Source organism: Lynx rufus, unplaced genomic scaffold (assembly GCF_022079265.1).
Source record: "Lynx rufus isolate CCGP_SWC_20201006 ecotype Redwood Valley unplaced genomic scaffold, mLynRuf1.p SCAF_9, whole genome shotgun sequence".
In the NCBI taxonomy this organism is placed as follows: domain Eukaryota; kingdom Metazoa; phylum Chordata; class Mammalia; order Carnivora; family Felidae; genus Lynx; species Lynx rufus.
In genome coordinates this window covers 96,667,628-96,954,845 of record NW_025814897.1, presented here as the reverse complement: position 1 = coordinate 96,954,845, position 287,218 = coordinate 96,667,628, and the positions used below count along the sequence as shown (strand labels likewise).

Sequence of the window (287,218 nt, the reverse complement as noted above, 5' to 3'; positions counted from 1 at the left end):
AATGCTCCCACAGAGCCCTAACTGGTGAATGAGCCCAGGGAAGCACAGTCCATGCTTCCTGAAGGCGTCCAGCGGTCCCAAGCCCCCACCCCCACCCATCTGAGCTCAGCCTGCAAATACTTCGAATTCCTCCAAATTAGAATGGCCAGTCCCCATTTTGACTAAAGTGCAATTTAAGACTAAATCCCCCCACCCCCAGTCTCAAGGCGGCACCCACCCCCACCCCAGGCCCCTTGGAAGCCGAAACTGTGCTCTCTGACAGCTTTGTCTGGCCTCTCTCTTACCAGCTTCAGTTTGCTGGGGGTGATTATGGTGGCCCATAAGCAATAACCATGATTATCTGGAAAAACTAACGCTACCTGGACAGAGCTTACCGACCTGTAATTTAGGGCTGTTGATTTCTGGGCTAGGCAAACACAAAGAATGTCGCTTTGGCCTCGCCATTAATCTTCACAGCAGATGTGAGTTTTGTTGCTGAACACGAATGAAGAAAAAAACGCACTTTCGTATCGAGCCGGGGTTTGGGTCTGCTCTAAAATGCATACACAATTCATAATGATGCATTTGATTAATGGTAAATGAGCATGGAATTCTGAGGGCCAACCCATGTGACGGCCACATTAGCACCAGATGAAACTGTCATGTGGGGTGATGTGACAAAAAAACAAGAGGGGAGCCACTTCGATCGAGAGACCGCGTGGTGGACAGAGACGAAATTTTCTGCAATTTCTTTGCTTTTCTTTGTGGGGGGAGGGCGGGGGGGGGAGGCAGAGGAATCATCTACAAATGAACGAAGGAAAAAGGGAAAAAAAACAGATCCAATTTGCGCTCAGAAGTTGCCGTTTAAAATGAAAGGGTGGGATTCAAATGTCAAAGTTTGGATTTCTATTTCTCTGCTATCAACAGGGGTGAGCTCAGAAAGCCAAAAGGGATCGGAGTGGGAAAGTGGTCTCTTGTGATTCTCTGGGATAAGCTCAGTTATTACTGACGGTCAGGAGGGCCATTTAAAATAGGACAGAGCTCTTAAAGCCAGCCGGGTGTTCAAAACCGTGCTGAGAACCGGAGTCCCGGTGGCCGCCAGGAAGCGGGCGGCTGGCTGGCCTGTGGCCGGCAGGCCCAGCACAGCGCCCGCGGTCGGCATTTCAAACGCCCGTGCTTCACCGGGTGTGGAATGTCTCGAACTTCAGCCCCGGCAAGTCTTATTGAAAACATTATCTTTTCCATCAATAATACCTCGAAGTTCTTTATTAGCAAACTCCCCGGCAAAAGCTGACATATTTACAGCACGCAGTAAACTTTACGTATCTACGACAATATTACAGGAGAGAGACAGAAAGCCCCCACTCAGTGACCACAACAAATCATTCAGCCTTAAAATGATCAAGTAGGAGGCTAATTGTCCCAAAGAGAAGGACTCCTGAGGACTCCCAGCCCATCCAGCGGCCAGAGGAGCGTTAACAAAGATGAAAAAAGTATGTTTGAGGATTGGAAACATAAGAATACATATTTAAAAAAAAAAAAAAGAAAGAAAGAAAGAAAAGAAAAGAAAATCCAACTGATATCACCGTCTAGGCTGAAGGAGAAACCTGATCTTGAATGGAATGGTTAACATTTGGGGCTGTTTGGAGAGAATTGCTCCAAGCTGTTTTTGCTCAAAATGTATAGATTTAAGGTAAGAAGTTCTGTGTAGGTCATAACCACTCTGGAAACAAGCCCCCCATTACCTTGCATCTGACAAAGGTAGGGACGAATTTTGTTTTCCCTTTCTTTAAGCTGGGGAGCTTCGCTGGTTTTAACTTGGAAGGGCGCTAGAAAAATATTTACTTGTCTTGTTCTTTTTATCACTCTGCTAACGTTTTCTCCTGTAAGGATCGTGTTTTTTCTCTCGGCTCTCTTCACCCTTTTCCCTCTTGCATTCAGGCCAATGAAGTGTAGACCCAGGGCCCCGACTGTATCTCCCAGCCCATGTTCCCCTAGAGAAAGTACGCCAACTTTCTGGAAATTCAAGGGAAGTAAAATTTATATATATATATATATATATATATATATATATATATGAAATGAAATCTCAAGGTTCCCAATGGAGAGGAGTGGAGAAGTGGGGGGCCCCAGTCTCCAAAACTCCTAGCCATAGAGAAAAGTATTTGTTTTGACGAAAATAGGAATAGATGCATATTTATTTGGGAGGAATCCCATCAATGGTCTTCTGGGAAGTATTTGATTTTTAGTTGTTATTTGGCAAATCCAAAGAGGGAATTGGGTATTCATTTGAAGCTTCTGTTTTCCATCCCATTTGTTAAATGAGTCTCCCTTCCCCTTGAACTTTACATTAAACCGTTTTCCTCAAGGAAGAAAGCAAAAGAAAAAAAGAAGAGAAAACTTCCAACTCTAAAAAAGCATAAATATTTCCTTGGAAGAAAATATCAAAGGTATCTCAGGGAGGAAATGAAAATAATTGTGTTCTAGAAGGGCAATTTTTAAAAGGTTTTCGGACTCTGCATTTGAGCAGAGAGACTTTGGAAACTTGCTTTAATAACTGGCTTCCCTGGGGCTGTTCGTTTGCAGGAATCTGCTCCTCCAGCAGCGTTTTTGAAACCCCTCTTCGAAATGTATGCACAATTTTCTAACTTTCCAAACAGATTGCCACACACCTTCATCATTTACAAAAAAAAAAAAAAAAAAAGTAGAAGAATGGGGTATATTTAAACCAGAAAATTTACCTTCAGGTGAAAACCTTTGATAGAGAAATCTGTATGAGGAGCTCTGGTTTTAAAGGCAGTGGTTGGTGCAGATTAGATTAAAATGCAAATTGGTGACAATAAAATGTCATCGGATTCTTATACTTTCGCTGTACAGAACATCATCAAAGTCGCCCCATATGTTAACATGGTTTTTATAGATCTTTTGTATGCAGCAGCAATTCAATTTTTATCAACAATGACAGTCCCAATCTCCAAATATTTGTGTCAGGGGCAGGAAAGGGATACGCACCCAGAAATATCCTCAAAATTATATACTGATGTCAACACCACTCTTTAGAGCTGTTATGTTTTTGTGGTTTTTCTTTCGCAAAAATATCTCTTCCGCGGGCTTTTGGTCCATACCGTATCTATATAGGAGATTTTTTTTTTTTTTCCTTGCAGTAATGGGGCCTCTGTCTCTTCAGCAACAATATCTTTTAATTTGTTCTTTCAACCTCGGGGAAGCCATGCCATTTCTTTTTCGCTTGGTCTGTGCTGGAAATGAATTCCATAATTTGTAGAGTCCTCGGTATCCCTTATCCCGTAACAATACAAGATGTGGAAAATGTGCTTAAGATTGAAAATCGCATTTTGAAAATCTGAGCGTTTCTCTTTCTCGACTTTTGCTAAGCAGCTTATTGTACAAATCCAGGGTATTGCTTAAATATCTCTAGGGGTTAAAAAAAAAAAAAAGGAGCATGATGTACTATTTATTATATTTCATTAGATAAACCTCAAAAAAGTAAACATTTTCTCCCCTCGATTCACCCACTGACTGTTTCAGATTTTAATGCAGCGATCTGTTTTTTCAGGATCTCGAATATTTATATTTCAGAACTTAAATATCTTTATTTAAGCCGTACAGTCTCAATCTCCAAAACCCCAGATTTTTTAATATTTTGGCGACTGAAATCTGGCATGTTTGAAGGTTTGCCTCTCTGCAGAAGTCTCTTGTTATCCAAAGTAGAAAAACAAACTAGGGGCAAATTATAAACTGCCCGACGCTGGCTGCTTACACAGCAAAAACACCATAGCCGACCCCCTTTATGTTCTGCCCTAGGGACAATGACTTTCTTAATAATAAATAGGGAAAATGTAAAATGTTTTCTTTAAATTAAAAATCGAAACGAATTGTTTTAATGAATATCTCTGGTTATGAGGGAAAAGCATGCCTTCGTGTGTACGCTTTCTGAAGAAAAATTTCCTGTGTGGTTTTCCCTGTGAGATCAAAAGGAACTAATTAACTTTTCTATAAGGTAAACAAAACTTTAACTTGAAATATCCCCATGAAGTATGTGGGAAGTGAGCTTTTGTGTGAGTGAAAGCAAGAGGGAGGGAGGGAGGGAGGGAGGGAGAGAGGAGGGAGTTGGATTTAATTTTATATTTGAGATCGTCTCATGCTCAGAAGGTATTGGAAACTCAGCGCCGTCCAAGAGTTAGCCTTCTTTCTATTCCCCCATTACCAAAATGATATTTCAATCAAAGGCTGAAATGTTGCCAAGTTCAAATCCCCCGGACGATTAATAGGGCATTGTTCTGTTCATAGAAAATTGGTTCTTCTTAGAGCCCCTTTAAGAACTGGGTGTGTGAGGGAGCATGAGGAAAGGGTGTGGGAAAAGAAGAAATCTGGAAAACCGGCCACGGCCTGAGTGGGAGGGTGGCCTGAGGAGAAGATCTTCAAGAGCACAGACAACCACTCGCCCCATCCCCAAGCAGAAGTCACCCGGGGGCGAGGGGACCGGGCCCCCAGCCGGAGCCCCCTTTCCCCAGGACCCGGCTCATTTCCCCAGGTTTCGGGGACAGACAAGAGCAGGAAGCAGCTCTGAGGGGACCCCGGGAGGGTCTTGAGGGCTGTGCCCCCTCTGGGTGCTGACCCCTGGGCTGAGAGACGAGAGGAGCCCCTCCCGCCCCTCCCAAGAGGAGCAGCTGCAACCGGGGACAGGTCCCCTCCCGGGACAAAGAGTCCTTGGCCGGCTTTGGGTGAGCCGCCCAGGGCCAGGGCCCCCTGGCTGGGCCTCCTCTTTGCCCTTGCCAGGGTCGGGACAGGCGGCCAGCCCAAAGGACAGAGGCAGCCTGCAGGAGACAGCCTGTGCGGGAAGAAAGGGCTCCTTGCTGGAGGGCTGAGCGAGGCAGAAGGCTGTGTCCGCACCTCCATTGTCTGCCCTCTGCCTCGGAATCCCCAGAGGCCAGGCGTAGACGACATGCACCCCTCACACCCTCACACACACACACACACACACACACACACACACACACCTCGGTTCACCAGCCCCTGTTGCTTTGTTGGTGAGGCTAATTGTTGTCCTAACGGCTGACATGTCTTCAGAGCTTCCCAGGTGCTCTACTGGGAAGTTTACAGCAGATACAGGAGGTGGGTAATATTATCCCCATTTAACAGGTGAGGAAACTGAGGAAGAGAGAGCTGAAGTCACTTGCCCAGGGGCACCCAGCAACCTACACACGAGGTCACTAAGCTACAAAGCTTAGCCAGATTTGGTTGTGACAAAGGTCCCCCCACCCCACAACCCCAGCTTAGTGGCCAGAATCTAGGCAAAGAGCTTGGTTCTGTCATTACAGGAAGTGTCCTTGACCAGGCTGTTTGCCTAGACTCTTGGCCACTGAGCTGGAATTGGAAGAAGCGGGAGGCACACCAGAGTGAATTCCAGGGACCACTCCCCCCCCCCGCGCCCCCCCAACCCGGGCACATTCGCACCCCAACGAATGGCGCCTGACTCAGTCCCTAAGTATATGCTGATTGTGTCACTAGTGATGAGGGAGCCACTTTAAGTTCCTTTATTCATTTATCCAGCACCTAAATTTGCAAACAATGTCCTTTTGTGCCAGCTGGCAGGGACTGGAGTCCACCCTACAAACCATCCCTCTCATTCACATCCAGGGAGCTCTCTTGAGAGGACAGGGAAAGGTGGGCTTACTGGGGAGGGGGCACATTGCCAGAAGTCTGATGCAGCCCTTGGAAGAGACCAGAACCAGCATTCTTCCCGATGGCATCCCAGAGGGGCAAAAAAAAATCCCAAACGTTTGAATGCCCCAAGCGTATCCTTTTTTCCTCTGAAAAATACTAAATCCTCACAGAAGAAGGAAAAAAAAGAGGAGGTCAAGCAGGCAGTAACCACAGCCTGGAATCAGTAGCAAGAACAGCAGCGATTTTCCCTAAGGCCCAGCATGGGAGTTGAGTCAGACCACCATTGCCACATCCTGGCTGGGTGACCTTGAGTAAGTTGCTTTACCTCTCTGAACCTCATCTGTTAAATAGAAATCATTCCAGGGGCGCCTGGGTGGCGCAGTCGGTTAAGCGTCCGACTTCAGCCAGGTCACGATCTCGCGCTCCGTGAGTTCGAGCCCCGCGTCAGGCTCTGGGCTGACGGCTCAGAGCCTGGAGCCTGTTTCGGATTCTGTGTCTCCCTCTCTCTCTGCCCCTCCCCCGTTCATGCTCTGTCTCTCTCTGTCCCAAAAATAAATAAACGTTGAAAAAAAAATTAAAAAAAAAAAAATAGAAATCATTCCAGCTACCTATAATGACATAAAGTGTGTTCTGTCCCTAGTGGTCAGTCTTCACCGGGCCTTAAAGAAAGAATTTCGTCCGTCTCCTTTCCCCAACCTCGCCGGGAAATAATCTCCATCCCGAACCTCCCTCCTGTATCTAAAATCAATGACTGTTTCAGCTCTAGGCCCTTTAGAAATGTTAGTTATTATAGGAAGGGTCCTTGACTGGAGCCCCTTTGGCGCAAGCAAATCCCACTCATTTTCAGTGAACCCCACTGCTGACTTCTGCCCTTTGCCCAACATTCACCCCCCTCCCTCTCTCCCAAGATACTGCAGTGGCTTTGCTGCCCTGGCTGGAGAGTCCTCTCTTCACGGGGGCGAAAACACCGTTCCTCCTGTGCCCTCTGTGCCCAGGCCCCTGAACCATTCACTTGTTCAGCAAACACCTGCTGAGCACCCACCATGCTCCGGTTGGTGCGCTGGTTACTGGGAGTTCGGGTGGGATCCAGCCGGAGTGGGGTCTGCCCACGCTGGGGTGGGCGGGGCCAGACGAGGCCAGCAACGGCTGAGTGGGGTGGGAAGGATCCAGGCAGGCAGCGAGCGCTGCCTCTCTTTTTTCTTTTTATTCTTTTTGGGAGAGGGGAAGGAAGGGAGAGAGTGCAAGCAGGGGGAGGAGTAGACAGAGGGTGTCTGAGGATCCCAAGCGGGCTCTGTGCTGCCAGCGTAAAGCCCGTCGCTGCGCTGCGCTCGAACTCACAAACCGTGAGATCATGACCTTGCCGAAGACAGACACCGGAAGCGACTGAGCCACCCAGGTGCCCCCCCCCCCCCCGTGCAGCTGCATTTCTAGAGCAGGGGGTCTCTGAGCCCGGTGTGTGCCTGCAGACCCCACTGTGCGGCCCGGACAAGCCCCTTTACCTCTCTAAGCCTTTGTGCTCCCAGCATTTCACTAAGGGCCTCCTCCCCTGGGATGGGCCTCCCCTGGGAGGGGCCCTGTGCTGGGCTCTGGGGGCAGAGCACCCACGGGACCCAACAGCCCCCTTTGGAGTCCATCAGGGAAGGCAGGGGGTGGATGAATCACTTCATTTATGAGAGGAAGGAGAGAGCACAGCCCTTCCTGCTGCCTCCCCCTACTCCCCATCCCCAGTGAGCTGACTCAGCCTTACCTGGCCTGGCCCTGTCGCAGAGAAAGATGCCCTGGAAAACGAGGCTTGTGGACACGTGAGAGGCCTCCGAAGGGGAGGCTGGTGCTGGGGAGTGCCTGTATCCAGGAGCAGACCCTCAGCGTGAGAGGCAGAAACAGGTGGCCGTTCACCCCCCCCCCCCCGATGCTTCTCAAAGAGTGTTTCTTTCCATGTCCCCAACTAGACAGAGAGAGTGACAGCCTGGCGATGACCGACCTGAAGGGGCCGGTGGCTCCAAGCTTGATTCCGCTCCCCTGAGAGGGGACCAGAGACCTTCCTCCCTCACCGGCCGGCCATCAGCCCAGGGCCACCTCCCCTCTCACTAGGGTGCTGAGGTTCACCTCCAAGTTCAGCACGTCCCTCGGCCAGAGAGTTTGGAATATACTGTTTTCCAGCGGCCAGGCTCCCACTTCCTGCATTGAGAATTTGCTTGGCTTCTGGTATAATCAGCTATGTGTATGTATTATTTATGTGCAAACACATATTCCTCTGTATCTGCACACACACATAAACACGCACACACCCTGCATTGAGCGAACACTGAATAAATATTTGCTGTATGGAACTGTTGAGGACATATATATGTAACCATCTGTTATGAGTATATATACGCATCCACTATGTATGAAGAGATAGGCACATATGGTTTTATAAACAAGGTTAGAGATCAGTTTATATGAGTGTATACACATCCATAACTTTATTTCCCGTTGGCATCGGGCACTTGGCTGGCATCTGGTATAAACTAGCTGTTCGTTCATTTGGGGCAAGCGTGTAATCTGTGTGTGCAGAGAGTGAAAAATACGACGGGGTGTTTTTTGTTTTTCTTTTTTCTTTTTTCTTCCAAATGTTGAATATACAACTTGTGATCTTTTCAACAGAGCTTACAGAAATATCAAGTTTTAACCTAATTGTTAAGTTGGAATTTCCAAAATTAACCATGAAAACATAACATGGGGCTGTCAGGCCCTCCCGAAGCGACTGGGGAGCCGGGGTCTGAAGGATTACTGTATTTAAACACATTGGAGTCGAATTCCACCGCTGTTTACTGAACCGCTTCAGGCTTGTATACATTACTCCATTTAATCCTTGTAACACCCTATGAACTGGGCATTATCCTCGCTGGAAGGGCGCTCACCAAGGCTTGGAGAGGCTAGTGACCTATGCGAGGTCACCCCACTCGTGGGTAATGCAGCTGGTCCATTAGTCCCCGAAGGTACCACAACCTGGGTGGCTGGAAACAACAGAAATTTCTTCTCCTGCGGCTCTCGAGGCCAGGAGTCCAGCACCAAGGTGTCAGGAGAGCCATTCTCTCTCCAAAGACTCTAAGGAAAGAAGCCTCCTTTGCTTGTCCCAGCTTCTGGCGGTTGCCAGTGATCCCTGCTATTCCTTGGCTTGTGCACACATCACTCCAGTCTCTGCCTCCCACTTCACGGAGCCTTCTCCCCTGCCTGTCTGTGTCCAAACTTCCCTCCTCTTATAAGGATGCCAGTTGGTGGGGTGAGAGCCCACCCTAATCCCGCCCGACCTCATCTTCACTAATTGCATCTGCAAAGTCCCTCTTTCCAAATAAGTTTGCATTCGCAAGTTCTGAGCGGACATGAATTTGAAGGAGACACCGTTTAACCTGGCTTGCCTGGGATTGGAACCAAGTCTGTAGGACTGGCACCTGTGCCCTTTCTAGTATAACTGGGCCGAAGTCTTCCGTTTGCCAGGGGGAGGGTAGCAGCGGCACCCTCTGGCCGACCCTCCCTTTTCCCTCTAAGTCGGGGCTCTACACAAGCAAAAGGAGCACAAGGAATTAGCCTTCCTGGAAAGTGCGGTCCAGTTGCACAGGGGGGGCATTTGCACGTGTCCAAGCTCCGCAGGGGAGAGGGGAGGCCGGGGAGGAGTGAGCGTATGGCCCTTGGTGGCAGCGGCCTCGGAGACTTCTGCCGCCCTGTGTGGCCTCAGTCTGCCATCCCTGTGGGTCCCGTGAAAATGGCTTCCTCTCCACCCACCCCTCCTGTCCCCTTCCAGCTTCTCCCCACCATCCCAGACACCCACTCCTGTCTCCTGAGCACCACATTCAGCGAGCTGCAGCGAGGGCCCCTTGGTTGCAGGAGTCAGGGGGTCAGACCAGGAGCAACAGCCAAGGACGGGCACCCGTGGACCTGGGCTCATCTAGGGAAGGCTTGTAGATCTGGCCGCTGCGGCCACCTAGGACAGGCAGCAGGGCGAAAACCAGGCAGGCCTCATTTCCTGGGTAGCTCGGAGGATTTCCCTGCCTCTACCGTAGGGACCAGCAGGCCGACAGCCAGGGGCCACTGGAAGTGCCCACTCAGCCACTGCTCTGATGATCTGTGGTGTCATCACATTTGTGGCTAGTGTGGACACCAGCCATGGGGAGTGGGTGCTCTGGGGGCCGACTCCTGGGCCTGGCACTTACCAGCTGGGTGACTTTCCACAAGTTAGTTGACCTCGCTTTGCCTCAGTTTCTTCTTCTGAGAAGAACGGGCCGAACAATAGTATCTACCCCATACGGTGGTGAAAATGAAGCTCCTTCCTGCATATGTAACGCCCCTTATGGCAGCCACCATCATCATGATGGCCATTACTGTCACACAATGGCCGTTACTACCGTAAACCGGCTGGGGGCGTGACAGGCAAACGAGACAGACATTCTGGTTCACGGTCACCATGGTCTGCCCAAGCGGAATTGCTTTTGCAGAATCGGGTTTTTTATGTGATTCACTTACTCTCAACACCGCTGCTCCCCGCCCTGCCCCTATGAGCTGTGGGACTTGGGCAAGTCAGCTGACCTCTGCGGGCCTCGGTTTTCTCATCTGTATAGTGGCCTCCTCCCTGCGCACACTGCGGTGTGGAAGGAAGGCGAATGCAGCCGCTGCTGCTGTCTGTCACCGTCGGCCGGGGAGCCTCCTCACTTCATGTCACTTGCCTGCGTGTCCATTTCCTCGTGTGTGAAACGGGGTAATAATTCATCCCCCACGGGCTGGTCGGAGGAATCAGAGACAGTGAGCACGTGAGTGCCTGGCACACAGGAAAAACAATGACTGAGGGCGGGTATTATTATTTAGGATCAGTTCACCTTCCGAGGTAACGGTGGGGAAGCTCCGGGTCATGGCCTCCGGGGAGGGGAGTTCTGGCTATGAGCGTCAAGGGGTCATTGCCACACACACCCACCTTGCCCTCAGCCCCTTGTGCCCTCCAGTCTTCTCTGCCTATAGTAAGGGGTCAGGGGCAGAGCACCAAATGGGGAGTTTCGGGCCCGGACCAGGCATTGCCAGCAAGCCTGGGGCTTGATCCCTGCAAGGCCCTGAGGGAAAGTGGGGGCAGGACGAGGAAGCAGGCCTGTAAGGGGTGAGCGCTCATAAATTCATTGGCGAGTAATTTATGGCAGCCAAGTGTAACACCTAATGCCCGCCAGTGTGAGAGGTTAATGGGGAAGGTTAAGGGGCACAGGCCGGCTGATTTATGGGCCTGGCCAATGGCTTTCATCCAGACCAAGGCTTCGGCTCCAGGGGCCCAGCCTGCAGGGGGAAGGGGGCAGGCTGGCTTGAAAGGGTAAGGTGGGGAGGGCGCTGGGGGAGAAGGAGGGTCCGAGGCGCCCTGTAATAGAAGAGGGGGGCAGGAAGGGTACAGAAAAAAAGGCAGGAAGGGGTCAAGAGCAAGGTACCGTCACACACACCCCTGCAAGGCAGTGGTGATGGAAGCTGCCGGCTCAGAGGCTCCGGAGGCTTGTTTTGTACGTGACCTTCACGTGGCGGGATTCAGAGCAGTGTGCATCCATCAGCACGGCCGGAGAAACAAAGTTTAACAAGTGCATTCGGTGACATAAACTGGGGAGTGACTTATGTTTGCAGAGGATAAGGCAGTTGACAACTAACTTCATCGACGTAGTATTAGAGTCTGGGGCCAAGACGGGACCTGCTCGCTCTGTGGCTCACTGAGACTTAGGACTCTCGGTTCCCCGCCCCCCCCCGGAAGTGGCCGCCGTGACGCCCACTGCCAAGGGCGCTTCTGTGCGTTCAGCGGATAACCTGGCACCTGACCTGGACAAGTGGGACGCAAGTGTTGGGTCTCCGGGGACACCAAGGGCAGTTTTTTAGCCATAATGGCAGAAAGAGTGACGAGGAGCTGGCTTAGCCATCCGTCAGTCCCTGGCGCTGAAGGGCCATCACAGGGGAGCCGCACAAGCTCCCAGCCTGGACCCTTGAGCCGGCGCCCGGACTGGCCTTCTAAAGGAGTCAGACTGACATTGTCAAATTCAAGAAGATGAAATACGATGAAATTGAAGACTGGGAGGGTTTTTGCGACCCCACCGCCGTGAGCAGCAGAGCCAGAATTCCCTGGGAGCCAAGGCAGGGTGACAGCTGGTGGTTATAGTAAGAAACCCAGACCCCCCACATGCCCCGCCCCTCGGCGCTCACAGAGCACTTTCCACACACCAGCCAGTGCAGTCTTCCCAGCTCCCCTGCTTTTCACTGTGCAAAAGCTGGGCTCAGAGAGGCCAAGTGACTTGCCTAAGGTTGCACAGCCTGTCAGTATGCACAGAGGCATGATGAGAACCGCGTTTCTTGGCTCCAAGTTCAAGACTTTCTCCTTGTGCCCAGCGCTTTAGTTGCAGAGACCCCCACGGTTGCTGTTGTTTGAGGAGGACCCCAGGACTACTCTCTTGGGCTGGGACCGGGAGGCGGGGGGTGGGGGGACTGAGCGTGGGGAGACAGGGGAAAGGCAAGGACAGCCTCACTGGGTGCACCTCACCAACCTCACCAACCTCTAGAACCTCCCACTCTCCCCGTCCTGTCACCTGGTTCCTTCCTTCTCTGCTCTCTGTTCCTCTCTCAGCTAAGTCCCCCTAGAGGTCATTTTGTGTTTTCTGAGCTGGTCTCCCCCACGTCCTGCTCCATATCCCATAGCAAATGCCGATTCTCCAAAAGGGGAGGTGGGGGGCTTCTCCTGATTCAAACCTTCCAGATGCTCCCAGCTTCTGACTCCACTCCTGAATACAGGATGTGTTCTCAGTTTGGGGCTGAGCAGTGCACCCCCAGCACACACACGCGCACGCATACACCTCCAGTTACGTCCTACATGCATGTGAATACACGCGTGTGCAAACATGTGCACACATGTAGAGAACACAGCCGCACAGACACCTCAGCTCTCGAAAGCCAAGCTCATGGCTCGTCTAGACACAGAACCTCAATCAGAGAAGCATCGGCCAGCATCCAAAACCAACTTGAAATTCCGTTAAAATGTTTACTGCAGACTCACAAGAACGGGGAAATTATATTCATAATACATAACACCAAAACCATCTGAAAGTCTCTTGCTCCCCCCTCAGCTCCCAGGGCTCCTGGACCTGGCGGCTACCCTCCTCGTCTCCCCTCTCTCCTGACTGCAGACCCTCAGCCCCACTCTTTCAACCCTAGCCCGTCTGTACTGTTCCTACTTCCCACGCCCCTGCAGCCTTTCCCGTGTAAATGCAGCCATTTTTTCTGGCTTCTCTGTCCCTCTTCCTTGCTCCACAATTCCTCTGATCCACGGTGGGGATCAAGAGACTATGGGGCGCCTGGGTGGCGCAGTCGGTTAAGCGTCCGACTTCAGCCAGGTCACGATCTCGCGGTCCGCGAGTTCGAGCCCCGCGTCAGGCTCTGGGCTGATGGCTCGGAGCCTGGAGCCTGTTTCCGATTCTGTGTCTCCCTCTCTCTCTGCCCCTCGCCCGTTCATGCTCCGTCTCTCTCTCTGTCCCAAAAATAAATAAACGTTGAAAAAAAAAATTAAAAAAAAAAAAAGAGACTATGAATATTCAGGCATTAGTATTTTACACACACACACACACACACACACACACACACACACACACACGCAGTCTTGTGAGTCTCCTTGATGGAGAGCCCATCACCCTTTGCCAATTCCTGACCCTCCAGGCATCCACACCATGCACTCAGGGCCCTGGTGCCTTCCTTCTGCCCACCTGGCTTCTAGGCTGCAATACTGATTTGGGGCAGGAGGACCGAATGTGCCATCCCAAACCCTGGCGTGATTTCTGCTTTGCCCTTTGCTGGTTGTATGAGCCTGGAATCACTCAGATTCCCCGGGGGGGCCATGTGCCTAAAAGGCAAGATGTGCACAGCCTTTCCGGCCCGATCCAGACTTGAATGCCAGTTCCGCCACAAAAGACTCACTGTGTGTCTTTTAGCAAGCGGCCAACCTCTCTGAGCTTTGATTTCTTCATTATAAAATGGTGCGTAACGGTAACAACCTGAATGTTTCTGTGAAAACTGAAGAAAACAAGGTATCGTAGGATCGTGAATACAAATATTTGGGAAATGTTTCTTCGAACGCAAGGGAATCAAGTTTCCATTTTTGACAAGGCCTTCCGTTCCCAACAGAATGTTCACCTTAAGGGAAGCCGGGTGGGCAAGTTAAGGTGATGTAGGGTAGAAGGACAGTACAGATTTCCGTCACATATTGCAGGGTTGCGATCTCAGCTCCGCCCTTCCTGACTGTATGTCCTTTGTCGAGGCTCCGGACCAATTCCCTGCCTCATTCGTCTTATCTGTAAAATGGAGACAATCATCATATCTTCCTCTGATTGCTCTGAGGATCATCCAGTCATTGAGACGAAAAATAAAATAATAAAATATTTACTGAGCACCTGCTCTGTGCCAAGCACTTCTCCAGGACCTGGGGTATGGACAAATATATAAGGTTCCTGCCGTCGTAATGGGGGACACAGACCGTAGACAGGTAAACAGAGAAATAGGCCAGATAATGACAGCCAGTGATGAGTGCTGTGAAGAATTAAAGAAGGTGAGGGACAGTGAGTCCCTGGGGAGAGTTAACCCGCACCAGGTGCCCCAGCAGACACAAATCTATGGAACAAGCTGAGATTAGGGTCTGACTCATAATAGGTGCTCAAGAAATTGATTATTAGCACCATCGGTCAGATTCACCGGCCTGATCAGGAAGGGCTTCTGGGAGTTGACAGAAATTCACCCAAAAAAGCAGGTCTTGCTGCCCCATTTGGCAAGGGAGAGATGTCCGAGGAGCGGCCCAACTGGGCAAAGGCCTGACTTGTTCCAGCTGCTATGCTGTTTCTGGAAGCTTCCGTGCCATCTCCTCCCCCAGCCGCCATCAGGCTTTCATTTCCTCAGGCGGAGGCTGAGCGCCAGGGCCTTGCTGCCAGCCTGGATGGCACATCAGAGGCCAGGACCATTTGCCGCTGGTTTCACAGGGTGTAAAGTGCTCAGCACCCATTAAAGCTAGAGGGCTTGCAGGCTGGGGGCCTAAAGGGCTCAGAAACACTTTGGAAAGAGCCAAAGGTTTCCAGCACTTTGGAAAAAGCCCTGATCCCTGGCTTTGCCCTGGAACTGTTTATCTCAGCTTTTAAATGCCGTGGGCCAGGCTGAGGGTTCGTGAAAAGGAAAAACGAAGCCAGGATGAGCGAGGTGTCCCCCTGGATGAGATCCCCAGGATGGTCCATCCATCCCCGGCAGCTAATAGGCACCATCTGTGTGCGGGCCCTGGGAGAGCAGGCGGTCCGGTCCGGAGCAGCGGGCATGCTGTCTGCTTGCCATCTACTTGGGGAAAGGGAGGAAGGAAAGAACATTTATCAAGTGCCCATTATAAATCACACCTTCTGTCATCACCTTCGGTCCTCACAGCAAGGCATCAAGGCCAGCATTACCATCCTCACGTTATCAGATAGGAAAACAGAGGCCCAGAGAGGTTAAGTAACTCACCTGAGGTTGACCAGTGAATAAGTGGCAGAGGCAGGATTCAAACCCTTGGTGAAAAACTGGTTCTTTTCCTCCACAGAGAAGGAGAAGTAAGGCAGCTTGCAAGAAGCCGATTCTCCCTTCTGGGGAGGGGTGTGAGGTAGAGGTAGGGGAGGAGGAACAGGACCCCTGCCCGACCAGCTGACCATGCTCAGAGATCCGGGAGCGGCAGGCATACAGCCGGGTCCCTTCCCATCCCAAACAATGAGGGTAGAGAGCTTACCTATGCCAATCGCTGCCCAGGAACTTTCTCGGATAATCTTCTCTCCCCCTCCCCAGGACCCAATTACTAAAATTATTGCCATTTTACAGATGAGAAAACTGAGGTCTCATGTCAGTGAGTGACACAGCCCCAACCACTCCGACTCCAGTGTCTGACCCACTCACTACCCACGTGCCTCTCCACCGCTGGAACACTCACTGTGTTAAGTGCCACCCTCTGTGCCTGCGGTCTTCTGCAGCTCACAAGCATGTTTTCCGTTCATTACCTCCACTGGCCATTTGAACAAGCTTCAGGGATGCGGCACCCCTCCCCCCAAACCCAGACTCTGACCAGTGGCCCCAAGGAAGACAGGCAGGTGGGGCTGGGAGGTTCCGAGAAGGAGAGGCTGGTGGCAGGAGAGTCCCGGGGAGGCCCCACAGCCAAGGCGCGAGGAGGCTAAGCCTTAATCGGACCCTTAGCCTTAACCTCCAGGAAGCGGCCGCCACGTCGTTGAGAGTCTGGAGTAGCACCTCACCTTTCGTTTCTACCTGGAGGCGAAGGAAGGAACCAGGAGACCTAACTGACCTCTCTTCTGACCTGTGTCCTGAGTGTAAGATGTTTGGAATACAGCAACTCGGAATGAAAAGGGGGCCATGAACTGGCTTCCACATGAGGTCGAACTATTCAGATCCCCTTTTAAAGCGGAAACGCATTAACCGCTCCCAAAACAGCTGCTTTCAGGGAGGTAGCTCAGATGTAGTGAAACGGAATTCTCCAACCAGTCTTACTTCACTTGCTCATCCGTTCATTCAGCATTTTTGCCTGAGTCCATTCCAGCCGGAGATTATGTTACAGGTGATAAGTGGATTGAATGAATACTCTTCAGGGGAGAGGCCCATAACTCCAGGAGAGAAAGGGTGTGGGAGAAAATTCCAGAAGAAGAGGCTTCTGTGCTAGGGAGAGGAGAGGAGAGCATTTCAGACAGAACACATGGCATGGGCGAAGGAGACATTCCAGAAAACCCTCTGGGGACCCAGATGGGCAAGACCCAGCCAGGGCCTCCCCTGCCCCCCCCCTCCCCCCACCCCTGCTCTTCCTAGAGCTGAGGCCACTGGTACCTCCAGATAAGGTGTCATGATTTCCCTCCTTCCTTTCCAAGTGTCAGCTCCCCAATTTGTGGGGATTTCATTAAAAACACACAGTTAGTGGCTAGAAAAGAGGAGGCCTTCCTGCCTTCTCTCTCCCCACCCTGAGCCCCTACTCTGGCTGGAATGTTGCCATCAAAATAAACATTAAATACGAAATGCTAGAGCTGAGTTATAGCTTTTGAGGGTGCCGGGAGAAAAATTTATAGCAACATTACAGTGTTTTGTTAGAAATCTCTTAATGCACCAAAATGGGAAGGTGTGTGTGTTTTTTATTAAAATGTTACACTCTATAAATCCGATCTGCAGGAAGGACACAGGTGGCGACCCGGGGACTCAGCTGAGGGAGCTGTCACTTCTATCTTTGAGGCCGTCCTGTTCCCTAGCTCTGGGAACAGCCTCTCCCCAGCCCTGATTCCTCTCCACACTGCTCCCCTTCCCTGGGAGGGGGGCGGGGGGGGGAAGAAAAAGCTTGTTTCTTCCGTCACCACCCCAGGAGACGGAGTGTGAGGATCTTTGTGAGACTTCCCTCAGGGTCTGACTAAAAACTGCAATTTTCTTAAAGGGCCTCTCTGAGCAGGAGAGCCCCTACAGGGTCTTTATGAAGTTTGTCTGACAGGGCAAAATTTCCTGTTGGTCCATTTTCACAAATTTAGATTCTGGCTGATGCTGCATTTTTCAAGGGCTTCTTTGTAAAAAGGCAACTGATTTCTGTCTCTAGCCTTCTGTTCTGGAATGTCGTCCCTCAAAAGGGTAGATGATATCACGGGGACAGAATGGTGGGTCTGTTTCTTCCTTTTAACCACATGTGGGTGCTCCCTTCCTTAAGGAAAACTGTGGACACAGGCGTGGTGTCTTTGCTCTTTACCTTTCTAACAGTGACATCAAAGGATTCCTTTGTCACATTAAATCAGAGACTCCTAGCCTGAACCGTTTATGCTGAACATCGCTGAAGTTGGGCGTAAAATTGGATGTAGGCACCTGTGCTGGGCTAAATGACAGCCCCACAGAAGATCTCTCCTAGTCCTAACCCCTGGCACCTGGAAGTGTGACCATATTGGGGGGGGAGGACATTTGAGACAATCCTGGATTCCCCAGGTGGACCCTAATCCAACGACAAATGTCCTTAGAAGACACAGAAGAGGAGAAGACGCAGAGAAGAAGGTCATGTGAAGACAGAGGCAGAGGTGGGAGTAAGGAAGCCACAGGGAGCCTGGAGTCACCAGGAGCTGGAAAAGGCAAGGAAGGAGCCTCTCCCGGAACACGGCCCTCATGACTCGCTGACTTCAGACTTCTGGTGTCCAGAGCTGTGAGAGAATACATTTCTCTTCTTATAAGGCACCGAGTATGTGGTCACTTGTTACGGCAGCCCTGGAAAAACTAATGTAACATCTACCTGCATCTTTCTAGAAAGAGGGTCCTTTGCTTTCATCCGATTGCCAAGACACGGCTCCCCCAAGATGGTGAAAAGTCACTGATGTGAAATGTCTGTGTGGATGAGAATTGTACTTATACTTTGGATGAGCGGGACCATCAAACACCTTCTACTGAGTGCCCTGGCTCCAGTGCCCTGTCCCATAATCCCTCCCCTACACACACACACACACACACACACACACACACACACATTGGTTCCCCAGGTTCTGAAAAAGCACCTAGTCCCGCCACCGTGGCCCCCTAGTCCTCTGAGATCAACCATGCAAATCATTTGAGAAACTGAGCTCCTTTTAAAGGCATTGAAAAGGGCAGTTGTAAACGCAGGGAGTCCTGGCATCTGGCTTGTCTGCCTACACACAACTCCATCCTGGGGACAGAGCTGAAAAAGGAAAATCGGTCCTCTTGAGGTGATGAAAATGTTTTGGAACAAGACAGAGGTGGTGGTTGTAAGACATTTCGAATGTACTAAATGCTGCTGAATGGTTCCCTTTATAACGGCTAATTTTATGTTATGTGAATTTCACCTTAAAAAAAAAAAGGAAAATAGGCATCAATTCTACTGTGGGTGCAATAATTAGCAAATTTTTATTTTATTTTATTTTTTTTATTTATTTATTCATATTATTTATTTATTTTAATTTATTTATTTATTTTAATTTATTTATTTATTTTATTTATTTTATTTTATTTTATTTTTATTTTTATTTTTTTTTTTTATTTTATTTTATCCCCCAGAAACTGAAACCATGTCAGTTAGCTCAGAAAGGGAAAGGGTGAGCCCGGCGAATTATTTTAAAGGAGACAAATGTTGAAAGGATTTGACTGGCCACACTTACGGACCAGAAGAGCCATTGAAGGGCGAGTCCTGTGGCCCCAGGAGCAGGGCAGAATGAAGAACTCCAGGAACCCAGCGACCAGGTAACCTGAACGTGATGGCACACTAGGTCATGACGAGTGCGAGAGCTGTGTGTTCCTGCAAGCCCCGCAAATCCTGCCACCGTCCGGATGCAAATGAGACCTGGGGTCAAGGAATCGCCTGCCCACGTGATCTCTTCCCTAGGAAACAGCAGCAACCACCGCCATTTCACAGATGAGGACACTGAGGCACAGAGAGAACTGACTTGCCCACGACTGCACATCCGCACGCAGATCGGGGATTAGCAACCAGTTCCGCCCGGCTCCAGAGAGCGCGCGCATTTTCAACTACCCCCTCGGACAAACTCGACTCCGACCTGGAAACGAATGCAATTTAGACAAAGTAGCTAGAAGCGGGAGCGCTCCTGAGGACGGCAGAGCAGCTGGGGAAACAGGCTGAGACGAAGCTTGCGTGCGAGGCCCCACAGCGCGTCACTCACTGCGCAGCCGCTTCGAGGACCGAGGGGCCAAAGCCTGTCCCAGGGCCCACTCTGCGGGGGTTTATTTCCCGTGTATTTCGGGCGGGCGGCTCCTCACCCTGGCCTCGCTCTGCCTCGTTCAGTCTCCAGCCCTCGGGCGAGGACCGAGGGAGAGTGCGGAGGCACCAGAGGAGTGCGGAACCTGAACAGGCACCCACGAAACTGAGGGAAAATGCCGCCACCTCGGGGCCTCGCCTGTGTCCCCTGGTGGCGGCCCAAACCCGGCGGGAGACTCTAGATGTGTTGTGTCTTTTATCTCAACTGCCTTGTAGTTTTCCAAGTCGACACACTCCAGGCCCGAGGCAACCGGGAGCCCGCGCTGCCATAGGCTCCCCCTAGAGCTGGGTGTTCGGGAACCACCTAGCTGGAGCAATTCCGCCCTTACCTCGGCAGTCAAGGCCCCTGCTTCCCTTCCCCCTGCCACCCACCCTTCAGCTCTGGGAGGAGAGGTCAACTGGAGGAGGTGTAATCCCAGTTTGCCCACAGATGTGCGCTCTGCGCCGGCTCCGGCCCCTGCCAGGGGAGTGCGGGGAGGCCAGTTGTGCTGTGCGCCTCCAGGTCCCAGGGAGGGAAGAACAGCAGGCGGGGTAGGAGAGAGAGAGGGTCCAGGTCAGACCGCGGTCCTCAGATACAACCCTGCGGGATGGAGAGGGTAAGGAGGTTGGGAGGCAGCCGGTGAGGGCAGGAGGCAAGAGAAATAGAACCACCACCACCACTTACTAAGCACCTACTATGTGCCAGGCACTGTGCCAAGCTCTGTAGCTGTCTCTGCTTCTGCCTCCGGTTTCTAGGGTTGCTCAAATTTTTCTCTCCGGCATTCTCCCTCCCACCCTCCTTCCCCTCCTCCGCCTCCTCCCTGCCAATCACAAGCCTCCGGATTATGGGATCAGAATGTGCGCTCTGGCTGCCGCCTATGACAGGTGCTAGGGCCAGGATCCCTCCCTCCGGAGGCAGGCCTGAGACTGTCAGGGTGGGGGGTGGGGTGCAGGCCAGGGATGTAAATGCCAGACCCCCTCCCCCACCCCCACGGTGAGGCCCCAGCCTGCTATGGCTGCCGAGCCAAAAATACCAGGGCTGGGAGGGAGCCCAAAGCTCCCAGTATGAGAGTCAACTTGACCTCTGTGGGCAATGTGACTCCGGGCAAGGGGGGTCACCTCTCTGGGCTTCCATTTCCCAGGCTACAGATGGGGATTCACACCCCACCTCACAGCACAGTGAGCTCACAGAGAGAATCGAGGGAGGTGAAGTGCCAGGTGGGGTGGAGCTGGGATGTGGAGGGCAGCGCTCCCCTCCTCCCCTCAAGACTCCCCCCACACTCCTCCACCCCCCCACACACACACAGCACACACCCTTCACCAACCACTGGCACCCACTGCAGGAAGGGCAGGACCCTGGGAGCTACGAATTCCTTCGGCCTTTTCACTCCTGGTGCTTTCACAGGAAACTGACTGATCCACGGAGGAGCTATGGTCAGAGAGGAGGATGAATATGACCCATTTCCCCAAAGGTGGAAGGACAGAAACCCCAAATGGTCATTTCCGGTCCTCTAAGGCTGGGCTATGATGTTTAAAATCACAGGGTCTCCAAAATGGAAAGGAGGTGATCACTGTTGTTACCGGAAAATGCTTAAGCCTGTGTGAGTGTGATCTCACTTCATCCTTACAGCTATTCTATGAAGCAGGTACTATTGTTATCCCCATTTTGCAGAAGAGCAAACTGAAGCTTATGAAAGCTGTCACTTAGCCCACACTACACAGCCCCAAAGTGGCAGAGCTGGGATTCAAACTTGCATCTAAAGCTGGTCTCCGGACCACTAACGGAATTGCTGTCAGGGCACCTTGCCGCCTCCTCCCTCCCCACCGACCCCGCCTTTTCCAGCCCCCTCCCCATTGCCAAGGACAGGCAGACACGGTGTGAGGGAGGCCTCCGATCCCCCTAGCTGTCAACACTTCTCCACCGTTGCCCATTCCTCTGTCTTCTGATCAGAGTAATGGGCACAAAGTTCCTAGTGCTTCCCTGGGTTGGCTGAGCAAGGGCAGATCCTCTCCTCCCAGCAATCATCTCAAGAAACTGAGACCTCATTTCTGCCCTTGAGATGCCTGGGGACCCCTGTGTATATGAGGCGGTGTGCTTGGGCCTCCGTCTTCCCATGGCCAGTCTTTCCCAGCCACTTTTTGAAACCTTAAGGACTGCCTTTCAGGAGAGAAAGGACGGGGAGAAACAATGCACAGGGAGCTTCAGTCCAAACACCTGGCTGGGGGTTCGGCGTTTGAGATTATCTGTAGATTTAAATTATCCGTGTCCTCCTGGGCTGTAACCAATATTCAGGGGGTGCCCTGGATCAGAATTCGGCTGAAGACTTCCGGTTCTAACAAGGTCCTCTCCGGCTGGGGAGGGGGGGGCGAAGGCAGTCGCCCCCGGCAGAGTGCAGACCCCCTCTCGTGAGCTTTTTCCCACGGGGCTCCCCAGATGCCACCTGCGCTGGCCCTCAGAGCTCTCTCCCCGCCTGGCGCTCGCGAGGGGAGGGCAGGGAACCCGGCTGCGTGGCGGGGCCTGCGCCTTCGGACGGACCCGCAGCCCCGCGCGGGGAAGTGGAGACGCCCGGCGCCCCGAACGCACGGGGGACAGACCCTGGAAGCGCGTCTGGATGGGCAAAGGTGTGCGGCCCCGCGGGCGCAGGCGGCGGGGTTGGTCCTTTGTAAAAAACCTCCGTCCCTCCCGCTTTGTACTTCTTCGACGCCCCAGACCGAATTGTGTGCGACAAGAACTCTAGAACGACTGGCTTCTCCGTCCGCGCCACTCGCGGATTAATGCAGAAAGCTATGCCCCTGGACGCAGGCTTCCTTTCGACCCCCTGGCTCCCGGGCCTTATTAAAAATAGTGCAGGAGGTGACAGGGAGGTGGTTGCCCTCGAAGGCCCCTCCCCGCGCCGAATTCCGAATTCCCGAGCGTGCGCAGCCTGGGACCGATGGGGGTCCGGGACATCGGGAAAGGCTAAGCACTGAAACGGGGGTAACAAGTCCTGCCAAGCAGGAAGGGCAGGCGGGGACCTGGTCTCTCGCCCTCTGGCTGGATCCTCCCGCGGGTTCAACGCTCCTAAGTAAGAGACCCCACGCCTTCCGCAGGGCAGGGCAGCTGGGCGCACTTTAGCCCCCGCCTACCGAGTCCTGCGCCCCCCTTCGCCGCGGCCTCGGAGCTTCTGGAGAACCTCGGAGGGACAGTGCCACCCTCCTTGCCTCCGCCCGATAGGGGGCGCGGCTGGCCCGAGGGCAGCGCCGCCTCGGGAGCGGAACGCGCAGGTGCCTCGGTGTCCGCATTCGGGGAGACTGGGGCGGGGTCTGGGAGGCTGGATGTCGGTGGGTCCGCGCGTGTGGCTGGGGCTGGCGATCGCGCCGAGACCCGGCCCGGCTCACTTCTGTCACGCCCGGCACCTTCGGCACCGGAGAAGTGAGAGCCGCTCGGTGCACCCTGCAGGCCAGGGGCTCGGGAACCAGTGGACCCGCCGGTCCCCAGAGATCTCTGAGAACCAGACTGGGTTACAGAGATCTCTGACAATGCAAAGCGATCTGAAGCACGGGTGCTGAGGTAAGACCCCTGAGTTAGAATCCCAAGTCCTCTGCCTTGCTGATGACGGGAACCAATTGCTTCACTTCTCTGTGCTTCGGTGGTGTAATGACTGTAAAATAAGAATAATAGTACCACCATGGGGCTATTGGGAGGACTGCAAAGATCTCAGTGTGCAAGAACTTACTTGTAACAGTTGTGCACCACATTGTTGCTAATATTGGTATTTCCAGAGCGTGAGGTTTGTGCACAGGGGTCCTGTCCTCCCCAGTTTATAGCTTGACTCTTCCTGCCCATTCCGCAGGTGTCCAAAACGTCCTTTCGTCCTCCCCAAACTTCCAGTGTTTGTTGCCTCCTGCCACTTACGGAGGAGGGGCAACTTCCAGCCAAGTAGAGTACGCACTCGCTGAGGTGGGTATGGTCCCCATTTTGCTCACACTGGACGTTGAGGCTTGGGGCAGTCAGAAGTCACATAGAAGATAAGCCAGTCTGCCAACCAGGGCTAAAGTGCCCAGGCCCTGAGCTCCACTGTTTGTCCAGTGGGGTGAGAGTGCAAGGGTGAGGGCGGGAGGGGGCGGTGTGGGGAGAGCTCTGACCAAAGGAATGGCTCCAAATCCACCCTTCCCTCCGAAAGAAAGGCGTGTCTGCTGTGCCTTCTTCCCCCCAGTCCGGGACCTTCTAACCAACTCATTCCTACATGCCTGATCTCAAGAGTTCCAACCTTGAACGAGCGGGACTGGGCAGCTACCCTCCAGTCCCGAAGCACACTCTCCTGCTATTCATTCCTTCATCCATCCATCCATTGGTTTATTCACTCCTTCAGCCATTCATTCAAAAGATATGACTGAGCGGTGCTATGTGCGAGGCACGGTACTCCCAACTGTCGGAGACAGTAGCCATGAACTCACATTCCAGTAGGAAGACAAACAATAAACCAAGTAGATCAACGAATGTGGGGATAATATCAGCCCGGGATAGATACTATGGAAGAAGTAAACAGGCAAATGTGACCGAGCAGTAGCTGGGGTGGTGAAGGAAGGTCTCCCAGAGGAGGGGGCACTGGACACTCAGCCTTGACAAAGAAAGGCTTTTCTTCAGCATTTCCCTTCCCCCAGTTGTGTGCAGAGCCCTCAAAAGAGGGGAACTGCTTCCAGGAGGGCTGAGCGGGAGTTGCAAAAGGGAGGGAAAGGGGACGGCGGCGGGGGATGTGCCTGCTAGGGGTGGGGGTGCAGGACTTAAAGCAGAGGGCCCTGCTGACCCCCATCATTCCCGGTATGCGGTGAGGTAACGGGAAGTACAGAGATATGGCCAAGCCAGGGTGTCAAGGGCAGCTGGGGCAACTTCAAGACAAACAGCAAGCCAGGGGGAGTGTTGGCTGCAGGAGAAAAAACTCACCGGGAGAGCAGAGGCTGGGCCAAAACCTGGCTTCAGATGGCTGGCAAGCCTAGTGGGGGAACTGAGTGGCTTGGCTTTTAGCAAAGGAAGGATGGATGGATGGATGGATGGACGGACGATGGGCAGATGGGCAGGCTGGTGGATGCACAAATGATTGAATGCACACAGACAGAAACAACCAGCTACTCTTATTAGTGTTCTCTCCTGAAAGGTGTGTTTGTAGGGACTTGAGAGAGGGGGTCGGTGATGGTTTTCATGAGGGAAACCATGCCCCGCCTATTGTCACCAGATCCCAGGCAAACCCACACACAGGCACTCGCTTCCTCGCTCCCAGCCAAGTGCTCACTCTTTCTGAGTCCATCCATAAGATACAATGTAGAAAGGTAGAAGGCAGTGGTGCTGGTTCCAAGAAGGAGCTCGGTGCCTAGAAGGGGCTCCAGCTGAGGGCACCAAATGCTGTGTCCCGAGTGCTCAGGGTTTAGAATTTCCCAGGTAGCCGAGGAAAGGGCTGAATAATGAGGCAGTAGTTCAACAGGTAACAAAAGCGCAGGTGGGTAGGTGGTGAGAGGCAGCGCCCACAGAAAGCTTCCTGGGACTCGGGTTTTCTGGCACTGAGAGCATGCCTTGGGGCAGAGGTTACCGGAGAACGTCGCGGTTACACCTGTGCCTGCCTTGCACCCATGCATTTCGATGCTCGTGCTCTTCTCTTCATGCCTGGGCCTGGAATCTTGGGGGACAAGTGGAAGAGGTTGCTGCCACCCTGTAGGTGTCCAGGCGGCTCCTGGGTACATGGACGAGGGCAGCCTGCTCCTTGGGCACTCCTTGGCAAAGATTCGTCAGGACGCTGCTGGACCGCATGCCGTTTTCGATGGTCCATTCAACACGCATTTTATGAGGACCCACGATGTGTCAAGACACGTAGCAAACAAAACAGGACGGGCCCCTGTTCTAAGTGAGCTCACTATTTTCGTGCAGCCTCAGAGAGGCAGGCTCTTAATTCTGTCGCTTCATTCCTGAGGAGGGGGAGGGAGAGCAACTGATTGCTTTTGGCTAAAGGAAACCAAAGACCCTTGAACTAGTAGGAGCTAGTATGGCAAAAACGGGCAGTGGATGGAACCCTGGGTCCACAGCTCGGGCTTTAGTATTTTATTTCACAAATATCTGTGCGGCACCAGGCGTGGCCGAGGCTGTCCTCTAGGAGCCTCTGACCAGTGAGGTCAAGATTCACACTGACCCAGGGCGCCTATGTGGTTCAGTCTGTGGAGCATCCGACTTCGGCTCAGGTCATGATCTCACGGCTTTGGGTTCGTGGGTTCGAGCCCCACATCGGACTTGTGCTGACAGCTCAGAGCCTGGAGCCTGCTTTGGATTCTGTGTCTCCCTCTTTCTCTGTCCCTCCCCCACTCACATTCCGTGTGTGTGTGTGTGTGTGTGTGTGTGTGTGTGTGTGTCTCAAAAATAAACAAACATGTTTAAAAATTTTTTTAAAAAGATTCACACTGACCTGATCAAACTAGACAACAAGGTCCAAGAAAGAGACTCAGCATGTGGGAGAACCAAATCCCATTGGGTGGCGTGGGAAGGCTTTCTGGAGGAAGGGACTCTAGCTGGACCCCAGATCATTAACGAGACAAAAGCACAGGCTCCAGATTGGGGAGTTCTAGGCAGAGGAAACCCCTAAACTGCTGTGCGCAGGCAGAACTTGGCAGTTTCTAAGAACTGAAAGAAATTGGACAGGAACATTTGGGACAATGGGAAGCTCATCCACTTTTTACTATCTGAGGCTGGAAAATCAGATGGTTTCTCTGAATTTCAGTCTACTCATCTGCAAAATGGGTAGGACAAGGTGAGCATTGCCACACACTGTTTGGGGGTGGGGGTGGGGATTGGGGCATGACCTGTGGATGGCTTCTGGCACAATAGGTGCTTAATAAATATAAGATGACTTATATCTGCATGGCTTACGTCTGCGGGCCAGAGCCGCTCAGGTCCCCATGGGCGGGGGGGAGGGGTTCGGACCCGCGCACCCCTGGCCTAGGTTTTCGGAATATCTTTATTAACGAGCACTTCAAGGTAAGCCGCGATGGAAACCAGATGTGGGATTGAGCAGTCGGCGGCCGGAGGCAGAGCAAGGAGCAGAGATACCAAGGGAGTGGGGTGGGGGTGAGGATTAGCCCGGATGAGGTTGGGAGTAGAGGCACAACCCCCCCCCCAGGTCTTTTTTCTTTGGGATATGGTAGGTTCAGAAAATGGATTTCCGACCCACGTGCCTGGGTTCATGATGCTCAGGCCCTCTCTCGTTTTACTTTGCCCCTTTACTGCTCACCCCATCCCCAGCCTCCCTTGAGGTAAGTCCTCAATCCGCGGTTTTTCCCTGCAGTTTGTCATAAGCTGCTCTGAGCGGTCTCCTTCAAACTGACTCATTCCCCAGTGGGAGACCCGTCTCCTCTGCGCTTGGCGTTTTCACTGTCCCCGATGCCATCCCTGGACCGTGGAGGGACTAGCCACGGCATGGTGTCCAAGGCGGGCCTCAGCCAAGTGACCACACCTGTCTGAGCCTCGGTTTGTTCATCGAAAATTGGGGGCCCCAACTTCCCACCACTCACAGTTGTTGTGAGATACAATCGATGACTAACCCTGGGGAAAGGGCTGGACGCACCTTAAAAGTTCTTTTCCCTTGCTGTGACTGGTCCCAGTGTGCCCCGCGTCGTCGCCTAGGGAAACCACAACCCATCAAATCCAAGCCATCGGTCTCAGGTCGGAGACAGTGAGTGTAGAGAGAGAAGAAGCTGCCTCACCCTTACCCCAAGCCCCGAGCAGGTGACTGTGTGAAGACCAGGCACAGCCAGCAGGTCTCCCAACCCCTTGCTCTCAACCCCAGACCAAGACCAGAAAATCCCCTGGGTTGGGTGCAGTGCTGGGGAGAGAAGGGCTCTGTCCCAGGAGGGGAGGGAGGGGACCGAGCTGTAAGGCTTCCTCAACTTGGCCCATGGAGGGTCTCTCCGGTGCTTGAGTGAACACAGGCCCCTCTGCACCCAGACCCAGCGGCCTTCCAGGGGAGGGAAATAGTTAATAAGATGGGAAAGTGGCCCCGCAGGGCACTAGTGCTTGGTGTGTGTGTTAATTTCACGGAGGGACTGCAAATGGGGAAGAGGGGTTGTAAACAGAGGAAAGGGCACCAGTGGGAAGGCCCAGAGCTGCACCCACAAATTTGGAGGCAAGTGTCCAAAGGACTCACCCATATCGGGAGGCTAGAGACCCTTCAGACTCCACGTGAAAACCTGTTGGGTGTTTTTGTTTCTTTTCTTTCTTTCTTTTAATCTGTCACTAAAGTTTTGCCTGCCCCCCTCCCCTAGGCCAAATCGTGGACCCACCAATTCTCTGCCTAGCCTCAGGAGTCCTGGGGGTCCCGTCACCTCTCCGGGCCTAGAATCCCTAGAATCCGAAAGGCCCTCGGGTGCCTCCGGGTTTAATCCCTAGCGAACCAGTTAGTAGCATCTCCTTAAGAGAGAGGAAGGGAGGAGCAGGGAGTGGAAGGAGAGTAGGGGTGGAGGGAGAAGGAGAGAAGGAAGGAGAGAGTCTTGGGGGGTGGAATTCACTCTCCCCCCCCCTTCAAAACCTTAAGAGAGTTTGGGAGATCTGGTCAACTTTCCCAAACATCTGAATCTTTTTACAGCCCTCCGTTCTTTCCCTGGGCCAGCTGTGGGGAGGGAGAAGGAAGAGAGAAGAGGAGGAGGGGGGGAGAGAGAGAGGGAGACATAGAGGAAGAGAGAGAGAGAGAGAGAGAGAGAGAGAGAAGCGCAGGGGAGGAGGGAGAGCGAGCAGGCCGGCGCGGAGCGCAAGGCGACCGCCTCCTCGCCTCTCCAAACTCCCGGCCAAGGCGCGCGGTGGCGTCCTCGCGCTCTCGCTCGCGCCCCCGCCCGTCGCCCGCGCAGGCCAGGCATGAATGCTGAGACTTGTGTGTCTTACTGCGAGTCGCCGGCTGCTGCCATGGACGCCTACTACAGCCCGGTGTCGCAGAGCCGGGAGGGCTCCTCGCCTTTTAGGGCATACCCGGGCGGCGAGAAGTTCGGCACAACTTTCCTGTCGGCCGCCGCCAAAGGACAAGGATTCGGAGACGCCAAGAGCCGGGCCCGCTACGGCGCGGGGCAGCAGGACCTGGCGGCACCCCTGGAGAGCGGCGCCGGGGCGCGGGGCTCCTTTAACAAGTTCCAGCCCCAGCCTCAGCCGCCGGCCCCGCAGCAGCCGCAGCCGCAGCCGCAGCCGCAGCCACCGCCGCCCGCGCAGCAACCGCATCTCTACTTGCAGCGCGGCGCTTGCAAGACGCCCCCGGACGGCAGCCTCAAAATCCAGGAAGGCAGCGGCGGCCACAACGCGGCCTTGCAGGTCCCCTGCTACGGTGAGTGCACGTGCGGGGCGCTCAGGGCTGGGGACCCCGGGACCGAGGCTTCGGAGCCCTTGAAGCCCACTTGGCTTTCGCGAGGCCGGACTCGGCGGGCTGGGGAGGCGCGGGGCCGAGCAGTGGGGTGGCTCTGGGTCGGAAAATAGGAACCGACTGCTCCGAGGGGACCATGGGATCCGTCCTGCCACCTTCGTATCCTCCAGCCGAGGGCTCGGAGCGTTTGGGCTGTTAAAGACGACCCGGAGTTTGTTTCTCCCCGTCTTCGCCGAACCACTCGCTTTGCGCTGCTCTCGGGGCCGCCTCTGAAGCGGACGCTTCGCCGGGGCTCCGGGCGCGCCGAGGCCAACAGTCCCGGCGCAGCGCTCGCGCGCGGGGCTCCGGGGCTGCGGAGGCCTCGCTCCCCGCAGGCCTCGAGGGAGGCTCCTCGGACGGCGCTGCAGGTGGGAGCGTCGCAGGTGCCGAGCCCTCTGGGAGCCCGGGGCGCAGTCGGCGAAGAGCGCCCGGGATGCCCTGGCACAGGGGGCCACACGGGTGCTGGGCTCCCGACGCCCGGAGTCATCGAAGACCCCAGTTCGCCACCCCACAAACCCACACGCGCCTCGCAAGCGCGGCTCGCCGCGGAGAGACAGGCCGGCTCTCGCTCCAAGCGTTTCTCCTGTGGCCAACCTGGGGGGCGACTGGCCTGGGAACAACGGTTTAGGACCGACCCGCAAGAAGTCAGGGAACTGCAGAGCCCGAGGCGGGGAGGTGCTGGGGGAAGAGGGAAGGTTCTGGGTCCTGATTTGGGCCCCCAGGGAACCTGAGGCCTAAATGACCTCCAAGCCCCCTTGAGCTCACAGGCAGGACGTCGTAGGCCTGGGCCCCCAGAGGGTGGAAGATCGGGTTGCCTGAGACCAGAGCAGCTCAGGAGCCTATAGGCCTTCCCTCCCACTGAATCCGGATTGATGAGCCCCAAGCCAGCAGAGAAAACAACCCAGAAGGGAGGGAAAAATTTCCCCTGGGCTAGGAACCCTGGGTACACACTCTCCCTGAGACCTTGGCCTTCAGGCAGGGCCCTGGAGATCAGCTGGTCCTGACAGAGCAATGACTTTGGTTGCACGGGCCCAGGCTGGATGGAGGGACCAAGGTTGGATGGAGAGACATAGGACATGGTGGAGGCCTCCGTGACTAGAACAGCCTCAGGAAAACAGCCCGTGGCACACACTTTCCTACGTTCAAACTAGCTTTCCCAGAGGCTCTGAACCAGTTCTTTAGGTGGTTATTGACACAAACATTTTTACACAATCATACACTTGAGTCTGCGCACACACACAACCTCTTCCTCGTGAGCCAACATGGTCACACACAAATACACTCACTCGTGTGGCCTCACACATAGTCACACACTCCCAAGCCCAAAGGACAGGACTGAGAGCAGATTTAGAAAGTTCCGGTGGCCTTTCCCCACTTCCTCCACCTTTCCTCTCCACCTTCCTGTTGGAATGAGATCAGGCACTCAGATCACAGACACTCACAGCTCCACACAGGTGCTCCTTCCACACTCAGGCAGGCAGGGGCTGTCAGCCCTTGTCAGCAGGCACCCGCCTGCCAGCGCCTCGGCTCAGGCTCCCTCCTCCTGGCCTTGCCCAGGCCCCTCCTGGTCCCTGTCGCAGAGGACTATTAGGCGAGAGCAAATCACGGCCTGGGAGACCCGTGGAGGTTCACTGTGCAAAGCCAGGAGCCTGATGTGATTTCTCTCCCACTGCACTGGATTTGCATGTTTTCAAAAATTCACCAGTGGGGCTTCTGAGGAGGAAGAAGCATTACATAAGAAGAGGTCCCAAGCTGTCTCCAGCCTCTTCTTTGGAAGATGCCTTCAGGTCCAGGGGGGAGGGGGGGGGGGGAGGGCTGGCCCCCTCTGGACACCCTCTTCCAGCCCTGCTGGGCCCCCACACATCAGCCTGGCCCTTCCTCTACTCGCCTTAGCCAGTAGAGCAAGTAATTCCTCTGAAGCCCTTTTCCTCATCTGCATCACAGGGAGAGAATGTTGATAACTTACATCACTGGGCGGTAAGTGCCCCCCAACCCCGCAAGGGAGCAAGGGAGAGAGCAAGAGTGTAGTGTACCCTCCTCCAGGTTTCCATCCTCAGCCTCTGTGCTGTTGGGAACCTGTGAACACCCAAGTCTTTGCCCCTGCTGTGGGCAAAGCCATAGGCCGCAGGTTGGGACGAAAGGCAGCCCAGCATCAGCTACAGGACCCCCATGCCCCTGCTGCCTGAGAGGGAGGGCAGAGCCACAAACAACACACAGCTCTGTGTATTCTTCCCTGGCCAGGAGGTTTCTGGCCCCTATAAAAAGGAGATTAGGCACATTAAGTCGGAGATGGGAAACCTAGACACCCAGAGGTGAGGCTCTGCCCTTTACAGAGGCTGCTAGGAGGAGGGCCTCTGGAGATGGCTCTGTGGGAGACTGAGGCACACCTTGGGGACAGTTCTCTCCCACGCTTGGAGGGTGTGGACTCAAAAGGGGGTAAATGAGGTTCAAAGAAAAAAGCCTGGGGATATTCCCAGGAGCTCGGGAAAGGCGGAAGTAGTCAAGGCCTCCCGCCCTAGGCTCTACCGCGGTTGCTGTCGGGCTGACCGCGGGTAGCTTGGACTTGGAAACCTCCCTCCCCGCTCTGTTGGTCCCGCGGCTGGAAGCCGGGTTCTCGATCTGCATAACTGCAACTAGCCGGAGGCGAGGCTCGGGAGGCCTCCTCCGGGACCTCAGCCCCGGGAACCACTCCTCGCGTCCGAGCGCCCCTGGGCGAGTGAGGTGCGGGCCTTGGGGGCTGCGCTAGGGCCATGCGGAGAGAGCGCGCGGCGGCGGGGAAGCCGCCTCCAGTCTCCGCCCGCCCGGTCTTCTCGGAGTTGCAGAAAGTGGAGGTGAGAATCCTCTCAAGCTGCAGGCCTGAGATGAACAAGATGACTCCGCAGTCCCCCCGGGTGCAGGGCACAATTTCGATTTTACGAACGCGCCTGCTGCAATTACGACCTGCCGGGTGCGCACTTCGGCCTTCGAAGTCCTTGCTGGTCCCTGGCCCGTCCTTGGGCCCGTGGGCCCCAGCAGACACGCCAGGTTGGAGACCCTACGTTTCTCAGCGGCACAAAGAACTTCCTCGTCGCGAGAGTGAGGTCCCCGGCGCCTCGCCCCCAAACCCCGGGCCGCCTCCCCGAGCCGCGAGCCGCGGCCGGCGCGCCAGGCCTCGGCCACGCGCCCCGGGACGCTTCGGGGGAGCAGCCCTGCTCCCTCCTTCTCTTTCGCTTTCGATTCGGTGCACGAAGGTTTTCGTTGCTAGCCGCTACCTTGCCATCCACTCGGCCCTGGCCCCGGCCCCCGAGAGAAGCGCGCGGAGCTCAGAGGTCGGGAGACGCGGGCCAGGCCCGAGACCCCTGGGGCGCGGCCGAACCGCTGCTCCGGATTGTCGAATTAGACGCAGCGTTTGAATACTAAGGGCATTTCTTTCCCCGCGCCGACACAGTCCACACACCACCAAATGTGTAAACTCCGCCCGGATCGTATTCGAAGTTAGTCAAAGGACCGGCGTGCGGTTTTGTATAAGAGAAGCCCAAAATCAGACAGCGAGAAATGGAAGAAGCAGTTAAGAGCCCTGGGTGATTGTAGGGTGATCGAGAAAAAACAGCAACCTGGGAGCTGTGTCGTTGCAGACCCCCGCGCCCTCGTCAATTTTGGAGGAGGAGGTTGAGAAGGAAAATGCTTTTAATGTTTTACATTGTTAATTTCTATAGCCACCAGCGTGCCTCAACAGTCGGCCTAAACACACATGAACTTAAAGAGAAAAACAGAAGACCTAGATTAAAGGGTTAGTAGTTTAAATCAATTGATGTGCACAGTTTTCTTTGTGATAATTTATGTGCAGTGCAGAGGAAAGTTCGAAGAATTGTTCTGTCTATGCTGGTGTAACTACCACCTGAATCAAGATACAGACATGCATATGGACACGAAAATTTGGGGGGGAAACTTTTGTGTGTGAGTTGTTTTAAGAAAATTTCAGAAGAGACTTCGGAGAGCTGGGCAGCTCCCCTCCCCATCCCCCCGTTCACGACGGTTGTGTTTCTTGAGTAGGGTGACCTTGTACACCCGGGCATTTGCACCACCCGGACTGGAAAACTTACCGGCTGCACCAGAAACCTTAATGCAGCAGCGGGGCTATCCCGGGGTCGCCTAAGCCCCGGCCCCCAGCGGGCTGCGAAACAGAGCCGAGGTAGGGAAACAAGTTAAAATACCGTTGATAAAATTTCGCCCAAGTCTCTAAGGACTTTCGTTTTGGAGAGCAGCTGGGCACACTTTTCCTGGGACCTACCTTTAGCTCGGCCTCGGCCGCTTTTTTCCTGTGGCTCTGTGCGTGGCTTCGTTTTGATGGCAAATGGAAATATGAAATGGAAAATGGAAATAGGGAGACCTTTGCAGTTATGGGGGTGAGGGCGCCGCTCCTCTGGGTTCGGGCTTCTCCGCTGGCCCTTGGACCAAGGTGCCTGAAGCAGCATGCGGGGAAACCTGGCCAAGCGCCGAGGGAGGGTCCGGGGGCTTGGGTGGCAGAATGGGGAAGCCGTGCTTGGTGGTGAGTGTTTTGCTGCACAGAAACGGGAGAAGGGAAGACGGGCTGTGACCGAGTGCTTGGCTAGAGAGAGCTCCCTGTACCCGAAGCCCGCTGCCACGACCCTTCCCTCCCCCACCCCCTTCTAGACCCAGGCACTGTTTTGGGTGGGGCAGTGAGAGCTCGGTTCTGCGTCTGGGACGCGCCTGCCAGGCGCCATCTGGCCACGTGCTCCTGAAGCTACGGGGTTCCCCAGGCTTCGCTAAAGTGACAAAACGGGTCACCAGATTAGGAAGACAGCTATGTGCTTACTGCTCCGTGAATTCATAGTTTAAGACACCGGGTTCCCCTTGCTCGGGGACTCCGGGCACCACACGCCTTCCGCCGGGCTGGATTAGACAGAAGGGACCCTTCTTCCAAACAGTTCCCTTTTGCGGAAGAAAGAGGCACCCCTCTCCAGCCAGCAATCCCTCCCAGACCCCGGCTGGTGCTTCTCCGGGATCAGAGCTATTTGTGGCCACCAGGCACCTCCCCTCCCGAGGTGCAGCCCCCTGCCTCCTTCTTCCGTGGTCTACAAATGTGCAAATGGGCCACACCCCCACCTCCTTGCAAAAGATTCTCCTTGTGTCCAAGAGGTGTTCTGGGGGCCCCAGACACCAGACCTGCCCACCCACCTCCCATGCCCAACACATTATGTCACCTTAGCAGAGACTCTCTTCTCTACCCCCATCCCACCCGGAAGCCACCACCAGCACCAAGGAGGAGAGGGAGGGGTGGAAAGGGAGTTGAGGCTTGATTGAGGGGAGGTCTGGGGGAGCAAAATGCTGGGGATCTGGGTGGCGATTCAGGGCAGTGGATAGTTTCAGGTTTTGGCTCCAGAGGCAGATAAGAGGGTCACCGCGGAGCTCCGTTGCACCCAGAGTGCCTTTTTGGAGAGGAGGGTTTCTGGGAAATACTAGTGTGTGTGTGTGTGTGTGTGTGTGTGTGTGTGTGTGTGTGTCTGAGACAGAGAGTGTGCTCGAGAGAGGCACCACCACCTGCCAAGTACCTGTCTTTCCCTGCCACTGCCGGGTGCCTCTGCTTGAGAACGCAGGCTCAGCTCAAAGATGCTGGGCACGGGCGTGGCTGCACGTTCCAGAAAGAGGGAGAGCCCGTGCGCAGTTCATTGGACTCTTAAAGCAGATTGCCTTAAAGCGGATTCTCCTTCCAAACTGGGGGCTGCAGAGCATGGGCATCAGCCCCAAGGCCCTTGCAGATGGACTGCTGGCGACCGGGGTCAGGGCAAAACAGCTGGTTCTCTGCGCCCCCCAAGGGCCCTGGTGAAGATTGAGGGTTTGTGGAGGTTTGGGTGGGGACACTAAGGCCCAGAAGGGTACACATGCTGGGCAGGGTGATAGGGTACACCGGGGCAGGTCTCCGCTGCTGTGTGCTCTACAACCTGCATGACTTTGGGAAAACCCTTACCCATCCCCTCCTGGGTCTGAATTTTTGAAATGCAGGAGTTTGGAAAATTTCCAAAAGCCCTCTAGAGGTTTCTGTGATGGTCCCAGTCTGGACCCGCCTTCGCCCCGTTTTCCTGCCCTCCCCTCCCTTACTTATGTTTTTGTGCAGGAGAAATTGGATACAGTGGACACAAAAGACTTCACTGGAAGCACAAACGGGTCTTGAGGGTTCCCTGAAGTGAGCTAAGAGGTAGGGGACAAAGTGAGCAGCTGTTCCCAGGATAAGTAGGCTGGTGGTCCTGGAGGGCCCGGTCAGACGCAGGTTCTAGACTCCAGGTTGTGTTTAAATACGGAGAAGAACTAACTGCAGAGGGTCTTTGTATTCACAAGTGGCCAGGCTGAAACTGAGGCTCAGGGGTTCCTAACCCCTCCAGTCTGCTCATGTCCTCTGTCTCCACTTACCTTCCTTCTTTCCACATTTACTGAGCACCTACTAAGTGCCAGCCTTTCTCCTAGGAGAGAACAGAGTGCTTGCCTGCTGTCTTACAGTTTCTGTGAGCATATCCCAGTATCTTTGCCTGTGTGAGTGGAGGCCTGGGGGGTTTATGAGCACGTGCACAGTGTGAACTCGGGCTGGCGTGTTCCCCTGTATCGACTGGGTCTGAGTCCTGCTGTCCAAATGCGTTTCAGGAAGTGGCCTTGTGGACTAATTGTGTGCACTCCTGTGTGAGGGACGTGCATATACTTCCTCCCACACTCGCACCTGTTGTACCCCGTGTAGGGGAGCTGCATGCGTGGTAGGGGGAGCCCGTGTGCCAGTCAGGGACACCCCTTAGGGCCTCTTGTGTCGGGCATAGCCTCTGCCGCCAGGGTCACTTGCTGGGAAACAGTTTCTAAGCGCCTGTGCATCAGCCACTGTTCTCAGCTTCCCAGGAAGGCTGACTCACTGGGTGGCAGGAGAGTCCCCATGTGGCCAGGAGACACAGAGCCCTAGAGTCTTCCTGGGGCCCTGGCAGGGTCCACCATAAAGAGACCTCCTCCAACCCTTGAGTATACTCTGTGTTCCGGGTGGCTCGCCGTGGAGGAGAAACCATCACGGGTGCCATTTTTATGCACGTTCCCATCCCATTTAGCAGATGAGCAAACAGAGACCCGGGGAGAAACGAAGCCCCGTAACCAGGTTGGTGGGAAGGCAGAATGCACCGCTGGGTTTTCTCCCTTCCCCTGCGGCTGTGCTACTAGGGGCCGGGGAGGCAGGGGTTGAGGGAATGCCTGCTGGGCTCACCCACTCTCTTCCTCTGCTGTGACTCCTCCAGAAGTCACACACACTCTCTGTGTGCAGCAAATAGGGCAGATGCTACAGCCCCACTCTCCTGAGAAATGAGGTGGCCTCCACCCTGAGAGCCTGGGGAGTCAAGGCAACAGGAGAGCACTGGTGGAGGTCCCTTTGGGACTGCAGGGACTCTTCTCATACCGCCTGTGTCCTGGCTGAAACTCCTGATCTCTGCCAGTTTCGCAAAGCCAAGCTTTCTTCCCTAAGCGGGGGAAACCGTGTGGATTAGAGGGTTAGCTGAGGCCACATGGCCAACTTCCTCCTCTCTCGGATAGCCACCTGCCTGGCCCGGGGCATTGGTCATGTCCAGGAGCTTTGGTACTCCCCTGCCGGGCACAGTGGGTCGTGGTGCTGGGGTGGGTATCCCACTCGGTGTTGGAAGAGACACCCAATGTCTGCTGGCCCAAATGTCCTCTTTCACAGACAGGGGACGGAGATCCTGATTCCAATTACTGGTTGCTCACCAAACTTTGCCTGTCACTGTGCCGGGCCTTGGCGGGATTCTGAGAAGTGCTGGACACAGCCCCACCTTCAGGTCTGGAGTGGGAGAAAGATCTATAACTTGGCAATTCTCATTCACTGGGGCTGGGGCTGGGGTGGGGGTGCCCCGACTCAGGCTATGGTGTGTGCATGGCAGGAAGGGCTGTCCATGGGGTTTGCAGCTCATTAGAAGTCCCCAACCCCACTCCCAGGTGGGCCTAACCTCGCCTGGTAAGGGGAGGGCTCAGAGAAGCGCGTCGGAAGTTGCCACAGACTCCCTGGATCTTTTCTGGAAGCTGAAAAGCCCGAGGCTCCTTCTTCCCTCCCTTCTTCTCTCCCTGCAGCTCTTCTCCAGAGAACCTGGGTTCTAGTCTTGGCTTTGCCATGGAAATGTGCCTTTGGAACAGTACCCTTATCTCCAGGGTGCTACTCAACCTTCTCACTTGTAAATTGGGGCTCTTTGGGCCTATTCTGCCTGTGAGGGAGGAGAGTGTGGGGGCTGTGAGGGTGCAGAGCGATAGAGTGGCTGCAGGTACATCCCGTATGGCCAAGGTCTCTGCCTAGGATGAAGAGCCCCGCCCCCTCATGTTACCCAAGAGCCCCACCCCCTCATGTTATCCACCCTTGAGGGCACTAGGGTGTTGCCGATGGTGGTGGGGAGGTGGGGGGGGGGGGCTCTGATCAGGTTTCAAAGCGGGGATGGAGACTTTGGGGTTCCTCCAGATGGTCAACCCCCCTCCCCCACCCCAGTATCCAGGGATCTCCCTGGCCAGGTCTGTAGCCCAACCATCCGTCTGCATGGCTTTGCATCTGCCCCAGCTCAGTGCTGGGACAACTCCACGCCCCCACTGCCGAGAAGGAGCAGAGAAGACAAGCATGCACACAGGTCCCCTGCACAGGTCCCCCATTCTGGGCCTTGGTCTCCTGTCTGTAACCCCCCTGCATGGCACCAGGTGATTTCTGCAGCCCTGGGGTTCTGTGCTATTCCAGACCCGGGATCGAGGTGCTGGGAGAGAGGCGGATGGCTCCTCTGGGATCCTCAGGAGGCCCCCGGGCCCCGCCACGCTGCCAGATCCATTGTACTGAGAGAGGCCCCTCTGGGAGCAGAAAGCTAGTCCAACCCACCGAAGGGGAAGGTCCGGCATGCCTGGCCTCGCTCTCTGCCTTAGTTTTCCCATCTGCAGGACAGGGACAGTAATGAGGTGAGTCTGATGGAGGGTGAGGCAACAGGGGGTTTGAGTTGGCAGGGCAGAGCCTCTGTGCTGCTGATACCAGGGGACAGCCCGCTTTTCCTGAGCACTCCTGCCCAGGCAGCGGGCAATGTGCCGAATCTTGTGTGCGATTTCATTGAATCCCGGTTGCAGCCCTATGAGCCAGATTCTCCTGCCTTCCCTACTTCACCGATGAAGACAGACTCACGGAGGTTGACTAGCTGGCCAAAGGTGGGATTGCTAGGAAGACAGAGGGTAAGTTCTTGATGAGCAAAGGCCCTGAGAACCTGAAAGGTGTTCTTTTGTAGGATGATCCTAATTAGACTTGAGGCCACACTAATGCTGTGAGATTGGAAGACTGGGCTTTGCAAACATGGCTTCCAAAGAGCTCTTCCCTTCTCCACATCTGGGGATCCAGTGGGTGGGGGGGGGTCCAGGGTGGCCTTGGTGTCCGGCAGGTCAGAGTTCTAGACCTGACTCTGTGACCTTGGGCATGGCTCCTTCACCTATTCAAGCAACCTGCTGAGCTGCGGGGAGAAGGGGGGGGGCGGCGTGCATGACACAGGTGCCTCAAAATGGTACGCGGGATTTCTCCTTGAGTTTCCAGAGGCCCAGGGGACGTCTGGTCAGGACAGGGTGGAGCTGAGGACCATGTGTGGGACCAGCGATGGGGAAATACTTTCGTCGTGTGTCCACATTGTTGCACGCTGTTCTCCCGAGAGCCTGAATCAGGGCTTGGTGTATGTCGTGGGTGCTCCATAAATGTTGACAGACAAGTGAATGAATGAATGAGTGAATGAATGAATGAATGAATGAATGAATGAATGAATGAATCATTGAATGAAACAGGATGTGAACATGCTAGGATCTCTAAAAATCTTTCTATTCTCTTTTCTTTCCTCCTTCCTTTGAATCCAGGCCTGGGATGAGAACCCCACGTCTAGTTCTCTTGCACCCTGGTGGAAAATAGTTTATTCCCCACAGAGATCCCTGTGGAGTATGGGGTGTGGGAGCAGAGAGGTCTTGGGTAGCCCTATCTTGTAGGAGCCTTGTGCCCTCTCGGACTCTATAGTTGGAAGAACACCCTTTTGCCCCCACTGTTCCCCCCCCCGGCTCTCATCTCAGGGCCACAAGCCGGGGTCCAGCTGCTACACCCAGGCCGGCTCTAGCGAAATGGGTAACCTCCCTCCCTACCCTGCTCTTCTCCCCAGGTCTCCCCATTTCCTGCAGTGAGTGCTAGGTCCTTCCTGTCTGCAGCCCCACCCCTGCCCGCTCCACTCTGGACCCCTTGTTCCTTCCTGCTGCCTGCCTGGCAGGGCCACCTGAGAGCTACTAATGTTCCTGCCTGGGTACCGCATCTACTCTGCCTTAGCCTCTTGGGGTTCTGACACCACACACACACACACACACACACACACACACGCACACACGGGATGCAGCCCTCTGTTCTGGCAAGGATGCCATCCTGAGATCACAGCCCAGACGGGATGAAGCATTTAGACCTGAGCCTGGGATGTAGTTAGCACTGGGGCAGCAGCATGTGCCGGGCCCTGTGGGGGACGATGTGGACAGAGAGGCAGAGGGGACTCTGACGGAAAGGCTCCCTCCTCCCTCTTGAGAGAGGGAATACTGCGTAACCACCGCTGTGAGGAGTGCCCTGCCAGAGGCTTCTGGGCCCCACAAATCCTGCAGGTTTGTGCCCTGTGGCAGGGAGGTGTAGGGCATTTGGCAGTGAGCGAGTTGATCCGCAACCTCAGGGAGCTGGATGTGCAGAAGTGAGAGTCCCCAGGGAAAGTGCAAATGGACTGGGGCTTTGTGGGTATGGACCTTCGAGGTTGGACTTTGGAGGCTAAAGAGGAGCTCACGCGGAAGGAGCCAGAAACGGCCCCCTTGACTCAGGAAACAGCGTTGCACAAGGGTTTGGGTCAGGAAGATACCGGCAGCGTTCGGAAAAGAGCAAGCGTGCGGCGTGCAGGGGCACACTGGATACGGGCGAGATGGGGGGGCCTGAGGAAGGGCAGAGGCAAAGCCAAAAACGATGTTCAAGCTCCGCTGAAGGGTCTGGACCCTGAGCAACGCGGTGAGAGGCCATGATCCCAAGCTGAGTGTTCTTTGTGCCTACTCAGGTGGCCTTTTTAAAAATTCAAACTCTCTTTTTTAAATAGGGGTGATTTTTTATTGTGGTAAAATAGAACATAAAATTTGCCATTTTAACTAAGTGAACCATTCAGTGACAATTAGTACCTTCTTCATGGCGTGTCACCATCACCACCGTTTATTTCCAGAACTCTTCATCCCAAACTGCTCCATTAAACACTCCCCTTCTCCCTCTCCACCACATTGCTGGAAACCTCCGTTTTACTTTCTGTCTCTGTGCATTTTCTTACTCTGGGTACCTCGTGGAAGTGAGGTCATACAGTATCTGTCCTTCTGTGTCTGGCCAGTTGAACACCTTCTTTGGAGAATCGTGTATTCACGTCTGTTGCCCATCTTTTGGATTGGGTTGCTTGTTTGTATGTTGTTGATTTGCAGGAGCTCTTTATATATTCTGGCTAATAATCCCTCATCCGATATATGATTTGTAGATATTTTTTCTCATTCTGTGGGTTGTCTCTCACTCTCTGGACAGTGTCCTTTTGACGCACAGAAGATTTTAATTTGGATGAAATCCAGTTTATCCATTTTTTTCTTTTGTTGCCTGTGCTTCCGATGTCACGTCCAAAGAAGTCATCACTAACTCGCGTGTCATGAAGAATTTACCCCTGTGTTTTCTTCTAAGAGCTTTATTGCTTTTGCTCTTAAGTTGAGGTGCATTTGGAGGAAGAATCCAGCTCTATTCTCTCGCACTTAGATATCCAGTTTTCCCAGCGCCATTTGTTGAAAAGACCGCCCTTTCTCTGTTGAATGGTCTTGTCGCCTTTATTGAAAATCAATTGGCCGTATATTTAAGAGTTAATTTCTTGATTCTCTATTCTGTCCTATTGGTTTGTCTGTCTGTCCCCGGCGTGGCTTTCTGAGGTGAAGTTCAGAATCCCAGAATACAGGGAACTTCAAAAGTCATCCTTCCATCCCTTTTCCTCCAAGCTGATGACTAACCAGCCAAAGAGATCCAGCTCAGGGACACGTTTGTTTTCCAGGAACCAGAGCTGGCAAGAAGGGGCGGGGGGCAGAGCCATTGGCAAGGGTGCCAGAACTGTGCCCTTGGTCTCTGGCTAGTGCCCTGGCCATTTAGGAGCTCCAAGTATGTGATCTGACCCTCCTGTGGGGACACGGCCTTTGAGAAAATTCCCATGTGTGCTTAGGGTCCACACACCATTGGGGCCACTCCTGAGGGGCCCAAATCTGGGACCTCTTCATTCAGGAAGATGATCCCAGAGCCCCCTCCCCGTGGACCAGGTGGGAGCTCCAGGGGGGAAGCCCCCACCCACCCTAAACCAGCTTCACGCTGTTGGCCCTGTGTCTTGAATATTTTCTGCTTGATTCCCATGAGAGGGACTTGCCGCCCCCTGTCTTCCTACCCCAGCCATCCTAAGTACTGTCTGGTGAACACCATAGCCCGGGGTTGAGGCTCCAGGGCTAGAAGCGATTCTGCGCCCCCTACAGGTGACCAGAGAGGAGGGAGATGCAAAGCAATGGCGGTCACTGCTGGTGGAGGGGCTCCCTGGTGAGCCCAGTGCCTCTTACCTTGAAGTCCCCCAGCCCCAGTGATTAAACAGAGACCTACTTGAGCCTGGTCTCCTCACCGGGTGCCTGAAGACGAGGGACAGGCACACTGTCTAGTATTCTGGGATCTTGTGCAAACTGTGTTCAGCCCACAACTGGGTTCACAGGCAGCCTGAAGCTTAAATGCCTTTGGTTTGGGGAGGCTGGTATATCAAGACCTAGAAACAGATGTCACCCTGTACAGCTGAGGGACCTGGGACAAATTGATCGGCCTCTTTGCCCCAACGTTCCTTCTCTGTAAAGTGAGGATAAGAATACTATCAACCTTTTGGGAATTCTGTGAGAATTAAATAAGATAATATGGGTAAAGAACAAGTTCTTGAAGCAGAATAAGTACTCAATATTAGCTGTTATTATTGGCAGGATTTTTCTGGAACCCTGACTATGTCAGGCTGGTCAGAAGCTTTGATGGGCGATTGCAGTTGACTTGGATACATCAAATTGGAAAGTGAATAAATTCCTACTGAATCTACACTGGGTGGTTGACACAGCCTTTTACAATATGGATGAGTGATAAAGGGGTGGAGGCTGCCCCTCTGCCTTAGCAGTGGGACAGGGAGGGTCAAGGAGGGACAAGGAGGGCACCCCCAGGTCGCTCAGAACCTCCAGCCCGTGTCTCCCCAGGCTGCTGCATCGTGTACCCAGGCGTCATGAACTGGGACATAACTTTCTCTTTTCCCCTTCCAAAAGTCTGTTCTCTGAGTTCATGGGTCCTGAGGTCCCCAAGGGCGTTGTGCTCACTTCCGCATGAGCACAGGGCTGGGCGCGGAGAGTGTCGGGCTCGGGGCATGTCAGCGAGGCTCTGCACCCACTCTGGGCCCCAGCACACTTGTCTGCGATCAAGGGAGTAATTAATGGTGGGTGTCACTCACGGGCCAGACCCACGCTGGGATCTGTCACTGAAGCCTCTCAGGAAGTATTAATCCTCCTAATTTACAGATGAAGCAGGTGAGACCCAGAGAGGGCAGGTGCCTAAACGGCCCCGCTTGAATGAAGCCAAAGGGCCTTGTTCTTCTCCATTCCTCTGCCCTTAAAGCTAATATTTGTCGCTTGGTGACCTCTTGGCTGTGTATCTGTGAGACACCATCAAACATGTGGGAGAGCTCAGTACATTGTGGAGTGGGGTGCACCTGGGGGGGTTCAGGATACAGCACACTGTCTTCCCCTCACCCCTGCGATGATGACCACAGACACTGACTGCCCGGGCCTCATTTCCCTCCTGACAACCAGGCCAGCCCAGCCCAGGGTCCCCCGTGTGTTGGGTGCAGCTCCATGGGGTGAGGAGGGAGGAGCCAACCAACCCCGCCCCCCTGCAAACTCATGATAACTGACCACACGTGGACCGGCCTCCTTGTTTGCTTAGCATCAGCATCTGGACCAGGGTTGAGGAGAAAAGTTTCCTTGGGCACCTGGGTGGTTTAGTCGGTTAAGCATCTGACTCTTGGTTTTGGCTCAGGTCATGATCTCAGGGTTCGTGGGTTCAAGCCCCGCATCGGGCTCCACACTGATAGCACAGAGATTCTCCGCTTGGGATTCTCTCTCCTCCTCCTCCTCCTCCTCCTCCTCCTCCTCCTCCTCCCCTCTGCTCCCTCCCCGCCATCCCTGCTTGCACTCGTGCATGTTGCCTTTCTCTCTCTCTCTCTCTCAAAAATAAATAAGTAAACTTTAGGGGGGAAAGTCTCCTGAGCCAAGGCAGGTGAATGGTCAGTGAGGGCCGGGCTTCCTTCCCAAAGGCATTTTCCTGACCCTTGCTTTACCTAATGAGCCTTACAGGACTCATCCTCTTGGAGAAGATCCGCCGAAGTCAGCTTTCTGCTACACAAAGTACATTCTCACTGTTTAATGGGATGCCTCCTTCTCCTGAGAAGTAGTAGCAGGTGGAAAAGAGATGAGCTTCTCACACATCCTCTGCAGATGAAGGTTTTTTTTTTTTTTCAACGTTTATTTATTTTGGGGACAGAGAGAGACAGAGCATGAACGGGGGAGGGGCAGAGAGAGAGGGAGACACAGAATCGGAAACAGGCTCCAGGCTCTGAGCCATCAGCCCAGAGCCTGACGTGGGGCTCGAACTCCCGGACCGTGAGATCGTGACCTGGCTGAAGTCGGACACTTAACCGACTGCACCACCCAGGCGCCCCAAGATGAAGGTTTTCTAGGTAGAAGGCACACACTATACATTTTAAAGCAGAGACTGATTTGAATTTTTTTTTTTTTTTACTCCAGATGAGCAAACGTCAACAAAAGCACCATTTTCCCCCAACACGTAAATACTGGAATGTTGAGGATTATTTATACTTACATACCCATGGGGTGGGCAAAACACTTGGAACCCATCTGCTCTAAATCTCAGCCATTTAGATGGAAACTCTAACGAAGAGCTTAGATACAAGTATGGTCTAGAAATTTTGGAAATTTAGCCATTTGATAGTTATAAAGGTGGAATTTTTTTAAGGCTAAAATTGAATAGTCTTCTTCATCTTTATCAATCTGGAAAAATTGTAACTGGTAGCCTTCCAATTAATCCAGCCATTAGGGGAGCCTGGGTGGCTCAGTTAAGCGTCTGACTTTGGCTCCGGTCATGATCTTGCTGTGAGTTCGAGCCCTGCGTCAGGCTCTGTGCTGACAGCCTGGAGCCTGCTTCAGATTCTGTGTTTCTCTCTCTCTCTCTCTTTTTAATACTGATGCCTGTGTCCCACCGGGTCACAGTGGGTTGGGTCAGAGGGCAGCCTGGACGATGGAATTAAAAAGCCAGGTTGATTGCAATGTGGGGCCACACTTGAGGCTTGCTCCCACAGCCTCTTGTTGAACGACTAGAGAATGATCGGTACTAAGAGAACTCCTCTCTCTCTCTCTCTCTCTCTTAAAAATAAATAAACCTTAAACAATTTTTTTTTAAAAAAAATTCAGCTACTAGTTTTCTCTTCTCATCCCAGGGGAGAAAAATCTTGCTTTTTCAGCTTTGAAAAGATTCGTTAGGTTTGAATAAACACATTTGGAGAAAGAAAACGCTTGATTTGGGTGAAAGAAAGCAAATTTTCTCCAGGCCCACGTGGTCCTTCTGCAGGCTCAGACATTCAGTTATTTAACAAGATTAATTCAATGCATCAGGTACTCAGTTGGGCTGCAGCTTGGGTAACGGAGCTCGGCAGGACACCCCCCCCCCCCCCCCCCCCCCCCCCCCCCCCCCCGCCTGTGGTAAGGGGATTGTCCGATGGCCCGGGGCTACTGATCTACTCTCGCAAGGCTTTGTGATGAGCGATTTAATCACTAGGGGCCCTTAAGGGAGCTCCGAGGAGGGTGTGGCAGGGAATCCACAGGCTGGAGCTGAGTGAGACCAGCCTGGGAAGGTGACCTGGGGTTCACGAGGCGGAAAGGGCCCCACCTGGCCCTGAATCAGCGGGGTTAGTTTCTCTATGACAGCAGCAGCGGCGCATTTCTGGAATGGCCTCTCTCTCGCCACTGCCCACCCCAGATGCCTTTCAGATGGTATGATGGGTGGAAGGCACTGGATGTTCCCACTGCGAAATTCTTGAGCAGTTAAACTATTTAATGGAAGGGTCTTTTCTTTAAAACACACTAAAGTTTTAAGCAAGAATATATCAAAATAAGTGTAACGTCTCATTCTTACAGTGGTTTCAAGTGTTACGTATGTGGGAAACGGGGGACTGGATTGAAAGGGGGCGTTTGCAGGTTGAGTGACTTTGCTTTGCTCTTGCAGCTGCCTTGGCCTAGCTTGACCCCAAATAATAACCGTATTAGTTTATCCAGGGGGACTCCCACTGATGGAGGCACAAAGAACACTCAGCTTGGGATCATGGGATATATGCATCCTTGCACGCTGCGTCCTTCAAAACTCACAGACATTCTGGGATGTGGACGTTCTCAGCCCCACTTTACAGATGAGGAAACCACAGCACATAGAAGCTAAGTCATACCCTTCAGTGACAGGGCCACTGGTGGCTTGGGAACCTCCTCAGTAACCTTCCTTAGACTCTCCATTTCTTTGATAGGGAAAACTGACATTTCCTCATCTTAGGTAAAGTGCTAGCTAAGCACAGCTTCAACACACCCCGCCAATCAGACTGTTGCCTCAGAGCCCCTCCTACAGAGAGATCTGGATTTGCTCCCTAAAAACACCACCCTCCACTTCGCCTGGCCTAGATGGCCCTGCTCTGTCCAGCAATCTGCACCACAACCACTGCCTCCCTCATGAAGGTGGGCCTTTTGAAGAAAGGGGCCTTTGTTGGGCTTTGTATTTCCACCACCTGAAACTTTGCCTGCACATAGCTGGTGCTCCAGAAATGTTGCTGAATGAACGAATGAATGAATGAACGAATCAAATAAGTGGTGGAATTGGAAATCAAGTCTGTCCCACTCCAACGATTTCTCATTCATTTCATTTCACCTAGTGCAGGATTTAAGCTTCTCTGTCTTGTCTGCCTTGGGTCTGAAAGTGCTATTATAGTGCCTCCGTGGGGGAGACTGGGGATTTGGGCTTTCTCCCTGTTACAGAGGAGGAGTAGAGGCTCAGAGGACTCTGTGGGAGGTGTTTAGGGACAAGCCCAAGGCCATATGCTTTGGTGGAGGCAGAATGGGGCAATGGGCAGAAAAACCACTTGAAATCAGGAGACAGAGGTCTCCCACTGACAGGCTGTGTGATCGCTCGGGACCTCCGTATCCTTCCTGTAGGGGAGAGGGTGGCCTAGTGCGGTCTCTGAGTTCTGAGGCTTCTTGCCAGGGTGAGGGGTGGGTTTGGGAGGCTCCTTCTGCTTCTCCGGCAGCAGACCCGGCCCCGGCCGGCACCCCTTCCCCTGTAAGGTGTCAGAATCTCCTCCAGCCATGGGAGGCAGAGCTTGGAGATGAGACCTGGGCTGGGCCTGGAAGGTAGGAGCTGGGGAGCTTCCAGTCTCCTTGAGGAGCAGCTAACAGGGGGGTGTGAGTTCTGATAGAAGTCAAGACCCCCGCCCACCCTAGTAAATATCAGGAGGTGATGTCCAAGTGTTCCATCATAAGTGGGGCTTTTTAGGGTGATCCTAAAACTCGGTTTAGATTAGTCCTCTGAGGTGGGAATTACTCCTGTGGCTCAGTTGTGTCTTTTGGTGACAAGATGAAGCCTGCCTTCACTCCCTCCAAAAGCCTGTGTGTGTAAGAAAGACGACCCATCACTGCCTTCAGAGGCACCAGGCAGGACACTGGGCTTGGAGCTGGGCCATCTGGGTTCCAATCCCAGCTCTACCCGCCCCCAGCTGTGTGATCTTGAGCAAGTTGTTAAACATCTCAGGACCTCAGTTTCTTTATCTGTAAAATGGGAGTGACAACACCAAGCTCCTGGGAATTGGGAGAATCAAATGAGATCGTGGATGGGTCAGCACTGCTCAAAGGGATTCTGTGCCTGTTTTCCCTACTGTCACCAGCCCTGGTGGGAGGCCCCTGTGTAAGGCTCCTACTTGGTAATTAGGACCTGCATGGTTGGGAGAGTTGGCGGCGTCCTGTTTTACCATGAAGTCTTGCCAAGACTTCTTTGGTTTTCAGTAACTCTGTTCAAGCCCATGCCATCACCGAAGACTCCCCTGACTTTTTCAAGCAGAACTGACCACTCCTCATTGTGGACCCCGCTGTGCCCGGGACACAGTGCTCTTGCCCTTCAGGCCTTGGGACAGTTGACCGCTATTACTTGCCTGTCCCCTCCATGAGGCTGTGACCAAAGGGAAGTGCTTGATGAACGGACACCCGAGTGAACCAAGGAGCGAGGGTATGAGCGGATGCAAACCCAGACACAGCATCAGGAGAGGACGCGGAAAAGAATTTGGAGGTGTAGGCTGGAAGGTGGAAGGGACCTAGCCCTGGAGAGAGCAGGCTGAAGCCAGGACAAGGGCCCCAAGGGACACTGGCTTGTGCACTTTCTTTCCTTTTTCCAATTCGTTTCATTGCGATAAAGCACACATCACATGACATTTACCATCTTCACTTTTTTTAATTGAAGTACAGTGAACATCTATTTTTCAGTGCATAGTCCAGTGGTATTAAATACAGTAAAAGGTTGTACAACCATCACCACATCCATCTCTAGAGTTCTTCTCATCTTGGAAAACCGTAATTCTATACCCGTTAACTGCTAACTTCCCATCCCCCTGCCAGCCCCCGGCAACCACCAACGACTTTCTGTCTCTGTGAACTTGACCGCTCTAGGTACCTCATCTGAGTGGGGCCTTTTTGTAACTGGCTTTGTCAGCATGTCCTCAAGCCGTGCCCATATTGTAGCATAGGTCAGAATTTCCTTCCTTTTTAAGGCTGAGTAATACTCCATTGTACGGACAGATCACGGTTTGCTCATCCATTCATCTGCCGTGGACAATGACTTGCTCCCATGTCTGGGCTATTGTCGGTGGCTTTCTTATAATTCCTTTTTTTTTTTTTTTTTTGATATAGGAAACTTCACTCACTCAAACTAATTGTAAGAAAGCTGACATTATAATGGCCTCAAAAAATAAAGTACCTCTTAGAAATGCTGCTGGAAGCATCATGTGCTCCAATTGGGTCATCAGTCACTTCTGATGAGGGTTTTCAAAAGGCTGGGAAAGCAAGGTTCGTTCCCAGAGCTGGCATCCGCCTTGTGATTTTTTAAATTATTATTAGAGAGAGAGAGAGAGAGCACACACAAGCAGAAGAGAGAGAATCTTTTTTTTTTAATTTTTTTTTTAATGTTTATTTATTTTTGGGACAGAGAGAGACAGAGCATGAACGGGGGAGGGGCAGAGAGAGAGGGAGACACAGAATCGGAAGCAGGCTCCAGGCTCCGAGCCATCAGCCCAGAGCCCGACGCGGGGCTCGAACTCACAAACCGTGAGATCGTGACCTGAGCCGAAGTCGGATGCTCAACCGACTGAGCCACCCAGGTGCCCCAAGAGAGAGAGAATCTTAAGCAGGAGCCACACTTAGCCCGGAGCCCCATGCAGGGCTAGATCCCCTGACCCTGGGGAACTAGGCTCGAACTCGCGAACTGCGGGATCATGACCTGAGCCAAAATCAAGAGTTGGAGACTCAACCGACTGAGCCACCCAGCGCCCCCGCCTTGTGATTTTGATATCGGCGCGCAGGTGCATTTGTGAAGGCTGTGGAGGGCAGTGGCTGTTAACTACACTCCAGTACAGGCCCCTGTTCGAATTACTACTAACACCGGCTTCAGCGCAGGGATTCCTGCATAAAGCGGCTTCTTCCCATTCACACCCACATGCTTCTTTTTTTGAAACCCTAATCTTTTTTTTTTATTTATTTAAAAAAATTTTAATTGAGGGGGTGCCTGGGTGGCTCAGCCAGTTAAATGCCTGACTTCAGCTCAGGTCATGATCTCGCAGTTCGTGAGTTTGAGCCCCACGTCGGGCCCCGTGCTGACAGCTCGGAGCCTGGAGCCTGCTTTGGATCCTGTGTCTCCCTCTCTCTCTGCCCCTCCCCCGCGTGCACTCTGTCTCTGTCTCTCTCTCTCAAAAATAAATAAACATTACAAAAATTAAAAAGATTTTTTTAGTTGAGGTCTAATTAACATATAACGTATTAGTTTCAGGCGTACAATGTAATGATTTGATGTTTGGATATGTTGCAAAATGACCACTGCAATAAATCTAGTTAACATCCGTCACCTTCCATAGTTACAAAAAGTCTTTTTCTTGGGGTGAGAACTTTTGAGATCTACTCTCGGGTGACTTGCAAATATATAGTATAGCACTATTCACATACTTCTTTTTAAAACCTTTTTATTTGGGCACAGTTTCAGACTTAGAGGCAAGTTACAAGCGGAGTACGAAGAATGCCCAGATTCCATTACCCGAGTCCCCGGTTCACCTTTTGCCGTATTTGCGCTCTTGTCAAGGTCTCTTGCAGGCTTTTGTGTGTACATGCACGTACTGGTTTATATGCAGGTGCACGTGTACGTGTTGTTTCCTTCTGCGCTGAGGATGTTCGATGGAGTTCTGTCAGGGCCGGCACTGAAGGCGGGACACCCAGGGGCCCGCTGCAGAGGCGTCTGAGAGGGGCTACTTCCTGAGACTCCCAGCCTTGTTCCTTGCTCTTGACCCTGTCTCCCGGCTGCCCCATCCCAGCCCCTCACGGGGCCTCTGCCTTAGGACGGTGCACGGAAAATGCCCCAGGCTGGGGTTCAAACCTTAGGCCTCCCACCTCCCGTACATTCTCAGACAAGTCATTGGCTCCCGCCGCCTTGGTTTCTGGGGGTATTTCACACAGTTATTGCACAGCCGTGGAGGCATGACGGACATCCTGGTCCCGGGCAAAGCACAAAGCCCACAGTTGCTGGATTTCAGGGAGCGTGCTGCTAGTTTCTTTTCCTTCCTTGGCTCTGGGAAACGCCCTCCGTCCTCTGGCCCCGAAAAGGACCACCCCCACCCCATGTGGGAAGGACAGAGAGAGCTTCTGTCTAAGGGGGGGCGATGGTGGAGGGGCCGCAGCCCCTGCCTCTGCTGATGCCCCCTCCTCCCACGAAGAACCCACAGAGGGGTTGGCAACATAGAAAGCCAACCGGGAGAAAATACCGGAGGTCGTGGGGGGCGTTGGTCCGGCTCATTTGCAAGCAGCTGGAGGACCAGGGATTCCCCAGGGACTCCCCACAACTTTGGGGAATAAAAATATCTCAGGTCGGGCCTGCCACTCAGTTGCTGGTGACATTCAGTGCGTCCTTTCTCTCTGAGCCTCAGTTTGCCCATCTGTAGAGTGAGGATGTTCAGGAGAGCCACCCTGTGGGAGTTTTGAGGGGGTTGAAATCAATCAAGAATGTGGAAACCCCTAGAACTGGGGGAGGAATGAGCTCTGTGGGGAAGGGCAGAGACCCACCTCCCTCATCTCGGTGTCCCTTGCAGTTCTAGGACAGTGGCAGACACATAGTAGGACTGAATAACTGCTTGTTTGCAAACCCTCCCAGGTTGGACCTCGGCCTTCAAACAAACTTCTAGAAACCTCGTCAGGGCCTGGGGCCCTGGGGACCACCATCCGCCCTGAGGAACTTAATTGTGACTGCAGTGCCTCCTGGTGGCAAGATGGGCAACTGCAGCCTTGATCCTGGTCAGCTGGGAGTGGGGCTCTAGAACCTTTGGGCAGGCAGGGGCCAGGGAACCCGCCCTGTGGTTGAGCATCGTGTCCGGGGCTCTGTTGAGTCCTCAGTCGTGGTTTCCATGGTAACCCCTTCCCCAGGCCCTGGCAGGGATCCGGGCTGTACTTGTTGAACCGAGGAAACAGAAGCCAGAAGGTTTGTGCAGGGTCATAGCAGCAACAGGGCCACCTTTGGTCCTTCACGCCCTGCCTTGCGGCCACGTGGGCTTTTGGGCCCCCTCTCCCACTCCCATGCCACAGCCACCCCATCCATACAGCAGTGTTTGCTGCAGGTGCCCTCGGCCACCCTCAGGAGGACAGACAGAGCCACCCAAGGCAGAAGGAGCCCATGCCCGGCTCAGACCCCAGCAGGGCATCAGGGAGGCCCCGCTCTGAACTACTCACACTCAACTGGGGGGGGACATTCCCACACACAAGCACGTGAAAGCAGAGAATTCAGTGTTCAAGGGGTAAGCCCAGCCCGGGGTTGCGGGGGAAGAAGGGGTCCCCCTTGCACCGAACCTTGGAAGCCCAGTAGACGCAATTCACAAAAGAAGAAATCTAACTAATAAAAGATTTAACTTCACTAGTAATAGAAAATGTCAGTTCAAAACAGATCTCACTTTCATTTATCACACTGGCAAAGATTTTTTTTTTGAGTTTATTTTTTTTGAGAGAGAGAGAGAGAGAGAGAGCGTGCATGCCCGCACAAGCAGGGGAGGGGCAGAGAGAAGGAGAGACAGAATCCCAAGCAGGCTCCGTGCTCAGAGCCTGATGCCAGACTCGAACTCACTGAGCTACCCAGGAGCCCCCAAAACTGGCAAAGATTTTTAAAACACTATGACTGGCACTGGCCCTGGAGCAAGGGGCATTCTAGCTGCTGAGGAACCTGGCGTGTCTTTGGAAAGATGTTTGGCCACGTTTATCAGAGACCTTCAAGTGTGAATGTGATCTAATTCAGTTTTTCTAGTTCTTAGAGCTTCTAACGTAATCACCATAATGTAGGGAGGATTGAACAGCAAGGATGTTCATCACAGGCCTGTTGTAGTTTCAAACCATCAGAAGCCCGGGGGCCCAGCAGTAGGAGATTGACTAAATAGAATTTGTCCCTGTGATGGGATAATATGTAGTCATTAAAAATGATGGTAGGGCGCCTGAGTGGCTCAGTTAACCATCCGACTTCAGCTCAGATCATGATCCCACAGTTTGTGAGTTCGAGCCCCACGGCAGGCTCTGTGCTGACAGCTTAGAACTTGGAGCCTGCTTTGGATTCTGTGTCTCCCTCTCTTTCTGCCCCTCTCCCACTCGCACTCTGTCTCTCTCAAAAAAAAAAAATTGTTGGGGCGCCTGGGTGGCGCAGTCGGTTAAGCATCCGACTTCAGCCAGGTCACGATCTTGCGGTCCGTGAGTTCGAGCCCCGCGTCAGGCTCCGGGCTGACGGCTCAGAGCCTGGAGCCTGTTTCCGATTCTGTGTCTTCCTCTCTCTCTGCCCCTCCCCCGTTCATGCTCTGTCTCTCTCTGTCCCAAAAATAAATAAACGTTGAAAAAAAAATTGTTTTTTTTAATTTTTTAAAATGATGTGGTAGGCGGGGCCTGGGTGGCTCAGTCAAGCATCTGACTCGATCTCGGCTCAGTTCATGATCTCACAGTTTCATGAGCTTGAGCCCCACATCGGGCTCTGTGCTGAGTGCGCAGAGCCTGCTTGGGATTCTCCCTCTCTCTCTCTGCCCCTCCCCTGCTCGTGCTCCCTCTGTCTCTCTCAAAATAAATAAATAAACTTCAAAAAAAATGATGTGGTAAAAGAATATGGGATAGCATGGAAAGATGTACAGAATATGGTGTTAGGTTAAAAAAAGTTTATGAAAAATTGTGTCCGTGTGTGTGTGTGTGTGTGTGTGGTTTTCTTCTCTTGGCTTATCTTCACTTAGCTTATTGATTCTTAACATTTTTCCATCTGGGACACAGATTATTCTGTGTGATGAGAAAAAAGGCCACAGAAGTTATGGAGAAAGATACGCAGGTGCTAGCATGAGGGCTGATGTAGGGGGGCCAGGACGTACCAGGGAGCAGGAAGGGAGCAGACAGAAATGCGGAGACCCGAAGCTGCTCGTGTGTGTGTGTGTGTGTGTGTGTGTGTGTGTGTGCGCGCCCTGCGGGGGTGAAAGCGGGTCTGTGGGGCTGGAGGTGAGGTGGAGGGGGCGGGCGGGAAGATGTAAGTTTGTGAAGCAGGCAGGGGTCAGTTCCACCTGGGAATCCTGAAGGCCACGGTAAGCCTGATTTGTAGGGCTGGCAGATTTAGCAAAAAAAGAAAAAGAAAAAAAAAAGCTAACAATAAAACCAGGACGCTCAGTTAAATTTGAATTTCGAATAAACAAGGAATCAATTTTACTACAAGTATTTCCCATGCAATATTTTGGACATACTTATACTAAAAATTGTTTGTTGTTTCTGTGAAATTCAATTTAACTGAGCACCCTGTATTATTTTCCTTGGCAGTCCCAGCGTGAGCTCTGGGGACCGGTGAAAGCCTTTCGAGAGGGTCAACGTACAATCAGACGTGTGTGTGTTTTACACAGCCTGTCTGGTTGTATTTGAGGGTTGTGGGCCTGAAGGCAGAGAAAGCCATTAAGAGGTGAACTTAAGCCTGTGGCCTGAAAGCTTCCAGTATGTCAGAGTCATAGGGGCCCCCGTTTGTGAGGACAGGAGCCAATCCCCACCACAAAGGGGGCTGTTCTCTGAAGCATCCCTACCCTTCCTCCACCCCCGCCCCACCCCTACACCCAATGCTCTTATCTCCCCAAATCTCACAGTAGAGTCCAGCACCCTAGCAAAGCAGGCATCATTCGAGATCTAATCGCCGCTTTCAAATAGCATTTTAAAATGATAAGAGCAATTCTTGTCTATGGTAGAACAAACAGAAAATCAATTCAGAGGCACCTGGGTGGCTCAGTCGGTTAAGCCTCCAACTCTTGATTTCGGCTCAGGTCATGTCCTCAGTTGGTGGGACTGAGCCCCGAGTTGGGCTCTGCGCTGACAGCCCCTCCCCCGCTCTCTCTCTGCCCCTCCCCCGCTCTCACGCACGTGCTTGCACGCGTGCTCTCTCAAAATAAATAAATAAGCTTAAAAAATTTTATTCGAACCAAAAATAAATAAATAAATAAATAATGAACAAAATCAACCCATATACCTGCATCCCCAGCTCTGGAAACTTCCAGAATTTTCTAAAGACAGGTACTCCCCCCCCCTCCACTTTTTTTAAAGATGAGATTTACTTACCACAACTCAAACATCTTTCTGGATACTAAAATGCTATTCTTTTATAATATCTGTTTCATTCATTTGCTCATCAAATGTTTATTGAATACCTACTATATTCAGGACACAGTAGTAGGCATTAGACAAGGGTAAACAAAGGAAACCTATTCAGATATACTCCCTGTTTTACCGGAAGGCAGAGAGAGACAATAAACAAAGAGAAAAATCCCAAATAGATACATAACAATGTGTGCTAAATGCCAAAAAAGAAACCGTTTCCCGAATAGAATAAAGACTATCAGGGAGGATCTTCTATTTCTGGAAATATCATCCTTTATTTAACCAATCAATCTCCTATTACTGTCCAGTAATTGGTCATTTTGGTTTTTCTGTGTAATGATGCCATGATGAACTTTCTCTCTAGCTAATTCTTTGTGCCCATCCATAATCGTTTCTTTAGGATAAATTCCTGGGGAGTGAGATTTCTGGGGAAAGACATACAGACTTTTTATTAGTTTTTCTTTAGTATATGTAAACACAGTTTTGTATTTTCCCTATAGTTTACATATCTTTCATTTAAAAAATAATATGCTGCAAAATTCAAATTTGGGGCTGTATAGCTTTATGAATTTTAACACATTCCTGTGCGTGATCCACGTACTCACCACGACGACTGGGGTGCCGGATAAGTCCACACACCAGCCCTTTATGGTCAAGCCCTCCCCCTCCCCAGCCCCTAGCAACCGGTGATCTGTTCTCCATCCTGATCCCGTTGTCTTTCCCAGAGTGTCATATGATAAATAAGTGGAGTCATACATATGTAAATTTTGAGTCTGGCTTCTTTTACCGACCCTTACGTTGCTTTTGAGAGTCTCGCCTGCAATTGTCCGAGTAATAGTTCATTCCCTTTATCTCTGAGTAGCATCCTGTTGCGTGACTGTTCCAGTTTGCTTATCCAGTCACCTGTTGAAGGACATGTGGGTTGTTTCCAGTTTGGGGTGATTAGGACCCAAGCTGCTATAAACATTTGCCTGCAGGTTTGGTGTTTTTCCCCAGAAAATAAGTCCTCATGTCTTGCGGGTCAGTGCCTCGCAATGGAGTTGCTGGGTCACATGGGGAGTGTGTGTTTGATTACGTAGCTGCTGCCCTGTTTTCCCGCCGGCGGGTTACGTGGGACACTTGCCGTTGCTCCCCGTCCTCGTCATCACCCAGTGTCGCTAGGTTTTTCACTCGTATTGCAATAGGTGTGTAGCGATATCCCATTGGGGCTGCATTTTCATTTCCGTGGCGGGTAACACGTCAAGAGCGTTTTCTCCTGCTTTTTTGCTGCCTGTCTGTCTTCTTGGGTGAAGCGTGTACTTAGGTGTTTTGTCCACTTTTTTTTTTTCTTTTTGCATCTCTGTCAACTAAACCCCGCGCTTTATTCAGATTTCACAAGTTTTCTTCCCAACGTCCTTTTACGGTTCCAGGACCCTATCCGGGACACCACATTTAGTCCTCAGGTCTCCTTAGCCTCCCGGGGTCTGTGTTAGTTTCTTGAACTTTCTTTGTTTCAAGAAGCATTTGGAGGGCTTGTGTTGCCGGACAGGGGTGCCCACGTCCCCTGCGGGTGGCTGGCCCAGGCACCGGAACTTCCATCCCCCCCTGTCCTCTGCAGATGGGCAGCTCCTGGACACGTCTGCCTGTCCCGGGTGAGCACAGGTATCGGCTCTCTGCGCGTTCCCTGAAACGTCACCCCAGTTACTGCGGCCCCTTCGGCGTTATTTATTGAGCCTGGAACTAGACAAGGGACATCCAGGCTGAGCTCAAGACAGAGCCCAGTGGCAGATGAGGTGGACCGGGGATGTGATCAATGGCTAACCTTTAACCTTCGCCCCTACCCCCACACGACTGTTTGGACAGCGGTAGGTTTAGTCAGTGCCCTTTAAATAGCATGAAAGGGCCTCACGCTGGCCTGTTTTGTTTAAGGAGATTACATCGGCGCTGTGCACTCTGCCACAGGGTGTGCGAGGCCAGCTCACCCGAGAACAGAGAGAGCGGCGTGTCCCCCACGAAGCAGATGTTTGGAGGAAAAATAGATGTAATCAAAACCATGGAGGATAAAATTACTCAGGCCCCTTAGACATACGCTCCATATGCACGGGCCTGTGCACAGCTACACAAACCCCTCCCGTGTCCATACCCACCCACGTGTATCTGCCGAGTGACGGTCACTCACCCAAATCCCCGTGCACCACAGCACGCATCCTACTTGGGGGCCTGCACGCAACCCCACAAGCCTGCCCATCCATAGACCCGTCCGCAGGCAATGACACATATGTTCCCCACACCCATTCCCAGCGGCAGGCTTGTGCCACAGGCCCGAGGGGGCACGTCCCTGCACACAGAAAGAATGCACGCAGAGAGGCCTCCGCACCCTCCCGCAAGTGGCTTCAGAAGTGCATTCTCTTGTGATCCTAGCCATGAAAGAAAAAAGCACAGTCACCTTTGGAAATCTCCCAAGGACTTTCATATCAAAAAAAGGTTAGACTAGGCTAGAGTGACGCCACTGGGTTGAACGGGGACAATGAGCAGAGGGTGAGGGAGTGAAGAGAGAATTTCTATTTCTTGCATTTCTTGGAGTTCAGGCAGAGGTTGAAGGGCCTTCTGTGGCTCCTGATTAAGACCCCCTTTGGGGGCGCCCGGGGGGCTCGGTTGGTTAAGCCATTGACTTCAGCTCAGGTCATGATCTCGCGGTTTGTGGGTTCAAGCCCTGCATCGGGCTCTGGTGGGGCGGAGCTTGCTTGGGGTTCTCTCTCGCTCTCTCCCTCTCTCTCTCTCTGCCCCTCTCCCACTTGTGCACACTTTCTCCCTCTCTCTCTCTCAAAATAAATAAATAAACTTAAAAAAAGAGTATATCCTTGAACCATATGCTTCCACTTCATGAGAAGTGGTTGCTGGAAATATTTACCTGGGATTGTTTGAAGGGATGCCGTGCCATCATGGCCGCCATCGCCATTGCATGCATACCCCCCGGTGGGGCAGGTGCTGACTGCTGTTGATGTTTTATGTGTGCACATTACTTGATTCCGTTGGGTGGCCGGGGGTTTATATCCAGATCAAGACATTCCACTGGGAAGCTGCAGCTTGGGATTGTACTGTCTTGGGCCCCAGAGACTGGGACAAAACCGTCTTGAGGACCCCTCCGCACCATGGGAGGGGCGTCTACATGGCGCCTGTCCCGAGTCCGTGTGGAAGGAAGGGCAGGGGCGAAGCCAGACCTGCAGGAGGGTGGCTTAGACCAAGGGGCGGGGGGTTCTGTTGCTTCTCAGCCCCATGCAGTGCCAGTGCTGCGGCCTGAAGGCTGGCCCAGAAGCAGGGCAAGCCGAGAGTCTCCCAGTGGCCTTTCCCCAGTGTGGCAACATGGTGGGTGTGAAGCCGACTCCCAGAAGACCTTGGACTGGGTTTCCTGGACGTTTAAATCCTAGAGCCTTTTCCACGAATCCCAACTCTTTGCTTCTCCTTCTGCTTCCCTGGCACCCCCTGTCTCCCTCTTGCCCCCATACGGAGACACCCTTCAATGTCTGTGTTGGTCTTCTCCCCTCTCCCCTTCCTCGACTCGTCTCCCCCCATTGTTGCAGCTGTCAGCTGTTCACGGAGGAATTAGTGATTGCAAGCCTCTTTTTCACGTATCCTATCCACCTTTCTCCTCCTTGTCTAGCAGGAGGAATCGATCCATTTATTTGTTCAACAAATGCTTTCTGCATGCACCTATAGGGCACGTAGCTGCACACAGGAGGCACATGGAGGTAGCTGGACAGAGTGAGAGCTCAGTAGTATTTGGTTATTGGAATTTGTTCTTTATCCTTCAGCAACTTCTCACTGCATGTCTGCCATCTGCCCCACCCTGGGTTAAGCCCAAGGTCGATGACATGAGGTTCCAACCCTTGGGGAACTGATGTTCCACCAGAGGAAATGGATACTCGGGGCCTAATTGTATACTAGTCAGAAACACAAGCAGTAACTGGAGAGGCTGAGCAGAGGACAAAGGGGTCTGTATGGTTGTTGCAGTCTGGGAGGACTTCCTGGAGGAGCTGGTGCTTAACTGGATCTTGGAAGTCAGCTGGAAGGAAGGGCATTCCAGGCAGGTGGCTGGAGGTACGATGGAGAGGAACAAGGAGCTAACCTTTAGTCAAGACTCATTCAGCATGAGCAGCGGGGTCCTCTGTTTTCAGGGACTGTCTTGTCGAGGGCACTGCAGGGCGAGCTTGTCTTGGGCCACCCAGCTGACTCGCCACCTAGCTCCTCAGGATCCTCTAGTTGGAGAGCAATCTGCTGGCTTTGCCCCAGGGTCCAGCACCATCACCCAGCCCCTCCCTGGGGCCCACCTGTCTCAAACAGTCTTGTTGAACGTGGGGCCACCTGAGGAACAAGTGGTGGAAACCACAGTTGTTTAGCCAGGAGGGCAGAAGACTCTGGGAGGTGTGGCCGCTGTCTCTGGGAAGGGCCCTGGGTAGTTGGAGCCAGGACCAATAAGCCCTATGTCTAAGAGACAGACATTGGCCGGACCTCGGGATGAACGGCCCAGCTGTCCTGATGGCAGCGAGCTCCCTGCCACCACAGCCCGTCTGGGATCTGTGGACTGAGTGCCTGAAAGAGCCTTGGCTTGTCATTCTGACCAGCTGGATGGGCCACCAGACCTTGGCGAATTATTCTTAGTTATCTGAATTAGAGACCCAGCCTCCAACGTAAAGCAAAATGATCAACGGTGAAGACTGAGGTTAGACAGCTTGCTTCCCTCTTCTCTGAGAATCCCGTCCATCTCTAGGCCTTTCCAGTTGGCCGCAGTTTGCCTGGACACAGACAGGTTCCTCTTCCTTCTCCCCTCTTCTCAGATCCTAAGAGAGGGTCCCGATGGTGACTGAGGCAGGGGGGATTCTCCACCGGGCTGAGGCAGTGACACACCCCTGCCTCCTCCCCCCACTCCAGACGGGGCACGGCTGCTCCCTTTTGCAGATGAGACTCTGAGACTCTGAGAGATGTCATCTGTGGTCCGGGGCAGATGGTGATAGAGCTGGAAATGAGACCTGATCTCCCAACTCTTGGCCCGGTGGTCTTTGTGCACACCGTGCTGTCTCATTTCACCCCGACTCGCTCGGGCTCAGTGGGTGGCTGGAGGTACCAGAAACTAGATCCTTACTTCTCGCCATAGAAGACTGGCTGTTCTCTGCTGCCTTCCCACTGGCTAAGCCTAGAACTAGGTCGACACGGAGGGCCTGCTCTCAGAGTCTTTCTCTCCTCATCCTCAGAGGCCGGTCCTTCTGCCCCCCAGGATGAGCCAGCAGGACTCCTTGATGATGACGGCTCCCTGATCCCTCTGGCCCTCCCCCTCTCTCCCTGGGAAGAGGCCCTGAGCCCACAGGGTAGGAGGGTAGGAGTAGAGGACTGACCCATGAGCTAGGGGCTCACTAATTAACACACATTCCCTGCCCTCTCTCTCCCTCCCTTTCTCTCTCCCTGCACTAGCCTCCTCCCCCAGTTAAAACTAGGAGTTTGGGCTGGTCCCTACAGCCCTCGGTTTCTGTGACATGTGCAGCCCGGCCCCTCTTGCTGTGCGGGGTGGTCCCAGTCCCAGGCCGGATGCCAGAGGACACTCTTAGGGTCCGTGGGGTCATGGGATGGAGCCTGGAGATCAGTGCTGGGGCGGGAGGGGCAGGGTCTGCCCCTCCCCCCCGCCCCCAGTCTGGCCTCCAGGAAATTGCATAACAGAGATGTTTATTTTTGGTGAGGCTGGGTGGGATTTCTTCTCTAAAAAAAAAAAAAAACAAAAAAACCCAAAACATAAAACTTGTTTGTCTGCCAGGAAGATAAATATCTTTGCTGAAAGCTCTTGGCCCAGCTGCCCGTTGCAGTTTGCATAACATTGTCACCGAAGCCGTGGCAGTCTGCGTGTGCCCAGGCTCACATGGGTGTCATGCGTGATGCCCGTGGGCCATCCCCCCACCGCGGCCTCGGCGCTGTCAGTGGCCTCAGGAATGGCCTCCCGACACTGCTTCAGGTCCATTCTGGGCACTCACCTCCACCCCCTTCATCGGAGCTGTGGGGAGAGAGGTGGGGACGACAGGCAAATGTCCCTCTCACCTTCCCAGCGGTGAGAGTCCTCGGGGCACACAGAAAGCCAGGGAGGAGAGCCGCCCTGACGCCTCAGCCCCCAGGATATGGATGGAGTCAGGAGACCTGAGCTAGACGCAGTGTCCCGACACGTCACGCCCACGGCTTGGACCTGTCCCCGAAAGAGGTGCCCGCACCCACCAGGCGTGCTTGTGCCAGTCAGCTGGTACGTGGGAGGCCCTCTCACGTGCTCCCCCTTATTAATCTGTACTTGCGTCCGGTGCCTCATCTCACCCGCCAGAGTCCCAGGCAGGGGAGTGTGGCTCAGAGGAGGGCTCACACGGGTCTCCAGACACCAGGCCAGCGCCTGCACACGCTCCTGCACTCAGACGCGCGGGGGGGGGGGCCTGCCTGCCGCGAGGGCTTCTCTGGGCTACGAGTCCTCTGCCGCCCGGAAGATCATAGCGGAACCGGGAATAACAACCCCGGCAGAAACCTCCAGAAGCTGGGACTGTGCCGAGGGCTCTGCATGTCGGCCTCCTTAACCCCACACTACCCCGTGAGGAGGATCCCACAGATATGTTCATTCCCGTTTCATAGAGGGGGAAACCGAGGCACAAAGACGTTAAGTGAACTGTCGAAAGCACACAGCTGGAGAGAGGTACATGTGGGATTCACTCCTTCCACTGACTCCGGAGCCCCTGCTCTAAACTTGACTCTGAGTATGTCCGCCCAGGGTGCTAACTGGGCCATCTGGACGTGGACAAGGTACTCCCTGCCCCACTGTCCCCTCTGGCCTCCGCCTCCTTATCCTTGACTTACATAGGTCGACTGGTCCTTTTCAGCTCTGGGCGTCTGGGAATCCACCAGCAGAGCCCCATTCCGTCAGATGGCGATGGCTGTGGGTCCAGGCGGAGAGCTTCGTCTAAATCTACTGGGGCGCACACGGCAGCATCCTGGGGATGCAGGTGTCCTCCCAGTGTCCCCAGTACATGCAGCACTTGCCTGGAGCAGGCAGGACCCTGTGAGGACAATAGGTGAAACCTGCAGAGGGCAAGAGTATGACCCCCCCACCCCACCCCCAGGCTGGATTCTTGGTGGGAGGGGAGGGGAGGGGTCTCCACAGCTCCTGCTGAGCCCAAACAGGACCAGGCCAGGAGAGGAGGGCCATTCCTGTCTGCCTCGACACTGCCCTCCTCTCTGCCCCTGCCCCGTTGGGCCAGACACGGCTGCTGCATGAGATTTCCCTGCCCTGGGAGTCTGAGGCACTGGGTCAGCATCCTCGATGCCCAAAGCAGAGTTGTGGCAAAGGGGATCCTTCTAGAAGGGAGAGCCCAGGGCCCGTGGGGGACGGGGATTAAAGATCTGAGAGATCAGATCGGCTGACCAGAGTCATGTTACATCGGTGCCGAAAGGGATCCGTTCTGAGATGACGGCACAGAGGCTCACTCAGAGAGGGAAAAGGACTTGCCCGAGGTCACACAGCACTTTGATGGCAAGCCAGGATTAGAACCCAGGCCTCCTGACCTCACATCCAGTGTGACTCTGAGACGGGGCAGGTGGCAGGGGATGGCTCTTCCCGTCCCTCCCTCTCCTCTTGCTCGGCTCAGCCATTGGTTTCTGACTTTGTTCCCCTCCCCGCCCCCCAGCCAAAGAGAGCTCGCTGGGTGAGCCAGAGTTACCGCCTGACTCTGACACCGTGGGGATGGACAGCAGCTACCTCAGTGTGAAGGAGGCTGGGGTGAAGGGGACCCAGGACCGGGCCAGTGCCGACCTCCCCAGCCCGCTGGATAAGGCCGACTCAGAGAGCAACAAGGGTAAGAAGAGGCGGAACCGAACCACCTTCACCAGCTACCAGCTGGAGGAGCTGGAAAAGGTCTTCCAGAAGACCCACTACCCCGACGTGTACGCACGGGAGCAGCTGGCCATGAGGACAGACCTCACCGAGGCCCGCGTGCAGGTCAGTGAGGGCGCCCGGGGAGAGGGTGGGAGAGCAGGGCCCGCCCTTGGGCTGGTGGCCCAAGCTGGGGCCGCCTGACTGTCCCTCAACCACACCAGGGTTTTCTTTATCTCAGTCCAAGGAGAACCTGCCCCTCACACCCCTGCTCCGACCGGAGCAAGGCTGCTTTTGTCCACCTGAATACCGGGCCTCTTGCCCTGGTGGGGAACAGGGGCAGAAGGAGAGTCCCCAGTGGAGGCCAGGAAGCCTGCTGGCTGTGTTTCTGGGCCCCGTGTGGTGTGAGCAGCCAGGCGTTTTCACAAAGGAGGCGACCCGTGTCTGCTCTCGAAGGCCTGTCTCTTAGGATGGGAACAGGGTAGACCTGAAGACAGCTACGGCATTCCAATGGGCAGACGCAGACAACAGCCTGGCTCTTCCTTCTGCCGGGGATGGCTGCCTCCTCACCCATCTTTCAGCTCCCAACTCAGTGACCTTCTCTGTGAAGTCTTCCCGATGGCCGTGGCTAAAGCGGTAGCCCTCTACCACCGTCCAGCCGCCAAAACCCCCAACCCAAGCCAACCCAGCCCCACCCGGCAGAACCCAAACAGCCCAGCCAACCCAGCCCAGCCCGGCAGGACCCGACACGACTCAACACGACCCAACAGGACGCAACCTAACACAACATAACCCAAACCAACACTCGATGCAACACAACCCAACTCACCCAACTCATCCCAAACCCACACGACACAAGCCGGGTCACGTTCTACCGCATCACCCTGTTTTGTGAGAATTTACGAGCGGCTTAAACTGTCTTATCTGTTTGTCTCCTCCCACTACACTGGGGGCTCCTGGGGGCAGGTACTGTCTTGTTGCTCATCCCTGCACCCCTACCAATTAGAGAAGGCTGAACTCACAGCAACAAGGGCAAAAAAGAGATATTTGTGGATCGGTGGACCTCCTTTGTCCAGAGAGGTGTGTCCTCCCTCCTTGCATGAAGTTACAGCAAGAAAAGAACCGGAGAGGAAGCAAAAACCTCTGAGTACCCGAGACATGACTGACAAAACCCCTGCACTGAAGCTCAGGCTTCAGCTTCACACAAATAAACGTCATGCTCGGTCAGCTTTTCCACCCCAGAGCCTGTTAGAAATGGCAAATAAGGTATTGTCAGACAGTTTTTCTCCCTCCAGTGGGCTGGGGAAGTCAACGGCCTGACAGCGAAGGGCAGTCTGGCTTTTTTTTTTTTTTTTTAAGGCGGGACGGCTCAGTTGGGCTGGGCTCAGCTCAGAAGTGGGTTCAGTGCCAGGACAAAGAGCCTTCCCTCATCAGCAGGCCCCAAGGGCGCCCCCTGCTGCATCAGTTCACCAAAGAACCTTCCCCAGAGCGTTTCCAAGGCATCAGTTACAGGTTCATCGGTCTCAATCATGTTCTGTTTAATCAGGCAGAGGCATCCTTAACACAGTCCAGAAACGTTTTCATTGGAAATGGATATTATGAGAAAGGACCTGCAGTCGCCATAAATATGTAGCCATCCAGAAACTGCATGTACCCAAAGTGACTGAAAAGTCAGGTTTTGAGCCACAAGTTTCCCGGGTCCGGCTGCCCCTTTTAGTCCTGCCCAGTGCCTGGTGAATGGTTGGGGAAGGAAGACGGGGCAGTGGGGGCTTTACTGTGATTCTAGAAACCTTCACACCCCAACTATCTTATTTGAATCAAGAGAAGCCACCATGTGACCTCACATGCCTCAGAGTCTGGACGGGAACCCCAGAATCTGGCCTCAGCTCTGCCAGTGGATTGCAAGGAACTGAAGGAGCCAGTGGAGAAGGGAGAGGCCAGTGGTGGGACATTCCTGTAGGCACCGTGTCAGTGAGGGACAGACCAGTTCGTCTTCCGTGTAGTATGTGTGTGTTCCTGACAAATGGCTGGGAGTGCCCAGGCGTAGAATCCGCTCAGTATCGGAGGAAGGATGGCTCCTATGGTACGAAACACGGAAATGACACTGGGGCACATAGGACATTTTTCAGGTACCGTGATACAGCTAAAACAGAGCGTCCCCTCTGTACACGTGTGTGCGAGTACACACACATACACACACACACACACACAATTTATGCCTACTTCTAAAAAGGAGTTGAGGCAGCTTACAATTCATGGTTTGTCATTTTCATCTTAGAACAAGAACAACGTCCATGAAATAGGAAGATAATTATGTCAAACACCTAGGCTAAGAATCCTAGTTGCCACCGAGCACAAATTTCAACCCTGAGCTTCCCGGCAGCCAAGGCAGAAAGGGAAACCCTGATGTGTTGCATATCTTACCATCTAAGAGGATGATCATAGGAATATAGAATGTTAGTGCCGGGAAGGATCATCTGGTCCTCTCATTTGATAATAAGGAAGAGGAGGACCACCGGTGATCAGATGACTCAGGAACAGTGACTCAGTGGCAGAATCCAGGACTCCTGAGCTCCGGCCCACTGTTTCTTTTAGTTTAGCTTGCCGTGCCAGGACATGGGCCATATTGTTCTGAGACTTTTCTTTGTATAAAGGCAGCAGGGTGGGTGGGATCGTTATGTGCGTCAGACCTCTGGATCGAGCCTGGCAGTGCCCTGAGGTTTGGGGGGAGTGGTGAGGGAGCCCCCTGCCTGCCTCTGCTCAGTTTGTTCTGGGGCCCATCCTCAGCTGGTGGGAAGCCAGGTGCCTGGCGTGGAGTGGCGGTGGGGACAGGGAGGAGGTGGGGGGCTCCGAGATGGACCTTTCCCGGGAAGAAGCTCAGGGTTTGGCCTTGCTCCAGGGGGCTGCAGGGGCCTCTCTCTGCTGTCTGGGATTCCGATCTCCGCAGCTGGTGTCTGAAGACAATAAGACAGAGGCCTCCCCGCCCTGGGCCACCCCGCCCTGGCCCCAGATGGGCTGCGGTTAGTGAGGCCCCCGCCAAGACGGTTGGTTCCTCGGGGAGAGGCCTGTGCTGAGCAGGCTCAGGCCGGGGTGGGCCGGGAGCGGGGTGGTCCTGGGGCGCGACACGCAGACTGGAAGGCTGGACCTCGTGGTCCCCTCTCCCCCTTAGGGTTGTCCTGTGGAGACAGGCTGGGGCCACCGAGCCCTGAGGCACAGAGCATCTGTGGGGAGTTCTCAGAGCGCCAGGCTCCAGGGCTCAGAAATGGAAGGACAGACGAACCTAATCTCCAGGCCCTCCAACGTGAGCTCCGAAGGGGCGCGAGGACGCCCTGCCACCACCCAGCTGATGCGCGGAGGAGCCGGCAGACCCGAGAGGCTGACTCAAGCCGGGCCTGGGCAGAAGAGCTCCAGCCTTGCTCAGGAGCAGGGCCCAGGGCTGCGGGCCGGGGAGGAGGGGTGGGGCAGTGCCGCTGCCACGGCCCGGCCTCCCCTCTCAGTCTTTAACCCTCCGGTAAATCCCTGGGCCTGGCCCTCTCCGCCGACTCCGTGGTGCTCCCCGCTCTCCCCCACCGCTCAGCTGTCCTTCCAGATAACCCCGGCACCCCCACCGTGCTCTCCACGCCCAGCTCCAGCCTCCACATTCCATCGCCCCCGACTCTGCTCCTCCTCCCACTTCTTGGACCCAGCCACCCCTTTCCCAGTGCAGCACCCCCCCCCCACAGCCCATCCAGAGCCTGCATGACACCTTCACCTGCCGCTCCCACCCCGGGGCTCCAGGGAAACCCCCCTCACCCGCCCCGCAGCGTCGGCCACAGACAGTTTCCCTCCCCTTCTCCCCCGCCCCCCCCCCCAAGAAAGAATGGAGCCATATATCTTGATGCCTGCAGTGGGCTTCTCCCCTCCCCCTGGCTTCCCCCACAGAAAACCCTGGGAGGCTGAGGAAGGAGCGGAAAGACTGAGCTAAGCCTGCAGGAAATTAAACATGAAATGAAAACAACTTCTCTGATTCATTCTCTCATCCTGCCCCCCAGTCCCCCATTCCAGGCCGCTGATAAAGGGGGATCCCGTTTCAGCGGCACAGAGTGGAGACCCGATCCGCCCTTGGCTCTCGGCGGGCGGCCTGGGCCCGGACCCCAGGAGCCCCTGGAGGAAAAGGGGCCCGGGAGGCTGTGGGGCAGGGGCTGAGTGCTTCTCTTATACCAGAGTCGAGACAGGGAAGAAGGACTCTGAAAGCAATGCCGGCCAGTGTGTGTGTGTGTGTGAGAGAGAGAGAGAGAGAGAGACACTTGTGCACGCACACGTATCCTTGGGACTAGGGAGGGAAACTGAGGTGCAGCCCCGCACTCCCTCCCTGCCCCCACTGTCCTCACACTAACGTGAGACACACACACACACACACACACACCAGCTTTTTTGTCCTCTTTCCTTTAGCAAAGACAGCAAGAAAGGTCAGGAGCTGTCAATAAACAAGTGTGAAGTGTCTTAAAAACTAGGACATTTCTCGTCCGTCTCACCTGTTGCTCTGTGAGGCCCAACCCCTGTGAGGACGTCAGTTCAGATACTGGCCCCATTTTCCAGATACAGAAACTGCGGCCGGTGGCAACGCCCAAATGGGCGCCGTGTTGCCCGGCTACACCAGGAGCCAGAGCAGGCTGAGCAGACCCCGTGCTACCCTGGGAGCCCTCGGGCCCAGCTCCTCCCTCTTCGAGGGTGCCGGCTGCCAGTGACCTGCTGTTGGTGTGTGCCCACCTGCACCTGTATCGACCGGCAGGTGAACTTCCAGCTGACAGGACCCTCTCCCTGGGGATCTCCGAGGTCCGCCTTTGACGACCCGGCCCGAAGCCTCCTCACACCCTCTTCCCGCCTGTCTCTGCCCCAGATCCCAAGTCACAGGCAGCGGCAGCAGGCCTCAAGTCCGGCTCTCGTCCGTGACCCTTGGGAAGGGTCTCAGCCTGCCAGGGACGTTCCCGCAAAGGAAAAGGACCCGACAGCCCCCACCCGCCCATCAAAGACCACAGCTCACACGCCTGGCTCAGAGACCACCCTCCCCACCAGGTCCCCGCTCAAGCCAACGTCCCACCCGCCCCTGCCCAGCGACGGGTGGGCCCTCACTCCTCCCCGGAGTCGGGCCGCCCTCTGCGCGAGACCTTGCAGTGGCCACTTTTACTGACCACACCAAGAGCAAACCCCTCTACTAAGCAACGAGGTCCTCCACAATGTGACCTCTGCGTCCACGATTCTTTCTCTCCCACCGCCCCCCAGCTGGGCAACATGGCCTCCTGGGGTTGAGGATGCCCTGCTGTTTCTACACTCAGGCCCTCCCCTCAGCCCTCCCCTCCATGAAGCCGCCCCTGACTGCCTCTGCTACCCAGCAGAACCCCTGTTCTCCATAGAAGCTTTAGCACAGAGGTCCTAAGTGGGGAGGTTTTCCAACAAGAAGGCTTCAGAGGGTATTCAGACAGGTAGGAATTCTGATGCTGGGCCAATAGGTCCAGGGGACCATGGACGTTTTGGAAAACCATGGCAAGACTGTGTGCGTGAGTGGCTAGGGGACGAGTTTCTAGAGGAGCGGTCACAGCTTTTGTCGGGTTGCCCACAGGAGTCTGTGGCCTGCAGCAGGTTCGGCCACACGGCGCTGGGGTTGGTTAGGTGACCTGGTAAGGTGGCCGGTGATATGCTGCGTGTGTGTGACACTTGCCTGCTCTGGATTCTGAAGCTTGGAAAAATGAAGTCTGGCCCAAGATCACACTGTGGTTAGTTGGGGGTACGCTGCCTTCCTGACTCTCAGCACTGATCATTCTAGATTATAAGCCTTGAGGCCAAAGACCGAGGCAGACACTTCCCCGCAGCCCCGTGGCCCTGACCATGACACTGTGATGGGTGGGGGCTCGAGGGACCAGCTTGCACTGCGTGACCCCTTGTGGCAATTGCTTTGCCTTGTAGGTCTGGTTCCAGAACCGAAGGGCCAAGTGGAGGAAGAGAGAGCGTTTTGGACAGATGCAGCAGGTCCGAACCCACTTCTCCACCGCCTACGAGCTGCCCCTCCTCACCCGAGCTGAGAATTACGCCCAGGTAAGCCCCGGCCCCGAGCCGCCGGCTCCAGCCCCCCAGGCTCCTGGGGCTCCGGGAATGGGCACCTCAGAGGAGGGCTTGGGTCCCCTGAGATGGGACACGTGAGGCCCGCTCCAGGTGTGTTCATACCTGAATGTGGGAGGCCCAAGGCCTTTTCTGCCCCACGTTAAGTGCTGGCCCAGGCTTGGCTGGACATGAGGGAGGGGCAGGGTGGGACAGAGAGGACGGCTTTCCCCTCTGCCACTTTTGCCGTTTTTGCTGTGGATGTCAGATCCAGGGCAGGCTGCCGACCAGGGCCTCCGGGCCATCAGGAGCCGCTCGGAGTGTTTCCTAGGGAAGCAAGCTCCTGAAACCTGGCGGGCGTGACGCAAGGCTGTAGCGCGCGTGGGAGTCTGAGTCCCGAGATGGGCTGTTTTCCGGCCCCAGACCTTTCTCAGTTCAGACAAGCCACGAGCTCTCTGGGCCTTGGTTCCTTCACCCAAAAACCGACATGATAAAAGGACCCTCCCCAACTCTTTCGTGAGGTTGTTGCAAGGCAGAGGTTAGACAACGCAGAAGTACTTGGGGGAATGAACAGCCCGATAAAGGTCACGCTACAGCCCTCAGCTCTCCCAGGCGACTGTGTCCCATCCTCCCCTCCGTCCCGTCCCGTCAGCCAGCCCCCATTCTAGTGACACTGGAGTCTTCACCGCTCCTCACACCCCTCAGTCTGTCTGGTGGACGTGACCGTTCCCTCCCCTCGGGCCTCTTGATGCTGGTGGCAGCATGGCCTCTGCCTTCAGCTCCGGGCCTGGCCCCACCCGGCAGTAAGCCAGGCCTTCCTGTCTCCTTTAAGACTCTCCGTCAGGGCCCTGCTGTCCCACAGCCCCTGGGACCCCTCCTGGACCAGCTCTGCCCCTCGGCCTCCCAGGATTCAAGTGAGGGGGCAGGGGGCAGGGCTGGATGAGGCTGAGGAATGTGGGGTCTCTCTCTCTCTCTCTCCCCTTCTCACACACACACCTCGTCCTCAGTTCCTGCTGCCTACTTTGATCTTTCCCCTCCCTCTGTCCCGGGAGGCCGGGCCTCCAGCCTGGCTCCTGGGCCAGCATCTCTGCTGCCCGAGCTCTCTCCTGGAGGGGGGGGGATGGGGGGCGGACAGCCCAGGGCGGCCTCATCCCTCCCACCTGCAGCACCGCATATCACACATCGGCCTTTTGACCGAGGGGAGGGGCGAGGCCCCTGATTCCTCGTCACCCCAACCAGGAGGAAGGCGGTCAGGCCCATCTGCCGGCAGTTCTTGTTGCCATGGCAATGCCCCGTGGAGATTCGGGGGCAGCCATCTTTCCTCACTTGGCTTTGGAATCCCTGCCCCGTGTGGACTGCAAACACTGGGTGGGGAGGGGAGCCGGCCAGCAGAAGCTGCCTGAGGGCCAGCAGGAATCCCCTGCACATGGCTGGGAGGTCACCGTCTCCTCTGGTCCTGCTCACCCTGCCCCTCCACACCACAGGCCTGCCTCCAGTCTACCCCCACCTGCTGCCTGAGCACCCCCGCCTGTCTCTCACACACACACACACACACACACACACACACCCTGGCACGTGGGCAACCAGCCTGGCTCCGTCCATCCCCTCATGCACACTCCCAGCCTTCTGAGGTGGCCCCGTCCATCCTAAATTCTGAAGCCTCAAGGACACAGCCCTTGGACCCTTAACCACGGGTCATGGGGGAGATTTGGCCCCCCTGCCTGGCCCTGCCCCCTGCACACCACAGCCCGCACGCCCAGAGCCCATGTTCCCAACGCCAGAGCTCTCTGGGTTTGGGTCAGCTCCCATTTCTCAGGTACCTGGGATGCCCCAGGCCTGACGAGGAACCACAGGCAAGTAAGACGCTGTTACTGACCTTAAGGGGCTCATGGAGGGAGAGGCAAAGTCTGCAGCTACATCTAAAATTTGCACGTCAGCTGGCTGAGGCGGGGGCTGCCCTCAGCTGGTTAGCTGTGCCGGGAAGGTCCCTGTTACTGGACCTTTGACGAAGTTTGAAGTTCAGTCCCTAAAACAGAATTTCTCTCTGCTGGGAACAGAGGAGCCAAAGCATTAAACCCAAACCCTCCTAGGTCTGGATGGCCGTAAAGGTTTTGAGAGACTCCCAGGTGAACACTCAAGAATGATCTATCTCCTCGTAAGGATGGGCCCCTAGGCGGGGACAGGTCATCTGGGAGTAGGAGCAAGCCCCTTGCATACCCGCCACCCCCACCCCTGCCCCAGCCAAGCCTGTGACACCTCTCCCTTCCCTCTCCCCAGATTCAGAACCCATCCTGGATCGGCAACAATGGGGCCGCCTCACCGGTGCCAGCCTGCGTGGTCCCCTGCGACCCGGTGCCTGCCTGCATGTCCCCTCACACCCACCCGCCTGGCTCGGGGGCCAGTGGCGTCACCGACTTCCTGAGTGTCTCTGGGGCCGGCGGTCATGTGGGCCAGACACACATGGGTGGCCTGTTTGGAGCAGCAGGGCTCAGCCCGGGCCTCAATGGCTATGAGCTCAACGGGGAGCCGGACCGCAAGACCTCGAGCATCGCGGCCCTCCGCATGAAGGCCAAGGAGCACAGCGCGGCCATCTCCTGGGCCACATGACAGGGCCCCTCGCGGCCCATCCCCACGCCCTCCCCCACCTCGGGGCACTGGCCACGCCCATGCTTTCCAGGCCCCCAGCCTCCCATTCGACTTTCCTCTTAGGAACCTGGCCTGGGCCAGGGGCCTGGCCCTCAGCACTTTCAGCCGCCCCAAGTGTGAGGCCCCACGGACCGCTGGGAGGGAGGGGGCAGCAGGCCCCGCCCTCTCTGGCACTGAGGCCGAGACCCCTGCTCCTGGCCAGAGGCAGCGGAGGAAGCCAGGTGGCCGAGTTTTGCAGCTTTGCATCCATTATAAGCTGAAGACCCTTTCTCCCCACCCCTGCTCTTCTGCCCTGCCCGGTTTGAGGGTTGAGTCAAGGACAGATTCCCATCCAGACCGAGCAGCGGCCACGTGCAGTCATGTCCGTCCTTCCCTCTGCTGTGTGGTCCCCTGGTCACCAGGCCAGTGAACGTGTCTGAAGAACAGGCCGCCCTACAGAGTTGGCTTCCTGCCCTCCCATCTCCTCTCCTCCCAAAGCCCACAGCATCCGACCTCCTGGGCCCAAGGCACCGCCTCGCCTTCACCCACCCTGGCCGTCCCCTGTGCCGGACCCACCTGGGGAGATGGACAGAACAGGAAAGGAGCTGGAGCTGAAGAATCCTGCTGTCATCCAGCGATGCTGGCATCTAGGACAGTCCCTGAGGGGGCCTCATCCGGCTCCCTTGCTCCCGGAGACCCCGGATCTGGGTGAACACCGCAGGGGAGCGGACACAGACCACCCACGACACCCACAGTGCTAGAAGAAGAAAAGCTTCTAGAGAGAGGAAGAGCTGCGGGCAGGGGTCCGGGAGGGGACAGGGGCTCGGGCACACACTTGCGCTCTCCTTGACGGTCCAACACCCTGCAGCCAGCAGGGTGCCTGTTACAGTGGGCAGGTCTGGGCAGCTGTGTTCTCCAGCTAGCCAGGCCCCTCCAGGAGGACCTGGGGACGCTCGTCCCCTCCCCCACCCATTCTGGTCTCTCGCCAGGGCTGCTGAGCAGTGCCCCGGCGTGGAAGGACTTATACCTCGGAACACACAAGCTAGGGCCTGGAGCCGTGTTGGCGGGGGGTCAAGAGCAGCGTGCGGAGTTTGCTAATGGATGTGTGCACTCGGCCTCTCGGCCCTTACGCTGCCTCAGGCTGCCTGTCCCTCACCAGCCGTCCCTGGAGCAGCACCAGACCTGCCCAGAGCCTTCCGCAGGGGCAGGGGGCGGGGGGGTCCCAGTTCTTCCAGACAAAGGGAAGACAGAGCCCTCTCTGGCGCTTCTTCCCTAGGGCGTCAGAAATCTCAGCCCCTCTCTCCAGCCTCTAGAGGGGCTCATGGGCCAAGCCTCTCTGGGTCACTTGCTCTGCCCCAGATGTGGGAGACAGGATGCCCCCCGGAAGTGGGTTTCCCTGCCTGCGGAAGGGGCCTCCTTCTGTGGGGGATCTCTATCCACGTCTGCCTGACTGGAGACTTGCAGCTCGAGTTTCGGCACCAGGTCCCAGCCATCACCTAAGCCCGTGGTGCACAGCACCTGTCCTCTGAGGCGCCTCCAGCGGGGCGGCCCCCGGGGAGAAGGCCCCCACCTTCTCTGTCAGGGAGGAGGGCCAAGTCCAGCAGGCTCGGGGACCTGCCCACAGGACAGCCTCTTGGCTTCGGTGGAGGGTGACAGCCTCTGGAGGTTTAGAAGGAATCACAGTCCCCACCTCTGCCTTGTGTTCCCATCTGCCCTGGAAACAGGACTGGGGAAGGAGCTGGCTTCGGCTCCCTTCGTTAAGAGTCAGACCTCTTTGCAAACCGTGGCTCTAACATTTGCTCTTCTACAAGTGAAGGTTCAGGTGATGTTCTCATCGGCTCAGCTTTAAAGGTTTCTTATATCTGAGGATCTGGGAATGCCTCTTCCAGTTCTGAGGTTCACTGAAATAACTCAGGCTCCCCAAATCTAGGAAGGGAAAGAGGGAAGCACGTAAGGCTGGGAATAGTTCCCTGTCTTCCTTAACGGCTCTGGTGGCTGGGAAGGACATGGGAGGACCCCTTGCCGTAGGTATGTTCTCACCCAGGAGGGAATCAACAGAGAGAGGAGGAAAACCGGGAGAGTGCCAGAGGAGGAGGGGAGGGAGAGAGGGGGCTCTAGGTGGATCCTTCTGGAAGGGACCCCTGGTGCTCAGTTCCTCTATCTGACTGCTTTCCGGCTGGGTGACACCTCAGTCGGACAAATGTCAACCAAAAAGCTTGAGAAGAAAAAGCCTCTGGTAGAGGAAGAGGCTCTGTGGCTCTGGTTGTCCTTCCCACCAACACGGCCAAGTATTTATGTGTCAAACGTCCGTGTGAAATGTGCCTGTTCATCTCCCCACAGGGAGGTCGCCCCACCTGCCCCAGGCCTATCTTCACCCTGTCCCAGCTCCCCAGGGCCGGCCCAACACCCTGAGAATCATAGAACCCTTGAGCTGGAAGGACTGAAAGGCCCTCTACTTAGTACAGTCCCTTCACAATGGAGAACGAGAAGGTCCCAGCCCCGGGGGTCGGGGCAGGGGCGGTGAAGTGACTGCCCTAAGCAGCGGCCTTAGCCCACATGTTGTGGGGGGGGGGGGTGCCTCTCACGGCATCTCCGCTCTCTGCTGGAGGTCCTCCCTCTCTCCTGAGCCTACCCTCTGGTTCCTTCCCAGTGGGTGGCTGGGCCCAGGCCTCCGAGGGCTGGAGGCGTCCCCGCGGCAGCTCCTGCGAGGGCTCGGCAAGCTTGGGTGACGCGCCTGGGCTGGCTGGCTTCCTCGGGAGCAAGGTCTCAGGAAGGCGGGCAGAGAGGAGAGCCAGCCTGCTCTGAGGGTCACCGCTAAGCGAATAAGCTGCAAGGGGTGAGGATTCCCTTTGGTTACTTGCCTAAGATCTCAGCAGGCGTGGCAAATGCAGACCACTGGGCAGCCTCTTCAACACCGAGAGCCTCCGATCCCCGCTGGGGACACGGCCAGGTGGCCAGGGCTTGACACGAAGGTGCCGCCACCACCCTCAGATGCCCTCACACTCCCGGGGCCCGGGAGGAGAGGGCACTGGCTTGTCCCCAGGTCTTCAACGGCTCTTGGAGGACACGGGCTTTGTAACTTTTCTTGAATCCTTTCGACTATACTTGATTCTCAGCTCTCACTACCGAGCCTCCAGCTCTGGGAAGCATGGTGGCCAGGTGAGTTCAAAGACACTGCTAGGGGACGGGGGCAGCAGTCGTGAGGTGGGTCCCAGCAACACACCGCAGTGGCCACACGGGGCCCAGCTCCAGAGCCCCGCCTGCCCTCTCTTTGGCCGGGTAGACAAGAGGAGTTTTTCCACGAAAGCTACCAGGTTATCTTGCTTACGCAGCCGTTGTCTCTCTGGGCCAGGTCGTGGGGAGATCATCTCGCGGGACACCCCGGGGCTTCTGGTCGGCTTCATGGCCCTGTCAGGTGCAAAGGCAAGTAAGACAAGCTGGGGGAGGACGGTTGGCAAAGCGGCCCCCCCAGGATAATAATCCATGGCCATAAAAGAGAAAGAGGAGAAGACAAGAACCCTACTGCCGGAGTTCCCAAACTCCACTTCACCTTCACCAAGGATGCTGCAGGGAGAAGAGGCATTCTGGTGAACCAGACGTTACCTAAGCTTGCCCTCCCCCCTCCCCCTTCACGTACATACATAGAGCTAGGCCTTTATACTACTGATTTTGAAGGACAGTTCTCAATGCCTAATAGTCTGTTTGGATGTGCAGTGGTTGAAAAGCGCTGAGTGCTAGAAGGAGCGTGAACCTCAGCCAACACTGACTGTTCTCATTGTAAGATATTTTTAACCCTGTATAAACGCAACTTTTCCCTTTAGCTTAATGGCCTGGGGTGGAATATTAAAAATATATATTAAAAATACATTAAAAACTCAGAAAAAAAATGTATTAAAAAAAATGAGGTCAGTTCCATAAAGTTTTACTGCCTAATACCACCATGTAACGACATTATAGCAAAATATTAAAAGAATCATTCTTGCCTTTTAAAGTAAGTTATTGCACTTACATCTTCTTTGGGAGGGGAGGAATATCTGATGAGAAGGGGACTTAGGGCCCAGGCACGGGGCCAAGTGGAGGGCGGAAGCAAATGGACGCTCCGGGGCACCCTACGCCGGGCACAGCCCAAACTGTCTGTTTGCTTGGTGTTTGCAATAAACTCCTTCTCCTTCCTCCTCTCAACTGGAACCTGTCTGTTTTGTTCCCGACTTGTGACAGATGAAATGTGATCAGAGGGGCCTCTGAAATCTCACATTAATTGAAGTCGGCAAAAAATACTAACAGTGCCCTTTTGAACTGCTGACACAGTACAGAATGGATTACCAGGGCTAGATTAACAACAGGTGGCCGGCCAGGGCTCCTGCAACAGAGAGGGGGTGCGTGGCCTGCGAGGGTCTGGGACGGCCCCCTTTCATCCCAGAGGACCTGCCCGCACAGCAGGCAAAAGAAGTCGGCGGGTCGGGGGACCAGAGACTGCCTCTCAGGCAGCAGAAAGGGTCCCAGTGCATCTTGGGTACGCCCAGCATTGCCCATGCGCGGAGGTCTTCAGAGAGGCACAGACAGCCCATTGGTCACGGAGTGCCAGTCTGCGTTTGCAGGGGCTGTCCCGAAAGCAGAGAGAGCCGGGACACGGAGGGCCGGGGCAGGGCCGCGGGGCACAGAGCGTGAGACAGGCCTCCAGGAGAGGCAGGCCCCAGGCCTGGCTCTGCTCCTCGGTGGCTGAGGGAACTTGCAGGAGGCGTGACCAGATGGTCTTTAAAGCAAAGCTCTAAGAGCAACTTAGGAAGCAGGGAGGGCCCAGGTTCTGCTACGGAATAGGCACGTCCCTGCTTTCCGACGTGAAGGTGATTTGAGGACGGGCTGCCGTGTGGAGAGGGGACTCTGCTCTCACATCATTGTGGCTCATAAGCCTGTGCCTAGGGCGACTGGGTGACTCGGTCGAGCATCCGACTCTTGATTTCAGCTCAGGTCATGATCCCAGGGTGGTGGGATCGAGTCCCGCGTTGGGCTCTGCGTGGAGCCTACTTGAGATTCTCTCTCCCTCTGCCCCTCTCCCCGGCTCTCATGCGCTCTCCTCTCTAAAAAATAAAAATAAAAAATAAGTCTGTCCCGGACTAGTTTACCAACTTGGGGGAGGATGATACGGATAGTACCCATAGTATCCGTGCACGGGCCTTTGTGAGCTGGTGTGGCAATAGTGATCTCAAGGGCAACGCTTATCCCCCAAAGAAACACCTCTCCCTCTGGTTGCCAGCCGTGAGTCTCACAGGAATGTCCTTTTCAGCCTCTCTTTCCAACTATTTAAATGTTACTTTCTTGGAGCCACATCTCCGACTCGGTACCCGTGGTAAGTTATTCAGTATAGACCCAGCCGGGTTTTAGGTTGGCCTGGGCTGGGAACTTGTTTTTTTTAAAAAGACACCTGTCAGCTCTTGGGACTCAGGGTCATGGTAGCACTTGGAATGTCCATCCCAAATCACTGCCAAGTCCCAGGGCAGGAACCGAAGCAGAGAGAGGGAAAGGCCTCGTGCCCGCGATGCTGCCTGCCTCGTGCCCCGGCTCTGGTCTGTGGGAGCTGAGCGTCCCGGAGTCCAGGTGAGTGGGACTGCCCGAGTGTGGGGCTGCTTCACGGGGTCGTTCAGGCCTCCCTGGTGACCCCGGTCACCCGTCCCTGGGACCTGTGCCTCTGCGTAGCACTCTGGGAGACAAGGCCAGCAAGGCTTCCTCCGATATCCGCTGTGGCTCAGCCCTTCCCTATCTGGCCGCCAGGACGGCTCACTGCTCCCCACACCATCTGGGGCCTTTCACTTGGCCGCAGTAATGGACGTGCAATCCACTTAGGACGCCTGTCTGCCCCCTGCCAGCTGCCTGCACCAGGAGAACTCCTGTCCGCTTCGTTCTCTAAGGCTTCCTCCAAATGGCAAGACCCTCTGTGAAGCTCTTCCTTAAGTCCAGGCCCCCACCCCTACCTCCACCCGCAGTCAGCTGTTGGCCCCTGTGTGCACCCACAGAGCTGTTCGTAATACAATTTCAGCACATAATCCGCGTACGTTATTTATCTGCCTGACTGCCCCACAGGCCTAAAAGGCTCCAAGGAGAGACAGGCCAGTTCTGTTCACCGGATGTTTCAGGAAATACTCGGGTAGCTGAGGGGACAGATGGGAAGGTGGGAAGGAGGCAATGCTCTACTTGGTTCACGATGGGACCGGGAAGGTCAGAGAAGGGATTCAGGTAGAGAGAGCTGGAAGTGGGCTCAGGCCACTAGGGATCAGCCAGGAGTGAACTCAGCGCCACCACCTGGCCGCGGGCCTTGCCCACCCTGTTCCTCCAGGGCTCGTGTGCACTGAGCCAAAGCCAGGACGCAAAGCCTGGCTTCTCTGTCTGGTGCTCCTGGGGTTGAGCCAGCACGAGGCTGGCACCCCAAGACAGCCTGAGAGGTCTCATACCCCAGAGTGCTCATCTCAGGCCTTTTCTGCGGAGTCTTGGGCTCAAACCTGGAGTCATCCCCGAGTCCCAATGCCCCTAAGCCCTCTGCACCTCCACCTGCCTCGGGGCGGGCTCCACGGCCAACCCGGCAGAGGCTGCTCTCACCTCCGGTTCCTCACCAATCCCACTGCCCCAGGTCTTGCTACAGAAAACAGTGGTGCCCAGGCACCGAGCTGGCATTTATCAGCAGAAACCCCGGTAGCTGCTGGGGGGCAGGGTGGCGCCTCGGTGGTGGTCTTCTCCCCGCACAGGCCCAGACTTGCACGCTCAGCTGCTGAGGAACAATAGGCCCTCCACAAACAGCCCGTTCCCCCAAATAGGGCCATCGCACACTGTGCGCGCAGAAGGGAGGAGATGCGTGCCAGCTCCAGAGACAGTGGGGTGTGAGAGTTGACATTTTCCCAGGAATTCTGTGATTCCAAACAGACTTTTTTTTTTTTTTTTTTTTTTAGCTGCACACAGACCAACAGGCTTGAGGAAGGCAAACTTCCGAAAGAAACTCCAGTGTATGGCCATGTGTGCACCATGTGTTAAGTAAGGTGTTGCCTTAAGTAGTTGGGAGCAAACCCACTGTGGGCCCTGGGTGACATCTCCCCGGAGCCCCGGTCGGAGCGCACTTCAGAGCCACAGAGGCGATGCTGTTCATGGCACACCCCCCTGGGGGCTCTCCTTTGGTGGCGTCACAGGCCCCCCACCCCCGCTGTCCCTTCTCTGTCCTCTACCCACAGTGGATCTCTGTGATGCCCAGGCTCTGTGAGAAAGACGGGACATTAAGGCCAAGCTGTACCGCGGAGACAGATGAAAAGAAATGAATGTGTATGTGTGTGTGTGTGTGTGTGTGTGTGTGGTCGGGCGGGGGGGGTGGGGGAGGACAAGGGAAGAGAAGAGTCTGACGAAGGGTGAAGTCTCCTCTCAGAGGTAGCTTTGGACAGACAGTTCTGTTCAGACAAGAGCGTGGAAAAGGACGGGCCGGGAAGCCACATGGTGAAGTGGAGGACAGGAGACCTGGGTTTAACAACTGATTTTAAAATCTACCAGCTTCATTATCTCAAGCAATCTCTGACTTTCAGTTTCTTCATCCGTAAAATGGACACAACCAGCTTATCTCACAAGGCAGTTATGAAGTCCGAGAGAATGAAAGCATTTGAAGCTAGTGAAGAGCTGTACAGGCAGGAGAGATCTCGCACGCTGGAGTCTGGGAAGGGCCGTTGGGCTGGCCAAATGGCCAAGGGACAGACGCCAAAGCCTGGGGTACTGCTTCACAAAGTGGGCCACCAGCCTGGGAAGAACTGAGCACCCCTGATCTTGTGCTTATGGGATTGAGGAGGGGGTGGTGAGCAGTGTAGAAGCCAGAGCAAGACGCCATCCACTGAGTGGCTTAAATAATGGGTATTGTCTCACAGCTCCGGAGGCTGGACGTCCACGATCAAGGTTCTGGCCGACTCAGTTTCTAGTGAGGCTTAGCATCTGGCTTGTAGACGGTCACTTTCTCACTGTGTCCTCACACTGCCTTGGTCTCTGTGCTCGTGCCGAAAAGAGTTCTGGTGTCTCTTCCTTTTCTAAAAGGACACCCGTCCTATCGCATTAAGACCCCACCCTTAGGACCTCACTGAAACTCTATTACCTCTTTCTAGGCCAAAGCAGTCGCATTGAGGGGTCAGGGCTTCAGTGGGGTTTTGCAGGGGACACAATTCAGTGTGTAACAAGCAGCTGGTGTGTGATATACGAGTGAGGGGAAGGCACAGAAATAGACCAGCACTGCTCTTCCCCATCCTCCTTTCCCAGAGGGCCTCAGCAGGTGCCAGCAGTTCCCACACGTGCCCAGCAACCACGTGATTTGGTGCCTTGTCGCTTTCCACCTAGGCCACCGCTGAGTGGTCACGTGCCAGTCCTAGTCCCCGCCCACTCCGCCCATCACCAACACCAACGCCAGACTGCCAAAGACCAGCTCTGATCACATCCTTCACTAGAACAAACATCTGAAAAGTCTCTGAAGTATCTACTCACTGACATTTCAGCCCTTTTAATTAGGCCTAAACTCCTATCCAGTCTCATCTTTTCTCTTCTTTTTGAGACAGGTCGGGGGAGGGGTCGAGAGAGACTCCCAAGCATGCTCCGTGCTGTCAGCACAGAGCCCAACGCGGGGCTCGATCTCATGAATCGTGATCTCATGACCTGAGCCGAAATCAAGTTGTATGCTTAACCGACTGAGTCATCCAGGCGCCCCTAGCCTCAAATTTTCTAACGCCCCAAACTGGATGCACTGTTCCTGCAAACCTAAGTCATCCATTACACTTTCCCATATTTTTAAAATCACTTTATTTTATTTCATCATAAGTGTACTCTAATCCCCATCGCCTATCTCCCCCACCCTTCCACCCACCTCCCCTCCAGTAACCATCAGTGTGTTCTCTATAGTTAAGGGTGTGTTTCTTGGTTTGCCTCTTTATTTTCCCCTTTGCTCATTTGTTTGGTCTCTTAAATTCCACATATGACTGAAATCATATGATATTGTCTTTCTCTGACTTATTTTACTCAGCATTATACTCTCTAGCTCCATCCATGTCTTTGCAAATAGCAAGATTTCACTATTTTTATGGCTGAATAATATTCCATTATTTATGTAGACCACATCTTCTTTACCCATTCATCAGTCGATGGACACTTGGGCAGCTTCCATAGTTGGCTATTGTAGATAATGCTGCAATCAACATGGAGGTGCATGTATCCCTTTGAATTACTGCTTGTATTTTTTGGGTAAATACCCAGTGGTGCAATTCCTTGATCACAAGGCAGTTTTATTTTTAATTTTTTGAGGAAACCCTCAGATTGTTTTCCACAGTGGAAATCCACCAGTTTGCATTCCCACCAACAGTGCAGGAGCGTTTCTCTTTCTCCACATCCTCGCCAACACTTCTTTCTTGTGGTTTTGATTTTAGCCATCCTGGCAGGTGTGAGGTGATGTCTCATTATGGGTTTGATTTGCATTTCCCTGACGATGACTGATGTTGGGCATCTTTTCACATGGTCTATTGGCCATCTGGATGTCTTCTTTGGAGAACTGTATGCTCATGTCTTCTATTTTTAAATTATATTATTTTGCTTTTTTTGGTATTGAGTTCTGTAAGTTCTTCAAATATTTTGGATACTAACCCTTGATCAGTTATTTGCAAATATCTCCCATTCCATAGCTTGCCTTTTAGTTTTGTTGTTTCCTTTGCTGTGCAGAAGCTTTTTATTTTGATGTAGTCCCAATTGTTTATTTTTGCTTTTATTTCCCTTGCCTCAGGTGACATATCTAGAAAACTGTTGCTCCGGGAGATGTCACAGAAATTACTGCCTGTGCTTTCTTCAAGGATTTTTATGGTTTCAGGTCTCGCATTTAGGTCTTCAATCCATTTTGAGTTTATTTTTTGTAGATGGTGAAAGTGGTCCAGTTTCATTCTTTAGCATGTGGCTATCCAGTTTTCTCAACATCATTTGTTAAAGAGACAGTCTTTTTCCCATTGGATATTCTTTCCTGCTTTGTCAAATATTAATTGACCATATAATTGTGGATTTATTTCTGGGTGTTCCATTTTGTTTCATTGATCTATGTGACGATTTTTGTGCCAGGACCATACTATTTCAAGTACTACATCTTTGTAATATAACTTGAAATCTGGAATTGTGATGCCTCTGTTTTTTTCACGATTGCTTTGGCTACAAAAGGTCTTTTGTAGTTCCATTCAAATTTTAGGATCATTTGTTTTAGTTCTGTGAATAGTGATGTTGGTATTTTGATAGGGGTTGCATTAAATCTGTTGATTTCTTTGGGTAGTATGGACATGTTAACAATACTAATTCTTCCAATCTATGAGAACAGAGTATCTTTCCATTTTTTGTACTTTCTTCAATTTCTTTCATTAATGTCTTGTAGTTTTCAGTATGGGGGTCTTTTACCTTCTTGGAAAAATGTATTCCTAGGCATTATTTTATGGTTTTTGGTGCAAGTGTAAATGACATTGTTTTAATTTTACTTTCTGTGGCTTCATTATTACTGTATAGGAGTGCAACCAATTTCTGTACATTGATTTTGTATCCCGCAGCTCTACTGAATTCACTGATCAGTTCTAGTAGTTTTGGGGAGGAATCTTTAGGGTTTTCTATATATACTATCATGTCATCTGCAAATAATGAAATTTTTACTTCTTCCTTACCAGTTTGGAGGCCTTTTATTTCTTTGTTGTCTGATTGCTGTAGCTAGGACTTCTAGTACTATGTTGAAAAAAAGTGGTGACAGTGGACATCCTTGTCTTGTTCCTGACCTTCAGGGAAAAGCTCTTAGTTTTTTATCGAGTATGATGTTTTGGCTGTGGGTTTTTCATACAAGGTCTTTCTTATGCTGAGATATGTTCCCTCTAGACCTATTTTGCAGAGGGGTTTTTGTCATGAGTCGTTGTTGTACTGTGTCAAATGCTTTTTCTGCACCTATTGAAATGATCATATGGTTTTTATCCATTCTTCTATTGATGTGGCATATCACATTGATTGTTTTGCGAATATTGAACCACCCTTGCATCCTGGGAATAAATCCTACTTGATGGTGGTGTATGATTTTTTAAAGATATTGTTGTACTTGGTTCACTAGTATTTTGTTGAGGATTTTTGCATCACATTTTCCCATCTTCTTGTTTCCTTTCACTGCCCTCAGGTCAAAGTGCCTGCCCCAACTTCTCAACACATCCCTATCCACCTAATGCCCATCTCTACCTATTAATTCTCTAAAGACCACCTCAAGTGCCACCTCTTTTCCCAAGTCAAACATGATCACACTCTCCTTCCATGACAGGGAATGTGTGCAATTCACCCTTAATCATGCACTGTCTTATATAGTAGATAGGATTATAAAGTGACTTATCTCCTCTATTCATTAATTCCATTAAAAGCTCCTTGAAGGTGGAAATGGTATCTTCCTCACCTATTTATCTATAGCATCTGGCAAAGTATCATAGAAAGCATTTACTGTTAGCTGGATGGCTGGCAAGTCTGCATTCCACATCAAGAACCTACCAGAAAACACTAAATTGAAGCAATGGAACTGGAGGCAGCCTAGATCCTGAATCCTTAAGCAAACATCCAAGTTAAGAAGGGAAAGGAATACCAGTCCATAACAAAATTGAGGCGCTGTGAAAGATGACCGTGTTTAACCACCACTTAAAAAACAATATTGCGGTATAATTTACATCACCAATTTTAAGTATAATTAGAGGAGTTTGGGGAAATATGGATATATACACACAGCTAACCATCACCATATTCCCCAGATCCCAAAAAGTTCCCTGTGCCTCATCCCAGTCAATCCCCAGCCTCAGGCATTGATCTACCCTATCACTCCAGATGAGTTTTACCTGTTGTAAAACTTCATAAAAGTGGAACGTATTTATATATATGAGAATATATATTGTGTGTATGTACAGTGTGCACTCATTTGTGTCTGGCTTCTGTTCACTTGTTTTGGAAAATCATCCATGTTGTGTGTCTCCATAGTTTGTTATTTTTACTGCTTAGTTGTATTCCATTGTATGGATATACCACAATTCATCTATCTAATCATCTGTTGAACATTTAAGTTGTTTCTAGTTTTTGGCTGCTGTGAATAAAGCTGCTATGAACATTTGCATGGAAATATGTTTTCTATATGTATTTTTTAAAACATTATGTAAATTATACTTATTTATTCCTCTTCTATTTTTTGACAAAAGTTTTTGTATAAGGTTGGTATTATTTCCTCCTTAATTATTTGATAGAACTTGCCAGTAAAAACTATGGGTTTTTCTCTGTGGGAAGTTTTAAATTATGGATTTGATTGCTTTAACAGATATAGGACTATTCAGATTTTCTATTTCTTCGTGGGGCAATCTTATCTCTTTGTGCCTTTCAAGGATTGTTTCCATTTCACCTATGTTGCAGAATATATTGGTATGAAGTTGCTCATATGAATCCCCTTTTAATATTTTTAGAATCTGTCCTCATTTTGGCTCCTGATACTGGTAATTTATATCTTCATTTTTTTCCTTGAACAGTATAGGGCAGTTATTGATTTTCTTCAAAGAGCCAGTTTTTGTTTCACTGATTTTTCTCCATTGTTTGTCCATTTTCCATTTATTTCCACCCCTTTCTTCTTCTACTTTGGACTTTATTCTTCTTTTTCAAGTTTCTTATGGTAGTTTCTTAAGCTTAATTGATTTTAGTACCTTTCTAACATAAGCACTTCAAGCTATAGATCTACATCCCACACATTTAGATCTATTGTTTCATTTTCATTTAGCTCCAAATATTCTCTAATTTCCTTTGTGTCTTTGTGAACTCATACGTCAATTAGAAATATGTTAATTTTCACCTAATGGGGACTTCCACAGATATCTTTTATTAATTTAATTCCACTGTGAACAGAGAACATAGTTTTTATGTTTTCATTTCCTCAAAAATTACTGTGACTTATTTTATGCTGCAACCCATTTGTGGTGTATGTTGCATGTATGCTTGAGAAGAATGTGTATTCAGTTATTAGTGAATGAAGTGTTTTATAACTATGAATTAAGCCAAGACAGTTGATAGTGTTATTCAAGTCATCTATATCTTTCTTACTTTTCTATCGACTTGTTCTATCAATTACTAACAAAGGAATGTTGAAATATCCAAATATAATTGTACATGTTCTTGTTCACGTTCAGCTGTTAGTTTTTGCTTTATATATTTTGAAACATTGATATTCAGTGCCTAATTTAGTATTACCTGTTCTGTCTTCTTGATTGATTCCTTTATCATTATGAACTATTGCTCTTCCTTCCTAGCAATATTCTGTTTTTCTTTTTAAAGTTTATTTGAGAGAGTGTACATGTGAGCGGGGGAGGGGCAGAGAGAGAGAATCCCAAGCAGGCTCCATGCTGTCAGTACAGAGCCCAATGCAGGACTTGAACTCACGAACTGTGAGATCATGACCCAAGCCAAAACCAAGAGTTGGACACTTAACTGACTGAACCACCTAGGCACCCTTCAATATTCTTGAAGTTAATTTTGTCCTTCGTTGATATAATCATTCCCACTTTTCTTATGACGCATGTTTATCTAGTATATCTCTTTCTACTCTAACTGTATTTTATAGTGTTTTCCTTGTAGATAGCATTTAATTGTTCTTGCTGTCTAACTCAGAATAATCTCTACCCTTTAATTAGAATGTTTAGGCCATTTACATTTAATGTAATTATTGATATATTTGGATTTAAGTCTACTCTTTTTTTTTTTTTGGTTCCATCTCTTGTTTACTTTCTTCTTTTTCTGCCATCTTTTTGATTAAATATTTTTCTGGTGTTCCATCTCCAATATTGGCCTATTAGCTATACCTCTTTTAAAAATTTTTTGGTGGTTGCTCTAGGGTTTACAATGCACATCTTTAATTTATCACAGTCTATCTTTCAAGCTTTCTTCCTAACTCACCAGCAACTCTTCTGTCTCCTTTTCTGGGTTTTCCTTTTTTTCCTCTATCTATAAAGGTTAGAGTGGGCCCAATAATCAGGTCCCAGTCTTTTTCTCTTCTCTACCTATGCTGACTCTCTGGGCAATCTTATCCAGTCTCATGGTTTTAAACCCCATCTATATATTCAGTCTTAACTTTTCCCCTGAGCTCTAGATACCTAACTGCTTAAATGACACTACTACTTAGGTTTCCAAAAGGTAACTCAAAGAGCATGTCTGAAGTAAGGCCTTTGATTTTCACTCTCAACACTTCCCTCCCCTCACCCCTGCATAGTCAGCATATTTCAGTTAATGGTATCATTCCATTACTCAGGACAAAAACCTAGGAGTTGGCTGTGAATCCTCTATTGTTTTCCTCTCCTATATTCATCAGTAAGTCCAATAAGACTCTATTCCCAGCATAACTTCTTACTACCATCCAAGTCTAATGAAGCCACCATCTCTCACTTGGGCTCCCTAAAATAGCCTTCTAATTGATTTCCTTTCCTTCATTCTTGCTGCATATAGCCTGAGCTCCACACATTAGTTGAAATTATCTTTAAAAAAATACCATTCAGGTATTACCACTTTGCTTAAAACCTTCCAGTGTTTTCCTGTCACACACAATAAAAATCTAGAATCCTTTTGGCCTACATGGTCCTAACACAATTTGGCTCTGACCTACTTTTCTGGCATCATCTCTCCCATGCTCTCCACATTAAATACACAGGCGTTCTTGCTGTTCTTAAAACAAGCTGAGTTTGGTCCTGCCTGAGGGCCTTCGTGCTAGCTCTTCCCATTGCCTGGTACCCTCATGGTTCACTCCTTCTCAACATGTATATCTGTGCTTAAACGTCACTTCTGACCAACCCATCTAAAATACTTCCTCACACCCAAGCCACTATCTCCCCTTACTCTGCTTTATTTTCTTCACAGCATTTACTGTCATTTGAAATTATATTCATTCACTTGTTTTGGTGGTCTTCCTTCTTAGAATGTAAACCTTTAGATAAAAGTGGGGGCATTTTGTTGTTCTGTTCAATGCAGCAGACTCACATGAAGAATAGTATCTGGTATAAAGCTCAACAAATATTTGTTGATTGAATGAATCCACCACATCTGGTTTATTTTCTCAAGGAAAATTATCTTTAGGAGTCAGTAGACTAAAAACTCCAGAATGAAAATTTACTTTCTCCTGGTCCCTTCTCTGAAAGTGAATTAAATCTGGTTGTTAGGTGCAATTGTCTTCATGAACATATTTCAGGGTCAGGTTGTATCTACAAAAAGATTTCTCTACTGACTTACCAGGCCAATCCATCCAGAGTGAATGATGCTCTTCAGTCCAAGTTCTGACAGACAAAGTTTTGTCCTGCCCATAGTCTCACTGTGTACTTCTGATGTGTTGCTGAAGCCTGAAGAAGGTAGAAATCACTCCTTAGGAGGCCCTAACTCAGAACATTTCCTAGTTCAGATGTTTCCTTTCTATTCCAACACTGTCCTAGGTCATCCTTCCCAGTAAGATGGTGTATCCATGGGACTAAAAGGAGCATCGATCTGATTTTAATGGATACTCATCCTTATCACTTCTGAAGAAAGGCTAAGATACAACTGCCAACTGAAAGATGCTATGAGAAGAGACAAAAAAAAAAAAAAAATCCCTGCATCTCCCAAGAATTGAAGAAGATAGACTTAATGGAATCCTCATTTGGCCAAGTTGTCAATACACTAACCCAAACTGGTGACAAGAACAAGGCTGTTTGGAGAGAAATTATTGGGACTACATCCAGAAAACAAGGAACAGAGACTGGGCACAGGGTAGGCAGAAGGGAGGGGATGAAGGTAAGCCTCTCAGGATCTACTAAAGAAAGGCTATTGGAAATCCTATAGGAGCTGTGCCACCAATGCACAATTTTCGTTAATTACCTCAATTGTGGCTGTTATTCCCTTAATGAGAAACACAACTTCACTTCTAAGCAGACAGTGGGGCTGGCAGAAAGCTGAAACCTGAAAATCAGCAGATACAGGGCTACATACGGCCCTTACTATTGAAATTAAGCCACATCCAGAACACAGGGGATAGGACTCCAAATAGCTTCAGACAGCAGCCAGCCACACAGGGCCCTCACCAGGCACCGGATGGACGCTCTCTGGACCCGTCAAGAGGCCCAGATCCCAAGTGCTCATTTCAATAACATAAGAAAATAAACATGGGGCTTATTTATAGCTCAGGAAAGGGACTGGGGCAAAAGAACCACTCATTTGGTAATCCACCCTGACGGGGCCAGATAGGATCCAGACCCCCAAGCTCTCTGGTAACAGGGTGAACAGAAATAGGGGCCGGAAGAGGGCTGGCTGCCAGCATCACCAGGTACAATCTTGTAAAGGCCCTGAGAGAAGGGGAAAAGATCTAATACATCATCCCATCTCACCATCCTGGGTCTAAGTGATCTTGCTGCCTCCAGTTCCTAGTTGAGGAAACTGAGGCATGGGAGTGGACTCTCAAGACCAAGGAAGGCTAGGGTTCAACTCAAGGGGAAGGTGCTAAGAGAAAAGGGAAAAAACAAAACAAAACAAAACCCTTGCATCCTCCAGACACCGGAGAAGATGGTGTTAACGGAGTCTTCATTTACAGTTGGGACTAAAACGTAGGTATACAGAGTCCTTGGCCACTGATGGGCTCATGCCATCTTACACAGCTCAAGAGTTCCCAGTAGAGTTGGAGCGCCTTGAGCTCAGGACAGAGTCTTATTCAACTCTATTTCCTGGACCCAGCACAGAGTCCAGCAAAAAGTGTATTTTGATGAATGATGAATGATTAGAAAAACTCAAAGACCCAATAAATGTCCTCTTACCTCACCTGGATCAGTAACTAGTTGGTTGTGCTTCAGCTGTGATTACCAGAAAACCAGGCATTCCTTGAGTTTATTCTTGGGCATAGTTGCTAATGATGTAAGTTGGTGGCTATAAATAAAAGCCCAAATAGACATATTCTGAAGGGAAGGCTCTTATGGAGGCTTCCATAGGAAAGCACTCTAGATGGAGTGGCTGGTGGTTTGGGTCTAAGACATATGGACTCCAGTCCCTGTTCTGCTGGAACCTCTCAGCCCATGTGCCGCTCCTGAGAGGTTGCAGACAAGAGGAAGCTTTGCTGAGAAGCCTCCGGCAGACACAGCTGGCCTGGTACCTCTCGAGCGCCACACAGGCATCCTTCCCTTTCTTTGTCTTCTGCCTGACAGCTCTGTACCCTTCAGGGGACTGGGAAGAAATGCCACCAAGGGCCCAACCACTTGGGAACAGAAGAAAAGAAAAAGCTCTACCCTGAAAAGGTTGTACGATTGTGGAAATGAAATGCCAGACACAGATGCTGGTGACTCAACTGTTGTTTCTGGAAAATGAAAGAGGCCTGGAAGGCTGAGAGAAGGGGCCAAACTCTGCCCAGTCATGTTCCCTGTGATGCCAGCAACAGTGAGTCTGGAATTAAAAAGCCATGGCACCAAGTTGCCTCCTCCCTGAGAACCTGGAAGTCACAAAGCCTGAAGCTGAAACCTGACAGTCCATTTGACATTGACAAAGGCGGATGCGAGGGTGTGGGTTGAGCTTAGAATGCTCCCACCCTAAAGAGAGGGGAAAACCTTAAAATTGAGAGCACAGTGCTGTCTCACTTTCCTCCGCCAAGAGAAGGTCAAGGAAGACTGTTCGCAGATTGCCAGACCATGCTTGGTTGGCACAATGGGGCCACAAGCTATTCCTGATTTTAACTCAGAAACAGAAAACGGTGTCACTGAATATTCTGAAGGGAAGGCTCTTAGGGAGGCGTGGACCAGAGCAGGGCTGAGGTGAGCAGACAGGCCCCCCAGTTTCACCTGCTGCAGGCCCTGCGGTGGGAAGCTCAAGCTGCTTCCAGAGTCTTCCTGGATGGCAGCTGCCTGCCAATATGGTGAGCACTCCTGCGAGAACGGCTCCTAGGAAGTGGCTGAAGAGGCCGGGGGCCACCGAGCACTCTGTCCCCGCCTCGCTGTGCCACGGCTCCCTGAGGAGCAGCTGCTGTGGCTTCTGCTGCTGCAACAGAAGGCAACCTGGGCCCCAAGAGATGGAGAAGGGAGCCTGCCCCAAGAGAAGCCACCGTCCCCAAAGCGAAGGAGACCCACCAGGCTCAGGATGCGTGGCCGGTGAGAGACCTGCAAGTGCCCAAACCTCTCCCTCCCAGCCGGGCTCCCACGGGACCCTCTCTGACTGCCCCTCTCAGTGCCCAGCCACGAAGTCTCGCCAGAACTGAGCCACTTCCCAAGCGTCCGGCCTCTGCCTTCAGCTACTTAAGAATTCTACCGTCAAAGGTAGAATTTTACCCCAGCAATCATATCTTTTGAGCCTGTGGCTAGAAACCGGCATCTTTTCAAACACTCCTGCCAGAGACGACCATTCCGGGCAGCCGCTGGGGTCACAGGGTTATTAGCAACTCCTTCAACAGAGGACAGCAAAAAAGCGGCTTGCCCCTTCTGGCTCCCAGTCCCGGTCGCACACACCAGCGTGATGCTCACGGCCTCCCAAAGGCAGCAGAGAAACCGGCCCTAAAAGCCACAAGCTGGAAGCACAGTTGGAAGTACATCAGACTTTGGCAGAGCACCGGGATAGTCGGTTTTGAACTTCACGACACTGAGTAAGAAGAAGAGACAGTAGAGCATCATTTGCAGGAAAGAACCAGAGATTCTGAGAACAGAAGTTGTTGCTTTCCTCTTTAATTTTCCTAGAGAAGGAGGTTTTTGCCTAAACACGTGTGAGGGCTGGTAAAACACACGAGATAAGTATATTAAGAACTATCTAACGCTAACCAGCAAAAAAGTGATTCCAATCTTGGCATTCCAAACTGGCTCATCCCAGTTGGGTCCCTGGGGGAAAAGGCGAGTGACTCAGTGCACACATTTGGGCCAGGGCCAGGGCCAGCTCAGGTTCATCTTCTGTACAGGCCAGCAGGATGCAATTTCTTAAAAAAGATTTCTTAATCTAAAACCAGCTGTTGTCTGCTGTAGGCCAGAACATGACATTTTAATTAGCATTATTGTTCCGCTTCTGAAACACGGCTCTATGGCATCCCAAGGGCAGATGATCCCAACCCAGGCTTATGGGTGAGGGTTGCTGGTGAGCAGCAAATAAATACACAGAGAAAGGGGTGGAGTCCCCAGGCCCCTCGGAATCCATGAATCATGATCCCCTGCTACATTCTTGCCCCGAATTTCTCCCTGTGACCTACACCACCTGTCTGTCCGTAGGATAGAACCTCCGAGGTTTGTTTCAAGTACCTAGGATATAATACTCATTCTGCGATAGATACTGTTTTATGCTATGTTGCCAGATCTAACCCACAATATTTCTGGGGGTAGTAAGGTGCCTTAAATGGAATTTTAATGCCCTGAGAAGTCCAGTGACTCCTAACAAGGTGATAAAGTTACACTAACAGAGCCCCCTGGGGCTCCCAATCATCTCAGATGGAAGTGGTCCTCTTCCAAAAATCAAAGGGCTGACAAAGTTTTTAAAAAGAAAAGAAAGAAAATATTTACCCTCAGAGAGGGAGACCTGGATTACAAGCCAGCCACTAAGGCAGAGGACTCAGTGATGGGAAAAAGAGCAGAAAATCTGAGGTGACGATGCTGAGGGAAAAATACCGGGAGTGATATACATGCACGTATACAACGTTCACCCGGTTCTTAGCTTCTGGAAGGGATTTAAATGTGAGGCCCAACCCTTCCACCCACCCTGAATCTTGGAAAAATGGCTAAGGAACCCCAGAAAGGTTAGCAGTACTCATCACCTGTGACAACAGAATTCCCCTTCTCTTGGTTTCTATCCTACCATCCCCAGGATTGTGAATATGAGACTAAGCGCCTTCCCATATCCCCTACTGACAAATACAGAATTATTCAAATCAGAAGTATTTATTAGGCGCCAGTGTTTGAATGCAACACGAGGAATGATCACAGGTTCCGTGTGTGCACCTGCAACGTGAACAGACGGCGGGGAGCGGGGAGGCATCTTGTCCCTTCTTGCCCATTCCACCAGCCCCAGTCCCGGGCTCTTGCTCCTCAGTGTGAGAGAGTAAAACTCATGATTCCCGCTTTCAATTTTGTTACTTCCTGAAGTTTTCTCTGACCTCTCGAAGTCTATAGGAACACGCTGGAGGTGACTCTTGTTAAAACTACACGTTTAAAACCGATAGCACAGTAACTATTCACCTTCGTGTCACTCAAGAGAACAATGGGTGGCATATTAGTGACTTCAACTGGCACACAACTAGGTTTCAGTAATTATAACCATATTCCAAGCAAATTGTTCTGTATTTTGTGTTCTGGGGACATATGTTATGGCTAAAGCCCAAACTGTGGCTAATCTTAATATTAGAGCCAGATAAATCTGTTTCGAATCCATAACATCTAACATTTGCCAGAGTAGATTTGTTCATCAACAGGGCTTAAAGAGGTATAATTCACACATGTGCAGTATTACTAAATGCTGAAATTTAACGATTTAAATATACCGGCAACTATGGCAAAGCAGTTGTTATAGCAGTATTTAACATTAGCCAGAACCTCCCTGGCTAACGTTAAGTTTACACCGAAAGAAGGAGGGAAATTTTGGAATCCCCTTGGGGTGGGGATCACAACTGCCTCGACTTTTACAACACGGTACCAGCTACAGCAACTCAGGGTATGGTTATTACAGGCCCTCTGTTTTTCCCTAAGAATACCTATGAAAAACTGACTGGATCTGATCAAGAAGCAAACAGAGTCCTTAGGACGTTTGGGGAGACATCTTGTCTTAGAATGTTTACAGCTTGGAGATCTTCTTCTGCTTGAGGCACATGGCACCAGATATTCCTCTGGGCTGTGTGTCCTCCTGGACGTGGCAGGAGGTTTGGAAATAGACTGGAGTTAAGGCCAGAAGATGGAGGTAAAATACACACAAAAAAGAAAGTTCCTTGGGTTACCAATAATCAGCATTTAAGACATATTGTAAAAAGGAATAAAAAATTATTTTAATCATATTAAAAAGCCAAACCAAAGAGGAATGGTTCATGGAATTTACAGGATCCCAATTCAGCACCGGGTGCTCCACCTACGCCTGGGTCCAGTGCCTCAGGTCCTAGGGCATGCGTCAAATCCCTCTAAGCTGCTGGGATTTTGTGCCAAATTCTTGGTTTGGCTTTTCCTCCTTAAAACTCACTGATCTGAAATAGCTAAAGGTGAGATATGGGCACGATTTACATGATTCCCCAGATCGAACATGGTTGACAGGTCTGTCTGCTCTACAGTCCGAGGGTCAGTGAAGTTTCCTTCCAGGCTATTCCCTGCAAACAAAGGGAGCCTGGGCTGCATTTAAACCCAGAGCATGCCACAAAGGCTCCCATTTGGCATTTCCAGCAAGAACCCATCGGGGCTCATAAGAAACACTAGAATAGCGCACGCACCGCTCAAGGTGCTTAGACGCTCTCTTCAGGTTCCAGTTCTCGAGGAAGCAGGTTAGGGGTCACAGTCCAGTGTGTCAACTGAAGGTCCCCACACCCTGATATCAGGGTGCCGGGAGGCTGTGCTCCCCTACTTTGTCCACGCGTCACATTCAGACCTCCGTCACTGATGGGTTTCACAAGCTGCCGATGTTGGGGAAGCTCTTCAGTTTCTCGGGAAAGTCATCTTTGTACAGGACAGGGTCAGCTCGGTGCTCCACCACCTTGAGCGGCATCGTCCCGAAGACTGAAGCAAACTTGTTGATGCACTCGGACCTGAAGGGTTTTGGGTGGGCGCGGGGGAGGCAGGTGAAGAGGGAAAGGGGTAAGGAGAAGAGAGAAAATGTTCAAGGGGCCGACACATGAGAGCAACATACATACACTACTCAATATCAACAAAAGAAATCCAAGTATCGCAAGCCTGCTCCCAGGTTCTTAGAAAAGGTTGGGAGGGTGTGGACACAAGAAGTGATCTGGGGGTGCTGTGACTATTAGTTCAGGGGGAGAGAGTGAACAGAGGATGCTGGCGGGAGGTCACTGGGCTGTGCTGAGGTCAGTCTCTTTCCCCCTCCCCCTCAAATTCCAGTCATTCTTCCCCGTCACTACAAGCAGGCCTCAAACCAAGGTGGATCGGCTGCGAACAATTCTTAACCCCGTCTCTGCCAGCTAAAGAGAGGCCAAAGGGTGGAGAGGGAAGGGGCGCCTGGATCCGAGCTTCAGCTCACTGGAGTTTAAAAGCAGAAGAGAGGACCTTACACCAGCAGCAACGGAAGGCAGAAGGTAACAGGCAGTGAGGCTCACTTCCAAACAGTAAGCCCTGCACTCGCTCAACCAGCGTTTCTCGAGGGCGATGCCGGAACTGCTGGCCACCTTCCACGAGCTCCTCCCCGAGAGCGGGCCAGCCGCTCCCGTGTCAGAACCAGCAGCGACACAGGGCTTAGGGACAGGGCGGCCCAGCAGCGCTGCAGGAGGGGAGACGCCGGTGTCCTTGACTCCATACCGCCCCCTGAAGCCTATAAGCCATCTCCTCAGAGGTGAGCGGGTCAGGCACGCTGGCGGGAAACGGCTCTGGTCAATCAGGCCAACTGAGTGTGACAGCCGGGTAATGAGGACGCTCCCGCATCCGGACCAGAGGGAAAAACAAGCCCATAAACACCGCTTTTGAAGTCAGGGGGACCTCAAGGATGCATTTCAGAAAGGTCAGCGCTCTCTCCCCTCAAGTCGGGCCCACGGCACCCGACAGCTAGGGTAAGAACACACCAATCGGAGGCAGAACCATTTCCCCAAGAGGGGTGGAAGTCCAAGACCCCGACCAGAAGCCTCTCCTGTCCCGAGATACTGCGAGCTTTGTTTCAAATTATTTCAATCAGTAAGTTTTTATTTGAGTCTTCTGAGCTTGGGGAAGAAACCAATTAATAAAGAAGTCAGTTATCCTCAATTCCTTTCTCTTATTACGTTTCTAAGAGAACGTGTTACCACTTCATTCGGAGCTCTTGGAGCTAATAACATGCCTGTGTCCACCACCACGAATCAACAACTAACACTTATTATGGATTCCAGGCTGCCTTACAAGTGCCCTACATGTATTAGGAACCCACTCCAACCTCCTGACAACCCTAGGGGGTGGGTCCTATGATTATTCCAATTTTCTCCTGGGAAGACTGAGAGAGAGACAGAGGCTGAGTAATATGTCCAAAGGCCAAATAACAGTAAGAGGCAGCACCAAACCCAGGCGGTCTGGCTCCTGAGGCTACAAAATCTTAATTATGACATGATACAAATTTATTTATGAACACAATTCTAGAGTCCAAGTGGAGCGGTTGGAAATTAACGACTTTTGCGCTCCTATGATGTGCCAGATAACTGACAAACACGATTTCATCGATTCCTTAAAGTACCCCCCTTGGCATGCCCAACGGCTGGTTTACAGCAGCTTCCTGTTATGGCCCGACAAGTTAAAGCTGAGGCCTGAGCCCCAGAGCTGGAAAGTGCCGGAGCTGGGTGTGCAGCCCAGGCCTGCACTGGCAAGAGGGCCTCTGTACTTTCCCTCACCCTACCAAAACGCAGAGGCAATGACTTTGCCTCCTGCCACCACTCCTGTGAGACTCGGGAGGTGGCGGCTGAGGCTCCAAACTGAGAGGGGACCCGGGAAAAGACCGAGGCGTGTCCTCAAAGTGCTGCCGAGGAAGCACAACAGCCGCCCTCTCCTCGAGGTACAGGGTCAGGGCAGTGCAGACAAAGTTAGTCTCTCCGCGGTCTTACTTTTGGCAGCTGTTCTGCCTACAAACATGTACAGATTCTTCCAGTTTCCAGTCATTATGCCCGTAGACTCTGGCCAGCAAAGCCCAGCAGGGCCCAACACACAACACAGGTACCGGTGGGTACGTATTAAAGAAGAGCCGTGGTTCTTGGCAGAGGATAGCGGCTCCCTGGCCCGCTGGAGAAGACTGAGCACAACGTCTCCTCTGTAAACAGATCTGCCAACAGGGCCGGGCCACAGGCAGGAGGCCACTGGGGCTCGGGCCAGCTGACTTGTTGACGGCTGCCCCTGGCTGACCCAGGCCGACCCAGGCCTAGTGAGTGCTTCTTTCTCTCCATGCAGCCTGCACCGGAGAAGCCGCCGGCTACTCTGAGTGGTGAAGGTCCTTAACTCTCCGGCCAGGTACTGACAGTGTTGTCTACCTTCTTTTCACACAGGGCATCTGGGTTGGGGAACAGGTTGGGGTAGACGGTGAGTCTGGTGGTGGCTGGTAGGTGACTTGCGTTGTTCTGTCAGAGGTCCAGCCACCTTGTCAGTAAATGCTCCCCTGGGTTGGTTTTATAATCCAGTACAGACAGGCTGAGAACCACCAATGCCTACCTCTGAAGTGCTGGAAGTGTCTGTGGGAGAAAGGACTAATGGTTTTCTGTTTTCCTTGTAAACACATGCAATTACCTGAAGTAACCCGGAGCCTTTAGGACTAATGCTGGGGAAACTGGGAAGGAAATAATGTTGCCCGGCATCGTGCTACAGGCTTTCATATGTTATTACTTCATTCATCCCCAGCATGTAACACGGTATTTGGTACAAAGAGGCTCAATAGATATTTGTTGAACCCATGAATGGACACTGTAATGTGATAGTTACTAATACACCTATTTTAGGAGATAAGGAGATTGGAGTTTAGCATAAAGTCAATCAGTTGTCTTAAGTCAGATAGCTACTAAGTGACAAATCCATAATTTGAACAAAGACTGGCCTGAATCAGAATACAGTGTTCTTTTTCTTAAGATCAGCACCGTCTGTCATATTCCCTTACCTTGTTGAAGCTATTGGTCAAAATGAACAGTTACATAGTCTTCTGGTTTTCTGGCTCTTAAAGAATTAACAGACCATCCTGGAAATGGATGCTGGCAGTAAAAGCGACTTTCCTACACAACTGTGATTTCTGCTCCAAGACCCCAAATATAAGAATAAATAAGCTTATTAAACCACAAAACCCAACACAAGGTCATAACTTGCAAAGTGGTTAACTTGCTTCACTGTTTTGTGCAAAATGTGAATTTTGCAAAGGGAACTATTAAGAAAAAACAACAAATGAACCATTCTACAACTGTAACTCCACTTCTGGATCTACCCACGATGGCTTAAATCATGCCTTCCTCCCTCCCGACCTAAGTGCCTTATATAATAATTTAGTGATTCAATCTTTCATCCAAATAGTTTTGCTCCCAGTTTCTGATTTCCAGATTGATTTCCTCTGTTCCCTATCAAATTTCTCAAAAGGGTATTCTGCATACACTAACTCTACTTCCTCACCACAGACTCACACTCCATAACCCTTAAGCCCCACTGCTCCATGGCATTATTTTTTTTCAAAGTCACCAATGACCATTTAATTCAAAGATCTTTTCCCAGTCTGCATGTTTCCTGCTCCTCCCTTGCTTCTGTGCACTATAGACCCTGGGTCTCTCCTGGCTTCTCCGGTGGCTGCTTCTCTGTTTTCGTTACTCTTTCTGTCTCCTAAATGTCAGAATTTCTCAAGATTCTGCCCTTGGCTTTTCTTCAGTCAGTGGCCATCTCTGGGAAGATGTCTTTCAGATATCTACCTTTGTTTTCATCTTCTTCCTGAAGGTTCCACATTTCCAACTGCTTGCTCCGTATCTACATCTGCACATATAGAGGGAAAGACCCCCAAATCTTCACCAACCTGACTGTTCTCCAACTTTGCCCATGGTTAAAATCTCCTCCCGTCCTTGTTAATTACACTGTTAAAGGTGCAACCGTCTGTGTTCCCTCCTCCCTTAGCTGGCCGTCTCCCCCTGACTGTATTATTCACACTGTTGATGGTACCACCACTCTTCCTGACTCGACATCTAAGCTCCCTCTGTCAAGTCCTTCTCCATAACCTCAAGTTCTAGCATATCTTCCTTTGGGTGAAAAAGCATCTCTGAATATTTAATCCATCCCTTTCTTTCCACACTCAACTTAGCTCAAGCTTCCCATTTCCATATGTACTTTCGTCAATTTCTTCGCCTTCATTCTACTCTGCACCACTTCCAAATTAATCTCAAAACAATACTTTGATCAAGCTCCGTTGTTCAAAAACTTTCGACGGCATGTCAGAGCCTGAAGAAGTTCGTTCAAGCTCCTTCACTGGGCAGTCCTTCAGGGTCTAGCACCAACAGGACAGAACTCTACACTCTAGCCACACCGGACCCCTAACTGCCTGCCAGATACACCTTCAACCTGATGACTGGAACCTTCAACCACCTGGTTTCCCCTGCCTGGGATCTCCTCTTCTTGTCCAGTGATCTTAGTGATCTTTGAAGGCTTATTTCAAGTGCCATCTTTTACAAAATTATTCCTAGTAATCAACCTAGTGAGAAGCCACGTCTCTTTCCTCTGACCAATTATAACATTCTGAGCCTCCCTTATGGTACTTACCACATATAGCTTTGGATTGTTACACACACAGGTGTGTGTGTGTGTGTGTGTGTGTGTGTGTGTGTGTGTTGCTGTTAATTATAAATTCTGACAGAATCTGATTTAAGCCTAACAACATCTGGGTAGTCACCTATTCTATTTTCAAAAGTCTGTTTCCAACAGGAAGCCCCCGCATCTCCCTTAGTTACTGTAGTCAGTGTTTAATAATAATTATATCTAACTTAAATGTCTCTCATCGTATTTTAAGTCTCTTTACATTGGTCATCTCAGTGGTGCTGGAGAAGAGTTGCTTAGCCTTAGCATGAACTTCAAGGCCATTATCAGGCCAACGTTGGTCCCTAAAATTCCTATCTTACACCATATAACCCCATCATTTTAACTCAGCCTACTCAACAACCAATTGCTTAATGCTATGAATTCTCCCAACACAAAGAATGGAGGTGGGTTTAATAATAATTTCGTGTACTCCAATATAACTATAATTGGGGTCTCTTCCAAATGAGCTATGACAGTCATTGTGACTGCCCTTGACTGTGTAGTAACTATGATACCCGTGACAGATATTTCCCAAATCACAATAATATGTTATTTCACACTGACAATTAATAAAAGTCATGTCATTTGGGTAAAATATTTATATATGAAAGAGATAAAAGGATTATTTACAGGGTAGGAAAGAAGTAGGAATACGAAGGAGTGAACCATTATAGAATCCAGGCCAAGTGAAACAACTTTCTGCACAAAAAGATCTTCCAGGCTTTAAGGATTTTAACACGGTGGATAGATTTCAGAAAGACTGCAAGCAGACCCACATGGGACCCGTGGACACCTGCGCTAGATATCTCATTCTCTAAGGGCCACTACAACCTTCCCTGAGTGCACTTTGGTCCCCTGACAGCACTGCTATGGGATGTCCGGGCTTGTTGTCTTATGTAAGGAGCTGCCTTTTGGAAGAATTAGGTTTGATTCAGGAGATGCCAAGCTTGGGGACCTTCAGGATACAAGTGAGAATGGTGAGGTCTAGGGAAAGATTATAACGATCCGAAGGGAAGATGTAGGTTTCCCACTCCTTTTACGTCCGCTCCCCTACGAGGCTTAGTATTATGTCTCACACAAAAGTATGCTTGTTGAGTGACTGACTGAATTGAAATAAAAGGAGGATTTCAGAGCTGACTTGCTCCTCTCACTCTGTAATGGAAAGAGCTGTGCTTTCCATTCTGTTCTTGGTAGGTGTTTGGTCAGAAAAGGTAATTTGTCTCTAGGTTTGGTTTCATTCCTTCTAATCAAACTTCTATTGTCACGTGGAGATACCCTGCAAAACAATGCCGTATGCTCTTGGAATTGACTGCCTCCACCCAAATGACTGTGGATGGCTGACTGTTAGTCCACATGGAGAACCTGACTTCAGGAGCTTAAGGCCAGCTATATTTTTAAGACCCTTCCAGCCATTACAAATTGAGTGAGTAGCATTCCAAATTAATTCTTTGGGTGACCTGGGCTTGAACTAACCCAATTCCCACAGTGCAAAAGGAGGTGACTATGGCTACCAGCTGCTGTCCTTATATCTCCAACAAGTCCCATAAACAGGCCCAAGGCAGGAAATGGGGATCAGAGGCTAGGGCAGACTTTTGGTTAGAGGCTCGCTCACCTCTCCACCATGTGCGTCTGGTCTAGCGAAAGCCCGTCAATGGCTGTGCACTCAGGACACTTGAATTTCTTTCGCGGTGTTACCTGCCAGAGAAGTACAAAAATACACCTGGCCGTCAGTGCCAAGGACGATAAAATCACGCTTGTGACAACACTCTGCATGCTTCTGTTCTGTAAGCTGAGCTTCCTGCTCTCTCCACACGCACACACGCGCGCCTGCGCGCACACACACACCCCTCGCCATTCCTCCATTCAGTTCTGTCTGGCTTGGCCAACGGCACAACTCACAAGGGCCCAATAAAAAAGGCTTGGAGGGCTTTTGCCTTCTGTAACTGGAAAGAAGTGGTGATGACAAGCTCCTTAATTCCTGTTTAATGACTGTTTTCTCACTGCCAAGGTCCTTGTATAAACACCATTTGTTCTTGCAGCCATAAGGGCGATGAAATACAGCTTCCCATAACTTTCACCGTAACCTCGGTTCCAACAGGCACTCTTTTTCCTTCTTCCAGCTAATGGCAAATGCTTTGAGCAGCACCATGCTCCTGAAGGTGCCAGCTTCTTTTGCAATTCCCTTCAATCAGGAAAAAAATCCCATGGTCTCTCGCCCTCTGAATTCTTTTCCCTGACTCTCCCTCCTGCTCTCCCGAACCTTAAACTCCTAATGATTTTCTTAGCAAACCCAGGGAGACTGTTATCCAAACCCAGTGAAGCTAAAGAAAGAGCAGAGAGAGGTTGGGCAGGGGGAGAATGCTAGATAACTAAGGCCAGGCTAAGAAGCACACAGATGCCAGAACGACTGTCCAGAGGGAGCCGGCACAGCTAAAACCTCTTGAAGCACATCTGGAGATAAGAGGGGTTCCTTTAAAACTAAGTTTGTGATTTACATATTGGACTTTTTCTTGCAGTGAGCTGTTGACTAAGTTAGAGGGCAGGGGGAGGACTGGGTCAAGTTTGCAGATTACAGACAGGGACTCTTCCTTTTTTTTAGTCACTTTGGTTTAATCTGACTTCTCCCCTCAATTAACAGCATGAACAATCAGTGGGGGCCATAGCACGCTTCCAATGTACTTCCAGTACGGCAAGACTCCATTATAGGAATCTGTCCTTGAAGCACAGCCCATTTTTATATGGAATCCGAATTCGGAAGGAAAGAAGGTCAGGATGATTCCACTCATAAAAATAAGGAAACTCTCTCTTCGTATCTGGGGATCTGGGTTTGAGCAAAATCTACATTTCAGAAACAGACATCCATTACAGATACAGAAATCCCCATGTGATCCTTGTGTACTCTCAGCTTTTATTTATTTTTTTACTCTTAGCTTTTAATATGTTATGGGAAAGATACTTTTAAAAACTGGTAACTGATATTTTAAAATGTTTAGAAAAACTACAGTTATCATTGTACAAAGTGTACTATCTTCTCTATGTCTATAAAAAATAAAAATCAGCTACTTTAAGAAAGATGTAAGTTGCATTCTTTAATTAACAGATCTAGATTCCCTATCAGCTTTGAGAATAAAGTTTTTTAAAAACATGATTTGTAGATTGACCATTACAGCCTTTATCTCTCATACTGGAGATTAAAAACTGTAACTAAAGAAACTGTATTTTAAAAAAAGAAAATATGTTTAAATTATCAAAGCCTAGCTTCAGCGTTACAATGTGACTGCATCTTAAAAATAAAAGAGAGCTTAAAGTCATCCAATCCAACACTTCATTTATACTTATGAGAACTTCTCAGGCTCAGAGAAACAAAGACTTGCCCAAGATCACAAAGTTAGCAGCAGAGCTGGACCAGCATGCCTCCTACCTTGATGACAGCTTTTCCCGTGACGTTAGCTACCAGGAAGTTCATGGCAATGTCTTCACAGTTCATATGAGCATCCACCCAGTTCTTGATATCCCCAGGCATTTTGTAGGTATACAGGTAATTAAAATACTGTCAGGTAAGACAAAAAGAAGAAAGACGCAAATGGCAGTGGGCCACGGTTGATGGGGCCACTTAACGGTTGATGGTTAAGACAAAGAGTCACTTAATCATATTGCAGAGACAAGCTTTCTCTCATAGGATTAATCACAAGGCTGTAAAAAGTATTAGAATGCTTTTGGTCAGGTGATCAAGTATCTTTAATACTGTCATTCTTTTAAAATTCACCTATTGTTGGGGCACCTAGATGACTCAGCCGGTGAAGCATCCGATTCTTGATTTCGGCTCAGGTCATGATCCCAGGGTCCTGGGATGAAGCATCACGTCAGGCTCCAAGCTGAGGGTGGAGCCTGCTTAAGATTCTCTCTCTTCTGGGTCGCCTGGGTGGCTCAGTCGGTTAAGTGTCCGACTTCAGCTCAGGTCATGATCTCACAGTTGTGAATTCAAGCCCGGCAATGGACTCTGTGCTAACAGTGTGGACCCTACTTGGGATTCCTTCTCTCCCTCTCTCTCTCTGCCCCTCCCTCGCTTGTGTTCTCCCTCTCAAAAATAAACTTATAAAAAAAAAAAGATCCTCTCCCTCTCTCCCCCACTTGTGTGCGCTCTCTCTGTCTCAAAACCCCAAATAAATAAATAACATAAAAAATAAAAATCACCTATTATAAGCAGCGTAGGTAGAGCGTGAAGCCCTTGAATGCAGATGCTTCAGACTCATGTTCCATGTATTTAGTAAGTAAAATATCATTCAGAGACACACTGTATATGGATCGCTACCAAATTCTTTTCCTTGAGTCACAATGCTCAATCCTCTTTGCTACATTCTCCCCGCAGATTGAAAATAGAGACAGACATAAATTAATGGTGGACTGACACTGCAAAGGTATGTGCTTTTTATTTTTTTTAAAGTTTATTTTTATTTATTTTTGAGAAAGATACAGAGAGTAAGTGGGGGGGGGAAAGGAAACGGGAGGGAAGGAAGGAGAGGGAGGGAGTGAGAGAGACAGAGAGAGAGAGAGAGAGAGAGAGAGACAGAATTCCAAGCAGACTCCACACTGTCAGCACAGAGCCTGATGCAGGGCTCAAATTCACAAACTATGAGATCATGACCTGAGCTGACATCAAGAGTCTGACGCTTAACCGACTGAGCCACGTGGCACCCCAGTATGTGTTTTTTAAAGTAAAATACATATGAGGCAATTCTGCTACTTCCATCACTTACACGTATGAAATAGTGTGGACGTTCATGGAGAAAAAAGTGCACACACTGTACTACCATAAACTCCAAGAATTATAAACATTTATTTATTTATTGCTAAGAACAAAAACCCATTTCTAAACTCAGAGCCCTGAAAAATACACAGCAGTGCCAAGATACCAACAAGCAATCACTACAATACAGCTCGTTAACTTAACTACACTGGGGTGGACAGACACACAGATGTCCTCCTGACATCAGTACCTTGTGCTACTGCTGACAACAGACAAGTTGTTAGAGTTCAATTAAACTATACACTCCCAGGGGCACTCAACCATCAAACCGAATATTCTAAAGTCCAATACGCACTCTTCAACCTCTCCCTAGTAAAAAAAGTCAAACACATGAGGTGACAATTCTCAGAAGAGAGGAAACACAAAAGACACAAAAGGAATTTCAACCACAATAATCAAATCAGAGTGAAAATAGTAAGATCCGTCTTCACTTATCAAAACAGCTCAGTTTGATTTTTCTCTTTTTACATATTTCATGCAAGGAGGGGTAATAGTAAGACAGTTCTGTATTTTGCTGGGTGTGCAAATTGGCGCAAACAATGCTCAAAACAACAGACAAATATGTACATCAAAACCTCCCCAAAATGTTCATTCCCTTTGATGTAATTCTACTTCTAGAAATCTATCACAAGCACAATTATGAAAATGGATACTGATCACTATTTAAGCATTAGATATTAAGCTTATCTAAAATAGCAAAACAAACCAAAACAAAAAAACCAAAAGCAAAAAACACAAAGGGTGCCTGGATAGCTCAATCAGGTGAGCGCTCAACTCTTGATTTCGGCTCAGGTCGTGATGCTGGGGGTCGTGGGACCGACACTGAGCGTGGATCCTGCTTAAGATTCTCTCTCTGCCTCTGCTCCTCTCTCCCACTCATATACTCTCTCTTTCTCAACAAAAAAAAGTAACATAAATAAATACATAAAATAGCAAATAAAAAATTAGAGACAATCTAAACATCTAGTGATAGAAAAATAGTTACACATGATTTATGGAATATTAATACAACAGCATATTAGCAGTTATGTTACGAAGAAATGTTAATGTTAAAAAAACTCATAATACATGCAAAAATCAGGCTAATGAGAATATTTACAACAGTCTGCGTACGTGAATAAGTAAATAAATAAAAGGCAAACCGCAAAAAACATCTATACGGTAACAATGATTGTCTCTAAGTGATGGGACTACGAGTGACTTTTCTTCTATGATAACATTTGTTCTGAATTTTCCATATTTGCTAATAGCAGTATATGCGTTATCTGTATAATAAGAAATATAACTAAAAAAAATCACACAACATGGCCTTTCTTCCTTAACTAGTGTAGTTGACACACGACACGACATGGCCTTCGTAAGCCCTCTGACTAGAACATTTTTCCTAAACTCAGCAGAAATTCAACTGGGCCAAACAGAACAAACAGCACGCGCTCAGTTGGGTCACCTCAGACCCACCTGCCCCCGCCTGCTGCCCCCCTCTTACCTTGTGATAAAACGCTGCCCCCGTGAGCACCATGGATACCTCATTGGTCCACTCCGACTCATACTTCCACTTATTCATCTCATGGTCCCAGAGATGCAGACGACCTGGGTAACCCACCAACCGGTCAGGAAATTCCCGCCACACCTAAGGCAAGAAATACATCAACGATCAATTCCCAGTTCAGACGACGACGGAGCACAGTGCTAAGTTATACACATGGTATGCAGACTCGCCAGGTTGAACTCTTCACCAGCTCAGATCAGAATGCGCCCCTGAAGATGTTCAATTAAACAGGTGCTAGTTATTCCGTCAATACTCAAAGACAGATGCGGATTCTAATTTCCTCCAAATCTTCCTGCGGTTGCTTGAAAATAGCTTACTGAGGGGTGCCTGGGTGGCTCAGTCGGTTGAGCGTCCGACTTCAGCTCAGGTCATGATCTCACAGTCTGTGAGTTCGAGCCCTGCCATCAGGCTCTGTGCTGACAGCTCAGAGCCTGGAGTCTGCTTCAGATTCTGTGTCTCCCTCTCTCTCTGCCCCTCCCCTGCTCATGTTCTGTCTCTCTCTGTCTCAAAAATAAGTAAAAAAAGTTAAAAAAAAAAATAGCTTACTGAATTGGGCTAAGGTAGGTAATCCCTTAACAAATGATTATGGAAATAGGTTCCATTTTTAATGAATGCACACATGAAGAATAAATGGAACCGTGCAACTCAACTGTCCTAGTTTATATTAAATTTGGCAATTGTGAAACCTTAGAAAGTCTCTGTTTCTTAAAAAACAAAACAAAACAAAACTATTTCTCTGGAGCACACAGCCATTCCTATGGCCTTTTAGAAGCCTCACGTGTAGAGAATGTGCCTGATTCTGTAATGTAACACACTGAAAACAAAAACTTGAATTCCACATTTGGAAAGGTTCTTAGATACGGTTTTGTGAAACAAAATTTGGTATACTGGGGGTGGGGTACCTCCAATGATCTTTCCCCGTGTATTTCTGTGTAAGTTAGTTTAACCTTTAAAAAAGAGGAAGTGTGTATCGTTAAGGAGTATTGACAATTTACCAGCTGTTCATGCTGCCACGTCTCAGCACCATGATTCCTCATCCTTTACCAGGCCTCTAAGGCTCCTGAGCGTCCAGTCCTGTGCCCTATTCTTTAAACTCTCTAATTTCAACTAGTTTTCATCCCTTTAAATACCTTCTATAATCTACTGACCTCTAAATTTGTTTGGCCCAGAATGTTCCAGAGATAACCAACTACTTACTTAATATCTTCCACTGGATAAACAGGCATCTCAAACTTAACATGGCCAACACGTAACTCTTGATTCCATATCCCCAGATAAGCCGTTCTCTCAATCTTCTCATCTCAATAAATCGGCTACCTGACTGCCCCAGCCCAAAAGCTACGAGACAGCCTTTATTCCTCCCTTTCCTGCTTCCCCACACCCCATCCATCAGCAAGTCCTGCTGGCTCTACTTCTGACCACCTCTTGCCAATTCTCCCACCCCTCTCTCCAGCCCAAACCACCATCCTCTCTCACCTAGACTGTTGTTAACAGGGCTCTAACTCATCTCCTTGCTTCCACTCTCACCCTTCCGGACCATTATTTATAGAGTATCTCTAAGAGGACTATTCCTAAAAGAATATTAGAGTACAGATGGTCCCTAACTTAGGATAGTTCAACTTACGGTTTTTTGACATTTACAATGGTGCAAAAGCAATACGCATTCAGTAGAAACCGTATTTCGAATTTTTTGCATTTGGATCTTGTCCTGGGCTAGCAATCTGCAGTACGATCCTTTCTCATGAGGCTGGGCAGTGGCAGCAAGCTGCAGCTTCCAGTCACCATGCGACCACGGGGTCCACAATCTATACATCTAGAGCCATCCTGTACCCAGGCAACTATTCTGTTTTTTGCTTTCAGTACAGTATTCAATAAATTACACAAGGTGCTCAACTTTATAGGCTCTGTGTTAGATGATTGTGCCCAACTGTAGGCTAATGTAAGTGTTCTGAGCACCTTTTAGGGTAGAATAGGCTAAGCTGGGATGTTTGGTAAATCAGGTTTATTAAATGCATTTTCAACTCACAATGGGCTTATCAGGTAACCCTATGGCAAGTTGAGAAAAATCTGTATTCTATACAGGGTAACTCAGCCAACAGGCTGTATCCCATTGTGTGTGTGTGTGTGTGTGTGTGTGTGTGTATACATATATGTGTATGTATATATACACATACACATATATATACATATATACATATATACATATGTATATATATACATATACACATATGTATATGTATATACATATATACACACACATATATATATACACATATATACATCTTAATATTATCTTCATCATATATGTCCCCGCATATATATGTCATATGGTCACATGCTGCAGCAAGCAGAGGCTTCCTCAATGCCTAGGTGTCACTGAGTCCAGGGAGGATGTGTCATTGCTTGCCCAGAGGCACAGCCAGTGGGCCAGCGCCCCCGGCCCCTTCTGTAGTTTGCTAGGGCTAGTGGAACAGACTCACCACACCAGGCGGCTTAAAGCAACAGAAATCTAGAAGTCTGAAGTCAAGGTGCTGGCAGGGCCACGCTCCCTTCTGACACCTATAGGGGAAGGATGCTTCCTTGCTGTTCAGCTTCATTTGGCTGTCCATCTTGGGTCTTTCTAGGCTTGTAGGTGCATCCCTCCTAACCTCTGTCTTCGTATGGCCTTCCTCCCTCTGTGTGTGTGTCTCTGGGCCCAAAATTTTCCTTTTTATAGGGATACCAGTCCAACTGGATTAGAGCCCACCCCAATGACCTCATTTTAACTTTATTACCCGAGAAGATCCTATTTCCAAATAAGGTTACTAAGGGTTAAGATTTCAACATATCTTTCTTAGAGGGACACACTTCAACACAACACCCCCAAAATCTTTAAGAAATGCTATAGCTCTGAAACAAAACAAAGAATGGGTTCCCATGACCAGAATAACAGCCAAATTCCTTAGCATATTCTGAAGGGTGCACCCCACTCTCCAACCTCTTCTACCATGTTCTTCCACATTTCAGTGGCCTTTCTGGTCTTTAATCATAACCTCTGTGTCTTTTTCTTCTGACGGGGATATTGTCCCAGCTCTTCAAAAAGCTGGTTCTTGCTCATCAGTGAGGTCTCTGCTTAAACGTCGCCTACTTTTAAGAGGCCCTTTCACACTTTCCTAGCCAAGGTGAACACCTCTCCCACCCGGCCATTCTCCATCACATCCCCTCACCCCATCCTTTCCTTCACCAAACTTTCATTTTCTGAAATTGCTTTGGTTATTTATTGTTTCCTTATTGTTTACCTCCATGAGGACAGAGGTTTAGTCTTCTTCCCTGTGGTTTCTCAAGCACAAAGAACAGCACCCGCGCATGGCAGCGTTCCACGCGCACTTTCTGAACGTACGGACACGGAGGCTCTCGCAGGCGAAAAAGCTGAGAATACAAGAAGGCACTGCAGATCACAGCCAGTGTCCTCCTTTATTCAGAAAGTCTGCAACGGTACCGCTCGACAGCTACCACGAGTAATACTGGGATATCCCTTGCGTGTGAGGATCACAGTAATAATTCACCATCACCAAAGCACATGTTTTAAACGGCTTCTCCAGAAGCGGATAAGGGATATTCGCTGAGTCATTACACTGTCTCACCCAGTCCTCCTGTGATCATCCACGTGCTTTTATGGGCTCTCTGACCTGGGTCTTGAGCGTGGCCTGGGGTTTCCTTTGTGTGAAACCTCTCAAACCCACAACCTTGGCCTCATTAACACCATGTTGTAACCAACAGAGTTAATCAGCCACAGCCATCGTCAGAATAGCTGCAGACAAACGAAGTCGTGTCAAACATTTCCTCGGATGTGTAAGGCTGCTGCTGTGTTCCTACTCTGGGGCTTGTGTTTCAGCAGATTAAAATAATATGATACTCTTACAGTTTTATAGAGCGCAGAGCAACAACATAGTATGTGAGCCATAACTGCTGTTTGGTCTGTGGGCCCGAGCACCCTCCATGAAACGCACCGCCAGTTTCCTTCTGCCAACACCGGACACCTGCCTGTTCAAGTCACGCCGCTGCCGCAGTCACCTCAGCGGAATGAAAGAGCTTCTGAAAGGGCTCCAGGCACAAGTAAGTAAACTAAACACCAGGGGTGGGGAACACCCCTGCCGGATGCAAGCTGCGTCTTCCCCGCATCTACTTTGAGTCAACAAAGCTTTGCAATCCCTGCGCTTTCCCACGGGTCCTTCTCTGCAAGCCCCCATTGGCAGCAACCATAACAACACTGGCTCAGTTTTAGGGTCAAACGCCGTCAGGATTTCAGTCTTCTTCCTGTTGGCTGAAGCCACTTATCAGACTTCCCTCCACAGGGACTTAATTCGGTGACACTGGGTCACAGAAGGCTGAACTACGCTGTTCTAAGAGCATCAGAGGTGTCCTGAACTTCAGATTCCTTTGGAGCCGTTGGTGAGCGCTGTTCCTCAGGCGGGGCCTCTCTGCCCTTGACTTACTCCAGGCAGCTGGATACAATCAAGAGACCATCCTTGTCACTTCATCTATAACTCTGCAGCTGACTACGGGATCAAAACGGAGTGGGGCCGAGCAGGATGGGCCCTCTCTGATCAAGCCCCAGTGTAGTACGAAGTCGATTATGTAGACAGTAAAGCATCTTCCCAGCCAGAAGAGCGAGAACTCTAATTCCACCCCCTCTCCTCATGGCTACCCACCTCCCACTCTAATTCGGCTTTTTTCTTTTTACCTCAGGGAAATGCTCCGGGGTCAGCCTTTTGTCATTACTAACAGATGCCTTTATATATTGCAGTGCGGGCATCTGAAACTTCACATGATATCCCTGGAGTTCTAGTAACAGTGCTTCCACAGCTCTGCTCAGGTCACTAAGCCATTACTCGATGGTTTGCCTGCACTGCTGAAGTCCTCTGTATAGACTGTCCTCATCTAATTTTTTTAATGTTTATTTTTGAGAGAGAGTGAGAGAGTTAAGAGAGAGGTGGGGGGTAGAGAGAGGGAGGGAGGGGCAGAGAGAGAGGGAGACACAGAATCCTTACATTTAGGAGCCAATTCCACATCACTGTTTAAACAAGGTAATACCATGCTGTTTGCTTCCACTCAAAGGTTTACAAACTTGGTCCTGACCACCCCTTACCTGGCTTATGGAAATGTGTTCTTCTCTGAACTCCCAGCTATGCTCACTGAGCTGTTTTCAGAGTTATCTATCTCCCCTCTCTCTCCCTCTTCCTCTCTCCCTTCCTCCCTCCCTCCAACTTCCTGAGGTCTTCTGTGGCTTCCCAATGCCAGCTGATCAAACTAAGACCATCCACCTTTGTTTCAAAGGCACAGGAGGCAGCCTAGATCACCTGCTACAGAAAGTGCACCAAGAGGATCTGGCTAAAGCAGATCCAGGCCTCGCCCCGCCACTGAGGAGTTGTGCAAGCAAACTCCTCAGGTTGTCCTGCTTTCGTTTTGCCATCTGCAAAAGAGGGGCTGGATTAAATGACCTCTAATGTCCTTTCAGGGCTAAAATCTTCTATCTTCTTCCTCACTGACATACTCCCAAGGAAACTAACCCAGCTGTGATCAGTTGCGAGTTGTAAGTCTCTAAAGTACACGGCCCGCATTATTTAACTTTGGTTTAAAGTACCGTTCACATATGGGTACCCAACAAATGTTCCTGAAAAGAGGCTAGCTAATGCACTATATTCCAAGCTAACTTGGAGAGTGCATTTTAAACCCAGGGTGTGTGCTAACCACAGATTCAGGAAACAGACCGGGGGGAGCAGGGGGAAGGTGTAACAACAGGTGGTACCCATCTGGGCTATGCAATTATGAAATCACGGGTCAGCTTTAGGAGAAAAGCAACTCTCTGAAGGGGCTGCTATAGTCATCACAGTTCAAAGACACAGTTCCACAGGGATATTGCTACTGGGTGAGAGGGATACCACATGTATCAGGAGTCAGGAGCCCAGACAGACGAAGAAGCAGTAAGGGAAATGCGGGAAATATGGATCCAAGGCACATCAAACCGGGCTGGGGTTTCACTTCTGTCCTTGTACACGGCCCCTGGGTTGTGTCCATCCCTAACCATCAGAGTGGAACAGAACCCCAGGAACCAGCCCAAACCCCGTGGTCACACGCCTGGGTCAGCGGAGGCAGAGCTGCCGGGATCCTGACTTTCGAACATCTTTGGATTAGTGGCCCTTCTTCCCTCGGGCCTGTCCTGCATGCTGCCCAGATGGGAGAGGGCTAGCTGGCTGCATGCCAATTCCTGGCTAGTTTCCACAGAAGGGCCAGTTATCGGGTTCACTCTCAGCCCTCCAGGAACAAAGCTCACCTTTTATATTTGGAATTTCCTGAAAAGAAGTAGACTGGGGCTTGAGTTGATTGGCTTCATTTTCAGCTCATGCTTTTTTTTAATTTTTTTAAATGTTTATTTATGTTTGAAAGAAAAAGAGCGTGGGCAGGGGAGGGGCAGAGAGAGAGGGAGACACAGAATCCGAAGCAGGCTCCAGGCTCCAAGCTGTGTGCACAGAGCCCGACGTGGGGCTCAAAGTCGCAAACTGTGAGATCACGACCTGAGCCGAAGTCGGACGCTTAACCGACTGACCACCAGGCGCTCCTCAGCTCATGCGTTTTAGTCACACCGGTGGTTGGTAGTTTTCGTTGGTAGTTTTCTCTTTTTGCCAAAAAGCCAAAGAGCCTCCATCCACACCCGGGATGCAGTTAAATGCCAACGCTAGACATCTAGAGTGAGGGAGCCCTAAGCTGTCACCTGGAGTTCCCTGATGCTGGTTGGTTTTGACAAATACATGTACATGCTGTGTTAAGTATTAAGATTTACCTGTTGGATCACTTCAGTCTGCCTGAGAGACCTTTCCAATCCGAGGCCAGGGTTTGCTTAAAATAAGCCAAGCAGCAAAGCCAGGATCATGGGGAGGCTTCTGGGATTTGGGCAGCCATTCTACTTGCCCCAGTCTGGCTGAAGGTCAGCGCCTTGGTGCTGGGAGACATGCTCTCCTGTTCCTTTCGAGTTCTCTCTTTGGACTCGGGGCAGTGACGAAGGCAAAGAGACAGGCTGGGGTTGGCCAGAGTTGAGAGAGTGTACCATTAAATCCCGCAACGGTAACCACAATTAAGACCCTGCTGGAGGAGCTGGCTTTGAAACATTCTCCTCATCCTGATCTGTACCATCTCACCCGATGGCACAACCAGGGGTCTTCTGTGGATGGTAAGGAGAAGACTCACGCTTTGGCAGTCCGAGCTACTGGCCCCTGCCCAGGCCACTTCAGAGATCCGCAGCTGGAGACCATGTGGAAGGCAGAGCTCATTCTGTGCGGCTCCCTCGCCGTACAGATGAGAAAACAGCTGGAGAAGAAGAGGCCCATCCCAACGTTACGTTGTCAGTTCGAGCCGAAGCTGGAGCCTAACTCCCAGCCTGGGCATCTGTTCGTGAAGTCGCAGGATTTCCCACTCTTCCGAGGCGGAAAAGCGCCTCATCTCCCCACACTCAGCGCCCCACTTGGGAAACAAAGAAGTCAGGTGGTGCTGTCTGGAATGGCATTCGGGACCGGTGTTCTACACAAGTGCTAGTGCAGACACGGGAAGAGTCACGCACGCGTACTGACCAAGCTGAGGGTAGAACGGGTAGGGAGAGGAGGTGGGGACACCCACAAAACCCTGTGCTCCGCCCTGGCATTCGTCTTCTAAAAGCTGAAGGCTCTTCATGAATGTGGTTCGCATTTAGCAAAGAAAGCCACATGCTCACACCATTAAGAGAAGGAAGTCCTGTCAGCCGTGCAGCAAACTAGTGAGACCCCACAGGTGACATCCGTGGGTCTGCTGGATCCTGGTGATCGGTGAGGCTCAGGACAGAGAAGGAAATAGAAGCGAAAAGCAGCTGAATGAAAGATTAAACTCCACTACTATCTTTCACGAGGCAACGGATCTCCCAAGAGAGAATAACAAAGAGAAGGAAAGACGTGAGTTTGAGGGGACGGGAGGGGTAAGGGATGGGTCAGGACTGGGTCGTGGGTTTTCCAATCTCACACTCCTCAGGACACACTAAACATGAAATCGTTTTTATTTCCATGACCTCAGCTCGGGGTGGGGGGGACGGGGGATACTATTTCTACGTCTGGTCCCATGGGATTGTTTAATAAAGTTAAAAGAAGAAAAGTGATAAGTCAAATGGCTACTCTCTTTAAATCCTTTAAATCGAGTGGAAAACGGAAACTTTAGTTTTTATGAATAACTATTATTGAGGCTTCAGAATTTCCAGTTGATTTTGGTGAGGCTCAATTTAAAAGACGGGGGACCAAAGATACGAGCTCTGTCCAGTAAGGGGGAACTCTCCTTACTTCAGGTCACTGCCCTGGTGACTTCCATCGCCTAGCAATCGGGGACACTACTACAAAGCTGGCCAATACTTTGTCCTCGTCTCACCGTGCAAAGGGAAGAAGTGGCACTGACCATAAACTCCGTAATCCTGGCTGAAGCATCAGTGTGGTTCCAAACTGATTATGCATGAATTAATTCAGCATGATGCCCTCCTTATACGTCTGCTTAAACCCCATAATGTCCTGGTGGGGAATCAAGCAGCTGAGGGACTCTTTCAAATTATTTATTTATTTATATCCCATGCATTTCCAAAAAATGCATTTCCTTACAATAAAAGGCAAAAACTAAAATAAAGTCCAAACTGTCAGGGCGCCTGGGTGGCTCCGGTTAAGCATCCGACTTTGGCTCAGGTCATGATCGCATGGTCTGTGGGTTCGAGCCCTACACCGGGCTCTTTGCTGACAACGCAGAGCCTGGAGCCTACTTCAAATTCTGTGTCTCCCTCTCTCTCTGTCCCTCCCCCGCTTGCGCTCTTTGTCTCTCAATAATAAATAAAACATTTAAAAAAAAATTCTTTTTAAAGTCCAAACTATCAAAACAAAGGATGTCCTCAACAGCATTTTTTTAAAAATTCAGACTCATTCCATCTACTGTTAAGAATATTAATCCTAACATCAAGTTCTAGAAAGGCAATCTAGCAGCAAGCTAAAATCATAAAGTTTGGGGATAGAGAGTTATGAGTATTCCTATTTGTCAATTAATTTATACATTCAATTCACAGATACTTACTGAGTCTCTACTATTTTTTAATCAAATATTTTGAGATAATTGCAAATTCGAAAGCAGTTGTAAGAAATAATGAACAAAGAGCCTGTGTACTGTTTACCCAGTTTCCCCCAATGGCAACATCTCAAAACTACAGTGTGATATCACATGACACTGACACTGACACTGACACAGTTAAGATACAGAGCTTTCTCCACCTGATCTTTTATAGACACCCTCCCCCTCAATCAGTGGCAACCACTAATGGGTTCTCCATTTCTATGATTTTATAATTTCAAGAAGGTTATATAAATGGAATCACGTAGTATACAACCTTTTGGGATTGGCTTTTTTCACTCAGCATAATTTTTAGGGACTGTCTTACAATCCAAAGAATGTATACAGGGGCGCCTGGGTGGCTCAGTCGGTTAAGCGTCCGACTTCGGCTCGGGTCACGATCTCGCGGTCCGTGAGTTCGAGCCTCGCGTCGGGCTCTGGGCTGATGGCTCAGAGCCTGGAGCCTGCTTCCAATTCTGTGTCTCCCTCTCTCTCTGCCCCTCCCCCGTTCATGCTCTGTCTCTCTCTGTCTCAAAAATAAATAAACGTTAAAACTGAAGAGGTCCGTGACTTAAGAGGGAAAAAATGCAGTATTAAAAAACAACAACAACAACAACAAAAACGAAGAATGTATACAAAAATAAAGCATGTATCTTATTATTAAGGGCCTAATCGTTTAGAAAAGCTAGTGACATATGCACAAAAAGCTAGACATGAAAGAAAGCAAGGACACAGGAGAAAGCACAAAAGTGAGTTAAGAGGACGGTAAGATTACTTCTGGGTTGCGGGTGGGAGACCAGGGAATAAGGAAAAGGCTTCATGGATTTCATTTTAAGAGAACTACAAAGTGAGGGTTGAGATTCCCACTGCCCCCAACCAGGTAAGTAATTAGTACAAAATTACTCTTTGCTATGTGTTTATTAGCAGGCCAGCAAGTAGACAACCTCTACGTGGATTCTCTCACTGAATACAGAAGAGGGGATCATTTAACTTTGAACAACAAGTAATTTTACTCTCAGAAACTGTATGTTACAGAAAATTCAATGTCCGAACACATTAAGTTCACTCATTCAGTCAATAAATATTTACTGAGCATCCACTATGTGTTAAGCACTAGGCACGGAGTAGTAAACAGGGCAGACACAATCCTGCCTGAATGGGCTACTCTGAATTAGGGGAGTTTTTCAATCTAGCCCCAGAGATCTAGGCCATGGGTGTAATTAGGGGCCTAGCTGTAAGAAGGGAGCAGAGGGTCAACAGGACCTCTGCCCCAACCCTCACATCTTCAGTCCAACTCAAAGGCTGGTTGGGAAACTAGGAACTAAGGTTGCCAATGCCTGATCTAAACCCGTCAACAGAGAGTAGCAAACATACAGCAATCACGATTAATGCGAACCCTAGGCACCAACTTGCAAGCACCAAGAAATAAATCTGATCTAAGAGGGGAGCCGTAAACATTACACTGACTAGTTCACCTTGCTTTCTAAAGACTCACTGTTCCTAGTCACGACCATTCTGAAGTCAGGGGACTACTCTGATCCTTTAAGCTTGCTTTCTTTTTATTCTTCCAAAACGTGGAATTGCTAGGTTTAATGCAGCAGCAATCAACAACCACGGTCTCCAATTCATGATTTTGCAAGCAAGTTTATAACTGGCAGTGAAGGACGCAGGTTCACACTGGGGAACAACACAGAATTTTCTTTGGAAAGCTACAGACGCTGCACCCCCCCCCCCCGCCCGCCCAGCCCCCCAGATGCTGGGGACGCTCATGGCCTGGATGCTGCTATGGCTTTCGTTTCCCCTGGCCCTATGCCAAGGCCTGCCCACACACCTCCCTGAAGCAACTCTATCAAAATCAAGGCAGATAAGCAGCCCATGCAAGACGAATTCCCCATATCCCCAAATCATAAGCCAAATTCTGAAGCTCTGAATTCCTGGAGAAGCCAAAGCCTGTAATCAATCCCAACGAGACAACAGGCAGCTTTTGGAACAATAACCCTCAAACATATGGATCCTTTCAGGTTGGAATATCATTGCAGATATCTCCTTTTGAATGGGGGGGAGGGAAAGTATGCATTCTTTAAACCATCAAGTGTACCAACACCTCTTTAAAATAACTATCCCACATTATAAGCATTAGCTCTTTGAGGCACGGAGCCACAGAGCCAGGTGGGCCCTCTGGTGCCGCAGACGGGAGAGACGCGGAGGCTCGGTGGGGAGCACACAGGCCCGGGGGTGGAGAGGGCAGAAGAGCACCAGCACTGCCCCACAAGAAATAAGCGCTTATGGAAAACATTGAAACCGACTCACCTGCCTTATCTGGGGGGGAAGTCAGTGAGGAGGAGACACCTCGGTGGGAAGATGTGCCAGCAGGAAGCACACTCCCCCTCTTTGGGACAGGGAAGATAGGATGTTTCATTAATGGCTAGGTAAATAAATTCTGAGCTTGTCATTTTAATTTGCTCAGTGGGGAAGAAAAAAGTGTCACTCTATTGTAATTCCCAACTGGGCACTCTTTTAAAATGCTCAGATCTTACTCCAGTGTTCAGCATAGATATTCGATTTCCTTCCCTTAATATTTGTTTGACTTATTCTCCAGTGGGGACTGGGCGCTTTAGAAGAGCTCTGAGAGGTCAAACTTCACCGCAGCTCCTCTCAGCACCTCCGTGGGCTCCTGGCCGCGGCTTCGGGTCCTCTTTCAGCAGCCCCAGCGGCAGCAGCGGCCCACATGCACGGCTTCCCCGGCTCCCGGGAGCCCCGGGTGTAAATCAGTGCAAGCTGGAGATAGGACAGACCCTAACAGATTCCTCGGGACTCTCCTCCAGGCTGAAAACGGAGCCCGCAGCAATGAGGGACACCCCAGGGACAGAACTCTCTATGAAAGAGCCACAGTCCTCCACATGTCCCCTCTGAGGGAGGCTCTGACTACACCTTCTGGGCAGGGACAGTCACCGAAATGAGCCATCTGGCCTAGTCCTCTTCTGAAGACAACGGTCTTTATCTATAATGCCCACTCTTTGGGTACATAAGAAAGTGAACAACGTAAGGAAAGAGGGACAGATGTGTTTTTCAACATTCACCACTGTACTGATATTACGGCCGGGCTCAGGAAATGTACTATCACTCACTCAGACATAATGCACAAGGTCCAAAGAGCTTACAGCCATCTACTTCTCCAGGTAATTGATGAGGAGGGCACACCACGAGTCCTAAGAAACATATAATTCTAAAAAGCTCCACTTAGGCTCTAGCTACACTGTAAAGCTTTAGTGTCAGACCCAGCACAAATGCTAATCCAGAACAGCTTTTGCAAGGTTTGACTTTGTGCGTGCCAGAAATGGGCCCAGCTCACAGTGAATCCCAGTGCCGGCGGCCATGAGGAGAGTCCATCCTTCAGAGAAGAGAAGGAAATACTGGAACCTCTCAGCCACCCACCAGGTCAGACGCTGTGAAAGCTCAAGGATCTGAGTCAGCCAAGAGGTCAAAGAATGGAAATCTACGGCACCGGTTCTTTCCGAAGGCTGAGACGGTTCCAGCAATTAGGTTATCCACCCACTGCAAGGATATCCCTTGCATTTTGGGCCCTCCTTTAGGGACGTTCCCTTTTTTATCTGTCTTGGCTGTGTAAGAACTGAGTTTCTTGGTGCCCTAGATGAACCCTAAGGGTAAGCTTGCCCTAGAGCCCACGGCAGGATGAGTTCCATGTGCCATCAAGGAAAACTCTTCTGAAGTCAGCCTCCTGTATTCCCAACAAACCAGAGCACGTCGTAAGATTTAGGGCTCTGGCTTACATCTAGGGAGGAAAGCAGTTAACCTATCAGAAGGATCATAACCACAAGTCTGTGAGAAACAATCTTTAGACCCAGCCCAACACTTGTTTTACATTTATTTGTTCCCCCGGCTCAGTATCTGTGGCACTTTCACTGGCAGAAAGCTTGGAGAGAAATGAAGAGGACAGAGATAGTCTCTCTCTCTCTCTTTAAATTATCTGCTAGAGGTTACCGTGAAGGCTACTCTATGATAGGCTGTCTTCACCTCTCAGCTCCTCTAGCAAGGAGAGAAAAAGTGGGATAGTTTACTTAGGATCACAGATTACACCATCTGTCTGCTCTCCCTGGATGGATATAGAAGTATCTCCAAATTCTACAAATTCTGTTTCAAATGTAACTGTTATACAGAGCCTCAACTCTGGAATTCTTCAATTAGCCAAGCTCCCTCATCACTAATTAAATGCGAGCTATGGGGAAGCCTGTCTTCTTCGCTTTGGTTCTTTAATCCACTTGAACATTAAGTCTATAGACTTCCCACCTCTATCCACCTGGCCTTCGCTGTCTGTAGTGTCTGTTGTTTCGCATTCATCCTGTGATCTGACTGCTTTGGACCAGACACTCGTACAAACCTACAATCCTTCTTTTTACCACTTCTTAAGCTTTTCAGCTGGCCCTACGTTGTGTAACCAAGCTAGCTTCCGTTGTTAACCGAGGCACAACTTCCTCCCTCCTCAGGTCAATCTGCTTCTCGCCGACCACACACACCGAGCTCACTCTCCCCTTGGTGCCTTTCCTCTCGGTTCTTCCTATACCAGGAGAGCCACTCAGAGACGGTTGTATGTCGTCCAGAAAAAAAGTGGAGCATTCTAAGCTATCTTGCTGTCTTGCCACGATTCTTTGAAAGTATGTACTTGCCATTACCCCAGGGAGTTATGAACAAAATAATACAACTAAATTCTCAAAATTCATTAGCACCCAAGAGGTTCAACCAGCCTCTGCCACCTACGGATACCCAGCCAGTGAAAGGAAGGCATCAGCATTTTTGTGCGCCTAGCAACACACAGCCACTCTAAGCCAATTCCCATCCGCACATGAAGTACTGACTTTATAACCAGTATTATTAGCCAAGAGCGTTTCACATCTCTCAGGTGAAAAACGTTCAGCGCTTAAGTGCTACTAATAATTTTTATGGTTGGAAATGAGGATCAAAGTATGAAAGGAAAAATAAATTCACGGGTTCATACATTCGGCCAAGTCCGCCTGGCTCATTTTCTGCCACATGTTTGAAACTCTCTTAAAGGCGGGGGAGGGGAGGAGGAACAAGTTGCATTTTATTTCCCAGCTCTTTAGGTCTGGAATAAAAGCAGCCAGACTTAGGGGGGGAAAAAATCACACTCAAGTAACACTATACGCTGCTACTGCTCCCCCAGGGTTTCCTTGCAAATGAGTATCAAGGACTCAATAGATACTTTCCTGGTAAAATACATAAACAGATAAATAAATTATCCCAGGCTGAAAAGAATTCCCACATCTGGTAGCTCACTAGAGCTTGTCAAACAAGTCAGAAACACGCAGGGCCAGAGAAGAGCATTCTTCAGCTCCTGATTTCAGGGCTGGAGAGGGAATGTAACATTTCCCAAACCCTCTGCTCTCCAACAGGGAGTGTGACCCATATAAACAGGCAAGTGACCCCTGTGTTTTCTTCCAATTAAACAAATAATGATCCACAGTATTAGGTCTCGAATCCAAACGTCTGTGGGCTCAAATCACTGCCACTGGAAGGAAAGAGGGCTCTCGCACACGGCCTGGCCTTCCGTGCCCAGGGCCTGCTGTGTTGCACCTGCAGGGGGATAGTCCACGCCCATGGCACATCTTGAAGAGGTCACCGCCCTCTCTGCACCTCTGTCTGCTCGGCAACAAAGCATCAGGTGACAGGATGATCCCTAAGGTCCCTTCACGTTCTGGCATTGTGTTTCTCTAAAACAGCCTTCCAGCCGGGGTGCTGTGAACGGTCACCGGGTGCACAGTGATCCCCACCCTCTCGGCCAGTCTACGTGCCTCGGGAGACAGGGCTAACATGACCTAGCTGTGCTCTGGTGAGCCGCCTTCTGGAAAAGGGTTCTAGATCCACTCTCTCTCACCTCTTACACTAGCCCCACCTTTCCCTCTCTCGCTTTGGGATGCACGCAGCCTGTGAGCTGCCCTTTGGTCTCTGCCCTAGTTCCTCAGGCACGCCCTGGAGCCCGCCACTCCAAAACGGTCTCTGCACATCGATGGTTCCAACCCTCTGACAGATGCGCTACCTTAAAATGCCCTCACGTCTGTGAAAACCGTGCTGGGACTCTGTGCCTGAGTAGGTGCTAGGCCTCAGAAGGGGTGTGGGCAGAACCGCGCCCACAGCAGGCCTGGGCTCCCCCTTCCGGTAACTGCCGTATTCTCCCCTCGGACTCCCCTGGATCCTCCCTCGTGCGAGCTTTCCACATTTCACAGGGAAGGGAAGGGGTTTGTCACTTTATATAAAGGCACAGAAGTTGGACGCTTTTCCACATGCAACCACACCGTACTGCTTTGCCTGTACTTCTTATCCCTCAGATTCGTTACACCCAAAGGGATTGCAGGAAGTCATCTGGTCTATTCTTCTGTCTCCTGGCAGCACTAGTAAAACCACTCTAGAGGCTGGAAAGACTGCTGGCTTCCTCTTTCTGAAAAATTCCCAAATGGGGAGATGCTTCTGTCTCTCCAGATTTCTCAAAAAATTCTTTGGAGCCACAGTAAGAAAGGTCTGTTGCTGGTTTCTCTTTGGTTCTCACATATTAAATACTGTATTTAAACTTTTTTTTTTTTTTTCAATTTAAACGAGGGTAGTGAATTTACTACAGAAATGAGAAAGGCTTTGGGAGAAAAATAACAGAAGAATTGGAGATGCCTATTATAGACAAGAACAAGCACAGGGATGATTATATTAAAATTAAAAAGTTTCCCCGTGGAGAATAAACTGATGGTTACTGGGGGGAGGTGGGTGGAAGGATGGGCTGAACAGGTGACGGCGATTAAGGAGTGCCGGGTGTTTTATAGAAGTGGGAAATGACTATACTGTATACCTGAAAATAATACTACACTGTGTGCTAACTGGAATTTAAATAAAAACAAAAAAATAAATTAAAAGCACCGAGATAACTGATCTTACCTAATTGGCCCCATAAGATCATTACATCTACAACTACAGAATATAAACTCATTTAAAATTTTAACGTTTTTTTAGAATTTATTTTTGAGAGAGAAAGAGAGACAGAATGAGAGCAGGAGAGGGGCAGAGAGAGAGGGAGACACAGAATCTGAGGCAGGCTCCAGGCTCTCAGCTGTCAGCACAGAGCCTGATGCAGGGCTCGAACCCACAAACTGTGAGATCAGACCTGAGCCGAAGGCGGATGCTCAACCAACTGAGCCACCCAGGTGCCCCTACAGAATGTAAACTTATTTTAGGTGCACACAGAACATTTACCAAAATAGACCTTTCATTGGACCATCCAGTCGCAGTAAATTTCAAAAATAATGAAACCATATGTAGTATATGACCATAGTAGAATCAAATGAGAAATCAATTAAGAAAAAGATAACTTTAAAAACTGGCAAAAGTAAGCACTATACTTTTATATAACTATGGGTCAAAGAAGATTCTACAATAGAAATAAAATATTTTAAACTTAAGGATAATAGAAATATGAAATCAAGACTTGGGAATAAACCTAAAGTAGTAATTACCAAGAAATTTACAGCTTTAAATGCATACATTATAAAAATAAATACTGAGATCTAAGCTATCAAAAGACTAGAAAAATAACAGCAACTTAAATTCATGAAAGTAAACAAAGAAACTAATCAAGAAAAGTTAAAGATAAAACAAATACACAATAAAGAAAAATCAATAAAATCAAAAGCTGACCCTTTGCAAAGATTATGACCCTGCTCTACCTGTAACAACACTGATCAAGAAAAAGAAAACAAAAACCACCAACACCAGGAGTGAAAAAGAAAACATCATTCCAGATCTCTAGACTTTAAACAAGATAAGACCCATGACGGCTTTATAGCAATACATTTTACAATACAAATGAAATGAAGAGATTTCCTGAAAAACATAATTTATCAAAAATGAACACAACAAGAAATAGGAAGTCTGAACAGTGCTGGAGTCATCAAAGAAACTGGGTGTGTAATTCATATGCTAGAGAGCTGGCTGAGAACAGAGGGAACATCGAATGGGTGGTGTAAGGAGAAAGTTATAAATATCAACTATGCTCTCACGACCAAGCTATTATAGGTACAGAGACCACTGTAGCTATGCAGATTTTCTCCTTTCCTTGTGTGTGTGTGTGTGTGTGTGTGTGTGTGTGTGTACCAATTTCTTTCTCCTTCTCCAATTACTATTTGACATAAGAATTTCTGCTACAATTTATTCAGTTTGTACAACGTACGTAAATTTATACAACTCTTTGGATGTCTGTGGCTTCTTCAGCTCTTGAACCTGTGAGTTTAATGTCCTTTGCCAAATTTTGGAAGTTTTCAGTCATTATTTCTTCAAATATTTCCTCTGCCCCACATTCTTTCTTTTCTCTTCTCCTTCTGGGACTCTGATGACCCAAATGTATCTTTTGTGATTGTCCCATAAGTCCCTAAGGCTCTCTGTTCATTTCTTTTTTTCAGTCTATGTTCCCTCTGTTGTTCAGATTGGGTAATTCCTACTGATTTATCCTCAAGTTCACTAATTTTTTCCTGTTATCTTCATTCATCTACTGAGCCCGTCGGTGAATTTTAAATTTTGGTTTCTGTAATTATCAGTTTTGAAATTCCCATATGGTTGTTCTTTATATCTGTTTCTTTGCTGCAACTTTCTATTTTTCCATTTGTTTCAAGAGTGCTCATAAGTGCTTATTAAATCATCTTTTATGATAGTGGTTTTAAAATCCTTGTCAAATAATTCCAATATTTGTATCATCTTGGTGTTGGCATCTGTTGACTGTCTTTTCTCACAAAAGTTGCAATTTTCCCAATTCTGGTATGATGAGTAATTTTGAATTGTACCCTGAACATTTTGAATATTACTATGAGACCCTGTTCCTTTTAAGTTTCCATATTTTATCAGGGAGTTTACGTTCAGAATGTATGCCCTGACCCACCTTTGTGGGCTGTGGATCGAGTAACAATTCAGTCTTCAAAGACTTGATAGTGCTCTTCTGGTCTGCCCAACTTGGGTGTTACCCAGGCGCTAATACCTGAAACCTGGTTGGTATTCTACACCACTGTTCATTTTTCGAAGCTTTTGCTGTGTTGATTCTAATTAGTTCTGTGCATGGGCTGCTTTGAAGGGAGAGGTGGGAGTGCCCCCAGGACTTTACACACAGATTTAGAGAATCCCTTTTCCAGCTTCCTCCTTTCCTTAATCTTCCCTCCACTCTCTGGCTGGGAAGGGATGAGGTGCTACTTCTTTGCTCTCTGAACTACCAGCAAAAGTCAGCCAGTGGCCCTTTGCGGAGGTCTAAGGCCCAGCACTGGGGGAGGGGGAAGGCTCTCTTCCCAGCATGTAGGTTCTAATGACCCCAACCACTTCCTTCCTTTCCTTTGTTCCTCATGTCCTAGAGTTATCATCTCTTTATACTTCCAGGGTTCCCTTTTGCTCTCTCAAGCTCTCTAATACCCTGTATCAGAAATTTTCATATATTAAATCCATTCTATTGAAACAACTAGTATGGATTTGTTTTCCTGACTGATATGGATTCTTGCTTGTGAATATTAGAATAACAAAGAAAACGTTCAGGTGTTTTTATCTTCCCCACAGGGAGATTTCAACAAATTGGTTTGAATGGTACACAGCCAAAAATAAGAACAGCTATATATATAATGATCATTATAATTCTATATACTGTAACTGGTTCTCTCTAAGCCCAGTTATATAATGAAATCTTTACAGGTGACATGGTATGGTGAAAATACCACTAAAATGAGTTTAAGCCCTATTAGTGCCAATTACTAACTGGGTGACACCGGTAAGTCACTTAAGGGCTTCATATATAGCTTACAGATGGGCCTTACCCATAACGTGAGGAAGCTAGATTATCTCTAATTTTCTTTATTCTTCACTTTCTAATTTTCTTTCCAATACCTTATATTCTTAAGAAATCACCAGTAAAACCATCTGGGCCTACAGTTTTCTTTGCAGGAAGATTTTGATAACAACTTCAGTTTTTTAATAGAGAATTATATATATACATATATTCTATTTAATTTTACATACGCTGTGATTTCCAAAGAATTCTTACTTTCATAAAAATTTTAATAGTATTCTCTTAGTGTTCTTTTAATGTCTGTAGGATCTATAATGTCAATCCTTCTTTAATTCCTTTTCACTCCTGACAATGATAATTTGTGTTCTCTTTTTTTTGAGTGTTCTGGCTAGGGGCTTACCAATTTTGTTCATTCTTTCAAAAGGTTAATTTGTGTTCTCTTTTTTTTGAGTGTTCTGGCTAGGGGCTTACCAATTTTGTTCATTCTTTCAAAAGGTCAATTTCTGTATCTGTAAATTTTCTCTGTTGGTTTGTTTTCTACTTCATCATTAGCACTTCTTTTACTCTTTCCTTCCACTTGCTTTGGGTTTAATTTACTCTTCCTTTTCAAAGTCATTAAAGGTGGAACAAACTTTAGGTATTGCTTTTAGACGTTTCTTCCTTCCGAATACAAGCATTTAATGCTATAAATTTCCCCTAAGAACCACTTTAGTTGCATCCCACAAATTTTTGTCAGCTTTGAAATGGAATTTACTTACAATAAAATCACCAAATTTAAGTGTGTTTTGACAAGCATATATAGTCATAAAACCACCATCACAAAGTTTAGAACGTTTCCATTGTCTGAAAAGTTCCTTTCTGTTCCTTTCTCGTCAGTCTCATCCACTACCCCTGGCAACATAGTTTTTTCTACTCTAGAACTTCATGTACATGGGCAACACGTATAGGAAGTACTCTTTGGTATCTGGCTTCGTTCACTTAGCATAAGGATTCTGACACTTTTCCAGGTTGCTCCATATATCAGTAGTCCATTTCTTTTTCTTGCTGAGTAGCATTCCATTGCATATATTCCACAGTTTGCTCTTCCATTTGCCAGCTGATATCTACAGTTCGGGATCTTATGAATAAGGCTGTAAACATTGAGTACATGTCTTTGTGTAAAGACATATGTTTTTATTTCTTTTGGAAGCTGCATCATATGAAAAGTATACGTTTAACTTCATGAGAATCTGCAAAACTGTTTTCCAAATTAGTTGTACCAGTTCGCATATTTACCAGTAACATGTGAGAGTTCTAGTTGCTTCATGGCCTCATCAACACATGGCATTGTCATTGTTTTACATTTTTTTTAGTCATTCTACTGAGTATGTAGTGGTAACTCACTGTGCTTGTATTTTAGAATTGCCCTAATGACTATGATGTGGAGGACTTTTTCGTATGTTAGTTTATACCTACATATCTTATCTTCCTTTGTGAAGTAACTGCTCCAATCTTTTGCCCATTTTCTTTTTTACTGACTTCTTTGTCTTCTTCTTCCTGAGTTGTGAGGGCTCTTTATATATTTTAGATACAAGTTCTTTACCACATGTATGTTCTGAAAATATTTTTCCCAATATAGGACTTTCCTTTTTAATTTCTTAGAAGTGTCTTTTCAAGTGTTGTAATTTTGAGGAAGTGCAACCTATCCATTTTGGTTTCTTTTGTAAGTCATGCTACTTGTCTCCTATTTAACAATAATTGCTTAGCTTCAATGCGCTATGATTTTCTCTTCTGCTTTCTTTAAGAAGTTTTGTAATTTTAGTTCTTACATTGAGGACTAGTTAAATTTTTACATACACTGTGAGGTGAGGGTCATGATTTATTTTTCTTTGAGATAAGGATATCACATTGTTCTAACACCACTGAGTGAAAAGACTCTCCCATCTCTATTGAATGGACTTGGGTCCTTTGTCAAAAATTAATGACATACATGTGTGCTCTACTTCTGGACTCTTTATTGTGTTTCGTTGATGTGTATGTCTAAGTTGACAACAATACCACAGTGTCTTGATTACTGTAGCTTTATAATAATCCTTAAAATGAGGTAGTCCTGAAACTTTGTTCTACTTCCCAAAATTGCTTTGGCTTTTTCAGGTCTACTCTGCTTCCATTTGAATTTTAGAACAAGTCTGTCAATTTCAATTAAAAAAAAAGAAAAAAGAAAAAGCCGTCTGGGATTCTGACTGGGATTGCTTTGAATCTACAGAACAATTTGGGGAGAAATTACACTTTTGAATGTATACATAGGATACAGCTTTCCATTTATGCAGTTGTACTTCAATTTCTCTCAGCAACATTTTGTAGTTTTTACTGAACATATCTGGCACACATTACCTTCAATTTTTCCAGCATTTTTTTACACATTTGCGTGAATATAATTTTTACGGCTTTTTGGAAATAAGATTTGACATACGATAAACTAAATCTATTTGAAGTGTATAACTTGATACGCATAATTTGGTATGTGTACATCTATATACACAGTAAAATCATCATCCCAGTTAAGATAATGAACATATCCATAACCCCTAAAAGCTTTTTTGCCTGTTATTCTCCCTCTTGCCCTTCACAGCTTGACCCTCCCCACTCCTAAGTGTGGCAACCACTGATCTTTCAATCACTGAAAATTAGTTTGTATTTTCTAAAATTTTACGTAAAGGTAATCATAATATATGTTCTTTTTCATCTTGCTTCATTCACTCATCATAATTATTATTAAATACATCCATGATATGTCTCCATAGCTCATTCATATTTATTACTGAGTAGTATTCTATTGTATGGATATACCACGATTATTCATTCAGATTGGACATTCTGTGTTTTTCCTGTCGTTTCCAGCTTTTGCAAATAAAAACTGCTATGAATATTGGTGTACAAGTATTTGTGTATATGTGTGCTCCTATTTCTCTAGGGTAAATCTCTATATGAAGAATGGTGGGTCACATGGTAGGTATATGCTTAGCATCTGAAATTCCAAATGGTTTTTCAAAATGGCTGGATCCAGACTGTGGATCACGGTGGATGGGCACGCACGCCGGAGTAACTTATTCCATAGCTTTCATGTGCATGCTGGTGATAAAGGTTTGTTTATTCATCAACTATTACTGAGTAACCACTGAATGGAATAAACCGGGTCAGGCATAGAGATAAAGCAATGAACAAGACAGCCATGATTCCTGCCCTTGTGGGGCTTACATTCTAGAAGAAAAGCAGACATTAAACAATATACTTCACAATTAATTATTTGCTTACAAAGAGGTAGAGTGCTCTGAACCTAACCTCCCTGAAAGCTTCTCTGAGATAGCAACAATAGAGCTGAGTGCTGATGGATGAGTAGCAATTAATAAGATAGATATAATCCAAATGCACTGTGCTCAGCACAAGAAAGTAGCTCTGGGTTCCAACGTAACTCCCCTTGGACATAAATTTTTGTTAACAGATTTATTAATTCACTTTATCAGTCAGGCTTACTCCCAATTCCTGCATGAAATAGTCCCAGGCTTTGGCCAAAAACAAACAAACAAACAAGCAAACAAGCAAAAAACAGGATCAGGAGCCCCATCACCTTCTGTCTTTTGACTCAACACAAAAGTGGGTACCCTCTCTAGAACAGTAATGTCCCAAGAAGAATGGAAACAACAACCTTTCCCATGAACCACAGCGGAGTCATGAGTGGGATAATGGGAATAACCACAGTAGCCGCCATTACAGCAGCCAACATCGTGTCTTGTAAAGTGCAGAGGATACTGCCTACCACATAGAAGGAGCAGTCACTGAGCATTCTCTTTCCATGTGCTAGGCACTACGGAATTTTCTATGTACACAATAACCTAATGAAGTGGATATTGTTACTGCCATTTTATGCAAGAATAAAATAACATCCAGAGAGATTAAAAAACTTGTCCATGGTCATTAACTAGTCAGTGAAAGGGCAGGAATTCAGGTCCAGAGCTACCCTAACTTTGTCCATTATATTAACTACTATGCAAGAAATAACTTTTACAAAGTTACCCTAAAGCACCAATGGTAGGGATGCCTGAGAAACCTGTTTGTTTTCCTTAGCATCAGGATAACTCTGTGAGAGACAACTGATATGCTCATGGCTCTTCGTACTACTTTTGCAAACCAGTAGCCTCTGACAGGGTAAAATCTTAGAGGACAGCACAGTGTAGACAAACTTGGACTGAAATTCCAACTCTTCCACTCATTAGCTGTGTGACTGTAGATAAGTTATCTAACCTTCTTAGTCTTAGTAAAGAATGAGAAAAGCAGTAACTGTCTTGCAGGTTTGAGAAAAGATCGTAAGTAATATAAGAACACCCAGAACATTCGCTGGAATACAGAGAGTAGTTATGAAAGTTCTCCTTCCACGGCATCTAGAGAAGATTCAGATTAATGTAGAGGAGGTGTTTTCCTGCCTGCCACTCCTCCAATAGGCAGGTACTTCCTTCAAGGTGATGTGGAATCAAACACAGGTCATCAGAGGAAAGAGCGGAAGAGGCTTGAAACAAACTCAAGGTTGAAAGAAATCCCAGGGTTCAATATACGTAACATCTTAAGATTTCAACTCAAGGTCAAAAGGAATACATTTAGTCCACCTTTCTTTCTTTTTTTAGAGAGAGAGCATGAGCAGAGACAGGGAAAGGGAGGGAGGGAGGGAGGGAGAGAGAGAGAGAGAGAGAGAGAGAGAGAGAGAGAGACTCTTAAGCAGGCTCCACTCCACGACAGTGAGATCATGACCTGAGCCAAAATCAAGAGCAGGACGCTCAACCAAATGAGTCAGCCAGGTGCCTCAAGTCTACCTTTCTTTCACTAGACTTCATTTAGCCCAACTGAAAATACTGAGAAGGGAGCACTCTATCCATCTTGGCTATATCATTCCAAATGTTCCCTTTTATCCACCTCCCTTTCACCACAAAAAAAAAAAAACCCATTCAGACAAGCCACTATATGCAACGAAGAGAGAAAACACTGGCCAAAAAAAAAAGGTCTTTTTGCCATGAGTTGGCTAGAGAAACAGGTAGGTAATTCTTTTTTTTTTAAAATGGGAATGATAGTGTGCTACAAATCATCTAATATCCTAGATGTGATAATGTAAAAGACATCTCTGTGAATGAGAATAAGCCCAAAAAGATGACATACATATTTGATTAGCCACTCTCACGCCTTTCACCGGCCAGTAACTATACTGACTGTATCACACACCAGCCTAATTCACAACAATTTCTGTGACACTCAAACTTAAAAAAACAAACAAACAAAGAACTTGAGCTTTTAATTTTTGGTGGTGGTGACAGGGGGATTCCTATTTCTTCCCCTGAAAATCCACTTCTAGCTTAAGGGTTAGAAAATGAACTTCTATAATAAATATACAATATAGAATATATATTCATTTAATAAAATCTGAGTGCCACATATGGCCTCATGTAATAACATTTTGTGATTTCTTAGAACCTTAACTTCAGCAAACCCCGAGTCAACTACAAAGACGGCTGCCTCTCTCATGGGCAGGACAAGTGTAGGGGACAGACCGCACCACTTTCCCTGTGTCGGCCGTGGCTAATTGACGTATTCTCTCTGTTTTGCTTAGGTCCGATGCCGCCGTCACATCCCCGCACCGCAGGCCTCCTCCTGCCGCCGTCATGCCATGCATCTCACGCACATCCTCCCTGACAGAGCTCATCAATTCCTATTGCTTTTCACCAGGCCTCGGCTCTGGCACTTTCCCCTGGGGAGACCTTTACTGGTCTCCATACTTAACCCTTGAACCCAGCCTAATCCATCAGCCGCACTGAATGAACGGTGATAGAGCATGTTTCTCCCTAAAGACAGGCAGCCAACCTCTCCACTTAAACCTCAGAAAGAAAGCCATCAACAGGGTCTGCTTTCTGTTTGTCAGCGTCTCCAGCGTCTCTGCTCATTGGCGTTTTTATTGTTGCCGCGCCCAGCTGCTTGAGTCAGGGGAAGTGCCATTCGAGGAGACATCAATTAAGTGCTCGTTAAATGCTATAGACGCTCTTTTGAAAATATCCCCTGGGACTCTCCCTGGGAGTTCCCAAAAGTAGTGGAGGCCACAGCTGTCACTCTAGGATAGGGTTTCCCCAAAGTCTGGGAGAACAGCTTCATAACCCATACTCTTATGCACTATCGACTAGGGAGTAGAAACTGTGGCTTTAGACGATGAAATCTAATCCTCTTCATTAGGAAAGACAAGCAACGCTAGGCAAGAAACAGTCAATATGTAAACAGACTGTCTGAAACCTCCTTACCTCATAACCAAACTGCAGCTCATCAGAGGTCAGCATGATGATATCATCGTCGATAGCCAGCACAGCCTCTGTCTCGATTTCGTCGTAAGGGAAGAATCGGTTACTTAATTTGTTTTCAGCAGTCCTCACAACTTTTAATGGAACCCGGATTTTGGGCCAGAGAGAGTCTGGGGGGGGGGGAAAAAACGAGGCATGCATTACTCTTCTAACCTCTGTGAGGAGATAAAGCAGCGCATGCACCATGCCACAGATGTGATGGAGCTTACTTCCACGGCTCCCACTCAACCCACACGTATAACTGTGCACGGGGGAGCTCTTACAGATGCCTGGTTATAAAATTCGGTAAGTACTTCTGTCCTCTCTAGGTCCTCACAACACTACTCAACCTCAAGGCTGTCTTAGCCAGAGTGCACAGATGGCTTCTGCTCACAACTGAGACACAGAGAAGCAGAGAGACCCAAGATCACAACAAGAGGAGGGGTCAAGTCCACACTGTCTCATTCTCAGGCCCAGGGTTTGCTACCAGAATTCCACCGGCTCCCCTGAATACCTGCGGCCAGGCACACCCCAGCTCCAAGCATGCCTCCGCTCTGCCAGCAAAGACAAAGCACACGCTCGAGGTGTCTGCCCCGATGTGCCAGCCTCCACAATGCAATCGCAAACAGAGATCAATGCCGCTAAAATCCAGCCCTCAAAATGGGTCTCACTGAACGACGTGGGTTTCTTAACTTAGCACTTTATCCCCTCAACCACCCCTTCGCTCTGATTCACTAGGTTTGGTTTCTCATCATGACCAATTTACAGAATAAATATCAAATTTCTAGGTCCAATTATGCGGGATTTTCTAGTATACTGAAGAAACACCAACCCATGACCTGCCTTACATTTTTTGCCATTCTACTCTGAAATGATCGAAGCAATTCAACCACAGGTTCCTTATTTTAAAATGGTGCATTTAGCATAGCACCCCTGTCCACAGACCTCGGGGTTCTTTACAGAGGTAGTGTGTTCTTCACACAGCATTTGTCAAATGACAAGAGGAAAGCTGGGTATCATACTGGTTCCCAAAACTCCATTGTGTAATTGTGGAAAGATGCAGTCTGCGTGGGTCTTGAAGTTCCAAATGCCTGTGGCTGCTCCCAGGTCCCCATACTAAAGAGAAGTGTGGTGAGGGAGAGTCAGAAGGGAAAAGGCTATTTTTACTGCCTTCGGATGAAATATCTCACTAAGGTACATTTTATAGTGTATCCATGTAACACATTGTTGGGACACTACCAGAGTCCTGGAAGAAGCCGGCACAATGGAGGCCCTGTAATTAAGGAAGGCATTCAGCCTTAAATAAGCACAGAGCCTGAAAAAGCAGTCAACTCCAAGAAGTATGTTTGGGAAAAGACTGAACTGAACACCAAAGAAATGATCCCATGGGTCACTGCCTTTTAATCAATAACAGTAGTTAATTATAGTTTCCTTCTTGGCACAGAAGCACATAATAAATAACTTTGGAATAAATGGACGGACACAGGACTTGAGAGACTGAAGACCTGAGTCCTGTATTACCTATGGGGTCTCAGGCAACTCCTTCTCGTTCTCCTCTAAGAATAAGCAGGGGTGGGGGGAGGGCACCTTTACTAAGCAACTAGTATATGCCACACGCTTTGTAGATGCAATGTCATCCAATCCTCCTGACAACCCCGTGGGGCAGAAATTACTTACAAAGTAGTAGCAGTAGTTACAAGGCTCACAGAGATTAAGTAATTTGGCAGGAGTTACAGAGCTAATAAATGAGAAGGCCTGTGACTGAATCTAAGTCTGTTTAGCATCAAAAACCAAACAGAACATGTACGATCTATTGCAGCTTGAACACCTCATGCTTGTCTAGATCTGGGACAAAACAATGAAGTTCAATGTTTTCTCCAGCAGTCATCCTTATTCTCGTTTGCTCCCCACTCCCTCTTCCAGGTAAATAAAACCCCTGGCATAAATCTACTGTCTAAATCCTTATAAAACATGAATCATAACGTCTAAAATATAAGAGGTTATAGCCCCACCTACTAGACCACTGAGTCTCAAACTTTCTGGTGTGAGGATTCCTATAGGCTCTTAAAAATTGTTGAGAACCCTGGGGTGGGTGTGGGGGGGAGGGGGATATGGGTGATGGGCATAGAGGAGGGCACATCGTTGGGATGAGCAGTGGGTGTTGTATGTAAGCGATGAATCATGGGAATCTGCTCCTGAAGCCCAGAGCACAGTGTATACAATGTATGTTAGTTCACTTGACAATAATTTATATTATAAATAAATATATATATCGTTGAGAACCCCAAAGAAGCTTTCCTTATATGCGATACACACACACACACACACACACACACAATTTATTTGTATGAGAAATGAAAACTGAGGAAATTTTAAAACACAAGAATACACAAGCACACATTCTACTAGCCACTAGATTGATGTTATCCCATGTTACGTAGCCTCTGAAAAACTCCTCTGTCACCTTGTGAAAGAATAAAGAGTGGGAAATGGAGGTGACTTAGTATTATTATGAACATAATTTCAACCTCCCATTCCCCCTGCAAGATTCTCATGGATGTCCAGGTCCCTGGACCACACTTTGAGAGCTTTTGTGTTCAGATTTGGGTGTCAAAATACGGAGAAAGTTCCAACAACCTGGAAAACAGTCTGAGAGGAGTGACAGGGGCAGTGCAGGCACATGAATCCAGGATTTCTATGGAATGTTTAAAGAAACCAACTGTGCCAGCTGTCAGCGTACTGCCCCTCAGCTCCAATGCCACCCTTCATTGCCCTGTTTCTCATACTGGAACTAGATCCCGTATACATTTCCCTTTTGCCAACTAGCTCAATTCTAGGCTTTGTCTGTGGAGGGTGCTGGAGGGACCCTTGGGAGGGAAGGGGGCTTTTCTTCTAGGTTTCAGTGTGCCTCTTTAACTTCTTGCTCCTTCGGTCCTTGGCCAGAAGACAGACAGGCAGCCGTACTTCTCCCCACCAAGTGTAAGTGGCACCTCTAAGGGGCCCCTTCACAACAGGTTCTGCAGAGACCCCCAAGAGCAATGCAGCTGAGGGTCCCTCGCCATGGGTGGTTCCACGGGAGCTCACTGAAGCCCTCAACAGTTTCCTAGTAAGTTCAAGAACACGCTCTGGGTAGCTTCCTATTGAATTCCGTGGGTACTGAAGGGGAGCGGTAGGTTTCCCGGTCACCAGACTGAGCCTGCAACCCCCGCACACTTCACTATGCAGTGGGCTACGTATTGTCACACACTCTCCAACAAGGTCTGAATCTCACATCTAGCTGGGGAAGGGGCTCCTGTTATCTTTACAGTTTTTACTTCTTAGTCACCAATCACCCGTTACTGGTTAATGATTCTTTATACTAAACTTTTCCTGTTCAGGTTACTGGTGGTTTCGGTCTTCTATGTTGGCCTTGACTAATACATTAGGCTATCAGGAGGGTTATCAGATGAAAGGGGAATTGTTCTCCATGGCCTCTAAAGTTAGAACCATGACCGGTAGCTGGGTGAAAGTTGCAGGGAAACGGATTTAGATTCAAAATAGGTAGGAATCTTCTGATGGTAGAAACTGTTTTAGATACAGTGAAATGCCTTCAGCAGTTCAATGCACGCTTCTACTTGAAATGTACTAATTTAGGTCAGATTTCTACTCGACATCATATGAGAAACCAAACAAGATGTCTCTAAGGTCCGGGATCACATAAGACAGTAATATATCATAGAAAGAACAGTCTCTGGGGGTGCCTGGGTGACTCAGTCAGTTAAGCATCTAACTCTTGATTTCGGCTCCGGTCATGATGCCAGCCAGGGTCATGGGAACAAACCCTGCATTCACTTGGAGCCTGCCTGGGATTCTCTCTTTCTCTCTGTGGCTCCCCCACTCACACTCACTTTCTCTGAAAGAAAGAAAGAAAGAAAGAAAGAAAGAAAGAAAGAAAGAAAGAAAGAAAGAAAGAAAGAAAAAACGAACAGTCTTTGGGAAGAGCTTCAAATCCCAGGTGTACTCCTTACTAGTCATGTGATCCTAAACAAATCAATCGCATTTAACCTGTGTCTTCAACTACGAAGACAGAATAAGAACACTATCTTCCCATCACTGACTGTGAGAATGAACATGAAAGCACTTAGCAGCACAGCGCCTGGCACATGGCAGATATCCAGTAAATGTTAGCTGTGCCTTCCTTTGAACATATGTGTCTATTTACAGAACCAAAGGACTTCTTTTGAACCTTAGGGGTGGCAAAGTGGTATATGTTAGATCTGATACATTACTCTGAAAATCCAGTGGCATCACCCAGCTTGTACCTTCCATATCCACTTTTATGTATGTATGTATTTACTGAGAGAGAGAGAGAGAGAGAGAGAGAGAGAGAGAGAAAGACAGAGACAGAGACAGCATGAGCCAGGTAGGAGAGAGAGTGAGAATTCCAAGCAGGCTCCACATGGTCAGCACAGAGCCCCATGTGAGGCTCGAACTCACAAATGGTGAGATCATGACCTGATACGAAATCAAGAGTCGGACACTTAACCAACTGAGCCACCCAGGTGCCCCCATATCCACTTTTAAATAAATAGGATCCCTGCCATTATTAATCCTCTAGAGCTGAGATAATGGAACACAGAAATGAAGCAAAAGAACACAAAGTAACAAACAGCTCCTCTTTCTGCAGTGTGTATAGACAACAGGCTAGCTGCTTGGGTTGAGTATGAACTTTCCTCTACCCTGCATGGGATCTGGACTTCCACTTGGTGAATGTGCACAGCATGTTCGAAGCACAGACGGCTCTCCACCTGTATCACCTACATAGCCAAAGAATTACTTGAGACAATATCCATAGGGAACTAACTTGCCCCTGCCCTTGTAAAGTCTTTGATGGGGAAGTTTTAGGGAACGATGCAGGGCCAAGGAGGATGATATGGGCCAAGGAGGTGAAGATGGACACGGGACTACCCTTCCCTGTTCCGAGTCACACCTCGGTAGCCAAAAGTCAGCCAGGGCAAGAGCAGTCTCCACCTCAACAGTCAGCTGTCTACGCACCATCATTACCACAGACAGGCCTCCCAACAGAACTCCCAGTTTCTCGCTTTCACATTTTCAAGTAAAATAGGCCTCCAAGAAAAGGAACTACCATTCGCCCAGGCTTCAGCATCCCTTCTGTGGAGGGCAGCACCAAAAATAAACATTATAAATTACCCCCTGCCCTTAAAGTAGATAATTCTGACATGGGATTTTGATTGTTTAAAAAATTAGGACAGAAGCTCAAGGTAGGAGAGAAAAATATGGGTGAGAAAGAAGAACTTTTTCTCCCCTTTCCATTAGTATTTTCAAAAGAACAGACTTACTCTTCTGTCTCTCTTTTGAGTCCCTGACAAGGACCTAGTTCGTCTACATAATCCCAAATCAGAGAACAGACAAAGCGTGATGATTTGCCTACTACTAAATGGTAATCCAAATAGATACAGTGGGGCTTTGTGCAAAGGGCATGAGCTTCGCATCCACAGAGACACGTGTTTATTTCTGGCTCTGCCATTTGCAGTTTTGTGATTCGGGCAAATCACACGTCTCATCGGGAGTTTCATTTTTGTAAAATGGGAATAAGCTTCCTTGCAGGTTTGTCCTAAGGACTAGAGATAATATGTGTAAAGCACCTGGCACAGTGCCTGTTCCTGGGATTTAAAAGGTACATAATACGTGGTTATAAAAACATCGTATCGTTTTCATCTTTGTAACCGGGTTCTTGTAAAGTCTCACAACCTTCACTTCTCCCCTGACAATCTGAAGAGGTGTAGACACACGGCTGTGGGGAGGCCCCTTAGGATGCAGAAGGACACAGTAAAGCATAGCCAGAGACCTTCAGGCTCCAATTCCATTGCTGAGCCCAAACGGGGTCTCTTTCTCTGTACTCCTTCTAAATTCTAAATGAATTCAAAATAATGTACCTTATGTCTCATCCTGTGAATCTGCAGCTGGCAAAATAAAAATGTCACCTTCCATTCACACAAAGTAGTCTGAAAAACAAGGGTTTTCCAAGCACATTGCTGAATTTATGAAAAACAAACAGCTGAGCCAGGTGACCTGATAACTTCACAGTTAGGAGCTTTAGTCTAGCTCTAAGGAGAAAAAGAACTCCTTGTGTTGAGGGTTTTTTTTAAAATGTGTACTGATTAATGGTTTTCTCCATGTTGGATGCCAAGAAAGATGTGAGCAAAGAGAATTTTCCCTCCATCTTGGCAAAGGTACCATAAAATGCTCAGGTTGACTGAAGATGACCCCAAGCCCATCCTGGCCAACACTGTCACAAACACAACCACAGACCCATAAAATAAATGGTCAGATTATCTCCATACAAACCTTGAGCTCACTTCTGGAGTGCTCAAGCTGCTGGTGTCCAGCTGGTCCCCATGACGTTAATTCCCCACAGTCCCAGAATTCAGCACAAATGCAAGGTGGCTGGCTGTGACTTCTACTTCTCTGTTGCCTCCTCTGGGTTGACCATCCCAACACACTCAGCCCAGCCCGCCTGCTAACAACTATCAAAGTCACAATCTGAAGCCAGGGAGCTCCTGAGGTCAATTCAAATTTAACACTGAAATCAGCTAAAACAGAAGGCTGAGTTAAACCTGTCTGAGATGTACAATGTAAGAGCTTCCTTCACACGGAGGCCAGGGGCCAAGCCAAACAACCTCTATATCCATCAAGTTTGGAAACTGAAGAGCTGGGGAGGAGGAAGGCAGTGGCTTGCCTTTTTTTTCTGACAGAGCTCGAAACCGATGTGACGAAAGCTCACTGGAAATTTCTATTGCCTAGTCTAAGTATTTACTTAAACTTCAAACCCAGCAATTTAGGCTTAAATGCAACCAAAAAGCAAAAAGTATTTGGTTGTGTTGGAGAGTGAAAAAAAAAAAAGTGGTGGGGGGAGCCGGGGTGGGGGGGTGGATTTCTGCCTACATTAACCCTCCCAGCAGCAGACATGTTCACCGCAATATTTATTTTAGTAAATGTAGAGAAAGTGAAAAACATCATTTTCGCCTCTAACATTTCAAAGCCTTGGACTTGCTTTATAAAAGATATATATGTTACTAATGCCATACATGCAGACTCAGATGGCTTTGCTGGCATGAGGACCAGAGCTGACAGCCTCATTTACCAACTGAACAAACACCCCACAGAAGATTAAACATGGTTCACGCTCTCCCCAAACAACCACATCGCCAGAGCCTGAGTGGAGACCTAAAAACCACTGCGAGGGAAAAAAAAAGCTGGTTCAGTCTCTAAACGTGTCAAATTTGGGGCCTCATCGGTTGAGGGCTCGCTCTCTTCCCTGGAGCCAAAACATTACAAAAATAAACTAAGCTCCTGGTCATAAAATTAACCACATTTTAGCAAGGTCTCCCCAAAATTAAGACTGAACACCCAGCTCCAAAACCTCTAGGTTTGTGTTACTGCTTTCCGTCAAACCAGGGCGAGGCGAGGGCTTCGACTAGGAGGGCAGAGAACGGTTCCTCCCTTCTCACGGTCTGCGAGGGACTCGCACTCACAAGAAACCATTCCCCTGGAGCGCAAAGTGCCTGACCAAGGTGTCTAAGGAAGGAGAAGCCTCCTTTGCATTTAGCTCCAGATTCTGCACCTGTGCCTATCCGGGCGGGCGGGGGCTCCCTCTGAAAGCCGGCGGCCTGCGTGCGCGGGAGCAGGCGCGGGAGGGTGAACGTGGCAGGATGCAGTGAGCTACCGCAGATCCGAGCAGGGACCCACAGCCTTCCTTCTCAAAACAGGACTCGTCCCTTTCAAGTGCCAGACCAAGGAGCAGCACAACAGTGCCTGCCGGCCCCCCCCCCCCCACCAGGTGAGGCACCAGGCTGGGCCCTCTCCACGCCCCTCCCTGCACAGCTCCCGTTTCCCTCTGCCTTTCCCTTCCTCCTGCCCAGTTCTTCCTCCTCCCCTCTCCTCCCTTTTCCTTCTACCCCTTTCATGAGAGTCAAATAAATGAAACAAACAAAAATCCAGGAAACTGGTTGCTGGGAGGAAAACGGACTTGGCATAAAAAGATGTACTTAATAAGAAAAAGCACTGTTCTTTGGAGCGTAAAATGGGACCGTCATTTAAAGTAGACATTTTGTTTACTTAAACCACGGCTCCCTAAATCTAGAAAGTGTAGGATTCTCTCAGAGAACAAAAATCCCACTAAGGAACATTTCTTAAATGTCTCAGGAGGTACTAAAGAATTTTCTTGGGGGTAATTTCTGATTTGCCTCACAGACAGTAAATGTTCTTCTTCCAGCCTAAACTATAGATCTACCGGGGGCAGTTTCCAGGGTTGACTATCCTGACTTCAGTATTCCCAATTAAAAGAGAATAGCCATAAAAAGTGCAGATACTACTGTCAGGCAATAAACTAGACCTTATCAGTGATAGTGGTGCACATTACAAACTTCAAACTCATTCCTTGCTCTAATCCATCAGAAACTTCCTGGCTTTAATAGGCTATAAAGGGCAGGAGCTTTGAAGTGCCTGGGATTAGGATCAGTAATAGACAGACTGAATGAGAAACTAAATGCAGGTGGAACATACTCTATGCCTCCTGAATGAAAAAGAAATCCAATTAATCAAACAGTCCTCAACCCTAGCTGCCAGCGCCAGCCAGCAGCTCACACGGTGGCCAAGGCAAGGGACAAAGCGATTAGCGATGAACCGCCTGGGGACCGTAGTGCACACTCACTTTAAGGAACTGATTCGAAGCCTGGAGACAGCATGCTCTGCTGACTTGCCCAGTTGGAAGTGAGGCCATCTTTTTTTTTTTTTTTTTAAGGAAAGCACAGTATCAGAGCCGAGATAAGGAAGGAGAAAACTAATGCCTTTTAAACTGAGCTTTCATGTAAACAAATCAGCTGAGATGGCCGAGGGAAGCTGAGGTCTGTTTTCCCAAGGCTGCTGGCCTTTGATCCCACTGATTCCTAAGCTCTCAGACCCTCGTGGCTGCAGCTCACACCCTGGGCGCACAGTGAGCTGGGCCACCCCAGAACAAGAATGAGATGGCTGACTAAACTGGGGTCACGCTGCCTCAGAAATGGCATTACTGTTGACAAAGCAGGAAACTTCATGCAAGCCTAAGGATGCAAATAATGTGGCCGTCCCAAACTGACCCGGCTGGGAGGCGCGCCGACACCCAAAGCAGGCCGTTCCTGAACACAGCACCTTCCCACCCTTTTTACCTTCCGGGGGATTTTTATTCTGATTATTCCAGACAACGAGCAGCTTGGACAGACTGGGCACCTTGGACACTTCAGTGATGACCCGGAAGAGGCTCTCCACTCGGTCGTAGGTGAGGACGATGGCGGTAAAACCTTGGGACTGTGGTGGAATCAGTGGGAGGAAGAGTGGGTTGCTCACACTGCCCCGCTTCTGCAAGAGAACAGATGAATAGGAGTCAGCGAAGGGTCTAGTAACCATGGGGCTGATCTCTTTGCCACTGCTGTCAGCAGGCTAGAACGTGGGAGATTGGGTGGCTGTCACCGTGACCAGCCCAAGAGCTTTTGTACGGACTCTCTTTAATTAACTTTAGCTCTGATGCCACTAAAACAGGAGCAGAGAATGTCTGTAGCCCAGAAGAGATTGCTAGTTAAACCCAGCAGATGAAATACATGCATTATCTCCATTCTCTCCTCAAGTCCACTAAAGTGACCGTAGATCGGAAATAGAAATGGACGACGACAGTAAAATGAGAGAGGCCACAACAGCTGATGAGCAGCAGGGACGGGTTTCTGAAAGACTGGAAGGGTGAAGTGGTAACGGGGCAGGAGAATGAGAGCGGAAGCGAAGTGCCTACACACGGGGGGCCCACGAAGGCCAACCAGTCCAAACTGCTCAGCCCCCAAAGGCTCAGAACGGAGTTCAGCAGGAACCTTGCGGGGTAAGAGGAGGGGCAGGGCTGAAAACAGGAAGACTGGTTAAAAATATGTGTAAGGAGCAAAAAAAGACCCAGATCCACAAAACTTCCCTTCACCCAGCCACTCAGCCAGAAGACTCCTCTTCTTGCCCTCCCCTGCAGGGGGAGGGAGGTATATTCTCTGGGGAACTGAAGCTCTGGGTATGGAAATGTGGACACCTTTGGGAGGAAAATGCAGGTGCCAGTCTACGTCCTGAGTGATGAGCCCCAGAGCCTTCTTGCTCTCCAGCTCCCCAGACGCTGGCGGCCATGGAGCCCACTTGCCCCTCTACCACCTCACAGCCCTCCGGAAGTAGGCTTGCCCTCACATACAGAGCTTCCTTCCGGTCAGGTTTTCAGTGATTCCCTGGTAATTATGAGCAGATCCTAGAATCACAGCCGTTTCAACAATATCTTCCGCATAATGACAGAAACCAAATGAACGCATAGAAAAGCAGGAACTCAGGGGAAACAGAGACAATAGAAAAGCAGAAGGATATTAAAACAACATCAATAAATTATATCCTCAGGAAGAGAATTTTTCATCCATGAAATAAGAATAAATTGCTATTTTTATTTAAAAAGATCTATCAAAGAACAGCAAAGAATACTTGAACATTAAAAATATAGCTTAATTTTTTTTAAAAGCAGGATTGAAAGAAAAAGGCAACATATTCGAATCTAGTGAACAAAAAGGGCAGAGATAAAAAACAGGACAAAAAAAGATGAGAAAATCCAGGAGGTCCAACATCCATCTAACAGGTTCCTGAAAAAGAAAACACAGAATACAGAAGAAACAAAATTACCAAAGAAATAAGTTCTCAGAACAGTAGAAGAGACATGAGTTTTCAAATTCAAAGGGCCCAAGAAGTAATTAGCACACTGAATTTGAACAAAAAAAACCCAAAAAAACAAAAAGCAAAACAAAATAAAATATATCAAAGCACATCACTTCTGACACTGGGAATAAAGAGTGTGAATACATAAAATGCATAAATCCTGGCAAGGAGTTCTAGGTGTGAGTTCACTGTATAATTCTTTCAATTTCTCTGTAGGTTTGAAATTTTCTCAAAATAAGGTTTAAAAAATACTGACGGAAATTCAAATTCTTTGCTACCGTTAAAACATTAAGTAACTTTTGATACAGTAATATAAGCAAAAATATTTTTGTACTGATAATAAGATTGTTAAAACAACTTTATATTTTTAAACGGCTTTTGTGAGATATAATTCATATAATATACAATCCACTCATTTAAAGCATAAAATGGTTTTTGGTACATTAATTTTTTTAAACCATGGTCAAACATAACATGAAATCAGCATTTTAACCATTTTTAAGGGTACAGTTCAGTGGCATTAATTACATTCACATTCATACTATGTGAAAAGCCCAGGACCAGACTTCATCTCTGCCAGAAGGTGGCTGAACATGAAATGTCCTATCTGTTATTCTGGCCGCTTACACTTCCCTAGCGTCTCTCCTACTCTGGCATTCCCAAGGTTCCCCTTCAGCCTCATCCTTATCACTGATGGACACCCATCACCACGTAGAGGACAACAGCTGTTTGCCAGATGTAACAGTGTGGGACAGGAAATGTACACAAACACATGGAATACACATGGGATGGGAACTCACAGAGACTGAATGGGATTCCAGGAGTCCTAATGTAATCAGGATATTAAAGCCAGAACGTCCACAACAGGCCATAATTAGATTTCACAGCCACGAGACACAATAGGAAAGGCTATCTGCTCAATGCGGACTTTCTGTGTCTATGACCTCATGCTCTGACATTAAGCTGCAGTCTTAGGAAGGTGCCTGGACTTTAGCACTGGTACCCTAGCATCTCATCACATTTGTAGGAACCCCTTTTACTTTTCGACCCCAAATCTTATTCTTTTATCCTCCTGACTTTTATGGAAACTGGTCAGTAAGTAGCTTATGCTTAAGTCACAACTAATCCTGAAGGTGCATGGCCTCTCTGCCATCACCATCCCAACCCACTCATTTACTCCTACCAACACAATACTCTCTTATGCTTGAAAAGCACCACTTAAATGGAAAAGGCAGAAAAACAGATTTTTTGAAGAAGGGTGTAAAATAATGTAATGTGTGATGAAAGATTTACCGAGTATTTACTAAGCGTTAGGCACTGGGCTTTACACGTATTATCTCACTTGAGTTTCACTCACAACAACCCCCTGGTAGACACAGTTATTCTTATTTTGCAGATGATGAAACTATAAGATTAAAAATAGTGAATGATGTCTAATCATTTGCTTTACCAGAAAGAAAGAAAGAAAGAAAGAAAGAAAGAAAGAAAGAAAGAAAGAAAGAAAGAAAGAAAGAAAAGAGAGAGGAAGGAAGGAAGGAAGGAAGGAAGGAAGGAAGGAAGGAAGGGAGGGGAGGGGAGGGGAGGGGAGGGGAGGGGAGGGGATGATGCTAGATGCTCAAGGTTACACAATGTGTAAGCTGTCTAGCTCCAGAACACTGGATGGTGGAGGTTCACGGCCCTTCCCCATGCCCTCCTCCTCCGAGTCCAAGGCAGGCATCACCATTTTATAGACTCTAGAAAATGGAACTGTGGGGAGCACCAGAGTTTATTACTTCTAACTCTTCTCTGAGACAAAAATGCTGGAAGTTCTTTATCCTTGATAATCACATGTGGGCAAGAGCCCACCCCAAACTCTACTATTTCCAAAGGTACGTGGAATAAATACGTAACACTGACACAGAGGAAACACATAAATTAAAAAAGGTAAATACATCTCTAACACAGAAGGAAAAACTATTAAAACCCCAACAAAATGAGGTCTGTTCTTGGGAGAAGTGGGGAATGCTAGCACACTCGAACGCCTGTATGACATTAAAAGGAGAGGAAAGTTCCCTGAGAGATGCGAAGCTTGGTTTCGGAAAACGAATCCCTTGGAATTTAAACTGAGGCACCCCCTGAAGGGCATCACAGCTCTGATTTCAAGGCACTGCCAGGAGAAGGAACCAGAGTCTCTGGCAAGACGACAGATCGGGTCTCATCCCCTTGGCCAGCTCCATTTGGGAAGTGGAGGGCGGTGGAAGGGGAGGAGGAGAGGCGGGGAAGGGGGTGGGTAGGACCCGACGGTAACTTGTCTTGGTGTTCTACTTTTCCACACTACTCACTTGCACACCAGGTAAGGCTTGAGAAGGCGGAAGCAGAAGAGGCAGCCTAGGGGTGCCTGGGTGGCTCAGTCAGTTAAGCGGCCGACTTCAGCTCAGGTCATGATCTCACAGTCCGTGAGTTCGAGCCCCGCGTCGGGCTCTGTGCTGACCGCTCAGAGCCTGGAGCCTGCTTCAGATTCTGTGACTCCTTCTCTCTCTGCCCCTCCGCCTCTCACGCTCTGTCTCTCTCTCAAGAATAAATAAACATTAAAAAAAAAAAAAAAAAGAAAAGAAGAGGCAGCCTAAAGGGGAGACCGCACGCCAAGGAGCAGAATAGGGACTGAAATCTTACCAACACTTCCCCATGAAATACAGATCTCGAGATGAGCACAGACCTAACCCAGAAGCGGCCGAGCATGTATTTACTGGGATACGGGCTCGGTGCTTTACTGTAGGATATACCGCCAGGGTTATATGAGGCAGGTGACTTCAAAACCCGAGTCGACATGTTTGGGGTCAGTTTGGGAACTGTGTGTCCTTAATAGGAATCTAGATTCTTTCACTTAGCAGCAGTGTGACTGGGGCAAAGTACTTAACCTCTCTTGCACCTCAGTTTCCATAATTGTGATAATAATACTACTTCTCCAGCTATGAGAAATAATAAGAGTAATAATTTCTAACAATGTTAATTATTTATATTTCTTAATTAGCATTTCTTAACAACCAAGAGGCTGTTAATAAAAGTAAATATTTAATATATGTAAAGTACCTCACACATGCAAGCATTCGATGAATGGTAACCAATGGTTGACCCTGTGGGAGTAGTAATTTCTCTGGGCTTTACTTTACACATGTCTTGAAAGTGGGATGGCAATTGTCAAGTCTCTTCCAGCAAGAAGTCTAGATGAAATCCTTCTTCCTCTCTACCGTGACCTTATCATGCTCTAGGGTCCTAGTTTATCCAGATTCTCTACCTCTACTCCTTCTCCAAATATACTGTTTTTATTTTCACAGTTTCCTCTTTTCCTTCCTACTCTTTATATTTTACCTTGAAAGCTCCATGAAAGCAAGAACCATAGCTGTTTTAACACCTAGCGCCTAGCATAGTGCCTAGTGCTACCCGATGAAAACCTGTTTAAAAATGAGTAAGTTGGGGTACCTGGGCCGCTCAGTCAGTTAAGCAGCCAACTCTTGATTTCAGCTCAGGTCATGATCTTATGGTTCATTAGATCAAGCCCTGCCTCAGGCTCTACACAGAAGGTGCAGAGCCTGCTTGGGATTCTTTCTCTCCCTCTCTCTCTGCCCCTCGCCTGCTCGTGTACATTCTCTCTTTCTGTCTCTCTCTCTCTCTCTCTCTCTCTCTCTCTGTCTCTCTCAAAAATAAACATTAGGGGCGCCTGGGTGGCGCAGTCAGTTAAGCGTCCGACTTCAGCCAGGTCACGATCTCGCGGTCCGTGAGTTCGAGCCCCGCGTCGGGCTCTGGGCTGATGGCTCAGAGCCTGGAGCCTGTTTCCGATTCTGTGTCTCCCTCTCTCTCTGCCCCTCCCCCGTTCATGCTCTGTCTCTCTCTGTCCCAAAAATAAATAAACGTTGAAAAAAAAAAATTAAAAAAAAAAAAACATTAAACATTTTTTTGTTACTGATTCTTTTTTTTTTTTAATGTTTATTTTTGAGAGAGAGAGAGAGAGAGATAGCATGGATCGGGGAGGGGCAGACAGAGAGAGGGACAGAGGATCCGAAGTGGGCACTGTGCTGATAGCACAGAGCTGGATATGGAGCTCAAACTTACAAACTGACCTGAGCCAAAGTCAAATGCTTAACCATCTGAGCCACCCAGGTGCCCTTCCAAAAAAGTCCATTAATACAAAAAATAAAAATAAAAATGAGTAAGATTAAATTAAATTCCATTAAATCCACAGGGCCCAGGTGATGTTCTTTCTGTCCTCTTCATGAATGGATGTGAAGAGTTGATATACACTCAAATGCGTGACGTCATGAGTTCTAAAGTAATTTCCAACCTAGTTCATTCATTTGAAAGCACTTACCAAGAATCTTACTGTACCAAATATTCCAAAGAAGTGTAGGATAAGGATATTTAGCAGAGTCTGAATCTAGGTCCTGCCATTTACTAGTTTTGTGATGCGTGAAGCTACTCCTGTATGAATTTCCTCCTCTGTAAAATGGGGACCATGATGGTACCATCTCCTAGGGTGATGATGACTAAGAGAGATGATGCACAGAAGCTCTGAGCAGAGGGCTCAGCATAGAGCTCCATGAACTGTAGTTTAAAACAAACGCAAAAACGTGCGGCTCTCCCTACCCGTATTCTTCCAACCTGCCCAAATACTGGTGTTAGCAATTCAGCGATTGTTCCTACCGATAGTATTTCTGATGCTCATTCATTCAGTCAACATTTCCTGAGCACATCCCATATTCCTAGAAGAAGGTTACAGATGCCAAGACAAACCAAGGCCTTCCCCTTGACATGCTCATAATCTGGTGGGGAAGACGGCTAGGTAAAATAACAAGTACCAACACAAGGTGTTCAAGTCCGGGGCAGCAGGGAACGTGAAGGCCGATACAGTGGCCTCTGCCTCCCTGGAAGAGACGAGGCGGGGACTGCTGCGTCGTCGTCGTCGTCAAGGGTAAGCAGGCGAGTGCGGGCAAACTGAGTAGCAAACAAGACAGGGAGACAAGGGAGGAGAGCGGAAACGAGAGGGACCGGCCGGGCAGGCCAACGCCATGGCACCAGAAGCCTGGAATGATGGAAGGGTCTTTTAAGTCACATGATTAGCTTTCTGTTGATGTCTTTCAAAACTTTCTTTTCCTGAGTATTGTTTTCCTGAGAAGGAAACATGGCTCCCTTTATGTTCTTTTTCAAAAGGTCAGAAATAGGAAATGCTGCTCTACAACTAGGCTTCTGTGCCAATCGCTTTTTTCCTCCTCAAACATAATCCCATTTGCCTTTGGAGCACAAGGACAGCGTGGAGAAAGGCGGCTTTAATTGGGGTGTGTGCCTTCACATAGACCCTCCGCTCCACTGGGGTAAGGTCAACAAACTAACCCCCAGAGAAAAAAACTGGTGGAGAAGGACATTTCAAGAATGGCATTCAGTCTCCTCTGAAATACCCTTAAGAACTGACCCCCTGCTGGCTGACCAGAGAGAGTGTCTACAGTCTGGGACCTCTTGACCCCACTTTCTGCAGGAAATCAAGCAAATTTAAACCTCCATAATTTACTCAAGACTCTGACTTCTGCCAGGGAAAAGGCAAACAACGCTGGCAATTAACTCTGTTGCCTGATTAAATCTCCATCATGGCAGGACAGGGCATGGAACCAGGCACCCAGCAACAGTGACCTGAAGAAAAGGCAAAGCCCACCTACCGCAGCAGCACCGCCAGAATCTGGGCTATCGACACCGCCTTCAAATCTCCCCCATGAAACCGTTTACTCAGAGATGGGAGGAGAAGCCAAGAGGAGAGGTATGTATCACTGTGGCAGAGTACTGGCATGTGGCCAGAATACCTTGGCCATCTCCCGCCCCTCCTCCCAAACTTCACTTTCACTCCCACAACAGCCATTCATTCTAGAAGCTTCAATAAGAAATCCAGATTGTTAAACTGCAATCACATAAAAGTAATCCATAATAGCTACAAAAACTGCCGGGTCACAAGACCAGCTGAGGAAAAGTTCTTTCATACTGCTTATTCTGGAAAGCCCTGGTGAGTGAGCAGTGAGCAGACCAACCTGCAAGAGAGAGTCGTGGGCTCGGGTTTCAGGATGCCTGAAAGAGACGCATAGGGTCCCCCTTCAGTGCAAAGGGGTTTTCCCCTTCAAGAAAGAAATTCAAACTCAAATTAGGTGTGCCTTTGGCAATCTCACACAAGGAAAGTTGTCTGGACCTCTCCCGCAATCTCGTTTTGCCTTTTTTTTTTTTTTTTTTTTAGTTGAAAGGTCACAGTAGCCCGACATGAGCCTAGCCCAAACCATTCTAGCCAAGGTTACCTACCATACAGAAAGCAGAGGAAGGCAGGGAGCAAGTACATGGCCTCTGCTAACCATTCTGAAATGTTCTTGCTGCCACTACCCGAGGATTATAAAATCAAGAGCGAGGAAAACCACATGCCGTTACTAACTAAAGGACTCTTTCAACCTAAACCAACCAAATTCCAGACAGAAGAAATCAACCTTGAAGCAGGATGATTCAAAATTTAATTCCTATTACTCACCATATCAGAGATTTTTTTAAAATGTCACCACGTATAAATTCATGTGACAAGAAGAGAACTAAGCACATTGGAGTGAACCCAGATTTGATTTAACTGAAGGTATCTGGCTGAGCAGAAGAGTGAGAATTCAAAGAAAGGAAGGGAGGAGAGGACAGGCTTGTTATACAGAAGCTTTTGAGCCCTTGGTAATGAGGAGCCTTACCTATCCCTACCTTGACAGAAAGGGCAGTTTCCCTGCTTGTTTTGAAGTTATCAGCCCCTACCTCAATGTGGTTTCAATTATGAATTACCAGACTAAAAGGGGGGAAAAGCTTTGATTTATTCTTTTTTGCTCCAATTATGCATGATGTGTTTCCACTGAAGATTTTGAAAAGTATTTCATCATGCCTCTCATCCTGAAGTGGTCAAAGGGCAAAACCAAAAGGAGTTAACCCTTCCATTTCATCTCGAGGTTCACAGAGACCTCCTACTAAAGGATACAGAGCAAGGCCTCGGAAGCGAACAGAGCCAGGAAAGGGTTAAGCATTAGCATCACATTACTAACGTGCATAAGGGTGGTGTCCCCTGTCCCAAATGGTGAGATGATATTTATGTTAATGGTTACTGGGAGATTTGAAAGGGGCAATCAGTAATGTGGCCCACGTTACCTTAACCATTAAACCTCTGCAGCCCCCAACAACTGGCGGCACACACTCCACTGGGCATGCGCTGCCTCAGGAAACCAGAGAAGTACAGAGACCTAGCGCGGTCTTCGGGCCGGCTCTCTTAGATCAAGGGAGAAAAGATTCGGCGACAGGTCTGAAGTCTACTTGCTGCGTCCTACCTTTAATTCATTCCACCCACAAAAAACAACTGATTGTTCACAAACACAAGGTAACACGGATGGCTACAATCTCACTGACTTCACGGTAAACAGACACACGAAAGATGAAGAAAATCAAAGGTCAGAAATCCCCTTAGTGCGGCAGACTTAACTAAGGGAGATAGTAAATTATCAACTTAGCATCCCTAGAACTTCCTTAGGGCAATTTGCTCCCGAATACGTTTTCTATGGTGGAGCTGGAATGAGTCTAACCGCATTTGAATGTACCAGAAGAACAGGTGTGGGCGACTCTCTGAGAGACTAACCCAGGGTCACAGGAGCGTGGGGCAAGTAACTAACCCAGGGTCACAGGAGTGTGGGGCAAGTAACTAACCCAGGGTCACAGGAGCGTGGGGCAAGTAATTTCTACTGTCAGTCTCTTTTTCTTCTAGACGAGTTTAAGGTCTTCTCTTTTTCTTTGGCGTACTGTGGTTTCACCTGCTTCGTGATTTATATATAGGTCTTCCTGAATCTGAAGTCTAGAATTCAACAATAACGGAAAGTCCTCAGCCATTATCCTTTCAGAGGGCCTCTTTCCACCCTTCCTCTCTTCTCCTTCTAGAACTCTTGATTAGACATCCTCCACTCTCCACATCACTTCACTTTTCGGTCTCTTTGGGCTATATCTCAACAATTTCTTTTTTTTTTTTTTAATTTTTTTTAATGTTTATTTATTTTTGAGAGAAAGAGCATGAGTGGGGGAGGGGCAGAGAGAGAGAGAGAGACAGAGAGACAGAGAGACAGAATCCAAAGCAGGCTCCCAGGCTCCGAGCTGTCAGCGTAGAGCCTGATGAGGGGCTCAAATTCATAAACCAAGAGATCACCACCTGAAGTCGGACGCTTAACCAACTCAGCCACTCAGGCGCCCCTCAACAATTTCTTTGAATCTAACAATCTAATCCCATAATCAGAGTCCTTGAAGGTGAATTTCTGCTGGTTCTCAGTCATGATATTGCCTTATTTCTTTATGGTCTTGTGGGTTGTAACTGTGATTTTCCTGAGATACTTTATTTGTAAGAATTGAGACCCAGATTGAAGATGAATTACTCAAGAGTGGGTTTGTCTACTTCTGCTGGTCCCTACCAATTCAGGGCCACTTCCAACGAAATTCTCTGAAAGTGTATTTGGACGACACCTATTGTATGAATTCGGACCACGAACCATGTGAAGGTGGCTTAAAACTGTAGTTCTCAACAGCAGGATCATTACAGACCTACTTCTTTTCCCCTTTAACTGAAAATATAGTCTTTTGATTTCCTGGATTCTCCAGGAAGTTCTTTCTAGATTCCCCAACTTACATAGGCCACAGGCTGTCCATCCTGCTTCCCTGCCCCATTCTTCATAGCAGAAGCCCCAGGTCATCAAATTACAAAAACGTCCACGCAAAGCTGGCTCTGGTTCCCAATCACCTGCCAGGACACCCAGCCTCATTTTGTTTAGTGAGTCAACAAATATCTTACTTTCATGCCAGCTTAGCAATACGCTAAAACTGCTTTATGATATTTCATTCAGTATTTTACTTGTTCAGTTGGGAGGGTCATGGAGCATATCTAATCCATCATAACGCCAGTGACGGAAGTCTGTCTCTATTTACACTGTCAATCTAATTATTTGCTATTGTGTTTCCTATTTAATTTGGGGGCCAAGTTTGTGTGCAAGATAAAAACAGTTATGAAAATACAGTAGTATATTATAACAGATGGAATGATGGACTGAGAATCTTCTTTAGTCTCCATTTCCTCTTTTATAAGACAGAATGATGGAGAGGTAGATCTTAAGTAAGTCTCACTTTCTTCGTCTGTAAGAACAGAGCTAACAGAATGTTAACTCTTGGAGTTGTAAGGATTAAACAACAGAAAAAACATAATAGAGCCTACATGGGTACACAAAACAAAAAGAAAAAACAAAAAAAAAACCACTGTCCTGTGAATTTCAGTTTTTCCCCACCAGTGTCCTTCACAATTTTAAAATCTGTTCCATGGATAATGCATTATACTAGCAGCCTTATGTTAACAACACTTTACTTTTTATAGTCCCACACCACTTACAAAATGCTTCCACATATACTATTTAAGATTTCATAATAATCCTGTGAAATAAGTAATATCCCCATTTTACAGATAAGGATAACAAATTTCAAAGCATAAGTTCGAGTTAATAAATGGTCTTGAACTCCAAGGTTTGATTCCTTGGAGTCCTTTTCAGTGGTCTTGATTTGTCGTCGGTAATCAGTCATCATGCTACACTATTCTGAAGCTGTTGGTACCCCTAAACCCAGTCCTACAGAGGAGCGCACACAGCCGGGAAGACAGATTTGGTAGGTAACCTCTGGTCACTCAGCTCATCGCTAGGAAAGAAGGGATTAAAATGCGCACTTCAGGAATTTCTGAGCTATGGTTAGCTTACTGAAGACTCACAGGTTAGACCCATTTGAATGCCTCTCTGCAAATTCCAGCTATTATCTGAGTTTTAGCTACTTTTTTCTTGATATAGCACTGAAATTCACATTTGGCTAAATGCCCACCCTCTTCTATAGAGCCAAACTACTGTCAAGAAGGCCAGGAAAGGTTGCCACTGATTGCTTTTCAGGTAGTGGAGGAAAAAGCTGACATTTCATCCTCCTTTTGCTTGGAAAGGAAGCCAATCATTTATAAGAATCCTCATCTGGCTGCAGCTTCCATCGGTGGGATGGATAGAAGCCAGTTAAATGGCTCAACATAAGCCATATTAAAAGAATTTGGAATGAGGGAAGAGTGGGTTCCATATGCTGATGCTTTTAATAATTCATGAGTTATATCAGTCTGCAAGTAATAAATTTCGCTAAATATATCTATGGTAAGATAGTTTAAGACACTGTCTAATCAATTAAATGGGGCAAAAATAACACATCATTGATTTTGTTGGTTCATACTTTGATATATTAAAAATAACAGTTCACCTACTTGACATAGTTCACAAGATTTGGATTATTTTTAGAACATAATTACCATCCGCAGATCTGTTACTTAAGAAGTGTACTGAAAACACTTAGAAGATATGTTTTAATGAAAACACTAGTGATTTATTTGATGCAAATAAACAAAGCTGATCTACAATCCAAAGTGTTTCAAGAATGTTAATGGCAGCCGAAACAGCTACTTCTCACGAGAGGTAAAACAAATTCATGATTTTGTCTGACTATCCTGCACTTGAAATATTCTGACAGTTGGAAAGAGAAGTTCATTCTCTGGCCCAGGCATAAAAATGTTTGCTGAGCCCACTGGCTGTAAGAGGCCAGCTATGGTACGGAGGAAGACTTCACTGGCGGAGTAAACAGAAACTCCTGAAAAAGAGTTACACCTTGTGGCATCTAAGCACAAAACACCAGCACAGTTACGAGCAAGAAAACCAAAGCCTTGTGTGGTTCTGAGCCGACAGGAGTATAATGCCACCAGTAAAGTTGATACAATGTGCAAAGAGCAACCTCTAAAATGCAGTCATTTCTTAATTCTTCATTTCTCTGGAATTCCAATAAGGCATATGTTTTGTCTACTCTGTTTTATCTCCGCTTCCTCCTGGAAAAAGAAAAGGCATGAACCTACAAAGGCAGAAAGAACAGGCAAGGCGACAACAGTGGACAAGAATTCAACACGTTTTGGGAGGCGACACAGATGAAGTCTCTTGCTAAACGATACACGGAAATGTAGGATAAAATATAACAAAACTCCTTTTAAATGCCTAGCTGAGGTCACAGGAAGCGGGAGTCCCAGGCACCAAAAATGAAGAAAAGGCCGCACTTGGGGGCTGAGAGCACAGGGGTGGTTGGCACTCCGGCACCCTGTGGAGGGCACAGGTAGTTGCTGGGCTTAGTGACTTCGGGTGTAATGTCCATGCTGGCAGAGGGACGATGTCTTTGGGCACGGGAAGTGAGGGAACTAGAAGCGGGACAGACACACAAAGGCAGAATCCCTCAAGGCCTGCACAATCAACAAAAAGGTGGCCCAGAAGGTCATTCCCTAGTAGATAGAGGCAATAAAAAACACTTCTTTTTGGGGGCATCTGGGTGGCTCAGTCTGACTTCAGCTCAGGTCATGATCTCAAGGTTTGTGGGCTCAAGCCCCACATAGGGGTCTGTACTGACAACTTGGAGCCTGGAGCCTTCCGATTCTGTGTCTCCCTCTCTCTCTCTGACCTATCCCCACTTGTTCTCTCTGTCTCTCTCTCTCTCTCTCTCTCAAAAATAAATAAACATTAAAAAAATTGCGGGGAGTCAGTTAAGTGTCTGACTTGAGCTCAGGTCATGATCTTGCGGTCTGTGGGTTCGAGCCCTGCATCAGACTCTGTGCGGACAGCTCAGAGCCCTGGAGCCTGTTTGGGATTCTGTGTCTCCTTCTCTCTCTGCCCCTCCCCTGCTCATGCTCTGTCTCTCAAAAATAAACATTAAAACAAAAATTTTTTTAATTAAAAAAAAACACCTGAGTTTAGGTTGGGGTGCTTTAACAGAGGCCAGCCCTCATACAGGTTTGGGGTTTAAACGAAATCTGTATCTGTCGTATGGAAACCTCCTACTGAGAAATTAGTGTAAAAAACTGATTTATCTCCAGGATACCTCTGGAATAGCCAGCAGAAGCCAAAACAGACAAACAAACAAGAACAAACCAACCCTCTAGAGTGACACCCCCTTAGCCTAGGTGGCAAAGACTACCACAGAAAACCTTACTGAAGATGAACTCAGAGGGTGCCTGGGTGGCTCAGTTGGTCAAGCATCTGGCTCTTGATTTTAGCTCAGGTCATATCCTCACAGTTGTGAGACTGAGCCTCGCATCGGGTTCTGCTGTGCCGACAGCATGGAGTCTATTTGGGATTCCCTCTCTCTCACTCTCTCTCTCTCTCTCTCTGTCCCTCCCTGGCTTGCATTCTGTCTCTCTGTGTCTCTCTGTCTCTCTGTCTCTCTCTCTCTCTCTCTGTCCCTCCCTGGCTTGCATTCTGTCTCTCTCTCTCTCTCTCTCTCTCTCTCTGTCCCTCCCTGGCTTGCATTCTGTCTCTCTCTGTCTCTCTCTCTCTCTGTCCCTCCCTGGCTTGCATTCTGTCTCTCTGTGTCTCTCTGTCTCTCTGTCTCTCTGTCTCTCTCTCTCTGTCCCTCCCTGGCTTGCATTCTGTCTCTCTCTCTCTCTCTCTCTCTCTCTCTGTCCCTCCCTGGCTTGCATTCTGTCTCTCTCTCTCTCTCTCTCTCTCTCTCTCTGTCCCTCCCTGGCTTGCATTCTGTCTCTCTCTCTCTCTCTCTCTGTCCCTCCCTGGCTTGCATTCTGTCTCTCTCTGTCTCTCTCTCTCTCTGTCCCTCCCTGGCTTGCATTCTGTCTCTCTCTCTCTCTCTCTCTCTCAAAATAAACATTAAAAAATAAGTGAACACACATTCCAAAATCATAAAACATATAAGGAAACAATGCAACAAGAGCAAAAGGCAGCAGACCAACGATAGGAGCAGACCCTGTAAGAAACTGAAAAATTGGATAACTGGAAAATATAAAGTATCTCAAATAATTAAAGATATAAAAGAAGGAATTATAAACATATCTTGTAAAAAAGACACAGAAAAAAAGACCAGGCAGACTTGAAAAATAATTAGAGTTTCTAAAAATAACCACTGAAATTTAAATCTCATATGGATGGGTGAAAAATTAGTCACAGCTGAAGGGAATAGCAAAATCAATGTGAAAAAATTATCCAGAGTGCAGTACAAAGAGATAAGAATGTGGAAACGTGAGGGAAAAAAAAACCCTGAGAGACATAACAACAGGATGAAGGAGGTCTGACATACATTTAACAGGAAAAGGAAAGAATGAAAATGACAGATATGTAATATTCAGAGAGAAAACAATGGAGAATTTTCCAAAACTGATTAAAGACATGAACTCTCAGGTCAAAGGAAAACAAAAAACAAAAACAAAAACACTCTCAAAAGCTGATAGAGAATGGGAATTAGAGTCACCATTTAGCAACCATTGTAACAAGTGATGCAGGCAAGAAGTCACCAGTGGGAGCTACAACCAGCCTGCAACGCTTGAGAAGCAGCAGGATACTTACATGGTCTCAAAGCATTTCCCCACAAGACACAGTAAGAACAAAACAGTAATGTGACATTAGAAAAATCCAGCCAAAACCTGAGATTGAAGTTAGCGTCACTTGTCATGGGACAAACTGACATAATGTGTCCACCATCATGATGTACTGAGAACATTACTTTTGTAGTATTCCTATAAAAAAATGCATAATTTGAATTTCAACAATTTTAAATTGAATGCATAAGTCGATACAAAAATTATCAGACAAAGCCAAATCAAGAGACATCTTACAAAATAACTGACATGTTCTCTTAAATCACATCAATGTCATGCAAGGCAAAGACTGAGAAATTGTTCTAGAGTAAGGAGATGAAAGAGACATGACAACTAATATATGCATGTAATGCATGGTCTGGAATTTTCTTTTGCTATAAAATGGACATTTAGGAAAAATGGCAAAATCTAAATAAGGTTTATAGATTAAGTAAAAATATTATATCAATGTCTATTTCAGATGACTTCGATAACTGCACTGTGATTCTATACGAGAAGTATTCAGGAGTAAAGGTGGGTTGCATCTGCAACTTTCAAATGGCTCAGGAAAAATATATATAAATATATAAATGTATATACACAGGAAAAAAGAATATAGTAAAATATTAACATTTGACAAATATGGTGTAGCATGTACAGAGACTCTGTACTGTTTCTGGAACTTTAAGTTTGAAATTATGTCAAAATAAAAAATTAAGTAAAAAATATAGAGAATTTTAGGGCTGTTTAAGCAAGCAAACAAAAAGCAGATAGAGCAATACAAACTACCAAGCAAAGCAAAAAAAAAGGGTAAACTTTCCACTGTCCAGGAAGAAGGGACTCTGAAAACAGACATAAGGAACATTGGTTCCAAGATCACTTAAACTAAGAGGCAAAGGCAGGCCAACGCTCTCCTAGTCCTCCTTTCCCGAACCCTACGCCCACCCCCCACCCCACCACCTTTGCAGGAGAAGGGAAGTTTATTCTCTGGAGAAAATGAATTTGCGAGAGTCCACAGAGACCCCAGGCATGGAAGGCAGGGCAAGGCACCACACTGAAAACTATGAATTAAGTGATTATCTATAAAATGAAGAATGAGAAACTCTCCTTCCCCCCGCATCCCCCATTCAGCTCCCCAAACACTTACAGCCCAAACATTATATATCCTTTCCCACCCCCAAAGGCAGAAGGATTATTCTCCGGATCAATGAATGAATTCAACAGAAATAACACATGAATACTGACATTTGGGCAACCAATTGCGTCCTCAACCTCTTAACCTAAGTAAAGCCCAGCAGTTGATAAGCCTTATACATATACACAAAGCTTCCGATCAGCTTTTGGAATCTCACCCTTAAAAGAAGACTGCTGAAAACATCAGGTATTTGAAGAAAGTTTCCAATATGAAAGATAAAAAACATTTGCAAATATCTTTTCCCATTCCGTTGGTTGCCTTTTAGTTTTGTTGGTTGTTTCCTTTGCTGTGCAGAAGCTTTTTATCTTCATGAGGTACCAACAGTTCATTTTTGCTTTTAATTCCCTTGCCTTCGGAGATGTGTCAAGTAAGAAATTGCTGCGGCTGAAGTCAGAGAGGTTTTTTCCTGCTTTCTCCTCTAGGGTTTTGATGGTTTCCTGTCTCACATTTAGGTCCTTTATCCATCTTGAGTTTATTTTTGTGAATGGTATAAGAAAGTGGTCTAGTTTCATCCTTCTGCATGTTGCTGCCCAGTTCTCCCAGCACCATTTGTTAAAGAGACTGTCTTTTTTCCATTGGATATTCTTTCCTGCTTTGTCAAAGATTAGTTGGCCATACTTTTGTGGGTCCAATTCTGGAGTCTCTATTCTATTCCATTGGTCTCTGTGTCCGTTTTTGTGCCAATACTATGCAGTCTTGATGATTACAGCTTTGTAGAGGCTAAAGTAGAGGCTAAAGTCTGGGACTGTGATGGCTCTCACTTTGGTTTTCTTCTTCAATATTACTTTGGCTATTTGGGGTCTTTTGTGGTTCCATACAAACTTTAGGATTGCTTGTTCTAGCTTCGAGAAGAATGCTGGTGCAATTTTGATTGGGATTGCATTGAATGTGTAGACTGCTTTGGGTAGTATTGACATTTTAACAATATTTACTCTTCCAATCCATGAGCACAGAATGCTTTTCCATTTCTTTACATCTTCTTCAATTTCCTTCATAAGCTTTCTATAGTTTTCAGCATACAGATCTTGTACATCTTTGGTTAGGTTTATTCCTAGGTATTTTATGATCCCTGGTGCAATTGTGAATGGGATCAGTTTCTTTATTTGTCTTTCTGTTGTTTCATTATTAGTGTATAAGAATGCAACTGATTTCTGTACATTGATTTTGTATCCTGCGACTTTGCTGAATTCATGTATCAGTTCTAGTAGACTTTTGGTGAAGTCTATCGGGTTTTCCATGTATAATATCAGGTCATCTGCAAAAAGTGAAAGCTTGACTTCATCTTTGCTAATTTTGATGCCTTTGATTTCCTTTTGTTGTCTGATCGCTGATGCTAGAACTTCCAACACTATGTTAAACAATAGCGGTAAGAGTGGACATCCCTGTCGTGTTCCTGATCTTAGGGGGAAAGTTCTCAGTTTTTCCCCATTGAGGATGATATTAGCTGTGGGCTTTTCATAAATGTCTTTTATGATGTTTAAGTATGTCCCTTCTATCCCGACTTTCTTGAGGGTTTTTATTGAGAAAGGATGCTGAAGTTTGTCAAATGCTTTTTCTGCATCGATTGACAGGATCATATGGTTCTTTTCTTTTCTTTTATTAATGTGATGTATCACATTGATTGATTTGTGAATGTTGAACCAGGCTTGCAGCCCAGGAATGAATCCCACTTGATCATGGTGAATAATTCTTTTTATATGCTGTTGAATTTGATTTGCTAGTATTTTATTGAGAATTTTTGCATCCATATTCATCAGGGATATTGGCCTGTAGTTTTCCTTTTTGCTGGGTCTCTGTCTGGTTTATGATCCAACGAAATGGAAAAAGATATTTGCAAATGACCTATCGAACAAAGGGCTAGTATACAAAATCTATAAAGAACTCACCAAACTCCACACCCAAAAAACAAATAATCCAGTGAAGAAATGGGCAGAAAAGATGAATAGATACTTCTCTAAAGAAGACATCCAGATGGCCAATAAGCACATGAAAAGATGCTCAACGTCACTCCTCATCAGGGCAATACAAATCAAAACCACACTGAGATACCACCTCACGCCAGTCAGAGCAGCTAAAATGAAGAAATCAGGAGACTATAGATGCTGGAGAGGATGTGGAGAAATGGGAAACCTTTTGCACTGTTGGTGGGAATGCAAACTGGTGCAGCTGCTCTGGAAAACAGTGTGGAGGTTCCTCAAAAAGTTAAAAATAGATCTAGCCTATGACCCAGCAATAGCACTGCTAGGAATTTACCCAAGGGATACAGGAGTGCTGATGCATAGGGGCAGCACTTGTACCCCAATGTTTACAGCAACACTTTTAACAATAGCCAAATTATAAAGAGCCTAAATGTCCATCAACTGATGAATGGATAAAGAAATTGTGGCTTATATACACAATGGAATACTATATATGTTTTCACTCTTATGTGGATCCTGAGAAACTTAACAGAAGACCATGGTGGGGGGGGGGGGGTGGGAGGGAAAAAAAAAAGTTAGAGAGGGAGGGAGCCAAACCATAAGAGACTCTTAAAACCTGAGAACAGGGGCGCCTGGGTGGCGCAGTCGGTTAAGCGTCCGACTTCAGCCAGGTCACGATCTCGCGGTCCGTGAGTTCGAGCCCCGCGTCAGGCTCTGGGCTGATGGCTCCGAGCCTGGAGCCTGTTTCCGGTTCTGTGTCTCCCTCTCTCTCTCTGCCCCTCCCCCGTTCATGCTCTGTCTCTCTCTGTCCCAAAAATAAATAAACGTTGAAAAAAAAAAATTAAAAAAAAAAAAAAAAAAAACCTGAGAACAATCTGAGGGTTGATGGGGGGTGGGAGGGAGGGGAGGATGGGTGATGGGTATCGAGTAGGGCACCTGTTGGGATGAGCACTGGGTGTTGTATGGAAACCAATTTGACAATAAATTTCATATTTAAAAAAAAACAAAGAACTGAAAGAGGAATTCAAAGGACACAAACAATACAAGGAGCTAAGAAAAAAACAAAATCACAGTATCTTCAGAGAAGAAAGTACTGTATCCTTGTAACAATAGGAAGCTACAGAAAAAGATTAATTAGAAATCAAGAAAAACTTAGAAATTAAAAGCGAACAAAATTTTAAAAATCAAAAGAAAGGTTAGAAGATAAAATTGTGAAAATATCTAAGAAACTAAAACAAAAAGATCATTGAAATAAAAAGAGATGATAAACAGGACAGAAATGATAAGGAAAACAAGGCTCAATCTAACACATTCATCATTTAGGTAACAGAAGTTCCATAAAGAGGAAAAAAGAGGAAAACATGGGAAGAAAAGAATTGGACATATAAAACACAAAACAAAAATTTCTCAGAATTGGACATGAATTTCCAATTAAAAGAGCCCAAATCAGTGTCCACTGAACAAAAAAACCACTCATACCAAGGCATATCATAAAATTGGAGAACACAGAATTTCCCAGGACAAAAATGTCACATAAAAGGATCAGGAATTAGAATGACATCTCACTTTCTGAAATTAAAATGGGAAACTTCGAGGACAATGGAACCATCCTTTCAAAATTCAGAAGAAAACCCACCTCAACCAGAAGTCCACACCAGTCCAATTATTAATCAAATGTGAAATAGAATAAATACACTTTCAGACATGCAAATTTATCTCCCAATGGTCTCTCCTCTTCCAGAAACTGTTGGAAAAAATAAACCAAAAAAAAAAAAAAAAAGAGGAAGATGTTAGACCTTGGAAATAAAGAATCCAACAAAGGAGAGAAAAAAAAAATTCCCAGAATCATAGTGAACTTAAAATTTAGAATGACTGCTGCATAGGAAACTCCAGGAGCAATCAATCCAGACTGAAGCTTAAGATGAATCACTATAGGAGAAAAGGGAGGGGGTGGGAGGAAGGCAGAGAGAGAAAAAAAAAAGAAAATAAGAAAGAAGGAGACAAACGGAAAGAAAAAAAAAGTAAGAAAAATTTTTTTATGCTTGACCATTTTCCTCTTTTGTTGGAGAACTGAGTAAAAAATCAATTAGTGATAGGAACATTTAAAACTAAGAGGAGGGGCACCTGGGTGGCTCAGTTGGTTAAGTGTCCGGCTTCAGCTCAGGTCATGATCTCGCGGTTTTTGAGTTCAAGCCCCACATCGGGCTCTGTGCTGACAGCCCTGAGCCTGGAGCCTGCTTGGGATTCTGTGTCTCCCTCTCTCTCTGCCCCTCCCCCACTTGTGCTCTGTCTCTCTTTGTCTCTCAAAAATGAATAAATGTAATAAAAAAATAAATAAATAAAAAATAAAAATAATAAAACTAGGAGGAGAAAAAAAAAGAGGCAGTTATTAACTCCCTGGAAAATAAAAAGTTGTGCACGAAAAAAAGCATAATCCATGGTTTACTCTTGGTTCAATTAAAAACAGTATTTATGGGGCGCCTGGGTGGCTCAGTCGGTGAAGCGCCCGACTTCGGCTCAGGTCATGATCTCGCGGTCCGTGAGTTCGAGCCCCACGTCGGGCTCTGTGCTGACCGCTCAGAGCCTGGAGCCTGTTTTAGATTCTGTGTCTCCCTCTCTCTGACCCTCCCCCATTCATGCTCTGTCTCTCTCTGTCTCAAAAATAAATAAACGTTAAAAAAAAATTAAAAACAGTATTTATATAGTCCTAATAATGCATACAATAAATACTGCTTTAATGAAAAATGGTGATAAAGCCCTAGTGGTAAGATGGGAAAAGTGAAATGTGTAAAGAAAGAGGAGAGAACAAGAGACGAAGTCCTGACCCAAAGGTAGTAAAAATATAATGTCTATGATTGAGAAATTAAAAAAAACAGCACTGTAAGCATTTTGGGGGAGATAGGAAGATTAAATCCCAGAGGAAAGCTGAGAGTTGAGAGCAGTTGCCCCTTGGGACAAACTGAGTTGCCTCAATTTTAGTTATATGCTTTATTTTACTATTTTAATTTTTAAACCATACATCTTGGTGGCAGTGCAAACTGGTGCAGCCACTCTGGAAAACAGTATGGAGGCTCCTCAAAAAGTTAAAAATAGAACTACCCTATGTCCCAGCAATTGCACTACTAGGCATCTATCCAAAGGATACAAAAACACTGATTCGGAGGGGCACATGCACCCCAATATTTACAGCAGTGCCATCAAAAATAGCCAAATCATGGAAAGAGCCCAAATGTCCATCAACTGATGAATGGATAACAATATGGTATGTGTGTATAATGGAATATGTATAATGGAATATTCCTCAGTAATCAAAAAGAATGAAATCTTGCCATTTACAACAACGTGGATGGCACTAGAGTGTATTATGCGAAGCGAAATAAGTAAAAAAAGAAGACAAATATATGATTTCACTCATATGTCGAATTTAAGAAACAGATGAACACAGGGCAAGGGAAGGAAAAACAAGATAAAAACAGGGAGGCAAACCATAAGAGGCTCTTAAATACAGAGAACAAACTGAGGGTTGCTGGAGGGCAGGTGGGTGGGGGGATGGGCTAAATGCCTGATGGGCAATGGTGTTATATGTAAGTGATGAATCAGTAAATTCTACTCCTGAAACCAATAATACACTATATGTTAACTAACTTGAATTTAAAGTAAGAAAAAAAAAAGTAAAATAAAGAAATATAGTTGAGATAAAAAAAAAAAAAGAAAACCAAACATCAACAATCAACCTCTCATTCAAGCAATGGGGAAATTTTTCTACTCTGCAGCTGTAACAACCCACTTATTAAGAAATTACACTCAAATATTCATTAATTGGGAGGCATGTAACTACCAAAGGATAGTAGAAATGAAAACAAAACAAAAACAAAATCATTATCCTGATGTTATAATACCCAGCAACTCTAGTTTCCTGGTAACTTCTGCTGCTGAATCATTTAAGCAGACATCAAGAGAGAACTAAAGTGGCCCCCCAAAAAGGGGAAAGGGAATCTGTGCTAATAACTGATCGCTAGGACATGTGCCAAGGATGACCGTGCCAAAACATTCAGTATGTTCTTAATCTGCTGTCAGATCAAGCTTCCACGGACTCTGAAAAACCATTCCAGTCACCGCCCTCCCACCAGCTGTGTGATGTAAAGAAGCAGTCAGGTTTGGATTCATGAAAGCAAGAGCCAGAAAAATGGACTCTACGAAGGCAATGGAGGTAGGACTGCATCCAGGGAAACGGTGTGAGTCGATTCACCCACCACCACCACTGCGGCTGCCATACAGGTGCGTGCTCCACACGTATACAAGCCTCTATTAGGAAGGATCTAGGGTGTTCATGCAAAAGACCTAACTGACACAATCATCTTAGCCACATCCCCAGGCTCATCTCTTCAGATTGCTTACACGTCCTCTCCGTCTGGATCCGGCTTGCGACCTCATCTTTCCCATCTTTACCTGACCATCAGCCAAGTTCTTTGCTTGGCGCCCCAGATTAAGCTCTTGGGACCTTATGCATCTGTCCATCACAGACATAACTCGGCTTTCTTTATTCCCTGGCTACTGATGATCTGAGACTTTCTAGCTTGTTTCCATGGAAGTCACTACAGATACGAAACAGCTCAGTGGCAAAGTCTACACACAGGAAGGTTTGAATCCCTAGTAGTGTACTGGACCCCTTGTGCAACTGTGATCCTACAAATGTGATACCTCTAAAAACAAGACTTCAAAAAACCTACGTGTACTTAAAAATTCAAGCTTAAATTTCTAAATTCCATGCATACTTTAGTCCATATCTAGGCAGTGGGAGGAAGGAGGGGGAGAATAAGCCAAGGAGGCCTCCTGGGGGCAGGGTAGGCTTTCAAATTCCAGAGAAACATTCCACAACCTGGAAGTTCAAGGGCACTGAGCAGAGTTAAACAGACTGTTAACATCATATCTCTTCAACTCAGAGCTCTGTTTCATGCATGTGAGCTGGTGCTTCTTCAGCCTGCAGAGTGATTTACTGCTTGGTAGCGTTTATAGCGGAGTGATATTTTCAACTGCTCGTACAACCACAACATTGGTGAGTGGGGGCTGCAGCCTGGACATCTCAGTGCAGCCAGCCCGGACGACTTCATGTGGCTGAGACAGATGCGGTCTGAACTGTCTCTGGATGCTTCGGATCCAGGCCCAGGGAGTCCAGAGGAGGCACTGGATAGGACAGGGAGAGCCTTCCTCTCCAGTGGGTGAGTCAGGACACACACGGTGCGTCACCTCCACATTAAAGTGGGGTCCCTCGACTAGCAATATCAACACCATCCGGAAACTTGCTAGAGATGCCAAGTTCCAGGACCCCGCCCAGACCTACTCAATCTGTCACTTGGGCTAGAGTGGCAGCAGTCTGTGTTTTAGAAGAAGCTTTCTAGGAGAAAGACCGCACTCACCTCCTTAAGGCCTTACGGGGCGACGGCAGGCTCTGCCATCTTTTAGCCACAACTCTGATTCCTGCTCCTCAAGGGCGACAAGTACCAAGCAAGGACTCTGATGCACAACCCCCCTCTGCCGGTCCCTTGCTGAGGCTCGGACACGAAGCTCGTAGAAGTCCAGCCAAGCACATGATCCTCATCTGAAGTCTTGCTCGCAGCTAAGTCGCCCCTCTGGCTAGATTTCACAGGAAAAAGCTCTTGTTTTTCAACCTCACTCTTACGCTGGATACAATAATCCATTTGAAGTCATTTTCGTATTTTTCTCATCAATTTTTGTCAAAGGCCATGGGACTGTAGCTAGCTCTCCTTTCTGCTCTAGGGCCAGTAGAGCCAGTGCGGAAGAGGGGATAACCTGCGGTCTCTCTATTAGCGTTTCCTAGGATGGCAAATTTGAAAAACACGAAGTGTCTGTCTAAAGGGACTGGGTAAGTAAGGTTATGACTTACTGATAAAGGTGAGGTACAGTCTTTCAAGTCACGTCGTAGAAACATGACCTAGGAAAATATTGCACTCTCGAACATGACTTGAGGGCCATAATATTTTGAATTTTTAAAAAACTGTCACCGAGAGGATATGGTTTTGGTCACACATGTCAGAAACCCAAAATTCAGTTGTTGGCCGATTGCGTCCCCAGAGCACATGGAATGCTCACTTGCTGGTCTCTGTCTGCCAGACATGCTCACATTTGGCAAAGAACCAGAGTTAAGGCAGGAGAAGGTGTCTGAGGAGCACCACCCCCCCACCCCGCCCCTCCACTCCACAGGCGAGGCCCAGATGTACGGATGAGGCCTGCCACAGGCAAGACCAGAAATGACACTAATGTTACAAGTGATGCAGGTGTGGAGCATTTGGGGAGATGATAAAGTTTTGCTGATATCTGCAAAAAAGGGAAGAAAGATTGAAAAAGCATATGGAAAGACCAAAAAGGCAGGGAAATACAGTCAGCCTTGCCATGAGGAGCTAAGAAAATTATTGGTAAAATAAAACTTGTTGTGCTCTCGTAAGGAAGCTTAACTTGGTGAGAAATTCCTTCCAAAGAGGAGAATAAAAACAAAGTGCCAATCTCTCCAAACCAGATACATCTGCTGCTTTAAAGTTATGCTCAAGAATTATTTTGTCAAACTTGTTCAAGTTTCGAGAGTGTGGCACAACCTGGATAATATAACGTACCTCCTACCTAGCTAAAGATAAAAGTGGCAAATGTGTCATCTGGTGACAGAAACACTTGGTTTCTACAAGGCCACCCCTCGCTATCTTTATCTCACACACACACACACACACACACACACACACACACAGGTGGTTGTTGTTGTTGTTGTTTACATTAAACTGAGGCAGTAACATCTGGCAAAACAGGACTCTGCTCTCACTCTTTCCTCTCTGGCCTGAGCAAGTTCAGTGCATGGCTGGCTGGAGGCCCTGACAGCATATCTTTGAAAACACCAGACCATCCCTTGATTTACTGACCAAGATGCACACCTCCTCCCACCTCGTGGTGTCTGATATTATAAATTTGATGGAATCTAGACAGGAGACTCCCCTGCAGGTTGGGCTCATAGAAATCACATCTAGAGTAGGTTAAATATTTCCAAAGGGGAGGGGAAAAGTTAGCTATAAATAAATCAGTACTACTCAGACCTCCTGTCAGTTGCCTTTGCTGAAAATGCAGAAATGTACAACCCACTGCTTTAAATCAGGGCTCTCATCACCTGAGCTCCTGGAAATGTGGTGAGCACTAAATTCCCCTAAAAAGAACTGTTTAAGAAGTAAAAAAAAAAAAAAAAATTGATCATATTTTCCAGTTGCATATCCAGATTTAAGCTTTTTATACTTACATTCTTTCCCAAATTGACAGTCCAGCACTATGACCATTTTGTCCTCCATTAAAACACAAGTTATTTCAAAACTACAAATTTTCATGTACTACTTTCCCCTGGCCCAATAGTCTTATGAAAAACAGAGAATCAAAATTCCAACCATTTATTCTCATTGGACTTTTCTTAGAGTTTTAGATTAAAAGTACAGAAATAAAGTCCCACTCTTTCCACACCTTCTGGTTGGGTCATGACACCCCACCTGTATGATTCTCCTGTAGAGGAACAGGGTGGTATTCTTCGTCTCAAGCTGATGCCATTGAGTTGGAATAGAAATGTTTCAGCCCAGAGGAGGCCCAATGGCACCTACAAAACTCCATAAGAATTCAAGATCATCAGAAGACCTGGGTTCTCACTTGTTTATGCAACTTGCCAATTATATGACCCCAGCCAAGTCATTACGCATTGTGACATTCATTATGTCCACTTAATAGAAGGGAAAGAATGTATCACTTTTCCCATCTTCTCAACAGGGTTTACGTCAAATGAAACAATGGATGTCACATCAGCATGTGAGTAAGCCCTAGATGGCTCATGTCCTGGGATCCCAATGTCCCTCCTTTCCTCCCTCCCTCCTTTATACATCAAGGGCCTCCTGTCTGAATTAACTTGTCCTAGGTATTACAAGAAATACCAAGATAACTCAGAAATTCCGTTAAGAAGCTTAAAACTCTATGGGGAATTATGCTTCTATGCGTGTTAAGAGGCAGGAAAGAAATACAGAAATATGCTCTAAGAGTTACAAGGAGGAAAGATTACTTTCTATTTAAGGGGTCTAGGAAAACCTCATGGAGGGAGAGGTATATGAGCAGGTCACTGAAATTTGGATAAAATTTGGACATTTGGAGGTAATGGTGGAGAAAGGCATCTCAAAGGCACAAAGAAGGAAAAGCACGGATCATACACAAGAAGGACAAGGTTGTGTTGGCAGAAACCCAGAACTCCCTAAAGGGGAACAGAAGGGAATAAAACCGGAAAGGCAGGCTGGAGCCAGACTGGAAGGCCCTGCAGTCAGACTGAGTTTGGACTCGAGTAGCACGCTTGCCCGCAACCTCCATGTGCCCACACTCCCTATCTGGATAAAATACCCCGTATGCCTCACTCTCCCTAACTGCTCTCACTCACCAGCCAGTTAGCATAGCCAGTTCTTCCTGTGGTCCCTCAAACTGCCCCCTACTAATTCTCACCTGGATTCCTTAAATAGGCCCCTGCCTCTGCTCTCAGCCCGTCCCACTGTGAGGGATCCATTCTCCACACTGATGTCTGATTGGCCCAAAATACAATCTCCCCACTTAACTTCCCAGCTTAAATAACCCACAGATAACAGGCCAACACCTCCAAGACATTTGAGGTGTTCTGTGACTGGGGCCCTCTCCAGGCTTCGTCTTTGGCCTCTCCCTTGTGAGCCTCTGCCAGTCCTGCCACACTGACCTCCTTGCAGACCCAACCAGAAGTTCCTTAAACCCACACGTTCTCCAGCGCCTCTGAACCTCTGGATCTGCTGTTCCTTCTGCATGGGACCAATATCCCCCCTTTCTTGGACTAGATAACACCTCCTTTCTCTTTTAACACTCAGCTCATCAATTAGCATTGTGCTGAATGTACTAGCCAACGTGTTTAGATAAAAAAAAATAGTAATAACCATAAAAGGTTTAAGTATTAGGAAAAAGAGGGAAAGTCAGCATTTGCACATATGATTGCAGATTTAGAAAACAAGAGAATCAACTAAATAAAAGTGAAAAAATTGTAGAACTCAGTAAAAGAATACTTAACAAAATTTATATAAAAAAACAATAATGTGTCTTTATACAATGGTAACTAGTTAGAAACTATAATATCAGAAAGTATTCCTTTATAGAGAATAAGAAAGGTAAAATTAGAAAAAATTAATCAGGAATTGTGAAGAACTGATATAAAGAAAACTTTAAAATTCTGGGGCGCCTGGGTGGCTCAGTTGGTTAAGCATCCAACTTCGGCTCAGGTCACAATCTCATGGTTCACGAGTTCGAGCCCTGCATCAGGCTCTGCGCTGACAGCTCAGAGCCTGGAGCCTGCTTTGGATTCTGTGTCTCCCTCTCTCTCTGCCCCTCCCCACTCATACTCTGTCTCTGTCTCTGTCTCTCTCTCTCAAAAATAAATAAAACACTTAAAAAAATTTTTTTAAAGAAAACTTTAAAATTCAACTAGAAAGATAAATCTTGCTTCCAGATAGCAAGACCCATTGCGGTGTAAACTCCCCAAAGGCATGGATCTTCTCTGCTTTGTTCACTGATACACTTCAAGTACCAAGAACACTGTTTAGAAGGTAGAAGGTAGTGGGCACTCAGTAAATACCTACTGAATGAATAAATGCCTAAAACAATCTAAAAATTCCATGTGACCAACAAAACACAAACAGGATTTGTATTTATATTCTGGGAGAAACTAACAGAGATATCAACCTTCCACTTGAAAAATACACACATGTAAGATCATTTTTTACCTAGCAGATGAGCACAGATTCAAGCATTCAGGGTTACGGAAGGCAGGGAGAGCCCAAATAACCAAAATGTTGTCGGTAGTAGTATTAATTGGTATGGTCTTTTGAAAGGACAATCGTGAGCAAGTTTTGACTGTGGCAATCCATAATGTCTCTAGATTGCTTTTGCTGATTATTTTCCTCACACAGTGATGGCAGTGCTGATTGAAATCATCCATGCAAAGCACTTAGCACTGTCCCTGGCAGAGACTAAGCATTCAAAATATAAGCTATTATTATTATGCTGCCTATAGAATCTTTTCAAGAGTTCTATGCACTACAACTGCAAAAGTCATCGGGAAGCGTTTGATTTCCAACAAGAGCCAGGCCTCTCCATTTACCTCTGCAATAAATAAGCACACCGTCTTCCTAACCACATTGAAAACAAACTAGAAGCTGCTGCTTCTGTATTTTTGACTTTTGTTATCATTTCAGAATTAAGCTGACTTTGTCAGACCCCAAGCACAGCCTCATCTTAGATAGCTAGAATTTAAATAATCTTTACAAACTCAGGACGTCTTTCTTTGTCCCGTCTTGACATCTGGACCATGGCTGACATGGTTAGCAGCGGAATTCACTCACCACAGTGGGGGGGTCATTCCATTCTTCATAGGAGAGGGCAGCATATGGATATATGCGGTCATTGATGATCTGCAGAGTGGCCAGGGCAATGGCTTTAATTGACTGGAAGTACGCTTCCCAGAACCACCGTGCCTGTAAAGAAAACAACACTGAATTAAGTAAGCAAGCGAGACAGAGTGAAGAAGTAGATGCTCCATCACAGCCACCTCTGGGTCTGGGTAATTCCTTTATTCCCAAAGGGAAAGAGCCTACAGCAAACGTTCCCTGCTGTTCAAGCCAGCTGCAGCAGAATAGTGCTGGAATAGTTTATCAAATACAGTCAAAACAGTGTAAGCAAGTGAAGTGCACATTGGATTCAATCTGAATATAAGAGAAACTATGTCCGATGATAGCAACACATTATAGCAGAACAAGTTATAGTCCTTTTTTAGATAAAGTGTACAAACCTTAAAGTTTACAATTCAATGATTTTTTAGGTACGTACATACTCTTATAACTACTACCCATATAAAGGTATAGAACATTCCAGCAACCCCAGAAGATTCCCTCATCCTTCCCAGGCACTTTCTCAATCATCCGAGAGTAATCATTATTCTGATTTCTATTGTGCCTGCTACTGAACTTCATACAAATGGAATCAAAACAGTACTTATTCTCTTGTGCCTGGTTTCTTTTGTCAACAGTTAGAACATTTAAGTCAGATTTTGCTGCCAAGGTTATGCTGGCCTCATAAAATGTTGAAAGTGTTCCTTCTTTTTCTATTCCCTGAGAAATTTAATGCAAGGTTGGCATTATTTCTTTCTTGAAAGGTTTAGAAGAATTCACCTAAAAGCCATCTGGGCTAGGTGTTTTTTGGTGTGTGAAGGTTTTAAATCATGATTAGTCCTCTTTCATCCACACAGGATTATGCGTATTTTAGTGAGTGTCGGCTTCAAAAGTAGTATTTTTCAAGAAATGTGTTCATCTCAGTTGTTAAATTTATTGCACTAAATCTATTCAATGCGTTGTAGAATTTGCAGTAATATACCACTTTTCATTCCTCATGTTGATAATCTGTGTCTTCTCTTTGCATTTCCTCTTACCAGAGGTTTATCAACTTTATTAATCTCTTCAAAAAAACCAATGTTTGGTTTTGCTGATTTTCTTTATCATACTTTTTTTTTCTTATCTTTCTATCTTGTCTGCTATTATTTTTATTCCCTTTCTTCTATTTGGGGGGACTTTAATTCATCTTGCATTTAGCTTCTTTTTTAAATTTTTTAAAATATTTTTTTTAATTTTTTTATTTTTTTAAATGTTTATTTTTGAGAGAGAGAGAAAGAGAGCACAAGCACGAGCAGGGGAGGGGCACAGAGAGAGAGGGAGACACAGAATCTGAAGCTGGCTCCAGGCTCCAAGCTGTCAGAGAAGAGCCCGATGTGGGGCTTGAACTCACGGACTGCGAGATCATGACCAGAGACGAAGTCAGATGCTTAACCGGCTGAGCCACCCAGGTGCCCTGCATTTAGCTTGAGATTGAAGTTTAGATTGCTGATTTTAATCTTTATTCATTTCTAATATATGCATTTAAAGCTATAAATGTACCTCTACGCCATTATTTTAAATGCATCCTACAAAATTGTATGTCATTTTCATTATAGTTTAGGTAAAAAAAAAAAAATGAACTTTTTAGAAGTATACCGTTTAATCTCCAAACATTTTGGGATTTTCTATTTATCTTTCTGTTACTGACTTCTACTTTGATTGCACTATAGTCTGAGAGCATGTGTTATTTCAAAACTTTGCCCTCTGTCTTCAGCTTACAATAGTTCGCCTATGATGTACCTAGGTGTGGTTCATGGTATTAACCCCACTGAGGTTAGAGCTTCTTCACCCTGTGGTGTGATGTCTTTCACTAGTTTTAGAAAAACCTTAGCCAATATTTCTTTAAATATTGGTTCTATCACTCTCTTCTAGGACTCCAGATACATGGACAGAAATGTCTTCACCATGCCCCATAGGTTTCTTATTCTCTTTTCTGTGCTGCAATCTGGGTATTTTCTGCTAATTTTTCTCCTGGTCTAATAATCCTCTGTCCTGTGTGTGTGTGTGTGTGTGTGTGTCTATACTGCTATCATACCCATATATTCACTTCTCCATTTAGTTCATATGTTTTTCAGTTACAGAATTTCCATTCGACTTTTTAAAAAGTAGATTTCATATCTTTGTTGCAATTCTCTTATTTTATTGAGCATAGTTCCTGATTGGTAACCCCAACATCTGAATCACCTGTGGGTCTCTGTCTACTATCTGTATTTACTCTTCGTTTTGGTCATCTGGTTTCCATTCCCAATGTACCTCTTAATTTTTTATTGGACACCAAACATTCTGTATTAAAAACTGTAGCGGTTCTGGATGTACCAAATTATCTTCCTCCCAAGAATGTAACATTTCTTCTGGAGGGCACAGCGAAGGCAGTCAGCCCACTTTAATCCTATCAGTGGGTGACTTTACCTTTTGTTGGGGCTAACTTTTCTTGGCTTTCCCTTTCTCTTGTAGTGGGGCCCTCTGGGGCCTTCAAGTAAAGCCTGGAGTGTCCACCAGGTCCCCTGTATCCTGGCAGCCTGGGATACCAAGCTCCATCTCACCAGTACTATATACGGTGGCTGGGATGTTTGCACAGCTTGTCAGGCTCCCAGATGCTTCTTTCTGCAGGGATTCTTACAGTCTTGCTCTGCTCACCTCAGGAGTTGGCAAACACTTCAAGGGAAGGCCACATGCCCAATTTTTGCTTACTTCCTGCGGTTCCCGTCTTCCAGGGATTTTGTCCTTCATGTCCCCGACACTTTGGGGTACCCCTAATTCCAACCTCTCGGCCCTAGGGGGCTGCTGCTTTCTGCTCAGACTCCAGATGTACAGACTGTGAATTAGAAAGTGCCCTCAGGGAAAAAGCTCAAGGGAACATGCCGCCCAGCGTGAGTCCCTTCCTCCAGGAGCCACAGTCCCTCAAGAATTGACTGTGCTGATGGCTCTCCAATGCCTCTCAACTGTTGCTCTATCTATTTTAATAAGCTTTGATACTTCTTTTTCTTTTCCTAGGAGGAGGGTTACTCTAATACTAGCTACTCTGTCACAGCCCAGTGTGGCTTTTTGAAAGAAGACAGTTTTCTCGTCCAAGCAGAGTTCAGATTCAGTCCCCAAGAAAGCAAGACGCCGGTCTACGTGACCTGTCCGGCTTCATTCAGACTTGTGATTCCACTCGGAATCAGAGGCCATGAGGAGTTCTGCAAGAGAGGGGACATTTGAAAATGGGACAAGAGAAATTCGAAATACAACTAAAACAGGTAGAAGAAAAAGATACTTTCTAGTCTACACCTGCTGACTTTTGTTCTGTTTCCCGGTAAGTGCTCCAATAATTAAGGAAAGTATATGATGACTACTCTCTCCACTAAGTATAAGAATGAAGCAAAGCCTCACAAAGAGAATTTCTGTTACTCAAAGAGAAGCTGACACAGGTTTAGCTACCAAGGGCACCTGGCTTATGCTGTCCTGTAGTCTGCCATCTGGGTAAGCCTCGTGGCTGGCTGGCTGGCTGCCACTGCTTCTTAGATATACCCTACTCACTCCAATTTCATTCCTGCTTAGTCATGTTACTGCTGTCCTGCCCATCATCCAGTCAAAATATTTACATTTTATGAGACCTGAAAGAATCCACCTTCCCTGGGAAACCTTCACTGATCACCCCAAACACCAACAATCTCTCCTTACCATGAAATCCCACAGCACTTACAGCCGTTACCTTACAGGTTGTTTCTGCTATGTTCTATTCTAGAATGGTCTTCCTGTTATTTCAGATGACAGCTTTTCTCTCCCCAGCTAGACTATGAGTTCCTTGTAGGTGTGAGGATGTCTGACCTGCTGCAAAGCACTTTGGTAGGCATGATCTCATTTGCTGTTTATAACCAGCATGTCACTTATCTGTGGCAGTTTCCTCTTCTATGTGAGGAAACCAAGATCCAAAAATGTTAAGTGGTAGAGTCACAACTCAAGCCCAGGGCTTTTCCCACCCTGTCCTAGAGTATAAGGAGTACCAGCCACACTAAGTTTTAGGAGACGATCCTTTCTCAAGAAACTGAAAGGTGTGAAAATTCACTACGAAGCATGAGCCCACACAAAAACACACACATCTTAAATATTCACCTCCTTTTCTACCCCAACAAGTCCATTATGTATTCTTTCATTTTAAATCGCACTCAAACCACACTCAAACGTAAGCATTCCAAAGCTTTATGTTCCCATTCAATCACAGTGGAGACGGTAGCCTTTGGGATTTATAGGAAACAATGATCGGTAACAGATCCATCTAGCATACCAGCCAAAGGCACAACCATAGGACAAAGCTTCTAATTTAAGATGTCTCAAATCATCTCGTCCTGTCCACCAAATTGTAGTTCACTCGGAAAGGAAGCAAGCTTTGCACATAATCATAGCTCAAGTGTCTCAGCCTGAGGATAAGTGAACTTCTCAGGCTTAATTATTTCTGCAGGACCTCGGTAACACCTTGTAGTATTTAGAAGGCATTATAATTTATGGCCCCTCCAGGACTCAGTATCAGCCACTTGTCAGCAGAGGGGAAGGAGTTTTCAACTATGCTGGCAATGCTCCCATTCAGTAAGCAAATGCTTATTATGTTTTGGTTTCCTTTTTTCCCCCAAAACAGGGGCCACATTTATCACTACCCGAAAAGTTAAATGAGGGTCTCTTCAGCATCTATGCAAATTTCTCAGTCACTTAAGCCGTGGGAGCTGCACAGTTGGAAGAGTTAAGTCACAGAGGCACTGGTCACACCAACGTAATCTCGGACAAACCATCTAACCTTTCTTAATTATACATATGCCTCCGTAATTTTATAAAACATGCAGATTTCAAAGCATAAGAACTACAAAGTTCTTACGACGCTTCCAATCCTGAGAATTACAAAGTTCCTACAGATCTGGAATTGGGCCCACTTAAAACTATCATAAGTATCAAATTAAAATTGCTACCTCGGTTTATACATCAGCTAAATGTGATTAGTTGCTTTGATTTTCAGTAACATAAAGCCACCAGGATGAGCAATAACCAGTGTTTAAAGGAAGCCAGTGCAGCACTGTTGAAAAGCCATGGCTATGAGCACAATTCAAGTTACTTAACCTCCGGTTTTTCTGCATCCGTAAGACAGAAAGCATACCACCTAGGTCAGGAAGCCGTAAAGATTCGATGATGTTTACAAAGCTCCTCACTGGGTACTAGTGCAGAACAGACAATTGGAAACTGTTGGCTCTGTCCTCAACACTCCCACCCGTCCTGTTCCCTCAGGGTCTTTGTCACTTACATTAGAATACATTCCACACCGTTTTGGAGTGAGAACGCGGGGAGGGGAAGAGGAGTGACAGAACGGGACCCCAGTGTCACACTCCACTCATCTCAATTCTTGAAGGCAGTGAAGAAATCCAACATATCAGAGAGTCAGAAATAATAAAAACACATCACATGGGAGTGACAGAACTTTATACTGAAAAGTACAGCCATTAACACGTCCCTTCTAGCTTAACCTCCAAGCTTCCAAGGAAGAAGATGGTCCTTCTCCAGAAACTGGGAGAGAGGGAACACATCCGGCTTTGCTCACCACGAAGTCCCCACCTTCGGCACGGTGCCTGTCAAAGAGGAGGCAGGCACACACTTGCCGGAAGACTGAACCCACCTGGCACCAACCCTCAGAGGCCCGAGGCAGCATGGGGACTACAGGTACCTCGTGGAAATCTCCAAACCTTGTAAGTGCCAAGCCATCGTTTAATAAGAATGATCACATCTTGTATACAGAATTTTAAAAGGTGAGACATGGGGGATGTGGATTTGAGGGAAAAGAAGGCAAATCCATTCCTAGCTGGGACATCAAGGCAGAAACAGGACTAACAGTGTCCCACACATTATGCTTAGACTATATAGACTAGGTATAGACCGTGAGGGAGATAAACAGTTTTAAAACTATGTCATGTAGGGGCGCCTGGGTAGCTCAGTCAGTTAAATGACCGACTTCAGCTCAGGTCATGATCTCACAGTTTGTGAATTCGTGCCTCGCATCAGGCTCTGCGCTGACAGCTTAGTGCCTGGAGCCTGCTTCGGATTCGGTGTCTCCCTCTCTCTACCTCTCCCACTCGCCGGCTCATGCTCTGTCTCTCTCAAAAATAAATAAACATTAAAAAATTTTTTTTTTTTTTTTAAAAACTATGCCATGTAAGTTTGCTACCTAGGAGTGGTCGGGATAGCTAACTGTGCAAGGTTTATGTAGAAGAACCCCTCAATTACCCCAAAGTGGTCCAAGAGCATCTTCACCCCAAAAGTACAACAATGGCTCTCAGTGCCTTCTCAGTAACCAGCCAACTCTGAACGGTCCTTCTCATCAGAACCTCCAGAATGTGACCCATGTTGATGGCTTCGTTCTAGTATACTGGAGTTTTCTAATGAAAACCACACGCACACAAAACAAACAACAAATCAGCCGGTTATGCTTCTGTCCCAAATTCCAAGTGATAATGCTGTCCAAACACCCAACAACAGCAGGTACCTATGGATCAGAACTTGTCCGGATACTGCTCTATTCCCCTGCCCCCAATCCAGTGGGTGCTCACAACATAAAGTATTTGCTTCCGTGTAAGAGGCAGAAAGCCACAAGAACACAGACTCCACCATAACAGTGAGAAAACACAACCAATAACCCACCAACATCATAACTTGTTTTAGGCCCGTCAGAGGGCTGTGGTCATAAGGCAATCAGGGAATTCGGATTTCAAAGGGTGACAAGCTCCTCTAGGAAAGATGGGACAAATTATTCCAGCTTCGGAAGATCACAGAAGGTAGAGATGCTGCAGTAAAAGCCACCAAAGAAAACAGCTAAAGTATTAACGAATTCTTAAAAAGTGTCGGCTAGCAGGACTGCTGGGAAGCTCTAGGCACAAGGGGAGTCAGCAATCCCTTGCAAGCTCTTTCCTGCTGGATGTTCCTGAGAAGGACTGCGGCCGGGAAGGAAATCAAAGAGAGGCCGCCCCAGTGGCACACAGGCACACACTCTGCCCATTTCCTGGACTTCTTTCCATCCAAAGCAAAGCCTTAAAGGGCTGGGGGAGGAGCAGGAAGCCCTCCCATACTCAAGATACAATCACAGACGTACTGGCTGTGGGGCAGGTGTGGAAAGGCAGCCAGCCACCGGGGCTGGGTAGGAACCCTTTCAGCTCCCTCCAGACCACCACTGAGGGAGAGGGCAAAGCAGAAGCCTCGGCCCCCACGGGAGGGGTAGGAAACTCTCCCTAACCCGAGACCTCTCCCAGGTACGGAAGAAAATAGGGCTTCCAAAGGGAGGAGGAGCAGAACCTGAGAAGCCCCACCTCTAACACCCTGGCAAACGTGTCTGCTCAAGACTACCGCTGGACCGGGAGAAGGGAGAATCCCACCGTCCCCACCGTTAGCCCAGCACCACATACAAGCAACGGGAGTCCGTCGCTGAGGGCACAGGCAGGCGGGGCCTGCTCAAAGCAGAGGGTGAGGCTAACTCTGAGGAAAACCTCAGTACACTGGCCCACACTGAGAACAAGGCAGCGGCTGGCCACCGGCAACATCTGAAGTCCAGGTGTGTGAAGGCGAGCCAGGCAGCAGAAAACCCAAACGCGGCCTGTGACACACTAGGCCCGTCAGCCTCGTGCCCATTTCTGAATACGACGTCTACTTTAGGGTGTTTTTACTACACAGTATCCATCATCCAATCAAAATTTACCAGAAAACAACCCACTGTCATGATATAAAGCTGCCAATAGAACCAGACCAAAGATGACCAAGCTGTTGTGGAATTATTACACAAGAACTTTAAGATAACTACAATTAATATGTTACAGAATCTGGGGAAGAAGGGAGACAAGTTGCGTCAGCAGACGGGAATATTCAATAGAGAGACGGAAACTATACAAAAATGACCAAATGAAAGGCCAGAAGTAAAAATGTAGTATAAATGAAGAATTCCTTCAACCAGCTTATCAGCCCGCTGGAAACAGGAGGGGAAAAGAACAGCGAACTTGAAAATGGAGAATTATCCAAACTGAAATGCACAGAAGAAAAGGTGTGGAAGAAAACAGAGATCCAAGAACTGCAGGATGGTATTGAATGTTCTGTCATGCCAGTTATTGGAGCTCTAGGAGATGGGGTGGAAAACCAGGAAACAGATGTATTCATTTAAATGATTTTCCAAAATGGATGAAAAACAACAACACACAGGCTCAAGAAGCTCAGAGAACCCAAACATTAAATAAAGCATTCACCTTCTCCCTCAAAAAGCTGAAGGAACAGCCGTACCGTTAACGGTGCGAAAGCACGTCTGCCTCTGAGCACGCAGGACATTCAAGAGATCTGAGCCACGGGAGATTCTCTCAGCGCGCTAACGCCGACGGAACCGTTCCTTTCCGGTGAAGGGCTGCAAGGTATTTTCACGCCCCACACATTAATTTCTCAAAGCTGTGTCTGAAGATGAATCTCAGAACTGCCAAAGGGATTCCAAGTCTTTCCAAACACAGGGACCAAAGGCTCACTATCTCCTTTTCGTTTGTTTGCTGCGACAAAACGGACCCCACGCGCGTTCCTGCCTTTCCCAAGCCTCCTGGGCAGCACGCTCAGGGTTACACGGGTTCTTTCCCTCACTGCCTTACAGGAGAGGTGACAGCGCTGGAGCAGGGGGCCCTTCCTGGACAACCGTGTCACATCCTAGAAGCAGCAGAGACAGGCTCAGGTCGTCTCTACCTGACAGCTAAAAACTCAGCGGTGATGTCAAATGATAACCCAAGCATCCTGATTTCTAGTTGACAATTACTGTCAGCAGGACTACTTTTGTTTTTCCTTTTGCTTACTCTCTCTGTTTATAAACATAAGAGTTACATGAAAAGAATATCAACCGGGGCGCCTGGGTGGCTCAGTCGGTTAAGCATCTGACTTCGGCTCAGGTCATGATCTTGCGGTTTGTGAGTTCGAGCCCCGCGTTGGGCTCTGTGCTGACAGCCTGAAGCCTGCTTCAGATTCTGTGTCTCCCTCTCTCTCTGCCCCTCCCCTGCTCATGGTCTGTCTCTGTCTCTCAATAATAAATAAATGTTAAAAAAAAAAAAAAAAAAAAAATATATATATATATATATATATATATATATATATCAGCCAAACCCCTCAGAGGCACTTCTCCTGGACTGAAGGTTTTTCTAGAGCAGAGAAAGTTCACAAACAGGTAGTACACCTTCACTCAATGATTAAACAAACAATAATAAATAGAATTTACTTTCTTTAAAATAAAAAGAAATTTCTGGGGTGCCTAGTGGCTCAGTTAGTTAAGTGTCCGACTTTGGCTCAGGTCATGATCTCATGGTTCATGGGTTTGAGCCCCGCATCGTGCCGACAGCTCAGAGCCTGGAGCCTGCTTTGGATTCTGTCTCCCTCTCTCTCTGCCCCTCCCCCACTCACACTCTGTCTCTCTCTCTCAAAAATAAACATTAAAAAAAATTCTAATAAAAAAATAATATAAAATTTCTTAAGAAAAGGATTAATATACCTAGGATTTATCAGCACTCCATTTTTTCCTTCACTTAAAATATTTACTCTGTTAATTTCACTGCATTTAGGATAATTTACAACATAAAATACAAGAGTGTTTTTTTCACTCCCTTGTTCATGAGCTGCTGTATTTGCCCTCTCCAGATGCATCCTCCACCTGAAAGTCCAATACCTCTGGGACACTCTTCCGCCATCCAGTGAAGTTTCCTAGTCCCCTCATCTCAATTACCTGAACACAGCACCATAGGAACCCACGTCTATCATGCTCACAAAAGCACAGACATCTGTTTACGTAACAGCATCAGAAGTCATTCTGCGGTTTTTTGGTAGGTGTAAATCCTTTTTTGTTTCTTTACCATGCCAAGTGGTAACTGCTTTCTTTTTAACTTTATTCTGAAATAATTTGAGACCTCAAGAAACAATGGTAGTACAGAGGGTTCCCAAACATCCCTGACTCAGGCTCCCCTTTCGTTAACATGTTGCTTCACCATGGCACAATGATCAAAACTAAGAAGTTAACATGTAGTTAATTCCATTCACTAGACTTTTTCTTTATGGATTTCCCCAGTTTTCCCTTAAGGTCCTTTTCTGTTCCAGGATCTAGTCCAGGAGGCCTCATTGCATTTAGTTGTCATGTCTCCTTAGTTTCCTCCAATCTGAGAAAGTTTCTCAGTCTTTCCTGGTCTTTCACGACCTTGACAGTTTTGAATAGTACTCGTCAAGCATTTTGTAGAATGTCCCTCAGTTTGGGTCAGTCCGATGTTTTCTAATCATGAGACTGAGGTTATGGATTTTGGAGGATGCTCCAGAGGTGATATGCCCTTCTTCTCACATCGTATCAAGGGACATACGCTATCAACATGACTTATCATGGGGAAATGAACCCTGATCACCTGGTTAAGGTGGGGTCTGCTGGCTTCTCCACTGTAAAGTTACTGTCCCCATTCCATATTCTATTTGTCAGAAGCAAGTCACTATGTTTGTCTGCATTCCCAGGGAGGATAATTAAGCTCCACCTCTCTTGCCTTCTCCCTCTGCCCCTCCTCCACTCCCGTACACATACGCATGTTCTCTCTCTCTCTCAAAAAAAAAAAAAAAAAAAGAAAAGAAAAGAAAAAATCCTTAAACCCATGGGGATTTGTGGCTTGTGGAAATATTAAAACATTTTCTTTCCCCACTAATAATTTTACTAAATAAAAAACATGACATTTGCCTTAAATGTTAAGTAGAAGCCCAATCATATATCTCATCTATTTAAAAGAGAAAACACATAGCTACTTTTTATTAAAAAGCTCAGACATGAAATCTACTGAGCCCTCAAACATTTCTAAATTTCAATGGGTTCTAGTCTCATATTTAATTCTACCCTGCTTGTAAACACAGAATTACTGTTCAAAAATAAAGCAACCACCCAATTTGATCATCTGGAAAAGAATGAAACAAAGTTCAGAAAACAAGTAGTAATTAATAAGAAAAGAGAAAAAAGAAAGGAATTTGAAAAGAAATCCAAGAGCTTTCCATAGATTGGCTATTCATAAAACTTAGAGAATCAGCTAAAAACCTATCAGAACTAGGAAGGAAGATCACTAAAGTAACCAGCTACAAAATAATTTTTTTCATAAACAAATAAAACAAAACTCCCAACTGTTAAATCTCAGCAATACTCAGTGAGACTGTACACACACAAGTTAGTGGCAGGGCCCTTCCCATTACCCCAATTTTCACAGTCCAGATTACTTAGTCCTTGTGATCGACAATAGTTGCCTTCCCAACATCCTTTACCTCCTCATCTTTACTAACAAAATAGTTCAGCCTTTTCTGCGGCAATGCAAACAAGGTGTGCTTTCCTAAATAAAAAAGTTAAAGTCTTGCTACAAGCTTTTGGTCTTTTCCCTTGGCCCTCTCTCTCCTGCTTGCCTAGAATGCAAACATGGCTGGCTGGGATTGAAGCAGATGTACTGTAACTGAAAAGAAAAGGCCAGCCTGCTGACGTGGTGACAGAGCAGAAATACAGAAAGAAACCTGCTTCCCTCGCAGCATCACTGAATCACTACAATTGTCCTGGATGAGCTACTTCCGCATTTCTTCTAGTGTGAGACCTGTATCGCTTCTCGGCCTTTTGGCTAAGATCAAGTGTAGTGTGAGACCTGTAAACCCTAATTTCCTTAGGCAATTGTTAGTAGAGTTTTCTTTTATATTCTCCTAGATATCCTCCTGATACTGTCCTCTTCTGTGAAGACCATAATATGAACTTCATGACCTTAAATAAAGCAATCATTGTTTATAGATGATAGGACTTTATATCTAGAAGAATCAAGAGCATGAGCTAGAAATCTGCACAGTAAGGATAAAATCCAGGAAGGTGAACAACTACGAAATATATATAATAAAATCAATAGTTTGATTCTACTTCTAGCTAGGTTACAGAAGATCACAAAAGACTACCATCTATACCACAAGAAAACATTGGACAAAGTAAAAATCTGTCTATTTTTTAGGGCCAAATCATTTGTGTTCTATAATCTTGTTAAATTCACCTATTAGTTCAATAGTTTGTAGATTACTTTGGCTTTTCTGATTATACCACCATGTCATTTCCAAATGAAGACATGTTAACATTTTCTTTTCCAATTTTTATGTCTTTATTTTCCTTCTCCACTGCCTAGGACCTTCAGTACAATACTGAATACAAGTGGTAAGAGTGAGCATCCTTCACATGATCCCAATCTTAGGGGAAAGCATTCAATATTTAATCACTAAGCAGTATGTTAGATGTTAGATGTAGGTTTTTCATAAATATCCCTCATCAAATTGCAGAAGTTCCTTTCTATTTTTCATTTAGCTGAGAGTTTTTCTCAAGAATCGTTGAATTTTATCGAATGTTTTTTTCTACATTTAGAAGATGATGAGATGGGTTTTCTCCCTCAGTTTGTTAATGTGGTAATTTACACTGATTAATTTTTTTCAATGTCAAATCAACTTTACATTCCTCATCTCACTTAGTCATGACACAGTATCCTTTTTCTATATGCTGCCAGATTCAATGTTATGATTTTGTTTAGGATTTGTGCATCTGTGTTAATGTGGGATAGCTGCCTGCCACCAAGAATTATAAGATGCACCATTATGTTATATAACCCTAAGAAAAAGTTCTCAAGGTATGACACAACACTAAAACATTATCAATTGTAACACAAAGCTGACACCAGAGACTTTATTTGATTTTAACATTTATTTATTTAGAGAGAGAGAGTGGGTGTGTGTGCATGCACATGAGGGAGAGAGGGGGAGAGGGAGGGAGGGTGGGAGAGAGGAGAGAGAGAGAGAGAGAGAGAGAGAGAGAGAGAGAGAGAGAGAGAGAGAGAGAATCCCAAGTAGACTCCACACTGACAGCACAGAGCCTTATGCGGGGCTCAATCCCACAAACCGTGAGATCATGATCTGAGCCGAAATCAAGAGTGGGATGCTTAGCCAACTGAGTCACCCAGGCGCCCTGTGACATCAGAGATTTTAAAATGTGAAAAAATATAGGTCTGAGAAGAATCAGTTAAATATAGTTTATACTTTTTCACTTCATCCTCCCAACAATCCTATAATTAACATATGTCTACAGACAAGAAAACAAGGCTCAGAAAGATTAATAGTAACTTGTCTGCCATCACAAAGCTTTTAACCTGACAGATCCAGAATTCAAAACCGCTTTGTCTAACTCTGAGGTCGGTGTTCTTTTCATCATAGTTCTGATGAAACCACAGACTGCCTTAAAGGATAAATCCAGAACTGTACCCAGACTTTGAATCAGGTTGGGTTTCACCTGTTAAGGCTTTTCTCCAACACAGGTTTCTCTGAATGTCATTAACTAAACAGAACATGATTCTCAATCACCAAGGCAGTATCCACTAATAATACCACATGTTCAAATTAAGTGAAAGAGGCCTTTATTAAATGATTCCAAAGTGCATGAAAGCAGTAAGTCTCCCAGGGAAACTAGGGATTGTGCTGCATAAGTAGTGACGTGAGTATCAGCTGGAGGACGGCCCACAACTTACAACGCTTGTCTGCAGCACCAACTTTAATACGTGTAGTAGAAAGAGTACGAGAGTCGAACAGATAGGATTCTCATTTGGGCTTCTGCCATTAAATAGTAAATAAATGCTGACAAGCCATTTAACTTTCCAGATCTCAATTTTCATACCTTACAATTGAGAGAGGACTCTTCTACACTCAAAATTCAGAGGGATGGAAATTCTAAAAAAGAATCACAAATGCTAGAGATCAAAAGCACTGTTAGAAATGAAGAAGGCCTATGGCAGGCTCATCAGTATGGGATGGACAGGGCTGAGGAAAGGATCTCTGGGCTTGAAGGCAGGACAACAAACCAGAACAGAATATCCAAAGCCTGTGGGACAACCGTGAAAGGTGGAACATATACGCAATACAAACACCAGGAGAAAAACAAAAGGAAAAGAAGCAATATCTAAAGCAATAATGACCAGTTTCCCCCAAACTAACGTCAGACACCAAACCACAGATCCAGGAAGCTCAGAGGGCACCAAGCAGGAGAGTGACCAAACGCACTGCACCTGTTTCCCGTCCGTATCACACTAAAACTTCAGAAAATCAAATATTTTTTTAAAATCCTGGATGGGGCGCCTGGGTGGCTCAGTTGGTTAAGCGGCCGACTTCAGCTCGGGTCATGATCTCGCGGTCCGCGAGTTCGAGCCCCGCGTCGGGCTCTGTGCTGACAGCTCGGAGCCTGGAGCCTGTTTCAGATTCTGTGTCTCCCTCTCTCTCTGCCCTTCCCCCGTTCATGCTCTGTCTCTCTCTGTCTCAAAAATAAATAAATGTTAAAAAAAAAAATTAAAAAAATAAAAAAATAAAAAAAAATAAAAAAAAAATAAAATAAAAATCTTGGAGGAAGAGGGGAAAAAAACACTTCACCTATAGAGAAGCACAGGTGACAATTATGTGCAACGTCTCCTCAGAAATATTGAAAGTGAAAAAAAAGCCCACCGAGCTAGAATTCTGTACTCTGGAAAACTCTCCTTCAAAAGTGAAGTTTTGAACAATAGAGAAATTCTCAGACAAACAAAAACTGAGAGGATTTGTTGCCAGTAGTCCTGCCTGGCAAGAAATGTTCAAAGAAGTTCTTCAGAGAGAAAGAAAACGACATGGGTCAGAAACTCAGATCTACATGAAGAAAGGAAGAGAATCAGAGAAGAAATAAGTAAAGGTAAAATAAAAAAACCTCTTGGTCTCTTTTTTTTTTTTCGGAGACAGAGAGAGAGAGAGAGAGAGAGCACGTGTGTGCATGCAGGCACATGAGTGGGGGAAGGGGAGGGAGAGAGAGAATCTTGCAACAGTGAGATCATGACCTGAGCCAAAATCAGGAGTCAGATGCTCAACTGACTGAGCCACCCAGGCGCCCCAAAACTTTTATGTTTCTTATTCTTAATTCATCTAACAAGTTGTTCAAAGTAATAATGGCAACAAATGTATTCCATTACCTATGCTTATGTATCAATTAAATGACAGCAGTGATACAAGGGATAAGAGGAAATAAAATTCTGTTGCTAATGTTAGGTATAGACAGTTTCCTAGACTTAAGGTGGTTTGACTTACATGTTTTTGACTCTACAATGATATGAAAGCAATACACATTCAGTAGAAGCCATACTTTGCATTGTGAATTTGGATCTTCTCCCAGGTTAGCGATCTGTGATACGGTGACGCTGGGCAGAGGCAAGGAGCTCCCGGTCAGCCGCGTGACCGTGAGGGTCAACGACCGCTACACTTAACAACCATTCTGTTTTTTATTTTCACTACAGGATTCAACAAATTACAAGATACCCAACACTTGAATATAAAATATGCTTTGCATTACATGATTTTGCCCCACTGGAGGCCAATGTAAATTCTCTGAGCACATTTAAGATAGGCTAAGCTGAGCTATGATGTTCAATAGTTTATTTGTATTAAGTGCATTTTCAACTTGTAATACTTTCAACTCACTATGGGTTTACAGGACATATCCCCATCGTAAGTCAAGGAAGATCTGTACTTCCATAGCCTATGAAGCAGTAAAGTGTTAATATGAAAGTGAACTTGGGGGGCGCCTGGGTGGTTCAGTCAGTTGAGCGTCCAACTTCGGCTCAGGTCATGATCTCACTTCTCATGAGTTCGAGTCCCACGTCGGGCTCTGTGCTGACAGTTCGGAGCCTAGAGCTTGCTTCAGATTCTGTCTCCATCTCTCTGCCCCTCCCCTGCTCACACTTTCTCTCTCTCCCTCCCTCCCTCCATCTCTCTCTCTCTCTCTCTCTCTCTCCCCCAAATATAAAACATAAAAAAAAATTTTTTTAAAGAAAAAAAAAGAAAGTGAACTTGGATTTGATGGATATGTATAGCGCAAACCTGAGGGCAACCACTAGAAATGTTTTAAAAAACAAATGTAATTGACATGCTAAGAAAGTAGAGAAAATGCAATCATGTAAATACTCAATTATAACCAGAAAAGACATAAAAAGTGTGGGAGTCAGAAAAAGGAATGAGGAACAAAGGAAAAACTAGAAAACAGTAATAAATATGGCCAATATGAATCCAACTATATTAATAATCACTTTAAATGTTAATGGTCTAAATATACCAATTAAAAGATCGTGTCAGCGGATCGAGACCAAAACCCGACTACACGTGCCTATAAGAAACCCACTTTATCTCTCTCAAAATAAATAAGTAAACTTTGAAAATAAATACAAGAAACCCACTTTAAATATAAAGACACATAAATTAAAGGTAGAAGGATGGAGAAAAATACACCATGCTACCACTGATCCAAAGCAGTGGGAATAGCTGTATCAATTTCAGAGAGAGTAGAATCTGGAGCCAGGAGGTAATCAGGTATCACATAATGATCAAGGGGTCAATACCCCAAGAGGACAACAGTCATGAACGTGTATGCACCCTACACAAGACCATCAAAATATGTGGAGCAGAAACTGACACAAGCCTAAAGAGAAAAAGATGCTCCACTATGAAAGCTGGAGACTTTAACACCCTCGGTCAGAAATGGACAGATCCGAAAGCCAGAAAATCAGTCAGGACACAGTGGAACTTAACAGCACCATGTAAGTGACATCTGTAGACAACTTTCTCCAACAGCAGACTGCATAGTCTTCTCAAGCTCACATGGAACATTCACCAGGACAGACCACATTCTGGGCCATAAAACATACCTTAACAAATTAAGAAAAAAAAAAAAGATCTTATAATGTCAGCTCTTATACCACAATGGAATTAAATTAAAAATAGTTACATGGTGGATACCTGTCATTGTACATTTGTCAAAACCCAGAGAATATACAGCACTAAGAGTGAACCATAAACTATTGACTGGATGATAATGAAGTATCAGTGTAGGTTCAACCATAACAAATGGATCACTGTGGTGCAGAATGCCGATACGGGGGAGTCCGAGCATCTGTGGAGACAGGTGGTAACGGGAACTCTGTCTACGTTCCACTCGATTTTCCTATAAACCTAAAACTGCTCTGAAAAATAAAACTAGGGTCGGCTGGGTGGCTCAGTCACTTGAGTGTCTGACTCTTGATCTTGGCTCAGGTGATGATCCCAGGGTGATGGGATTGAGCCCCACATCGGGCTCCGTGCAGAGCATGGAGCCTACTTAAGAGTCTCTCTTGGGGCGCCTGGGTGGCGCAGTCGGTTAAGCGTCCGACTTCAGCCAGGTCACGATCTCGCGGTCCGGGAGTTCGAGCCCCGCGTCAGGCTCTGGGCAGATGGCTCGGAGCCTGGAGCCTGTTTCCGATTCTGTGTCTCCCTGTCTCTCTGCCCCTCCCCCGTTCATGCTCTGTCTCTCTCTGTCCCAAAAATAAATAAAAATGTTGAAAAAAAAATTAAAAAAAAAAAAAGAGTCTCTCTCTCCCTTTCCCTTCATCCCTTCCTTGCTCGCACTCTCCCTCACTCTAAAATAATAAATAAATACATACATACATACATACATAAAATTTACTAATTTAAAAATCCTTCCAGGTTCACCTCCTCCTTGAAACTATACAAGGCCCTTCTTTTCTAATTCATCTGACAATTTTTACACAAAAGTCAGCATTATCCTCTGTCCCACTGTTATTTTATAGAGGGAAAAAAACTTATCTTCCCAGTTAGACTAAAAACTCTTTGATGGTGGGCCCACAATACAAACCAGAATTTCCTAGCCCCCACCTACAGGCAAGCATTCAAGAAATCAGCCCATAAATCCTACAGACTTGGGGCAGTGGGTTTCTGTGAATTCTCAGAGCTTCTGTAGGCTGGTATCCTGCAGATGGGTCCAAGTGGCTTGGAAAATTGGAATGGATTAAGGAGACAGAATGCCATCCACCACGTCACAACTCCTTTTTCCCAAGAGCAGCAACAAAGCAGGATTAGGCTTGGCGTAACCAGTAGGGTTAACCAGGGGAACAGCTAAGAACCACTAAGAACCATTTTAAATACAGCCACTGCCCAGTGCAAGATTTCAGGTATCACACCCTAGTGAACAAATTTTTGCTCTTCTAGGATCCCACACAGAGCCCACTAATTCTTGCTAGGAATTAATCTCAATTTTATTTTCACCTTATCCCTCATTCTCAGCCTTCTAAAAAGAACATTAGGATTTAGAATCCACAGATTTGTTGTTATTTTGTCTTGTTTAAAACAGTCTCCATCCAGGGGCGCCTGGGTGGCTTAGTTGGTTGAGCATCTGACTTCGGCTCAGGTCATGATCTTGTGCGGTTCATGAGTCCAAGCCCTGTGTCAGGCTCTGCTGACATCTCAAGCCTGGAGCCTGCATCGGATTCTGTATCTCCCTCTCTCTCTGCCCCTCCCTTGCTCGCACATGCTCGCTCTCTCTCTCTCTCTCTCTCTCTCTGTGTCTTTCTCTGTCTCTCAAAAATAAATAAACATTAAAAAAAATTTTAAATGTCTCTATCCAGCACATAAATAGTGAAAAGGAAGAAAAAAATCACCTTAATATCAAGAAACACAGTTATGAAATTCTGCCATACTCAATGAACGCTTTTTCTCTTTCTCGCCCCTCTTAGGGCTTTGAAAACTTGCTCACGAGCTTTCCCCTTGGTGGCCTGCACAGGACTTACTCCTCCAAATCCAATTTTCTCCATGCCTAGCATTTTTGTTAACCATCTCTTAATTTAATCCCATTTTCCTGGCACTGAGATTTGTTGAAGAAGCTTTACACAGTCCCCCAAGCCATGTCTCCCTAGCACGCTCCCAAGAATTTCTGAAGGACGGCAGCAGCAGCCACATCCCTGCGTGAATACTCAAATACACAGCTTCCCCTTCGTATAGCTTATTTATAAAAGTTCTAGATCTGGGGTGCCTGGGTGGCCCAGCCAGTTAAGCATCCCACATGAGTTTGAGACCTGTGCTGGGCTCCACACTGACAGTATGGAGGCTGCTTAGGATTCTCTGTCTCCCTCTCTCTCTGCCCCTCCCCTTCCCCACTCAGGCTGTCTGTCTCTCTCAAAATAAATAAGCTTAAAAAAAGAAAAAGTTCTAGATCTTATTCTCACATCCAAAACTATGAGTCACTCACTCAAAGGGTAGGAAAACAAGCAAGCACACGGACCAATACTCAGATCCTACTCTGCCACACAGCTGGCTGGAAAACTCCCAAAGGCCCGTACATATGTGCATCTCGTCTATTTCGAAGCAGAGATTTCCTTCTGTTCATCTCCAGTCTCAGTCGTTATATTTACGGGCAGTGATTAAAGAATTAATACAGTTAGTTCTCCGTATAGTTACCAAAGAAAATGGCCACGGCATAGATTCCCCAGTAATCAGAAAAATGTAAGGAACAGGTCTGAAAGCTGAAGTCCAGGGCAATACTTTCTGAAGGGAAGACAGGGTGCTTGCCTAAGTTCACAGAGTTTTTCATTAGACAGAGTTTTTTCCAAGGGCTAATACACATTTACAAGCTCTTTAAAAGCTCACATGGCATCATGTTGCATGGTTGGTTCCTATAAAGAGCTTAAACCTGCGTTATCATCAAAGAAAGGATAGAGAGAAAAAACTAGAAAACATGGGATGAAGAGAAGAAAATGAAAACCGGAGATGCCAAATTCCTTTCTTTCTCTAAGTCACGCCATAGGGTTTAGAACAGGAGAAGAAAATCTGCAATTAGGTGGAAACAGAAAACGGAGACAAGAGGAAGCAAACTATAAACCGTTAGCAATATAAGAATGTCTCAAAAGACGTACATGCTCTCAGTGTGAACGGCAAATGCCCCAGGAGAAAGGGTAAGTGAACTGAACGCTGTGTCCAATATTCCCAACCCGAGAGGAGGATCATCAGCTCACCGTCTAACGCGTGCTGCCCACAGAGCAACGTAGGCACCGCGCAGGCGAGGTTCGCACCTATTTTGTTAACTGCTGCGTCCCAGCCCTCCGGTCTGCACCTCAGATAAAGCAGGAACTTGATAAATATTGTTGCTTAAGCCAGGCACTATTTTAAGTGCTTCCCCTGTATTAACTTAATCCTCACAACCCAAGGTCAGCATCCTTATTTTACAGATGAGAAAAAGGAGCCACTGAAAGGTTCATGGGGGTTTACTGGTCCCGCTTTTCTCTACACCCCCTGATTTAACTCCAGTAGCACTGGAGCATGAGCTGCACTGTGGTTTCCTGTAGCTCATGAAAGGAATCAATGCATGACCTCGAGATTCCCACCCCTCCATGATGCTCAGCTTTTCCAGAAGCCTCCCTTTCCCAGCCACATGCCTACATGCTTTTAGCCAATTTAAGAGAGGCATTTAAATATATGTGTGTGTATATATATATTCCTGGATAACCAGGAAGTTTCCTCAGCAACGTTTAGAGAGTTGTTGTCTAGACAACCTAACACCCACCTTCCCCCTGGATCTCTTTCACTGGTTTTTGTAACACAGTTAAAGAGTTAGTCCTTACTAGAAATTATAAAAACAAACGTGATAAAATGGAGACATCTGAAGGCAAGTGACTTACCCTAAGTCACACACTAGGCATCGGTGGAAAGGACAGGATGAAAATAGCGCATACGACGACCGTCCCAGCACCTCTCCTGCCTAGTACTGGTACTCAGCTGTGCCTTTCTCCAGGCCTGATGCTCAGCTCACAATTCCCCTGAGAGTTTCTTTCTTAGGAGGAGAGGGGGTCCCACATCACCTGCAAAGTAGCCTCACTGCTCTGATGAAAAAAACTAGCCCGTTAAAGAGAAATGTCATCTCTCAGATCACAAGATAGAAGAGGTTAAGTGCACCAATAATGTCAACAAGTTTGCTACAGAAAACCAATGCAGAGAGAACAAGAAAAAAAAGCAAAAGAGTCGATAAAATACAGACATCTCCTCCCTCCCAGGACTGGCCCACTAGAAATAAATGCACATGGTGGGGCTGGCTTTAAGAGTGTGGTAGTAGCAAACTGGTTTACTTAGAGAAAACCTCTGGAGAGATTATTTACATGCTTCATGGAAGATAAACTTAGAAGCCCTGTGTGTCCTTAGTTTTCTGAAAAACGTGTGCTCTGGCTATTAGCCAAGGAGAATCCAATGCTCTGAAAAACACACAAATGATGTAGTTAAAGACTATGAACTTATCTTGGCCAAGCACATAAGGTTTCTGTCATTGAAAACCATAGTGAAACCAAAGTCAGTCCGTTGGGTGTGTGACTTTGACTCAGGTCATGATCTTGCAGTCCGTGAGTTCCAGCCCCGCGTCGGGCTCTGTGCTGGCAGCCCGGAGCCTAGAGCCTGCTTCGGATTCTGTGTCTCCCTCTCTCTCTGCCCCTCCCTTGCTCGCACGTGCTCTCTCTCTCTCTCTCTCTCTCTCAAAAAAAAAAGAATAAACATTAAAAAAAAAAAGTAAAAAACAAAAACAATTGCTCAACAAATGCCTTCTTTATTACAATTCACCACTAAACTAACAATCTACCTGATTCTGACGCCCAGGATGTAACATGGATGAGATGGGGTGGGGGTGGGGTTGATCCAGATGACGTATTTAAGTGAGGCAATCAGCAGTAGGCATGTATGGTTAGGAGGATAAATGAATAAGATCTCTTTAGGGGATGGGAATCCATTATTTTCATACACCTGTTTCCTCTTCCACACTCCATTCCTCCTGCCCCCACATCAACCATCTTGAATGACACAGGTTTTATGAAAAATGAAATCACTTTTAGCACAAACAAGAGGTTTTCTGCATTATTAAATCTTTTTAAAATTCTCATGTACTTTTAAAGTCATATAAAGTTCTCGGGGCGCCTGGGTGGCTCAGTCGGTTAGGCGTCCGACTTTGGCTCAGGTCATCATCTCACAGTCCATGAGTTCGAGCCCCGCGTCAGGCTCTGTGCTGACAGCTCAGAGCCTGGAGCCTGCTTCAGATTCTGTGTCTCCCTCTCTCTCTCTGCCCCTCCCGTGCTCATGCTCTGTCTCTCTCTGTCTCAAAAATAAATAAAAAAAAATTAAAAAAAAAAATTTAAAGTCGTAAAGTTCTCAACCTAGCACACAATCCCATACTGGTAACCTTTCCATTCTATAGTTAAAACATGAATTGTGATATTCAAAATTTCAATGAGAAAAAAACCACCTCACCTCTATGAGTCTTTCCACTGATCCAGCAAAACAAGATGAAAACTGAGCTTTCATAGGGCTTAACAAACTCTTTTGAGACTATCCTTGTCACCCTGTTGTGCTTAAAGAGCACAACGGAAGTCCCCCCTCACTGACTGGTGTCCAGGGCAGAGGCAGTTTGCAAATTCTGAGTGGAGCCACACGGCCCACTCGTCGGTGTCCTGATGTGCAGCGTCACGATGTGGATGCGCAGGTGGCACTGAAAGCAGGTTACTCTTCGCCCTCTGGCACCCCCTTTCCACCCTCTTACGTAGTCAGGAGCTGAGAATGGGATTAGGAAAAAAATGCCTCAGACGTGGATTCCACAAAACCCAATTCAATGGAGCCAATTAAATGATAACTACTGGCTTTGGCTCTTGTACCTTGTATAGACACTGAGGGACACAACTGTATCCCGTCAAAATTCATAGAGGGACAGCATATAAAGAAGCAGCAAGAGGACAGCCATCTGCAAGCCAGGAAGAGGGCTCAGGAGAGAACAACCTTGATGATACCCTGACCTTGGCTTCCAGCCTCTAGGACTGTGAGAAAATAAATTACTGTTGTTTAAGCCACACAGCCTGTCGTGGTTTGTTACGGCAGCCGTACCAAACTAACACAGACATCACATACCACCCCTTAGGACTGCTGGCTGGGTGGGGCGCCTGGGTGGCTCAGTCAGGCTCAGGTCATAATCTCACGGTTCGTGAGATCAAGGCCTGATTCGGGCTCCGCACTGATCCTGTGGAGCCTACTTGGGATTCTCTCTCTCCCTCTCTCTGCCCCTTCCCCAAGCACACACACGCACGCGCGCTCTCTCTCTCTCTCTCTCTCTCTCTTTCTCTAGCTCTTAAAAAATAAGTAAATAGGGGCACCTGGGTGGCTCAGTCAGTTGAGCATCCAACTTTGGCTCAGGTCATGATCTCTCAGTCCTTGAGTTCGGGCCCCACATTGGGGCTATGCTAACAGCTATGCTAACAGCTTAGAGCCTGGAGCCTGCTTCAGATTCTGTCTCTCTCTCTCTCTCTCTCTCTCTCTCTCTCTGTCTCTCCTCTACTCATGTTCTGTCTCTCTCTCAAAAATAAATAAACATTAAAAAAAAAAAAAGTAAATACACAATAAGAAAAAACAAAAGGCTGCTGGCTGCCCAAGAACAAGAGCAGCTCTGGACCATGGACAGTACCTCACCCAGAGCGGGCTTTTTATAAATATTTTAGGTTATTGTAACAGTTCAAAAGGTGCTCTAAACGAAGAAAATTAGAGCTTTATAAATAAACTTCATACCTTTCGATCACATTGCCACAAATTCCTTCTAATCCCAAATCTGCCACTTACCCCGTGTAAGCTCACGCCGTCCACTAGCCTCTAAGAGTTGCTTTCCTCGTTTATAAAAATAAGAACAGCAGCTACCTCATCAGGTTTTCCTAAGGAAGTTCCTAACACAGTGCCAAACACAGGAGTTAACGTAAATGTTCATTCTCCCCTTCCCGCTGCCAGCTGGGAAATGTAAGCTCGTGACCACAGAACTAGACAGCGGGGAAATGAGGCCCGGCTCTTCCAACGCCTAAGTCTCTGCTAAAAACTCAACCTTTGCTCTGACGTGGAAAGAGACTTTGCCAGACTGTCTTTTCTGCTAAAGATGATCAGTAATATTCTATTTGAATTCTCGAAAAGCAGAGGACCTCAAGAGAGATCATTTGCTCCTTCTCCCAGGCTAAAGGCATCTTGAGTAGAACAGATGCTTTCTACTCAGTATTCTCAGAGTGAGAACTTTGATTTCTTGCCAAAGAAGCTATGCTGAAATCAACTCATAGCCATGGGTCCCTGGGTCTGCCTCTCAGTAATAGAGCTTTTACTCCTGCTCCTCCGACTGGAGGCCAAGCAGATGTGGGAGGGTGATCTGCACTCTCTCTACGTCTCCCTGAAAGACCTAGTTTCCCCAGAAGGTGGGATGGACTCAAGACGGCAGTGAAGAGTGCGGCTGAGCCACATCTCACGAGGAGGGCTCGTCAGATCGTGAGAGCCCTGTGACATTTGTACCATGCCAGCTTCAGCATAATTATGATCCCAGACACCAAAGATGGCTATGATTTGCACGTTTTAGAGCTATTTAAAACTTCTTTCAAAATGGATGCTACTTGGGGCAAGTCGGAAGAAAAAGGAGTAAAAGAGCTTGAAGGAAGGGGAAGACTGTGAATACGGCTAGGGAATGCTCAAATGTTATGATCTCCTGTCCTATGGGAAACAAGATGGGATCCAGGAAGAAAAAAGGGGTAGTCTGACTTGTGTTTCTTGACATATGACAGACAGCTCCTGAAACAGAAAGCCATAGGTTTCAACTCTCAGGGGTATCACCTTCAAATATATCAATGTTCTAAGGGTGGATCAGTTTTCCCAACTGCTGACACCCTGCTGTGAGGAGAGATCCCAAGCAAAACACAAGCCTCTAACTGGGAGCCTTTGAGGTGGCAGGAGCCATGAGGAGTTCAAAGGCAAGGCCGGCCAGTGGCTTGTACCTCCAAGAGTCACAGAGGTGAAAGGTTACTAAAGCAGGAGCCACTGACCAATAAAACTGTGCGTGGTCAAACCTTCTCAGCAAAGAGACTAGAGATCAGAGATTCATTTTGGCTGTGCCCAGTTTTCTGAGCTATCCACGCCTCTGAATCCCACTACTCCCTAGGTCAGATCAAGGAGCTTCTTTAGTGATTAGCAGCTCGCCAACTCTCCCCCCGCCCCTCACCCCCGCAGCTGCTTCCATGAAATACCTGAAAAGTGGACTGGAAAACCTGAATCAAGATCTGTCATCAAAAAAATAAATAACAGCACAACATGGGCCAACTACTTGTACAGCAATCTGCCTGGGGTGAGACTGCCCGTGTTTCCTACGCTAAAACCAGGAGAACAGGAGTGTAAGTTAGTATGACTAGAGAAGCCCCACTCCACCCATGCCATGTCCCACACTGGAAGGGACTGCTCCACTCCCCCCTCTAATTAAAACACAACAAACACAATAGGCGAAGCGACCAAGAGGGCAGATGTGAAGGCTTGCTTCATCCCTGAGGCTGTTACCACGTGACACCATGGCAGCGTGATATTCTCCCCTCTGCTCTGTTTCCCACACGGTGACAGTCCAACTAGAGAAAACTAAGGAGACATTCTTTGGCGGTTGCTTCTTTTTTCGCTGGGGACACTAACTCAGCAGACAGGTCACAGGTGAGCCCTTTCCACTGTCCCTGCATATTCCCAGAAAGAGAGAAAATGAGAATAGTGTGGGTCCAATGCTGTGTTTCACTTTCCCACCTGACCAGAGGCACGAGTCCTCTGTAAGCTGCCTGCTGCTTCTGACTAGAGATGACTAAGACAAGTTCCCCTGTTGACTCTGAGCGGATACCCCAAAGTCCAGCCTCCAAGCTGCAACTCCAAACAGAGGCGAAGCTTGAAGTAGCTACACCTGCTATGTCAGTGGCTCTCAATTCTCCCCCCCACCCTTCTCACCTGAAGGATGATGTATACCCGTGAGTAACAGCGGCGAGGTTCATCATAGCAGGGACCCTCAACAGAAATTCATGTCCTCAGTCCCCCTTCCCCAACCCGGCACCAGAACGCAGTTAAGAACTGAGTGGGAGTGGAAGTGGGAGTGGGAGTGGGAGTGGGGCGCCTGGGTGGCTCAGTCGGTTGAGCGTCCGACTTTGGCTCGGGTCACGATCTCGCGGTCCGGGAGTTCAAGCCCCGCGTCGGGCCCTATGCTGACAGCTCAGAGCCTGGACCTGTTTCAGATTCTGTGTCTCCCTCTCTCTCTGCTCCTCCCCTACTCGTGCTCTGTCTCTCCCAGTCTCAAAAATAAATAGACGTTAAAAAAAAAAATTTTTTTTTTAATTAAAAAAAAGAAAAAGAACTGAGTGGGAGTGAGAGAAGTATGCGAAGTTTGAAAATCCTCACGGGGAATCCTGAGCCCTCCCTCGCCTCCACAGTTAAAAATCACTGCGGCAGCTGATGAGACCATTAAAACCTTTCTACTCTGTAGTTTCCCATCTGCGGGTTACTCCAGAAAGATTCTCAAAGGTCGTGCTTGCTGTCACACCATATCCAGAGTTACCTACAACTCGCTAGGCAGAGACTTGGGGGAATACGGATTTGCGGTTATTCTGGGCCCCAGGGAATCCACTCGGGTCCTCCGTTCCTGCCCACACTGCACCACAATCCTTGGCTGTGTCACTCAGACCCTTCACTTCTGGGTCTTTTCATTCTGGCCAAATGCCAAAGTTCAGCCTCACTGCTGAACTCAACCCTCGGTCTATAGTTAAAACAAAAACTCAAAGCTCTTTGACACATACAGAAGATCATCAAGACCTGCTCGAGTTAACCTGAAAGTTAAAAATACCTCAATACAGGGGCGCCTGGGTGGCGCAGTCGGTTAAGCGTCCGACTTCAGCCAGGTCACGATCTCGCGGTCCGTGAGTTCGAACCCCGCGTCGGGCTCTGGGCTGATGGCTCAGAGCCTGGAGCCCGTTTCCGATTCTGTGTCTCCCTCTCTCTCTGCCCCTCCCCCGTTCATGCTCTGTATCTCTCTGTCCCAAAAATAAATAAACGTTGAAAAAAAAAAATTAAAAAAAAAAAATACCTCAATACACATATGCACTGCACGTGGCTGAAGAGAAACCTTCTAAGGAAAAGTACTGGAATCTGAAAGAAAACAAACGAACTGCTGTCCTACTAAGGCCCTTATCAAAACGGGAAGTACACGTTTCAACATAACAAATTAGCCTTAAGTTTACAGGACAGAGATAACCGTATTGCCAGAAGTGGTTTACGTGGAGCTGCTTCTGTACCAATCCTGGTCTGATTTGGTATTAAATGTCTTTAAGTAAAGAGAGATGAAATAAATATAGACGATTGTTGTCTCACATTCCCAAAAAGAGTAGCGTGGAATTATAACATCGTGCTATTATAGAGCCAAAAATTATGTCATGCCAAAAATAAGTATGCAACACCAAATCCTCTCAACCTCTGCAATGCTGAGAGAGACAGAGTATATACATATATATGCATGTATGTATAACCTATATTGACATTTATAAATATTGACAGAGATCTTACGGATCACTTGAACCCTTACTGAAGACCTGAATACAGTGAATTCTTCACCAAACATAGCAACCCTTGATAACTCACAAGTCATTGTTTTGTAAACAAACCTAGATATTTTTGTAAGTAGGTATAAAACAAATCTACAAAAGCTGCACTGGGTTTCCTATAATGAGCAATCATTTCTCAGAAATGCTTCACAGAGTCCCACTCTGTGGGCAACCAGCCCCAAAGAGTCAGACAATTCTTACAGAGGCTGCAAATTAATATTTAACACTTTTATTAGAGAGGCCATTTCCTGAAGCAATGTCCCATACTGGGGACTCATTACAAGGGATTAACCCACGTTAACTCTAGATACAGCTCTTCAACCAATGCCCAAAGAGGAAACAGACCATTCCATCTATCCTGACCCCTGGAAAAAGCCGTGCAATGATTGTTCATCATCACATATTTATGGAAAATGCCCAATATACTTAAGTTATTTTTATATGGCTTATCTTTGGTAACTTCAATATTTTCAGTAAGCCTGTTATAATTATACTATAAGCAATAATATCCAGTTCATTAAACTTCTTAACTAACTACCGGGTATCAATTTAGTCCCCAGCAAATGTATAAAAAAGTAGTTCTATCGTTTTAGAGTTTGGGATATTTTGTTTTACTGCTCGTTTGGCCTTTATAACTAATTACTCTCCCCACAGGAGTTACATGAGCAATAAAAGAAACCAGTATTTTTTTATTGTTCGCTCAATGAAAATCATTAATCCTAGATCAACAGCCATATAATCTCACTAACTTGCTACAAGAATTTCTTGCTTTTGCCTCAACCTCAAGTTGAATGGCTATTTTAAATTGAATACACTTGCAAAACTGCTCATGTCGAAAACTATTTGAAAAGGAAAAATAATGTGTATGTGCCAAAAGGGTGCAGAGCAATTAAATACATATATATATATATATATATATATATATATATATATACACATACTACATACACACATTGGATTTTGCTTCTTTCTACTAACCTCTTCCTAAATGCCTCAGTTAGAAGAGCAGGCAGATATAAAGTCCATCCTGAGGGCACATTCCACCCACCCCAGCTGCTCTGAAAATCAAGGCTGGAAAACTGAAAGGAGAAGGAGGGCAGGGATGCACTTTTTGAAATGCCTGGAAAAACATTCTGGTCGGGAGATGCCAGAGATTTTGAAGCTCCCCTCAAGCTGCTGGCCTTGCTCCAGGTAATGGTTTTTCCTTCCCCTCAGCTGTCTGCTGCGGGAGTTTTCCAGAAAAGAAAGAAAGGAAAAGTGGTAGGGAAGAGGGAGGAGCCACATCCAGTCCATTTCTCTGTAACGGAGAGGGTAAAAAGGGCCAAGCATTGCAGGCTGACATTTATAGAGGGCCTGGCGTTTCCATGAAGCACTCTGGGAGGATTACTGAGGGTTAGCAATGTGGTCTAAAAGGGGCAGCAAAGCAGACTGATGAAAGTCCCTTTAAATTTGATAACCGATGCCGTGGGCACAGAGACAGCAAGCTGGCGCTGGCGAAGACATGCGAGCAGAGGCCTAGCCAGTGAGACGGCCTTTAGAAAACAAGTACATCGTAAACCTGGCTCCCCCTAGCCCTTCAGGGCTGCCCAACTGACTTGCTGAAGCCTGAAAGCACAAACTGCCAGCGGAACGGCATTTTCTAATCAAGGGATAAAAATAAAAGCCCTTGGAAAATCCTCTCTTGCCTAGCCCTCACCGCCCCGGCCTCCCTCCACTGAGAAAGTGATTCATCCGGCCAACGGCAGGGTTCTGGACCTGCAAAGGTTAATGATCTCACTAGTCTTTTACCTCCGAATAATGGCTGCACCACCCAATCCCTCCTGCCTGGCATTTTTCTTCAGTTTTAATATCAGAAGTTTCACACGCCTGCCTGAGCTCCTGGACTCGGCAGAAAGACCCATATAGCTGTCAGCAAACTGATAAGAACTTTAAAATGACTCCGCGGGGCCTCTTTATAAAGAAGAGCCAAAGAAGCCCATAAAGAAAGAGGGCAGGGGCCACGGAAACCAGCCGCTCACACTGTTTTAACGTGGCATTAAAATGAGCTGCAGATTTATGGCAGTGTTTTAGCCCCTGGCCCAAATCATCTGGGGGATGAAGCTCTCGTCCCCACTCTCCAGCGGGATTTTAAATCTGGGATGGAGCTGGCCAGAAAGGACTGGGGGAAGGGAGGCATGGGTAGCAGGAGGAGGAGAGGAAGAAGGAAGAAGCAAGAGAGTACCAGGAAACTCATACAACAGAACTCAGCCTCTTTTCAGTGAGATGTGCACAACAGCTATTTCAAAAAGAGATCTGACCGGTCCTCTTACGTTCTCATAAAAATGCCCTTTATTTTTAGTCCTTACTCAGCAACTCAAGTCCTTCAACTGTTCGTCCCCCACATGTCCATACTGACTTTTCTCTTTAAGTTCATTTCTTTTTTGATTTTTCAGTCCAAAAAATGACTAAAATCATCATTTGGCAGAAAACACATCTTAAGAGGGGAAAAAAGACTCACTGTAAAATTTTCTCTCACTAGAAAGGGGAAAAAGTAATAGTTCTTTATCCAAATGTGCCAGTGATTTTTTTTTTTTTTAAGGCCAGCTAGAGAACCACTGATTTTAATCAGTCATTCTGATCCCAACAGAAAAACAAGAGAGGTGAACCACCTTCCATGCCAAGATGTAGAAAGCACACCAGACCCACAGGAATAAATTCCGTTTCAAGTTTCCAAGCCCAGAAGCAAATGCATAATACATCCATGGTGGTAACTCACTGTGGTTCCTTAAGACCAAACTCCATACCAGAAGGCTCCTTCCGATATTCAAACACAAACCCAGGCAGGGCAACCCCAAATGACTGTCAGAGTGGAGCAGGCAGACCAGAACCCAGACGCTTTAATGACTTCATGTGATCAACACAACTGCTCTACAGTGTTATCAGCCCTAGGTCTGAGATAAGAAAAGGGAAGCTTTGGAAGTTAAGTAACTGGACCACAGTCACAAATTAGGATTTGTGGCACAGTTTAGGATTTGAATTCGGGTCTCTCCAACTCAAAAACCCCTGTGCTTTCCACTACCAACATTTTTCAAACTTTTTGGACTCGGACCCACACTAAGAAACAAATACATCTTATACTGCAACTTACTACTCATCTACATTTATAATTGAAATAGAGGTTTCTGGAACTACTTATCTTTACTGCGGAATATGCTGATATTTTCCTTTCTATTCTATTTCATTTAAAAAAAATAAAATAAAATAAAATGCCAGTCATCACCCAATGAATTGACTGCATGATCTCCTAACAAATCAAGAGCCTCAGTCTGGAAAATACTGCAGTACCCAATGCCCAGCACCGCCCCCCGCCCCAAATCATCAGACCAGGAGTCAGGAGACCTGGGCTCCAGTCAGGCTCAACCCCGGCCCTGACAATTCATTCTCAAGATCACCTGAACTCAAGAGCCTGTAATGGGGCACCTGGGTGGCGCAGTCGGTTAAGCGTCCGACCTCAGCCAGGTCACGATCTCGCGGTCCGTGAGTTCGAGCCCCGCGTCGGGCTCTGGGCTGATGGCTCAGAGCCTGGAGCCTGCTTCCGATTCTGTGTCTCCCTCTCTCTCTGCCCCTCCCCCGTTCATGCTCTGTCTCTCTCTGTCCCAAAAATAAATAAACGTTGAAAAAAAATTGTTTAAAAAAAAAAAAAAAGAGCCTGTCATTTATAAAATACAAGGAACAGGAACAGGGCACACCTGAGTGGCTCAGTCGGTTGAGCATCCGACTTCGGCTCGGGTCATGATCTTGCAGTTGACGAGTTTGAGCCCCACGTGAGGCTCTGTGCTGACAGGTGGGAGCCTGGAGCCTGTTTCGGATTCTGTGTCTCCCTCTCTCTCTCTGCCCCTCCCCCACTCATGCTCTGTCTCTCTCTGTCTCAAAAATAAATAAGCATTAAGAAAAAAAAATTTAAATACAAGGAACAGGTTGAGCCGTTTTGAAGGTCCCTTCCAGCTCTTTGATTCTATTTCTCAGTCTCCTTAGTGAACACTGCTTTCCCCCTCCATCACTGATCTTTTCATTACTCTCCGCTTGTCACTGGCCTTCCCTGCCTTCTAATTCTCTGCAAAGTCCTTTGCCACTAGTATTCAAGGTCCCTGCTCGTTCTGCTCCATCTGCTGAGTCTTTCTTTTTTTTTTTTTTAATTTTTTTTTCAACGTTTTTATTTATTTTTTTGGGACAGAGAGAGACAGAGCATGAACGGGGGAAGGGCAGAGAGAGAGGGAGACACAGAATCGGAAACAGGCTCCAGGCTCCGAGCCATCAGCCCAGAGCCTGACGCGGGGCTCGAACTCACGGACCGCGAGATCGCGACCTGGCTGAAGTCGGACGCTTAACCGACTGCGCCACCCAGGCGCCCCTGCTGAGTCTTTCTCATAGAAGCCATCTCCAGACGGAGGTCAGTACCCTTCCAGAGCATCCGGTCTTCCTATCTGAGACTACCTGGTTGTGAGGATTCCCTTCACCTCTGATCCATTCCGGACTCTCCGTAGCACAACTGAGTGACAGCACTTCTGGCCTTTCAATGGGTATACTACCGAAAGTACTCTCCCCAGCAACCTCTGGGCCTTTCTTAAAGGCGGGATCTGTGCCGTGCCCTCTACTTAAAAAAAAAAAAGATCCCCCTCAATTTGCCTATGCAGTATGTTGAGAGCAGGTGCTTAACACATATTTATTTGATTGGCTTGCATTATGAGATTAAAGACTAACTCTCCTACATTTTGAGAACTTGTAGGTGGGCTGCTCTAGGAAAAGCCACCGAACGAATTAAAAGTGGCGCCATAATAAGATAAGCAGGCATTTACAGACGAGGTTCTGCACGTTATTCGCTACCGTTTGCCCACGGACAAGGTTTGCCAGGGCTGCCAAGGAAAGCAGCTTTATGGTCTCTCCATCTGGACTGTGAGGATTTAAATCTCAGAAGCCATACAAAATAACTGCAAATCAGCGCAAACCTTAAAGACAGGAAAATTTATTTACAGGCCCTAGTGCACTATAAATTTGAGACAGTTCTATTAAAATGCTTTTCTTGGCTTCCCATCAGATACTTGGCAGAAGTCTTTTTCCAATAAGGTTCTTAATACTAAAGTGGGGGGGAAAGAAGTGAAACACATAAAAATGCTCTTCCTTAAGAGTTCCAATTAAATGAGTCCTTATTTTATCCTGCTTTAAACAACATACATTAACCCATCTCCTTCACAATGTGGGTTTATACAGGAAAACTCAGACACAGAGAGTCCAGTGCTATTGAAAAGAAATTGTGAAATTCAAAATATCCCACAAAGTGATCATGCTCAGTCCTCAAGGCTCTCCCATGGGCCAAAGAGCCCAGCTTTGGGTCAGAACCATGGTTGTCTGTTTCACAGGAAGAACTCCAGGGTCAGGTCAATGTGTTTTGTTTAAGGGCAAGCAATCCAGCAGCTTTTTTTAGGGCAAGTACGAAAGCAGAGATTGGGAAACACAGCTTGGAGTGACTTCTTGGGGCCTGGGAGTGGGGGAGGAAAGGAGGCAGGGAATATCTGGCATTTTTTAAAAAGCTGTGAGAGTTCAGTTCATGTACATAAAAAATTTTCAATTTCACAGGTGGAGGGATAAAAATGACAGACATTACAATATTGATTCTGGAAATCAGAAGTGAAATATTTTCCATATTCTTCATAATATATTTCCAGGGAGGCATCCAGTCCTAAATGTCTCAAGCGACGACTTTTTTGAGAAGATGATCCAGTAAGCAGTCATCTTGAATTATTGGCAAGTTCGTCTGATTTTTTGCCTCAATCCAGGCCACACAGCTCTGCGATTTAAATAAAGTTGTGGGCAGCAAAAGAGTATGCTCCCTGTCTGTCCCTCACATGGTGTGCGGTCTTGGGAGGATTACTTTACATCTCTTTATTCTCAGTTTCCTCACGTTAAAACATTCAGATTACTTGTCTGACTGCCTATCTCACTACTCTGTTTAAACAGTTTGCTTTGTAAACGGTGGGGGAGTGAGGGGAAGTGGACTCGGACAGCTGTATAACTGTCAATGGACAGGACGGTCAAGCCACCCGTGCAGGGAACCTTCAGAGAACTGCACTGCCGAGGTTTCTAGACATTGGAGAGTTTACACCTTTAAGTAAGTCACAAAACACTGTTTAAAAATAAACACATTTTCATTTTCTTCATTTTTATTAAGTTTTTAATTTTTTTTAATGTTCATTTATTTTTTAGAGACAGACAGAGGGTGAATGATGGAGAGGCAGAGAGAGAGGGAGACACAGAATCCAAAGCAGGCTCCAGGCTCTGAGCTGTCAGCCAGAGCCCAATGCGGGGCTCAAACCCACAAGCTGCAAGATCATGATCTGAGCCGAAGTCAGACACTAACGAACTACGCCACCCAAGCACCCCTGAATTTTTAATTTCAGTTCCAGTATAGTAAACATACAGTGTTATATTAGTTTCAGGTGTTCAATACAGTGATTCAACAATTCTACATTACTCAGTGCTCATCATGGTAAGTGCGCTCTTTGATCCCCATCACCTATTTCACCCCATCCCCCACCCACCTCCCCTCTGGTAACCATCAGTTTGTTCTCTGTATTTAAGAGTATTTAAGAGTCTGTAAAAACAAACATTCTAGACAGAAAGCTTTATAAAGTATATTACATTAAGAGCCACTATTTGAAAAAATATATATATATATATATTTATATATATGCTAAACAAGATTTAAACCTTCACTTAAAGATTCGAGGGCATCACCAAGAATAGCAATTTCTGTATCTCCTCAATTTTAAGATACCGCATCAAGAACAGCTTTAGAGGAAAAAGCAAAAGTGATACTCAAACTGATGGTAGGTCTCATTTGGACGTCAGAAATCCAAAATATGAAAAGCAAACAAACATGTACTTCTATGAGTCAAGGAAGTCCGCCATCTTGCCCCGACGCACCCAGGACACGGCAAAGCCTGCGGAGCTGTCTGTCGTCTATCCGTCTATCCAACGTACTGAGAGTCCTATTGTTAAAACAGCTTTCCTGTCTTTGCTCTTCACACTAGACGGCAGATGCCCCATCTCACAGACCCTCCCTTGTAGCCTTCCGCCCTTCAAATTTGTGACTGCTAAGCTACTATGGCTATGGAAACCGGGTAAGTCACTGTGCTGAAATTACATGCAAGTAGGATAAAATACAAGCTTCGGTCTAGAGGCTGTCGTGTGGACAAAGTATGTGACCTCTGGTGTGCACACACATTTGGACTCTGTGTTCTTTTCTGCTTTTTCCTTAGTCATAGCCACACTGGCCACCTAACTATAGTCCTGGTCAGTGAGGGTGCCACAGGCCTGGGGTTTTATTTTCTTAAATGGAAGTGTTTTGTCTTTTTCCCAATCATCCAATTATATCTTCAAGTACTCTTTAGCGGCACGAATATTCGCTATGCTTGGTAGGAAAATATGAAGGCAAAGTGAGACGGGTCGGTGTAACAGACTGAAAAGAAACTGGTATTTTAACTCACCCAAGCTTAAAGGCCAGGAGAAAAGAAGATGCTGACTGTTTCTGCCACCTCAAAGGCTCCCAGTCAATTGAGTACAAAGAAGAGTTCAAAGGCAAAGCAGGCTCCTGACTTCCACCTCCTAGTGTGGCTGAGGTTAGAGGTCAGTGCTGGTGGAGCCACTGACCAATAAAAGAATGTTTGGAAACTCCACTCAACAGATAAACCAGGGATCCATTTACGCCTTCCTCCCTATCCACACAAACATTTCCAACTATACGGTCCCGTGTCTACCCAGCCTTCCAAGATCCTAGATTGCTTTCTTTTCCACTGTCATTCAAGGGACACTGCGGATATGAACGTTCCTTCTGACTACAGAAAAATATTCAGTTGCATACTGCTTCCTGCCTTCCAGTGTAGGGAAGGTGCTTGACAGGCCTCTCCATCTTTAGGGCCTACCTCAAATGCCACCTCCCCAATAAATCTGTCCTTGACTCCAGCCCATAACTTCTCCCTTCCATTTCAGACCCCTAATGTACTTTGGAAAATGTGCACTGTCTTCTCAACTTTCTTTGTGCTTATGTCCCTATAGCCCCAAGAGAACAAGCCTTTGTGAGTGGGGATCACAGATTTATTATTATCTCCCACCATCTCCCGTTGAAAAAATAATAATTAGTGTTTCACTAAATTAACTAGTTAATTTAGCTCACAGGATGACAAAAGGCCAACTGATATGTTGGCTTGATCCTGTTATAACTCTTACCCTCTACTAACTGAAGGAGCTGGTTTTTAACTACTCTCTCTCTCACACACACATACACACACACACACACACATAAACCTGTAAGCCCCTAGCTTGTACAATGCCACATATGCCAGCCCTCTTGTCATTTTTCAGGAGTACATAATGGAGGCAGAGGTGGTCCTTGTCTTCACAAACCTTAGCTTAACCCTTACTTCCTTTTGCTCTAGCATTGTACTTAACTTTATGGTTGCTTTGATATCATATCTACCGTCAGAAGGCAGATTCACTTTTCCTTGTCAGGCAAAATGTCTCTCCCTCGGTGCGTCCCAATGCCCAGGTCACGATGAGGACTTTCGCCGCTGTGCCCGCCAGTTACGCCGTAGCCTCCCTCATCCCAAGCTCTAAGCTACAAAACGTCACTGCGATATTTTCATCGCCAAGATCCCATCCCCACAATGTTGGGGTCAGTTCAGAAACTTTAGCTCTGCTCCATCTACAGACAGCAAAAACCCTACACTCGGCACTATTTTTCCTCATCTGAAAGAACTAATCTCTAGAGACTGACTATGAGGACAAGGCCAGCGAGAAGCACCTTAGGATTTCTTGGAAACATTTCAATGGTCCCAAGGAAAAGGAGTCACTTAGAAGTGGATGGAGACCTCTGCTGGCTGCAACTGTCCATGCAGCTCCTCGAGCTTGTTTTCAACTGCTGAGCAAGAAATCAGACTTGCTCAGCCTCAGCTCATTCTGACCTATCAACCAGAGGCTCTAAGGAATCAACGGCTGAGGCAACAGGTTTTCCCCTAAAAGTTTATGCAACTTATCTTACAGAAAGATCTGAATCTGAACCCCCTAAAGAGAACTCACTAGGTATAAAAACTTTCCAGAACCAAGTATGTGCTATTTTTTCACTACTTCTGCCAAGGTCAGGTTAAATCGATGGACAGTAAACAGAGGGCAAAATGACAAACATATTCTGCAAAGCGTCCTACAGAGCAAAGGAACTCTCTCTAATCTGGGATGAGATCATCACCACCAAAAGAACAGTGGTTCCCAATCAAAGCAATGTTGCCCCACATGGGACATTTAGCAATGTCTAGAGACATTTTTGGTTGTCACGACTTGGGAAAAGGGTGTGCTATTGGCCTCTAGTAGTTGAACCTGGTCCTCCTTTCTATCTATCCGGGAATTACTTAACCAGATAATCTCACTTATAGTTGATATCAGTCCATCTAGAAGCTGGGACTGGGAGAAGAAAAGAGGTCACTTTTAGAACACAAGATACTTAGGGAAAGGGGAGCAGGACTACACAGGGGAACGGCAGCAGAGTGCTTTAGAAAGTCTGAAAGCAGCAGAGAAGAAGGGCATCAGAAAGCAGAAGGAAGACTTGGAAAGGGAGGCAGGAAAGTGCCAAGACTGCCTTTCTGTCCAATTACACAAGGTGGGGCACTCACCACCCCAGGAGGTGACTGGTCCTCAGGCCTAGAGGTGAACAGCAGAGAAGAGATAGCCACGTGGTCATGAATGCTGTCAAGGACAGTGACATTCTTGCTAAGGACGAGAGGTTCACAGAGTTTTTAAACAGATGAATGGGACATGAGAGAGAATCCAGCCATCCCATCATCTCGTAAAGGAGAAAATGAAAGCCCAGGGAGCTCTGGTGACTTACCACTGTCATACAATTCATAGGGACAGAGCCAGGGCTCATACCCAAGTTTTCTGATGCCAAGTATATCTCTCTGAACCCAAATAACCTCAAAGTACCCTATTTTAAATGACCTCTATTCATTCCATCTCCATGGTTCTAGGAGTCTGAGCCTGGACTCAGAAATAACCCACCGCGCTGGTCTCAGACGTGCGGTTCCCCAGCCAGGCTCTGCGGAACAACAGTGTTCTAGAAGCTGGCCGTAGGAGCTCTGCTCCTAAAACCAAATGATTCTCTTTCCCAACATGACGGTGCAGGGTGCTTACTCGGCCTTCTCCGACTGGAATCTTAAGATGGTATCTGATTTGGCAGATACTCAGTTGTGTTAATAAATCAAGATGCCACAAAAGAAACACAAGGAGCTCAGACAAGAGGACTCTTCTGTGAAAAGGAATATTTTCTTCTACACAAGTTATAGCAACCAGAGATTTAGATGAAGAATCTAGAGATCCCTAGATGGATTTTCTAACTGACTAAACTCAGATGAGGTCAGTAGTTAAATAACAACTGAGAGGCCCAGAAACTTAAAATGGACATGAGCGGGCTGTGAAACTACTACGGGGAGGCTAAAATCAAGTTGTGATTTGTTTTCAAAGCAGAATGCCAGCGTGTTTTACAGATGAGGTTACTGAGGTCCACAGACGGCAAATCCCTGGCCAAGGGCAGAGCCGTGCGCATGCAGTGCAGGCCGTCCAAGGTCAGCGCCTACAGACTAATTACTGCATGATGCCGCCATCCCTTGGTTTAATGAAGAGGGGAGACTCAACACATCCACTAATTTTCACTGCCTCCTAAAACCCAAAAACGACAATTAAGACAAATTTTTAAAAGCAAAGGCATAATCACTCCAAGATAAAGAAAATGAGAGACGAGATGACAGCAATAAAATGCAGAAGCTGAGGGGCAGAACGAGACAGGGTAGCTGACTCTGCAAACCCAAGGGAGCTGCTGAGAAAAATCAGCTGAGAAAAACCTGAGGTCAGCCACTGCGGAACCCCAAGTGGGGGCAAAGATGAGCCGAAAGCAGAAGGACAGACTGAACCTGTACTTACGAAGTGGTCAGAAGCCCAGACCCCGCCCCCCCCCCCACTGGCAGGTGACCACCCTGCCGTCACCCAGACAGAGGCCTGACACCCATTCCCTGGACAAGGTCACGTGCAGGCTCTCTGCCCAGGGTGGGGGTGTCAAACCAAAAGCAGAGGGTACATGGAACGGGTGCATACTTAATGCTGAGTACCTCCAAACCTCGCTCCCACGCATCTCCTACAAAGATAATTTTGACAAAAATAAAAACCTTAAAAATCCATTAAAAAGAAAAGAAACAGAAACAACAAGCACAGTAACAACTTGGGATAGTCTTTTTTCTTTCTTTTTTTTTTTTTTTAACTCGCTTGACATTTCAGCCCAACTAAATTCCTTTCTGGAAAGAGAAAAGAAAGGGAAGCAGGGCCACCTGAGGCCCCCAGTGGCGTGCTTCAGACTGTCGAGAGCAGCCCAGGGGAAGGACTATCAGAAGGTGGAAGAGAAACTGGAAAGTGAGGCAGGGGCACGGCACCCGCTCCAGGAGGCAGGGAGGGCCTCTCGGTGAGGAAGCCTCTGGGACCAGGAAGCTGGAACTGTAGGCCAGCTGACACGACAACATTCTCCTGGTCAACAGCTGCTCAGAAGCATCACCTTGAAGCATCCCTGCTTCCAGGGTCACCTTAGTCACTGTAAGTGGCACCTGCTGTGAACACAACCACCCAAAGGTTCAGCTTTGCGGGCTGAACACACTGCTATGCAAGACCCTGAAAACATGGCAGGCTTACCTCGGGAGAGTTTTCACATCTCTGACAGTTACTATTTCAACCCTCATTTGGTGGAACTCACCGGAGTCTGCTCTCCTCGCTTCAGTGCGGTCAGCCGACACGGTGGAGGCCACAAGCCCCGCTCACGTGTCAGCTGGAACGTGTACCCCAACCGTGCAAGCCGCCCTTTCGTGCCACCCAAGTCACGTCCCCAGCAGGGCTGCCTGGCCTCTTACCTGCCGCTGCATTTCTTCAATCTGTCTTTGGGGGATGCTCTGCAAAATACTGTATGCTTCTGACATCTTTTCTTCTGGCACAACCACAGATGCTCTGGAGACAACGGCAAAACAGTTTACATACACACAGGCCTTCACACAAAGCACTTCCACGTGCATGTCCTGCTGAGCCCCTCCGAGCAGAGACACGAACACCCGCACCCGAGCAGAGACGTGAACACCCGCACCCTCCTTCACCCGCATTCCCTCCGGTGCGTGCTTCCTCCTCCCCCTCCTCCTCCCCCTCCTCCTCCTCCTCCTCCCCTCTTCCTCAGCACAGTTCCCGCTTGCTGCCTGCTTCGTTTCCTCACTTCCCTCCGCCCCGCCCCCACCCGTGTGCTCCAGCCACACTGGCGCCCTTTTGGTCATTTCAACAAACCATGCTCTACCCGCCACGGGGTCTGTGGCTGTGAACTCCCTCCTGCCTGGTATGCTCTCCCTTCTCATACTTGCCCACTCTGAACCAACGAGGACTTTTGGCCTTCAGCTACCTACTCAAATCCATTCGCTTAGTCTGCATGTATTTATGGAGTCCCCATTACGTGCCAGGTCCTGGGATCACGACGGTGACCACGTAAGACAGAGAAGGCCAGGGCTGAGCACCACAAGAACACCTGTGGGAGAGCATTCCAGGCAGAAGGGCTAACGAGCCAGAGGCCCTGAGGAAGCAGCACGCTGGGAATGCTCTGGCACCAGAAAGGAGGCGAGGGTGGCTAGAGTACAGTAAAGAACATGGAGGAGACCAGGAGACAAATGTTGGGGGGGGGGGGGAAGCTCAGCAAAGCCACGGGGCCTTGCAGGCCATTGTAAGGACTCGGCTTCTACTGAGAGAGAAAGCCATTAGAAGGAAGGGTTTAGGAGAGCTGGCATGATCTAAGCTCCAACGGGGTCATTCTGCCTAAGGTGTCAGAAGAAACGGCAGAGAGCAGGAGAACAGCTGGAGACCATCGCAAAATGCAGTAGAAGAGCCGGCAATAGTGGCTCGGACAGAGCCGGCAGGACTCGCTGGCAGGCTAGACGCCTGGGTGAGAGAGGGACGGCTCCGCGATGACCCACCCGTCGTGGCATTTAGCAGGGTTTGCTGTTATATCTGTACAGATGAACTTATCAAAACCCGAAACCCCTTCCCCAACAAAACTAGTCCGTTAGGATGGAAACCACACCTGCTTTCGAACACACACCCTGAGCACGTGGTACCACGTCTGGCACACGGAGCTGGCACTTAGTAAGTATCTGCTAAGTCAGTCCATGATTTCCACTATACAGATGGGAAAACTGAGGCTCAAAAAAAAATGATTTGACAAGATCACAAAGTTAGCCAGCGATGGTTATCTGAACCCAGGCCTTCTGGCTCCAAATTCAGAGCCCTGCCTCCACTTAACCATAATTACAACTACCCAAGCCAGTCCGGATTCTCACGAGAGTATCTTTCCAGACTCAGCTCAGGGTCACTGCCTCCACGGAGCCCTCACCAACTCCACTGCCAGTGATGGCATGTGCGGCCACCTCACCCTTCTCCCAGCATCCCACCCAGCCTGGGCTGCGTCCCCTCACGGTAGCTGGCCGTTGCCGGTCTACTTGTCTATCTCCCACCACTAGGCTAGGAGCGTCCAGGAGGCAAGGTCTGACCTTGCTCATCTTTGCATCCCCATACCTAACACGGCCCCTGGCAGACAAAGGGCCCTGAACGAATGTTTCCACGGATGCGTGGTCAACTGGTTGTGGCTCTCAGCACTTCTCTAAGATAAACAGAATTACACAGAGCCCTCTTTCAGGCTGAATGAGGCTCCCCTTCTGTTCTGGGCCTCCACTGCCCCCTGTGCAGGCCTCTGCCACAGCACATATCACATGCTATGAGAATTCTCGGTTTGTCCTCCCCGCTAGATGCCAGCCTCCTTAGAAGCAGAGACCGCATTGCTCACAGTAGACGTTCCAATAAGTACAAGACGAATGAATGTACACATGAATGAATGCTACTTAACATTGTTCAAATACCTATCTACAGTAGTCAGACACGAATAGAAATATCCAAACAGTCGGGAGAGGAGAAAGCAATATCTGAGGCAGTCCAGCCAGAGAGGTAAACACAAAGGCAGCTGATTTTCAATAATCTTCAACTTCCAAAGTCCTAGGGAACAACCTACAACCTAGCGGAACCTACACTTGTCCATCTGTTCACTGGGACTGTTTCTAAGCTTTTACCCACGTGCAGACACTCCATCTCCAGCTGGTAACATTATGCAAATTCGTTGGTCTCTAAGAGCGGTGGTTCACAACTATGGCTACAAATCACACCCGCGGAGCTTCAAGTACAGCGTTCCTGAGGATGAGGCCCAAGCATCTTTTAAAGTCCTTCAGGTGAGTATGCACTGCAGTTATAATGGAGAGCCACTGCTCTTGACCAAGGGTTGCTAAACATCTTAGATAAGAAGCTAGGTAAGTAATATCTTATGCTTTGTGGGCCAGAGAATCTCTGCTGCAACTACTCAGCTCTGCCACCATAGCACAAAAACAACCAGCAGATAATATGCAAATGAATGGGTGTGGATGTGTTTCAATAAAACTTTATTTACAAGACCTGGCAGCTTCCCATATCTGACCCAAAGGCCTCAGTTTGCGAACCCCTGCTCTAGGCCAACAGATGGACTCTTCTGATGGAAAATACAGCACGATAATCTAAAGGAGTAGTTTTCAAACCTAGGTATGCATTACAGTTACCTAAGGGGCTCTCCGAATGCCATACATACAGAGCCACTGGCATAAAGTTTACCAGAAGGAAACACTCACCTCTTCCAGTCAAGAACTTCTGAGAAAGGCAAAACGTAAGAGTCTGCAATGACAACGGGGACACAGCCGGCGCGTAAAACGTCACTCAGTACCGCCTGGCCCAGCCGAGCACCTCGAAGGACCACACAGAAAGTGGCCTCCTGCAGGAACACAAGCAGAGGTAGGGGATTACACGCCAGTTTCGCCGATCCACTTGCTCTGATCGCGGCAGACCACGTTCTCCCAAGGGCTGAGGCCAAGCAACACTGAGACATCCTGGTGGAAAATGCCGAAAGGTAACAGTTCAACCCAGTGGAACCTGAAAAGCTGCACCGGCTGCAAAGCTTCCGTGCTATGTCACTGCCTCCACTGGCAGCATCTGAAAAGTCCGAAACCAAAGCCCAAGTCTTCCTCTGGGCACTCAAGAGTGTGACCTCGCACAGCCCGGTCCCTGCAGCCCTAGTGTGTGATGCAAACACACCATGGCACGGTGGCTGAGCGTGGCTTACGGTGCCTACCTCAGCCCACCTCGTCACGGGATTACGTTGTCTGGGCATTCCGGGCTCCCTCGAGGACCCCCTAGAGGGAAGCCGCAAACTCTCCTTTCATCTTTCTACCCCTCGTGGCATCTAGCGGTGTGCTTTGCACACAGATGTTCATTTCGTGAATGCAATGCCTTTGAAAACATACCACGACAAATAGGTTCCCATAGAACAATAAATCAAACAGAAAGCAAAATCAAAAAATGTCTTCTCCCTTCACTCCCTCAAGCCTAGTCAAAGTGGAGAACATTTTGGAAAATGAAAGACATGCAGGAGAACAAGCAGTTGCAGCAGGTAAACCAAAGTAAGAAATGCTCCTATCTCCAACACTTAGTTTCTCCCAGTGCTTGCCCCTTCGGGAGGGGGAAAAAAAAAAAAGATAAAAAAAAACCCACTGTTTAACCTTTACAGCTAGAGTAAAGGAAAGTCCAGAAAAAAAAATACAAAGAAACTCCTCTGGGAATAAATGAGAAAGCAGCGAGGGCTGAAGAAGAGAATGCATCATGGCGCCCGGAGTGCAGGTGGACAGCTCAGCCTGCCCCGAAGAGTCAGCATCCAGATGTGGACACGCATGCCGATAACCATTTTTCCTGTCTAGACAAAGGTTACTAGAAATGCTCCCACTCGCATCACCACTGCTATCAGTCAGACATTCCACAGGACGTGCAGCACTTTTTGAGAGAAAGTATTTTAACAATCTCAGCATGGCCCAGTTCTCTGTGGAGATTAAAAAAAAAAAAAAAAAAAAAAAAAGTCACACCAGCTCCTTGCTATTTCTCCTTGAGCTATTTTAAATATTTCAGTGAAAAAAACTCACTTTCTCCTTTCCTAGCCCCCCTCCCCCGCTCCCGGCCCTTGGAATGTCAAGCATCCTGCTTATGCTTAAAACATCCCCAAAGGACCACTCTGCCCATGGCTAAGGAAGTACTGCCAGGCCCGTGACCAAGCAAAGGACACACTAATAGCAGGACATGCCAAGGGCGGCAAAACACCAACGGACAAGACAGTAACAAAAAATGAAAAGCTCCCACTCCCAGCAAAAGCCGACTGCGGCCTTGTGGGCCAGCGTGGCAGGGGATACAAGCAGCCTCCTGAAAGAAGGAAATTTCCCTGGACGGGCTTGTGAAGACAAGGGTACGAGTAAAATACACGTGCCCGCTTTGTCCGTGTGGCTTCTTTGCAAATCCATCAGATTTGCGATTCCGAAGTATGATGAACACCGGAAAGGAGGAGGGACACGCACAGGCCAAGCGGCTGCGCACGAGCAACACGGCAGGCACGGACGCGCCCGCAGGCCTGCGTGTCCGGTAAGGAGCAGCACCACGTCTTCCTCTTCTCCCCTTGGGTAGTTCTCCCAGCCGCGTGTGGAAACCAGCCTCTTGTGCTGGGGTGCATGTGACTCTGTGGAAGTGACCTCTACCAAGCCTCAAGAGACGATGACGGACACTCACCTGCAGCACCTGGGGGTAATCGAAGACCTGGTGCTTGTGGCAGCGCCTACGGACGGAGAGGACGCCCTCTGAGAGGTTGGTGCACTTATCCAGGACTAACACCGCCTCCCCGTGTCTGGCTTGGAGGGCCTCCAGGTCTTCTCTGTACTCGGGGTGGACAGCCATCTGAGAGGACAGGAGGAAGTACCGCCGGGGACTACGAGAGAGGAAAGAGGGTGACTGCGACGCTGCCGCTGGCATGCCGGTCAAAGTGAGACAAACTCTGGCGTTAAACCTACGGCAGGAGGGGTGTCCTCACCAGGCTTCACACCCCTCGATTTTCTGGGAAATTATACTCTGTAGCATTGCTGAATATTTACAATATCATACCCTGTCAGAACGTAAGGTACGGCTCATTCATGTGCTGAAATCTTATGCAATCATTAAAGGTTTTATTTGGGATAAGTTCTTCACGTTTTGAGGAAAGGCTTATAATATGCCAAGCTTGGAGAGCATACCATAAATATGTGTATGCGTGTGTGTGGGAAAAGAGAGAAACTGACTGGATGGCTATTTGGAAGAAGCATCAACATATTATCATTAGCTATATCTGAGGTCTCTGATCTGAGAAAGAACCAACAGCCGCCTGCATCCTTCAAACAGGAAGGAAGACAAACAATGGGCAGTAGTGGCTATAAAACCGGAAGAGCTGGGGCACCTGGGTGGCTCAGTCAGTTGAGCGTCCGACCTCGGCTCAGGTCATGATCTCACTGGTTTGTGGGTTCTAGCCCCGCATCGGGCTCTGTGCTGACAGCTCAGAGCCTGCAGCCTGCTTCGGATTCTGTGTCTCCTTCTCTCTCTGCCCCTCCCCCACTTGTGCTCTGTCTCTGTCTCTCAAAAATAAATAAATGTAAAAAAAAAAAAAAACCAAAAAAACGGAAGAGGTGAAGGGCTGCCTCCGGGTGCTGAATGGCTTCTTCATGCTACAGAGATGCTGCAGGGAAGAGAGGCCCACGTCCAGAGCCACCTGGACACAGGAAGACGGAATTGGTAGTTGAGAGCAAGTGGAAAGAACTATCTTCACCAAAGTATGGAACCAGTCTTAACATCTGGATAGCAAGGACATCTAAGAGAAAATGGAGTGAAGAAAGGATTTCCATGGGTCTAGTACCATTTAGATCTCCACAAGAGACAAAAACATGAATACAAAGTTCATAAGCCAGAAGTTACGGGGGAGATTTGAGGAAGACCAGATGGTAATTCTCTCCTGGAAGGCAAGACTCCTACAGAGCGGAGAGGTTCCAGAGCATAAACACTACATAGGTTGAGGGACCACTAGTGATCACCATCAAAGACATAAATAATATAAAGCAGGTTCCAGGAAGAAGTGAAGCACCCATTAAACCTAGAAGCAGCAGTCACATAAATCTACCCCCAATGGTCTACACCAGGGGAAGTCCCAGGGGTTGGTAGATCTCACAGGCAACGCCACCAGGCAAGCTGATATGAGTATGCACATAAGAAAGGACCAAAACCTATACTCTATGACCCCATTCTCTCTCTCTCTCTCTGTCTCTCTCCCTTCTTGCTTTGAGAGAATGGAAGGGTTATTGTTTTTTTAGTTTCTCAGATTTACTTGGAGGTTCTAGCTAGAGAACACCTAACCCACTAAGAACAACCCATCCTGAAACTGAAAATCATGTTTTACCCAGCGCTGAACTTCAGGTCCCAAACACATAGAGCAATGAGTGGAGAAGGGGAACCCTCACCTCACCAGCCAGATCAGCTAAAGAAACTCCAGAGAACAGAGCAATGCATACCACAGCCAGATTGCTTTCAAATCCTCAGAACCATTTCTTTAAGCAGCTAAACTGAAAGCAAAAGGTACTTCCCATGCCACAGTTAGGAAAGAAAGGGATGCACGCATTCCCAAAACCTCACTGTCTAATAGCAATTAGCCACATGAGGCCATTTAAAAAAATTTTTTTTAATGTTTATTTATGAGAGAGAGAGAGAGAGAGAGAGAGAGAGAGAGACAGATCGTGGGCAGGGGAGGGGCAGAGAGAGAGGGAGACAGAATCTGAAGCAGGCTCCAGGCTCTGAGCTGTCAACACAGAGCCCGATATGGTATTGGAACTCACGAACCGTGAGATCATATCCCGGGCCGAAGTCAGACGCTTAACCGACTGAGCCACCCAGACGTCCTGAGGCCATTTAAGTAAAACATAAAATTCAGTTCTTCAGTCACACTAGCCACATTTCAAATTGTCAATGGCCATACGTGGCTAGTGGGTACCTAACAGCTCAAATACAGATGGTCTCCCCACCGCAGAAAGGTCTATTTGATAGAGTGGCCCTCAATGGTTGTCCAGACCCAGAAACCAGGGGGAAAGTAAGTGGAGATAAGAAAGATGTGGAAGAGCAATCCATGGGGAAGTGAGTTTGGATCAGCTGCACAGATCGGTTCCTGTCATCCCAGGCAACTTCCCCCCAAGTTATAATTTATTGAACAATATGCTGAATATCTATAGTTAAAAGTATTCCTTCTAGACACTGAAATGGACTCTTGGATTCTATGTTCAGCCCTGAGCCTCAATAATTTTTCTTTTGTAAAAGCATTAATTTTCAGGGGCGCCTGACTGGCTCAGTCGGTTAAGCATCCGACACTTGATTTCGGTCAGGTCATGATATCATAGTTGTGAGTTTGAGTCCAGCATCAGGCTCTGCACTGAGAGTGCAGAGCTTGTTTGGGATTCTCTTTCTCTCTCTCTCTCTCTCTCTCTCTCTCTCTCTCTGCCCCTCCCCTGCTCGCGCCTCCCTCTCTTTCTCAAAATAAATAAACTTTTAAAAAAAAGCATTAACTTTCAGAGGGATGACGTTGTGATGAAAAGATCACATGTAAGAGCACCTGCAGATCAGTGTGAAGTGAATACCATCTACTTTGAAATTATTTCTGTAATCAAACTTGTCCATTTAAACAAGAGAAAGATTTATAGGCAAAAACCACAAGACAAGCAGGGTTTAAAAACATCTTAACACTTAAAGCTATTTGAAAATGAAATGGACTGGGTTTTTTTTTATTTCAAATCAGAAAAATTTTCATTAACAAGTTATAGTGAAATCAGCCATGCATCAAGTTAGAGCTAAATGGCCTTTAAAGGTCTTTCCAGTTCCTAAGACACTGGTTCTATGATGGATCTCATCGGGCACTGATACTTGCCGGATGTTTCTAGGGACTTTCTATTTAAGTCGAGCTGCTGGCATAAAACTGGCAGGCTCTATGCCATCTAGAGTAAGAAGAGACACACTGGCATCCAGGAGGGTGTCCGTGCAGAAGGGCGCAGAGCGTTGGGAGTTCTAGAGAGAAAAGGGCGTTTCTATTTCCGCAGGGCGTGTGTGGGGACAGAAATGGCCCACACGGAGTGTTGGAGCCTTTCCCCACAAAGGTTTTCACCCCAGTGAAGGCTTCTACTTAGGGAAGAGCTGGGAGGTGGCTCAATGCAGGGTATGAGAGTCCTGCAAGGGTACCCGATTCTGCACTGGGGGGCAGGGGTGAAGGTAGCCATGACAACCCAGTGGGATGCTGGAGAACAAGCGAGGTTAGCAGGCCGTGTGGGAATCCCAGGACAGAGCGTTAGAGCCCGGTCAGGCTGAAAAGGGTGCCATGTTTGTGGGGAGGATGATAGCAACAGTCCCATCATCCCAGTGTGGGGTGCTGGAACCCGAGAAGGCTGAGGAGGGTATCTGCTGGGGCAGGTGGGAAGGAGACAGCAGCAAGAGCCAACATGGGGGAGTCGGTGTCTGAGTAGGGCCGAAGAGGGCACCGTGCAGTGATGGAGGCAGTGGCGGCACAGAACTTTGGTTACATGGAGGAGGGTTGATCAAATAAGTGAAGATATTGAGGATAATGGGAGCCAGATTTCTCACTGTCTGAGAACGGAGTTACAAACACGCAGAAAGAGAAGACCGGAAGGCTCGTGCGGTGCTGGGTGGAACTGGAGATACTGACAGGAACGCACGTAGATCACATAGAGACTGCCCACCCAGGTGGATACAGGAAAAAATACAGACGTTAGTGTGTGGTGCTCCAAGAAGCTCCTGAGGAGAGGACTCTGGTTGAGGTTTCACTGTTGAGAAACAAAGTTCTATTTTAGACGTTCGGTTGCCAGATCACTGGATCCCTACTCTACCATTACTGCATTTTCAACATAAATGTGCAGATGTGCACAGAGTCTAAAAATGTTCCCTCTGCTTGCCGGCTCTCCCTGACCTGACAGATGGTTGATGGGGTGTGTGCCCATTTTAGTTCTAAGCAAACAAAATGTTAAGGTGGACTTGTTTTTCTTTTAAGGACTAGAATTACTAGCTATGACTTTCATGTTTCCTCCCAGCAGCGCTGAAATCTAAGTTTAAGTAAAATCATGCTGAGAACTTGAAGTCTCCCTCAATAGTAACAGTTGTAAACTCCCAATTTAGTTCCTTTTAGAAAGAAAATGACAAGAATTCCAGCTGAGACCGGCACAGCTGTGAGAAGAAGCTATCAATAGCAACAATCCTCAGCTTCCCATTGAAAAAATATTGAGAGAGATTTAAAATAAAAATAAAAACAAAGCTCTCACTACTCTATGTAGCCCTCAAGAGATGTGGGAATCCCCTTGAAAAGCAACTCTCACCAAGAGCAACAAATCCGAAGCACGGCCATGAGGTCACCTCCCTGCCTCCTCCCTCCCAGGTCCCTGGACAGGCTGATGAGTCTGGAGCCTGCTTTTGCCCTTTGTTGTTTTTTCCTTCTTCTCCTCCCTCTCCTCCTCCTTCTTTTCTTCCTTTCAGAGACAAGGGAACTGCAAGCTGGAGGGAACACAAGTGTGGGTCGGGCTGAGCTCTAGAAATCCACCAACTGGCCAGCAGAGGGAGGGTCGTGCCCCAGGCAGCCTTTAGCTTTTTCCCTGCTCCTTGAAGATCTACTTTCTTCCATCTAGCTACTGAGTGCAGAATTTCACACTCTGACATCTAGTGATCTAGTTAAAGATCTTAATTTCAATCTTGATACACGTAAAAACTAGGGAGGTGTCGTTACTGAGAAAATAGCCACCAGCAGCAGTTTAAATCTCTGAAAAGTAATCGCCTGAAAATAATTTTTACTCTTTAGAGGCGGCTTGTTCTCCTTTGTTTTCACTAAATCTTTTCTTTTCGGTAGGTTTTTGCCCCTAGGTCAAATCTGAAGGGAAGGAAGAGTCCTAAGAGAGCTGGGTTACACACTAGAGAGATTAGAGAATAAAGAGAGTAGCGTTCAAGCAGTCTTAAGGAAACGCGGCCCAGAGTCAGCCGTGCCGACAGGACAGACCCGGGCCCCAGCCGCTCGTCTTGGCCTCAGCCAGGCTTTCTCTGCAGCAGACTGCTGCTGCCATGTGGGCCCCGGAGTCTTTGTTGCAGTGTGTGCGCTACAGAGGTTTACCGGCACCCCCGGCCTCCACCCACTGGCCGCCAGGAGCACCCCGCGCAGAATGGAGTCAACACAGCAGGCCTGACTGCTCTTCGAGGCTGGCTCTTGGCTGGTGTATGGGAACGCTGATTTTGGGAGAGTTTCCACCCTCCCCCGAACCGAGAGGAGTGGCTTACCGGGCCTGAACTGTACAAACAATATGGCTTATGCCGAACACCCGCTTTCCTTCTGGAAATCTGAAACGGGGGCACGTGTCAAGCAGAGACTGCATGTGATTCACTCCCAATGAAAACTGCGGGCACGGAGAGTCTCTAACGAGTCCCCGGTAAGTGACATTTCATGCCAGCTGTCACCACTTGCCCATCCTGTGTGACGGTGTGACACCAATGGGAGAGGACCTTTGATACCTGCACCTGGTTTCCTTGGGCTTCACCCCATGTACCTTTTCCCTTTGCTGACTATGCTCTGTCTCCTTCTGCTACAGTCATAGCCACGAGTAGGACTACATACCGAGTCCTGAGCTCTCCTGGCAAATCATCGAAATCGGAGGTGGTCTAGGGGACCCCTGACACACATACTCCTCAGTCACAACAGTCAAAAAGGCTCCACAGACTGCCAAATATCCCTGGGGAGATAAAATCAACCCCTCCGATGTTGAGAACCGCTCATCCGGCCATGCTTGGTCCAGATAGGCCTTCAATAAAGGTTTGATTAGAGCTGAAGTGAACGGAATTAAACAGTTTCCAAAACAACTTCAGGGGGAAAAAAAAGGCAAAGGGTTAAAAATCAACTTTCAAAAATCACACAGCTGATTTAAATTTAAATGTTCGCAGAAGCAACAGAGAAGATAAATCTTTTTTCTAAGTTCAGTGGACTTTTCTCCACTATCATAGTTTCATATTATAGTATCTATCATAACATATTTATATTATGCTAATATCTATTATATCTACTGCTACACAAAGATGCCAAATTAAGATCCGAGATACATGACAGAAATTTGTACACCCCAACAGGTACCAGCTAGGCCGGTACCTTCTCATCAGAGAAAAATCCAGTCTCAAAACATAGCACCAACTGCATACTTCTCTCCAGTCTACAAATCCTCTGTAAGACTTTGTATTTTCATCTTGATGATGATCCAAAAAAAAGTAGTAGAGGCATATTTTTGCTCATGTTTAGTGATAAATACTGCTAAGAGTTTTTCAACGTCCGGGGCACCTGGGTGGCGCAGCTGGTTAAGCAACCAACTTTGGCTCAGATCACGATCTCACAGTTCATGAGTCCGAACCTCACGTCGGGCTCTGTGCTGACAGAGCAGAGCCTGGAGTATGCTTCAGATTCTGTGTCTCCCTCTCTGCCCCTCCGCTGCTCACACTCGGTCTCTCTCTCAAAAATAAATATTAAAAAAACATTAAAAAAAAAAACAAAACTTGTACACACATATTGATAGCAGCATTATTAAGAATAGCTAAAAAGTGGAAATAACCCAAATGTCCATCAACTTATAAAAGCATAAACAAAATGTGGTATATCCATATGACAAAACAGTATTCAGCCAAAAAAGGAATAAAGCGCTGATTCCGTGCTACAAAATGGATAAACCCTGAAAGTGTTATGCTGGGTGAAAAGAGACACAAAAGGCCACACGTTATATGACTATATTTTTGGGAAATGTCCGGAATGGGCAAACCCACAGAGAAGGAAGGTAGCTGAGCAGTTGCTATTGGAGGTAGAGGGTGTGAAGTTTGAGGGCAGGGACAGAAAAGTGGCTGCTAACAGGTATGGGGCTTATTTTGGGGGTGATGAAATGTTCTGTAATGAGACAGCAGTGATGACAGTTGTACAAGTTTGCAAATACACTAAAAACCACTGAACTGTATCAAATCAGCAGTCGTATACCTTAAATTTACCTACTGTTATATGTCCACTATATCTCATTTAAAAATAAACCCACTGAAGTATATTCTTTAAAAGAGTGAACTTTATGGTAACTGAGTTACATCTCAATAAAAAAATAACAAAATAACAAAACAAAAAGTCAACTCTGGAAGTCACTAACAGAAAAATCTGGAAACTTGATCTAGGCAAGAAGTTCATGAACTATTTAGTCTTTCTTGGCACTTGCCTAAAGATAGAAAAACGTTTCAATCTTGTCTAAATAACAAAATTTGCTATGTCTAAAGAAAGTTCCAGAATTTGATCACCAGGCCACACAGTAGGACACACATACACAGGAGAATCCATAAAGGCTTCTAAGGGGAAGTCTGAGAGGCTTTGCAAACTATTTCCTTGACACTCATTTCTGTGACCAAACGCTACGTGTGGGTTTTTAAATCTCCCCCTGTATGAGATTTCTAGTGTGGCAATACACAAATCCATCACTTTCATACCTGAGCACTTGGCACACAGAATACTATTCTGACCACATCTGTTTAAAGCTTACTGAGATTCTCGCTGTGAATTAGCTCAATTGTAAATATACTACCTCAAAAAAGGCTACACAAGATGCCCTGCACGTCCATGCTGTCAGCTCTTTCCATTTACCCACTCACATGTCAACAATATGAGCCAATCATGCGCCAGGCACAGCGAACATGGCTGTTAAAAAACAGATCTGGCACCAGAATCCAAAATCCCCAGCGGAGAGGCTGCGAGCAAGCCGTTACGACGTGGCCTCGTGAGTGGCACACGACCGCTCTCGGCGCATAAGGCAGAAGAGCCATTCCAGGGCCGGCCAAGTGGTGAGAGGCACTCGAGTGAAAACCCAAAGGACAGGCAGGTGATCAGTCTGATGAAAATAAGGAAAAAGACCTCCAGACAGTGGAGAGTATCTGCAACCCAGAAACACCGAGACGGCAAAGCTCATCCTGAGAAAAGAACTAAAAGGGGGAAAAAAAATCTAGAGACGGAGAGAGTGGTCACATGCCAGAGGGTCTTGAAAGACATTTTAAGGGATCTGGGCTTTATCCAAAGGGAAATGGGAAGTCAATAATCAGGTTGTAGGGGCAGCAAGACTAGAGGCAGGGAAACCCACCAGGGGTCCGTTTCCACAATCCACAGGAGAGATGACAGTAACCTGGTGTGCGGGGGAGCAGAGCAGATGGAGAAATAGGGCAGAGCTAAGACATATTTAGGAGGGAGAATCAATAGGACTTACTCTTCTGGTACAGGAAGTAAGGGAAGGAAGGAGTCAAGGACATCACAGTGATTCCAGATTGGAAAGCTGGGTACACAGCACGGTACATTCACCGAGCCAGAGAAAAGTGGAGGACAAACAGGACTGGGGGTGGGGGGCGGGGGGCAGGGGGCAGATGACAGACTCCAAGACACTGGCTTGTAACCGAGGCTTCAGCTGCTGTGATACCCAGCACGCTGAACCTGGTCAGCATCTCACAGCACACCCGGCTGAGCTGAATGCACCTTACCCCGGTCCTTTCTCTGGAAGCTCCACCTCAGCTGACAGCGGACTGTAGACGGGAATGCTGACATCGTAGCCTTGCCGGTAAGTCCATGTAGAAAAGCCACCACCAGCCAATAGAGCCCTGAAAGGAAAGGATTTCGTCAAACAATGAGAAAGGAAGGCCTTCATTCTGATAAGCTCTGTGAGAAGGGATAGAAGAATTGAGTCTTAATATTATCGTATCAACAAAAACTTGTCTACTGGCCCACTTTTCTATAAAGACACAGCGCTACATGTTTTACACTCACGTCTCCTGGACATCAGCTGCATTCTATCCCTGAGTCATCGGCCTTCTTCTGGGGTCCTAGGTAGTCTTTCCTTATTTTCCATTTTATAAAACACATCACAGCCCAGAGGACACCCTCTGAACAGCCCCTCTGCCTCCCTATTCAGATCCCATTCGCCTCTCCCCAAAGTCATTCACAACATTCACGACAGCAGGAATGAACAATAGGTCTGCATGGGAAGACCGTCCGGGGCAGTCACTTACCCACCCTCTGGCCCAAATCTCAGGAGACAGTGGGCACAGAAAGCAGCAGTGACAGCCAAGTATCTGGTCCCATGCAACTGCTGCCCCAGGCAGGTCCTTCAGTGTCGTCCAAGAGCTGCGTGTGGATCATGTAGCCTCCACCAGCTCTCGCCATCCATTCCAGCTACTCAGTCCCCATTCAGGAAGCAAGAATCCAGGACGACCTTTACTGCTTCTCTTGCAGTTTGCATGTACTAGCTTTTATTCTCCTTAATTAGAAAGCTGTGAACACACTGCTTTAATTGGATCCAGCAAGTAGTACGGTGACACTTCATCAGAGAGAGGAAGCAGGTGTATATCACACCAACTTTGACTGTTACTCTGTCCCTGGGGCCCCAAACCCATCAAAATCACCTACTGGGGCAGAGTTTTGCCAGTTCCACGCACTGCACCGTCTGAGCCAAAATGTCTGAGCTGAGAAACCACACTTTTTGCAATATTGATTGCTACCAATCCTTTCCCTGCCCTGATGACAGCCTACATTCCCTTCTAACATGACCAGTTTAAGTTCAAAGATTTTCCAACCACCCCTGGAAATCCCAATCTGTTTGTTTAAGCTTTATGAAACCAAGAATTGGTTAGTGAGGTAATGTGCAGGCTAAAAACCTCTCCAGCTGCCAGTCTACTCTGTAAAACTTAATGACTATCCTTAGTACCAACATACGGTCTTATTTTTCCTGATTAGCATTCAGTAATGAATCCATCCAACATGAGTTTGGGCCAGTTCCACAACAGCACGCGGACTGTATGGGGCCCCATGACCTACGCACAGAGAAACAAACATAGATCCAATATGGAGGCACCAGGCAGTCCAGGTAAGCCAGGGTGGTAGGTGGTTAGGTAATTACAGCCACAGCCCCAGAGGAGAGGGGAATGTGTATGTGGCAAGAAAGGAAGCAGGTGTGCATCACACCAACTTTTCCTATAATTCTGTCCCTGGGGTCCCAACTGTTACTCTGTTCCAGGAGAGTAGGGTGGGGGTTATGCACTGGTAGGAGGAAAGCATGCCATCTGAAGCATGGCTTACGTCACACATCATACACTCAAGATCTCCACTTGTGACCTCGGCAAGAGCCAGGATTGCAATTAGTCAAACAGACCTCACGCCAGCCCTGCTGCTGCTAAGACTGCAAGTCCCTATATCGTCTTCTGCCAAGCACTCCATAATATTATAATGGAGACAATACAGTAAGCTTCCCTTGCTTTACAGAACATGTGTTTTACATTGAGGGAAAAGCACAGTTCTGAAAAGCACATTCTGTTTTCCCATTATGTATCCCTAAAATCAGAGATCAGTTCCAAAGCTGCAAGAGAGTGAAGAGAAAACTTGCAGCTACACAAGTACTAATCTGATGATCAGACTCATGGGCCAAGTGTTATGTCACTGAAAGCGTCCTCTAGCATTTTTAGCATGTGCCAAGCTTTTCTGAAGCTATAGGACAGCTCCTCTGTCGCCAAGCCACCTGCTCGACTCACGCACTCCACCGTCCCCACTCTGATCTGTCCTCAGATGTTCCCCCAGCTTTCCTCCTATCTGAGTGTCGGCAGGGCCTAAACACAGTTCATCTGCAAGGTCAACCTTTGCGTGTAATCAGGCCTGCAAATTCCTCAAATATAAAGCTTCAAATTTCGTAAAGAAAAAAAACAAAAACAAAAACAAAAACTGACCAATTCTATTAGTCATCCTTACTTGTTTACTGAATCAAACAAACTGTAAAAACATATTTGAGACAAGCAGATCTGAACAATGGCTAGATATCTGGTGATATTAGATTCCTATTAACTTTTTAGGTGCAGAAATAGTACTATAGTTATATATATTTTTAAATCCCTTAGGCAGAGATTCAAATGGAAATATTTATAGATAAAATGATACAATGTCTGGCATTTGCTTCTTGATAATCAGGTGGGGCAGGGGTAGGAGTACAGATGAATGGAGACCAGCCTCGAGATGACGATTACTAAGGCTGGACAGGGGCACACGGATTCACTGTGCTAGTCTCTTTTATTTATTTTTTATTTTTATCTTTTTTTAGAGAGAGAGAGAAAGCACAAGCTGGAGGGAGGGACAGAGGGACAGAGAGAGAGAGAGAGAGAGAGAGAGAGGGAGAGAGAGAGAGAGAGAGAGAGAGAGAGAGAGAGAGAATCTTAAGCAGGCTCCACACTCAGTGTGGAGCCATACACAGGGCCCAATCCAATGACCTGGGATCCTGAGCGGAAATCAAGAGTCAGATGCTCAAGTGACTGAGCCACTCAGGTGCCTCATCATCTCTTCTTTTATATAGGTTTGAAACTTTCCATAACAAGTTAAATAAAGCCCACACAAAGTGGAAATCTGTGAGAGATACGTGCAAAGAAACGATAATAAAAATCCAGGGTAGTAATAATATTACAGAACATATATGAGAAAACAAAGATTAGTAAAGTAAGGCATTGAAGAGGTATAATTTGCTCCCACTTAAAATGGGTGTATACAGAGGTGACTGGGTGGCTCAGTCGGTTAAACCACTGACTCTTGATTTTGGTTCAGGTCATGATCTCATGGCTCGTGAGTTTGAGCCCTCTGTTGGGCTCTGTGCTGACAGCATGGAGCCTGCTTGGGATTCTCTCTCCCTCTCTCTCTGCCCCTCCTCCATTCATGCACGTGCATGTACTCGCTCTCTCTAAATAAACATACATACATACATGAAGTGGGCATATATACCGGGGCACCTGGGTGGCTCAGCCAGTTGCACGTCCAACTCTTGATTTCCGCTCAGGTCATGATCTCACAGTTCAGTTGGTGGGTCTGAGCCCCACATCAGGCTCCATGCTGATAGTGTGCAGCCTGCTTGTAATTTTCTCTCTCTCTCTCCCTCTAGCTCTCTCTCTCTCAAAAAATAAAGAAAACTTTAAAAAATGGGTGTCTCACACACACACACGTTTATGTATAAACCCATAGGAAAAAGGCTAGAAAAAATACATAGTACTTAATTATCTTTCGGTAAGGGAGTGAAAATAGAGGAGGGTTTGAAAGCATATTTTTATATTTCACTCTTTATACACTTGCATATTGTTACAATCTTATACAAAGAAAGTATACGTTATCAGGTATATCATGTGTCGGATCTTTAAAAATTGAAAGAGAAATAAAGACAGATTTAAGCAGCACGAAAGATTATATGCTGAGAAGACATTTCCTTCTGTCCTGTTCCTTGCATTTCCCTGGGTCAAATCATTCTCAAATAATCACACCTATGACCTTAGACTTTAGGAGACCCTAAGAAACAGTCTAATCTAGGCTGCCTGCTTTCTAATTTCCAAATAACCTGATACGCAGCTCCTGCTAAAACCAGTGTATATTCATGGCTCTTGCTTCCTCTGAATCCAGGAGCAAGGACAAATGATAAGAAAAACTAACAAAAACTCTGCTCTTCCTTCCTTCCAGAAGACCACCCAGGTCTCAAAACGCTATTTCCCATGTGCAGAGATAAAGGAAGACTAAACAGTGATTCATTACTTGCTATAGGATTGCCATAATCGCTTACAAAAATACATGCACAGGGAAAAAGATTTAACCTTCCTGATCCTTAACACCTAAGCACTAGCAGGAACTCAAACTTCTTCCTGACCACTTGACACTTTCCTGCAGAGACATGAAACCCCATTTCACATGTGCACTTGATAAAAATAAAATCCTTCTCCCATGCAAATACATATACCAAAATGTCAGCAAAAAGTGCAACGTCCTATATAGAAATAAGGCCTTCTCTATCAAAAATAAACAATTAAAAAAAAAAAGGGGAGGGGGCGCCTGGATGGCTCAGTCGGTTAAGCATCCAACTTTGGCTCAGGTCATGATCTCGCAGTTAGTGGGTTCAAGTCCTGCATCAGGTTCTGTGCTGACGGCTCAGAGCCTTGGAGCCTGCTTCAGATTCTGTGTCTCCCTTTCTCTCTGCCTCTGCTCGTTCTCTCTCTCTCTAAAATAAATAAACATTAAAAATTAAAAAAAAAAAAAAAGAAAGAAAGAAAGAAAGAAGACCTTCTCAAAATAAACCCAAAACAGCAGGTAGAGACACTGCCTTCCTAACAGCTTTTTCTCCCCTTCTCTGTTCCCTAAAGTATTTCTCTTTCCCCGAGCAACCAAATCCATAAAACAGTAGCCCACTCAGGTGTGGCTGGGGCTGAGGGCCAAACCAGGGCTCACCTTGTGTTCGGCTTGTTTCTACCGAATGTGTGTGGCCTGACTGCCCTCTATCGACCAAAATGGTTCCTACACCAAAGGTGAAGAGTGGTCCTAGAGTGTAGGTCTCTTGTAGCATTAACAGTATTTCCAGATAAAAACACAACACTGACCCTATATAATCACATAAAGCGAAAAGAGCTTGGGTTTAATTTTCCAGGGAAAAGTAGTGTTAAGTGCAGATTTTCACAAATGACAACAGTGTCAGCCTCCGGGAAGCTGACATCATGGCTGGCCTCGGGTTACTCTCTAACCTTTGCCAGTAACAATCACTTTAAGAATTAAATATCAACCATAATAAAATTACTTTTAAGTGAGTTTTACTTAAGTTTACAACAATCCTGTACCTTGAGCACTGCCCGGGAGCCCTACCCTGGGCCTAACATTTCTGCTCTCCTCAAAGCCTTGAATCAAGTACCAGGAGAAGAAGGCCAAGCGGACCTCATTCCCAAGACTTCCAGGAAGCCTCCAGCCCAAGGGGTTCAGCCGCTGTATGAAAGGGCTGAGGAGTACAGTACGTGAACTGAGAATCATAATCATGCGATCTCGGCCACCCCGTAACATAAGTGCTGTCGGGAAGGCTTCATCAGGAAGAAAGGAAGGCAAGAAATGGGTGGGGGCGAGGAGGGGAGGGAGGAAGGAAGAGTCCCACTGACTTAGGCAATGGAAAGTAAATGACAACCAGACTGCCCCCACCCTGTCCTCCGACGTGACGGGCTGTGGGTGTCACTTTCACACCTCCGCACCCCTTTCCCACAGTGAGCTGTGGCTCCACTTTTGGCAAACGCTCCCAAATTCAGACAGAGCACACACAAGCCAATCATGAACCCGGTCTTGGGGGTGGGGGTGCAGCATTAAGGACAGCATAAGTCAGACCGAGAAAAAAAGACAGTTTTTTAAAATGCGGTGCTACAGGGGCACCTGGGTGGTGCAGTCAGTTAAGCCTCCGACTCTTGATCTCAACTCAGGTCATGAGCTCACAGTTCATGGGTTCGGGCCCCACATCAGACTCTGTGCTGATGGCGTGGAGCCTGCGTGGGACTCTGTTTCTCCTTCTCTCTGCCCCTCCCCCATTTGTGTGCACATTCTCTCTCAAAATAAATAAATACACAAAAACTTTTTATAAATAAATAAATACACTAACTAAAATGCAATGCTACAATGGAAGTTCTGGTCGGTTCAACACAACAGATTTAAGTAGGTCAGGTCTCACTACTTCTAGGTCCTGAGGAGGTAAATGCCAAGGGCATTTTTTTTAATTTAACAAACAATTCTGATGACACAGTCCGTCCCACTAGGCTTAGAAAATGACTTCACAGGAAGGAAAGGGTCTTGTATTTCCTTGATCCTCAGAAACCCCTCACAGGGACAACTCCAAATACAGTTACCTGTCTCTGGGGACATCCAGCGCTGTGTTATAATCGGGGGGACCTCCAGGCAACATGTTGAACAGCAGGTGGTTTGTACCTCGATCCCACCTATTAAAAAATTATACATGTAGGGGAATTCACATGTCAACTCCCAAGAAACAAATACAAGGGTCAGTTACTGAATGACAAGCAGCAAATATCCCCAACCCAAAATAGGCCCACTTCTCGGGTGTGCAAAGTGAATTCCTAGAAATCCCAAGAGGACATCCCAGGCCACCCTGGTTCCTCAAAAGAAAAACATGGGTGGATGTTTACTTGAAGTTTGTCCACTACAGAAGTGCCCATGATTAGGACAACCTGAAAACTATCTGAATGTGCACCATCTGGTTAAAGAAACAAAAAAATATATAAAATATATAAGGATGGCTTAAATACAGAATGGGATGTGTAAAATGGAATGCTATACAACTCTTAAAATTATATAGTAAAAGAATATGAAATTATTTGGAAACAGATTCATAACATATCAGGGGAGAAAGACAGCATAAGAATATATAATGTGTAATCCCTTGACAAAATGTATATGTACACTGAGGTATGCATATATTTTATACAAAAATGAATATTACACACATATGTATTTATTTTTTATACAAAAGTGACTGGAAGGGGCGCCTGGGTGGCTCTGTCGGTTGAGCATCTGACTTCAGCTCAGGTCATGATCTCGTGGTTCGTGAGTCCGAGCCCCCCTTCAGGCTCGCTGCTGTCAGCCTGTCAGCATAGAGCCCACTTCAGATCCCCTGTCCCCCAATCTCTCTGCCCCTGCCCTACTCGCACTCTCTCTCTCAAAAAACAAATAAAATGGGGCGCCTGGGTGGCTCAGTCGGTTGAGCGTCCAACTTCGGCTCAGGTCATGATCTCGCGGTCTGTGAGTTCGAGCCCCGCGTCAGGCTCTGTGCTGACAGCTCAGAGCCTGGAGCCTGCTTCGGATTCTGTGTCTCCCTCTCTCTCTGCCCCTCCCCTGCTCATGCTCTGTCTCTCTCTGTCTCAAAAGTAAATAAAAAAGTTAAAAAAAATTAAAAAAAAAAAAAAAACAAATAAAACATTTTTTTTTTTAATTTTTTTTTTTTCAACGTTTATCTATTTTTGGGACAGAGAGAGACAGAGCATGAACGGGGGAGGGTCAGAGAGAGAGGGAGACACAGAATCGGAAACAGGCTCCAGGCTCTGAGCCATCAGCCCAGAGCCCGACGCGGGGCTCGAACTCACGGACCGCGAGATCGTGACCTGGCTGAAGTCGGACGCCCAACCGACTGCGCCACCCAGGCGCCCCCCAAATAAAACATTTTTAAAAAAGTGACCGGAAACTAACATCACAGCAGCATCACGGAACAAACCTTACGTTCTTCTTTTTGCTTCCTTGTATTTTCAGACTTTTTACAGTGAACATGTATTGTGTAAGTAACAAAGAGGGAACATTTAAGCATAAAAGGAAAAGTGTGGGAAGATAAGCCATCCTTAGATTCTAAACTCTGAGATGCTGAGAGCCCACAGCAATAGCACTGATGGCCAACTGCTTCTCACTGGAACACAGGCCAGGTGCTTATGGCGTTGGCCTCGTCCCCCAAGTCAGTCACGCACACGCATGCCCTCCCTCGAGCAAAGAGACAGCAGCTGGAGCCAGATCAAGAGAAGAACCACTCCCTCTCCCTGGCCTTCCCTTTAGTTCCCCAAGGACTGCGCTCCCGTCTGAGAAAGTACTAGCTACCTAGAGAGCTGGGCCAAGGCTTGTGCTGTCTCCTTAATGCGGAGCGTGTTCTGGTTAAGTACGTCGATGGACGGGACGAACAGGCAGGCGCGGCTGATGTCATCGGTGTAGTAGTCACTGTCAGAGATGGCCGTGAGCAGTTCGTTATACTCCCGGGAGATGGTGTTGCTGACTGGGACACCAAAGTCATCCACGTACTTCTTCAGAGAGTAGATGTACACCTTGATTTTGTTCTTTGGGTTGAAGCCACAGCGGTAGACGTCAAAGCACGTGTGCATCCTGCAGCTGAGATCGCCCCGCTCGGGGATGGGGCTGTCGGCGGGCAGCCTGACCACCGGCACGTCCCGGACGCTGCGCTTCTCCACGCTCCAGTCGCTGGAGGACTCGATGGAATGCGGCCAGAACTGGAACATGCCAGTGGCAATGAGGCCCAGGAGGACAATGGAGAAGAGGGTGATGTAGTAGATTCGGTGCTTGCTCTTCATTCTTGGGATGAGGGCAGGACCCCGGATATTGTACTTGACCGACGCACACATAATGACACAGGCAGCCTCTTCCTCACGCTCCTAGTTCCAGGGGGAGAAACGAGAAAAATGAAGTCTTTAGGGTGGCAAATGACTTAGTATACCTATTTCTTTCCCTAAAGTGATTTGATGAAATAACGAAAGGGATTTTTGACCCTTCTTATAAACATAGACAAATATATATTTGTGCATTAAATGCTACATGACATATTTAATACTACACATACTAAACATAAATATTGATAAACATAAAAAGAGAACTATAGCCTATAATTATACATACAAGGAAAGCATTAAGTGGTACATGTGTGGGGCCTAGGAAGAAGGGCTCTGACCAACGAAGAAAAATCAAAAGGAGAATAGCTAGATAGTTGTTTTGCTTTGTTTTCTCTAACACTTGCCCAATAGAAACTGATGCTTCATCTAGACAAGCTGACTCTTGGTTATTCTAAAATCTGCTTTCATTCACTTACCCAAGCAGCCCCGGGTGAGCAGGCACCCACCATGCACTGTGCAGGAAACGAGGAGGAAAGCAAAGGCCCCACCTCATGGGAACAGATATTCCACTGGGGGAGGTAAGGCAAAACTCTAACAAAATGCAAAATGTAAAAATATCACTAGGAAAGTATCAATGAAGTGTCAAGGGTTGTTAGAGAAGAAAAGATTAATCTTTAAGTAAAATACACATTGGTGCTGCTGCTTCATAATGAAGGTGACAGATGACACGCTCGGATAGAAGGAAGGAATGAAGAAGAGCACAGGGAGACCGGGAGGAGGGAAAGAAGGCTCAATGTGGTGGATCGATTTCCAAAGATTGGTGCCAGCAATCTACATCTTTGAGGGTGCGTGCTGCTTTTCCCATCAAAAGGCAGAATGTGAATCTGGGCTAGCCTCGTGACTTGCTCTGACCAAGAGAATGTGGCAGAAGTGACATTCGAGGGCTTCTGAGCTCAGGCCTTAAGAGACTCCACAGCGGCTGCTTTTGTCCTCTGGGACTCCGGCTGCCACACCGCAAGGAAGCTGGGCTCCCAGCTGAGGGCAACTGCAGGGAGACCCCAGTGGAAACTCTGTGGAACAGGTAAGAACCAACCCCAGAATCTGGAGCAAATCCATGGTTGTTACTGGCATTTAAGCCACAACACTTGGGGTTGGTTTGTCATACAGCAATACGTAAATGAAACAGCCAATAACCGTCGCTGACTGATAGAAAATTCTTAGTCCTCAACTGAAAAGACAGACTTTCCTTGTAGATCACAACTTAGGATCCTTACCAGACAAACCTGCCCCATCCGATGCCTAGATACTGTAGGGAGGGCAGAGCCACGTGGGTGGCACCACGCCTCACAGACCCACGAGGTTACTGCAGTAAGCTACTGTGGCATGCCAAGTGTCAAAGTCCCAGCCTATGAAATGGCCTCATTCCACTCACTGGTCTTGCAGAAAAGCTATTAATAAAAAGGGAAAATAACTGAGGAGTCCACAGACCATCGCAAAGGTTAACAGCCATTTTTACTTTGGCTAAATGGAGCTCTCCCCAGCTGCTGCCCAGACCACAAAACTGCCCCCTGCCCAGCTAGCTGAATACCGCCAAGCTCTGAATGCTGTAACCCTTATCAGCTTTTTGGGCAAAATGTAAATAGTCATGAACGACTTCAACTCCCATCTCTTGAGACCATGAGTTAGAACCTAGAAAATTTGCTGGTCACAGACTGATGCACGAAAGCGCACACATTTTAAGCTCAATAATTAGCATCGTTGGGGAATATACATCAGTCATCCAATATATACTCATTGGGTCCAGGAAGATGGGAGTGATTTCACTTTTTCTGCCATTCTAACAACCAGTTTGCCCCTACTCCCTACCACTGCCAGCCCCACCCCCCCACCCCCCCCACCCCGCCCCCGGAGCTTTCTTGCCACACTCTTGGGTCTCTGCGCGACTCAGAAGACAGGGTTCAAGACAAATGTGTGCCAGGAGCCAGCTGCACGCTCCACGGCCTTCACTGCCGCAAGTTAGAACGTCCCACAGGCTCTCCAGGTGTATTTACAGCCTGAATCAGTGGTTCTCCAACACCCAACGGGTGAGAATCACAGAGACCGCTTGTTACAAAACAGTCCTTGGCCCCAGTGCGGGAGCTTTGCATTAGCAGGTCTAAAATAGGGTCATAGAATCTGTCAGTTTAGCAGGCTCCTCAGTGTTTATTTTGTGCAAACAGTTTTGAAGTCTTTTTTTTTTTTTTCAACGTTTATTTATTTTTGGGACAGAGAGAGACAGAGCATGAACGGGCGAGGGGCAGAGAGAGAGGGAGACACAGAATCGGAAACAGGCTCCAGGCTCTGAGCCATCAGCCCAGAGCCTGACGTGGGGCTCGAACTCGCGGACCGCGAGATCGTGACCTGGCTGAAGTCGGACGCTTAACCAACTGCGCCACCCAGGCGCCCCAAAACAGGTTTGAAGTCTTTACTGAAGTTAAACAAACCAATTTAACACAGTGGCTTTCAAGCTTTTTTTTTTTTTAACTAAAACCTGCCATAAGAAATGCATTTTACATTTTATATTGACCCAGTACAGACACAGGTGTGTGCGTGTGTGTGTGTGTGTTTGTATTTGAAATAAAAGCTTGACAAAACATTTAATCTTAGTATACAGCACTAGCCATAGAATATGTAATGAATACTACATTTTTTCCATTGTTATTCTACTGCTTTTAAAATTCTGGCCTTACCTACTAGATCAGTTCAATCAGCCAATAATTTAGACACCCATAGTTTAGAAAAAAACTGATTTCATATGTAACAAAAGTGGGATTAATGGAACAAAAATAGAATCCACACATGAGCTTACAAATGTTCACAAGTTACAGACTATGAGAAAGGCACTATCACAACAAAATAAACCTAAGTAGAAGGAAATAATAAAAACACAGTAATTAACTAACTAAACATAACAGAAAGGATCAACAAAGCTAAAGTTTGCTTTTTTAAAAAAATGAATAAAATCGACATTTGATATAATTCTGGTAGGATTAATCAAGATAAAGAGAAAAAAAGCACAAATAAATATCTAGAATGAAAAGGGGAACATAACTCGAAATGCTGCCTGTATTTAAAAGATAAGATGATATCAATAAACTTACGCCAAGGTATTTGAAAACTTAGATGAACTAGAAAAATTCTTTAAAAATATAATTTCTTGGGGCACCTGAATGGCTCAGTCAGTTGGGCGTCCGACTTCGGCTCAGGTCATGATCTCATGGTTTGTGAGTTCAAGCCCCACATTGGGCTCTATGCTGACAGCTCAGAGCCTAGAGCTTGCTTCAGATTCTGTGTCTCCCTCTCTCTGCCCCTTAGCCACTTACACTCTGTCTCTTGCATTGTCTCAAAAATAAACAAACATTTAAAAAAAATTTTTAATATAATTTCCCCGGGGGCATCTGGGTGGCTCAAGTCAGTTGAGTGTCTGACTTCGGCTCTAGCCATGATCTCGCGGTTCATGAGTTTCAGCACAGAGACTGCTTCTGATCCTCTGTCCCCTTCTCTCTCTGCATTTCCCCCGTTTGTGCTCTCTTTCAAAAATAAATAAAACCTTTAAAAAATCACACACACACACACACACACACACACACACACACACACACATATATATATTTAATTTATATATAAAATTTAATTTCCCAGGGCACCTGGGTGGCTCAGTTGGTTGGGACATCTGACTCTTGATTTTGGCTCAGGTCATGATCTCATGGTTTGTGGGTTTGAGCACCACACTGGGCTCTGTGCTGACAGTGTGGAACCTGCTTGGGATTCTCTCTCCCCCTCTCTCTCTGTCCCTCCCCTGCTCATTCTCTCTCTCTCTCAAAATAAACATTAAAAAAAAAAAAATATATATATATATATATATATATATATATAAAATTTTTCAAGGAGAAACAGCAAACCTGAATATTTGTATAACATTAAAGAAATCAAATCAAAGGTTTAAAAATCTTCCTAGAAAGCAAATCCTAGGCCCAGAAGATTTCCCAAGTTTTACTACACATTCAAGAAATAATTCCAATTTTACACAAATAAGTTCCAAGTTCAGAAAAAAGGTGAAAACATTCCCCAGCTTATATTAGGAGACTAGTATAACCTTAATACCAAAATCTCACACAGGTGGATTTCAAGGTATGTCTGAGGGCTCCCCACAATCCTTTCAAAGGCTCTGAAGTGTTTTTATAATAATACTGGTAAGATTTTTTCACTTTCATTTTTGAGGTCATGTGATGCATGGTATTGCAAAGACTGCAGAAATAGGTATGAGAATCCAGCTGTCTTCTGATAAGTTTTTCCTAATATAATGAAAGATACCAACTCACAGATTCAAGATCTCAAGTCCAAGCAGAATATATACAAAGAAAACCCCACCTACGTATGTCAAAGTAAAACTACTGAAAAGAAAGCCAAAGAAAAATGTTAAAAGCGGCCAGAGGGGAGAAAAATCTATCCAAGGTAGATTAAAAAGCTACACATTACAGGCAAAACTATAAAATATTTAGAACAGAGATCTCTACGGCTTCTGAGCAGAGAATGATTTCTAAAACAAAATACAAAAAAGTGCAAACCATAAAAAGATAAAATGATAAATTCTGTGTCACAATTAAGAATTTTTGTTCATCGGGTTGCCTGGGTGGCTCAGTTGGTTAAGCGACCAAGTCTTGGTTGCGGTTCGTGGGTACGAGCCCCATGTCGGGATCTGCACTAAAAGTGTGGAACCTGCTTGGGATTCTCTCTCTCTCTTTCCCTCTCTCTCTCTGCCCTTCCCCTGCTCACTCGCTCTGTCTCCTCTCTCTCAATAAATAAACAGTTTTTTGTAAAAAAAAGGACACCATAAGTTAAAAGACAATCAATAAACTAGTAGATACCTGCAATACATATAACCAATAAAGAGTAGCAATGAGAATAAAGAATGCCTACAAAACAAGAAAAACAAAACAAACAAAAAATAGAAAACCAGACAAAAGACAAACAGGAATTTCACAGAAGAGGAAACAAAACCAGCACATCAACTTTTGAGAAACACGTTTAGTCTTATTATTCAGGGAAAGTACAACCACAATGAGACACCATCTACCCACGAGCGCAAGTATAAGAATCAAACACACCACCCAGTGCTGGCAGGGACCTGGCACATCCTGGCAGGAATGTGAACAGGCTCCAGAGTCCCAGGTGGTCAGCATAAGGGCTGGAGAGAAGAGGAGCTAATGCTCCTGCGTTAGAGTCCTAGGCATCACATTTTGCTTCTACTCGTCAGTTTGGTCCCTCTGCCCCCCGCCCCCCAAAAAAAGAACCAGAGACAAGGATGGGGGTGCAGGTCGTTTACTTACTTGGAAGGTGACCCCAGAAAGCCAGAGCAGCTATCAAGAAGAGAGAGGCAGGGAACCAGGGAAAGCCAGTAAGAGGTGCGTGATTTAAGACGGTCACTGCGGTGGGCAACAGGGACTCTAGGAGGGCTGGGAAGCCTTTAAGAATCATGTAGACTACACCTTCTGTCCCTCAGAAGGATGAGAGCCCAAGGCATTTATCTCCCAACTCCGGCACACTACTGCTTGAGGGTTGCCTGGTATTATTATCAGCTCATACTCTGTACTCAACAACCCCCAAAAGATCTGGATACTATCGTTTCTTTGATGTACGTCAGTCTGATACACAGCTGCAGTTTCTTGAGGAAGGACTGTCTATATTTGCAGGGATGCTGCAAAGTCCTCTTCAAAGAGATCCAGCCTCCCTCTCAGTACATAGGATATGGGTCTGAGCTCATGTCGGAAAACAGGATTTTTCCATTGCAACAGCTGACATCAGGCTTCTATTTGCCCACTCTTGGGTTGTTGTTTTTTTCGGGGTTTTTTTTCTGGTAAAACAAGTCAAGCGATACCCTAGTTGGCCGCCCATCTATACTGCCCTCAAGAATACCATACTCTAGGGGCGCCTGGGTGGCGCAGTCGGTTAAGCGTCCGACTTCAGCCAGGTCACGATCTCGCGGTCCGTGAGTTCGAGCCCCGCGTCGGGCTCTGGGCTGATGGCTCAGAGCCTGGAGCCTGTTTCTGATTCTGTGTCTCCCTCTCTCTCTGCCCCTCCCCCGTTCATGCTCTGTCTCTCTCTGTCCCGAAAATAAATAAACGTTGAAAAAAAAAAATTTAAAAAAAAAAGAATACCATACTCTAGGGGCACCTGGGTGGCTCAGTCAGTTGAGCATCTGACTTCGGCTCAGGTCACAATCTCGTGGTTCACGAGTGGGCTCTGTGCTGACAGCTCAGAGCCTGGAGCCTACTTGACCTTCTGTGTCTCCCTGTCCCTCTGTCCCTCCCCACCTCGTACCCTGTCTCTCTCTCTCTCAAAAATAAATGAAACGTTAAAAAAAAAATTAAAAAAAAAAAAAAGACCATATTCTTTTAGCATCACAGAAGACACATAGGTTACGATTTGGGCCTTATATCCCACTATGAGTATTGGTCTAGCATGTCACTGATGGTTAGTGCCACCACCTCTGCTACTTCAGAATCCTATCATGCTCACAGATCCTCAGGAACCCAATTCCATGTCACACCTTCTGGAGTCAATTCTGGCCCGCAGGGGACAACCAACACCATGCTTCTCAAAGATGCTGGCCTCCTATGGGTGTCCACGTTACCAGAGAGAAGGGAGTGAGCCCTCCTGGGAACACCAGCCTCAAGCAATAAATCAATTTCAAGCCTCCACTTCCCTATGCCCCCGATAACTTCCTCAACACCTGCCAAGACAGCTCTGGCGTCTCCACCTCCTTTACCATAGGCCAGGCCCTACCGGCACCACTGACATTTTGAGCCAGGTCATCCTTTCCTGCGGGGAGGCAGAAACAACCCCCAGTTGTGACGACCCACCACATATCCGGATTGCCAAACATCCCCCGGGGAGGCCAAGTCGCCCCTAGCTGAGAACCAGTGGTGCCGATCACTGTCACGTTCAAGTTTCAAGGAATCTGTCCAGCAGATTGGCTCCAGTTGCTCTTGCAAGATCATTAAATCCTGAATCCTGAGGGAACACTCCCAAAGCAACACAGCCTGTCCCAAGCGGCTTTACAGGCCACCACTAGCCCGCTCTTCACCTAGCGACCTCCAGACTCACTCCCACGCGTGCGCCCCCAGCTCCTGCTCCTGCCTGTGAGCCAGCTCATTCGGTACAAAAGCTATTTCTCCAGTAGCAGGGACTGTCCTTGCCCACTTGGGCAACGCTGAGATCTGGTGAAGGGGGAGGCAGATCTTGAGAAGGATATATACCATCCTGCAAGGCAACGGCCTTAAGCGAGGCCTTTGCAGAGTGTCCGAAAAGCAGTGGATCCTTCCGCTGGCCCAGGGGATCCAGGGAAACCTGGGGCTTCAAAGTTCTCGGCGCTTCTACCAAACATCTCCACCCTGGTCTCACCCGGTCTTGCTTTAGCAGCGGCCGCCTGCCAAGGCTGCGCATTCGGCCTCCCCTGCAGTTCTGCCATGATGATGATTAAGCTCTGGGGCTGATTTTCAACAGCCTGCCCTCCAGCTGCAGGAGATGCCGCCACAGAGCCTTCTGTCGCTCACGGTGTATCCTGAGTTGGTATCTGGCTGACGTGAGCCAGACCTTACCTCAAGGCTCCCGGGAAGAAGGCAAGAGACAGCCAACTCCGCCGGCCTTATCATTACCGTTGTCCACATGCTGCTCAAGTGTTAGAGCCACCGTAGTAGCCACTGCTTCCCCTTCTACCTGAATCGCATCCCTCCCACCGCCGGCAAGTCACGTAACTGTGATGCCAGAGAGTACCAATGGTTCCCAACACCAGCAGAGGGGTCCTCGCTGCCATCTGATGGTGAAGGGTTCCAGTTTCACAATACTATTCTCATCAGGGCTGGCTTTCTAGAGCCACTTCTCGTACCATCTGTCTTCAGTTTATGTTCTGCCAAACTAAGAAAAAAAAAAAAACTTGAAAGCAGGTAGCTGGCAGAAGGGGAGTCCACAGAGCCAGAGTGAGGGACAAAGGAGAGGAGTCAGGGAAGGACAGAAAGCCATCAGGGTTACCGCACTGAGCTGGGAAATGGGCTTCTGTCCTCTGCAGAAGGATCCATCTGTGGGACTATACAGAACACACCTCCGAACTGTCTCTTTAAAGGATCAGAAGCTATGGCATTTAGCCACTGGAGCCCATCCCCCAGTGGCTGAGGGCTATTCCAAGATATAAACTCACATTTCCAAGGTATGCCCTGCACAGGCTAAGCGAGCTCCCACAAGTTTTTGCCAAATAGCTAAGAGATACGGTGAGTGCTTGAGGTAGAATAAAAACTATTTTAAAATGAGGGGGCGGGGCGCCTGGGTGGCGCAGTCGGTTAAGCGTCCGACTTCGGCCAGGTCACAATCTCGCGGTCCGTGAGTTCGAGCCCCGCGTCAGGCTCTGGGCTGATGGCTCAGAGCCTGGAGCCTGCTTCCGATTCTGTGTCTCCCTCTCTCTCTGCCCCTCCCCCGTTCATGCTCTGTCTCTCTCTGTCCCAAAAATAAATAAAACGTTGAAAAAAAAATTTTTTAAAATAAAATAAAATGAGGGGGAAAGTCTTAAATGAAAAAGGAAAGGAAAGGATGAGAGATAGAGCGAAAAAGTCCCTTACTCAGTGGTGTTTCAGAAACAGAGAACCTTCTTGGTGAGCATCCACGCACCTTTTACTGACCTCATCACAGTATCTGCCACGTTATATAAAATATTTGCAAGTCTGGGGCACCTGGGTGGCTCAGTCGGTTAAGCATCCAACGTCGGCTCAGGTCACGATCTCACAGTCCGTGAGTTCGAGCCCCGCATCGGGCTCTGTGCTGACAGCTCAGAGCCTGGAGCCTGCTTCGGATTCTGTGCCCCCCCTCTCTCTCTGCCCCTCCCCTTGCTCATGCTCTCTCTCTCTCAAAAATAAATAAACATTTAAAAAAATAAAAATAAATAAATATTTGCCAGTCTCTTCTACTGGTTGTCATGTTCTTGCAGTCAGTTTCCACACACTGAAGCTCAGAAAGATGTATTCCCCAAAACCATCATCCACGAGAACAAGTAATCATCTTTCCATCCAAAGAGGACACTCACTACCACCACCATGTCCAAAGCTCCTGATGCTGAGCTTCTCTGAAGACAACAGACTGAAAGGAGGCTTCTGCTAAGTAATGTTCCATGTAACACCAGAACCCAGATGAAACAAGAATTTCATAACTAAGCCCTACACACTTCATCTTCCTTAAAACATATCAAACCTGTCCCTGCAAAACACTGGAATCATCTGGCTAGCTGTCAAGCACTGACTCACTGGAAAAATCTTTTAACTCCACTCTAATGTCACGATGAGCTGCATTTTCTGTTCCTGGAATTATTTATTCCTAAAATTTGCCTGAAAAACCCTTTCCTTGGTGCTTCGGGCTATATCCAATCCACTTAGTCCAATGCTTTGAGTCACGATCCCCGGTCTTAACCTTTTTAGAAAAGCCCTCACAACTGAACTCCCAGGGCCACTGCTACACTGGAACTCAACCCAACAGTGCCTGAAAACAAAGGAACCAAATATTAGCAAAGGTAGGAAAATTTGCAATTCACTGCCTTGCCTGATAGGGTCCTTTATAATTAAAGCTATATTATGGCTAGCCATCCCTAAAAATGGTGAAATTTTCAAGGGGGAATAAAAAGTGCTTCTTTGTGGGAATTATAATACAGTGCATACACTAACTAATAACTAAACTTTATTGAGGACTTACTATGTGCTACAATCTGTTTTAAGCATTTTGTATTAATTTAATCTTTCTAACAGTGCCACCTGACAAGCTATTATTACCCTCATTTTACAGACAGGGAAAGTGCAACGGGAAGCATAAGTAACTTGCACGATGTCACAAAACTAGAAAATGCCAAGGCTAGGAGTTGGAGGATGGTAGTCTGGCTCTGGAGCCTGAGCTCTCAAACCCCATGCCTCCCCTAATTACCTTTAACACCCTAGATTAGATCTACCTTTTTCACTCAATTAGCAAAGCCAGCATAACTTGACGGACCCAAACCTATCCATACCCAGCATAGGCAGCCAAAAGGCTTAAGTCAGCGGAAGTGAGAAATGCTGGAAACTGACTCATATACTACCGCGAATAGCCTGTGAGCCCTGAAATTTACAAACCAAGTCCAATGTAAGTCCTTAGAGCACTCAACTGACTTCCAAGAATTAAAATTGGCATGTTTCTATTTCAAGGAATCTTCAGACGAGGAGCAAGTCAAGGACGCTTCCAGATTAGCAACTCCCAGTAAGTTACACCAAGCAATCATGTGAATCTTGAAACTGTACACACAGATCTGGTTCCCACCGCCAGTAGTAAACCTCCAAACGCCTCTGAGCTTCGAGCCGATGCCCAAACTCAGGGCATCTTTGGCCACCTTCCCCACCAGTCTTTCCGCGCACCAGAACCTGCCGGGATGCCACAGGCCACGGGAGAGCCCAGCGCTCCAGAAGGCGTCGCGTACGGAAGCAGATCTCCGCAGCTCGCGGGACGGAGGTGGCAGCGGGATGGCAGAGGTCACCGCGCAGGATGGGCCCTCTCTTTTCGGGGTCCGGAAAGAGAGGAAAGGGGCCGGCGGGGTAGGCGTGGGCAAGGGAGACAGGTGGGCACCCAAGCGCGGGGCGGGCCAGGGGAGCGACGAGAAGGCGGTGCGGAAATCAAAGCGGACTCCCACAGCTGGAGAAGTAACGAGCGGCCCCGGCGGGGGTGGGGTCGCCTCTCACCGCCTTCAGGCCTCCGCGCGGCCCGCGGTTCCCGGCGGCCCGGCCCGACTCTGCCGCTGCCACCGAGGCCCTTCCGAGCCGCGCTTACCTCGGCCACGGTTGCCTCCCGCTCGGCCCCGCGCTCGGTCACCGGCGCATGCCGCGGGGCGCGGGCCACGGCCGCCCAGGAGGAATCGCGCCGAGTCGCCGGCCGCCACCGCCGGGTCTGCGCAAGCGAGCGGGGAGCGAGGCGCCAGCGACCGGGCTTGGTGACGCCTGACACCGAGCTCACTGCGCATGCGGGAGCGGCCGGGCCCACGCCCCCTGCTGGACAGGAGGAGTCAGGGCACCGCTTAGGATGTCTCCCAGCCAGGCACGCGCAGCTCAGGCTCCATCCTGAAACTCTCACGCAAAGACCCGCAGGCTCATAATCAAAGTAACTGCAGACCCAAGTAGCTACTCACCGTGCTTCACTTACAAAACTGACACAGACGTAAACGTTTTATTACAATCAGCACTGGCGAGCGTGCAGATTCCCGGAGGACAATTTGGCAGTATCCATCAAACGTGAAATGCCCGCAACCTTGCCCCTCCAATCCCTCTGTGTGGATTTTACCCCACAGGTATTCTCAACAACGTTTACCAGAATTACTCATTACAGCATTGTTCCTAAGAATACCTGAAAACCGGAGGCCGGCAAAATAAACTATGAAAGAAGTTATGATTAGAATAGAATCATGTGAGAATGCGTATAGATGTCGGTATAGAAATAATCTCGAAGGTGTGTTAATATGAAAGCGTGCTCTACACCGGTGAGCAAGTATGATCCCTTTTCTGTAAAATATATTTACATGCAAAAACGGGAGAGAGAAACTATACATGTAGATGTTTATATTCAAGCGTATGTATAATATTTTTTTTTGGAAGGAATCCAAGAAGCGATGAAGACTTTTGGGGTGGGGAGTAATTATGAAGGTAGAAATGGGGGAAAGAGATTGTTTTGTTTTCTGTATTATTTATATGATCTGGCCTTATACAGGCACAGTAAAACCCGTCATAAGGCATACGTGGAGTCTAAAAAATTAAATCAAAATGCAGAGTGATGTTATTGAGAGGTTAATGAGATGACCCCATTGAGCTTGTGTAGTTTACAGGTAACTGGCGACAGAAGCCAAATCCATTTTAGGCCCAGCTATCCCTTAGCGCCACCTGGTGGACGTTGTCCCTTACAGCTTCAATATTCATGGGAATGTTTCCGAGTCCAGAGACTGGGGCTTCCCGCAGCAACAGTGATTCCGTGGATATTGTGAGTTAATGTCTGCTTGTCACAGATCCAGGGAGACTGGGTTGAGAATGTTCTGGAGATGGGAAACCCACATTTTCTTCTCCACATCCGAGAGAGTATTGCTCTGCTATCCAAGTCCACATCTTCCCCAAACCATAGGAAATTTAGCACAGGTACATACACCCCATTTGATAAATGGAAAGATGGAAAATATTTTTTCTTCTTTGTCTTCCTCTGAATTAAATATATCTATAGTATATATGCTTTTCATTAATCATTATTTGTCCATTAAATGAGGACTTTTTGTGTTAAAGGCCTGTGTTAGGCTCAGCCTCTGAGGAACCTATCTTATTTACTTTTTATAACCCTACACATGTATAGTGCCTGGAACACAGTAAGTGCTCAGTGAATACGAATAAAGGGTGCCCAAGAACTAGGTGGGCCTCAATAGAATAAGACAAGTATACAAGCAAGATTAGCCAAAACTGAGGGTGAAAAGTGGTGTGGGAGAATATGCACCAAGTGCTACAGGGCTCAAAAGAGAAAGCAACCCATCCAGTTGCAAAGATTTGGGAAGCCTCCACCCAAGATTTAATATCTTTGCTGTGAATAGGGCGTTCCAGACAGAGAAAAAGTCATGAGCAAAAACCCAGATGAGAAGGAGGAGGTGTAAAAACGGGAGAAGCCATCAGAAAGACCAAGTGTTTTTTCAATCCAGTGTCACTGGAACGATGTGGCTGCATTTCTAGGGGTAGAAATCATGCCAGTGATTGGAGGTAGGAAAGCACAGAAGTTATGATATTAGAAGCCATGCTAAAGCAGCTGGGGATGATAGCAAAGAGTGGGGAATAAAACTATAAGCCAGACCTGATGCCTCTGAGAAGGTAGAAAAGTCTTAGTGGTCAGCAGCGAAAAGAGGAGAGGCTATAGAAAGATGTTGCATTACTCACTTTGAAGGTACAGAAAGAAAGAAAAACAGAGACCGCACCGACCCCCACCTACCCAGAGAGTCAGGAAAAGCAAAGGTGGGAGTTAGAGAAGGCGTGGCTTTCAAGGAAAGTGGCATCATCAGAGGAAAGCAAGGTTACCAGCAGGAAGAATTGCCCGTGTGCAGTTGAGTCCCAGATTTACCACTTCCTTTAAATGACAGCAGTTTGCAAGAATGAAGAAAGGTGTCATCTCCAAGGAAAAAGACTCTGTGAAAGAATCGTTCTGTGGTATTTTACGTTGGCTCAGCTTAAACAACACCGGCAGGCAGCCTGGAGAACTAGAAAACACCTATTAAAACCACATCAGATACAATGAACACTCTGTCAGGTGGGTGGCTGGGCTCACAAAAATAGTAAAGAAAATATACAGGAGCCAGAAATGAAGCACAGTGAGAAAAATGAGTGTTACAGCTACAAAGTTGGGTGTATAAGGTGGGGAGCTGATACCAAGAAGGCCGTGTAAAGCTAGGACACTGAGATGGCGCCTGGAAAACTGACTCAGCATCAGTAACAACAAACCAAAAAACTGTCTTGTCCGGAGAGCGGAAAAAGAAGAGTCTCTGCTGAGAACGTTTAACACCAGGCTTCACAACGATGTGGGGTTTGAATTTATATTACCAGCATGGTCCAGAAAGCTCCAAGCCTAGAGAATAACATGAAGTATCATCAACCCAGATTGGTAGCACCCGAAGAAGGAAATATAAATCCATGCCCACCCCCCCCCTGACCCTCCGCCCAGAGGGTCATGCCTCCACACAGGCTGCCCAGGATGCTGACAGATAAAACCCAAACAAATGTTAAGTTCACAATCCAGAATGAGCACATGAACAATAAGCCCATCAGAGGAAAGGTGCCTGGGGCACCTGGGTGGCTCAGTTGCTTAAGTGTCCGACTCTTGATTTTGGTATCCAGGGAGAGAGCAGCTGAGAATTTTCCATTATTGGGTGGGGATGACTGTCTGTAACGGATGGACAGTAAGACTAACAGCAGACTTCTCAAGAAAAACAAACAGAAGTCATAAGATAATGGAAAAAAGGGCCAAGAGAAGCTAGCAGTCCATGTAAATTGTATACCTAGTAAAACCATCTTTGAAGAATACGAGACACAAATAGAAAGAGACAGACACAAATAGAAAGAATTTACCATCAGTGGACCCTTCCTAACAGAATTTCTGAAAGATGTATTTCAGGAAAAGGAATGTTAGAACCAGAAGAAAGTACTGAGATGAAGGACGGATGGCAAACAATGAAACTGATAAATTCATGGGTAAATCAAAACAAATGCTGACTAAAGCAACAATAACAAATAGTAACTGTATAAAACTATAAAAATAAAAATGACTGATTTGGAGATTAAAAACTAGATGTTTACCCCTGTGTTCACTGCAGCATTATTTACAGTAGCCAAGATATGGAAACAACCTACTTGTCCATCAATAGATGAGTGCATAAAGAAAAGGGGATATATACACGTACAATGGAATATTATTCAGCCATAATAATGAATGAAATCTTGCCACGTGTGATACCATGGATGGACCTCAAGGGTATCGTGCTAAATAAGTCAGACAGAGAAAGACAAATACTGGGTGATCTCTCTTATTTGCAGAATCTAAAAACAAAAACAAGGGGCGCCTAGGTAGCTCAGGCCGTTAAGCATCTGACTCTTGATTTTGGCTCAGGTCATGATCTCACAGTTACCGAGTTCAAGCACTGCGTTGGGCTCTGTGCTGATAGTATGGAGACTGCATAGGATTCTCTCTCTCTCCCTCTCTCTCTGACCCTCCCTCACTCATGCTTATTCTCTCTCTCTCCCTCTCTCTCTGACCCTCCCTCGCTCATGCTTATTCTCTCTCTCTCTCAAAATAAATAAATAACCATTTTAAAAACTTTAAAGTAGAAGTTCTATTTTGCCTGGTCTTTGCCTAAATTGGGGTTGTCATGAGTCTCCAAAGCACAGTTTCTGGAGGAAGAAGGAACAAACAGACCACCTAGGCATTAACTAAAATACTAGTCGACAGTGTCACAGGAGATGAAAATAAAGGAGTAAGAGTTAAATGTAAAAGGGTGTTTCCATGCTTAAGAGAAGGGTAAAGAAAATACTAAAAGTATGAATGTTGGGGCGCTTGGCTGGCTCAGTGGGTTAAGCATCTGACTCTTGATTTTGGCTCCGGTCATGATTTCAAGGTTCTTATGTTCCAGCCCCACATCAGGCTCTGCACTGACAACGTGGACCCTGCTTGGAATTCTCTCTCTCTCCCCCTCTCTCTGCCCCTCCCCTGTGTGCATGCACTCTCTAAAATAAACTTTTAGGGGCGCCTGGGTGGCGCAGTCGGTTAAGCGTCCGACTTCAGCCAGGTCACGATCTCGTGGTCCGTGAGTTCGAGCCCCGCGTCGGGCTCTGGGCTGATGGCTCAGAGCCTGGAGCCTGCTTCCGATTCTGTGTCTCCCTCTCTCTCTGCCCCTCCCCCATTCATGCTCTGTCTCTCTCTGTCCCAAAAATAAATAAACGTTGAAAAAAAAATTTTTTTTAAATAAAAAAAAAAATAAAAAAAATAAAATAAAATAAACTTTTAAAATAAATAAATAATGGAAGTATGAATGTGAATAATTTCAGAGTATCTGGCAAAGTGCTCACTTGGAAAACAAACCCCTACACATTTGAAGCCTGACAAATATCTTTCTTATTTACTTATTTTAATTTTTTTAACATTTATTTATTTTTGAGAGAGACAAAGCATGAGCGGTGGAGGCAGAAAGATAGAAGGAGACAGAATCTGAAGCAGGCTCCAGGCTCCGAGCTATCAACACAGAGCCTGATGTGGGGCTCGAACCCATAAACTGTGAGATCATAACCTGAGCTGAAGTCGGATGCTCCCTAAGCCACCCAGGCACCCCTTATTTATTTTTAATGTTTGTTTGTTTTTGAAAGAGAGAGAGCAAGCAGGGAAGGGGCAGAGAGAGAAGGGGCCAGAGGATCTGAAGCAGGCTCCACACTGTCAGTGCAGAGCCCGACATGGGGCACGAATCCACAAACCAGGAGATCACGACCTGAGCTGAAGTTGAACACTCAACCGACTGAGCCACCCAGGCGCCCCACAAATATCTTTTTAAATAAATAAGCGAATAAATGACTGAAACAAAGCAAAAAGGAGGCACCAGAAAACATACTCTCCTCTCTGTCTCTGGAAGCACTTGGTGAGGGGGTGACGTGTGGAGCTTCTGGGGCCATATTGAGACCGTGAGGAAGGAAGCCCGAATGGGAAACATCAACGTGTTAGGAGAGCAGGGTGGGCAGATGAACAGAACCTGGGCTCCGAGCACCACATTCCCCTGGAATACGGGTGACCGAGGTAAGGCCAGTTGGCCTCCTGGAACAGGAGAGATATGAATGCTGAGGAAGAAAGGGTATCTATCCTTCAAACACCCTGTAGGTATCTGCTACAAGGAGCACGGCGCTTGGAGCTATCTGGAAGCCATCTTGCCACCACCTAAATGGAGCATGTCTGAAAATGAGGCTACATAGAGGATACGAGAGCGAGCACGAAATCTGATGGCATCATCTGAACTCCTGGCTAGAGTCATGCCTGAAACATCTGCCCTTCCCCTTCCTAGTAAATTCAATAAACCCTCTACCCTTCTGTTTAAATATGAGCTGTGTTCACCATTTTTGTAAACAAGTCTTAAGTAAGAGAATAACTTAGAAATTCTCATCGATTGAGAAAGGGAAATATATTATTTCCCTATGAAAAACCTTTCGCCCTGTAACTGCCAACAGTAGAGGGTTCTCCCAAAGACTCACAGAAATCCAATCACTTGGTGCCCAAACCTGGGCCTGCATCTCAGGGTTGGGGGGGAAAATGGCTTGAGCTCAGAAAACACATGGTGGATGTTGTTCACCTATCATGTGCCCTCTGTCTTGCCCTTCCCTGAGAGAGAGGCTTGATGCAGGTAACTATTTTGGGAAGGAATCTTAAGGGAATAGTGAAATCGGAATGAGTCCAGGAGAAAAGAGAAAGCCCATCCAGGGGTGTGTTACAGAGCAGGCTACTGTCGTGGGCACCCGGGGCTCACTCCCAGCAGGACTCTTGAAGAAGCCACGCAGAACGTCAGAACTGTCTACTGCAGGGAGGGATATTTATCCACTGGTTCCTGCCCCAGCCCCCATCGCTCAAGGATCACCCCAGAAGTGTGAACTCCCTCAGACCTCCCAGTATACATGTGCCCCAAGTGGCTGTGCCAGAAGGCTGTGCCAGAAAGTGACATTTGGAGCAGCTGAGGTGCCCTTGGGCTAAGCGCACACACGGCTGGCTGGCTGCAGTAGAGAGCAAAGCAGAAAGGTGACTAGGGAGGACATGAGATGGGTGTAGAATATGCCGGACCCACACTTCACAAAGAGATACACGTGGAACACAGCCCATCAGCACAGCACAGGCCAGCTGGGATTGTAGGCCCCTCTTCTGCCTACTGAAACATTCAGGCCAATTCCCGGTTCAGTCCGCCTCTGCTGGGAAGCCAGCTTAGATTCCCTCTGAAGAAGGAGGAGTCATTCTTCTGAGAATTCTAAACTGGAATGTATCACCTGGATCCTTCCCTGGGGGACCCTAAGCAATGGCAAGCATCACAACGGAGGCTTTTGAAGGGCATGCAAAGAGCTCTCAATGTGGCCATTCTCATTCTGATCCTCTGTAAACCTGAAGGCTTTCCAGTGACTCAGCAAATCCTAGTACCAATGTTTCCTGGAAGTGGGAATAGACAGGAGCAATACTTAGCCAAAGACACTGAAGAATAATTAAAGGGGGCGACAATGACAACACAAAGCCTGATTCTCAGGCCTGGAGAGAGTCAGAGCATCTTGCTGGAACCTGGTGTGACAGAGTACAAACAGCACAGGACTTTCAACCAAACCAATCTGACTTTTTGAATCCCGGCTCTGATACTTTTTAGTTACGTGACGTTGGGAACATCATTCCATGTCTTTGAGACTCCATGGCCTCATCTCTAAAATGGGGGATAATAACATCAGCTTCCCAGGGTTGTTAAAGTAAGAAATAACGCATAGAAACTGCCAGCACAGTACCTGGCACATGGAACATATTCAAGAAAAGACAGGGAGAAGAAATGAATAAATGAAAGGCAGAAAGATAGAGGACAGCAAATCCTAAACTGAGCACCACGGTTTACAGAAATGAAACACTGATCGCACTGACATTCTCTTAAAACAGAAACGAGGAAAGAGACAGCTTTTCTTATCGGGAGCGTAGACACCAGAGAAGGGTCCTCAGCGCAAAGCTTTAAGATCAGTTGAGAAAGCTCATCTGGGCCCTGGACTAAAGCACCCCTGGAGATGGGGTGAGTGGCCCTTTGCATGCGTAGGGTGGAAAGCCTTGGTTCAAGGTCTAGCCCGTATCCCCCCCCCAGTCATGGCTAGATCACTCAGGTTTGAGATCATCAGTGAGGGCAGCTCCCTGCCAGGAAGGAGGAGGGAGAGAAGTTCTTCCTGATCACCAGCACAGGGTCCTCTTCACCACGGCCCAAGCGGAGGCCTGTCCCAGGTCCCAGGTGTACTGAGGGCCCACACATCCTAACGTGGGGAGAACAATCTGAACATACAGAATTAATTCCTTTCACCTAGCAGTTCGGGGATTATCACTCTTGTTTATTTCGGGGGCATATTCTCTCTCATATGTGTTGCTCCTCTAACTTGTTTCCCTGGCAACAAAGAAGAAGGAAGAAAGAAGGCACGTGTTGTTTCGTTCTCACATCCTGGGAGGGGTGGGTCCTAAGGGTTGTGGTTAGCAGCAGTCGCGACTCCTCCATTCAGCAAATTACAACCGAGGCTTCCAGTTTCTCCCAGGCTTGTTTAATAGAGGGGGTGGGGCCGAGTCAAAGCACCGCTGGAGGAGTCTCACCGCCACTGAGAGAGGCAAGCAATGGTTCTTCTTCAGGGCCAAGGCCAAGTCAGGTAGCCTCCTGGCAAACGGCTCGCCCCCGCCAGTCTTCACAGCCCCAAATGGGTCAGACTGGTGGCAGCTGCCAGGTCCTGCGGTCACCAGGCAACGACCAGCTCACCTGCGCTGGTTCCCTGACTCCTGGCTCTGACAGGAAGCGGGGTCATCTGGCACCTGGGATTTGCCCTCCAGCACCTGCCGGACCCTCTGCATCCCTGGGAAGAAGGGACAGCCGCATTGGCACCGATAGCTGGGCGGCAGGATGCACGAGCTAAGGCTGCTGGAGCCACAGCGGGGACCGGAGGAGGGAAGGCAGACCGAAGGGTGTGTGAGGAGGTGGGATCGCTTACCCAGGCAAAGCCGGTGGGTCTTGTCCGAGAAGACCAAGCGGAACCAGCCAGGCTCTTTACACTGGAAGGCTTTGCCACAGGACAGCAGTACCTTGTTGTCCAAAAAGCGGCGCCAAAGCAGCATTTCCTCCTTAAAGGTGGCCTCGGGCAGGTACTGGGGGGGGGGGGGGAGGGGCTCAGGATGCAAATGGGACAGCCCTGCCCCTCACCTGCTGGAGGGAGGCCTAAACTCCCTCCCAGCCTGCAGCACCAGCCCCGCCACCTGCATTACCTTCCTCAGGTCAACCCAGATGAAGAAGCCTGCCCCACGGCCGAGGAAGGGGATCCCCAGGGCCCGGAGCTCTCCTGCGACATAGGTGTGGGCAGCCTTGAGCCGGGCATGGTTCTCAGGTAGGTACACCTGGTTGATCCAGTCTGGGTACAAAGAGAGGCCAAAACACAAAACTCTCATCAATCCTTCACTCTGTCCCAGGAGTGTAAACACTGACAACAAAAAGGCCAGGACCCTTCCTCTAGCTGGATGATGGGGGCGATGGAAATATTCAATAGCCAGTACAAAGCACCTGAAATCCAGATACCTGGCCTGACAGCTCCCTGTCCCGCAGACACAAAGTCCCTCAGGATGTGGATCCTACCCGAGGGATGGCCCACTCACAGAGCAATGCTTCCGACTCACAGAGGCTGAGGTTCAGGTCCCAGCCTGTCTGCTGACAACTTGTGGGGCCTTGGGCAACTTCACCCCCCATCCTCACCTTTTTTTATTAACTTTCCGTGGTGTCCAGTTTGATGAGTTTTAACACATGTGCAGATTTGTGTAAACCACCCCACCCCCCCACCCCCCAAGCAGGACACCAACAGTTCCCTCGCCCCACAGAACACCCTCATGCTGTTTGTAGTCCCGTCTCCCCCATGGCCCCACAACCACTGGCCTGTTCTCCGTCACTCTACTTTTGCCTTTTCCAGAACGTCACATAAGTAGAATTTCACATCACATCATCTTTTGAGACTGGCCTGTTTCCCTCAGCACAATGCCTTTGAGCTCAGCCCGCGTTGCCTTGGATTTTATGCCAGAGTTGTATTCCATTGTGCGGATGGGCCACAGTCTGTTCCCCTGTTCATGCCCACAAGGACGTTGCGGGGGGCGGGTTCCAGTGTGGGGTGATTGTGAACAAAGCAGCTATAAATATTCACGTTGTGGGTTTGGGGTGACCGTAAGGGTAAAGAGCTAGGGGACAGATCGCTGGGCCGTTTGGTAAGCGTGTGTTTAACTTCGTAAGCAACGGCCAATTGCTTTGCAAAGTGGCCGTGCCTTCCTGCATTCCCAGGGTGGCCCGTGAGAGTTCCACCTGCTGCACACCCTCGCCGACACTTGATGGTGTCGCTATTTTTTTTTAATTATAGCTGCTACAGCAGGTGTATGGTATCTGGTCCTCCTGTCCTCATCTACAAAATACCAGGAAAAATACAGGAATATCTGCTCCTGGATTCAGGGGTGGGACAAATGAGCTGATGCACTGAGAACATCTAGCAGGGCTCAATAAACGGGGGCAATTACAGACCACCTTTGCTGTCTACACTGAGATGCTCACAGAGAGAGACTTGCCTTATAACCATTTTCCCTCTGTAGCTTCTACTTTTTCTAAGTGCTCACAGCTAATAGTAATGGGTTCACGCTGACCAAGCGCCTCTTTACGCCAGGTGCTATCGCTAATTCACAAGTCACACTAACTGAGGTTTGGGGAGGCGAAGGAAGGTGCCACACAGCCAGGGAGTGCCCGAGTCAGGTCACTGGGACTTCCAAACACCACCCTGAATTCTTTTCATGACAGAAGCACCCATGATGCCTGGCCAGTCCCCGACTGACTACAACCTTCCCCCCAGTTCTCAAGTGACGGGGCCCAGGCAGTCACCACGGTCCCCGAGCAGCTGTGCCATCTGGTACTGGACCAAGCCACTGAGGCCGTGATAGCGGCAGAGGGAAGCCACCGCAGTGGCCACGTCCCGGTTCTCTGTGTACAGCGTGCCGAAGCGGAGCCCAGACATCCCGAAGTCCTGCAGGAGAAAGGAACCCGGTGGCCATCCCGCCACACAGGAAGCTGGTTCCACCCACCTCTCTGCCCTCTCACCTCCCCGACACCCCCGAGGCCATACAGGAACCTACCTTGCTGGTCGCCCACATTACATGGGTCCTCTGGGGGTCAGGCAACCTGCAGAGAGCACAGTGTGGGAACATGGGAACACAGATCCACCACAAAGGCTCACACACGTTCGGCTGAACAAATGAGATGGGTGGACGAATTCGGTTCCGGTTCTTGTGTGAAGCTCCGGTCTCATCTCTTGAATCAGCAATTCCTACACATCCTTTAGAGCAAGAGTCGGCAGACGTAGCCTGCAGGCTAAACCCAGCCCACTGCCTGTTTCCGTAAATAAAGCTTTACTGGAACACAGCCATGCTTCTTCCTGTGCATACCGTCCATGATTGCATTCATGCTGTATGGCAGCTGAGGGAGAGACCGTATGGCCTATAAAGCCTTAAATATTTGCCATCTGATCCAAAAAACATTTGCCAATCCCTGATCCGGAGCATAGCTCGAGTTCTACTTCCTCAAACACACTTCTCTGACCACCTCCCTGTAGGCGGGGCCAATGGAGGACCCTAAGTAGATCCCCTCACAGCTCCCCAGACTTCTCCTTTTTAGCACTTATCACAGCCACAATCAAAGCACTGTGTATTTAGCTGCTAACGTTTTCCTGGCTAGAGATAGAAGTTCCACCCAAGAGGGGCCTATGCCTTTCCTGCTCACTGTTGTATCCCAGCGCCTGGCACAATGTCTGGCACAGAGTAGATGCAAGTCACTGTTTCTCTGTGTCTCACTTTCCTAACCCATAAACAAACAGAAGCGACAACCGTCTACCTGGCCTCATGAGGACTAGCCGAGAGAACCAATGGAAAGGACTTCACAGGGTCAGCAGGTCTGAACAAGTATCAGGAACTGTTAGAATCTCTGAATGTCGGATTTGCAGACTTTACAGATGATCTGGTCTAAGAGTCTCCAGAGCTGTTTTAGCCACAAATGTTTGGCTTATACCAAATCCAGTGAAAGAGCCCAAACAGCTGGAAGTGCTTGGCACGTGCCTGGGGCTGCAGAAGGATTTGCTGAGCGACCAACTGAGGGAGTGAATGCGTGAGTGAGGGAGTAAGTGAATGAGTGAGTGAATGAGTGAGGAAGTGAACGAGTGAGTCAGTGAACGAGTGAGGCAGTGAACGAGTGAGGGAGTGAGGGAACAAACAACTGAGGGAGGGAATGAGTGAGGGAGGGAGTGAGTGGAAGGAGGGAGGGAGGGAGGGAGTAAGTGAATGAGGGAGTGAGTGAATGAGGGAGGGAGTGAATGAGGGAGGGAGTGAACGACTGAGTAAATGAATGAATGAATGAAAGGGTAAATGAATGGGTGAGTAAGTGAGTGAATGAATGGATAAAGCTAGAGCTACTCTGGAAAACAGCAAAGAAGGCCAGTTCCCACCCTCGCAGCACCACCCTCCCCCCCACCAGGAATCCTATGGCCCGGCCCCTCCTTGGGGCTCTACAGAAACCCCACAGAACAATGTGAAAACCCATGATGCAGCCTGGCTTCCCATGTTCTCCTTAGGGGATCTGAGGACGGTGGGATTAGCTGGACGTGAGAGGAAATGAACTTAGGCCACATCCTGAGGGCCGAGCCACAAGGGGCCGGGGCACCGTGGGGGCCTGGGGGGCTGGCAGAGTCAGATTTGGTGGGGCAGCCTCACCCTTCCAGGCTTAGGACGCTGTGGTACCCCGCCGACTTCTCAAACACGGACAGCATGTAGACCTCATCCACCATCACGTGCAGCTTGTGCCTGGAGGAGAGAGCTTGGTTTGCAGGCCAAATAGGTCCCCCGGGGTGGGGGAAGCAATGAATCAGAAATCCAAGGGGACCACAGTCTGGCCCAGGGTTACCAAACTTTCTTCCAGAGACACCCTTCTTGTGCCTGTTTCTTCAAACAGGAAGCCGCACACACAAAGCAGACGGCAGTGGGGCTTTCGAAGCACTGTCTGGGAGAGGCGGAGAGGCCATGGGCACCTCCACAAAGGACACGAATAAGTGCAAAACAGTTACGTACGGACAGACCCAGATTCGAGTCTGGCTCCACTCCTTGCTCAGCAAACGGGGGATAATGACAGTGCGATAATAGGGTGACTGGGAGGATTACAGGAGACACAGCACATGAAGCGCTTAGCAGGGTACCTGGCCCCTAGAGCCTATACACTGAATGACAGCTGTTGTTATAACAAGAAAGAGAGAAAGAAAGAGAAGCGGCATCCCACGAATCCCTGCTTCCCCACCCCACTGCTGGGGAAGGACCAAAGCGGGTGGGAGCCCACAGTGGAGGGAACAGGGTAGAAGGGCCTGTACCAAAGCCCGCGTCAGTTTCCTGATCTGCCGGCACGTTTTGTGGGGGGACTGCAAGGTGCCTCACCTCTTGGCAAATTCCAAGTAGTCCCGTAGCTCTCCTGGGGAGTAGATGTCACCCAGAGGGTTCTGGGGGTTGATGAGGATGAGGCCTTTGACCTTCACACCCTGAAACCATCAGTGGGGCAGGAAACCCTCAGCTCTTCCTGAAGGCCAGAGCCACACGGTCCCCCTAGATGGGGCTGGTTGCTGGGCAGGCTCCCAGGGAAATGTGATGGGAATGTGTTCACCACCCAATGTGGAGTGAACAAGGGCAGAGAATTACACGTCTGTAGCATGGGGTCAACCAGGAAAGGAAACAAAGGCAGAGAACAAAGCCCAGAGGCAAATATGCCCAAAGGGTAAAGGTTGCCTTTGTTGGCAGAATAACAGGTGGGGATTTTCACTTTTAGAATTCCTACATGTACAGCATTAATGACCTCGGACTAGAAAGGAACCACTAGAAAGGAGTAGTACTTGTCTCTGCCTTTCTTTTTTTTTTTTTTTTTAATTTTTTTTTTCAACATTTATTTATTTTTGGGACAGAGAGAGACAGAGCATGAACGGGCAAGGGGCAGAGAGAGAGGGAGACACAGAATCGGAAACAGGCTCCAGGCTCCGAGCCATCAGCCCAGAGCCCGACGCAGGGCTCGAACTCACGGACCGCGAGATCGTGACCTGGCTGAAGTCGGACGCTTAACCGACTGCGCCACCCAGGCGCCCCTGTCTCTGCCTTTCTTCAGGAGGTCCCCTCAAGGCAAGAGGAGAATCATGTCCTCAAATCATCAGGGAGACTGCTCAACTACAGACGGCTAGGTTCCACACCTGACCACAAAATCAAAATAGGGTGGTAGAGGCGGGGTTGTTAATCAAGTTCCCTGGTTGACTCTGTACACAGAGGTCTCAGGGTCTTTCTCCAGTGAGAAGACCCTCCTTGGGCAGGCTCCTACTTGACCCCCCGACACCCCATCCCCATCAGGGAGTGCCAACCCACTCCCAGGATGAGATCAGCCACAGGAAGTCTGTTGTCCTGCTTAGACCCACCCACTCCCAGCCTTGGGTTTGATATGACCTCCAGACCTCAAAATTAGCTCTTTGCAGGGCCATCTCCAGCTTCTCCACTGTGAGCTGGAAGGGGCGTGTGTCCAGCCCAGTGACCTAGACAAAGATGGAGAAAAGCCACCAGCCAAATTCAGGGATCCCCTAAACCTGAACTTCTGGGGCCTCTCCAGGGCCCTTGTCATCTCTAGCCTCCCCAGTGCAGTTTCTGAAAAAAAAACACAGATAGGCTCACTCTCTTCATTGCCACCAACCCCCACCCCATCACATCAGGGACACTTCATCACTCTTAGTTGGGAAGAGGCCCGAGAGATACTCTGATTGGGGTCCAAGAACTTTCATGTTGAGGTCTTCTCTGCCCCATCCTCACCTCACCATTTTGATGTAGTCTCCCTGGGGCTGCCCTTGGCTTCTACACTGACCCCAGAGTTCTCAAAACCAGGACTTGGAGAACCCCTGGGGAACCCAGGTATGGACAGTCATGGGCAACAGAAGGCTCCACTTCCTTGCAGCCATAACCCCAAAGCCCTCAGCATGGACTTCTTCCCATGTCCACCCTCAAATTCATAGAGAGAAAAGTCTTCATCTATAGGAAGGCGTGGGTCCTGCCTGGGGTCCCAGGAGCTCTTACCTCACTGTCCAGATAGACACAGACCAGTCGGACGCCGCCATAGAGATAGACGTGCTGTGTGATGGCTCCATAGTAAGGGGCAGGGATCAGGAACGCCTCTGAGGGCAGGAGTGGGCCAGGGTCTGTCACTCTCTGGCCCGAATGCCCCAATCCCCCCATCCACGGGCTCCACACCTCTCCCAGACTTCCACGTCCTCAGGGGAACAGTGGAGGCACACTGTGTCTCTCAACTCTCAAGCTCTAATACTGGATCCACTGAGATCAGTCCCTTTGCTGATAATCAATAGCCAACATTTACTCAATACTTACTACATGCTGGGAACTGTGTTAAACACGCACTTGCGTGTTAGCTCATTTGGTCCTCGCTATCACTCTGTAATGTCAGTAACTTCACTGATGAGCAAACTGAACCTCAGAGGATCCCTCTAAAGCACTCAACGTGCTGGGTCACTCCAAGAAGACAGGGATCCACGGAGTTGAAGCTGCAGGGTGATCTGGGCTGGACAAACGGACACACTTGAGAGCAGACAAAACTGCCCAGAGACAGAGTGGGTTCAGGAGGAGTGGATTTTCCCCCTCTGGGCACATTGGAACCAAAGGCTGAGACGGCATGCTGGGGAGGGGATATCATCCAGAAGACCCCAGCTGTGGATGGGGGCGGGGGTGGTTGGTGATGACCGCCAAGGTCTATCGTAATGCAGAGGCAAAGGCATGCCTCCAGTTCTGGGGAGGACACATGGTCAGGCCGCCTTCCCCTCCCCCCGCCTGCCCCACTCGCAGCTCTGGGAGGGACAGCCTTCGTCCTACATGTTCCCTACCCCAGCCGCAGGGAGTGGACGGGAGGTAAACAAGGCACCCAAGCGAGCCCATCCACTGGCTGGCCAGAAGCCCATCACGTGCTCTCTCCCATGACTTTGCTCTAGGAAGCACAGACGCTCATCAGATGAGAATGAGCACCTGGACAGAAAGGTCACGTGCAGTGGGAGCTGGGGCAGCTACACTGGGCCAGGCGGGAGCTGAGAAAGGTCCGGAGAGAGGCTCGCATATAAAAAGGGGAGGAAGAGGAACTATATACCCCAATGAGAGATGGAGAGTGTGACACCAATCCTGTTCTTGACTGTTCTAGAATGGGTAGGAAATTGCCTATTATATCCTTGCAATGAATCTTCTTTTTGTGGTTCGAATCCTGGTTACGAGCTCTGTGTGTGTGTGAATTTGACAGGTTACTTAACCCCCTGTGCCTTCATGTCCTCATCTGTGAAATGGGGCTGACACAGAACCTGCCTCCGAGGGAGGTACTGAGGATTAAATGACGGACTAGGTGTAAAGCCTTAGGCCAGTGCCTGCAACACGGTATTCGGTCAGTAATTGTTACCAGTATAATCACTACCAGTTAAGCTACGGTGAGTAGGTCTGGTCTCTCTGTTCTGGCAACGATAACCCCTGACCGTGACCCGTTCTCAATCTGACTTTGGCTCCTGTTTCAGACACTGCTGGTGGCCTACTCAACAGCCACTCCAACTTTCTTGCGAAGAGAGCATCAGATTTCCCAGATATGGCCAGCAATAAGTCCGAGGAAGGTGGGAGGGAAGGAAAGATGGCCTTTCCCCAGCCCCTGAGGATAAACCATGTTTGGTTTAAGCCAACCGTGGTTCTTAATCCCGTTTTTCAGGGACTGCTTCAGGAACGGGTTTGAGAGTCAGTTCTGGCCAGTAAGACATAAGGGGAGCCCTGCTGCGACTCTTTTGGGAAAGCCCTGCACCCTCCCAATAAAAAAGACACAGGCAAGGCACCACCTCATCCCTTCCTTCCTGCCTTAGGACACACCGTCATGTAAGGAGGCCATAGCATCACACGACAGGAAAAACCAAAGTCATGGCAGAGAGAAGCCCAGAACCCTGGCATCAATTGACCTCCCCTGAAACTGCCAACATCCGGTATCTTGTCAAAGTGCCAATTCGCCCCCTGCCGTCTAGCAGTCTACTATGGCCCAAAGCATTCCGGTGCAGCCTGCAAAGACAGGCGGCTGTGGACACGGCAGGCGGAGGGCAGCCCCCAGTGTTGAGCAGCCCACAGTTTACTTACCCCCCACCTCACACAGCACTGTGGCCAGAGCAGAGAAGAGAGAAGCACAGCCGTTCAGAACCACCACCTGAGGGTGACACATCCACACAAGGAAGATGAATAACCTGTGCAAGTGGAAGCAAGGGCCTATGGCTGTATCCAGGCTGGCACAGAGGGACGGCCAGGCCCCACCTCGGGGCCCTCTGGGGCTCTGTCACAGCACAGTCACCAGAGGCAGCCACAGGCCCCTCCTGACTAACAGCCAGGCGCATTTGGGTGGCTTATTCTTTGGTCGATGCTCTGGATCAACAGAGCAAGGAAGAGGGAGCTGGTCGCTTAGAGGGTCTTGCCCAAAGGTGTCGAGGCAACAAGGAACCACAGAACCAAGTGGAGCAGAAATTACATCCCAGTTATATCCTAAATATCTAGGGTGAGGAGGAAAGGGGGAGGGGGTATTCCTAATTCCACCTGGAAACAAGTCAAAACTGAGTGAAAGGCAGATCCCAGCCCTACCTTACCCCTGGCCAGTCAAAAATTGGGGGAGGTGGGCAGAAGAGCAGAAGGCAGAGGAGGGGGCTACTCACATTCTCTGGTTTCAGGGGTGCAGGGCTCTTGCAGTAGAAAGAGAGGAATCTGGCCACTTCCTCCCGGAGGCTAAAGTTTGGACAGAGATGGACACTTGTCAGAGGGTCCCCAACCCACAGTCCATCCCAAAGGTCCCCTGGTGAATCTTCAGATAACTGCCATTATCCTTCTCCACTTTCTCACGAGGGCAGTGAGGCCAGTGCTGTCTCCACATCTCGGGGCCCCCCACCCCACCACCACCCACAGGCATAAAAACCTGCCTTCTCTGTAGTTCTAGGACCCCCGACCCACCTGATCAGCTGGACTGGGTAGGATCCAGGGGTAGGGGAGGGGAGGAATATCAAAAGTAACACTCTATCTGCATGTAAATCTAGCAGATAATAATGTTATAACAATAACTGTCATCATAGTTACTGTTGCTAACGGTTATTGAGCATTTACATGATGCAGGAGTTACTTGGGGGAATTTTACTCATTTAATCTTCATGACAACTCTATGATGCTATTATTATTATTCCCATTTTACAGACAAAGAAACGGAGGCTTGAAGGAAATCAGTCACTTGCTGGTAAGCGGCAGACTCCACTCATGCCAGTGGCCTGTCTCTAGGACCCACCATCCTAATTACTAGAAGAACATGCACTTTGGAATCCAGTCCTGCTTGGCCACTAAGTCCTTAGAACAGCAGGTGGCCCCTAGCAAGTGCTCAACGAGGACAAACTCCGATTAGTATTAGGTACCACCTCCCATCTTTCCAGGAGGAAAATGCGTTAGCCAGCCCCCCTTCGCCCCCAGTGCTAGTTCTGGTTCCTCTAAGACTACCGAGAAAGCAGGGACAAAGACCCCATGCCTGAAGGCCCTCCCCACGCCTCAGACCCAGGGAAGCCAAGCTGGGAGCTCCTGAGCTGGGCTGGGACTGGCAGAGGTACGAGTTCCCTGCAGACGCTCCAGGAGACCCCGCGATCGCCAGGTCCCCGGGACCGGCCCTCAGCCTGAGGCAGGCCCCCTCCACCTGCCCCACTCACCTTTGGGCGGGCTAGTTGTTGTGGGCGCTACCCCGGGCATTGTACGAGGCTTGGCAGCATCTCTTGTCTCTACCCGATAAATGCCAGTGACAGCCCCCCCCCACCCAGTTATGACCACTAAAAATGTCTCCAGATGTCCTTTGTCCCCTGGGGAGCAAAACCAGCCCAGACGGAGAACCACTGGCTCGTGGCAACTACTTACAACAGATGTCCCCTCCAGTCAGGGTACTGCAGCAGAGATGGCTCCACCCGCAGCATGTCGCTCTGACTCAGCTGGGGACAGAGGGAAGAGCAGGACTGAGGGCCACGCATCCTCAGGGTGACCGCCAGCACTTGACCCGCATCCACCCAGCACCAGGGCCGTTAAAGCCTGGGCTCGGTCTGCTCATCAGAGAAACTGTGACACAGCACAGGCACAGCATTCTCCTGCCCGTTCTGCAGATGAGGAAACTGAGGCTCAAAAAAGTGAGGTGACTCAGCCAAGGTCACACAGCTAGCAAGTGGCAGAGCTGAGACAAAACCCAGAATGTCTGCCTTCTAATCCAGTGCTCTTTATACAACACTGCCGTCTAAAAAACCCAGAGGGGTGGATCTGTGGAGGCCGTGATAGGAGGTCGCGCTACTCAGCTTCTCCCTGGGGTGACAGAAGGGGTCCCGGAATCGGGTGCCATCACTTCGGTGTTGGCTCCAACTTCTGGAGGGACTCGGCCTGCAGGCTCTGCTCAACATTACACTCCGGAAAGTGTGGCTGTGTCTAGACCATCCCCACCATGACCAGGTGCTGGGTTAGGAACTCCAGGGCATCACATACACAATGTCAAGGAAAGGCAGGGGTCTTGGGGGGAGGACCCGAAGAAAAAGGGCAATGAGCCCCTTGTATATAACTCCAGCCTCTTCCCTCTCCCTGATCCCATAGAGCTGGCTGTCCAGTATGGAGTCCGTCCGCCACAGCTGCCTACAGAGCACGTGGAATGTGGCTGGCCTCAATGGAGACACGCTGGATTTTGAAGGCTTGATATGAAAACAGTATGCAGTGGGGCGCCTGGGTGGCTCAGTCGGTTAAGCGTCCGACTTCGGTTCAGGTCACGATCTCGCGGTCCGTGAGTTCGAGCCCCGCGTCAGGCTCTGTGCTGGCAGCTCAGAGCCTGGAGCCTGTTTCAGATTCTGTGTCTCCCTCTCTCTCTGACCCTCCCCCGTTCATGCTCTGTCTCTGTCTCAAAAATAAACAAACATTAAAAAGAAAAATTAAAAAAAAACAGTATGCAAAATATTATCATTTTTTTCTATTGATTACATGTTGAAATGGTCCTGTTTTTGAATATAATGGGCTAAATATGTTATTAAGATGAATCTACCAGTTTCTTTTTACTTATCTAATAGAAAAGTTTCAATTATATATGTGGCTCACATTTTATTTGTTTTAGACAGTGCAGCGGGGACCTGGCGTCAGGGAGAACGCGCCTTTTGAACCCATTCCCTACATTCCTCTTCCCTTAGGTGTTGGATTTGTCACCTCTGGAAAGAAGTTCTTTTGGGTTAGACGTCACTCTGTCTACAATCCCCAACTCTGACTCCGTGGCCTTGGGAGACACATTTCCCAGGTATTTCCAGCGGTTTGCTAGAGAGGGCTCATACCAGCTCAAGAAATCTGCTTAATTAAGTTTCCAGGAATTTTACAAGCTGTGTTTAAAAAAAAAAAAAAGTCATTTAAAAAAATTAAATTATATAAATGTATAAATAAGTAAAGTGCATTAAAAACCAAGGTAATAACTCAAACATCACCGTTTCTGGTTATGTTACTAAATTTAAAAAAAATTTTTTTTTTTAACGTTTATTTATTTTTGAGACACAGAGAGACAGAGCATGAACGGGGGAGGGGCAGAGAGAGAGGGAGACACAGAATCAGAAACAGGCTCCAGGCTCCGAGCCATCAGCCCAGAGCCTGACGCGGGGCTCGAACTCACGGACCGCGAGATCATGACCTGAGCTGAAGTCGGACGCTTAACCGACTGAGCCACCCAGGTGCCCCTATGTTACTACATTTTTACATGTGCCCTCGAGGTTACTTCCATCTATGTGTCTAGACAGTGGGGACACTACCTCATGGGTGCCTCTAACACCACTTTTCCCAAGTTGTCTGCAGGGATGTCACATCCGTACCTTGAAACCAGCCACGGTGGGAGTATTTACACTATGGGAATTGGCAAAAGCCACAAATCAGAGTCCTCCTTACCCCAGAGCCAGGTGTTAAATACTGACCTCACCTTGCTGAGTGCTCCCCACTCAGAGTAGGGACCCAGCCAGCAGGAGGCACCAAGTATGGGGAGGAGGTCTTCAAGAAGCAGGGTCAGAACAGGGAAGTGACTTGCCCAAGATCACAGAGAAAGTTGCCCCCGAGGCAGATGTGGAAGCCGGTCTCCTGACCTCAGGTGAGCAGCAGGCTCTTGTCAGGGAAGCATTCGGGGAAAGTCCAAGAGAGAACAGTTCCCTGGGAACTGGTGATATCACCCAGAGGAGCACCGGGACTTACCCGCCTGGACAGCAGGTCAAAGCAGAGTTTGTTCTCACTGGTGCCCATGTTAATGATGCCCTGGAGACAGAGATATGGAGGCAGGGTCAACAGAGCCGAGGGGTCCCAAAAGAAAGCCCGAGGAGCCCACGGAGGCAGCAAAGCAAAGCCGGAGTGAACCTGCCCTTCCAAACACCCTTCCCTGCCCTTGTTCGAGCCCTACCTTCACTCAGCTCCCTGGTCCCGTCTTCCCATTTCTAAAGCTCCATTCAAATGCCATCTCCTCCAGGAAGCCCCCCACCCAGAACCCCATCTAGAAAGGATCTTCTGTTGGGGGAAGGATCCACTTCCAGACTCGTTCACACGGTTGTTGGCAGGCCTCAGTCCCTCGCCACACGGGATTCCCCACAGCACTGCCTCGTGAAAGGGCAGCTGGCTTCCCCCAGGGCAGGAGGTCCGAGAAAGAGGACGAGACACCGTGAGTACCCAAGAGGGAAGCCACAGACTTTATGACCGATTCTTGCAGGATGTGACACCCCCATATTCTGTTCATTAGAAGCCTTGAGTGTGCGCTGGACCTAGTGCCCTGCCCCCGATTAGATGCTTAACAAAGATTATTACAGGATTATTTGTGACAGCTCTCTGCCCTCTGAAGATATTATCAGAAACAGGTTAATTGGGACAGAGAATAGTAATAATGGCAGCTACCATGTAGTGGGTGCTCTATTCAGTAGTGCTGTGCTAGTAACATACCTCGTATTTAATTGTGACTCTGCTATAGAACAGACATCGTCATCTCAACTTAGAGGGGAACTGAGGTTCGAAGAAATTAAATAAATTAGTTCAAGAATACACAACCCCTGGGGCGCCTGGGTGGCGCAGTCGGTTAAGCGTCCGACTTCAGCCAGGTCACGATCTTGCGGTCCGTGAGTTCGAGCCCCGCGTCGGGCTCTGGGCTGACGGCTCAGAGCCTGGAGCCTGTTTCCCATTCTGTGTCTCCCTCTCTCTCTGCCCCTCCCCCGTTCATGCTCTGTCTCTCTCTGTCCCAAAAATAAATAAACGTTGAAAAAAAAAAAAAAAAAAAGAATACACAACCCCTAAGTGAGACGGCTGCAGCCTGACCTCTAGTCGTGTCCCAGCTCTCAAGTTGCATGGTCGATGGGCTGTGGTCAGAATCCACAGGGGAGCTCTCCATGATTCTTGAATTCCTCCCTCACAAATTAGGGTCCCCTCAATCATTAACGGGCCGTTTTCTGATCCAGACAACGAACCGGGGACTCTCTAAGCTACAGCAGAAGCCTTCTTGGAGGTCAGAGGACTGTAACTCCAACCTGACAAGAGCAAGCTGGGCGCCTGCCTAGTGGTCAAAGTAGAGTATCCCACCTTGGGTTCCAGCGGGAACAGGGATTTCACTCACACTGGGGTTCTTATCCTCATCATACTCGTCCATGTGGTAGGTCCGGTAGCCCTCCTCAGCTGAGTCCCAGAACCATTTAATGATGCTTCCTCTAGAGGACAGGTGGGAGCTGTCAGAGGACGCTGTGGCGGTAGGATCACCCACTCCACAGAACTCTGGCAGCTTCCAGTCTGGTTTTCTAGAGCATTCTCTTTCCAGACCATCCCCATGGTTACTGTCCAGGTCCTGTGTGGAGGCTGGGCCTGGACAGGTGGTAGGTGCCTTGGATTCCTTCTGAGGCAGAGTGAACATCTGCAAAAAAGACAAAAGCATTTGAAAGCATTGAGCACCTGTTCGAGGGCTTTTCGTAGCAGGGGAAATGAACTGGGAGTCGAGATCCTTCCCGTTCTCCATCTGCCCCTTCCTTTACATTTATACATTCCCCGCTTCCTGTGTCCCTTACTGGTTGTAACCATGTGGGCAAAGCCTTCAACAAGTAAATTCTGTTAAGGATCTATTCAGTGTCAGGGGTTGTACTTGACAACAGCTTATGGGAGTTCATTCTACAGCCTAAGGGTCACCAACGTTCTTTTTCTATCCTTGCTGACCTCGATTTCCAAAAATCAGGTTAAAATTTTCTGACTTAAAGCAGAAGGAGCCTGGGGGCACCTGAGTGGCTCAGTCTGTTAAGTGTCCGACTCTTGATTTGGCTCAGGTCATGATCTCAGGGTTGGTGGGTTCCGTGCTGACAGTGTGGAGCCTGCTTGGGAGTCTCTGTCTCCCTCGCTCTCTGCCCCCCCCCAAGTAAACAATAAACTTAAACAACAACAAAAAAGGCAGAAAGAGTGGGGAGTCCCAGGGGTCTTGTGGTGGTTGACGACAGCTGGGGTAAAGGACAGATTATTTGGTGGTCTGGAGCGGATGATGGGTGGGGACTAAAAGAAGGACGCCTGGGGGTCTCCCACGTGTAGGCAGGCACCCGGGCAGAGCTCCAGGGGCCGGTCTTCACACCAGAGGGAGGGAAGCGCAGGTGCCAGGGACGGCAGTCACCTCCTGCCAGCGGGTGTGAGCTCCTCCACTTTGTAAGGCAGTTTCCTCACCTGCCGAGCAGGGCAGCAGCGAGGCTAGAAGTAGATAAAGCGCTTAGAACAAAGCCTGGCTCATGGCTGCAGTTCAGTGAAGTGTTATTACAGCTCCTCGCACGCAGTCTCCCAGTCCTGAAGCCAGCCCGCACGCCAAGTGACGGGTGACGGCCAGCGGCCCTGAACCCCAGGAGGCTCCCGCGGTTAAACACTGCTCCACGCAGCCCCTCCCCTCCCCAAGTGGCCGGGCTCTGCCGGGCGCTCACCTCGCTCCCCGCGACAGCGCAGGCCGGCGGACGGGCGGCGCGGGCGGAGGCCGAGCGGGAGCGCAGGGCCGCGGCTCCGGCCGTCGCGCCACCGAGCCTCCGCGCTGCGCCAGGGGCGGACGCCGCGGTGGGACGGCCGAGGCCTGGGCGGGCGGCGGAGCCTCGCGAGACGAGACGGCGGAGCTTCCGGGACGAGGACGCTCGAGCCGGCCCGGGGCTGCGAGACGGAGGCGTGGACGCCTGCGGACGATCCCCGAGCCCGCGTGGAGGGCTGCCCTGCAAGGCGGGACCGCAGCCCCGGAGCCGCGCTGGGGAGGCGGGCGCTGGCGCGGCGGAGCCTTGCGCCCCGGGGCCTCTTCCTCCGCCCGGACCCGCCCTCCGGCGCCCGGCTTCCGTGTAGCGGGCGCACCGGGACCCCCTCCCCGCCCCCGCCCCTCCCGGTGCCGACCCCCGCCGGGGCGCGGCTGAAGCAGAGACGCCCCTCCCTCTGCCTCCCGGCCTCAGTTTCCCGATTTTGAAGCACTTAGAGTCACGGAGGTTACTTGGCAAATGTCTGCCTGTTTGCACCCATGGAACAGCCTTTCCAGGTTAAGGCGAGGCCATCCTCAAAACATCCTTCCCCTGTGAGAGTTATTTTGTTTGTTTTACGGGCGTTCCATGGAATATTTGTTGAACTCCGCCGTGGACCCTAGACGTTCCGGTGCTTGGGCAGTGAGTGAAGCTACCTAGGCCTCAGCCTGCGCAGAGCCTTGAGTAGGAAAAATCTTTCTCATGAAATCGGCAGGCTAACTCAACACAAGTATGGCTGGAAAGACTGAGCTGTCTTCTGCCCACTCCACTTCTGGTCTTCTCTTTGGCCTTGCCACTACCCTTGTGACCTTAAGCAGTTCTCCTGACTTTGTTGGTCCTCTGTGTTATGTTCTGTAAAACAAGCCAGTTCTCCCCCATTTAAGTCATTCTATTTAATTCTGATAAGTACTCTTATTGAATGCCTGTTTTGTGCCAGATCTCTGCAAAGTACTGGAGTACAATGATGAGCAAAACTAACAGTGGGCCTGCGTGGTTGATTGGGAAGGCAGACATACAAATATGACGACTATTAAGAAAGAGGTTACTCAGTGCCATGGAAGCATGCAGCAGGGAGATTCACCGCCAACCCCGGCACATGCGTTGGCCCCACATAGGAAGCCCTACACACGCATAAAATCGCTATAAACACTTAGGAAGTGATGGCTGAGTTCTGAAGGATAAGTCCTAGCTAGATAGTGAGAGGGTGGAATGGTGGAAGCAGATGGAAGTGTTTAATAGGGCTTGAAGGTCAGGGTCAACGTGGAACATTAATAAACGGGAAGAAATCTAACATGGCTGGAGCTTGCGGGGTTTGGGTGAAAGGTTGGAGATAGAGGCAGGGCTCAGGTCATGAGTCCTTGTAAACCAACCATGATAAGAACTGTGAACTTTTCGCTGAGAGCATTGCTCTATACCAAACAATTTCTTTTAAATCAAAAGCTATAACCAAGAAGCCAAAAAAAGGTAATAAAAAATAATCCTAAATAATGCTTGATTAATCTGAAAAAAGACAGGCAGGAAGGAAAAAAATGAACAAAGAGCATATGGCACAATAGAAAACAGCAAGACAGCTGACTGAAATCCAACCATATCAATAATCACATTAAAATGTAATCACGAAGGACCAATTAAAAGATCATCAGAAAAAAAATAAAATAAAATAAAATAAAATAAAATAAAATAAAATAAAATAAAATATCATCAGACTGGACAAAGCAGCAAGGTTCAAGTATACGGTAATTGCAAGAGACATGTTAAATAAAAAGACAAAAGGTTAAAAGTAGAATCGGAAAAAGTATATACCATGTCAATAATAAGAGGATGGCAATTATCCAAAAACCAGAAAACAAATGTTGGCAAGGAGAAATTGGAACGCTTGCGCACTTTGGGTGGGAGTGTAAAATGGTACAGCCACTGTGGACAATACGGAGATTCCTCAAAAAATTAAAAATAGAAGTAAATTTGGCCCAGTAATTCCGCTTCTGGGTATGTTTTGAAAAGAATTGAAAGCAGATTCTTGAAGAGATATTTGTACGCCCGTGTTTGCAGCAGCATTATTCACAATAGCCAAAATGTGGAAATTTTCCTTTCAGAAAAATAAGGAACACTTCCAAAAACATTTAAGAGGTCAGTATTACTCTGATACCAAAACCAACAATGCAATACTAAAAAGAAAATTATAGCACAATATTCCTCACGAAAATAGATGCAAAATTCTTAATACTGAACCAAATCCAACAATGTATAAATTGAGGATGCATTATGACTGTGCAGGCCTTATTGCAGGAATAGGACCTTGGCTTAATATTTTAAAAAATTTTTTCTTAATTTTTTCTTTAATGTTTTTATTTATTTTTGAGACAGAGAGAGACAGAGTATGAGCAGGGGAGGAGCAGAGAGAGAGGGAGACACAGAATCCAAAGCAGGCTCCAGGCTCTGAGCTGTCAGCACAGAGCCTGACACGGGGTTCGAACCCACGGACCGTGAGATCATGACCTGAGCCGAAGTCAGACGCTTAACCGACTGAGCCTCCCAGGCACCCCCCCAAAATTTTTTTAATGTTTATTTATTTTTGACAAAGAGAGAGAGAGAGAGAGACAGAGCATGGGCAGGGGAGGGGCAGAGAGAGAGAGGGAGACACAGAATCCGGAGCAGGCTCCAGGCTCTGAGCCGTCAGCACAGAGCCTGACATGGGGCTCGAACTCACAAACCACAAGATCATGACCTGAGCCAAAGTCGGACACTTAACCGACTGAGCTACCCAGGCACCCCATCATTTAAAAAATTTAATGTAGTGGGGCGCCTGGGTGGCGCAGTCGGTTAAGCGTCCGACTTCAGCCAGGTCACGATCTCGCGGTCCGTGGGTTCGAGCCCCGCGTCGGGCTCTGGGCTGATGGCTCAGAGCCTGGAGCCTGTTTCCGATTCTGTGTCTCCCTCTCTCTCTGCCCCTCCCCCGTTCATGCTCTGTCTCTCTCTGTCCCAAAAATAAATTAAAAAAAAAAAAAAAACGTTGAAAAAAAAATTTTAATGTAGTTTGCCACATTAATAATTAAAAGAATTATATCTTCTCTCGAGATATAAAACATGACAAAAATTGAACCCTCATTCATGGAAAAACTCTCAGCAAACTAGGAATCAAAGGAACTCTTATCTGGGAAAGGGCAGTATAAAAAATACTTACAGTGACATTGTACTTAAGACTAAGAGTGGGGCGCCTGGGCGGCTCAGTCAGTTGGGCGTCCGACTTCGGCTCAGGTCATGATCTCCTGGTTCATGAGTTTGAGCCCTGTATTGGGCTCTGTGCTGACAGCTCAGAGCCTGGAGCCAGCTTCATATTCTGTCTGTCTGTCTGTCTCTCTCTCTCTCTCGCTCTCAAAAATGGATGAACGTTAAAAAAAGAAAGTAAAAAGAGAGAGAGAGAGTGACGTAGGTCCTCCTAAGATTGAGAACAAGAATGTCCTCCTTCACTGCTTTTAGTTAACATTGCACTGGAGGTTCCAGGCAATGCAATTAGAACAGAAAAATTAGAAATATTGAAAAAGAAGAAGGAGGGGCGCCTGGGTGGCGCAGTTGGTTAAGCGTCCGACTTCAGCCAGGTCACGATCTCGCGGTCCGTGAGTTCGAGCCCCGCGTCAGGCTCTGGGCTGATGGCTCGGAGCCTGGGGCCTGTTTCCGATTCTGTGTCTCCCTCTCTCTCTGCCCCTCCCCTGTTCATGCTCTGTCTCTCTCTGTCCCAAAAAATAAATAAAAAACGTTGAAAAAGAAGAAGGAAAATCATCTTTATTCACAGTCAGCATGATTGTATACACTGAAAATTCAAAGAAATCCCTCACCCGACACTGCTAGGGCTAATAAATGAATTTAGCAATGTCACAAGAGGATTCTTTCTGGGTCTCTCATGTTTCTGCCTGTCTTATAAAAAGGAGCACTGACTGTCTTTGTTCTAGGCTATCTTCAAGGAGACACACAGACACACACGTGTAGAGTGAACAGCCCTGAATGATAGCAATAGTATTTCCCTCTGGAGCAAAGGGTGGGTTTATTACTCAATATAATAGGGATAATGTCTCCCTTGGGGCCAAAGTTCAGGCAGGCTTACTGCTAACCATAAAAGAATCATGTTCCTTAAGCTTCAGTTTCCTCTTCTGCAAAATACCACACTGCACGTGCAAGCATCAGTTGATACTCTTCAATTTGCCCTATAGGAATCAGGACTTGGGAGCCAAAACCAGCTACTCTGATTCCTGCTACTTCTTTGAGTAATAATCTGTCCTTTATCTCTGACCCTGGATTCTCATGCCTTCTGCCAGCATCCATAACACCTGTTCATTTATAACTAGGGTAAAACTTCAGAGCCTTCAAAGCTCCTGATACAAGATACAAACATCTGTTTCATACTAGCAACGATTAGAAAATGAAGTTAACAATACATTTAACAGAATATGAAAAGCATAGGATAGTGATAAACTTAAAATGTGTGTAAAACAAAATGCATACAATGAAAGCCACAAAGACCTTGCTGAGAGAAATTAAAGACCTAAATAAATGGAAGGAGACTCCATGCTCATAGATAGGGAGATATTAAATTCTCTCCCTTCAACCATTCAAATCTTGAGTGGAAATGAAGACAGAAATAGTCTACCCCTTCCATGGAAGTCACCACCCCTTTTGCCCCAGCACAGTGTGCTGATGAGACTCGCTATTAGGTCCCTTAGAGAGATCCTGAGAGCACTTGTGGTTCTGATCTTCATCTTCTCTCTGGTCCTGTGAGCTCCCTCATTCATACAGTGAACTCCCCCTTGTCCATTACCTTATTAGTCAGTTTCTCTTAAAAAAAAAAAAAAAAAAAAAAAAAAAAAGGTTTCCGGAGTTAAAAAAAAAAAAAAAACTGAAGAATCAGGATTTGTTGGCATGCTACTTTTTGATGATTAGGAAAAAAAAAAAAAGAAGAAGAAGAAAGATTGTCATTGAAGAACAAGAACCACCAACTCTGGACCCAAGAGAGGGAGGATGATCACAAACCCAAGTGACCGACCAAAGCTATCAATTGGTGCTAAAAGCTCTTCTGTCCTCTACAAAATGTGGTAGTCCCTGCTGTGCCGGTTTCACAGCATCAATCCCCCAACTAGAGTGCAGATATCTAAGAGCTTTACAGAGCAACTCCCAGGTGATGTGATTCCAACAGCTGAAAACACCCGATATGAAACTGGGAGATCCCAGGCTCATCGCCAGAGATTAATTCTAAAAGCCTCTTGAACGGGGCGCAAATGGAAAGAACTCCTATTTGGAAGAAGGGACGTCTGGTATTATGCCCCCACCCTGCACTTACCCACTCAGGTGTAAGGTGGGCCTGATCTCATGGGATGCAGTGTCTCATAGGATCCTGACAGCTAGAACGTGCTCTGTCAATTAGAGATCGCTTTTTTTCCTCCTTTCTGACCTTCCCCATGCAGTATTCTTCACATATAACCTGCCTTAGAATTTAAAAAGGACCAAAAAAAAAAAAAATCCCCCAAAGATGATACAAAAGAATGTAAAGAAATAAAATAGGCCTAGAGTTTAAGAGAAGATTAAATTTATTAGATACTAAATACAAAAGTAAAACCATCAAAATAGGGACCCCGAAAGCTCCCACCCCAAACTCTATAAAAGCATTCCACATAGGCACACAATGGCTAGCAAAGACTAAAAAGGTGCAACGCTTCCAAAACGACAGATGCTCAGCTTGAGAAAATTGATGATTGGGTCAGATGAGCCCATTCCTGGAAGAGCCCCTTGTTGGCTCTGTCACAGCCTCAGGCCAAAACCCTCAGCCTTCTGGACCAGACGCTGATGTCAGGGATGCCCTGAGCATGTGACTGGCGGCAGCCCACTTACTCTCTCTGTGCATTCTCCAGTTGCTTCATGATCAGATCCTGCTTCTGCTCCGAGAGCACCTGATAGAACCGGTGCATGGCTAGAGAGTCCAAATGGGGACAGAGAAATGAAGACTTAATGGGCTTGTGGGTGGGTTCCAGACATCCCTAGATCATGGCAGACCACCACAGAGCCCCTCGTTCAGGGATGCTGAAGTTCAATCCTCCCTTCTTTGGGACAGATTTCCCAGTCTACCTGCCGCCTCCCCAGGGTCTCTTGCTAAGCTTCGTTATCACAGTATCCACCTGCCAGACACCTTCATATCTCCGATCCTGTAACCTGGCTTATAGCTTTGTCCTCATCAGGGTTTCTATCTGCCTCTAGTGTCCTTTGGCTCAGTCCATGCTCTAAAAGATGTTTCTGTAACATAAACGTTCTCTCGTTAACACTCCTATTCCCAGCAGGTAGAAGAGTGTCTGGTATGCGGAGAGATGCAATAAAAAAGTTGGTGAAATAAAGGTCATGTTCTCTATAACCTTCAGAGGAGAATCTGAAACACCACAGTATAATGTACAGGGACCTCCATGGTCCTCCGTCTGTCTCACCTACCAAACCACGGCTGCACAAGGGCAGTGTACCGCTTCTGATTAGCTGATAGTCCCAATGCCCTGCTCAATGCATGCACAGAACAGATACCCAAAGGGCGCAGTGTCCTTCAAGTGCCTATCTGTTCCTGTTTGCAAAGGAGCTTGGGAAATAGGAGATAGGAAAGTGGGGTGCACCTGGGTGTCTCAGATGGTTAAGCATCCAACTCTTGGTTTCGGCTCAGGTCATGATCTCAAGGTTTCATGAGTTCGAGCCCCAAGTCAGGCTCTGCTGTGCTGACAGTGCAGAGCCTGCTTGGGATTCTCGCTCTTTCCCTCTCTGCCTCTCCCCCACTCGCGCTGTCTCTCTCAAAATAGACTTAAAAAAAAAAAAACGGAAAATGGAACAGATGGTATAGGAGGGCTAGCGCTATCGGCTGCTAAAGGCCAAAAACAGGAAGATTCAGGAACCGGGCGACAGAGGAGTTGGTGAGGCATCTTTGAAGGATGCCAGGATTTGGAGGTCAGGACCATTCACCTTGTTTTAGCAGGAGGGGCTTATCCGCAAAGGTGATACGGAACCAGCCGGGCTCCTTGCACATGTAGGTCCTGCCACGGGACAATATCAGCTTGTTGTCCAGGAAGCGGCGATGCAGGAGCAGCTCTTCCTCAAAGGTGCACGGATCCAGGTACTAGGGCAGGCAGAAGGACGGAGCTGAGCCCAGGACCCATCCGGTAGGTCTGCCCAACGGCACTGGGCCTCATCCCAGAGCTCACCATTTTCAAGTTCATCCAGATGTAGAGGCCAGAGCCACGGTTGAGAAAAGGGATCCCTAATGCCTCCAACTTCTTGGTCATGTATCCGTGAGCTATCTGCAGCCGGGAGCGGTAGGTGGGCAGGTATACTTTGTCAATCCACTCTGGATGGGTGGGGAAAGACCGCTGTCACAGGGCTTGTGGCAGAGATCTGCCAGAGGGATCCTTACCCAAGGCTCCCTACCTGGGCTTTGTGCCAGCTGTTCCTATTCAAGACTGACTCTGTATTATATTTGATGACCTTTATCCCCAACACACCCACCACTTACCTAGAGCCGGGGTAGAGATATCAGGCTTCTCAATAGTCTGGTAGGGATGTTCTATTTGGATTTACACCCCTGATACAAAGAGTCAGGGTACCCCCTAAGTGAGGTTGATGTTGCTATTGTCAACTGGGCAAGTAGCAGATAATCAGAGCCCTCCTTACCTCCTGCCTCAGAGCCTCACGCAGCAGACTTTGAGAAACCTAGATATGCTTGGGGAGCTTTCAAAAGTCCTGATGCCCAGGTTATAGCCCTAGATCATCTAAATCAGAATCTTGGGGGAGAACACCCATATATCAGCATTTAAGCTCCCCAGACAGTTCCCATGTGTCGAAGGCTGAGAACTAGTGTTCGAGGGGCTAGGCACCTGGTTTCTGCCAAATATCAAAAGGGCCTGGCACCATCCACCAGAGACATCTGCTTGGATTTCTCCTATCTGCCCCTTTCCCCCTGCCAAAGCTTAAAGACAGTGTCTCTAAACCAGATTATTGAATGACATTCATTTGTAACATTCTATACCAGCTTTTAATTTAAATCCTCCAGCCTGGCATCTGCTCTGTTATAGGGAATTAAAGAGACAGGGCCTTATCTAAGTTTGGGCCATGGCATTAGACAGAGGGGGGGGGGGGGTCTTTCCTCTGAAGCCAGTATTCACTTGTGATCCACGGAGGAAGTCGAATCCAGGTGCCATAGATCTAGCCACACCAACTTGCCCAAATGGCAGCCCTCCTTTGGCCACCTTAGATGATGAAGCCAAGTCATATTCAAGGAGTCATGGCATTTCTTTGTAAGCTTTGGCTAAAGCAAGCAGGGCACTGGGGAGGGAAAACTGACCTCCACATAAAGGCGAATTTTGGGCTTTCAAGCCTTAGAGTACAATTTGACTATCCCTGTCCAGGCAGAGCATGAGCCCCCAGACAGTTAGACACAAGGCCCATCTACGTTTCAGACCAGCAGCTCCGTCTTCCATCTCTGCCCTACTACACTATCAGAGCCACATCCTGCCCTTCTTCAAAACTTCCTGTCCTGCCACCACTGAGCCCAAGACAGCCCAAAACACTCAGTGTTTTAGACATACATCGGAGGCCCAAGCAGACCCAGGAATCCCCATGGCCATGGAGTCTAGCCAAGATCCCAGCCCGGGATGGGACTCAGTACCTCTGTCCTGGAGCAGCCGGCACAACTTATGCTGGGCAATGCCAGAAATGCCATGGAGGTAGCCAAAAGAGCTCACAGCAGAGGCCACCTCCCTGTTGTGGGTGTAGAGAACACCAAAGCGGAAGCCAGAGATGCCGAAATCCTAGAGGAAAAGAAGTAGGGGAAGGAATACCTGGTCTGCCCACCTCCTGGCTCCCTTTCCTTTCCTACCCAAAGACAGGAAGCTGGGGCTCACCTTACTGGTGCCCCAGATCACATGGGTCCTGTTGGGGTCAGGCAAACTGGAGAGGAGACAGTACAATCATGGTTATGAAGAAGTAGGTAAAGAATGAACACTTGGGGTCAATGCGGGTAAGAAGGGGAAAATGGACTTGAGGTCCTTCCTACACAAAAAGACCTACAGGGCCCAAAGTTCAAGAAACAGTTGCCCCAGTTAAGCCAGGAAATCAACAACAGGTATCACTGGCGAACTAGACGGGACAGCTCCCAAGCGCCCACTGAACGAAGTCCAGGACCCTCAGCCTGGCTGGTGGCCTTCCTGTAGCTGGTCCAAAGCCACCTTTTTAGCAGTTAGCTCTTCACACATATGGGCCACCCATTGTTTCTAAAATGTGCTCACCTATTTCTTATTGTCCCATTTTTGGTGAAGCTGCTCCTTCTGCTGGGCATGCCCTCGCCTTGCTTTGGCTGCTGGGATCCTATCTTAGGGCCATATACTATCCTTAAGAAAGTTTTGCCTTAGGGGCGCCTGGCTGGCTCAGTCAGTTAAGCATCCAACTCTTGATTTCAGCTCAAGTCATGGTCTCATGGTTCATGAGATCAAGCCCTGCATTTGGCTCTGTGCTATCAGCACCAAGCCGGCTTGGGATTCTCTCTCTCTCCCTCTCTCTCTGCCCCTCCCCTGCTCGTGCTCACTCAATCTCTCTCAAAATAAAAATTTTTTAAAAAGTTTCCCCCATTTCTATTCTCTCCCTGTGTACTGCTTATCAAGAACTTCCTCCCTGACCTTCTGTAGGGCTTTATGTTGACAGTAACCTTTCTACCATGCTGTCAAGTTATCTCATGTACAAAATGGCATTTAAAAAAGACACCTGGGGGGCACCTGAGGGGCTCAGTCGATTAAGCATCCAACTCTGGATTTCAGGTCTGGTTATGATCTCACAGTTCATGAGTTCAAGCTCCACATCAGGCTCTGTGCTGACAGCGTGGAGCCTGCTTGGGATTCTTGCTCTCCCTCTCTCTTCCCCTCCCCCACTCACATCCTCTCTCTCAAAATAAACAAACTTAAAGACACTTGAGAGGAAAGATGATGCTTTGCTCATTTTCACACTCCCAGTGGCACTTAGCCCTTTTCCTAGCACATAGCTGGTAAAGTTTATGGCACATGAACTCACCCTGCAAAAGCAGGAACCTCCTGGCTCTCATTCCCAACAGCTGAGGCCAACTCACCTTTCCATGCTCAAAACACTGTGGAATGTGATGAATTCATCAAACACAGACAGCATGTAAATCTCATCTATAATTACATGAAGGTGGTACCTGCAGGTTGGGTAAAAGAAGGAGAATGTCTAGGCGCTCTCCAATCTCAACTCATTTTCTTTTATGGTCTTCTCTGGACACAGATCAGCTACTCCTACTGCTCCAGCAGCCCATCCAACCCTTCCAAGCGGCATGGCAAGGTAGAAGGGGGGTGGCCACCAGAAGGGGTCTTTAGACCTAGCTCGGGGGTAGGAAAGAAGAGGACCCAAAGACACTCAGGAGAACATCTAACCCTTCAACTGTAAAGCAGAGACCAACGAGGAGGGCTGGGTGTCCCAAAGAGTTTTATATCTGGTGTAGTCAGGGAGCTCCCACCCAGGGTCCGAACTGAGTAGGGGCATTCAGTGGGCTCAGTGCTAATGCACATCATCTTGTTTATTTTCCCAACAACCCTCTGAAGCAGTGGTGGTATCTCCATCTCACAGATGAAGAAACAGTTTCTGAGACATAGTTCATATCCTCAATCAGCAGACGCTAGAGCTGGGATTTGAACCTAGTTCTGTCAAATTCCAGCCCACGGACTTCCAGTGTTCATCCTCTTGTCCTCCTGTTCTGCCATGAATTGGTCTGGATTAGAGTTATGAAATTTGAATAAGTGTTTCTTCTGGAAAATGGGAGATTAGGTACCCTAAACAATAGGGCTATTTCAGAACTCCAGAGATGGTGGATGTCAACATGTTTGTAGGAATGGGACATGAGGGTTCTCTGGAGACACATCTTCACCCCACAAGGTCTGAAAGTCTGTCTTTCTCAGCACCTCAGGCCAAGTAGTTTGGGAAATGGATGCTGGGAGAGAGTGGTTACACAACAAGAATTGGAAAAGCAACAAAACCAGATCATAATTGTTATGTAGGTGTCTGTACCTGGGCAAGAAAAAAAAAGAAAAAAGGCAAAATGGCCCAAAAATGTAGGGTTGAAGCATGTGGGCGCCTTTTCCTTCAATTTCAGTGTGAGTTCTACATAGCTTTGCAAAGTGTACTGTGCAGTAAAAATATTGGAGTAAGTTTTGTCTGGTTCTGACTTCTTGACCGTGAGTGATCAGAACATTGTTAAGGGACTTTGTGTAGTCTTGAGGGGTGTAACTCTTACCTCTTGGCAAACTCCAGGTATTTTTGTAGTGAGTCTCGAGAGTAGACATCTCCCAAAGGATTCTGAGGGTTGGTTAGAATGAGGCCTCTGACCTTTTTCCCCTAAAAAAAAATATAAAAAACCATAACTGAGTGAACACAAGTCCTACACATCTACCTGAAGTTCAGCTAAAGGTCACATCAGCTAAAGGTCACCCCATTATGGACACCCAACCAAGGCCTCATTGGGATCTCAGCTCCTTTAGGTGGGATCTTGAACATGCAGCCCCAGAAGGAGCTCTGGGGGCTGCCATAGACAAGGCTCAGGGCTCCCAGGGGGACATGGCACCTGGGACACTGCTTCTTCCGAAGGAGCCCATACCACCATGGTGAGAAGGTTGTACTGGGTCTCAGTCCTCAACCCTTCTCAGGGACAGCAATGCCCACCCTGAAGACAGAGGTCCCTCCTTACTGTAATCCTAGCCTCAAGTAGAGCTTGCTCCAGCTTGTCCACAGTGAGCTGGAAAGGATGGGGATTTGCATCTGTGACCTGGAAGACAAACGCTGTCTGAGAACTGCCTACCAGAAAGCTTCTAAGCCTTAGTTCCTCATCCCACAGACACTGAACAATGCTTCATGCCCAGGGCTGCAGCCCCACTTGCCTTCTTTGCTCTAATTTCTCCATCTCCCCCCACTGTCACTTATATAGGAGGAAAGAGAGTTCCCCTACACCTTCCAAATGCCCTAGAGACCTTCCATTGCCTAGGTGGGCTAAGCAGGGGGAAGGGTCCCCATTCTGACCTCACTGTCCAGGTGGACAAGAATCAGCTCAACTTTCGAATACAGGCAGGCACTAAAGGCGAAGCCACCATAAAAGGGGGCAGGAATCAGAAAGGCCTCTGGAAGCACAGGGAGACAAAGTCGTCAGTCCATGGTCTCCCCGTCAGAACACGTCAGGCCCCCCAGACCAGCAGCAACACTATAGACAGAGAAGGTTAGTTTGGCAATCCATCCTGCTTGGGGCTTAATGCTTTTGGGCTCAGGCTCTATAAAAGTTGCATTCTTATAAATGTTATTTGGGGAACACTAGAGAAGTTTCTTCTTTGGGGGTATGCTAGAGAAGGAGAAGGGGAAGAATATTGCTATGAATGGCTCAGAATCCAGGTTACAAACCAAAATAGGCTTGCTAACAGGTGAAATGCTAGTCATCCACTGAGTCTTACCAGCTCCAGTAGGAACACAAGAGGCTGAGGTCTGTGCCCAGAGAGGGCGCTCATCTCTCTGCATGGCTCAGGTTACCTAGACTTGGTGAACCCATGGGTTCTTTTCTTCCCGTTCCTTTTGCCTCACTGATGAGCAAACCAAGGACTCACTCCTTTGAATGAAACCGCCATCTTGGTAACTTCCTTCTACACAGCCAGAGCTCATCAAGATCTGAGACTCTTGTTTGGGTGTTGTTTGGAGGGAGACCAAGAACAGATCCCTCAGCCTTGTTTGATCTAGAACTAATTAGTTTTTTGTTTGTTTGTTCAGGTGGGGGGGAGGGGTTTTGTGTGTGTGTGTGTGTGTGTGTGTGTGTGTGTGTGTGTATTTTGTTTGTTTGTTTGTTTGGTGGACGAGGATAGGAAATCTATATTGTGAGCCAGTTTACCAGGGCTCTCTGTATTGGAGTTGAGTCCAGAAGCCCAGCTAAGAATATACTGAATTGGCTCCCATTGTCACATTTCTAAAGCATAACTCACTGAGGACCATCACACGTTTTCTTTCCATATTAAATGGGGACCCAAATCTCTCGCTACTACAGAAATAGTAGGAAGATGTTCTGATCGATGTAGAAGTCCCAGTACTTTAGGGGAAAGGCCTTGGGTCAAGATATTCTTCTTCCCTAAGGTCCAGTGCCCATTGTGCTGCTATTTCCCAGAGGGAAAGCAAAGCCCATTAACTTACCCCCTGGATCACAAAGAACCATGGCCAGTGTGGAGAATACAGAGGAGCAGCCATTTAGAACAACTACCTGAAGATGGACAGAAGACAGAAATCAAAACCCATCCCCCATATAAGAAGGTCTAGCCCTTTTCTCTCCCTCCCCCTAGGACGGGTATCAGGAACCTCTTTATCTGGTTATCCACTGGCCTTATCCATTGGCCTTTCCTCTGTCCTGGCCCTGAGGGTCTCTACTCGTTCTAGAAAATACAAAAGAGTCCCCCAAGAATAAAGCCCTCTACCAAGGGGGCAGTGAGGGTGGGAAACTGACTCACATTTTCTGGATCAAGCTGGTCAGGTACCTTGCAGTAGTAGGTCAGGAACTGGGCCACCTCTTCTCGCAGGCTGTGGACAAACCCAGAGAGACTTTGTGGTGCCCAGGCCCAGGGGCCCTTCCTCATTCGGGATCTAGACTACAGTCTTTTCCAAAGAGCAAGGTATCCAACCTCATGTTATAGGTTACTGACTGAGGCGATCAACTCCCCAGGCGACACAGACAAGAAGTATGAGAGTTGAGACAAGAAATCAAGCCTTTTGAATTATAGGGCAGTGTTATTTCTTTTTTTTATTTTTAAAAAAAATTTTTTTTTCAACGTTTTTATTTATTTTTGGGACAGAGAGAGACAGAGCATGAATGGGCGAGGGGCAGAGAGAGAGGGAGACACAGAATCGGAAACAGGCTCCAGGCTCTGAGCCATCAGCCCAGAGCCCGACGCGGGGCTCGAACTCCCGGACCGCGAGATCGTGACCTGGCTGAAGTCGGACGCTTAACCGACTGCGCCACCCAGGCACCCCAATAGGGCAGTGTTATTTCTATGACACCAGGCTCCTGATGAGGTTTCGCTCTAGATATTTTGTAGAAGTTGTTACCCAAAGAAATAGGGAGGTAGCCAACCAAAAATCTGGTGCTTTGGGTCCTTCCCTGGATGAGAGCAGGTGTCTAGGGGCCAAGAGACTTTAGATCTGGAAGTTACTTACAATGGTTGCCCTCTCCAATCAGGATATTGCAGCAAGTCATCCTCAATGTAGTTCATATCACTCTGACTCAACTGTGGACAAACAGAGCATGAGGACAGCCGGCCCAAGGAAGCCCAACAGGCCTCATCCCACGGCTCAGACACATCTGGGTGTTTGCCCTACAACACAGGGCCTGACAGAAGACGAACAGGGAAACATGCCCCTTAATGAATGGAAGCCCAATCTTGTCATAGACTATACAAATAGAGAATCACTGGGGAGTGTCTGATGGCCCTACAGGGCCAGAGGCTCCCTTGGCAGCCTACCCACCATATACCCGTCCACAGCACACCTCCAAACACAGTCAGTGAGTCAGAAGGTTAGATGTGCTATTCTAGAAGCTCTTTTCTCCCTTCTTTCCCCAAACTCCTAAGTCCAACTCCTGTATCTGCCACTTGCTAAGAAACATTCTAGTGAAACTAGGCCCGATGGCGGGTCCCAGCATAGCACAGGGCTTGGCTTACCCGTTCAGTCATCAGATCGAGGCAGAGCTTATTCTCACTGAGTCCAAGGTTAATGAAGCCCTGGAGATGGAAGGAATCTGAGATCAGTCCATTTGCCCTGCCCTATATGGGCCTCCTTAAACATTCTAGTAAATACTCATCCTAGGTTATTTCAAATGGAAATCTCACTGCCCCATGAGGCAGTTCAATCCATGTTTAACAACTTCAAGTGCTAGAAAACTTTCACAGACCCAAAAATCTTACAGCTTGCAAGTTTTCCCCTTCAGAGCCACATAGTACTTATATACCAGATACCAGTCGTTGAGTTCTTATCATGTGCCAGACCCTAGCACATGACTTAAAGAGAGTGAATCTCAGAAAGATTGAATAACCTACTAGCCACGTGACCACAGCGATGGGCAGAACCCACTGCCTGACCCAGTACCTGCCTCATACCCATCTCTGCTTCCATGAGAGGGCCCTTCAACTTATTGGAGGAGATATGGTCCCTCAGAGTCCAGTGGAAATACTGGGCTCAGTTGGTCCCCAGAGAAGCAGATGGCCATTGACCACACATCACTTAGCTAGAAACAGAAAAGAAGGTTTGACTAGCACTGTCCTCCATCCTTTGGCTGGAGAGCTGTAGTGAACCTCCCTTGCTGGAAGTCTCTCGTTGGCTCCCTAACACTTAGGATACCATCCCAACACCTCACAATGGCCTGCCCCCATCCACACCTCGTCACAGCACTCATTTCCCCCAGCCTTTCCCTTATCACTCCCAGCCCTTCCCACCACGAAGCTTTCACACATGTAGTTCCTCCTACCTAGAGGTCCCCCCTCCCACCACCTCCACCATATGGCTGGCTGATTCAGTCTTTAAGACACCTTAGACCACCCGAAGCAGGCAACCCCTTGTACACTTGGAATTATTATTCATGTTCCTTTCCCCAATGGCTGACTACATTCATCACTAGACTGAGTTCCATGAGGGCATGTCTGCTTACCACTTTGACCACAGTGACTCCTAGTGGGGAAGAGCATGGACTCAGGGAAAGCAGGCTGCGGGGGGGGGGGGGGTGGCGGGAGTCTGGGGGAACTGGAAGGCAGGGGACTCAGACACAGCTCTTAATTTTATTAGGCATGTCACCTTGTTTCTGTGCCCATTCCCTTATCTATAAGACGACAATAGCGTCTACTTTACGGAGCTAAGAAGAGTAAGAGAGCCCAGTACTTGGCACAGGACTCAGTCAACCCTAGTGATTGGGGCCCTTGAATAGGTGTCTCCCCCTGCCCTCATCCTCACCATGGTGTTCTTGTCCTCGTGGTATTTGTCTCTTTGGTAGATCTTGTAGTCCTGGAAGCTGGAGTGGTATAAGGCAGAGATGTCAATCCCACGGCTGGACAGGTGCTGACTGACAAATGTAGCTTCAAGATCACTCAGTTGGTGAACTGGCCAGTCAGGCTGCCTGGAGGACTGGGCCCACTGCCCACCTCTGACATCGCGCCTAACGTCCAGGGAAGGGCAAGACGGTTGGAGCCCTAGGCCACCCACGGCCCCAGACTGTAGGAGGTTGACCAACTGGTACATTAAGCGGCCCAGGAGGGCTTCCTGCTCACTGGCGGCCTGACTGTGCCTCTCCTCCTCCAGCACCAGGTCCTGCTGCAGGTGCCTGGTCGTTAGGTGCATGAGGTTCTTCTCTATGGTCTGCTTCAAGTGCAGCATCATCTCCATCAGGTGGGTGTGGATTCTCTGGTTTCTGAGGCCCTGACCCCTCATCCGGGCAGAGGGCATACGGAACATGCCTAATCGATCACTCATGCTCTGGGTCTTTGTCTTGGCCTCAGCAGGCTGGCTGGAACCTGCAGAGAAAGCGAGAGACCACGCAGTGCATTAAAGGAAACCCTCCTTGACCCTGAGGAGATCCAGGCCCGATCTCAGGCTCCTCACTGCCTCCTCCTACTTCCATGACTTGGGTATAGGTACATGTTGGCTCAGGGAGAATTACCGACTCATTTGAGGGCAATGCCTAAGAGGCCCCAAGCCCAGACCCTGGAACACTGTAGTTAAATGGCATTAAAATGTGTTCTGAAGAAGAGCATTAGGGCCCACTTTGAGAAAAAGGGGAAAGTGAACAGGTATGCTTCTGGGGTCTCCTCCCTCTCCCTCCATCAGAGCAATTCCTGCTTTACAGTGTTCTAAGAAAAGGGGATTCTGTAGAAATAAAGAGACAGAGAGAGAAAAAGAAAGAAAGAGAGGGAAAGATGGGGGGGAGGAGGGAGGGAGAGGGAGAGGGGGAGAGGGAGAGAGGGAGAGAGAGAGAGAGAGAGAGATAAAGAATAAAAAGCCTGAGTAAATTATTCTGTTAGCATAGAGGTGAGTACTGCCCAAGGGCCAAATCCAACTACCTCTTTTTGTAAATAAAGTTTTACTGGAATACAGTCACATTTGTTTGTTGATATATCATCTATGGCTGTTTTCACACTATAATGGCAGAGCTGAATAGCTGTGACACAGACCATAGGATATGACTCACAAGGCATAAAATATTCATTATCTGGCCCTGTTTGGAAAAAGTTTGCCATCCCTTGTTCTAGAACATCAGCCCCTCTTTTTGTCTATTTTTCTTCAGTCCTTCTATCCTTCTTTGTGTCATTTCCTTATAAATACCTTCAACCTGCTCACTGTGAGAGCTGCCTCAGACTTCCATCACTAGTAACCAGGGGCTAGATACATGGTTCTTGAACTTCAAACTTCACCAGAATCACTTGGAGGACTTGCTAGCACAGAGATGGCGAGGCCTCACTGCCAGACTTTGATTCGGTAAATCTGGGGTGGGGCCTGAGAATTTTCAGTTCAAACAAGTTCCTGAGACTCTACTTTGAGAGCCTCTAACTATTCAGACCAACCTTTCATCTGAAGAGAAGTCAACATGATGGGAAAGACCTAAAAAAACACCTTTTTAAAAGCCTTGAAGAATCAACCAAACAAATCGGAGAGCAAGAAGCCACACAGTAAGAAAACCTGAGGCCAACAGCTGCCTCTAATTCTTTGTATGACAATCTTCATATTCCCAGACACAGAGACCTCTTTTCCTAAAAATTCTAGATTTACAGCCCTTCCACTAGATGCCATATTCTGAGTTCTTATTCTAAGTTCCATCCCCGCCATATGCAAAGCCTCGTTACCTCCTTCACAGGTTTGTTGCACCAGCGCTTCAAAGTACTGGACACTCTGCCCAACTTCTCCAAAACATGTTCAGTCTGCCTGGGATATGCCCATAGCAATCTATACTTCCCCCTCATGACACTTAATACTGTTACATGTTCAGTATCTCCCCAGGTCAGCCTTCATCATTCTATCGTTAGCACAGTGCCTGGCACATAGGTAGCTAGGAGGAGAGGCACAACCACAGGATGTTGCCAAGTCAATGAAGAGAAGAGCAAAGCCATGAGGACTTTGCTATAGAAGATGGAGCGGTGACCAGATGCAGCCACAGGACGAAACAGTACTGAGTCTTGATTTAGGGTGCCAACTTCTCATCAGCAGTGATACAAAGAACTTCACGCGCCAGAATTAGGAACACGCATACTGTTTAGAAAGAGATTGAACAGATATAAATTCTCATGTCTAGACTAACCCTTTGTTCCACAAGCAAAATACTTTGTTCTGGCTCAGACTGCCTCCCCTACAAGTTAAAGGGTCATTTCAATGGGGCTTTCAACCCTGCAGATAAGGAGCTCATACGGTCCTTCCAGATACAGACATCCCCCAACATAGAATGGTTCAGTTCTTGACTTTATGACTTGACGATGGTGCAAAAGTGACACGCATTCAGTAGAAACTGTACTTGGAATTTCGAATTTGAACCTTTTCCTGGGCCAGTGATGTGCTGTAGGATCCCGTCTCATGATGCTGGGCACTGGCAGCAAGATGCAGCTCCCAGTCAGCCCCACAATTACGAGGGTAAAAACCATTTACAACTATCCTGTACCCATACAACCCTTCTGCTTTTCACTTTCAGTATTCAACAAACTAAATGAGATACTCAACACTTTATTATAAAATGGACAGCGTTCGAGGATTTTGCCCAGCTGTAGGCCAGTGTGAGTGTTCTAAACATAATTAAGGTAGGCAAGACTAAACTATGATGCTCAGTAGTTCAGGTGTATTAAATGCATTTTCAACTTACAACGGGTTTATCAGGACAGAAGTCCATCATAAGTCAAGGAGAATCTATACTCGGATAGCATAGAGGGGTAGTTACGTGTCAACAGAGATTCCTGTGGTTTTGCCTTCCAAAAGGTGGTGCCTATCATCCCTGCTGGTTCTGAGGAGTTTGGTGGGAAGGGCCACACTGCTGGACAAGACTTCTCTTCAATGGGCAAGAAGTAGGGAGTTTCTGCTTTCTTCCAGGGCTAGTCTCTCACATATTGAAGGTCTTTGTCCTGTATCACCTTAATAACAAAACCAAAGATATCACAGCTCTGTAATATCCACTAGACCAGCACACGGTCCCAGACTTTAAGCAGTAATCCCAGTTCAGGCTGGATTAGGGGCTCTCTTGAACTTCTTGCCCTGGAAGTCCTTGATGTTACCAAAACTCCACGACTCTGTCCCATCCACCCAGCCCTCAGCCAGGGACTCCAGGTACAAAGAAAACAGTGATCAGGATCAGGAAGGGAAACTGGAGGCCAGTGTGGCCCAACAAGCTATTCGAGGAGAAAGGCTGCTCGAAGCAGTTAGGATGAGAACCTCTCCAGGCAGGCTTATGGAACAGCAAATAGTGCTAAGGCAAGTACCTAAAAGAAGTGTGTTTTCTTGGCAAAATGTATTTTTTTTCTTTTTTAAATGTTTATTTTTGAGACAGAGACAGAGTGTGAACAGGGAAGGGGCAGAGAGGCAGAGAGAGAGAGAGAGAGAGAGAGAGAGAGAGAGAGAGAGAGAATTCTCAGCAGGCTCTAGGCTCTGAGCTGTCAGCACAGAGCCCGACACCGGGCTCAAACCCACAAATCATGAGATCATGACCTGAACCAAAGTTGGGTGGTTAACCAACTGAGCCACCCAGGTGCCCCCAAATTCTTTTTAAGTTTATTTATTTATTTTGAGAGAGAGAGAGAGACAGCAAGTGGGGAAAGGGCAGCAAGAGAGGGAGAGGCAGAATCCCAAGCAGGCTCCACACTGTCACCATAGGGCCTGATGCAGAGGTCAAACTCATGAACTGCAGGATCATGACCAGAGCCAAAGTCTGACGCTTAGCCTGAGTCACCCAGGCACCCCAAAATGTATTTGAAATGAGTATGTGGTAAGGCCAGGAGGAAACCTGGCAGTTAGATTTCTGCCAAGACTTATATCTTCTATAAGAAAAGTCTATTGTGAAAAATGTTGGCCCACAAAGGCAATAATGCCCCTAAATTGTCTGGTATTGAGGTATACCAACCCTTTCCTCAAGTTGTCTTGTACATACCCTTGGTTTCAACATTCCCCAGCTTCCAACCATCTGCCTATTAGGTCACACTCAGGGGTCTTCTATAACAGCTAGAAGCCATGGCTCAGAACCAGCCCAACTGATACCAACAACCTTCTGAAAAGAGCCAAAGGGCTGACAAACAGTAGAAGCTGGGAATAGGGAATGAACATGGGAAATGAGCTAGAACCAGCTCATTTGTTTGCAATGCCAGCACCTGACTCCAAGCAGGACAATTTTTATGTCACTTTCCCTAGGACCCTACAAGCTCTCTAGCTCGGTCTTGCCCTCCGACCTTCCTTTCCTTTGCCATGTACCAGCTTCTCCTTGTGTCCCAGTCCTTGGGCCTCAGTCAGATACTTCCTCCTTGTTATGGGAAGTATGATAAGGATTGCGGAGCCTCCTTTATGTGCGTGAGAAGCAAGGTGTGGGGGAAATAGACCCCTAAACACAAGTTGCAAAATTGAAGTCTCAGGTAAAAGCAGCCTTGTAGAGCCTAGATTCTATTTTATAGTTCCTACTCACCAATTGTAGCATGTTGTGAGAATGATCTCCCCTGTCTGGGCATCAGTTTCTCATATGTAAGATAAGAAGATACCTCAATTCAAGGGGATAAAACTGAAGCTTCATGAAGATGAGTCACTTCTAGGCCACAGTAGAGCCAGGATTTAAACCTCAGACCTCCCACGTTAGCCCAGAACTCCTGAGAACAAGAGAAAGCTACAAGAAAACCAGCCCTTACATGGACAGCAGCTTGGCCTCATTTCACAATGTCCAGGAAGTCTCAATTGCTGAAGGCGGATTAACTTCACCCAACAATCTTGTCCTCCTGTATTGAGTCCAAGCCCCCGGGCAGAAGCTGACAAATACTCTGGAAGTGGTTACCTTAGACTTAGTTGCATTTTTCAGAGGATGACTTTTCAAATACAGTGTCCAGAACACAAAATACAGACACATGAATAAGCAGCATGAGGTAAGACCAGTACAGACAACAGAAAGACTAAAATGGACTCCAGCTACTAAGAGTAGACTATAAAATGATTGCTTTTCTTCTCAAGGAGATAGAAACTCAAGTCTGAAAACTGACAGAATAAATGGAAATTATTAACAGGACAAATTTGAAAGAAATCAATCAATTCTAGAGGTTAAAATCCACTGACCAAAAGTGAAAAGCCTCAATGGCAGAGTTTAACATCAAATTAGATACAGCTAAAGAAAAAATTAATGACCCAGAAGAAGAGGCTGAAGAAACTTTCTAAAACGTGACATGAAGACACAAAAGTAAAAGAAGATAGCAGAGGATCTAAAATGTACATATACATATTCATTTCAAGTCCCAAAGGAAGAGAAAAATAGAGCAGAAGCAATCTGAATAAGATGTTTTATCAGTGCCAAATAACCAGACACCGCAGCATGGATTCAGCAAGCCCAACAAATGCAAATTAAAATAAAGCAATCTACATATACATACATATATGTATATACGTATATATTTAGGAGATTATAGATCTACAAAAAGACAAACATCTCAAAAATCAGCCAAGAAAAAAAGTTACCCTCAGAGGAATAACAGACCAAAAGCGGACTTCAGCCAACAGCAGAAACCTGAAAACAATGAAAGGTTCTTTTGTTTTTTAGATTTTTTTTAACGTTTATTTATTTTTGAGAGAAATAGAGACAGAGTGTGAGCAGGGTAGAGGCAGAGAGAGAGAAAGACACACACAGGATCTGAAGCAGGCTCCAGGCTCGGAGCTGTCAGCACAGAGCCTGACGCAAGGCTCGAACTCACGAGCCATGAGGTCATGACCTGAGCTGAAGTCGGATGCTTAACCGACTGAGCCACCCAGGTACCCCTGAAATGTTATTTTCAACATATAGAGAGAAAATAACTCCCAACCTAGAATCCTGTAGCCATCAAAGGATCAATATTTCAATAGGTGTTACCAATTCCTCCCTGCTAGAGGGACTAGATTTGTGCAGAGGATACTACTAATCTGAGCAAGTAAGTTTGCCTTTAAAAGCTAAGGCCAACTGAGCGAAAGAAACCAGACACAGTACACATTGTACAGTTCTACTTATGGAACAAGCAAAAGTAACCCATAGTGATAAAAATCAGAACAGAGGTTGCCTGGGGAGGAGGTTGGGAAAATGACAGCAACGTGGCACAGGCAACATTCTGGGGAGATGACGTGATCTATAACTTGAGGTTGTGGTTACATGGCTATACCATTTGTCATAGTTCAAATTGTACACTTAGGAATTTTAATATATTTAGGAAGCAGGTTTTTCAAATGCAGCTGTAGCTAATTTAAAATTCTGTTAGGATATAAATAGCCAAGTAAGTTTGCTTCCAGTGCTAGCCCATTAAGTGGAAAGACCCATATGGGGGCAGGTGCCAAGGACACAGGAGCACATTTACATAATTATTTATAGTAGGAAAGAAATGAAGAGCCAATTCTCAGAAAAAAAAAAAAAAGCACATATAGAGAATGTTTAAGTCTGGATGAAATTACTAATTTAGCTTAAAAATATAGTTTATTAATCCTAATCTCAGGTGAGAAATAATGTCAAAAGAAATCAATTTACATAAAAGTTATCAAAGGACTAATTCCCTAAAAAAGTAACTGGTCCAGACAGTCTCACCAGGAACTCTACCATATATTTAAAGAAGTATATTATTCCAGTTCTATTTAAACTGTCCAGAGAAGAGGAAACTCACCCACATTTTACAACTAAACAATAACAGATCTGATGAAGTTTATAGGAAGAACTATGGACAAGTCTTACCTATCATCAAATTATCAATACTTAGGGGCGCCTGGGTGGCGCAGTCGGTTAAGCGTCCGACTTCAGCCAGGTCACGATCTCGCGGTCCGTGAGTTCGAGCCCCGCGTCGGGCTCTGGGCTGATGGCTCAGAGCCTGGAGCCTGTTTCCGATTCTGTGTCTCCCTCTCTCTCTGCCCCTCCCCCATTCATGCTGTGTCTCTCTCTGTCCCCAAAATAAATAAACATTAAAAAAAAAATTATCAATACTTAAATGCTGAATAGCACTTTGCACACAGACTCCAAACGCATCGTAACATAACCTTATGACCAAATGGGATCATACAGAATGGAAGGATGGTTCAACCCCATGATTTGAATGAACTTCTCCTTAACAGATCCTAGGGGAATAAAAATCATTTGATCTATAGACACTAAAAAGACATCTGACAAAATTAGACACCCATTCTTGACTTAGACAATAGGATGAATGGATACCTCTTTAACATTAGACATCTCTCAGCCAAAAAGCCAGACTCTTACTCATTTGGGAAATTCTGAAAGGTTTGAACTCCTGAACAAAAGGAAAGGCCACCCATTGTCACTGTCAAATAGCTGACATTGTACCAGAGGTCTTGGCCGAGATTAGGCAAGGAAAGAAATTAGAGTTAGAACAAGGCAATCTGGAGTTCTGCTATCTACAGATTACTAGTGTCTGCCTGGAAGACACTAGAGAATTCGCAGATGATCTACAAGAGACTTTAGTGTAGTGACAGAATAGAGGCCCGACTCATGTTTCTGTAGATACAGTTTTATCGGAACACAGCCTCACCTGTGTTGCACACATATGCCAACCAGACTTTGGTAATAAACACTAGACCAGCATTTTCAACCCGGGTCACTTACCTAATGAGTGAGCCTAGAGGCTGCCCAGCAGCCCCAGCCACACGCAGCATTTAATCCTAACCTCTAGGTGGTAAGAATTATTCCCAGCTTTCAGATGGAGCAACTAATGACATAATTTATTACAGTCCATTGAATTCAACAAGGCCCCCCAATATATCCAGGATGAGCATGAGTGATGTAAACTTCTGGAGGGGGGGAGGACACAAAACTCTCCCAAATCACAATATTATCAGTGACAGCTAACACTGATTGAGCACTGTCGGAGCCAAGCTCTGGCCTGGGTGATTTAATTCTCAAAAGGACTCTGTTAGCAGAGCACTGCCATTAGCGTCACTTTACAGATGAAAAACCAGAGGCCCAAAAGAAGGAGGTGACTCACACAAGTAGGATGGGAAAGGGGAGCTTTAACCCCAAGTCTGCTAACCCCAGGCCTCATCCTCCCTCAAGGCCTCTTCCTGGAAGGGTGCACATACCTTCAAAACTTGGTACTCACTTTTGGGAATCCAAAACCTAAGTCAGATGGTGGGTCCTACCCCACTGGGGGTCCAGGAGCCCCAGCTGAAGCCACAGCAATGTCTCATCCAAAGCCCGTCTCACACTCCATATCCCACGGCTCCCCCTCCTTACCATTCCACATTTACCTTTATCTCTGTTTCCACTCATCTCTTCTCCGGCCTAAAATCCTTACTATGCCTGGTGAAACTGTCCTTGAAGGTCAGGGCTCAGAGACCTCTCCACCACCCTCCTCCTGTCACTAAGCTTGCTTTGTGCCCGCATGCTCTGCTTTTAAGTACAAAGTAGTGTCAAGGGCAATAATAAGATCCACCCTTTCCCTTCCACAGGGATCTCCCCAGGAGCTCCCCATTACCTAAAATGGCCTTTCTTCGCATCTTTACAGGAAAGGCTCAGCAATATCCACACATGGAAGAACCACACATTGAGCCACAGTTCTCAAACTTTGGAGGCATTGGCACCACCTGGAGAGGTAATAAAGAACCAGGGGCTCTTGGAAGTAGGCTAGGGCCGGGGCCGTGTGGTAGC

The 287,218-nt window shown here is 47.8% G+C and overlaps 4 protein-coding genes and 1 long non-coding RNA gene across 11 annotated transcripts; 2 read left to right on the top strand and 3 right to left on the bottom strand.

The window, feature by feature from the left end:
* Positions 1 to 28,292: 28,292 nt before the first annotated feature.
* Positions 28,293 to 70,474, top strand: ALX4 (ALX homeobox 4). Its single transcript, XM_047070004.1, has 4 exons — positions 28,293 to 28,749; positions 61,608 to 61,918; positions 67,736 to 67,864; positions 70,145 to 70,474. The coding sequence occupies exons 1-4, from the start codon at positions 28,293 to 28,295 to the stop codon at positions 70,472 to 70,474; spliced, it is 1,227 nt and encodes a 408-aa protein (XP_046925960.1).
* Positions 70,475 to 91,480: 21,006 nt separating this feature from the next.
* On the bottom strand, positions 91,481 to 238,835 carry EXT2 (exostosin glycosyltransferase 2). The gene is made up of 14 exons (XM_047070230.1): positions 238,697 to 238,835; positions 227,307 to 227,872; positions 225,557 to 225,646; positions 219,383 to 219,499; positions 210,533 to 210,728; positions 208,561 to 208,700; positions 205,735 to 205,828; positions 166,377 to 166,508; positions 137,813 to 138,002; positions 128,571 to 128,737; positions 103,227 to 103,370; positions 100,355 to 100,483; positions 98,546 to 98,628; positions 91,481 to 92,246 (listed from the first exon to the last, which is right to left on the bottom strand). Exons 2-14 carry the CDS (start codon positions 227,840 to 227,842, stop codon positions 92,108 to 92,110), a joined length of 2,157 nt encoding a protein of 718 aa, XP_046926186.1. The 5' UTR covers positions 227,843 to 227,872; positions 238,697 to 238,835; the 3' UTR covers positions 91,481 to 92,107.
* A 7,866-nt stretch (positions 238,836 to 246,701) lies between these two features.
* On the bottom strand, positions 246,702 to 262,587 carry ACCS (1-aminocyclopropane-1-carboxylate synthase homolog (inactive)). 7 transcript variants are annotated; one of them, XM_047070752.1, is made up of 17 exons: positions 262,249 to 262,587; positions 260,922 to 261,212; positions 259,526 to 259,585; positions 257,198 to 257,268; positions 255,970 to 256,039; positions 255,407 to 255,473; positions 253,322 to 253,419; positions 252,712 to 252,789; positions 251,660 to 251,760; positions 250,949 to 251,038; positions 250,077 to 250,136; positions 249,323 to 249,368; positions 249,072 to 249,213; positions 247,433 to 247,575; positions 247,162 to 247,315; positions 246,933 to 247,026; positions 246,702 to 246,777 (listed from the first exon to the last, which is right to left on the bottom strand). In XM_047070752.1, exons 2-17 carry the CDS (start codon positions 261,210 to 261,212, stop codon positions 246,747 to 246,749), a joined length of 1,596 nt encoding a protein of 531 aa, XP_046926708.1. In that variant the 5' UTR covers positions 262,249 to 262,587; the 3' UTR covers positions 246,702 to 246,746. The 7 variants fall into 7 exon arrangements, with proteins under 7 accessions (XP_046926708.1, XP_046926706.1, XP_046926709.1 ...); XM_047070750.1 differs by having other exon boundaries at positions 246,933 to 247,315; XM_047070753.1 differs by lacking the exon at positions 250,077 to 250,136 and having other exon boundaries at positions 262,249 to 262,586.
* Positions 247,232 to 249,608, top strand: LOC124505033 (uncharacterized). Its single transcript, XR_006960561.1, has 3 exons — positions 247,232 to 247,312; positions 247,442 to 247,551; positions 248,991 to 249,608. It is a non-coding gene; the product is annotated as an uncharacterized LOC124505033 (long non-coding RNA).
* A 5,603-nt stretch (positions 262,588 to 268,190) lies between the features above and the next one.
* On the bottom strand, positions 268,191 to 286,840 carry ACCSL (1-aminocyclopropane-1-carboxylate synthase homolog (inactive) like). Its single transcript, XM_047070010.1, has 15 exons — positions 286,819 to 286,840; positions 278,347 to 278,903; positions 277,065 to 277,124; positions 276,562 to 276,632; positions 275,859 to 275,928; positions 275,548 to 275,614; positions 274,402 to 274,499; positions 274,073 to 274,150; positions 273,623 to 273,723; positions 272,444 to 272,533; positions 271,230 to 271,275; positions 270,995 to 271,136; positions 269,535 to 269,677; positions 269,296 to 269,449; positions 268,191 to 268,273 (listed from the first exon to the last, which is right to left on the bottom strand). The coding sequence occupies exons 1-15, from the start codon at positions 286,838 to 286,840 to the stop codon at positions 268,191 to 268,193; spliced, it is 1,782 nt and encodes a 593-aa protein (XP_046925966.1).
* Positions 286,841 to 287,218: the final 378 nt, after the last annotated feature.

What these genes read in the sequence shown, in the direction of transcription:
- EXT2 (XM_047070230.1), bottom strand. Translation starts at nt 227,842, where the DNA reads ATGTGTGCGTCGGTCAAGTACAATATCCGGGGTCCTGCCCTCATCCCA. An exon ending in CTTCCAGAGAAAGGACCGGG is followed by an intron (nt 210,729 to 219,382) that starts GTAAGGTGCATT and finishes CCTCTCTCGTAG; the next exon opens with TCCCCGGCGGTACTTCCTCC. An exon ending in GAAGTTCTTGACTGGAAGAG is followed by an intron (nt 205,829 to 208,560) that starts GTGAGTGTTTCC and finishes CGTTGTCTCCAG; the next exon opens with AGCATCTGTGGTTGTGCCAG.
- ACCS (XM_047070750.1), bottom strand. Translation starts at nt 261,212, where the DNA reads ATGTTCACTCTGCCTCAGAAGGAATCCAAGGCACCTACCACCTGTCCA. An exon ending in GTGTCTATCTGGACAGTGAG is followed by an intron (nt 252,790 to 253,321) that starts GTAAGAGCTCCT and finishes ATCTTTGTCTAG; the next exon opens with GTCACTGGGCTGGACACACG. An exon ending in TGCAAAGAGCTAATTTTGAG is followed by an intron (nt 251,761 to 252,711) that starts GTCTGGAGGTCA and finishes TGATGGTTTCAG; the next exon opens with GGTGTGAAGGTCAAAGGCCT.
- ACCSL (XM_047070010.1), bottom strand. Translation starts at nt 286,840, where the DNA reads ATGAGTGGAAACAGAGATAAAG. An exon ending in GAGTGGAAACAGAGATAAAG is followed by an intron (nt 278,904 to 286,818) that starts GTAAATGTGGAA and finishes CTTTCTCTGCAG; the next exon opens with GTTCCAGCCAGCCTGCTGAG. An exon ending in TCGATCTGATGACTGAACGG is followed by an intron (nt 276,633 to 277,064) that starts GTAAGCCAAGCC and finishes GTTTGTCCACAG; the next exon opens with TTGAGTCAGAGTGATATGAA.
- ALX4 (XM_047070004.1), top strand. Translation starts at nt 28,293, where the DNA reads ATGAATGCTGAGACTTGTGTGTCTTACTGCGAGTCGCCGGCTGCTGCC. An exon ending in CTTGCAGGTCCCCTGCTACG is followed by an intron (nt 28,750 to 61,607) that starts GTGAGTGCACGT and finishes CCCGCCCCCCAG; the next exon opens with CCAAAGAGAGCTCGCTGGGT. An exon ending in GAGCTGAGAATTACGCCCAG is followed by an intron (nt 67,865 to 70,144) that starts GTAAGCCCCGGC and finishes CCCTCTCCCCAG; the next exon opens with ATTCAGAACCCATCCTGGAT.